Below are 254,610 nucleotides of genomic sequence, written 5' to 3'. Positions count from 1 at the left end.
GAGAACACTGGACTTGGAGCCAGGAAGTTCAAAGCCTGCCACTTCCAGTGTCCCAAGGCCAGTGCTCTCACTTCTTTGATTGTCACTTTCTTTGCCTATATGAATGGGGTGCTCCTGCCTTGCCTACCTCCCAGGGCTTAGGGTTTAGGATGAAATAGGTCTTGGATGAGCACATGTTTAGGGAAGGACGCCCTGAAGAGTTCACATGGGTCATGCCAAGTGTTTCGCTAAGAAAAGGTGCTTGGGGCTTCCCTGGTGATGCAGTGGTTAAGAATCCACCTGCCAATGCAGGGGACACGGGTCTGAGCCCTGGCCCTGGAAGATCCCACATGCCGCGGAGCAGCTAAGCCCGTGCACCACAACTACTGAAGCCCGTGTGCCTAGAGCCCATGCTCTGCAACAAGAGAAGCCACCGCAATGAGAAGCCCGTGCACGGCAACGGAGACCCAACACAGCCAAAAATAATTTAATTAATTAATTAATTTAAAAAACCAAACAGGTGCTTGGCCTTTGCGGCGGCCCTGAGTGTCCCCCTCCCCGCCCAAGGTCTCCTCCATCCCCTTCCCTCCCATTCCCTTGCAGGTGGCTCTACAGGCAGCTTCCAAAAGCAGCTCTTGGCTTATGCTCCCCCTGCACTCAAGAACCCCCTCTGGCTCCCTGGAGTCCCCCAAACTTTCTGACTGAGCCCCAGTCCCCACTGGGGTCACTGGCCAGTGACTGTGTTCTTCACCAGCCTAGCCCATCACAGGAGAGGCAGATCCCTCACAGCCTGCCTGGGGAGGAAAAAGGTTGGGAGGCTACAGCAGTGTGTAAGGTCAAGAGGGTGACAAATGAGAACCCCCACTTTCCACTTTCCCAGTGTGAGCCCACTGCTGTGCAAGGCTCAGCCACCCACCACTCTCCCTCACCACAGCCTCGCCAGATAAAGATTTGTATCCCCAATTTAATGGTAGAGAAACAGGATGTGATGGGCACAGGGTCACAAGGGTTAGGGTCTAAGGAAGGAGATGAGTTGATCTCCCCACCCCAGGTTCCCGGCAGGTCCTGTATACATGGGAGATTCACCAGAGTGACAGGAGCAGCTGCCGCCTGGTAGATCCTGGGGTCCAAGAGGGGCTCAGCTGCCCACCCTGTGCCCCCTCCCTGCTAGCATCCCTGGCAGGCACGTGCTTACTGGGGCCTTTCCACATTCCTCACAGCCCATGTCAGAATGAGACAGATGCTACTAATTCCCCCGTGCAAGCTTTGCCGCTCCATCTCCCCTCCCCCAGGCCTGCTCTGGGCATCATGGCAGCATGTGGAGCCTGACCCCCTTGGTCTGCCTGGGTTCTAAGCAGCTTCCTAGCTAGTGACACCCGCCTCAGGAGCCTTTCCGAAAAGCACTGGGTCACCTCCGGACTCTACCACTTGCTGGCTGCTTGTGTCACTCAAGGCTCTGGTGGGAGCAACAGATAGACAGCCACTCAGATGTCAGAAGCCAGAGCCAAGGGGCAAGAGGCTGCTGGGAGGGAATCAGCGCCTGGGAGGGAGGGGCAAGCTGGCCACAGTGTGTGTGTGTTGCTGTGACTGAAGTTACCTTCTCTGAGCCTGCAACACAGGAATGACAACATGCCTTGAGGAGTGGTTGTAAATGTTCAGTCAAAAATGGCTGTTGCACGGGGATTAGGAGGGAATGGCCCCCAGGCCTGGGTTGCCATGATCTCATGCCCTTTCCGTGGTAGCGCTTCCCAGGAAGGCATTCTTGTCCCCATTGCCCAGATGAGGACACTGAGGCTCAGGAGGAAGTGACTGGCCCAAGGTTACATGGGGGCAAATGGGAGAGTTGGTGCTTGGGACCAGGTGCCTATCCCACTGCGAGGATCATTCCCAGAGCCCTGGTGGCCCAGCCGTTCTGAGGACCAGGAGAAGCTCTGGATTTCCATGGAGAAGAGGATACCTGTTAATGGAATATCCATGCACACTGGTGGATGGTCATTCATGACACCCAAGCACAGAGTTGCTTGGTCCAGCACTTTGCGCCCCAGCCCTATGGCCTCCATCCCTGCCACCTCAGGGGCCTCACATGGGCTGTTCCTTCTGGGGGACACTCCTCTTCACCCCCTCACCTGGCTAAGCCCCACGTGCCCTTTAGATCTCACTTAAACCTCATTTCTGGGGTCAGCCTCCCAAGGGCCCCTTCCAAGTTGGGCGCCCCCTTCATGCTGAGCCCTCCTATTCAGAGGCTCTCATTGCTATAGAGAAGGATGCCCACAAGAGTCTCCTCCCCACAAAGTGTGATCCCCAGGAAGCAACCACTGTTTTGGTAGGTTTTTTTGTTTTTGTGTTTCTAGAATAAATTTATTCACTTTATTTATTTTTGCCCGCGTTGGGTCTTCGTTGCTGTGCACGGGCTTTCTCTAGTTGCGGCGAGCGGGGGCTACTCTTTGTTGCAGTGCTTAGGATTCCCATTGCAGTGGCTTCTCTTGTTGGGAGCACGGGCTCTAGGCGCGCGGGCTTCAGTAGTTGTGGCACGCAGGCTCAGTAGTTGTGGCTCGCGGGCTCTAGAGCGCAGGCTCAGTAGTTGTGGTGCACAGACTTAGTTGCTCCGCGGCATGTCGGATCTGCCCGGACCAGGCCTCGAACCTGTGTCCCCTGCATTGACAGGCGATTCTTAACCACTGAACCACCAGGGAAGCCCGCTTTGGTAGTTTTTTAATCAGTAGTTCTAAAATTTTAGCATGTATCAGAATTACCTGGAGAGGTTGGATTGCTGGGTCCCACCCCAGAATTTTGTATTTGGTAGGTTTGAGGTAAAGCCTGGAAATCTGCATTTCTAACAAGTTCCCAGGGGATGCAGATGCTGGGCTGGGGCCACACTTTGAGAACCACTTTTTTTTTTTTTTTTCCGTACACGGGCCTCTCACTGTTGTGGCCTCTCCCGTTGCGGAGCACAGGCTCCGGAGGACGCGCAGGCTCAGCGGCCATGGCTCACGGGCCCAGCCGCTCCGCGGCATGTGGGATCCTCCCAGACCAGGGCACAAACCCGTGTCCCCTGCATCGGCAGGTGGACTCTCAACCACTGCGCCACCAGGGAAGCCCTGAGAACCACTTTTTAAAGAGGCATTCCGTGTTCATGGTTTAAATAATTGAAACAAAAACTTCAATGGCACAAAAAGTTTTCAATGAAAAACTACCCCCTTGTACCTACTCTATCTCTCTCTCTCTCTCTCTCTCTCTCTCTCTCTCTCTCTCTCTCTGCTCCCCAGGGAAAACTGCCCCCATTTTCCAAGTCGTCTTGCATTGCCCCCCTTCCCCTGCCCATGTTCATGTAGCCCTTGATCCAGGTTAGCGGTTACTGTCCTTGCCCTCCCAACTCCCACTCAGGGCAGCACCAGGCAGAAGTGAGGCAAAGTAAAGAGTTGAAGAAAGGGAGGGATGGAGGAGACCCACTCTCAGGTACAGACACAGGTGTGCGCTGCCACTGCCCGCCCCTTCCCACACTCCGGAACCCTAACTGGGAGCCCCCCTCCCACCCTGCCACCTGCTATTGGATTTAGCCTAATCCCAGAGTATGTGTGTGAGGCAGCTGCAGCTCTCTCTGGGGGGAGAGGGCCCCCCTCCAGAGGAAATCGCCTTTTATTCTCTTGCTACCGAAATCTGACCTTCATCGGCACCTGGGCCCCGAGGCTGGGGCCTGTCCGCAAGAAGTGGCTAAGGAGATGGCGTGAAATTGCCAACAGCTGAACTCACCCTGCCTCTCCCTGCTTCCTCTCCTACCCAGTCGCAGCTCACATGCCACAGCACCAGCCCCTTCCAGGCCCCCTAGTGCCAACCTCATGTTCTTGTGCTGGTACTTGGGGCCCAGCCTGACCTGGCCCTACTGATCGCACCCGCTGACCCTGCAGCATATGGCTGTAGGCTTCTCGCAGCTTTTGAACCTCCAGACCATCCTTGTTCCCTTCAGGGCTTGGCTCAGCTATCACCTCCTCCAGGAAGCCCACGCTAATCTCACAGCACTGCCTAGGCATTCTGCCTCTATGCACAACTGGAATGACCCATTTATGGCTCTCTCTGTCTCACTCAGGGCAGGGGCCTCATGGGCTCCCCCTTTAAGTCAGGTCCAGTGCAGGGCAGGCCCACAAAGTTTTGTCAAACGACTGAATGACCTGGTAAGGGCGATGATAAGGCTCCTGGTCAGGGAGGCCCTTTCCCTTACCAGCTGAGACCCCTAGGAAATCAGGTTCCGGGAGAGGAGGGTTGGCTCAAAAGGCTGAGATGGCCAGACCCATATTGGACAGCACAGCTCTACAACCTTGTAAAAGGGGTAGCCCTTGGATCCTGGGGGACTGAGATTATTATAATTGCTGGGGGACCCACTGCATGTGCTGAGGAAAGCTTCACCTCACATAGCTGAGCTTCTGCCTCTATGGTGTGGCCCCTTCCAAGCCACCCCCTGAAGGCAGACAGGCTAGAAATAAATGATGGACAGCATGGAATTCTCTAGAGCAGCACTGTTCAGGAGAACCGTCTGCAGTGATGGAAATATTCTCTATCTGTGCTGTCCACTATGGTAGCCACTGGCCACGCATGGCTATTGAGCACTTGAAATGTGGCTTGTGTGACTGAGGGATTATTTTATTGTAATTAATTTAAATATAAGTTTAAGGAGCTATGTATTGACAGGACAGCTCTAGAGCCTTCACAAAGGGGCTCTAAGTGTTCTGATGGGGAATTTGCTCTGCGTTACACTACTGAGGGGAAAATTCAAGATGAAGCAGGGCACGCAAGTCCCTGTGAAACACGTACCTGCAGTTGTAGGGATGCAATCGCTTGGGAAGGGTGGGCAGGTGGTCACCATGGCTGCTTCTGGGGAGGGGAACTAGGTGGCTGGGGTCAAGGAGGGAGGAGACCTTTGTTTCTTTTGATTTTTGTACCTGATACGTGTATTATTTATCTACAAAAATTGAAATTTGAAATTTTTTTGAAAAAAAAAAAAGCGGTAATTCCCTGGCAGTCCTGTGGTTAGGATTCTGTGCTTTCACTGCTGTGGGCCCAGTTTCGATCCCTGGTTGGGGAACTAAGATCCTGCAAGTTGCACGGTGTAGCCAGAAAAATAAATTAATTAAAAGAAAAGAAAAGTAAAAATACCAGAGGAGAAAAGTATCCCCTCTGAGTACACACCAGTTTCCAAGGCTGCCTGGCCCAAACCTCAGGCTGCCCCAGAGCCAGTTTCAGAGTTTCCAGGGCCCAACACCCTCCTACACAGCCACACTGTCCTCCTGCCACTTCACACACCAGCCCAGGCTGAACCCAGGCCCACGGGACGAAGCCTGAACTGACCCCTGCCCACTCCCCAAACTCCTCGCATACCCCTCCCCCATCGATTCTCCACCTCCAGTGACCTTCTTTCTGTTTTTCCACCACCCCAAGTTCATGAGAACCTCCGGGCCTTTTACTTGCGGGTCTCTGCTTGGAATGCTAGTCCACTGGTGTTTCTGGCTAGCTGTCAGAACAAAGGTCATCAGGACTTCCCTGGTGGTCCAGTGGTAAAGAATCAGCCGTCCAATGCAGGGGACGCAGGTTCGATCCCTGGTCAGGAAACTAAGATCTCACATGCCGTGGGGCAACTAAGCCTGCGCACCACAACTACTGAGCTCTTGAGCCTCAACTGGAGAGCCTGTGTGCCACAGCTACAGAGCCCACATGCCCTGGAGCCTGTGTGCTACAGCTAGAGAAGAGAAAACCTGCATGCCACAACTAGAGAGTAGCCTGCATGCCTCAACGAAGAGCTTGCACACCGCAACGAAATATTCCACATGCCTCATCGAAGATCCTGCGTGCCGCAACTAAGACCCGACACAGCCAAAAATAAATAAATAATAAACAAATTTTTTTTTAAAAGTCAAACACAAAAAAGTGATATAGGGCTTCCCTGGTGGCGCAGTGGTTGAGAATCCGCCTGCCGATGCAGGGGACACGGGTTCGAGCCCTGGTCCAGGAAGATCCCACATGCTGCAGAGCAACTAAGCCCGTGTACCACAACTACGGAGCCTGCGCTCTAGAGCCTGAGAGCCACAACTACTGAGCCCGCGTGCCGCAGCTACTGAAGCTTGCGTGCCTAGAGCTCGTGCTTCGCAACAAGAGAAGCCACCGCAGTGAGAAGCCCGTACACTGCAACGAAGAGTAGCCCGGCTCGCCTCAACCAGAGAAAGCCCACGTGCAGCAACAAAGACCCAATGCAGCCAAAAATAAATAAAATAAAAATAAATATTTTTAAAAGTGATATAAATTATGAAAGAAAAAAAGAATGAAAGTCATCTCCTAAGAGTGGACTCTCCTGACCGCTCTGGCCAAAGTACCCACCCCGTTATTCCATATTTTAGCCCCTTGTTTGTTTTCTTCTGTAATTATCTTTTTTTTTTTTTTTTTTTTTTTTTTTTTTTGCGGTACGTGGGCCTCTCACTGTTGTGGCCTCGCCCGTTGTGGAGCACAGGCTCTGGACGCGCAGGCTCAGCGGCCATGGCTCATGGGCCCAGCCGTTCCGTGGCATGTGGGATCTTCCCGGAGCGGGGCACGAACCTGTGTCCCCTGCATCGGCAGGCGGACTCTCAACCACTGCGCCACCAGGGAAGCCCTGTAATTATCTTATTTGCTCACTCTTTACTGGCTGCCACCTCACTAGAAGACGGGCTCTGAGAAGCCGAGGGACTGTCCCATTCACAGTTGTACCTGAATGTCGACAACGGGGCCTGGCGCATGGTAAGTGCTCCCTAAATGTTCACAGAATGAATACCTGTTGAATGAATTTCTCAGATTCAAAATTTAAATTCCAGGCTGGTGAGCTGATCTCAAAGAGGCTTCCCAGCCCCTTTAGGAGCTAAGACAGTGCCCCCCAAAGTACACACATAGTCTTGGACCACAGTGATGAGCCCTACAGTGTCCACCGAGGGATGGTCGACCCTCCTCTCACCCTCTGATGTGGGGCTGGGAACCCCAAGAGGGCTCAGAACCATCACTGCCCTTACAGCACCTAGGCTCAGGGTGTCTGCCTATAAGCCAGCATTCTCCCACACTGTGTCAGGACAGCATGGGGCACCTAAGGAGGGCCTGCAAATCCACAAGGAAAAGACACCTCAAAATACTACAGGGACTTCCCAGGTGGTCCAGAGGTTAAGACTCTGTGCTTCCACTGACCGGGTTCGATCCCTGGTCAGAGAACTAAGATCCCAGCAGCCACACGGTGTGGCCAAAAATTAAAAAAAAAAAAAAAATTTTTATGGTGAGGGTATGATGAGGTGATTGAATGACAAGGAAATCAGAGGTTAGCAAGCTTATGAAGAGACCCTGAAACTCAAGAATTATGCAAGAGATGCTCTCATTTTGCACTTATCAGACTGGTAAAAGTTAGCAAGCTAAAGAATGCCAGGTGTTGACAGGGATATGGGGGGCCCACCTGGACTGTGGGTGCAGCTATCCCAGAGCCACCTGGGAGCTTTCAGCTAATTATATAAACGAATGTTCTATGATCTAGCAATTTTTCCCTGAATATATACCACCCCCTTCCCCAAATCCTCACACAGGACCACATGGGGAAGTTTGGAGGAGGGGTTGGAGGCAATCTGGAGTCCATCACTGGGAGATGGATGCATTACATGTGCAGAAGACCCAGTGGATGCGCAGCCATGTGAAGGGACCTCAGAAGCCAGTGCTGAGTGGAATTCCAGGGTAAGAAATGTAGTGAGCTCGAAAGCATAAAGCCATTTGCACAAAAGAAATGATGACACAGAGAACACACATGTTACAAGAACACACACAAAACCATTAGCAAGGCTGCCTGGGGCGCAGGGAGATAAGAGTGGGGAATGAGGCCCAAAGGGAATTGAAAAGCAAACAAAGGAATGAAGCCCGGAAATGAAGCCCAGGAGCAATGTACGCCCAGGGCAGGGGTCAGTGATGCTTTCCAGAGGAGGTGACGTGGGTGACCAAGCTGAAGAAGAAACCACAGAAGAGGGCTGGAAGGCACAGTAAATCAACAAACGTTTATTGAGCATCTACTATATACCAGGTGCCATTCTAGTCAGTGGTTATACCCTGTGATGAAGACAAGCCCCTGCCCTGAGGAGCTGGAAATCTAGAGGTGGGGACAGACATTAAATAAACACCCATGGGCTTCCCTGGTGGCACAGTGGTTGAGAGTCCGCCTGCCAACGCAGGGGACACGGGTTCGTGCCTCGGTCCGGGAAGATCCCACATGCCGCGGAGTGGCTAGGCCCTTGAGCCATGGCCGCTGAGCCTGTGTGTCTGGAGCCTGTGCTCCGCAACGGAAGAGGCCACAACAGTGAGAGGCCCGCGTACCGAAGAAAACAAAAAAAAACACCCAGGAAAGCGTTGACTATAATTAACACAGACTCTAAAGATCGATTGGCTGCAGCTGTGAATGTCTACCATGGGGACTGATCCTGGTCCGACCCAGGGAAGGGCTCCATGAGGAAGTGTTATGTGAGTTGAGGGAGGGGAGCATTTGGCCTTGTGATGACTGTACAGAAAAGCACTCCAGGCAGAGGGAACTGTCGGCACAGAGGTTTGGAGGCAGGCAGGAGTGGGGAGAATCTGAGCCACTCCAGTTCAGCCAGGGGACAGAGCACAGACAGAGTGAGGGAGGACATGCTGCCGGATGAGGCCACACCACAGAGTGCCTTGCAGGCTTCGGATTTCACTCCCAGAGGAGTGTAGAGACCAGAGAGTGAGGGGCTGCTAGCGCAGATGTGGGGAGATGGGCGAGTGGACTTTTTTAGTTCCTGGTTAGAGCTGGAAACTGGGACAGCACCCCCAAAGGACACACGTGGTCTCCCAAGGTGACGGAAGTAATGAGTCCCAGAGCATCCACAGAGGGACTGTCCATTTCCCCTCCCATCCTCTGGCCTGGGACCAGCACCATCCTGCACAGCCACATTGCAGGCCCCCATGGTGGCCAGGCTATGGGAAGAAGTGGAAATTGAAGGATGTCTTTAGAATAAGAGGGCTTGCTAACGGTGGCGGGGAGGGGGAGAGGAAGGTGGTCAAGAACTTGGAGGTTCTTGGGCAATGGCCAGGAGCTGGGTGAACAGGCTGGGTCCCTGTGAGTGTTTCAGGGGCCTGACAATGGGCTGCATGGAGGAGGGTGAGGCACACAATGGTGAAAATCTAAGTCAGACTAATGTAACCTGCTTGACCCTGAAAAAAATCAAACGGGAGCCAGTACCACCCCAACTCTCCTGTCCTGTGACTTGCATCCCAACCACCCCTTGGGCCCTTGGCCTCCTCCTCTCCTTTCCTCACTCACCTCTTCTTTCCTCTTTGGTCTCTGCACCCTGGGAGGGGTCTCCAGAGCAGGGAACAGGGTGGAGGGGACATGCTGTGGTGATGGTGCCACCTCCTGGAGGCCACAAGAAGTGTAGCATCCCACTTCAGCCTCGTGTTGGGTGTGGCTGGGGCCTTGGGCTGTACCCATAGAGGTTTCAGGTGGGGATCCTGTGAAGAGATGACTTTCCTTGCTGGTGATCACGTCATTCCTGGAGGACTGTTCAGTTCTGGGTGCTCCATTTTTCAGAGCAGTGCTGATATGCCCTCTCTACCCTACCCAGGGGAACCGCTGTAACCGTCCCTGCTCAAAACCCTCCCACTGCCCTCGGAACGGGGGTAAGGATTTGACCCTGGCCTTAGGCATGCCTTGTTCCTATTAGCTTCAATCCCTACCTGTTCCCCTCCCCCAACACATGCAGCTCCATCCCTTTACACAGGTTGTTCTCTCTTCCCTACCGGTTTTCCAAACTCTACTCCTCTTTCAGGTCTCAAACTCTCCATTCCTCTCCCCACCCACTAGAACTTCCAGCACCTCCACATTAACTACGCAAAGAGAGGAGGGAAGAGTGTTTCAGTCTATGGGAACAGCATTTGCAAAGGTCTAAGGTGGCTTCAAGGAGATGGGAAGGGCCAGAGACCAGAGAACGTGACAGAGCTGGTAGGGCTATAGCAACTGACCACACATGGCTCACGGGCAGTGGTGAGGGGCTGAGTCCCCAGCGAGCAGTGGGAGGACAAGATCTTCAGCAGCAAAGGACATGATCAGATGTGTGTTTGGAAAGGTCAACATGAGGTTACCCAGTGAGAAAGGCACTGGAAAGCCTAGAGTGGGTGTTAGGAGAACAGGTAGGGGTACATAGGTGATAGCTGATGGGAGCTTGGTCCCCTGAGCCCCTACTTTTTGCTGGCCGGGTCCTGAGTTGGGGCTCCCAGTCATTGATTCCAGCCTCCCTAATGGGACCCCGACTTACCCCAGTTGTGTTCCATACCAGCTCTGACTGCCAGCTGTGATACCCTCCCCACTTCTCATCCCTGGTGTTATGTCCCCAAACACTGCCTGTCCCCTGGAGCCAGCACCTGTGCCTTGTGGGGGCTGCCATCTCATTTAGAGGAAGACAGGATGCTTGAGCTCAAAGTTGGGAAGTCAGTAGTGAGCAACAGAGGTGGGATTTGAAGTGAGGTCTGTCTGCCTTCTCCACCATACTAGGTGTCCTAGCAGTTATAGGCAGGGCTTTGTCACCTGATGGCTGTGCGACTTTGGGTGGATCACTTTACCTTTCTCTGCTTTGGTGTCCTCTTCTATAAAATAGGGGCAATCATAGCAAACTGCCCAGCAGGATTTGTGAAGAGTATATGGAAAAAATGCCCATAAGGGGTCCAGCACCAGACACACAGTAGGTGATCAATACATGGCTGCTGTTCGCGTGAATACAGTCCCAGGAACTTAACATGCTTACTGGGGAAATGTACTTCAGGGTCCCGAATCAGGGGGAGGACAAAGGGAGCTCAGGAGAGATGGGAAGGGAGGAGAAAACAGAGGGATCATCTCGAGTCAGGTCTGGAGCTAGATGGCCCTGATTTCCAAGCACAGGGCAGGTGTCAAGGGTACCAGCTCTGAAAAGGCTTGAATGACACAGTGCAGAACCACCAAAAGTTCTACAGTTAGAAAAGGCACAGCCAGTGTCCTAAACCTGGGTGGGATGATTTCTCCTCCACAGGTGATAGCACTGACACTGGAGGCCTGACGGAGCCTAGACAGCAGAGCACTGGCAGCAGGGAGCAAATTCTCAGGTTTCAGAAAGCCCAAGTCTAGGTAGCCCTTTTCAGGCCGAAGAATCTCCCTCATGTAATTTCCCATCTCGTCACACGGTGGCGATAGTGCACCACTGGGAAAATCATCTTTACCTGCTGTCTCTGGGCCAAAACAATAGCTAAGTACCAATGCCTGCTAGGTGCCTCTAAGAGCTCTGGGAAAATCCCTACAAATCTCTATGAGGTAGAGTCTATTCATATCTCCAACTTACAGGTAGAAATGTAGGCTCACAGAAGTCCAGTAGGACCCATATGATCACCCGACCAGGATTTGAACTCTGGTCTGTATGTCTCCCAGTCTGCCTGCAGCAGTTGCCTGTCCTAGGATGGCAGCTCCTGGTTCTCTCTCTTGCCCCGTCACTGAGCAGTGCTGCCTTTGTGGAGTAGACTGCCCTGGGAGTAGAATATTAGACAGGACAAGGAGGACTTTCACTTCAGCTCTTTCTTGTTTACCTTGTTTACCTCACTTATGTAGCTTTTGCATTGAAGGTGAGGTGATGGGACAGTTCCCATTCCTGGCATAGAGAGGAGCTAGGCTGAGGGATGAGGCAACTAACACTGAGCACCTCCTCTGTGCCAGGCACCATGCCAACATTCATTCCTACATGAATTCAGCACACAGTAATGAAGAACCCACTGTGTGCTGGTCACAGGTGACACAGTACTCCCAAGCTTTTGGCACACAGCAGTAAATACTTACATATTTATTTTATATGTAAAGATATGTTTTTAAATATTTATACTGTAAATGAGCCCTCAGCTTAACAAATATTTATTGAATGAAACACCTGCCTTCAGCCTTAGGTACCAGTGAGACATTCAGGTAGCAAGTTTGGAGCTGAAGGACAAATCCAAGCTAGAGGCTGAGGCTCAGAAATTACTGGCATTTAGGAGATGCCAGTGACCAGATGGGATCCCTCAGGGAGTCTGGGTAAACAATCAGCAAAGACAGGGAAAAGGGGAGGCATGCCCATGATGGGGCGGCACAGAGGGCTTGGGAAAGAGGTAGGAAGGGACCAGACAAGAGTGGGAGCTCCAGGAAATCTTGTCGGTTCCAAAAGGGTCAACAGAGTCAAATGCTGCAAAGTGGAGCAACAAAGATTATGAAATACCACCGGTTGTGGCCAGAGTGGGACTGCTGGTGATCTGAAGCCAGACTTAAGTGGGACGAGGAGGGAGATGAGAAAGGGAGGCCAGGGTCAGTGGAGGCAAAAAAAAAAAAGGCAGAGTCTGGCTGTAGAGGCGTTGAAATCTTTCTCTTAACAGGGGAAGAGACTACACGGTTTGTGGGCGGCCAGGAAGGAGCAAAAAGACAGGAAGGCTTGGAGCTCCAGGGGAGCAAAAGGAGAAAGATGCACAAAAGCGGGAGGAAGCATTAGGGCGGGACCCAAAGCCCAAGAGGAAGGCTGGTCCAGTCCTCTTTTCTATCTCTGAGCGATGGGGCAGGGCTAGGGGCAAATTCTGATAAATAGGCGTAAAAGGCAACCGCCGGCTGGAACTAGGTTACGCCAGACATTGAAAGCCTTTTCCCAGCGCGGCCCCACGCATGATACAACCTTTTCTGAGGCTCCACGCAGGCAGAGCAGATCGCCCAGCCCACCTCCTGGCCTCTGGTGATTGGCCCGCGGGAGACACCTGACCGAGCCGGCCAATCAGAGGCGCTCTCCCAGGAACGAGGCCCCCACGTGTGGGGCAGAGCGGAAGATGAGCTGTTGTGGGACCCCGGGGCTGTGCGGGTGGCGTGGGTACAGCCATTCTCAGCCCCTGCGGAACTCATAAGTTGAGGCCCGGCCTCCCCCAACTCCGCCCGGTTCCTGCCTATCCGGCTGCTACGACCCCAAGTCCTTTTTGCTAAATCTCCTTCTCTCCTGCCAGCTACTGCGGCTAAGCCGCGGTATGGTCATCCCTGTACCACTGCCTTGACTGGTCCAAAGTGGTGATTTGGCGGAAGACAGACCCAAGTTCCAGTCATCGTGTGACCTACGACAGGTGTTTAACATTGCTGACGCTCATCTGTAAAATGGGATTCTTAATGCCTACTGAGGTGTTTTTGTGAGGATTGTAAAGCCCAGTGCCTGTACACCGTGAGCTCCCAAAAACATTGGTTATATTTTTTATGATTGTTGATATTCCTACCTTTCAGGAATTCACAATCCTCATTACACATGACCTTGTGTTAAGGTTATTTTTTATTCCTCTTCTCTTATTAGAATGTAAACTGCTTGTCCATGGGAATGTGCCTGTATGCCTTTTTAGTCTTCCAACTCCATTATCCCTTTACTTGGTCTGACAAGGGTAAATTTAACCTACAGAAACAGTAGCGGGACAAAGTATACAAAATCATGGAATATATAGCACGGAAAATCTCAGCAGTTAGCTGGGGATATTCATAATGCAACAGTGATGTACTGGAAAAAAAACATCTTAGATAACTGCCAAGTACCAGCTCTGTGAGCTCAGGCAGATCTTGACCTCTGCACCTCGTGAGAAAAATAATCATGACTGTAACAACTGCAGGACTCGCCATGTGCTAGACACTATTTGAAGCTCATATTAACATTTCAACAACATCACTTGACAGAGGACACACAGGCACAGAGAGGTTCTATTACTTAAGTTCACACAGCTATTAAAGCGGTAGAGCAGCGGTTCAAGCGAGGCTTCTGGGCCAGAGGCTGTACCCATAACTTCACTGTGTGCTACCTCTCAGGCACCAGCACAGGCAGCTGGCACACTGAAGACCCACTACACAGAACTATGGAGAGGGCTAGGGCTAACAGGGCAAAGTTTTCTGCATCCAGGAACCAAAGGAGGCCAGTATGGCTGAAGGGTGTAGAGGCAGGGGAACAGAGTAGACAATGAGGCTGGACTTGCAGGCAGGTTCACATCTTGCACAGTATTCTAGGCCACAGTGAGGAGCTGGTGTCAGCACAGTGGAAGCATGTGACTAGGTGTTCCGAGGGCATTTCAGACCCCTTGTTGCCACAGACCCGAGATGCAGAAGGCAGCAAGGGCCTCTCTCTTACTGTTAGCTTCAGTCCCTGCCCAGCCTGGAGATCCAGGGCCTATCATATCCCTAAGTCACCTGGCTGTCCTCCAGGGTCCCCTCCCTGGGCAGGGCTAGAGATGCCACCACCTTGAGGCCCCCTCAACTCCTCCCCTCTGGTCTCTTAATTGCCTTAGGCTCATTAATATGACTAATTAGATAGACCTTCTGAAATCACCTGCATCCTCCCATTGGCTACTATACAAACCCTGAGATGCCCTATTATTTAAGGCCTCTGCAAGTATCCCTGGGGCTTATTATGAACTCTAGACACATCAACTGACTCTCCAGGCAAGGGGCCCAGGTTTTGTGGGAGCAGGGAAGCGCTTTTGTTGACTGTCATACCTTAGTTGTTCATCTCATTGGTTCTGTCTTATCACTGACTCCTCTGGAAACTCCCTGGCATTCTCCTCAGGAAATGTTGCCTGTGGTCAGGGGCCCTGTGCTATGGCTTCCCTCCTGCCTCTGCCAGCCTGGGGCCCAGGGCCAACTTCACATGCACCCTCTCTAGCACTTCCCCCCTTGACCTTTCATCTGATAACCTTTTCACCCTAGAACCCTGGAGGGGATCCAATCATGAGTGGAGGGTGCCCACTGGTTAGGCCCAAGATGGGCTCCAGCCCCAAGGTCACTCAGCTGTCCTCAGCTTCCTTGAGCCTGCAGCCCCTCCCTTCCCCTTCACTTCCTATCTCTGGAGAAAACAGAGATACTGGGTGGGACCTCTCTCAATTTCCTTCCCTTCCCACTTAAAACATAGCTGAGGCCCCTTGCCTTTCCCTACATGTCCTCTGCTCTGTGGTCCATCCATCCACCCATGACCCCATTCATACACCCTGCACCCCCTTGACCTCAGTGACTTCTCATTATTGTACCCTCAACTTTCCCCTCTCAACTGGCTTCTTCCCAAAAGCATTGTACTTATTAGAGGATGTATTCATTCAATCCACAAATATTTATCAAGCATCTACTCTGCACCAGGCCTTGTTCTGGGCATTGGGAACAGAGCAGTGAACAAGTCCTAACTTCTTGGTACTTCCATTCTAGACAGTGAGAAAGATGGAGGTGTGGACCAAAAAAAAAATCAGGCAATTAAGACTTTGTAAGTTGGGGGGAGGGATATATTGGGGGTTTGGGATTAACATGTACACACTGCTATATTTAAAATAAAATGCCTCTCCATAAAAAAAAAGAAAAGACTTTGTAGTACTGGCATAAAGATAGATCTATTGATCAATGGAATAGATTGAGAAATAAAAAAGAAACCCATGCTTCTATGGTCAATTGATTTTTCGACAAGGGTGCCAAGACCATTATTCAAGAGGAAAAGATGGTCTCTTAAAAAAATGGTGCTGGAACAAGTGGATATCCACATGCAAAAGAATGAAGTTTGATCCCTACCTCACACTATAGTAAAGTAACTCAAAATAGACCAAAGTCCTAAATATAAGGGCTAAAACTACAAAAGTTTAAGGAGAAAGCATAGGGATAAATTTTCATGACCTGGGTTAAGCAATGCTTTCTAAGATATTACCAAAAAGCACAGCAACAAAAGAAAAAAATAGATAAATTGGACTTCATCAAAATTAAAAGCCTTTGTATTTCAAAGGATACTATCAAGAAAGTGAAAACGGGGCTTCCCTGGTGGCGCAGTGGTTGGGGGTCCGCCTGCCGATGCAGGGGACACGGGTTCGTGCCCCGGTCCGGGGAGATTCCCACGTGCCGCGGAGCGGCTGGTCCCGTGAGCCATGGCCGCTGAGCCTGCGCGTCCGGAGCCTGTGCTCCGCAACAGGAGAGGCCACAGCGGTGAGAGGCCCGCGTACCGCAAAAAAAAAGAAAAGAAAAGAAAGTGAAAACACAACCTACAGAATGGGAAAAAATATTTGTAAATCTTATATCCAAAAAGGACTTGTATCCAGAATACGTAAAGCATCCTTATAACTCAACAACCAAAAAAGACATTACCCAATTTAAAAAATGTAAAAAAAAAAAAAAAAAAAAGTGCAAAGAGGGGACTTCCCTGGTGATCCAGTGGTTAAGAATCCGCCTTCCAGTGCGAGGGATGCGGGTTTGATCCCTAATCAGGGAACTAAGATCCCACATGCCGCAACTACTGAGCACACAGGCCACTAGAGAGAAGCCTGCGCACCGCAATGAGGAGCCTGCGCTCTGCAGTGGAGGATCCCACAAGCCGCAAAAAAGATCCCACATGCTGCAACCAAGACCCAACACAACCAAAATTTTTTTTAAAATGTGTTCTCTTTTTTTTTTTTTTTTTTTTTTTTGCGGTACGCGGGCCTCTCACTGCTGTGGCCTCTCCCGCCGCGGAGCACAGGCTCCGGACGCGCAGGCCCAGCGGGCCCATGGGCCCAGCCGCTCCGCGGCATGTGGGATCCCCCCGGACCAGGGCACGAACCCGTGTCCCCTGCATCGGCAGGCGGACTCTCAACCACTGCGCCACCAAGGAAGCCCTAAATGGGTTCTCTTTAAAAAATAATAATAAAAGATCAAAAAATGTGCAAAGAATCTGGATAGACATGTCTTTTTAAAAAATAATTTATATTTTTTGGCTGCGGTTGGGTCTTTGCTGCTGCACGCGGGCTTTCTCTAGTTGCAGCAAGCAGGGCCTACTCTTCCTTGCGGTGCACATGCTTCTCATTGTGGCAGCTTCTCTCGTTGTGGAGCTCTGGCTCTAGGTGCGCGGGCTTCAGTAGCTGTGATGCGTGGGCTCAGTAGTTGTGGCCCACCGGCTTGGTTGCTCAGCGGCATGTGGGATATTCCTGGACCGGGGCTCGATCCTGTGTCCCCTGCATTGGCAGGCAAGTTCTTAACCACTGCGCCACCAAGGAAGTCCCTGGATAGACATGTCTTAAAAGGAGATATACAAATGGCCAATAAACACAAGAAAATGTGCTCAACATCACTAGTTGTTAGGGAAATGCACACTGACTGCTAATGGGTACAAGGGTTCTCTTTAAATGATGAAAATGCTCTGGAATTAGATAGTGGTGATGGCTGCACAACTTTGTGAGTATATTAGAAACCACTGGGGAATTCTCTGGCAGTCCAGTGGTTAGGACTCTGTCCATGAAAAAATTTGTACACAAATGTTCATAGCAACATTGTTCATAGTAGCCCCAAAGTGAAATCATCACTGATAAACAAAACATCAACTGATAAATGAAATGTATATCCATAGAATACAGTATTATTCAGCGATAAAAAGGAATGCAGTACTGCTACATGCCACAACATGGATGAGTCTGGAAAACATCATGCTCAGTGAAGGAAACCAGACATAAAAGACCACATACTGTATGATTCCATGTATATGACATATCCAAAACAGGCAGACCTGTAGAGACAGAGAGTAGATGAGTGGTTGTTAGGGCCTGGGGGGAGGGAGGGAATGGGGAATGACTGACTGCTAATGGGTACAAGGTTTTTCTTTAAGTGATGCAAATGCTCTGGAATTAGATAGTGGTGATGGCTGCACAACTTTGTGAGTATATTAGAAACCACTGGGGAATTCCCTGGCGGTCCAATGGTTAGGACTCTGCCCTCTCACTGCTAAGGGGCTGGGATTTACTCCCTGGTCTGGGAACTAAGATCCCACAAATGCAAGGTGTGGCCAAAAAAAATTTTTTTTTTAGTTAATTTAAAAAAAAAAAAAGAAAGAAACCACTGGATTGTACATTTAATTTTATTTTTAAAATTTTATTTTTTGGCTGCACCACATGGCTTGTGGGATCTTAGTTCCCCGACCAGGGATTGAACCCCAGCCCCCTGCAGTGGAAGCTCAGAGTCCTAACCACTGAATCGCCAGGGAATTCCCAGATTGTACACTTTAGAAGGGTGAAGTTCATGGTATATGAATTATATCTCAATAAAAAGAAAATAAAGAAATAAGTAGGGAAAAATCAGATCATTTCAGAGAATGGTAATTGCTATAAGTTACCTCGACAGGAAGATGTAATAGAGTGACCTTGGGTCAATTAGCGGTCCTCAAGGTGAGGGAGAAGCCAGGTGAGCCTGTCTGAAGAGGGACTCTTGAACTGATAGATGGAAAGAGCCCTGGCAGAGCTGGGAGCGGAATCTTCCAGACATAGGAACACAGGCCCTGAGGTGGAATGGTTTACACAAGACCAAGTCCCTTCTGCCTTTAAAAAAAGCCCTCCCTCCTAGCCCCTCTCCAACAGTTGCTGCCTCCTGTTCTACACAGAAACATATTTTCCAGTCATGGTTTTTGCCTAAGGTCTTCACCTGGGGGATGTGAAGACTTTCCAGATTGTTCCAAGCATAGTTGGAGTTAAGGGTACAAATTCCCAGACCTTTAACTTCCATCTGAACTCCTTGATCTGCCTGAGAAAACACCTCTCTCTAGTTCTTTCAGATGGCTTCCCACTCATGAGAGAAAAGCCACATCTCACCCAGATGAATTTCCCTGAATGGGCACCTCTGGAGAGGAAGGTGCTGGAGAGCCCTCAGAGCTTCCCAAGGACTTACTTCACCCAGTAAACTCAGGGCAAGGCTTTGGCCTTGTCTGTCAGTCCTAGAATTAGAACCCAGCAGGGCTGTCATGGGGAGACATATTAACATGCTGGTTTTAATTGAGAAGTGGAGTCAAATCTTTTCCGATTGAAAGTCAGTCTGAGTGCTGCTTCAGCAACACATATACTAAAACTGGAACACCACAGAGAAGATTAGCCCGGCCTTTGTGCAAGGATGATATGCAAATTCATAAAGCATTCCATATTCTTATATTAAAAAAAAAGTCAGTCAGTTGGCTGAGGGATTTGATGATGGGGCCTGGTTTTGGCATTTCAGACACATGAGAGACGTTTTCTATAAATTGATAGAGTTGAATCTACAGCCCCAAGGTTTTGATTAAGATATACTTAAAGCACACATATAGTACACCAAAAATTATATTATTTAAATATATGACTTAAAATTAGATATCGACTTTCAAAGATGAGTGGGTATATACATATTCTCTTAAAATTATTTTCTTATAAATTTATTTACTTATTTATTTTTGGCTGCATTGGGTCTCTGTTGCTGTGTGCAGGCTTTCTCTAGTTGCAGCGAATGGGGGCTACTCTTCGTTGCGGTCTGTGGGCTTCTCGTTGCGGTGTCTTCTCTTGTTGTGGAGCATGGGCTCTAAGCATGCGGGCTTCAGTGGTTGTAGCACATGGGCTCAGTTGTTGTGGCGCACGGGCTTTGCTGCTCCGCGGCATGTGGGATCTTCCCCGACCAGGGCTCGAACCCGTGTCCCCTGCATTGGCAGGCAGATTCTCAACCACTGTGCCACCAGGGAAGCCCCTCTTGAAATTCTTTAAAGGGGTACTTGATCAAAAAATTTGGAAGACTGGGCAGTCCAGTGGTTAAGACTCCGCACTTCCGCTGCAGGGGACCCAGGTTTGATCCCTGGTTGGGGAACTAAGATCCTTCATGCTGCTCCACATGGCCAAAAAAGGAAAAAAATTGGAAGACCATCCACTTTACTAAACCCTTACCCCAGAGTCTCATCCCTGCCTTTATATTACCTGACCTCCTTTTAGTATTTATTGAATGACTACTGGGTATAAATTCTGAGCCACCCCATCACTTGCCAGAGCAGGACCTTTTATAAGCCACTGCTTCTTTCTCAGCCTCTGTTTTCATCTGTAAAATAGGATAATATCCTCTTTTTGCAGGGAGAAGATGGGTGGTTGGGTGTAAAATGGTAACCCTTAGGCAGGCAGAAGGTAGAGCCACTCTCCTGGCCACAGGCTACAGACCTCCCCCTTCCTCTGACTGCATCCCCCCAGAACCCAGCATTCTTCAACTTCCCCTTCTTCCCCTGGGAATCAGTATGTTCAGAAGTGCTCCTCTGGAGGCTAAGGGTACATCTGAAAAATCAAGTGCCCAGAGAAGGAGAGGTTTGGGGTTGGGGAGGGAAGACTGACCTGTTGGGCTGGGAAGCCTGGTGGCATCTGAAGGAGGTGTCTTGTGAGCAGCTGCTCTGTGTAGGCCCTGCCTACATTCACATATTTAATCTGCACAACCACCCCATTTGTGAGGCTCAGGGAGAGGATGGGACTTGCTGGTAAGTGGCCCCGGCTGCAATTTGAACCGACATCTATCTAACTCCAGATCCTATAGGCTCTCTTACACTTTCTGAAAGTGTTGTCTGGCACAGAGACTTGTGTGTTCCCCAAACATCCCTGAATCCTTTTAGGGATGGTTTTACACAATCATTTAGTCCACAATTTGAGCTATAATTCTTCTGTCTTTTGGAGACACAGACTTAGAGAAGAGGGGAGGGGATAGATGAAGCATTAGGAAATGTTTTCCCAGCACTTACCCTGATCCTCACAGTCCTGGGCTTGGTCACTGGAGGTCAGAGAAGCATATGCGCTCTGTCTTGTATAAGGGGCTCACCAACTGGCTGGGACCAGAAATGTAAAGCCAATAGTTACTGCAGGGGCTCATTCAGGGAAAAATGACTGCCTGTAAGGGTGGAATCAGGGGAGACTGCCAGGAGGAGGAATCTTCTAAACTGGGCCCTGAAGGATGAGTAGGAGTTTGCATGACAGGGGAAAAGGCAGAGTGACCAGCATGAGTGCAGGCTGGATGGGATGTGGCCTGTCCTGGCACAGTGAGTATACTGGGCAGCTGGGGAAGTGATGAGGGCAGGAGGGCAGGGATTAGTGGCCACTACACACAGGGCTTTCAAAAAACAATGTCTGAGAGACAGAACAGTTGAAGGTGAAAATTTGAGTCCCTGGGGTGGGGGCTAGGGCTGGGGCTAGAGGGTCAGATTAGCTGACATTTTGGGTAGGAAGGAAACTACTAGAGGGTTGCATGGCTTCAAATGTGGCCAAACCTTCCTCGATCTTAAGTTCCTGATCCAGTTCTGGGGAAACCACTCGGTGAGAGAGAAAGAAAACAATTCTTGGACCCATCACAGGGATGGTTGTGGTGTTCACCAGATTAGTTTGGGACTAATCACCAAAGGCCTCCAAACCTGGCTGTTTCATCAGAAAGCAGATGAAGAGCTTGCACTGGGAGTTGGGGTTGGGAGTTTGACTTTGAATAGGTCACGCTTCCTATCTGGAATATGGGGCTAACAAGAGTGCCCATCTCAGGATTAAATGAGAGAGTGTCTTACAGAGTAGCTGGCACAGAAGAGAAGTCACACTGTTACTATAACCTAACAGTCCTAGCATATCCTAAGGTAAGGCCCTTGTGTTTCTAGAGGAGGTATCAATCTCTTCTGGACACTGCTGGCAGAGTGAGCTCTCAACTGCACAAGTGAGATTCTTAACCTGCTTCTTAACCTTCCATGGCTCCCTGCTGCCTTCCAGATAAAGCCTGAATTCTTTAACTCGACCAAGAAAGCCCTCCACTGTCAGGCCCCTGTGGCTTTCCCCATCTTCATCTGAGGCCTCTTATTGCACTTATCACCTCTACTGCTCCCGCCATGCACTACCCTCTGGTCACACTGAACTGTGGTCAATTCCTCCAAAGCAAGGTATTTCTCTGGGCTCTTCTGCTGGAATCTCTAGCTCATCCCCTTCTTTCCAAACTATTCCTGTGAGTCCTTCTGGACTCCCTCTGGATGTCACTTCTGTGGAAGCCCTTCCCTGACTGTCCCTGAGGCCACCCCAGCTCCCCCAGCAGCTCTCTGGCTTCTCTCTCAGTACTCAGCTCTCTACCTTGTTACTTATTCTCTGCCTTTCCCACAAGGCTCTGAGGGGGAGCTCAATAATTATCTGCTGAATTAATGAATGAAAGGGGGGGCAGTTGTAAGAAAAAAGAAGTACACTGGTGGAATGTCTCGACGGGTATCTCTTTCAGCAGGTTAGGAGTAACAGTAATTTACAGATGAAGAAACTGAGGCTAAGGTAATCTCACTTTGCCTGCCACTCAAATTCCTGAGCACCTGTGGGCAAGACACTGTGCTGGGCCTTCTCACAGACAGTATCTGTAAGGTGTGCTGGCTAAGAGCAAGGGATTTGAGGCTGATCACACCAGATGACAGGACGCTGAGACCTTGCAGAAGGGCTTAATCTTTTGGACCTCATTTCTTCACAGGGCTGCTAAAGGGTTAAAGGAACTCATGCGTGTCAAGTGCCCAGCATGGTGTCCAGTACACAGCATAGACTCAGAGAGTATTATTGATGCTAATCTCTGTCTTAAGGATGGGAGGCGCAGGCCCAGAAAATTTCCCTGTGCTGAGACAGGGAGGGCCAGCCACAGCCAGCCCTATCCCTTCTTCCCCCACTTCAGAAGCCAGTGTCCTTGTGAGAATATTGGGTCCTGTGGGTTCCCTCAGCCCAGATCTGGCACACGTGAGGTGCTTGGCCAGTGCCTGCTGGATGGGGAGGCTCCAGTAGGGGCTGCTGTGAATGAGACCTCTGCAGCCATATTCCACTCTAAGAGGCAGGAAGGGACACCTGAGTCATTCCAGGAAAGTCCAAGAGATTTTCTCTGGGATTCCAGTCTTTTCCCCGAGACCATCAGTAAGCTGTTCATCCCCAGCTGCCTGTCCCCCTTTAGCCCCTACTCCTATTCCGTGGGGCCTGGGAGGTTGGAGAGCGGGGTTCCTATATGGCAGGGTTGTGTAGAGGTCAGCCCTGGGGGGAACCACTGTCCCGGCCCCTCTTCACACCTTAGCACCTTTATTTAACTGTTTCTTCCTAAGGCCTGGGGCTTCCTAAGGCAGGCATCTCATCCTTTGTTTACCCAGCACCCAGCAATACTGCCTGGAATGCAGGAAATGGTTACTGAATGAAGCGGTGAAACACATTTCAGCATTCATCAAGTGCTTAGTCTGTATAGGCCCCTAACACTTACTTTCACCTTGCAGGATCCTCACAGCCACCCTGTGCATTGGAAACCACACGTGAGGAAACTGAGGCCTGGGGCTGTTAATCGACTGGCTCAAGGCCCTACAGTGGCAGCTCACAGGCCCTCAGGATGGTCGTGGGAAAGTAAAGTGTTGAGAGTAACCTTAATGAATTGGGGCAACTGGCAGGGGGTAACTGTCAGTCAGAAATGATGGGCTCAAATTATTAGGTGTGAAGAAGGAACCAGTCAGAGCTCCCCCACTGAACTGCCTAGAAGGGATTAGCAGGAGTCACTCCTTAGTAGAACAAAGGGCAGGTCCCTGTAGGGCAGTACCCTGGGGTGTAGACCCAGCTCTTCTCTGGCTGGTCCTAGCACACAGAACACTGCCAACCTGATTTCGCACCTGGGAACAGTCAGGGTACCTCATCTCTTCAACAGAAGGAGGCCCTCTGCGGTCACAGTGCTCCCCTCATCACTCTGGTTCCAGGGGGCGCCTTCCTTCAAGACAGCCTGCTGCTCTCTTGGCAGGGACTGCATCCCAGCACTTAGGTGTGGTAAGGACCTGTTGTGTATCTCCTTGGCTGGCCTGTGGGCCTTGGAGGACAGGAGGCTAAGGGTATCCTGAGCTCCAAGCCAACTGGGGCCAGTTTTGGGGTGAAAGTTGGGGAAGGCCGAAGGATGAAATTTAGAGAGCTCCGCGCCAAAGCCAAAACCGCGCAGAGCAACGCCAAAAGTGGCCTTTCTCCCAGGTGGTCTCACGGTTAACAGATAGAAGGATGGCGGGTAAACACTCCACTGGGGCAATAATTATGCACATTTACTAAGCCCTGGGAGGAATGGTAGTCACGTGGCTCTCGAGGGCGGCGCCCTCAGCTTTGAGATGGAGTTAACTCTAATCACAGAAGGCTTTCTGGAGGAGGCGGAATTTTTATGGCGGTCGATTGTGGTTTTCTCTGAACGGCGAGGATGAGTTTAGCACTCTAGGGACCAGATAGGTCCCGAGGTGAGCTTTTTGTCGGGGAGCAAGCCTGGGGCGGGGGTCGGAGTTGGATCGGGTTAGGGGAAGGACCTGGGGGGGTCGGCGTCGCGGGGTCAGGTTGTTTGCGTTCCCCCGCTTGCCTTCACGTTGTCTTTTGTGATTGGACGCGCTGCAGCCGCGCTAGGCCGGTGCTACGGGGCCCCGGGCACTGGGTGCAGGCCTCGAGGTGCCTGGCGCCCGAGAGCAGAGCGCCCCAGGCCAGGGATTAGGCCAGCAGGCTTGGCGGGGCCCGCCCGGCGGTCCGCCCTCCCAGCGCTGTTCTGCCGGGGTCCCGATGCTCAGCCCGCGGGGGTGAGGCGCGCGCTCCCCGGGGAGCAGGGTTGCTGAGCAGGCGGCCTGCGCCGGGCGGAGGTGGCACGAGAGGGCCATCTGCCTGGGTGCAGAGAACTGCAGCGTCCGCGGTGCGAAGCGCGACCCCTCCGGGCCCCCAGCTCGCGTCCACTGCCCCGCGCGCACTCACCTACTGACGCCCGCCCGCGCCCCCGGCCCAAGTCCCAGTGCCAGGCCCAGACCCGGACTAGGCGCGGGAGGCGGTGCAGGGATTGATTAGTGGACCCCTCCCCCAGCACTCCCCTCGCCCCGCCCGAGGCTGCGAGGACCCCTGGGCCCGGGGGTGGTGAGGGAGCTTCGTCCCAGCTGTGCCCGGGCTGGGGACTCGATCTCACTGGGCGGGGGCCGCACCGCGGCAGGCCGAGGTGCGGGCGCGCTGTCAGACTGCTGCCCGGCTCGGGTGCGGGCGGGGGGGGGGCGGTGGGCTCAGCGCGGGGGTCGCCCGGCCTCATCCCCCCCTGCCGAGGCCACGGCTGGGCGGGCAGTGCCCGGGCCGGTAACCCGACCCGACCCAGCTCCCGGGAGCCGCTCACCCCGCACGGCCGGGCAGGGGGAGGGAGAGGAATGGGGGGGAGGGGGAAGGGAAGGGGTGGTGGGTGAGGGGCTGTGGGGACCGCAGGGCCGAGTCCACGGCCTGTCTGCGCTGCTCTAGGGTGGCTGCCTTTGGTGCCTGGACGAGCCAGCCCCCTGCCTCGCGGGCGTCGGGCCTGCGGCAGAAGGGAGCCCTGGGGCTGTACAGGCTTGGCTCGGGGAGGCAGACCCGAGCTGCTGCCTCCATTTTGTTTCCTGCTCAGCTTGGTCTGTAGTGGTGGTGGTGTGGGCTTGGGGTGCGGCCGGGCAGGGGGTTCACCTGCGGCCGCGCCTGCTCGGGGTTTGAGGCCTCGAAGACCCCAGCCCCAGCCCCCAGGTGAGCCCCGCGGTAGGAGGGGGGTTGCCTTGGCCTCGGGCCGAGCGGAGCGGGCTGAGGGCAGGTGCCCAGTGGATGGGGAACCAGGGCTGTAACCTAAGATGGAGGCCGGGACTGACGCGGGCCCGAGCGGGGCTGGCGGGGCGGTCGGACAGGCCTCAGCCCGGCCAGGTGCCGCCGGGGCTGGGGCTCGAGACCGATAGGGTGCTGGAACCGTGTGCAGCCCGGGGCCGGCGCAGCTCCCTGAGGTAGGTGAGGGGATCGGAGTGCCACCCACGACGCCCGCAGGCCCCGACACTCCGGTGAGGCGCGCGAGGCCCCTGGGGAGCTCGCCTCAGGCCCCGCCCGGGCAGCCGGGCCGGCCCGTAGGCCCGGGCCGCGAGCTGGCGCGCAGGGGGAGGAGAGGGGGCGGCAGCGGCGGCTCCGCTGATTGGGCGGCGCGCTCGCGAGCCCGACTTCACCCGCCCTGAACCCCGAAGAGTGAGGCAAAGGAGCGCGCGCCGTGGGGGAAGGGGTGCGCGCGCACTCGGGGCCCCAGCCGCACGCGGGCCGGCGCGAGGCGCTCGGTCGCTCGCGCCGCCGCGGGGGCGCGCGCGGTGGGGGTGTGAGGAGGAGGCGGCGGCGGCGGAATAGGCCGGGGCAGGTCGCCTTCGCTGCCTTCTACCCTGAAGAGAGACGCGGGGGGAGGGGGGTGCGGTGAGCGGCTCCGCGCTCTCCCCACCGCTCCGCTCGCGCCCCAGTGTAATGAGGGTCACCCCCTCCCCCCAGCCGGCCCGGGAGGGGGCACGGGGCACGGTAACTAGTGCGCTGGGGTGGGCGGCGGGCAGGAGCGAGCGGAGGGGGGAGGCGGGCGGGCGGGGAAGATGGTGGTGGCCGTGAGGTGAGGGGCGCGGGGGAGGGCCGGGCGCGGCACAGGGTTGGTGGCCGGCGGCGTTGCAGCCGCAGGCCCCCTCCCCCTCCATCACTACCAGCCGGGCTCAGGCCTAGCCGGCCGGGACGCCGCGAACTTCCTCCCCGCGCGGCCAGTGCCCCGCCGGCCTCCCGCGCGCACCTCGGCCTCCGCCTCCCTTCAGGTAGCCGGCTGGGGGGCACGGGGCCGGCTGCCCTCCTGCAGCAAACTTTGCTTGTTGCTGAATATTGATGAGTGAGATCGGCTCTTCCAGGAGGTGCTGCCGGCGCTGCGGGAAGGAGCGCGGCCCGGGCAGGCGGCGGCGGCGTCGGCAGCAGCCATGTTTGTCAAGCTGTAGCAGCTGCTGCTGCCCTGACTCGGCTTCACTGGCTGCCTCCGTTTCTCCCCTTGCCGCGTTCCAGCCTCTGGGCCCTGCAGCCGTGGACCGAGCAGGCCTGCAGTCAGAAAGGCGAGCTTCGGGGTGCACCCGCTTCGGCCGACTCGTCTGCGGCCAGAGCACGGCCGCTGCAAAGGCTCCGGCGCCGGCTGGGGCGCAGGGTGCAGCGCTATTGTGACCGCTGCGCCCGAGCGAGCCAGAAAGGATGGGGGGGATAACCTTTTTGTGCAGCGTCCCGGAGCCCCCCTCGAACCCTACAGCCCCCTCCCTTCGGGAGATCCGGCCACAGGACCCCCAGCGGGGGAATGGAAGGACTATTGCTGTTTGAGATTTGGAAATTTCTACTGCCAAAGGGATTTTAATTTTAGATCAGCCCAACTGTCCACCAGTCTGCAGTGCAGAAAAAAGGGACGGCTGTTTCCATGTGGCAAGATCTGCCTATCTCCGGGAAGATGGAGTTTGCGGAGTCTCTCCGAGGCCATTTTTCCATCGTCAGCTGGGGAACTTTTTCCGCCCATGGAAGTGCAGTAGAACTAGGCTTCGAGGCCACTAGGCCTCTTGAAGTGGCTGCCATTTTGAAGATAAGAGTCAAATGGCTTATTAACTCAGATTAATTGCTGTGTTTTTGGATTCCAGGTTGATGCTGGCCCAGGATGGATCAGACCTGTGAACTACCTAGAAGAAATTGTCTGCTGCCCTTTTCCAATCCAGTGAATTTAGATGCCCCTGAAGACAAGGACAGCCCTTTCGGTAATGGTCAATCCAATTTTTCTGAGCCACTTAATGGGTGTACTATGCAGTTATCGACTGCCAGTGGAACATCCCAAAATGCTTATGGACAAGATTCTCCATCTTGTTACATTCCACTGCGGAGACTACAGGATTTGGCCTCCATGATCAATGTAGAGTATTTAAATGGGTCTGCTGATGGATCAGAATCCTTTCAAGACCCTGAAAAAAGTGATTCAAGAGCTCAGTCGCCAATTGTTTGCACTTCCTTGAGTCCTGGTGGTCCAACAGCACTTGCTATGAAACAGGAACCCTCTTGTAATAACTCCCCTGAACTCCAGGTAAAAGTAACAAAGACTATCAAGAATGGCTTTCTGCACTTTGAGAATTTTACTTGTGTGGACGATGCAGATGTAGATTCTGAAATGGACCCAGAACAGCCAGTCACAGAGGATGAGAGTATAGAGGAGATCTTTGAGGAAACTCAGACCAATGCCACCTGCAATTATGAGCCTAAATCAGAGAATGGTGTAGACGTGGCCATGGGAAATGAACAAGACAGCACACCAGACAGTAGACACGGTGCAGTCAAATCGCCATTCTTGCCATTAGCTCCTCAAACTGAAACACAGAAAAATAAGCAAAGAAATGAAGTGGACGGCAGCAATGAAAAAGCAGCCCTTCTCCCAGCCCCCCTTTCACTAGGAGATACAACCATTACCGTAGAAGAGCAATTAAACTCGATAAATTTATCTTTTCAGGATGATCCAGACTCCAGTACCAGTACATTAGGAAACATGCTAGAATTACCTGGAACTTCATCATCATCTACTTCACAGGAATTGCCATTTGTAAGCAGTTTTTGGTACAACTTAAATATATACATAAATGTATATATACAGGCAACTTAAAGGGAAACTATAAAAACCAGTTATAACTAATTGATTTTTTGTTGTTTATCAGTTCACAGATGAAAGCTTATTGCTAACGATAAGCTCTTTGGGGAAATTTTACTTTGATTTAAAAAATCATCTTCTATTCTATGAGTTTGGTTCTTTTTTGATTTTTCCCAATTAACTCTCCATTGAGGACTGGCTAAGAGTTAAACTTTAAGGGCATTTGATTGAGTTCAGATTTAAATGTTCAAGGTGGAGGTATACATTTGTTTAGCTTTTTCTTTTTTAAGTGAGCCTGGCTTTGGCTTGCTGGTATCATGAGTACAGGTGAACCAGTTAATTACCTGGAGTCCTGTTTCTGCGTAAGGCATGGTTTATATTTTTAGTTGATGGGGTGACTTTTGCTGCAGGTTGAAGTGCATTTGGGGTAAACATTCACAGTAGCTAAGATGAGAAGGCCTTCTTGGACATCAGTCAGAATTTAAATTGGGCTGATTTTCCTGAACTACCTGTTGTACAGCATCCTATGCTTCAGGTACCTGCCACCATTAAAACCTTTCCAAGTTTTAAATTTTGAAGTGTATATAAATGTGTGGTATGGGTGTATGTGTATAGAAATGGAAAAAAATGTAATTTGAGTTACTCATTAGTGCTACATACTATTGTTAGATTGTGGTAAATGATAAAGTTTTTTTAAAAGTTTGATCTTACGCAGAATATTTGGACTATTCCTAGTTAGCTAAATGGTCAGTTTGACTTCTCTTAGCTTCAGTTTAATCACCTTTAAAATCTGATTGTTTTAACTTGATTGTTAAAAGATTCCTTTCACTTTAAATATTTGATTCTGATTTTGTTTCTGTCCAGACACATTGTCATGGTCACCTGTAATGTCACCAAACAGGATCCCATTTCCTCCCAACATACTGCTGAAATACTATGTAAAGATTTAATCAGAGAAAATTTTATGGTGTGTGATGATAGTTATGAGTGCATTAAACATTCATTTTACTGTATAGCCCTGCTGTTCTTTAAAGTTAGAATGTGGGTGTGTCACTTTTGTTTCTGTTGATTCATATCTTAAATATGCTTTAGTACTCCTTGATTTCTTAGCTTGCAGTTGCAGATTTAAAAAATTTGTTTTGGTAGTAATCTAGAGTCTTTATTGTCCGAGGTATTTTTCAGGGTAGATAGGCTGTATTGGCAGCCTATTGGCAGCTCAGACAAATCCTTCTTCGTGGGTTCATGTTGAAATTTATTTTACATGTATATAGTTTTGTCTTTTGAACTACATAAAAAAACTTAGATCTGAAGGTGGAGATACATATTTCTCTAGAAGCATACAAATATAAATCTATCAAAGAAGTGTCAGTGGAGTATAGGTTCTATTAAAAACAGTTGAAAATACTGGAGCCTATAGAAAGTATGTTATGCATCTAAAATGAGAGTTAACAAACTTGTATAAATGTAGAAAAACTTTTTTCAGGTAGAAAATCTAAATTGCTTAAAGATTATGGACTTGAAGAAGCAAGTATCTTTATTGTTTTTTTGCCGCCCCCCCCCCCCCCCCCCCCCCAGCTCTGCTGCTCGTGGCTTGCGAGAGCTTAGTTCCCGGACCGGGGACTGAACCCGGGCCACGGCAGTGAAAGCGCCAAGTCCTAACCACTGGACCGCCAGTTGTAGATGAAATCTGTTGCTTTGATTTTCGCTTTTGATGTGTGTGTATATATATATTTTTTGCCTTTGATATTTTTTAACTGAGGATTTAAAGCGAAATCAATCTCAAAATGCAAATGTAGTTGAACAATAAACCACACACTTGATGTTTTGAGACTATCCACAGTTGATTGGTTGATGCAGCAGGTATAGAGTGCTTACTCTGTGTTAGATCCTGTGTTCAGGGCTAGAAATTAGAAAATCTTTTGCAAATGCTATTTGGTTTTTTTTTCTGTCTGTAATATTGTGATAGAATGAGATTCTCCTGGCGAGATTAAGAGTAGTTATTAGGGTTTTAAGCCCTCTGTCTCGAATTAGGGAAAGACACATAGTTCAGCATCATATTGCCAGTTGTTTTGTACAACTAGCTATCAGCAGACTTTTTGCCTCCTGCCATAAACGAGCAGCCTCTTCAGTTTACCTTCATGTTCCTCAGTTTTTTCTGTGTACAGTGATGTGAAATGGTTGTCATTACAGTTAATAATCCTGACCTGGTGCTTTTATATTTAATTGGGTTGATACTGTTTAATTTCTGCCTATGTACATATACAATGTACAGTGCTTTGTACATTGTAGATACTTGAAAAAAATCTTCAAGGAAGGTTGGTCCCCAGAGCTCCAAGTTAAAGCAGTCAGTAACTTACAGTTTATTAAGTGCTTTGGTCTGTATTATCTTATTGGGTCTTCATAGCCTTGTAGTAAAAACAGATGTCATAGAAGACATAGATCAACCTTCAAGGCACTTGATGTTATTGGAGACAAGACTGAAACCCTTGAAACCATAGAATTATCTGAGTACTCTTGGTTTTCTTTAGTGACTTTTGAAGGTCTCTGACACTCTTGCCTGGGCCTGAAGTGACTCATGGTTTTCTCACTAGGCTCATTGCAGCAGTTGTTTGTTTGCTACTCTTCCTCACTTAGATATTTTATGGAGATAAATATGAATAGAGTTAATTTATGCTATGGTGGTATTCATGAATTTGGGGATCCTCAAAGTTCTTAGGATGTAGCCAGCCTCCAGGATGGTCTGACATACATTTTATATTAGTGATCCTCTTTATCTAAAGAAGACTGCTAAAAATGAATACACTCAAAATGAGGACTAAAATTTCATAAGTAAATAAGGAGAAAAAGGTTTATTTAGGATTTTATATTGAAAAGTAAAATTAAGAATTATAAAAGTAAGTTTTATTTATTTATATTTGAAAAGACACATAGATATTTTTTAAATATTATTTTTTATTTATTTATTTTTGGCTGCCTTGGGGCTTCGTTGCTGCGCGGGCTTTCTCTAGTTGCTGTGAGCAGGGACTACTCTTCTGGTGGTGTGCGGGCTTCTTATTGCGGTGGCTTCTCTTGTTGCGGAGCACGGGCTCTAGGCACATGAGCTTCAGTAGTTGTGGCACGTGGGCTCAGTAGTTGTGGCTCGCGGGCTCTAGAGCGCAGGCTCAGTTGTGGCGCATGGGCTTAGTTTCTCTGCAGCATGTGGTATCTTCGTGGACCAGGGCTGGAACCCGTGTCCCCTGCATTGGCAGGCAGATTCCCAACCACTGCGCCAGCGGGGAAGTCCTTAAAAGTAAGTTTTAAACCTTTATCAAAATTTTGATTATGGGACTTCCCAGGTGGTCCAGTGGCTAAGACTCCGTGCTCCCAATGCAGGGAGCCTGGGTTTGATCCCTGACTAGATCTCACATGCTGCAACTAAGAGCCCGCACACGGCAACGAAGATCCCACATGCCGCAACTAAGACCTGGTGCAGCCAAATAAATAAATACTAAAAAAAAATTTTTTTTATTATCATGGCAACTATTTGTTATAATAAGGCAGGAATCAAATAGATTTTTAAAAATTTTGTCCAGCAAAATTGTACCATAGGAGATGGCATACTTTATTTTGCTTCATTTTCTCATTATGATCATAAGGAGGATAAATTTTAAAAAATATTTAAGGACTTAATCATTTTTACTGAGGTTTTTGTTTTAAGAATATCCATTATGGAAAATTTCAGGTGTATACCGAAAAAGAGAAAATAGTTGAATTTCCATGTACTCCTCACTTAGCTTCCAGAGTTACTGATATTGGGACTTCTCTGGTGGATCAGTGGTTAAGACTCCGTGCTTCCGCTGCAGGGGGTACAGGTTCGATCCCTGGTTGAGGACGTTACACATCCCGAGAGGTGCAGCTACTCCCCTCCCCCTGCAATAAAAGAGAATCACTGATATTTTGCCAGTCTTGTTCTATCCTCTCTCCACTGTGTCATTCACTAGCATTTCTTAACCCTTTGATGTTCATATCACTCTTTGAAGTTCCTGTCCTGTATCCTTATCAGTTGTCACTTGTTTACTGGTTGACCTAGATCAACTTTTCCTTGCCTGTAATTGGGGTGATTCTTCTTTATTATTTACATTGACTTTAAGGAACACTGCATCTTTTTGCCAGATTTGTTTGCAATTTTACCTAGTAATTGACTTGCAATGTAATACTAGTTAGTGCTTCTTTAGGTAGTGATAGACACTGTATCGTACATGGGATGGATGTTTGTATAGAGACTTTTTCTTGGCCACTTAAAAATAGATATCTTGGGACTTCCCTGGCGGTCCAGTGGTTAAGAATCCGAGCTTCCACTGTAGGGGGCATGGGTTCGATCCCTGGTTGGGGAACTGAGATCCCGTATGCTGCGTGGTGCGGCCCAAAAAAAAAAAGGTATCTTGGTGTTGTAACAATATCCACCCGGTACAATCTTGGAGATCCAGAAAATACTCACAAACCACTCCCTGTACTAAGTTCTGTGCTATGGATGTTTACATGGTTAAGGAGATCAGTGGAGAGATGAATGAAACTTAGGGCTTCAAGGAAGAAGTGGGACTTGAATTGATCTTGACTGGGTTAGGTTTGGTTAGGTTTAGAAGGGTACTTCGGATAAAGAGAACTAAATTGAACATACTATTTTCAGAAGGTTGGGTAGGATGGGTGTCCTCAGGTAATAAGGCCTAGAAATCCAGACTGTGGCATTTGGTATTGATGTGATAGGAACTGGGGTCCAGTGAGCAATTTCAGCTGAGAAGTGATTCAATGAAATCTGTGTTTGGAAAACTTTGGCTAGTAGAGAGTAGAGGCAATGTTAGGATGTAGGAGTCTGTTGCAGTAGTAATTAAAAATTAGAATTGATCAGAGTCAGTAGTAAGAAAGGGGGTAAGTCCAAAAGATTATTTCAGAGAAGGGAAAATTGGCAGCCCTTTTAGGGTTGCCTGGATTGGAGGCAAAATTGGAGCCTGGATTTAAGGAATGAAGGAAAGAGATAAGTGCAGACGATGTCCACGGCTTGTCGTGTTGGTGCCTGAGACAAAAATGATTCCTCAGGGGTTTTCTCCTCTTCCCTTCTCATCATCCCAGTAGTTCTCTACTCCCTCCTTTTCTGTCTCCACACGTCTCAGTTTCTGCTCCTTATCTGACTCTGTCCTTGCTGGAGGCCCTGGTTTTATTCATGACTCTTTCCTCTTTCCCTCTGGGATCTTTATTCTCAACCTTCACTGCATCACTTTTTCTGCCTAAAAACAGAATGACATCTTCCTATTCTAAAGGAATCTTCCTTTATCCTGTAACCTCTCCGATTATCTTTCCTCTTTACTGGTGAATTTCTTGAAAAAGTTGTCTATTTTGTTTACGTCTCCTTAAGCTCTGTGAATTGGCTTCTGTACTCTGTTGAAACTGTTCTTTTCAGAGTCACAAATGACACCTCCATACTTATCCTACTAGATGTGCAGCATTTTGACCACGACTCCTTTTACGACTGCTTGTTCTCTTTTCTTCCTCTTTCCTTCATTCTCTGCAGCCTCATCTGCTTTCATTGATTCACTTTACTGCTTCTCTACTGTGTGAAAACTCTCTTAATCTGACTTCTGAGCTTCAGACCAAGAAACTCAAACTGCCACCCGAGTTTCTCTTCCATCTGTATCATACTTACTTTTTTTTTTAAAGCTTTTAAAAAATTATTGACATTGCTTTTTTATTTTTATTTGTTTATTCATCTATTTATTTGGCTGCGTTGGGGCTTCTTTGCTGAGCGTGGGCTTTCTCCAGTTGTGGCAATCGGGGGCTCCTCTTTGTTGCGGTGCGTGGGCTTCTCGTTGCGGTGGCTTCTCTTGTTGTGGAGCACGGGCTCTGGGTGTGCGGGCTTCAGTAGTTGTGGTATGCGGGCTCTAGAGTGCAGGCTGAGTAGTTGTGGCGCAGGGGCTTAGTTGCTTCGCAGCACGTGGGATCTTCCTGGACCAGGGCTCGAACCCATGTGCCGTGCATTGGCAGACGGATTCTTAACCACTGCGCCACCAGGGAAGTCCCCATACTTACTTACTTTTGACCCTATCTCTTTTATTGCCAAACATGCTTTTCCTTCTGTCTTAATGATGGCATCATCCTCCATTTCTTCTCGAGGCTGGAAACCTTGGAGTCACTTATTTGTTTATATGATTCAAAATGCATTTGAGTGCCTCCTCTGTGCTAGGCACTGCTAGTATTAAAAAAGGGAAAGACGTAGACTTGCTTTTAAGGAACTTTACTGTGGAAAACAAATGTAAACAATGACAATAACACGTGGTCTGATAGGTGTTATAGGTACTATGGGAGTGTGGAGGAAGGCATGCCTGGAGTAATCTGGAAGAACTTCATAGAGGGTTATATATAATTTGAGCAGAGACATGCCAGTAAGTAAGAAGGAATAGCATATGCAAGTGGCAAGAAATTCTTTGATAGGAATCTGAGAGGAGTGGGGTTGTCAGGAGATAAAGTGTAAATATAGGCCTTGTATTCCATGCTGTAGGGTTGAATTTTTATGCTATTTCCATTCTACTATGATGTCTTTATTACTGGTCTTCATATAGTTCTTCTCTCCAGTCTGTCTGGAGAGACAGACAAAATTACCTCTGACCTCCAAAATGAGAAAACTAGGTCTCTGGTTAAAGCTTTATCTTCAGTGCCTCACTCCTCTCCCCATTTGCCTAACAAATAAGCCCAAATTCAGTGTCCTCTTTGATAGGACCTCATCCCGACTTTCCCAAATCTCATATGCTACACCCAGGGAATCCTGGCTGGGTTCAGCCAGGCTGAACTGTTAGCCTTTGTCTCCCTGATGTGATTCATCTTTTTGCATCTTAACAATGTGTAGCATGGTGCCTTCTTTGTAGTAGACACTCATATATTTATGGAGTAAAAGAATGAATGGTGGGGCTTGCCTGGTGGCGCAGTGGTTGGGGGTCCGCCTGCTGATGCAGGGGACATGGGTTTGTGCCCTGGTCCGGGAGGATCCCACGTGCCGCGAAGCGGCCGGGCCCGTGAGCCATGGCCGCTGAGCCTGCGCGTCCGGAGCCTGTGCTCCGCAACGGGAGAGGCCACAGCAGTGAGAGGCCCGCGTACCGCAAAAAAAAAAAAAAAAAAAAAAAAAAAAAGAATGAATGGTGCTATTCCAGAGATACAAGTTGGGAATGGGAGTAAATTTTAGGTAGGAAGGTGATGAGTAGACTGTGAATGCTCATCCTCAATGTACCAAATTTCAAAACTTCAGTGATTTTTTTGACTTTATCTCCTCATGCATTTAATTTCTAAGGGCTTTGAATTTGTGCTCCCTGTATCTCAAGCATTCATTTTTCTCTCCATTCTCACATTTAATCTCTTAATTAAGGATATTAAATCATAATAGTTTTAACTTGGATAGATCCCTTGAGAATGTACTGTGCTACCTGTTTAGTAGAAGCCCCTTTAATCTCTCTGAGGCCCAGTTCCTCATCTCTAAATTGGGCGAATACTGTGTAGCCTACACGTTTGAAAGGATGCAACAAGATAATTTATCTGAAGTAGGTGCTCGGTAAGTGATGCCTATTATTATTATATGCCAAGAGCCAAATGGACATTTGGAAGAGTTAGTTGTGAATTTTGAGAAACGTATCTTTGCACTTTTGCTTTTTTCTCTATTCTTCTAAACTGTTCTTCCTTAATTGGTAAGATAAAGGCATTAAGTATTTTTTCTGTTTTTGTTTAATAATCAGGAGAATTTGATCCATTTTTTTGTTTGGTAATCAGGAGAATTTGATTTGGGCCATAGGATCAGTATCTCTCTGCACTCCAGCTATTAAGCAGTTTAACTTTATTACTTGTTGCTTTTTGCCGGTTGTCTTTTGTCATGGATATAAATGTTTCATTTCCACCCCCTGGTTTTCAGGAGAGCCCACCTCTTTTCTGGTGGTGGGTTTGATTTTCACTGAATGATCATTTCTGAAACTTTTTTAATGATCTCAAAATGTAGCCTTCTGAAGAAATTGCTATGAATATTTTTAGTTAGAAAAGTAATATAAATTCATGGTAAAAGTGAAAAATGGAACATTAAAACAAAAAGGAACTTTATTTCTGTCACCCTTCATATGCTCCCTCTTTTTTTTTTTGGGCGGGGGGGCCCACACTGTGCAGTTTGTGGGATCCCAGTTCCCTGACCAGGGATTGAACCCCAGCCCTCTGCAGTGAAAGCACAGAGTCCTAACCACTGGACCACCGGGGAATTCCCAGTTGTCACTCATTTTCATTCTTTATATTTTATTAGAATTTTCTTTGTGTTTATGTACCTTTTTTATCTTTTGGTAACATGAATGGCCTGATAAACATATTTTTGAATACCTAATGCGTTGAGGATATCCATTCATATGAGCATGTAGGTAGATCTCCATTTTTTTTTATTATTGAAATTTTTATTGAAATCACTGTAAGTTCACATGCTGTTGTTAGTTGTTAGAAATAATACAGAGAGATCTCATGTATGTTTTGCTTGATTTTGCAATGATAATGTTTTGCAAAAACATCTAATATCACAACCAGGATATTGACATTGGTATAATCCACCAATCTTATTCAGGTGTCCCAGTTTATGTTTTTCATATTTTTTTTTTAAAGAAAATTCTATAGTTCTATAAGGACATATTCCAGATGTCCCTGGTTTTACTTGTACTTGTTTGTGTGTATGTACTATGTTAAGTTCTCTGCATTTTTATCGCCTGCGTGGGTTTGTACGTGCACTACCACACTCAAGATGTTGAACACTTTTAATGCCACAAGGATATCTTCTGTGGCCCTTTTATATCACACCCATCTTCTTCCTGGCAGTTCCTCCTCCAACTTTTGCCAACTACTAACCTGTCCTTTGTTTCTAAAATTTTGTCATTTCAAAAATGTCCGTAAGTGGAATCATGCAGTATATATATAGCCTTTTGGGATTGGGGTTTTTTCATTTAAAATTCCCTGGAGAGTCATCCAAGTTATTGAGTATATCAATATTTTTTTTTTTTTTTTTTGCGGTACGCGGGCCTCTCACTGTTGTGGCCTCTCCCGTTGCGGAGCACAGGCCCCGGACGCGCAGGCCCAGCGGCCATGGCCCACGGGTCCAGCCGCTCCGCGGCATGTGGGATCTTCCCGGACCGGGGCACGAACCCGCGTCCCCTGCATCGGCAGGCGGACTCTCAACCACTGCGCCACCAGGGAAGCCCTATATCAATATTTTATACCTTTTTATTACTAAGTAGTATTCCGTGATACGTATCTACGACAGTTTGTTTAACCATTCACCTGTTGAAGGACATCTGGGTTTATCCTAGATTTTGGCTATTAGAAGTAAAAGTACTGTGAACATTCATATACAGGTTTTGTGTGAACATAAATTTTCATTTCTCTGGGATAAATGCCCAAGAGTACCATTGCTGAATCATATGGTACTGCATGTTTACTTTTATAAGAAACTGCCAAGCTGATTTCCAGAGTAACTGTACTATTTACATTCTCACCAGTAGTGTATGAGTGATCCAGTTTCTCTTCCTCCTCACCATCATTTAGTGTTTTCACTATTTCTGTTTTAACCTTTGGTTTTTTTTTTTTTTTTTTTTTTTTCTTTGCGGTACGCGGGCGGGCCTCTCACTGCTATGGCCTCTCCCATTGCGGAGCACAGGCTCCAGACGCGCAGGCTCAGCAGCCATGGCTCACGGGCCCAGCCGCTCCGCGGCATGTGGGTTCTTCCCGGACCGGGGCACGAGCCTGTGTCCCCTGCATCGGCAGGCGGACTCTCAACCACTGCGCCACTAGAGAAACCCTGTTTTAACCATTTTGGTAGTTATGTAATGATATCTCATTATGGTTTTTGTTTTTAATTTATTTATTTTACTTTCTTTTTTGGCTGTGTTGGGTCTTCGTTGCTGCACACAGGCTTTCTTTAGTTGCAGTGAGCGGGGGCTTCTCTTACTGCGGAACACAGGCTCTAGGCATGCGGGCTTCAGTAGTTGTGGCTTGCGGGCTCTAGAGCGCAGGCTCAGTAGTTGTGGTGCACAGGCTTAACTGCTCTGCGGCATGTGGGATCTTCCCGGACCAGGGCTCGAACCCGTGTCCCCTGCATTGGCAGGCAGATTCTTAACCACTGTGCCACCAGGGAAGCCCTCATTATGGTTTTTATTTGCATTTCCCTGATAGCTAATGATGTTGAACATCTTTTGTTTTTGTTTTTGCTGTACGCGGGCCTCTCACTGTTGTGGCCTCTCCCATTGCGGAGCACAGGCTCTGGACGCGCAGGCTCAGCGGACATGGCTCACAGGCCCAGCCACTCCGTGGCATGTGGGATCTTCCCGGACCGGGGCACGAACCCCCGTGTCCCCTGCATTGGCAGGCGGACTCTCAACCACTGCGCCACCCGGGAAACCCTGAACATCTTTTTGTGTGTTTATTTCCCATCTGTATATCCTCTTTGGTGAAATATATTCATGTCTTTTGCCCATTTTCTAATTGGATTGTTTGATTTTAATTGTTGAGTTTTGAGAGTTCTTTATGTATTCTAGATGATCTACATTCTTTATAATACCTGTACACAAGTCATAATTTTTAAGTATTGTTTCTACTTTTAGATAACTTATTAAAGAAACAGTAAAATCATACAGACTTGTGGGTTCCCCTTAATAAATTGGAACAGATTTTGGTGTTCGTTACTGTTCTTAGGTGAAATTACTTTATTAAGGCCTCTAAAGTTCTTTTTACATGTCCAGTGACCTTACATAAAATATCAATACCATAGTACTGTGTTAAAGATTGCTGGAAGGATAAAATCCATTTTGGAGGATGAACAATTATATTTACACATTAGATTAAATTGAAAATAATTACTGGTTATATGATGTCTCCCCATATACCAGGCAGAATCTGAAGATAGTCTTTCTTTGTAAATTACTGAGGGTATATTCCTCTTGGCACCTCTAATTTCTCTTGATGCGGTAATTGGAGCTGTTGGGGATCCCTGGTGAAAGTCGGCAATGTTCAAGTTTTATCTATACCCAGTAAAAATAATAGACATCAATGCCATGCTACTTGTTATTGGAATTTTATATCCAAAGGCATTTTTTAAACATTTCAGTTGGTTCAATGGACAATGTATTGAATCTAATCAGCATATGAAGAAAAAACACTTCCATCATGCCAAGATCTGTAAAGAATTGCAGAGCAGTTGTTGAGAGGTAATACAGTTCTACATTTGAAGTGCTTCCTTTTTTTTTTAAACATAGTAGAGCTTTGAGGCAGAAGTGTTATAGTGCAGGTAATTAAACCACTGAAATTAGTTCTTTGGTGGAGCAGATATTAGAGTTTTAAGTAAAGTCTTGGTAGGTACCTTATTAATTTCATAGTAATGTCTGTGGAATTATTTCCTAAGGATAAACTGCTGGTAGGGGAATTATCAGGGCAATGGGTTAAATGTTTTGTCTCAGATGTACCTACTTCTTCATGGCTTTCCAAAAGGAGTGTACCATTTCACACAGTTCTAAATAGTGTATATACGAGTACAGCATTTTCCTCCCTTTGATAGCATGCCAGCTTTGATAGCATTGATGTTTTAAGTTTTTTACTTCATTAAATAGGTGTATACTTCTACCGCAAGTTTGATTTAATTAATACAATTTTATTGTTGAAAATTATTTCTTTGCTTCTTGTTTGTATTTCTCCTGTGGCCTTTGCTGTCCATATCCTTTGCTGACTTATCTGTCTGGATTGTAGTGTTTTATAGCAATTATCCTTTTATCTTACAGACATAAATATTTCTTCTCAGTATGTTTTTCATTTTAGTTAATTTTCTATAGTTGTAGAGTCGAAGTTTCATTTTTCATGTATCCACATCTGTTTGGAGTAGTTTCTTTTATCGATTCGAAGCGTCTATATTTTGAATAAACCAACTTTACACACTTGTAAAAATTTGAAGAAATTCTGTCTGCTACAGCCTTAAATTGATCTAATAGGGATTTTATTTTAATATCCAGCACTGTGCTGATGATAATTTTTATAGAGTCTTTAATTTTCTTTTTGAAAACAAATTCGTTTAGCTGTGCAAGGAATGTTTCCCTTTGTATTAGTTATCTTTTTAAAAAAAATATTTATTTATTTGGCGGAGCTGGGTCTTAGTTGCGGCACGCAGGATTTTTCTAGTTGTGGCATGCAGGCTCTTAGTTGCGGCATGTGAGATCTAGTTCCCTGACTAGGGATCGAACCCAGGCCCCCTGCATTGGGAGTGCGGAGTCTTAACCACTGGACCACCAGGGAAATCCTGTATTAGTTATCTGTTCTGCCTAACAAATTACCCTCAAACTGAGCAGTCTAAAATAATAAACATTTCTCTCACACAGGGTTAGGAATCAGGGAGTGGTTTAGCTGGATGGTTCTGGCTCAGTCTCTCACGAGATTACAAGCAAGATGTCCATCACTGCTGCAGTCATCTGAAGGCTGTAGGGTCCTTGTCCAGTATGGCTCACTCATATGGCTGTTGGCTGAAGGAGGCCTCAGTTCCTTGCTATGCGTGCCTCGCCATAGGGCTGCTCACAGTATGTAGCTGGCTTCCCCCAGAGTGAGTTGTCCAAGAGAGGAGAGACCTAGCAAGGAGATCCAAGGAGATACAATGTGGGAGGGGAATACCCTGAAGTGTGGATCACTGGGGGCCATCTAGGGCAACTGGTTACCACGCCCACCCAATAAGAAGTAAGTAGTTTTAATTAAAGGAGAAAGCTTAAGTATACAAAGTAGTGACACTTTAAAAAACGTATTTATTTATTTATTTTTGGCTGCTCTGGGTCTTAGTTGCGGCATGCGTGATCTTCGTTGTGGCATGCAGGAACTTTAGTTGTGGCATGAGGACTCTTACTTGCGGCATTTGAACTCTTAGTCGTGGAATGCATGTGGGATCTAGTTCCCTGACCAGGGATTGAACCTGGGCCCCTTGCATTGGGAGCATGGAATCTTACCCACTGGACCACCAGGGAAGCCCCATTAACTTTTTTTTTTTTTTTTTTTTTTTTTGCGGTTCGCGGGCCTCTCACTGTTGTGGCCTCTCCCATTGTGGAGCACAGGCTCCGGACGCGCAGGCTCAGTGGCCATGGCTCACGGGCCTAGCTGCTTCGCGGCATGTGGGATCTTCCCTGACCGGGGCATGAACCCGTGTCCCCTGCATTGGCAGGCGGACTCTCAACCACTGTGCCACCAGGGAAGCCCGCCCCATTAACTTTTTATTTTTATTTTATTTTTAAAATAAATTTATTTATTTTTTGGCTGCATTGGGTCTTCGTTGCTGTGTGCAGGCTTTCTCTAGTTGCAGGGAGTGGGGGCTACTCTTTGTTGCGGTGCGCAGGCTTCTCATTGCAGTGGCTTCTCCTGTTGTGGAGCACAGGCTCTAGGCGTGTGGGCTTCAGTAGTTGTGGCTCACGGGCTCTAGAGCTCAGTCTCAGTAGTTGTGGCTCATGGGCCTAGTTGCTCCGCGGCATGTGGGATCTTCCCGGACCAGGGCTCGAACCTGTGTCCCCTGCATTGGCAGGTGGATTCTTAATCACTGTGCCACCAGGGAAGTCCCCCCATTAACTTTTTAAAAAATTAATTAATTAATTATTATTTTTTGGCTGCGTTGGGTCTTTGTAATTGTGCGTGGGCTTTCTCTAGTTGTGGTGATCAGTGGCAGCTCTTCATGCAGTGTGTGGGCTTCTCGTTACGGTGGCTTCTTTTGTTGCGGAGCATGTGCTCTAGGTGCGTGGGCTTCGGTAGTTGTGGCATGCGGGCTCAGTAGTTGTGGTGCACAGGCTTAGTTGCTCTGCGGCATGTAGAATCTTCCATCCCCTGCATTGGCAGGCAGATTCTTAACCACTGCGCCACCAGGGAAGTCCTATTTTTAATTCTTTTTTTTTTTTTTTTTTTTTTTTTTTTTGGCGGTACGCGGGCCTCTCACTGTTGGGGCCTCTCCCGTTGTGGAGCACAGGCTCCGGATGCGCAGGCTTAGCGGCCATGGCTCATGGGCCCAGCCGCTCCGCGGCATGTGGGATCCTCCCGGACCGGGGCACGAACCCATGTCCCCTGCATTGGCAGGCGGACTCTCAACCACTGCGCCACCAGGGAAGCCCCTATATTTAATTTTGATAAAGTATACATAGCATAAAATTTACCATTCTAACTGTTTTTATTTTTTGGCCATGCGATGTGGCTTGCGGAATCTCAGATCCCCGACCAGGGATTGAACACAGGGCCATGGCAGTGAAAGTCTGGCATCCTGACCACTAGGCCACCAGGGAGCTCTCCATCCTAACTATTTTGATGTGTACAGTTAAATAACATTAAGTGTGTTCACATTTCGTGCAACTATTCTCCAGAACTCTTTCCATCTTAGAAAACTTACCAATTGAACAACTTGCCACTTTCCCCTTCCTCCCAGCCCCTGGTAACCACCATTCTGCTTTCTGTCTCTGAATTTGACTGCTCTGAATACCTCACGTAGAATTATACAGTATTTATCTTTTTTGTGATTGCCTTATTTTACTTAATGTAATGTCCTCAAGAGTTCACCCATGTTGTAGCCTGTGTCAGAATTTTCTTTCTTTTTAAAGATTTTCTGCTGTATACCGCATTTTCTTTATCCATTTATCAGTCGATGGCCACCTTTTGGCTATTGTGAATAATGCTGATATGAACATAGGTGTACAAATACTTCTTCTGGATTCAGTGGGGATTCTTCTTTTTTTGGGGGGCGCATCATGCAGCTTGTGGGATCTTAGTTTCCCACCCAGGGATTGAGTCTGTGCCCTCAGCAGTGAATGTGGAGTCCCAACCCCACGGGACTGTTTAACATTTTGAGGAACGGCCAGACTGTTTTTGCACAGTGGCTGTACCCTTTTACAGTTGTGATTTCTTCATATTCTTGCCAACATTTGCTTTTCTTTTTTTTTTTTTAAGCTATCCTGTTGAGTGTTACATGTTATCTCATTGTGGTTTTGATTTATATTTCCCTGATGATGTTGTGCATCCATTTATGTGCTTTTTGGACATTTGCATAGCTACTTTGGAGTCTGTTGTAAATCCTTTGCATATTTTTTAAAAATTGGGCTCTTTTTATTGTTGAATTATAGTTCCTTATATATTCTGGATTAAGTCCCTTATCAGATATGATTTACAAATATTTTCTTCCATTCTGTGGGTTTTTTCATTTTCTTGATGGTATCCTTGAAGCACAAAATTTTTTTTGTTTTCTTGTTTTTTAAATGTTTTTGTATTTGGCCATGCCATGCAGCTTGTGGGATCCTAGTACCCTGTTCAGGGATCGAACCCTGGCCCTCAGCAGTGAAAGCACAGAGTCCACTGGACCGCCAGGGACATTCCAAAGGTTTTTAATCTTGATGAAGTCCAATATATCTATTTTTTTTATTTGCCTTGTGGTGTCATATCTAAGAAACCATTGCCTAATTCAAGATGAAGAAGATTTACTCCTATGTTTTCTGCTAAAAGTTATGTTCTTACCTCTTACACTTAGGTCTTTGATGCATTTTGAATTTTTGTACATGATGTGAGGTAGGGGCCAAACATCTTTTGGATGTGGGTACCCAGTTGTTCCCAGCACCATTTGTTGAAAAGACTGTTCTTTCCCTATTGAATGGTCTTGGCACCCTTGTTGAGAACAGATACAGATTTATTTCTGGGCTCTTAGTTCTGTTATGTTGATTTATATGTCCTTTTTTTTTTTTTTAAGATTTATTTATTTATTTTGCTACATCGAGTCTTAGTTGTGGCACGTGAGGTCTTTTTTTTTTTTTTTTTTGCGGTACGCGGGCCTCTCAGTGTTGTGGCCTCTCCCATTGCGGAGCACAGGCTCCGGACGCGCAGGCTCAGCGGCCACATCTCATGGGCCCAGCCGCTCCGCGGCATGTGGGATCTTCCCGGACCGGGGCACGAACCCGTGTCCCCTGCATCGGCAGGCGGACTCCCAACCACTGCGCCACCAGGGAAGCCCCATGTGAGGTCTTTATTGTTGCGTGCAGAATCTTTTTTTTAAAATAAATATTTATTTGTTTGTTTATTGTTGGCTGTGTTGGGTCTTCGTTGCTGCGTGCAGTCTTTCTCTAGTTGTGGCGAGTGGGGGCTACTCTTTGTTGCCGCGTATGGACTTCTTATTGCGGTGGCTTCTCTTGTTGTTGAGCACGGGCTCTAGGCATGCGGGTTTCAGTAGTTGTGGCACGTGGACTCAGTAGTTGTGGCTCGCGGGCTCTAGAGAGCAGGCTCAGTAGTTGGGGTGCACGGCCTTAGTTGCTCCACGGCATGTGGGATCTTCCCGGACCAGGGCTTGAACCCATGTCCCCTGCATTGGCAGGTGGATTCTTAACCACTGCGCCACCAGGGAAACCCTGGCAGGCGGATTCATAACCACTGTGCCACCAGGGAAGTCCCTGTCATTTTAATTATAATGTGTCTTGGTATAGATTTGTTCGGGTTCATCTTGTTTGGGACCCTCTGTTTCTTGTACCTGGATGTTTCCTTCTTGAGGTTTGGGAAGTGTTCAGCCATAATTTCTTCAGATATACTTTTGTTCCCCTTTTCTCTTCTCTTTCTGGAATCTCTGTTATGTTTAGATTAGCACGCTTTATATTATCATAGGTTTCTTATATTGCTTTCAGTTTTTTTATCTGGCTTTCTGTCTGCTGTTCTGATTGGGTGATTTCCATTATTCTGTCTTCTGCATTATTCAATCTGCTGTTTATTGTCTTTAGCTCAGGTTTATCCAGCAAGTGAGTTTTCTAATTTTTCTTGGCTCCTCTTTATAGTTTCTAGTTCCTTTTTACAGTAATCTACATTTCTATTGATAGCCTTTCTTTTTTTACAGTAATCTACATTTCTATTGATAGCCTTTCTTTTTTTTTATTTTCCTGCGGTACGCAGGCCTCTCACTGTTGTGGCCTCTCCCGTTGCGGAGCACAGGCTCCGGACGCGCAGGCTCAGTGGCCATGGCTCACGGGCCCAGCCGCTCTGCGGCATGTGGGATCTTCCCGGACCGGGGCACGAACCCGTGTCCCCTGCATTGGCAAGCGGACTCTCAAACCACTGCGCCACCAGGGAAGCCCTCATTACCTCTTTTTTGAACTCGGTGTCTATTAGACTGAAGAGATCTGTTTCATTGTTCCTTCTTTCAGGAGAATGCTCTTATCTTTTAATTGGTAGTGGTTCTCTTGCTTCTACATTTTACTTATATTTCTCTTACTCTTTGAGTTTAGGAAAACAGTTGTCTGCTGTGGTCTTAGAGGGGTATTTTTATGTGGGAGTGTCCCTGTGTAGCCTGCATAGGTTTAGTATTTTTTGGTGTGAGGGCTGTTTTTAGTATGGATGCCTGCCACCTCTTTCCTCAGTGTGTGCTGGCCGATATACCCTTGATAGGGGGTGTAACTGGTGTTGTGGTGACCAGAGCCCACACTGGAAGTTGAGCGGGGCCTCCTCTTTGCTCTGTGTTTGTCACAGCCCTGTTAGGGGCAGAATCTGCTCCTTAGTTTTTGGAGTAGAAGGTCCCAGATCCGTTTCTAAGCTGCTGTGTGAGATCGGCAGGATTGGAGCGCTTCCACTGGGAGAGGAGCCACTGAGTATTCCTCCACTGGAGCTGTCCACCAGGGAGCGCGCTCTGTGGTGTCACCTGAAACCCATTGTGTGGGCTCACAAAGTACACTGTTGTTGGCACTGTCCTTGTTCCCGGCTCAACTTTAGGAATGCTGGCCATAGGCCCTGGTGACCCTCAGGTGCTGTGTTTACAAAGCCACCAGCACAGATCCACCAGCTCAGATCCAGTGAAGTCAGGTACCAGGACTGGAGTAGTCGCGCCATGTGAACTATGGAAGCAGCCCGGACCCCGGCCCAGCCTCCGCGTGCATACTCCCGCACAGCCCACAGCTGCTAAGGCCAGACCTGTCCCAGCCTCCGGGGCACCCGTTGTCTACTCATGTCCCACAGGCTCCAAGTTTACAAAGCCAGCAGCCTTGCCCTTTTCTTTTTTTTTTTTAACATCTTTATTGGGGTATAATTGCATTACAGTGGTGTGTTAGTTTCTGCTTTTTAACAAAGTGAATCAACTATACATATACATATATCCCCATATCTCCTCCCTCTTGCGTCTCTCTCCCATCCTCCCTATCCCACCCCTCTAGGTGGTCACAAAGCACCCATATGATCTCCCTGTGCTATGTGGCTGCTTCCCACTAGCTATCTATCCTTGCCCTTTTCTTTCTTTCTTTTTTAAAAATAAATTTATTTATTTATTTTTGGCTGCGTTGGGTCTTTGTTGCTGCACGCGGGCTTTCTCTATTTGTGGTGAGCAGGGGCTACTACTCTTTGTTGTAGTGCACGGGCTTCTCATTGTGGTGGCTTCTCGCAGAGCACGGGCTCTAGGCGTGTGGGCTTAAGTAGTTGCGGCATGCGGGCTCAGTAGTTGTGGCACATAGGCTCAGTAGTTGTGGCTCACGGGCTCTAGAGCACCTCAGTAGTTGTGGCGCACAGGCTTAGTAGCTCTGTGGCATGTGGGATCTTCCCGGACCAGGGCTCGAACCCGTGTCCCCTGCGTTGGCAGGCGGATTCTTAACAACTGCGCCACCAGGGAAGCCCCTCTTTGCCCTTTTCTTGATTAAGCATTTGCTTGGTTGTTCCAGACCTTTTTAGTAGTTTCCCCAGTTCTCATAGTTTTTTGTGTAGTTCTTTGTGATAGTTTTTCCCTTGTTCATCTGCTATTTTTGTGGAGGTACTGGCCCTTGAAGTTCCCTATTCCCTCATTTCTTCTGATGTCACTCGAGACACGTTTGACTGTTAGAACCTTTCCTCAAAATATTTTTGGAGTTTATTTTTTGTAATAGTCTTCAGACCTTGTTTTTATTAGGGAAAATCAAGTAAGGATTGAATCTGGTGAAGAAGTTAAACTAATAGATCGCAGTTTAGGTTCTACATGTGGTTTGGAATTAACATGAAAGGTTTTTATCATGTAATATGTAGAATTGACTTGTTAATGGTAGTTTTTGACAAACTGCAGATAAATCTGGCCACCACCTGTGTTCGTAACAGCCCTTGAGCCAAGAATAGTTTTTATGTTTTTGAATGGATGAGACAAAATCAAAAGGAAGATATTTTATAACGTGTTAAACTAATATGAAATTCAAATCTCAGTGACCATGTATGAAGGTCTTTTGGAATAGTTGGGAAAAAGACTATGAAATATTTACTGTTTGGCCCTTAACAGAAAAAGTTTATCGCTCTACTGTGTATATTATCCTAAGAGTTATTAAATGGTCTTGTAAGGACAATACTTGTTTACAAGTTCTGGTGTGTATGTCAAAGTATTATTTTGTTCATAAGCACATCTCATATTTTAAGTTTTAATGAATGAAAACAGTAATTCATTATTTAAATTAACTACAAATACAACTTTTCTGGTTAATTGGAAGGATGTTTATAGGTAGTCTGATATTCATATTGTCATTTGGTTAGCATTTCTTCTTACTCTCTTAATACTTTTCCTTGGTTTTCAGAAACGTGGATAAAAAGTTCTGTGTTCCCACAATACTGTTACAGCATTTTTCATAATATGTTTTGATTATTGTTCTGTCCTGTATCCCCGAGTAAACTTACAACTTCAAGCTTGGGATTGTGTTGTCTTTATTTTGTATCCTTGAGTCCTACTACAGTTTCTCATAAGTAGGTAAGCAACAAATATTTTTAGGAGGAAAGAATGAGTATTGTTAGAGAAATATCTAGGTCATTTCTCATCTTGATCCTCCTGCAGAGAGGAAAGCTAGATTTATACTTTAGAGATATAAATTAAAATAAGTAAGGACTTGCCAGAGACTGAGTCAGTTGTAGGAAATTATTATACATTCAAGGCACCAATAGCCAAAATGGTTATTTGGTTTTTAACTCATCAGTGTATAGCTTGTACATATTTATTATTTTATTGATTTTGTTTTTGGGCTGTGTCATCAACTACATGGTCACAAAAGATGAAGATTAGTTTTCTGTGGTGAGTAGAAAGATAATTTGAATGCATGTATGTTACAGAAAGTAATAGCATTTAAAAAATCTCATTCAGGGGTAATTCTTGGAAGGGCAAATAATCTTAAAGCTTTGACAATAATATGTAGTATATCATTTAAAACCACGTGGAAAAGGATATTTTGTATGTCATTTAAAATAATAGGCAGGGTAAAGTTTTAAAAAATTAATCTCCAGAATGGCAAGTGATATATCCTGTCTGCATTTTACAGTAAAGCTTATTTGCGATGTGAACATTCAAATTAGAAAATTCTACTTTTTCTTCATTTCAGTGTCTTCAAACTCAGTGTTTTGAAATTGAAGTGTTAAAAACTAAAGTATTCTTTTAGTTTTTATCATTGCAAATCCAGAACACTGTCTGCATTTGCCTGAAATGTTTAAAATAGGTTTTGTCATTACTTTTCCTGATTAGTACAGTATAAATCTAAAAGGATTGTCTTGGAAGAGCATATAACAACTTAAAAATTTTTTTTAATGTTTATTTTGCAAAAAGTCCTCTGGTGATGAGCTCAGGATTCTTTAACTCCAGAACTTAGTCCAGAGCCCAGGCCCAACTTTTTGCAACTTTTTGCAAGATGGTGGGTACCCAAACTTTGGGGATCAGTCAGAATTGAGCTTGACAATTAATGGTGTCACATTGGAAATTTTGTTTTGGGTTTCTCTGTAGTAAATGGAGGTAATACCCACCTATTAGCATTTTTTGTAATTCCATTTATATTATATGTAAAAAGACTTGGCACATGGTTGAAGGTTCTCAGAAATGTTTTTTCCTGTAAACCTGAGATTCAACTTGGTCCCAATTTTTAAAATGTCAAGATTTTTCTTTAAAAATTCAAATACTAGCCCACAAACATTGGGTTTTCAAGTTATGAATGTTACCTATTAGCTCAACATACTTACTTGACTCAGTAGACCTAAGACCTTTGGGCTCTTCCTTCATCATTCAAATTGGTGTTTGAGCCTATTTGTTCACCAGAAACTTTGGATACACAATTTCCATAAATCCAGCAGGTTTAACTTTGAGAATCTAAGAAATGTGCATAAAGTGTGAAACTTGTTTTCTGTTCCCTTCATATTTGTATCAGGAGCCTCTTAGCAGATGCTATGGCTTTCTTTTCTCAACTGCTCTTTGTATTTTGTTATTCCTATTTCTTTGTGGGAGTCAAACCATACACCACTGAAGGAGATTAGTTAAATTTCTGGAATATTCCTAGTAGACTACTGGCAACTGGAGGAGAAAGTGCACACTGGCTATGATTTTTAAATATGTGTGACACTTCAGCAGATGCTTTGCACCTTTGTGCATTCAGACTTTCCCTTTGCATTGCATGCTCTGTTTTCCCACCTACATATAATTACGACTTAAAGTTGCTTTATGTTGCAAGGACTGAAGTGGAAGATAAAAACTTTTACAGTATCTCATTATTTTTTAAATCTTTCACTTATTCGTTCTTTGTTCAACAAATATTGAGCATTAACAGTGTGCCAGACAGTATTTTAAGCACTGGGAATAAAGTGACCCTCATGGATCTTCGAGTCCTGTGGGGAAGACAAACAATTAACAAGATATTCCACAATACTTATGTAACAGCAGTTAAACTGAGGATTAGGAAGAAGAGAAGTAGGGAATTCCCTGGTGCTCCAGTGGTTAGGACTCCGAGTTTTCACTCCCAGGGGCCCTGGTTCGATCCCTGGTTGGGGAGCTAAGATCCCTCAAGCCGCACCACGGGGGCGGGGGAGAGGAAGAGGAGAAGTGTAGGGAACTCGTAGCATGCATCCTGTGGAGACTTGATCTAGTTTGGTGCTCAGGGAGTCTTCCTTAAGAAAGTGATGTGAAGACTGGGAATCCAAAGTTAACTGGGACATAAAAGGGGCTGGGAGTGTGGTGATGAGAGTAGGAGAGAGGAATTCTTTTTCTTGGCATGTGCTAATATCTTTTTATTTTTTAAATTTTTATCGAAATATAGTTGATTTATAATGTGCTTCAGATGCACAGCAAAGTGATTCAGTTATACATGTATTCTTTTTTTAGATTCTTTTCCATTATAGATTATTACAAGATAGTTCCCTGTGCTTGTTGGTTATCTATTTTATATGTAGTAGTGTATGTATTTTAATTCCATACTCCTAATTTATCCCCACCTCCCTTTCCCCTTTAGTAACCATAAGTTTGTTTTCTATGTCTGAGTCTGTTTCTGTTTTGTAAATAAGTTCATTTGTATCCTTTTTTTTTAGATTCCACATATACAGGACATCATATGATTGTCTTTCTCTGCCTGACTTCACTAGTATAATAATCTCTAGGTCCATCCATGTTGCTGCAAATGGCATTATTTCATTCTTTTTTATAGGGGAGAAAGGAATCGAAAGAGCATGTTAGGCAGAGGAACCAGCTTGAGTAAAGCCTACAGTAGTTTCAGTAATTGTGCGAAGTCTGTGAGCTTGTGATTGAATCCTGGACATCCTGAGGGTCTGCCATTCAGGTTTCCTTTCTTTTTTTCTTCTTCTTCTTCTTTATTTAAATTCAGTATTAGATTGTGCATTCACACTGACTAGGGTGAGAGGAAACTCTTTATACGAATGCCCAGATTTTCCTCTCTGCTCTAATTATACTCTCTCTCAAGATGTCTTCCAAAGAAATATTTATTTCAGTTAAGATTTTAGAGCCATTCTTTTTTGTTTCCTGCTTGAAAATGGCATTACTTATTACATTTGTAACACTTACATGTTTTATTTTTTTAAAGATATTAAAATTTTTATTTATTTATTTTGTCTGATCTGGGTCTTCATGGCGGCACGTGGGATCTTTAGTTGCAACATGTGAACTCTTAGTTGCGGCATGTCGGATCTAGTTCCCTGACCAGGGGTCGAACTCAGGCCCCCTGCATTGGGAGTGTGGAATCTTAGCCACTGGACCACCAGGGAAGTCCCTAAAGATTTTATTTTTTGATGTGGACCATTTTTATAAATTTATTTATTTATTATTTTGCGGTACGCGGGCCTCTCACTGTTGTGGCCTCTCCCGTTGCGGAGCACAGGCTCTGGATGCGCAGGCTCAGCGGCCATGGCTCACGGGCCCAGCCGCTCCGCGGCATGTGGGATATTCCCAGACCGGGGCACTAACCCGTGTCCCCTGCATTGTCAGGTGGACTCTCAACCACTGCGCTACCAGGGAAGCCCTATAAATTTATTTTTATATATTTATTTTTGGCTGCATTGAGTCTTTGTTGCTGCATGCAGGCTTTCTCTAGCTGCGGCAAGTGGGGGCTACTCTTCGTTGTGGTGTGCAGGCTTCTTTATCCATTTGTCTGTTGTTGGGCATTTAGGTTGCTTCCATGTAGTGGCTGTTGTAAATAGTGCGCAATGAACATTTGGGTGCATGTGTCTTTTTTTTTTTTTCCGTGTGTCTTTTTTTTTTTTTTTTGCGGTACGCGGGCCTCTCACCGCCGTGGCCTCTCCCGCTGTGGAGCACAGGCTCCGGACGCGCAGGCTCAGCGGCCATGGCTCACGGGCCCAGCCGCTCAGCAGCATGTGGGATCCTCCCGGACTGGGGCACGAACCTGTGTCCCCTGCATCGGCAGGCAGACTCTCAACCACTGCGCCACCAGGGAAGCCCCCGTGTGTCTTTTTGAATTATGGTTTTCCCTGGGTATATGCCCAGTAGTGGGATTGCTGGGTCATATGGTAATTCTATTTTTAGTTTTTTAAGGGACCTCCATACTGTTCTCCTTAGTTGGCTGTATCAATTTACATTCCTACCAGAACTGCAAGAGGGTTCCCTTTTCTCCACACCCTCTCCAGCATTCGTTGTTTGCAGATTTTCTGATGATGCCCATTCTAACTGGTGTGAGGTGATACCTCATTGTAGTTTTGATTTGCATTTCTCTAATAATTAGTGATGTCGAGCAGCTTTTCATGTGCTTCTTGGCCATCTGTATGTCTTTGGATAAATGTCTATTTAGGTCTTCTGCCCATTTTTGGATTGGGTTGTTTGTTTTTTTAATATTGAGCTGCATGAGCTGATTTTATATTTTGGAGATTAATCCTTTGTCTGTTGATTCATTTGCAAATATTTTCTCCCATTCTGAGGGTTGTCATTTCTTCTTGTTTGTAGTTTCCTTTGCTTTGCAAAAGTTTTCAAGTTTCATTAGGTCCCATTTGTTTATTTTTGTTTTTATTTCCATTACTCTAGGAGGTGGATCAAAAAAGATCTTGCTGTGATTTCCGTCAGAGGGTTTTTCTATGTTTTCCTCTAACAGTTTTATAGTGTCTGGTCTTACATTTAGGTCTCTAATCCATTTTGAGTTTATTTTTGTGTATGGTGTTAGGGAGTGTTCTAATTTCATTCTTTTACATGTAGCTGTCCAGTTTTCCCAGCACCACTTACTGAAGAGACTGTCTTTTCTCCATTGTATATCCTTGCCTCCTTTGTCATAGATTAGTTGACCATAGGTGCATGGGTTTATCTCTAGGCTTTCTATCCTGTTCCATTGATTTATATTTCTGTTTTTTGCCAGTACTATATTGTTTTGATTACTGTAGCTTTGTAGTTATACTCTGAAGTCAGGGAGTCTGATTCCTCCAGCTCTGTTTTTTTCCCTCAAGACTGCTTTGGCTATTCGGGGTCTTTTGTGTCTCCTACAAATTTTAAGCTTTTTTGTTCTAGTTGTGTATAAAATGCCATTGGTAATTTGATAGGGATTGCATTGAATCTGTAGATTGCTTTGGGTAGTACAGTCATTTTCACAATATTGATTCTTCCAATCCAAGAACATGGTATATCTCTCCATCTGTTGGTATCATCTTTCATTTCTTTCATCAGTGTCTTTTTTTTTTTTAATTTTATTTATTTTTATTTTTGGCTGACTTGGGTCTTTTGTTGCTGCACATGGGCTTTCTCTAGTTGCGGTGAGCGGGGGCTACTCTTCGTTGCAGTGCGCGGGCTTCTCATTGCGGTGACTTTCTTGTTGTGGAGCATGGGCTCTAGGCGCATGGGCTTCAGTAGTTGAGGTATGTGGGCTTCAGTAGTTGTGGCACTTGGGCTCAGTAGTTGTGACTCGCAGGCTCAGTAGTTGTGGCGCACGGGCTTAGTTGCTCCACGGCATGTGGGATCTTCCCAGAGCAGGGCTCGAACCCATGTCCCCTGCATTAGCAAGCGGATTCTTAACCACCGCGCCACCAGGGAAGCCCTCATCAGTGTCTTATAGTTTTCTGCATACAGGTCTTTTGTCGCTCTAGGTAGGGTTTATTCCTAGGTATTTTATTCTTTTTGTTGCAGTGGTAAATGGGAGTGTTTCCTTAATTTCTCTTTCAGATTTTTCATCATTAGTGTATAGGAATGCAAGAGGTTTCTGTGCATTAATTTTGTATCCTGCAACTTTACCAGATTCATAGATTAGCTCTAGAAGTTTTCTGGTGGCATCTTTAGGATTCTCTATGTATGGTATCATGTCATCTGGAAACAGTGACAGTTTTACTTCTTTTCCAATTTGTATTCCTTTTATTTCCTTTTCTTCTGAGTGCCGTGGCTAGGACTTCCAAAACTATGTTGAATAATAGTGATGAGAGTGGACATCCTTGTCTTGTTCCTGATCTTACAGGAAATGCTTTCAGTTTTTCACCATTGAGAATCATGTTTGCCGTGGGTTTGTCATATATGGCCTTTATTATGTTGAGGTAGGTTCCCTCTTTGCCTAGTTTCTGGAGAGTTTTTATCATAAATGGGTGTCGAATTCTGTCAAAAGCTTTTTCTGCATCTATTTAGATGATCATATGGGTTTTATCCTTCAATTTGTTAATATGGTGTATCACATTGATTTATTTGCATATATTGAAGAATCCTTGCATCCCTGGGATAAATCCCACTTTATCATGGTGTTATGATCCTTTTAATGTGCTGTTGGATTCTGTTTGCTAGTATTTTGTTGAGGATTTTTGCATCTATATTCATCAGTGATATTGGTCTGTAATTTTCTTTTTTTGTAGTATCTTTGGTTTTGGTATCAAGGTGATGGTGGTCTCATAGAATGAGTTTGGGAGTGTTCCTTCCTCTGCAATTTTTTGGAAGAGTTTGAGAAGGATGGGTGTTAGCTCTTCTCTAAATGTTTGATAGAATTCACCTGTGAAGCCATCTGGTCCTGGACTTTTGTTTGTTGGAAGATCTTTAATCACAGTTTCAATTTCAGTACTTGTGATTGGTCTGTTCATATTTTCTATTTCTTCGTGGTTCGGTCTGGAAGGTTATACCTTTCTAAGAACTTGTCCATTTCTTCCAGGTTGTCCATTTTATTGGCATAGAGTTGCTTGTAGTAGTCTCTTAGGATGCTTCGTATTTCTGCAGTGCCTGTTGTAACTTCTTTTTTTTTAAATTTATTTATTTTATTTATTTATTCTTTCTGGCTGTATCAGGTCTTTATTGCCATGTGCAGGCTTTTCTCTGGTTGTGGCGAGTGGGGGCTTCTCGTTGTGGTAGCTTCTCTTGTTGCGGAGCATGGGCTCTAAGTGCGCGGGCTTCAGTAGTTGTGGCTCGTGGGTTCTAGAGCATAGGCTCAGTAGTTTTGGCGCACAGGCTTAGTTGCTCCATGGCATGTGGGATCTTCCCGGACCAGAGCTTGAACCTGTGTCCCTTTCATTGGCAGGCAGATTCTTAACCACTGCGCCACCAGGGAATCCTGTAACTTCTCCTTTTTCATTTCTAATTTTACTGATTTGAGTCCTCTCCCTCTTTTTCTTGATGATTCTGGCTAATGGTTTATCGATTTTGTTTATCTTCTCAAAGAGCCAGCATTTCTTTTTATTGATTTTTGCTCTTGTTTTCTTTGTTTCTATTTCATTTATTTCTGCTCTGATCTTTATGATTTCTTTCCTTCTGCTAACTTTGGGTTTTGTTTGTTCTTCTTTCTCTAGTTCCTTTAGGTGTAACGTTAGATTGTTTATTTCAGATTTTTCTTGTTTCTTGAGGTAAGCGTGTATTGCTATAAACTTCTTCCCTCTTAGAACTGCTTTTGCTGTATCCCATAGGTTTTGGATCATCGTGTCTTCGTTGTCATTTGTCTGTAGGTATTTTTTGATTTCGTCTTTGATTTCTTCAGTGATCTCTTGGTTATTTAGTAACGTATTGTTTAGTCTCCATGTGTTTGTGTTTTTTTTTGTTTTTTTCCTTTTAATTGACATCTAATCTCATAGTGTTGTGGTCCGAAAAGATGCTTGATATGATTTCAATTTTCTTAAATTTACTGAGGCTTGATTTGTGACCCAAGATATGATGTATCCTGGAGAATGTTCTATGTGCACTTGAGAAGATAGTCTGCTGTTTTTGGGTGGAATGTCCTATAAATATCAATTAAATCTATCTGGTCTATTGTGTCATTTAAAGCTTGTGTTTCCTTATTAATTTTCTGTTTGGATGATCTGTCCATTGGTGTAAGTGAGGAGTTAAAGTCCCCCACTATTATTATGTTACTGTCGATTTCCTGTTTTATAGCTGTTAGCAGTTGCCTTATGTATTGTGGTGCTCCTATGTTGGGTGCATGTATATTTGTAATTGTTATATCTTCTTCTTGGATTGATCCCTTGATCATTACGTAGTGTCCTTCCTTGTCTCTTGTAGCATTCTTTATTTTAAACTCTATTTTATCTGGTATGAATATTGCTACTCCAGCTTTCTTTTGATTTCCATTTGCATGGAATATCTTTTTCCATCCTCTCACTTTCAGTCTGTGTGTCCCTACATCTGAAGTGGGTCTCTTGTAGACAGCATATATATGGGTCTTGTTTTTGTATCCATTATAGCAAGCCTGTGTCTTTTTTTTTTAAGCCTGTGTATTTTGGTTGGAGCATTTAATCCTTTCACATTTAAGATAATCAATATGTATGTTCCTATTACCATTTTCTTTATTGTTATGGGTTTGTTTTTGTAGGTCCTTTTCTTCTCTTGTGTTTCCCACTTAGAGAAGTTCCTTTAGCATTTGTTGTAGAGCTGATTCGGTGGCGCTGAATTCTCTTAGCTTTTGCTTGTCTGTAAAGCTTTTGATTTCTCCATCAAATCTGAATGGGATCCTTGCCGGGTAGAGTAATCTTGGTTGTAGGTTCTTCCCTTTCATCACTTTAAATAAATCATGCCACTACCTTCTGGCTTGTAGAGTTTCTGCTGAGAAATCAGCTCTTAACCTTATGGGAGTTCCCTTGTATGTTATTTGTCGTTTTTCCGTTGTTTCTTTCAATAATTTTTCTTTGTCTTTGATTTTTGTCAATTTGATTACTATGTGTCTTGGCGTGTTTCTCCTTGTATTTATCCTGCCTCGGACTCTCTGTGCTTTCCTTTCCCATGTTAGGGAAGTTTTCGACTATAATCTCTTCAAATATTTTCTCTGGTCCTTTCTCTCTCTCTTCTCCTTCTGGGACCCCTATAATGTGAATGTTGTTGCGTTTAATGTTGTCCCAGAGGTCTCTTAGGCTGTCTTCATTTCTTCTCATTCTTTTTTCTTTATTCTGTTCCATGGCAGAGAATTCCACCATTATGTCTTCCAGATCACTTATCCTTTCTTCTGCCTCAGATATTCTGCTATTGATTCCTTCTAGTGTATTTTTCATTTCAGTTATTGTATTGTTCATCTCTGTTTGTTTGTTCTTTAATTCTTCTAGGTCTTTGTTAAACATTTCTTGCATCTTCTTGGTCTTTCCCTCCATTCTTTTTCCCAGGTCCTGGATCATCTTCACTATCATTATTCTGAATTCTTTTAGTGGAAGGTTTCCTATCTCCCCTTCATTTAGTTGTTTTCTGGGGTTTTATCTTGTTCCTTCATCTGGTACATAGCCCTCTGCCTTTTCATCTTGTCTGTCTTTCTGTGAATGTGGTTTTTGTTCCACAGGCTGCAGGACTGTAGTTCTTCTTTCTTCTGCTGTCTGCCCTCTGGTGGATGAGGCTATCTTAGGAGGCTTGTCCCCCTGCTGTTTTTAAATATAAAAAGATTTTAATAACTGGATTTAAAAAAAAAATTATTTTATATTGGAGTGGAGTTGATAAACGATGTTGTGAGTCAGTTATACATATATATGTATCTATTCTTTTTCAAATTCTTTTCCCATTTAGGTTATTACAGAGCACTGAGCAGAGTTCCCTGTGCTATATAGTGGGTCCTTGTTGGTAATCTATTTCTTTTTTTTTTTTTCTGCACTGCATGGCTTATGGTATCTTAGTTCCCAGACCAGGGATTGAACCTGGGCCCTCAGCAGTGAGATCAGAGTTCTAACCACTGGACTGCCAGGGAATTCCCTATCCATTTTATTTTATTTTTTTTATTTTATTTTATTTTATTTTTATTTTTTTTTTTTTTGCGGTATGCAGGCCTCTCATTGTCGTGGCCTCTCCCGTTGCGGAGCACAGGCTCCGGACGCACAGGCCCAGCGGCCATGGCTCACGGGCCCAGCAGCATGTGGGATCTTCCCAGACAGGGGCACGAACCCGTGTCCCCTGCATCGGCAGGCGGACTCTCAACCACTGCGCCACCAGGGAAGCCCTATTTTATTTTATTTTTAAAAAAATATTTATTTGGCTGCACCGGGTCTTAGTTGCAGCACGCGGGCTCTCTCGTTGAGGTGCGTGGGCTCAGTAGTTGCAGCACTCAGGCTTAGTTGCCCCGTGGCATGTGGGATCTTAGTTCCCCGACCAGGGCTCGAACCCACGTCCCCTGCGTTGGAAGGAAGATTCTTTTTTTTTTTTTTTTTTTTTTTGGTACGCGGGCCTCTCACTGTTGTGGCCTCTCCCGTCACGGAGCACTGGCTCAGCGGCCGTGGCTCACGGGCCCAGCCGTTCCGCGGCATGTGGAATCTTCCCGGACTGGGGCACGAACCTGTGTCCCCTGCATCGGCAGGTGGACTCACAACCACTGCGCCACCAGGGAAGCCTGGAAGGCAGATTCTTTACCACTGGACCACCAGGGAAGTCCCTTGGACTTGGTTTTGTGTTTTTTACTTTTAAGCTTCAAATGAAATCTCATACAGAACACCAGTATAGAACAGAAAAAAGATGGAGCTGCTTTAATTCGGGATAGAGAGCAGGCAGGTTTTCTTCTCACTCTCTTGGGCAGCACCTGAGGGGACTCTCCAGGACACTCTTTCTGAGGAACACAATGGAAACTACCTTTGGCATGGAGTTTCTTTCTTCTTCTTTTTAAAATATTTATTTATTTATTTATTTGGCGGTGTCCAGACTTAGTTGCAGCACATGGGGTCTTCGTTGCAGCGTGCAGGCTTCTCTCTAGTTGTGGCAGAGTGCATGGGCTCAGTAGTTGCAGCACGAGGGCTCTCTAGATGTGGTGTAAGGGCTTAGTTGCCTCTGCGGCATGTGCGATCTTAGTTCCCATACCATGGATTGAACCTGCGTCCCCTGCATTGGAAGGCAGATTCTTAACCCCTCGACCACCAGGGAAGTCCCTGGGATGGAGTTTGAAGAGAAGGATTTTGAGCAGTCCAGAGGGAGAGATCACCTAAACCAATAAATGTAAAATACGTTGTTAGAGGGGGCGAAAAGTTGGTGTCACATGTGGAGGAGGCAAGGGGGAAGGAAGGCACTTACCTGTGTTTGGGCTGTCATGAAATTATTTCTGTTCTTTAGTCTAGTAGTAGATAATTAATGTTAATTAAAAGTTTCTTTGGAGATACATACTGAAATATTATGAATGGTGTCTGGGGATTTGCTTCAAAATAATCCAGGTATGAAGTCTGTAGGTCACCACAGCCTGTACCAAAATTCTTGCATCCTGGGCCTCTCCATTGTATGAGAGGGATGGGGTTGTATGATACTAAGACTGGAAAGACAGCATGGCTTTAGGGAAAAGAGACTAGAATAGAAGGCCAGATGTTCTAGTCTTTTTGTTCTCTTGAGAAAAATCACTTAGGTGTGGCAAAGAGTTGTGTTTTTTTTTTTTTTTTGTAAGGTACATGTAAAGTTTAGAGTAAAAATTGCTTTTTTTTAATTGCAAAAGACTATATACAAATTGTTTTACTGTGTTTTCTGAAAGTATCTGTGTTTTCTACATGAGCTAACTCTAGACTTAAGTTTAGTATTATCCGTTGGTGACTTGCCTTTTAACAGCATTGATTAGTTTTGACCCAGGTAAAGAAGTACAATAAGGAGCATAGAGGTATGTGATGTGTCTGTTTTTTTTGAAGAGACAGGTATCTTCTGTTAATTGAATTATGCGGTAAAGGTGTTGTGAGGAACATTTGCCTCATGAGAGTTTATGAGCAGAATTCCCTTATTGAATGAAGAGAGTAAGGTCACTAATTGTGTTGAGGTTAAGTACAGTTACCAATACTAAAGGCTGATGTTTTTATTTATTTTTCTGTGTTGTGACCTAGTGTAAAGAGCACAGGCGATTGAACAGAGCACAGACATGGCTCTGTTTGGCATTTGGCCAGCTCACTTCCCATTTCTGAGCCTCAGATTCTACACCTATAACAAGGAGATAGTAATTAATACCTGCCTCATTGTCAGTATGAGGTTTAAAAGAAAAACAAAATATATAAATATTCTTAGCAGTTTCTGGTACTTGGGGTATCAGATAAATGCTTCCTTTTTCCTGTGTGACTGTTGAAATTAGTCAGTTACCTCTTGCTTGTGTCAGGATACCTCTTTTTTTATTATCCTGTCTTACCTCTTCTCTCCCCAGAAACAAACTCACTCAGGCCTGTAATTACAATAAAATACTAACTAGCTATATGATGCATTTGTTTTCAACCCTGGCTGTTCATCAGAATCACCTGTGGAGCTTTTTTAAAAACTTAGATGCCGAGAGCCTCCCCCCATACGTACTGAATCAGAATCTCCAGGCCTGTGGGTGGGTAGGAGGTTCTGTATTTTATAACTCCTCAGGTGATTCTGATGTACAGCCGGGGTTGAGAACCATTGATCTGCTTCCTCTAGCACTCAGAAACAAATCCCTGAAAGGCTCAGACTAAAGCCGAAGTCAGAGGAAAAATAAGCCCCAGGTCATACCCAACAGTTATATGATGTAATGATAAATGAGAATTGCTGGGTGCATAGTAGATTCTCAAACATTGAAAGAAAAATTTATGGCCAGAAAGACTATGCAGAGTAAAATTGATTTTTGTTGGAGTGATTTGGCACTAGATTTTCTATTGTAGGGAAAATGCCTATGGTCATTGTTTTGAAATTCTCCAGATTAAGAGCCCAAGGATAGCCCCAAACTAATGTTTAAATCATTCAGTTCCAGTATAACATACAGGCATAGCTGCATACAACAGTTTCTTTTGTTGTGTCAGGCTGGAGAGTATAGCTCTCCTCCCTGCTTTAATTTAAGCCTTCTAGGGTTGTAGAGGGCTGCACCCTTTCAGGCCTGTGTTCTGTACTGTCACCAACCCTGTTTTATTGTGGGTCTGAAAATTCTTATGGCATAAAGCCAAAGGCCTGGGCTAGCAGGAAAGCCTTGGCCTGCATGTTTCTGTTCTACCTCTTGCGCAGGCTGCCCTCTGTGAGCAGCTTCATGCTACATACAGGCTGGGCTTTCACTAATAGTCTCCTTAGCCTCAACCTTACCGTGTGGTCCTCAGTACACCAGTTTCCATGACTAACCTAGCAGCTGCTCTGCTTTCCAGCTTTCATTGGACCAATTCCCTGCTTTTACGCTGTCCTTTTCCAAGACTTCAGTGATTCCCTTTGATCTATTGTCCATGCTTTCTCTTTGATATATTGTTCCTGGATCTAGCCAATAAGCAAGGGTCATTTCTTACTCAGTAACAATTAAGTTTTACACAATAGTCTTTAGTCTTTTGCCTTAGCCTGCTGCAGGCTAAAATTGTAATGCTGCCAGAAACCATTTATCTAACTACTTGTTGCTAGATTTTCTTTCGTCAGTCTCAGATCCCCCTTTCTTCTCAGTGCAAGTTAATAGACCTAGCTCTGACTCCCATCTACCAGGTAGAGAGGATTGGTGGGAGGAGACTTCAGATACTCTAGTTCACTCTTTTGTTCTGTGGTTGGTGTGGTGGAGTAGGGATCAGAAGATGCTGGCCTCTAATCCCTGCCTTTTCTTGAAGGCTTCTAGACTTCTGACAGGGTCACTCTGAACCTCTGTTGCCTTGTCTGCTGTAAATATGGGATAATAAAATCTGTGCTGCCTGCCTTACTTGGTTGTTTTTGAGATTCATATGATATAATGGATGTTAAAAGATCTTTGACAACTAGAATACACACATGTATTTATTAGGCTGTGTGGCTGTGAGTGAGGTGGGAGTAATGCAAATGCTTAACATAGTATTTTACTTTTTATACTATTCTGGAGTTGAATATTTCCTTTGCAGTTTTGGTTTGAGACTGGGAAAGGAAATCACAATTCTTGTAAGGTAGAAGAATTGTAATCACTGACTAAAAATAGCTATCATTTATTTACTTAAAATATTTATTTATTTATTTATGGCTGTGTCAGGTCTTAGTTGCGGCACTCGGAATCTTTCGTTGTGGCACGCAGGCTTCTCTCTAGTTGAGGTACACGGGCTACGTAGCTGTGGCACGTGAGCTTGGTTGCCCTGTGGCATGTGGGGTCTTAGTTCCCCAACCAGGGGTTGAACCCGTGTCCCCTGCATTGAAAGGCAGATTCTTAGCCACTGGACCACCATAGCTATCATTTATTTTTGATAACTTGTACTCAATTAAAAATAGAGTTGTTCAGTTGAAACAGCCTGCTACAAAATTGGAGGCATTATTATACTACTTTCACAGGCAGAGAAACAAGCTCATAGAGGTAAAGTAACTGTCCAGAGTCTCACAGGTGGTTTAAGAGCGTAGCAGAAATTAAGCCCATGCATTTCTCTATTCTGGCAGTGTGTATAATTCCTCATTTAATTGTAAGCAAATGTAATGTATATAAGGGATTAAGACTTTAAAGACTTAGTGAATTACAAATGCACAGAATAGTATAGATATTTATCTTCTTTTTTTTTTGCGGTACACGGGCCTCTCACTGCTATGGCCTCTCCTGTTGCGGAGCACAGACCCCGGACGCGCAGGCTCAGCGGCCATGGCTCACGGGCCCAGCCGATCTGCGGCATGTGGGATCTTCCCGGACCGGGGCACAAACCCACGTCCCCTGCATCGGCAGGTGGACTCAACCACTGCACCACCAGGGAAGCCCAGATATTTATCTTCTTACCCTGCTTTATCTCATAGTCTTAGACAAGTCATTTGGTCCCTCTGTCTTTCACATTCTGTTTGGGAATAGTTTATCCCTCAGAGAGGACGTTCATTTTTAATGTTATAATACCATATAGATGATGTAACAGCATTGGAATTGTGTTACTATTTAAATATTTTTAGGTCAGTTATTTGGAAATTGAAATACTTTTGTAAACATAGTGTTAAATGGAGGTTAAGTGCCTGTGCTGCCATATTAATCCTTAAAGTAGTTTAAATGTACCTTTTCAAAGAAATACAGTGAATAATGTTACAGCAGCTGCTTTTTGAGTTGTAACTATGTGTTAGGCGCTTTATAACTTTATGAAGTATGATTTCAGAGAGCCTAGGTTTTTAACCATTACACTGTGCTCTTAAAATGATACCTTTATACTAATTAACATAAAAAATAAATAGAGCCCTTAAATGTTGCAACTTAGGGTAGAATCAGGTTTGAATAGAGGAGGAAGAACAAGTTTCTGATATCAGGGTTTTGAAATAATGTAAGTTAACACTTATAGTGCTAACACATTACCAGCTACTGGTACTTAACATATTAATAATGTTTACATAGGAGGCTTCCCTGGTGGCACAGCGGTTGAGAGTCTGCCTGCCAATGCAGGGGACACGGGTTCGAGCCGTGGTCGGGGAGGATCCCACATGCCACGGAGCAACTAAGCCCGTGTGCAACAACTGCTGAAGCCCGTGCGCCTAGAGCCTGTGCTCTGCAGCAACAGAAGCCACTGCAATGAGAGGCTCGCGTGGCACAGTGAGGAATGGCCCCCGCTCGCCGCAACTAGAGAAAGCCCGTGCGCAACAACGAAGACCCAACGCAGCCAAAAATAAATAAATAAATAAATAAAATAATGTTTACATATTAGCTTATTCAATACTTCCAGTAGCCCTGTGAAGTAGGCATTATTAATTGTCCCCATTTTACAGATGATACAAATGAGGCACAGAGACAAAGCACTTTCAGATATTTTTCAAGGCAGGCAGTTCAGAGGATTATAATGCTTATTTCTTGGGCTTCCCTGGTGGTGCAGTGGTTGAGAGTCCGCCTGCCGACGCAGGGGACACGGATTCGTGCCCCGGTACGGGAAGATCCCACATGCCGCGGAGCGGCTGGGCCTGTGAGCCATGGCCACTGAGCCTGCGCGTCCAGAGCCTGTGCTCCGCAACGGGAGAGGCCACAACAGTGAGAGGCCCGTGTGCAGCAAAAAAAAAAAAAAGCTTATTTCTTTGGTTCACTTTTCTCACTGTGGTAGGAAATTCTGTCTTGCTGCATTTCTATACATTTTTATTTTTCCCTTCAAAGGAAATGTGTGTTAAAATTTACTTTAAAATATTATGCAAGATATACTAAAAACCATGAAATTGGATACTTTAGAGGGGTTAAAAAGGTGGTTTTGTGATATGTGAGTTTTATCTCATTTTTAAAAAACTATGCACATAATACATGTTCAGTGTACAAAAATTAGAAAATGTAGATAAGCCAAAAATCACTTGACAGTATCCACAGATCCATTTATCATTCCGACCTCTATCCTTCCAGACATTTTTTGTGTATGTTTGTGTATGAAAATGTATCTGTAAGATTTGAGATCATTGTATTACATGCCTTTTCCCTTAGTATATATGTATAAAGTTTTGGTATAGCATTCAAATGTATAGGTGTTCTGTAATTAGCGAAGTCTGTGTCCAACATCTAGATTATTTTCGTTTCTTCCATCATTTAAAAAGTGAAGAGATTAAGTTACATTTAAAGTACAGTTTTTCTAAAGTATGCCATGTTCTCTCAAATCATTTCTGAGGTATTTTTTCTTTTCTTTTTTTTAAATTGAAGTATAGTTGCTTGTTTCTGAGATTTTAGTCACTGCCCTCCGTGGCTGAAGAAAAGGCTCTTGGCAAACCAGAAAATGTGTTGACAGCTGCAGAACAGCTACAGTGACTTTGCTCGTGTGAATAGATTTTTTAAAGTTAGTTAATGTGTGTGTGTGAGTTTTTTTTCTTGGCCCCGCTGTGCAGCTTGTGGAATCTTATTAGTTTCCCGACTAGGGATTGAACCCGGGCCCTGGCAGTGACAGCCCCGAGTCCTAACCACTGGACCGCCGGGGAATTCTCTTAAGTTAGTTGTTCTTGATAGGGGAATATTGGATTTCCAAGATATTTGGGGGGATGTGAGTTATATTTAAATATTTTAGAAATTCATATGTAAAGTATAGAATCCTGGGTAAAGAAAATTCTGGTTTATCTTCTGGGAATAGACTGGTGCAATGTTAAAAGCATTTTTTTTTTAAACTTTAATTTTTATTTATTTATTTTATTTTTGGCTGTGTTGGGTCTCCATTTCTGTGCGAGGGCTTTCTCTAGTTGCAGCAAGTGGGGTCCACTCTTCATCGTGGTGCGTGGGCCTGTCACTGTCGCGGCCTCTCTTGTTGTGGAGCACAGGCTCCAGACGCGCAGGCTCAGTAGTTGTGGCTCACGGGCCTAGTTGCTCCGTGGCATGTGGGATCTTCCCAGACCAGGGCTTGAACCCGTGTCCCCTGCATTGGCAGGCAGATTCCCAACCACTGTGCCACCAGGAAAGCCCTAAAAGCATTTTTATTGGAGTCAGGTTTGAATCCCTGCATTGATATTTTAGTACTAGTTGTGTGAACCTGGGCAAATGACTTAATTTCTACCTCAGTTTTTGCATGCATGATATGGAGAAAAACACACTCCTACTCTATTCTTAGAAGCTACTGTGACATCAGAGATAATTCAGTATTAAGTGTTGAGCAGAGTGCCTGAGTTTTATTGTGACCAAATGTAGCTGGCTAGATCACTATACTTAGTACAGTTATTTTACTTAGCAGTTACTCAGTGTGTGATGTGGTTGAGATGCACTTTTAACCCTCTTCAATTCTGACTTGAATGAAATACTGTTGTGAGACTGGGTTGGAGAGTTATTTTGTTTTGTTTTTTTTAAACTATCTTTGAAGAGGGCTGGGGACCCTAGAATGATTTTGAGCACTCACACATGACTATGAATGCTTCAATCGAAAATAATTGAAAATAGCTGGGGGGGGGCTTCCTTGGAGGTGCAGTGGTTAAGAATCTGCCTGCCAATGCAAGGGACACGGGTTCAAGCCCTGGCCCGGGAAGGTCCCACATGCCGCGGAGCAACTAAGCCTGTGTACCACAACTACTGAGCCTGTGCTCAAGAGCCCGCAAGTCACAACTACTGAGCCCACGTGCCACAACTACTGAAGCCTGCGTGCCTAGAGCCCGTGCTCCGCAACAGGAGAAGCCACAACAATGAGAAGCCCGCGCACTGCAATGAAGAGTAGCCCGGGCTCACCACAACTAGAGAAAGCCCGCACACAGCAACGAAGACCCAACACAGCCAAAAATAAAAACAAACAAACAAACAAAAATTTAAAAAAATAAAAAGAAAATAGCTGGGGATGTTTCTAACACACAGTAATAAAACATTAAAAGTGGGTTCCATTTTCACTTGTGCTTAGAAAGGTTGAAGGCAGAGCCAAGGGAGGCAGAGAGGAAGGTTGGTCTGTGACCCTTCCCTAGAAGCTAGGGTTAACTCCATAGCTTTCATGAAACCAGATTTGTTAGCGTACCCAGTTTCTGAATAGACTAACAGCAGTTCATGACACCATGACGGATAAATGTTGGGGAAAGAGACACTTCCATTGTACCAGAATATTTGTTTTGAATAGTCAAAGTGTGCCCCCTTTCCAAAACCTGGATATGTGGGAGATTAACTGGTAATCTGAAAGTTGCTTAGAGAACTATAGCTTTTTTTTTTTTTTTGCGGTACGCGGGCCTCTCACTGTTGTGGCCTCTCCCGTTGCAGAGCACAGGCTCCGGACGTGTAGGCTCAGCGGCCGAAGCTCACGGGCCCAGCCGCTCCCCGGCATGTGGGATCTTCCTGGACTGGGGCACGAACTCGTGTTCCCTGCATTGGCAGGCGGACTCTCAACCACTAAGCCACCAGGGAAGCCCTTTTTTTTTTTTTTTTTAAGAACTATAGCTTTGAAATATAATACTCTGTGACTAAATTCTGATGTTATCCTTGTCCCAAATTTAGTGCCCATTCCCAAGCCAGGGAGTTTTGGGGAATATGTTGGCCAAGCAATTCTAGCAGAGCTTAGGAAGAATCCTTACCTGTTTCTACCCCTCAGGACTTAGTCCTCAGGCACCTCACTTTAGAAGAAATTAATTAATTAATTAATTTATATTTTTGGCTGCGTTAGGTCTTTATTGCTGTGCACAGGCTTTCTCTAGTTGTGGCGAGCCGGGGCTCCTCTTTGTTGCAGCGCACAGGCTTCTCGTTGCAGTGGCTTTCCTTGTTCTGGAGCACGGGCTCTAGGCACACAGGCTTCAGTAGTTGTGGAGTGCAGGCTCAGTAGTTGTGGCGCACGGGCTTAGTTGCTCCGCGGCATGTGGGGTCTTCACAGACCAGGGATTGAACCCGTGTCCCCTGCACTGGCAGGTGGATTCTTAACCACTGTGCCACCAGGGAAGTCCCTGTACTCACTTTCTTGATCTTTTGTCATCAAGACTCCGCAAAGTTCTCTCTGTAGTCTGGATCTTCAGAACTCCAGAATCATATATACGTTGGCTTTCTTGACTTTTTCATTAGGTTGTGAAATTGGAGTGTTATACTTGTTCAAAACCAGATTCTGGATGTACTTCCCCAAACCTGCTTTTCCTGTAGTCTTCTCCATTTTAATAAATGGGAACTCCATCATTGTAGTATTTGAGTCATAAAGGAATGATCCTTGATTTCTCTGTTTCTGTAGCATACACATCCAATCCATCAGCAAATTTCACTGGCTCTTCCTGCTTCGTGCCCCCCCTCCCCCAATCCCAGCTAGGTTCACATAACTATTACATCTCATCTGGAGTGGTCTCTCTGCTTTTCACCCTAGCACCCTAAGGCTGTTTTTACCATGGCAGTCAGAGTGATCCTTTTAAAATATCAGCCCTTCAAAGACTTCTATCTCACTCACAGTAGAAGGGCATACTAGGACATGACTTGGGCTTCCCTGGCGCAGCGGTTGAGAATCTGCCTGCTAATGCAGGGGACATGGGTTCGAGCCCTGGTCTGGGAAGATCCCACATGCCACGGAGCAACTAGGCCCATGAGCCACAACTACTGAGCCTGCGTGTCTGGAGCCTGTGCTCCACAACAAGACAGGCTGCGATGGTGAAGAGGCCCGCGCACCGTGATGAAGAGTGGCCCCCGCTTGCCGCAACTTGAGAAAGCCCTCACACAGAAATGAAGACCCAACACAGCCAGAAATAAATAAATAAATAAACAAACAAACAAACAAACAAAAGATTACTATTTAAAAAAAAAAGACATGTCTTCCTCTCCCTGAATCATTTCTTTGACTTTATTTCTTCCTATTTTGTAGGTCACATTGACTTTCTTTTCTTTTTTTTTTTAAATTAGTTAATTATTGGCTGAGTTGGGTCTTTGTTGCTGGGTGTGGGCTTTCTCTTGTTGCGGCGAGTGGGGGCTACTCTTCGTTGCGGTGCACGGGCTTCTCATTGCAGTGGCCTCTCGTTGCAGAACACGGGCTCTAGGCGTGTGGGCTTTAGTAGTTGTGGCTCGCGGGCTCTAGAGTGCAGGCTTAGTTGTTGTGATGCACAGGCATAGTCGCTCCACGGCATGTGGGGTCTTCTGGACCAGGGCTCAAACCCGTGTACCCTGCATTGACAGGCGGATTCTTAACCACTGCGCCACCAGGGAAGACCGATTCTTCATTATTGATGTATAGAAATTCAACTGATTTTTGTGTGTTGGCTTTGTATCTTCATACTTTGCTGAATTCATACATTAGTTCTATAAGGTTTGTGTGTGTGTGTGTGTGTGTGTGTGTAATTTTTAGGATTTTCTACATATAAGACCTGTGAATAGAGATATTTTTACTTTTTCCTTTCCAATTTTGTTGCCTCTTATTTCTTGTGTAGTTGCTCTGGCTAGAACATCCAGTAGTATGTTGAATAGAAGTGGAGAAAGCTGGCATCCTTGCTGTGTTCCTGATCTTAGAGGGAAAACTTTCAGTCTTTCACCATTCAGCAGTATGCTCTCTGGATTTTTCATATATGGCTTTTATTATGTTTAGGTTGTTTTCTTCTTCTTTTTTCCTTTTTTAAAATATTTATTTATTTATTTATGGCTGCATTGGGTCTTCGTTGCTGTGCATGGGTTTTCTCTAGCTGCGGCGAGCGGCTGCTACTCTTTGTTGTGCTGCACAGGCTTCTCATTGCGGTGGCTTCTGTTGTTGAGGAGCATGGGCTCCAGGCACGCAGGTATCAGTAGTTGGGGCAGGCGGGCTCAGTAGTTGTGGCTCGAGGGCTCTAGAGCACAGGCTCAGTAGTTGTGGCACACGGGCTTAATTGCTCCGAGGCACATGGGATCTTCCTGGACCGGGATTCAAACCCGTGTCCCCTGCATTGGCAGGCAGATTCTTAACCACTGCGCCACCAGAGAAGTCCCAGGTAGTTTTCTTCTAATCCTAGTTTGTTGAGTATTTTTTTTTATCATGAATGAGCATTGAATTTTATTAAATGCCTTTTCTGCATCAGTGGTGATGATCATGTGATTTTTATCCTTCATCCTGTGAATGTGGTGTATTAAATTTATCTATTTTCATATGTTGAACAGTCCTGTGTTACAGTAATAAATCCCACTTGGTCATGGTGTTTTGTTTTGGTTGTTTTTTATTAATTGAGATATAATGACATAATAGCATTATATTAGTTTCAGCTGTTCAAAACAATGATTGATATTTATATTATGGTTTTTTAATATGATGTTCAACTTGTTTTGCTGAATTTTGTTGAGGATTTTTGCATCAGTGTTTATAAAGGATATTGGTCTAGGACTTCCTTGGTGGCTCAGTGGTTAAGAATCCGCCTGCCAGTGCAGGGGACATGGGCTCAAGCCCTGGTCTGGGAAGATCCCACATGCCGCGGAGCAGCTAAGCCAGTGTGCCTCAACTACTGAGCCTGCACTCCGGAGCCCGCAAGCTGCAACTACTGAAGCCTGAATGCCTGGAGCCTGTGCTCTGCAGCAAAGGCCACCGCAATGAGAAGCCTGCGCACTGCAACGAGCAGTAGCCCCCACTCACTGCAGCTAGAGAAAGCCTGCGCGCAGCAATGAAGACCCAACATAGCCAAAAACAAATAAATAAATAAAAATAACTTATAAAAAAGGATATTGGTCTGTAGCTTTTTCTTTGTCTGACTTTGGTATCAGTAATGCTGTCCTCAAACAATAAGTTAGAGAGTTTATTCCTCTTTAGTTTTTTTCGAAGAGTTTGAGAAGGAGTGGTGTTAGTTCTTCTTTAAATGTTTGGTACAATTTACCAGGGAAGCCACTGGGTCCAGGGCATTTTTTTTTTTTTTTTGCCACGCCTCACGGCATGCGGGACCATAGTTTCCAGACCAAGGATTTAACCCGCGCCCCCTGCATTAGAAGCACAGAACCTTAACCACTGGACCGCCAGGGAAGTCCCTACAGGGCTTTTCTTTGTGGGGAGATTTTTTGATTGCTCACAACTGATTCAGTCTCCTTACTAGTTATAGGTCTATTCACATATTCTGTTTCTATGTCATTTAGTCTTGGTAGGTTTTGTGTTTTTAGGACTTCGTCTGTTTCATCTGAGTTATCCTATTTGTTGGTGTACAACTGTTGCTACTGCTCTCATAATCCTTTTTATTTCCATAGGATCAGTACTTATGTCCCCACTTTTGTTACTTCCTTCCGTGTGTTACTGTTGACATGTTATTTCTTTTTCATCCTCTTTCAGTCCCTTTTTTGAATTTGATCTGAAGTGTGTCTTCTAGACAGTGTAGTTGTATAATATTTTTTAATCTCTTCTGTCAATTTCTGCCTTTGAATTTTAAATCCATATACATTTTATGTAAATAGTGATAAGGTAGGATTGATATCTGTCATTTTGCTCTTTGTTTTTTATGTCTTGTATTTTTGTTCCTCTAATCCTTTGTTACTGCCTTCTTTTGTGTTAAACATTTTCTAGTGTAACATTTTTTTTTAAATTTTGTATTTTTTTAAAATTTGGTTTTTGGCTACACCCCGCAGACATACGGGATCTTAGTTCCCTGACCAGGGATTTAGCACCAATATGTTTCATCCAACTGGACATACAGAGATACTAGGGAAACCTGTTCTGAAATGTGCCCATCCGGCCAGTCTAAGCTCAGATGACATTTGTTCACTCTAGTCTTCCCTGATATTCTCCAAGTGCCTTAAGATCAGGAATTCATCTTTGTGTTTCTTGTTGAGCTTTGTATGCAGGTGTTTAGTTGAATTATGGGCTTTACAAGGAGTTATTTTGGGGTCTTTCTTTCCCATGTGAGATTTTTAAGCTCTTCTGAAGAGAAGAGTCATATTCCTTTTTTTTCCACCTTTAATTTTCCCTTGTTGTTATTTTCTCTATTTTCATGTTTGGAAGCCTCACTTTGGTCTGGACTTCTTGCCTGTTTCTAATTTTTTATATACTAAGGTCACTTGGATTTGGATGTTGCTGTTCATTAATAATATGTATTTGTGTAGACATTTTTCCCCAATAAGTTTGTATATATTGTTTTATTTGATCATCCTGGTAAATGAATTAAATAGTAAGGAGGAAATTAATGTCTCAGGTTTATGAAAATCTTTACCCATGATACCTTTAATTTAATGAAACTATTTTTTATTTGTGTTTCTCAGTGACTTTTTTTTATCATAGTTTTGGCATCGTTTCTAAATAGTTGGTATATCATATGTGTGGCTGTGTATTACATTTTCAGTATTCCTTAACTTCATCTGCACTTTGCATATTTCATGGAGTTTTCAGCATAATTTGTTTAACAGGTCCCTTGTTGGATGTTAACTTTTTTTAAAAAACTGAAGTATAGGTAATTTACAATGTTATGTTTCTGGTGTACAGCGAAGTGATACAATTATACACAAACACATTCTTTTTCTGATTCTTTTCTAATTTAGTTTATTACAAGGTATTGAATATAGTTCCCTGTGCTATACAGTATGACCTTGTTTATCTATGTTATATACAGTAGTTTGTATCTGCTAATCACAAACTTCTAATTTATCCACCCCCTCTTTCCCCTCTGGTAACTGTAAGTTTGTTTTCTGTGTCTGTGAGTCTGTTTCTGTTTTGTAAATAAGTTCATTTGTATCACTTTTTAGATTCCACATATAAGTGATATCATATGATATTTGTCTTTCTCTAGGTCCATCCAGGTTGCTGCAAATGGCATTACTTCATTCTTTTTTGTGGCTGCATGGAATTCCATTTTATATGTATACCACATCTTTATCCATTCATCTGTCGACGGACATTTAGGTTGCTTCCATGTCTTGGCTATTGTAAATAGTGCTGCATTGAACACTGAGGTGCATATATCTTTTGAAATTGGAGTTTTTTCTGGATATTTGCCCAGGAGTGGGATTGCTGGATCATATGGCAACTCTATTTGTAGTTTTTTGAGAAACCTTCATAGTGTTTTCCATAGTGGCTGTACCAATTTACATTCCCACCAACAGTGTAGGAGGGTTGTTCCCTTTTCTCCACACCTCTCCAGCATTCATTATTTGTAGACTATTTATTTATTTATTTATGGCTACATTGGGTCTTTGTTGCTGCATGCAGGCTTTCTCTAGTTGCAGTGAGTGGTGGCTTCTCTTTGTTGCAGTGCATGGGCTTCTCATTGTGGTGGCTTCTCTTTGTTGTGGAGCACAGGCTCTAGGTGTGTGAGCTTTAGTAGTTGTGGCTCCCGGGTTCTATAGCGCAGGCTCAGTAGTTGTGGCACATGGGCTTAGTTGCTCTGTGGCATGTGGGATCTTCCTAGACCAGGGCTCGAACCTGTGTCCCCTGCATTGGCAGGCGGATTATTATTATTATTATTTATGTAGAATCTGATCCATTCTTTTTTTTTCTTCCAATTTTTATTTTTATTTATTTATTTTTGGTTGCATTGGGTCTTCATTGCTGTGTGTGGGCTTTCTCTACTTGTGGCAAGTGGGGGCTGCTCTTCCTTGTGGTACGCAGGCTTCTCGTTGCGGTGGTTATTCTTGTTGTGGAGGTGCAGAGCATGGGCCCTAGGCATGTGAGCTTCAGTAGTTGTGGCACGCGAGCTCAGTGGTTGTGGCTCGCGGGTTCTAGAGTGCAGCCTCTGTAGTTGTGGCGCACGGGCTTAGTTGCTCTGCGGCATGTGGGATCTTCCCGGACCAGGGATCAAACCCTTGTCTCCTGCATTGGCAGGCGGATTGTTAACCACTGCACCACCAGGGAAGTCCCTGTAGACTTTTTAATGATGGCCATTCTGACTGGTGTGAGATGGTACGTCGTTGTAGTTTTGATTTGCATTTCTCTAATAATTAGTGATGTTCAGCATTTTTTCATGTGCCTGTTGGCCATCTGTATGTCTTTGGAGAAATGTCTTTTTAGATCTTCTGCCCATTTTTTGATTGGGTTGTTTGTTTTTTGTCATTGAGTTGTAGGAGCTGTTTGTATATTTTGTAATATAGAGTCACATTGTTTGCAAATATTTTCTCTCATTCCATATGTTGTCTAGGATGTTAAATTTTTGTTGTCATAAATAACTGCTTTAGATATCTTTTTACAGTTCTTTTACTTTTCTGGATTATTTCCTTTGGGTTAAAATATTAGGAGTAGAATTAATAGTTATTTTCATTTTCATGGTTCGTGGTAGAGCAAGTGTTTCTTTCCTGGTTTTATTATGTCTTAGGGTGCTGATGCTGAGTTAACTGACTTGTTTAAGGTGACACAATTTGTGATAGAGTCAGAAGACAGCTCATTACTGCTTTGTGTGCTTCTGTGGCTTCTGGCTTTAAGCAGTGCCACTCATGGTCTTTCTTATCCATCTGTTATTGAAGCCTTGTGTTTTTTGGCTTTACTTCCTGATCACTGATATATTCCTGATATATTACTACTTTGTAGTAGTAATATATGGCAAAGACAGAACCAGTATCATGTTATAGATTGATGATGGCTGAATTTGTCATAAAGCATGTAATAATCATGGGGTTTTATTGTTATTGGGTTAGTAGTTGAGAGTTTGGGATCCTGAGTTGGACTGCCCAGGTTTGAATCCTGTCTCTGCTACCTACTACATAACTATATGACTATAGGCATATAGTAACATAGGAGTAATAATATAGTATCTACCTTAAGAGGATTAAAGGAGGAACAGTGCCTGGTATATAGCAGACATCAAGTAAATGGTAGTATATTTAAAGTCGTTTAGGACTCAGATAAATAAGCAAGTCGATATTTATCAATGATTGCCAAATAAATGATTACAAATCAGATTATATCAGAAATTTATGGGAACCTACTCAAATTGTAGTTTTCAGTACAGGGGCATGTAAAAGAGTTTTCTATCCCATCTTGGTATCATGGTTTTAAAGTTTCAAAGCCAACTAGCTCTGAAGTAATTTTTTTTCTGATAACTTACAGAATGATAACAGGCAAAAATGGCCCCTTGGGGCTTGCTTTTCAAAAAAAATGTTTTAAAAGTTGTAGTTTCTGTCTCATTTCCGAGTAACTCTATATACGTGAAGAACTAATGACACTATTTTCAATAAGGGTATTCTGTGAGATTTACTTCTCTCTGAATGCACAGTCTTAAAGTTGAATGATAACTTATAAATCATTGAATTGAGCCCAATACTTTGATATCCTTGAACCCCAGGTATTACTCATCATTTTTTTTTTTTTATTTTTTTTTATTTTTTATTTTTATTTTTTTTGCGGTATGTGGGCCTCTCACTGTTGTGGCCTCTCCCGTTGCGGAGCACAGGCTCCGGACGCGCAGGCTCAGCGGCCATGACTCACGGGCCCAGCCGCTCCGCGGCATGTGGGATCTTCCCGGACCGGGGCACGATCCCGTGTCCCCTGCATCGGCAGGCGGACTCTCAACCACTGCGCCACCAGGGAAGCCCTACTCATCATTTTTATTTGAATGATTTCAGTCAATTCATTCAGCATATTCTTTATTGGACACTTAATATGTACTAGGTGGGTACTGTTTTAGGCATTAAGGAGGGACGACTGAGTCTGTGGGAGGAACTCACCAAGCCTTTTTTAGGACATAGCATTTATAGAAAATCATAATATTTGTATGCCCCCTTGGAGTAAATGGAGTAGGTTGTCCTTTGTCCAAGTACCTTAGGTGCTGCTCTTAGCTACCCAGAAACAGCTCAGCACATGTGAACTCCTTTGTGTGGTTTATGGCTGCTGGGGGAGCTCAGTCCTACTAAACACAAAGCCATCTTCCTCTCAGGGCAGGAGACCTCTGTACTGTTGATGCGGTGTTAAAGGCATGGGTATAGGTTTAGAGCTGAGATGGAAGCATTTGGATTGCAGATTAATTAGGTATTATTTTTGGAGAAAAGATGCAGCCAGGGTCTCTGCATTGGATATGTCCAGGGAGCTTGATTCATATTGTGTTGTGCTTGAATGGTATCCCTTGGAGTTGGGCAGTGTACTGTTCTGGATGCAGCCTCTCTTGCATGTCCTGGGAGAAATATGTCAGTTGTGCTGACATTGCCAGAATCTAGCCTGTAGCTTTCAGGATTATTTCAGTAGGCCATTATTGTAAATTAATTAATAAGAATGTCTGTGTTTGAGAAGAATGTAGAGTATCACCTGCAGAAGGGACCACAGTCTCCCCTTCCCCCAGTTTATTGAGATAAAGTTGGCATATGTAGTGGTATCAGAGTCTCTTGACATTGTTAAATTTCTTCCACCCCCCACCCCCCACCCCTGTTGTGTTGTGATCCAAGGACTTGGGCAAAGATATCTTTTCCTTGGGATGATTCTGTTTATCTATTATTTCAGTTTTTAGCTCTTTAAAAATTTGAAATAGCTTATTTATTTTCCTAGAATGTAGGTAGTTTACTTATGTAAAGCAAATGTAAATTGAGAGCTACTACTGACTTTATAAAGCGCTGTGTTATAAATAGTTAAGACAGTAATTTTTAATTGTACTTATTTTGTAATTGTGGTTAAGCTGGAGTGTTTTCATCTAGTATTCATTGGTAATGCTTTCTCAGAAGGCTAGTGGAAAGATGATATGTTGTTTCAAAAGGTTCTGATTTTTATTGATGCCCCATGTTTTGTCTGTCTCAAGTGTCAGCCCAAGAAAAAGGCTACGCCACTGAAGTATGAAGTTGGAGATCTCATCTGGGCAAAATTCAAGAGACGCCCTTGGTGGCCCTGCAGGATTTGTTCTGATCCGTTGATTAACACACACTCAAAAATGAAAGGTAATACTTGCAGTTGATTATACATGATAAAATACAGTATGGAATTATCAACTTGCAGTTTCCGTTAGTAATAATTCATTCTTACCTTTGAGCATTTTGTTAATGAATTGTTATTATGTATTTTATCTTTTCTGGATTTTTTTTAAGGTTTGTTTTATTTTACTCTATGATTTAAAAATTCTCAATTATTCTATCTGTAGATGCCAGAAAATGTTAGGCTTATTAGCTAAAGTCTACATTGTCCAGAATCACTTTTCAGTATATTTATGTTTTTCTACTTCAGTCTTCAGGTTTGTATCATTTTTGTTAGTTTTAAAGCTGAAACAGTTATAAAGATTGCTTATAAGTCATTTTGAATTTTAAAGTCTTGATTTAGACTATTCTCTATAGTTAATAAAGTTTGTTACTTATTTGGTTGTTCTGTATAAATCTTACGTGTCTTAACTTTAAAATGGTATAAGATAAGGGCTCAAACTTCATTTTGAGCTCCCTTTTTTCTGTTAAGATAGTTTGTGATTTTATTGTAGTTTTAATATATGTGTTTTAGGTTTTAAATTGGTTATATACGTGCAAGATTAAAAAAATCTCTGGTCTGCCCCACTCTTTACCTCTCCTTTCAAAAAGTAACCAGCTGTTATTAATGTTTCTTTCTAGACTTCCTTTATGTAAATCCAACTATATAGTTTCATCTCCCTACCCCCTTTGATTTAATTTAACGTAAACATAGCATATTGTATGTATGTTCTACAGGTTTTTTGGGGGGGGGGGTGGTTAAAAATTTTATTTATTTAATTAATTTTTATTTTTGGCTGTGTTGGCTCTTCATTGCTGTGCACGGGCTTTCTCTAGTTGTGGTGGGTGGGGGCTATTCTTTGTTGCGGAGCACGGGCTCTAGGTGCGTGGGCTTAAGTAGTGGTGGCTGACGGGCTCTAGAGCGCAGGCTCAGTAGTTGTGGCACACGGGCTTAGTTGCTCCACGGCATATGGGATCTTCCCGGACCAGGGCTCGAACCCGTGTCCCCTGCATTGGCAGGCGGATTCTTAACCACTGTGCCACCAGGGAAGCCCCTGTTCTACAGTTTTTTCACTTCTTTCACTTTTTGGAGACTTTTCCATTGAAAACTTTTTTTTTTTTTAAACAGCTCTATAATTTTCCTCTTTTTGAATATGGTGTACTTTATATAACCATTCCCCTGTTGATGGATATTTAGGTTGTTTCTAATCTTGTGTTAGAAAGATTACACATAAAATACATACGTATACACATACCCATGTGTGTTTGTGTTCGTACAAAACAGTGCTCTAAATAATAACTGTGTTTCATGTATTCATGTCTATCTGTAGGATAACTTGCCTAAAGTAGTATGTTGGATTTTACTTTATATTTTGAATATTAATAGTGAAGTGCCCGAAGACCTTTATAGTTCACTGTTTAAAGAAAATGATATCAAACTTTGTGACCTGTTTGGACATTTAAATTCTACTAGTAGAAAATTCTTTTAGTCCTCCCCCTCTACCCTTCCTATGCCTGTGAGACTGATGGTTTCTTACTCATTGTGATATTCTTTATATGCACTAGTTGGGTCTATGCCATTTGTTCAATAAGTAATAAGTACATTCTATAGGTACTGTGCTAGGTATTGGGATCCAGTAATTGGCAAAACATTTTGCTTCCCTTTGTGTATAATTAGAGTCCAGGTAAAGGGTGAAGGTACCAGCAAGTAATCAGACAAATAGTTAACTGAGAGGTGTGTTCAAGGCAAAATATTGATGTACAGTCACTGATATTAGTGGGGGTACCTAACCTGGACTTTTGGTTCAGGGGTAGTCAGGGCCAGTTTTGCTAGTAAAATTATCTTTGATCTGAGACCTGATAGGACAAGTAGGAATTAACCAGGGAAAAAAGATGGTTCCAAGCACAGAAAGTAGTATATGTTCAATCCCTGAAAGGGCTGCCGCCCATAGACTGATGGAAGGTGGTACAGTATGAGGCTGGAGAAATAGATATGGGTCAAATCATGCAGCATTTTGTAGACTTCATTAACAATTTTGTATTTTTTCCTAAGAACAATAGGATACCATTAAAGAGCTATGAGCAGAGGGAGATGTGATCTGATTTGTGTTTTTTAAAGTTCACTCTGAGTGCAGTGTGGAAAATGATTTGGAGAGGGACACAAATCAGAGGAGATAATCAAAAGGGTCATTGCAGGGATTATGGTGAGATTATAGTTGTATAATCTGTACAGGGAATGAAGAACTATTTAGGAGATAAAATCTATATGATTTGCTAATGGACAGATAATGAGGAGTGAGGGAGAATGAAGCCTAAGGTTTCTATACCTCAGGCTGGTTCCCAAGTTTTTAGCTTTACCAGTACATACATAGTGTTCTCATTTACTGAGAGCACTGGAACATATATAACTTGGAGGTGACATCTGCTTGTTGATATTAGTCAAAGCCATGGGTAGGGCATGGATGAGATGGCCTTGGGATAAAACATACGGTGAGATAAAAGGTGGCTCCGAGCAAGCCAACATTTGAGGTCTGTAAGGAGGAGACTTGAGTGTGCAAAAGAGATGGGGGAAAATCAGAGATGGAAGAGAAATACCAGGAGAACATGGTATTGATAGTGACTAGAGTGTTGCTGTTGTTGTTGTTGTTTGCTGCTGCGTGAGGCATGTGGGATCTTAGTTCCCTGACCAGGGATGGAGCCCACGCCCCCTGCAGTGGCAGTGTGGAGTTTTAACCACTGGACCACCAGGGAATTCCCTAATAATTGTTTTTAAAAAGATTCTTCTTAACTTGGTTTATTAGAGCATAGAATTAGTGTGGCTCTTTATAGTACTGAAGGGAACTAATATTTGAATAAACCTATTGTCCTAAAATTCCTACCCATGACTCTGTCTTCCTGACACCTTCCCTTCATAACCACTCTTGGAGGAATCATCAACTTTCTCCACTTCCAGATGGCCACTCGTTTCTGAACGCACTGAAATTTCTCATTCTCTCCTTTTATTCCACTAACCTTGTTCTAAGCAGAGTCATTAGTGACCTGGTAATACAGTGGATACTAGTTTTTAATTTTTTGGTTGTCTGGTGCAGGAAAATTCTTCCTCGTAGTAACTATCTATCTTGTTCTTGACTTTCATGTTCTCTTCTCCTCCTTCTCCTTCTCCTTCTTTTCATCCTTATTAACTCTTGAGTTTTAACTGTCATCAGTAAACTGAATTCATATCCACAGTGCTAGTGTTTCCCCAGGCTTCAAATCTGCATCCCAACTCTATACCTGAAGCTTTCACCAGGAGGTCCTTCAGGCAGTTAAAGTCCGCTTGTTTAAAACTGACCTAATTATTTTCCTCCTCAAACCAGTACTTTCTCTTTCATTTCCTGCCTTAGTGAATAAATTACTGCCACTTAGTCACTTAAACCAAATACCAAGTAGTTACCCTTTCTTCCTTCTTGTGTCCTATACCATTAAGTCTTTTTCCTTTTTTTAAAACAGCTTTATTGAGATGTAATTCATATAGCATACAATTCACCCCTTTAAAGTATACAATTAAGTGGTTTTGGTAAGTCACAGAGTTGTGTAACCAGTAAATTTTAGAACATTTTCACCACCCCAAAAAGAACCCCATGGGGACTTCCCTGGTGGTCCAGTGGGTAAGACTCCATGCTCCCAATGCAGGGGGCTGGGATCGATCCCTGGTGAGGGAACTAGATCCTGCATGCATGCCACAACTAAGAAGTCCGCATGCCACAACTAAAATAGCCCACGTGCCACAATTATGAGCTGCATACCACAACAAAGATCCTGAGTGCTGCAACTAAGACCTGGCGCAGCCAGATAAATAAATAAATATTTAAAAAAAAAAAAAGAGGAGGAAGAAAAGAAAACCCATGTCCTTTACCTACCTTCCCCCTAATCTTTTTTACCTCCCGTACCCCTTTGCCCTAAGCGACCAGTAGTCGACTTTCTGTCTCTATAGATTTGCCTATTCTGGATATTTAATATAAATGGAATCATATAATATGTCCTTTGTGACTACTTTTTTTACTCAACATAATGTTTTTAAGATCTATCCATGTATCAGTGCTGCATTCCTTTTTTTTTTTTTTTTTTTTTTTGGCTGCGTTGGGTCTTAGTTTTGGCACATAGGATCTTCCTTGAGGCACACGGGATCTGTTGTTGCAGCAGCGTGAGGGCTTCTCTCTAGTTGTGGCCTGCGGGTTTTTCTCTCTCTAGTTGTGGTGTGCGGGCTCCAGGGTGCATTGTATGAAATATTATACATGTTTTATTTATAAATTTATCATTTGATGGGCATTTGGACTGTTTCCACTTTTTAGCTATTATGAACAGTGCTGCTGAGAGTATTCATGTATAAGTGTTTATGTGGACATACACTCCCTATCTTTTGGGTTTATACCCAGGAGTGGACTTGCTGGCTCTAATGGTAACTCTGTTTGACTTTTTGAGACACACACACACACACACACACACACACACACACACTCACTCACTCACTCACTCACTCACTCACTCACTCACTCATACTCTCCGCCCTGGCCGCACCAGCTTGTGGGATCTTACTTAGTTCCCCAACCGGGGGTGGAATCTGGACCCTGGCAGTGAGAGTGCCGAGTCCTAACCACTGGGCCACTAGGGAATTCCCTGACTTCTTTTTTTTTTTAATTTTTATTTATTTATTTTTGGCTGTGTTGGGTCTTCGTTGCTGCACATAGGCTTTCTCTAGTTGTGGTGAGTGGGGGCTACTCTTCCTTGCGGTGCACAGGTTTCTCATTGCCATGGTTTCTCTTGTTGCAGAGCACGAGCTCTAGGTGCACAGGCTCTAGAGCGCAGGCTCAGTAGTTGTGGTGCATGGGCTTAGTTGTTCCACGGCATGTGGGATCTTCCTGGACCAGGGCTTGAACCTGTGTCCCCTGCATTGGCAGGTGGATTCTTAACCACTGCACCACCAGGGAAGCTGACATATCTTTTTGAATTAGGGTTTTTGTGTTCTTCAGATAAATACCTGGGAGTGGAAGAGCTAGGTCTGCCAGACTGTTTTGAAAAGCTACTGTACCATTTTACATTCTCATCAGCACTGGATGAGGGTTTTAATCTCTCTATATCCTTACTACCAATTGTTATCTGACATTTTTTTGTGGTAAAAAATATATGTAACATAATTTTATCATATTATCCATTTTTAAGTTTATAGTTTAGTGGCATTAAGTAAATTAACATTTTTGTGCAATTATTACCACTATCCATCTCCAGAACTTTTTCATATTCCGAAACTGAAACTCTGTTAACAATTTAACAATAACCTTCAGTCCCTGGTAAATGTTGTATTACGTGTATCATTCATTTGCAAGACTCAATAATTCCATTGATGTATAATGTTCAATAATGTTCCATTTTGTTCATGCTTTCATCCTCCAGTGGACATTTGGGTTGCTTTCACCTTTTGGCTATTGTGAATAATGCTGCTGTAAACATTGGTGTTCAAGTATCTTTTCTATCTGACTTTTTTTTTACATTTAATTTAATTTAATTTAATTATTATTATTTTTTAACATCTTTATTGGAATATAATTGCTCTACAATGGTGTGCTGGTTTCTGTTTTATCACAAAGTGAATCAGCTACACATATACATATGTTCCCATATCTCTTCCCTCTTGCGTCTCCCACCCTCCCTATCCCACCCCTCTAGGTGGTCATATTCTATCTGACTTTTAATTAATATCTAGTCCTTTTGATTTGTCTTCTTAAAAAAATCTTTCATATTTTGTTCTTTTAATTCCCATTGCTACCACCTTAGTTTAGGTTTTAGTCATCTTGAGTATATACTATTTTGGTAATCTCTGGTCTCCTGAGTTTCCTCTCTGTTTCCTGTTAAATGTGTTATTCAGAGGTCAAGGAGATTTATCTTTCTAAGATGGAAAACTGAGCCTGTGGTTCCACAGTTTAAATGAGGTTCAGGGCCAACAGGATAATGGTCAAACTGTTAACATGGAGGGTCTTAGTGTGGCACATGGGATCTCAGTTCCCTGACCAGGGATTGAACCTGTGCCCCCTGTGTTGGAAGCGCAGTTTTTTTTTTTTTTACATCTTTATTAGAGTATAATTGCTTTACAATGGTGTGCTAGTTTCTGCTTTATAACAAAGTGAATCAGTTATACATATACATATGTTCCCATATCTCTTCCCTCTTGTGTCTAGAAGCGCAGTCTTAACCACCGACCACCAGGGAAGTCCCAGTGGTCAAACTCTTAACATGGTATCCAAGCTGTTCAGGTCTGGCCACTGCTTACCTGCTTAGTTTCCCTTTCCTTCCACTTTATGATTTAGTGTTCTGAACTACTTGCAGTTCCTAGCTATTTCATTCGTTTTATTCATTCATGTCTTTGAGGGTTCTGGACACTTATATAGGAATTCTCCCCTCAACAAACTGTTTACCTTTAAATTTTCTGCTCAGGTGTCCCATTTGTCCTCCAGTTAATGATTTTTCACTTTGAAAAAAGTGAATGTTAACAACTGAGTGTCCATCGATAGATGAATAGGTAATGAAAATGTGGTATATATACATAATTGAATATTATTCAGCCATACCAAAGAACGAAACCTTGCTATTTGTGACAACGTGGATGTACCTGGTGGGCATTTTACTAAGTGAAATAAATCAGAGAAAATATAAATACTGTATGATCTTACTTATATGTGCAATCTAAAAAAACCAAAATTGAAAAAACAAAACCAAGTTCATGGATACTGAGAACAGACTGGAGGAGCAAAATGGGTGAAGGGGGTCAAAAGTTATAAACTTCCATTTATAAAAGAAATAAGTCACATGGATGTAATGTACAGCATGGCAACTATAGTTAATACTGTATTGTATATTTGAAAGTTGCTAAGAGAGTAGATCTTAAAAGATCTCATCACAAGAAAATATCTTTTTATAACTACGTGTGGTGACGGATGTTGACTAGACATTGTGGGGGTCATTTTGCAATATATATAAATACCGAATCATTATGTTGTATACCTGAAACTAATGTTATCCGTCAGTTATATCTCAATTTTAAAAAATGCCATCACCAATAGATACTATCAAATGGTAAAATGTAGTGTACTCAAGACATACTTGAAAAATTTTTAAAAAAATGAATGGTCATGTTATCGCAATTAGCATGCTGTTTTACTGTAATCTCTTTATACTGTACATCTCTTACCCACCAGGCAATGAGTTCTTTTCAGTCCTCTGTATAGTGCTGGGACGTCATAAATGTTCAGTCTGTGTTAGTTGAATTTACTTATTTATGGGAGAATGATTTACTTTTCAGACTGACTTTAAGAACCTCTGTGTGTGTGTGTGTGTGTGTGTGTGTGTGTGTGTGTATACACATACACACATTTAATCCCCCTTTATAGGTGGTTTCTATTGAAGTGTTTAATTTAGTAGGTAGAGACTAAGGAGTTCAGGTTTTTTTGTTTGTTTTTTTTTACAGAACTTGTTTTTAAAATATACAATACAAAATTTTACCAGGTTGTAATTCAGTGTGAGTTAAAGTGAATTTTTATATAAAATGATTTCCTTTTCTAAATAGAGACAAATCATTACACCTGTGTAGCCCTGACTATATTTCTTTTGTGACATTTTTTACTGGTATGAAAAATGCAAAGATGGTAAGTGTGTAGAAGATAACATATACTAGGTAAATTTGATTATAATCTTTTCTGGATGAGATTTGTATTTTTATTTTTGGTAATTGTATGCATAGAACTTTGGACAGCCAAGAAACTATAGAATAAGTGGATTTTTGGTGGGGAGGGAGCTGTTGAGATTTCCTTTTTTAAAAAAAATTTCTGTAGTTTGAAATATCAAGTTTCACTTTCTCTGCAAAACCAGTGTTTCACTCTGAATTTTCTCTGTCTGAAGTCGTTGGATTTATTATTCTGTCTATAAAATGGAGATTATACTACTTATTTTTTAGAGTTCATTGTTGTGAAGAATACATGCAAAGCACCTAGTATAGTACCTTGCCCAGAGTAGCTATGTCATAAATGTTAGCACATCATACGTGGCATGGTGTTGAAACATTTCTTCCTCCTTGTATTTTAGCATGTTTTAAGAGTTTATTTGGTGGTTAGTTCTTGTTGATTATTATATTTGTGATGCTGTGGCTTATCATATGCCTTTTGTGATTTCTGGTAATGAGGGTATACAATTTTATAGATTAATGGTAGAAAAAACTTAGTTATATTAATTTGTTATATGATTAGCTAATCAACCTCCAACTGGTTTGGAATATATAGCATATCATCAGACCAAACCATTAAATTCTTTCATTACACTCTTAACCATTTTCTTGTCACATAAATTGAAAATTGAAAATTTACCTTCTATCTGACCTACTTCAGAGTTTCCTGTTCTGTAGGTTTTTTAGCTTGTTGAGTTTTTATTTTAGTTTAGTTTTAAGTGAAAAGAGGCTTCTTTGGCCACTGCTATGTGGCTGTTCTCTTGATGATGAATATCAATTTTTTAAAGCAATGACACTGTGGTTTTTATTTTTATCTAGTTTCCAACCGGAGGCCCTATCGACAGTACTACGTGGAGGCTTTTGGAGATCCTTCTGAGAGAGCCTGGGTGGCTGGAAAAGCAATCGTCATGTTTGAAGGCAGACATCAATTTGAAGAGCTACCTGTCCTTAGGAGAAGAGGGAAGCAGAAAGAAAAAGGATATAGGCATAAGGTATTAAAAAAAAAAAAAGCCTCTCAAATTATCTTCTTGGGGGTAGGTAGGGAGGGTTTACAGGATCAATCAAAGGAAGAAGTATTATATTTTTGGAATATAAGTTATTTCCTTTGGTAGTAGGATGTTGGTGAGAAAATTGGCAGAAAGCAAGTTTTTTTGCAGGGATGAGATGGGGCTAGCCTTCCAAATATTTATACTCAATTTTTTGAGAAATGATTTCAGTTAACTTCTGCCATGTCACTTAGATGTGATAGTAAAAAAAAGGCATGATCAGTCATCTTTGGTTATATCTGATGTAAGAAGAAAATGATCATCAAAATGAAATATTCTACTTTTCACTCTCTGGATTAATTATTTCTCTTAAAAATGAGAAAGATAAGACTTTAAACATTTTTGTTTTGTTTGTTGTTTTGGTTTTTGTGTGTGGTGTTAAGGCTTAAGCAGTTTCAAACCTGGTTATATTTTAATAAAGAACGTGATGTTCTTGTTTCATTTACGTGATGTGTTAAAGTTTTGGCTGTTTCTTTTGATACTCCTTTATAGTCTATTCTAGAAGAGGAAATAGTTCCTCTTAGATTTGTGTTTCAGACTTTTAGACTATTTTATAAGAATCACAGTTAGGATAATTTTTAGTCAGTATGCAGTCCCTGCTATTTCCAACTGGAGTTCCTTCCTCTGTAAAACTAATGTAATAATATGTACCTTGTCAAACTGTTGTGAGGATTAGAAATAAATGCTTTGTATGTCATACGTCTGATGCTCTGAAACAACTAGTGTGTGCTATTGTTAGGATAGAATAGAAGAGGATAACTTTATCCTTTCTAATACTTTGGGTGGTTGGTGGTGGGGAGGTGTCAGAATTTTTGTGTCAAGCCTTTAACTATGTAGATTAACCAACCCCCTTTTCAGAGGAGTTCTCTAGGGCTTTCAGGTTCTGGAAAATTGATTTACTATGGTCATAGTTAGAAAGTCAATGGGTGTGTGTTTGTGTGTAAAGTAAACCAGATGATCAGTTTATTGCTTTATAAGAGGAGGCTTCCTGTCTAGTGGCCTTAATTTTTACATGGTCAGCAGAACATGACCTTTCACAAGTATTAAAGTGTTTGTGAACACTAACTGATAGAACCTTGACTGATATTTATTGTATGAAGCCAGGGAGGGAAATAAGAGTCTTGAAAATTAGGTATATTTCACAGAGCCTCAATGTCCTTATGCTGTGAGGAATCAAGAAAAGAGCATATGTAACTTGTCATACATCCAGGGTGTATTGATGTCTCTGGACTACATGTTTAAGCCCAGGACACTGCTTGGTTATAATCCAGATTTAAAAGAAAATTAATTAATTAATTATTTTGCTGCGTTGGGTCTTTGTTGCTGTGCGCGGGCTTTCTCTAGTTGTGGTGAGTGGGGGCTCCTCTTCGTTGCGCTATGCGGGCTTCTCATTGTGGTGGTTTCTTTTGTTGCAGAGCACAGGCTCTAGGTCCACGGGCTTCAGTAGTTGTGGCGTGCGGGCTTAGTAGTTGTGGCACATGGGCTTAGTTGCTCCGCGGCATGGGGGATCTTCCAGGACCAGGGATCGAACCCCTATCCCCTGCATTGGCAGGCGGATTCTTAACCACTGCACCACCAGGGAAGTCCTTATAATCCAGATTGTATGTAACATGTATAGAAGAATCTTGATTAGCCAAGGACCTGGTGATAACCAGAGTTCCAAATTTCATTTCTTCTAGGGCAGGTCTGCCTTACTCATTTCTCCAGTCCTAGTTTTTCCACATGCATCTCCTTTCTTTAGCCTTTTGCTTTCTCTTTTATGTAACTGAGCAAGTGCTTGGCCTTCATAAGTCAGGAAGGAAATCTTTATTCTAAGGTTGGAGGGGTAAGTAGGAGTGGTCTGGTTATTCCTTGATTTAGTAATATAATGTTGATTAGTAATGTAATGTTGTAGTCTAATTTATGGTGCCCTCTTTTGTGCTTTTAATGGTAAGGGGAGTGGAGGGTTTATGGGATCAATCTTTCTCCAGTGATAGATCTTAGTGGTAGAAGTTAGTGTTGAGGAATCCCCATTAGCTAAGTTCTGGGTGAACTGTGGGTGTTAACCACCTGGCAGTCCCATAAAAGAGCCTTGAAGAAGCACAAGGCTTGGAAAAGCTTCTGATTTGAGAGGTGTTCACTGATCATCTGCCTGTTTCCCCTTCTATTTCTTAGACTAGTGATAATCTTTTTCTCTTTAAATTTAAGGTTCCTCAGAAAATTTTGAGTAAATGGGAAGCCAGTGTTGGTCTTGCTGAGCAGTACGATGTTCCCAAAGGGTCGAAGAACCGAAAGTGTGTCACCAGTTCACTCAAGTTGGACAGTGAGGAGGATATGCCGTTTGAGGACTGTACAAATGACCCTGAATCAGAACATGACCTGTTGCTTAATGGCTGCTTGAAATCTCTGGCTTTTGACTCTGAACATTCTGCAGATGAGAAGGAAAAACCTTGTGCTAAGTCTCTAGCCAGAAAGAGCTCTGATAATCCAAAAAGGACTAGTGTGAAAAAGGGCCACATGCAATTTGAAGCACATAAGGAAGAACGGAGGGGAAAGATTCCAGAGAACCTTGGCCTAAACTTTATTTCTGGGGATGTATCTGATAAGCAGGCCTCTAATGAACTCTCCCGGATAGCAAACAGCCTCACAGGGCCCAGCTCTGCCCCAGGAAGTTTCCTATTTTCTTCTTGTGCAAAAAACACTGCAAAGAAAGAATTTGAGACTTCAAATTGTGACTCTTTACTGGGCTTGTCTGAGGGTGCCTTGCTCTCTAAACGTTCTGGGGAGAAGAAGAAACTCCAGCGAGGTCTGGTGTGTAGTTCAAAAGTGCAGCTCTGCTATATTGGAGCAGGTGATGAAGAAAAGCGAAGTGATTCCATTAGTATCTGTACCACTTCTGATGATGATGGAAGCAGTGATCTGGATCCCGTAGATCATAGTTCAGAGTCTGATAACAGTGTCCTTGAAATTGCAGATGCTTTCGATAGAACAGAGAACATGTTACCTGTGCAGAAAAATGAAAAGGTAAAGTATTCTAGGTATCCTGCCACGAACACTAAGGTAAAAGCAAAGCAGAAGACCCTCATTACTAACTCACACACAGACCACTTGATGGATTGTACCAAGACAGTAGAGCCTGGAACTGAGACGTCTCAGGTTAACCTCTCTGATCTTAAAGTATCAACTCTTGTCCGAAAACCCCAATCAGATTTTAGAAATGATGGTCTTTCTCCAAAATTTAACACACCATCAAGCATTTCCAGTGAGAACTCAATAATAAAAGGTGGGGCTACAAATCAAGCTCTGTTACATTCGAAAAGCAAACAGCCCAAGATCCGAAGTATCAAGTGCAAACATAAAGAAAACCCAGTTGTAGTAGAACCACCTGTTGCAGATGAGGACTGCAGTTTGAAATGCTGCTCTTCTGATACCAAAGGCTCTCCTTTGGCCAGCATTTCCAAAAGTGGGAAAGTGGATGGGCTAAAACTACTGAGCAACATGCATGAGAAAACCAGGGATTCGAGTGACATAGAAACAGCAGTGGTGAAACACGTTCTGTCAGAGTTGAAAGAACTCTCTTATAGATCCTTAAGTGAAGATGTCAGTGACTCCGGAATGTCAAAGCCATCAAAACCATTACTTTTTTCTTCTGCCTCTGGTCAGAATCATATACCTATTGAACCAGACTACAAATTCAGTACATTACTAATGATGTTGAAAGATATGCATGATAGTAAGACCAAGGAGCAACGGTTAATGACTGCTCAGAACTTGGTCTCTTATCGGAGTCCTGGTCTTGGGGACTGTTCTACCAGTAGTCCTGTGGGGGCTTCTAAGGTCTTGGTTTCAGGAGGTTCCACTCACAATTCAGAAAAAAATGGAGATGGCACTCAGGATCCAGTCCGTCCTAGCCCTAGTGGGGGTGACTCTGCACTGTCTGGGGAGCTATCTACCTCCCTATCTGGCTTGGTGTCCGATAAAAGAGACCTCCCTGCTTCTGGCAAAAATCGTTCAAACTGTATTACTAGGCGCAACTGTGGTCGATCAAAGCCATCCAAATTACGAGATGGTTTTTCAACCCAGGTGGGAAAGAACACAGTGAACCGTAAAGCCTTAAAGACAGAGCGCAAAAGAAAACTGAACCAGCTTCCAGCTGTGACTCTTGAGGCTGCACTGCAGGGAGACAGAGAGAGTAGGGGTTCAGAGAATAGCTCCTCCAGAGGTGAGGCAGAAGACCCTGGTAAAGAAGAACCCCTTCAATTAATGGGCCATTTAACAAGTGAAGATGGTACCCATTTTTCCAGTGTTAATTTTGATAATAAAGTCAACCAGTCTGACCCTGATAAAGTTCCTGAAAAAGACCCCTCTTTTGAAAACAGAAAAGGGACAGAGCTGGAGTCTGAAATGATTAGTGAGAATGATGAACCCACTAGTGTAAATCAAGTGGTGCCTAAAAAGCGGTGGCAGCGTTTAAACCAAAGGCGCACTAAACCTCGTAAGCGCACTAACAGATTTAGGGAGAAAGAAAACTCTGAGGGTGCCTTTGGGGTCTTGCTTCCTGCTGACCCTGTAAAGAAGGGAGATGAGTTCCCAGAACAGAGACCTCCTCCTTCGACGAACATACTAGAGGATGCACTGACAGATCCAAATCATGCCGACTGCTTAGATTCAGCTGGGCCACGGTTGAAAGTTTGTGATAAATCCAGTGCCAGCAATGAAGAGGTGGAAAAGGAGCCAGGAATTCCCAGTTTGACCCCTCAGCCTGAGCTCCCTGAACCAGGTAAGGACTCCTGACTGTGAAAGAAAGGGACTAGAGGAAGTGATAATGATACCCCTCTGAAGTTGGTCTGTTTTCATGGAAGGCCTAAGTGTAAGTTGGGAGGGAAGGATTATCACTTGAAGAGAAGAAAGGACTTTATGTAGAAGGATCTGAATTTTGAGGACCAGGTTTCCATATACTTTCAGAAATTGTTTTACCAAGAAGCTCTTTTTTCTTTTGCTTTTAGTAAGTCTCAAGAACATTTTGTTCCTGCTCCCCATTTCCTACCTTTTTCAATCTGTGAACTTTTGGGGACTCAATTTGGTATTGTAAGTATTTGAGAGGCTCTGAGCCTAAGACTAAAATCTAGTTAGTTTACAGAAAGCAAATCGATTTTAATGAACGTCAGGCTGTCTTGGACTACAACTTAAGGAAGGTCCTCCTGTTATGTAGACAAAGGGGATGTGCTTTTGAAAAAATGTAAGTGTTCTGTAGTACTTATTTGAAGGCCTTAGATGTCTTGCATCCCTTCTGGAATGGGGTTTGAGAATAAATTTTTAAAAATCTGAAGTACCAGGGTATCCTTCCTTAGCAGCAGAGGGAAAACAGCAGGAGTCTTTCAAAATATAATATTATACAATATTGTTATTGAGGATAAAACTGCCTTTCCTTAAACATAAGTTTTCAATGTTGTTTACCATAGTAGATTCTAACAGCTTTATTGAAACATAATTCACTGACCATAAAATTCACCTGTTGAAAGTTTATATACTTCAGTGGTTTTTTAGTATACTCAGAGACTTGTGCATCCATAAACATGATTAATTTTGGAACATTTGCATCACCCCAAAAAGAAACCTTGTACCCTTTATCAATCTCCCTTCATTTCTCCCCAATCTATAGATTTGCCTGTTCTGTACATTTCATGTAAATGGAATCATACAATATGTGGTACTTTGTTTTTTTTTTACTTAGCATGTGTATCAACGCTTTATTTTTATTGTGGTAAAAAACACATGAATTCACCCTCTGAACGAGTTTAAAGTGTATATTACAGTATTAACTGTATGCACATTGTTGTATGACACCATTTATTGAAGAGGCTATCTTTTCCGCATTGTAAAGTCTTAGCACCCTTGTCAAAGATAATTTGACCATACATGTAAGGGTTTGTTTCTGGGCCCTCTATTTTGTTCCATTATCTATGTTTGTCTTCATGGTAATATCATATTGGTTTTTTTTGTTTTTAATTACACTTATTTATTTATTTTTTTGGCTGTGTTGGGTCTTTGTTGCTGCACGCAGGCTTTTCTCTAGTTGCGGCGAGCAGGGGCTACTCTTCGTTGCGGTGCATGGGCTTCTCATTGGGTGGCTTCTCTTGTTGCAGAGCACGGGCTCTAGGCACATAGGCTTCAGTAGTTGTGGCACTTGGGCTCAGTAGTTGTGGCTCGCAGGCTCTAGAGTGCAGGCTCAGTAGTTGTGGCACACGGGCTTAGTTGCTCCACGGCATGTGGGATCTTCCCAGACCAGGGCTCGAACCTGTGTCCCCTGCATTGGCAGGTGGATTCTTAACCACTGTGCCACCAGGGAAGTCCTATCACATTGTTTTGATTACTGTAGCTTTGTAACATGTTTTGAAAACACAGTGTGTGAGTCCTCCATCTTTGTTCTTTGTCAAGATTATTTTGACTATTTGGGGTCCTTTGAGATTTCGTGTGAATTTTAGGATGTCTTTTTTCTATTTCTGCAAAACATGCCATTGGGATTTTGATAGAGCAGTGAATCTGAAGATCGCTTGAGTAGTATGGACATTTTGTTAATGTTAAGTCTTTGAATCCATGAACACAGGATGTCTTTCCATTTATTTGTGTTTTTAATTTCTTTCAGCAATATTTTATAGTTTAAGTATCCAACTCTTTCACTTCCTTGGTTAAGTTTATTCCTAAGTGTTTTTGTTCTTTTTTATGCTATTAAAAGTGGGATTGTTTTCTTAATTTCCTTTTTGAATTGTTCATTATTAGTGTGTAGAAACAACTGATTTTTTAAATTTATTTATTTATTTATTTATTTATTTATTTATGGCTGTGTTGGGTCTCCGTTGCTGTGCGTGGGCTGTCTCTAGTTGCGGTGAGCAGGGGCCACTCTTCGTTGAGGTACGCGGGCTTCTCATTGCACTGGTTTCTCTTGTTGCAGAGCATGGGCTCTAGGTGCGTGGGCTTCAGTAGTTGTGACGTGGGCTCAGTAGTTGTGGCTCATGGGCTCTAGAGTACATGCTCAGTAGTTGGGGAGGATGGGCTTAGTTGCTCCGCAGCATGTGGAATCTTTCCAGACCAGGGCTCAAACCTGTGTCCCCTGCATTGGCAGGCAGATTTTTAACCACTGTGGAAGTCCCACAAGTGAGTTTTGAATGTTGATTTTTTTACTGAATCCATTTATTATTCTTACAGCTTTTTTGTGGAATCTTCAGGGTTTTCTTTACATTAGGTCATGCCATCTCTGAACAGAGATCATTTTACTTTTCCCTTTCCAATTTGGATGCCTTTTATTTCTAATTCTTGCCTAATTGGACTTCTAGTATTGTGTTAAATAGAAGTGTCAAGAATGGGCATTCTAGCCTGTTCCTTATCTTAGAGAAAAAGCTTTCAGTCTTTCACCATGGACTGTCGTGTTAGCTGTGGGATTTTCATAAATGACCTTTATTTTAGATTATTTCCTTCTGTTCCTCGTTGAGTGTTTTTTATCAGGAAAATGTGTTGAATTTAGTCAAGCCTTTTCTTCATCAATTGAGATGGTCATGTGATTTTCTTCCTTCTTTTAATGTGTTGTATTACATTTATTGATTTTTGTATGTTGAACCATCCTTCCATCCCAGGAATGAGTCCCACTTGGTCATGGTGTATAATCCTTTTAAAGTGCTGCTGTTGAATTCAGTTTGCTAATTTGGTGAGAATTTTTGTGTAAGTGTTCATAAGGGATATTGGTATGTCTTTTTTTTTTAAATTTTTTTATTAACATGTATTTGTCTGGCTCCCCCCTCTTCCATTTTTTGGAAGAGTTTGAGAAGGCTCGGCATTAATTCTTATTTAAATGCTTGGTAGAATTCTCTAGTGGAGGCATCTGATCCTGGGGCTCTTCTTTCTTGGGAAGTTTTTGATGACTGATTTAATCTCCTTACTACAGGTTTTCTATTTCTTCATGATTGAGTCTGGGTGGATTGCATGTTTCTAGAAATTTATCCAACTCTTGTAGGTTATCCAATTTGTTTGCGTATAATTGTTCATAGTAGACTCTTAAAATTCTGTTTCTGTGGCTTCCATTGAAATGTCTTCTCTAATTTCTGGTTTTCATTATTTGTGTCTCCCTCGCTCTCTCCATCTAGCTAAAGGCTTGTCAATTTTGTTGATTTTTAAAAAACAAACTCTTAGTTTTGTTTGTATTTTTAAAAAATTCTCTATTTTGTTTATTTCTGCTCTAATATTTATTACTTCTTTCCCTTTGCAAATAAACTTTGTGCTTATTCTTTTTCTTATTCCTTGAGTGTAAAGTTAGGTTGTTGATTTGAGGTCTTTTTTCTTTATGTATGCACTTCGTGCTGTAAACTTCCCTTTTAGTACTTCTTTTTGCTACATCCCGTAAGTTTTAGTATATTGTGTTATTGTTTCCATTTATCTCAGAGTATGTTCTGATTTGAGGGAGGAGATTTCTTCTCTGACCAATTTGTTGTTCAAGAGTGTTAATTTCCGCATATTTGTGAATTTTTTATTTCCCAACTGCTCTTCATTTTTAATTTCAGTCCATTGTGATTGGAAAAGATAACTTGGTATGATTTCAGTATTTTTAAATTTGTTAAGACTTGTTTTGTGATCTATTATGTGATCTGTCTTGGAAAATGTTCCCTGTGTGTTTGAGAACAATGTGTATTCTGCTGCTATAAGGTTGAGTGTTCTGTATTTGCCTGTTAGGTCAGATTGGTCTACAGTGATGTTCAAGTTCTGTGTTTTTCATATTGATCTTCTGTCTGGTCGTTCTCTTCATTATTGAAAGCAGAATATTAAACTCTTTTTAAAGTTTAATATTTTTAATATTAAATATTTTAAAATATTTTAAATATTTTAAAATATTTTATATTTAAATATTTTAAAGTTTAATTTTAAAGTTTAAATATTTTTAAAGTTTAATATTTTTAAGCTCTTTTTATTTATTTATTTTGGTTATGCCAGGTCTTAGTTGTGGCTCACGGGCTCCTTAGTTGTGGCATGGGAACTCTTAGGTGTGGCATGGGAACTCTTATTTGCAGCATGCATATGGGATCTAGTTCCCTGACCAGGGATCGAACCTGGGCCCCCTGTGTTGGGAGCGTGGAGTCTTAGCCACTGTTTCACCAGAGAAGTCCCTAAACTCTACTGTTATTGTTTTACTGTCTGTTTCTTCTTTCATTTCTGTTACTGTTTGCTTCATATATTTGTGTGTTCTGATGTTACATACATATTTATTTTTGATTGTTTATGATTGTTATCTTTTAAAATATGTTTATAATTGTTTATTTTCCTGGTAAATTGATTCTTTTATCATTATATAATGTCCTTATTTGCTTCTAGAGATAGTATTGGCTCAAGTCTATTTTTTCCATTTATGGCTACCTCTGCTCTCGTTTGCATGTAATATCCTTCATCCTTTTGGTTTCAGTCTACTAGATGTCTTTACATCTAAGGTGATGTTATCTTGTAGAAAGAATATAGTTGCATCTTGTTTTTTTCAGTCCATTTAGCCACGCTATGTCTTTTGATTGAGCATTTTAACCCATTTACATTCAAATAAATTATTGACAGGGATGGACTTATTGCCATTTTAATTGTTTTCTGTTTTGCAGCTAATTTGTCCCTCTGTCTCTCTTGCAGCCCTCCTTTGTATTTCTTTGATTTTTTTATATTGATATACTTTGATTTCTTTCTGATGTTATCTTCTGTAGGCATTTTCTTTGTGCTTACCATGGGGCTTACATAAAACATTTTATAGTTACAGCAAACTGTTTGGAGCTGGTAACAATGTAACTTCAATTGTGTACAAAAACTCTACTCTTGGGGCTTCCCTGGTGGCGCAGTGGTTGAGGGTCCGCCTGCTGATGCAGGGGAGATGGGTTCATGTCCCTGTCCGGGAAGATCCCACATGCCGCGGAGCGGCTGGGCCCGTGATCCATGGCCGCTGAGGCTGCGTGTCCAGAGCTTGTGCTCCGCAACGGGAGAGGCCAGAACAGTGAGAGGCCCGTGTACCGCAAAAAACCAAAAAACTCTTTTACATCTTCCCATTCCCACTTTGTTATTGATGTCACAAATTACGTGTATTCATTAACATAGTTTTATAATTATAGTTATTTCTTATGTTTTTGTCTTTTAAATTCAATATCAGACATAAAAGTGCTTTATATGCCACCATTATAGTATTAAAGTATTGTATTGGTCTATATATTTACCTTTATCAGCTATTTTTATTTTATATGCCTTGGTGTTGCTGCCTAATGGCCTTTTTTTTTTTTTTTTTTTTGTGGTTCGCGGGCCTCTCACTGCTGTGGCCTCTGCCATTGCGGAGCACAGGCTCTGGACATGCAGGCCCAGCGGCTATGGCCAATGGGCCTAGCCATTCCGTGCCATGTGGGATCCTCCCGGACCGGGGCACGAACCTGTGTCCCCTGCATCGGCAGGCGGACTCTCAACCACTGTGCCACCAGGGAAGCCCTAAATTATAGCACTTTGAATATATCATGCCACTGTCTTCTGGCCTGTAAGGTTTCCACTGATAATCTAATGTGAGTTCCCTTGTCCTTGACTAGTTGCTTTTCTCACTTCTTTCAAGATTCTCTCATTGTCTTGGTCTTTTGATAGTTTGATTATAATGTGTCCCACTGTGGACCTCTTTGAGTTCATTCTGGCTGGAGATATTCAGCTTCTGATATGGGATGGCCCATTTCCTTTTTCAGATTTGGGAAAATTTTGACCATAATTTATTCAAATTCTCTCCTCCTTTTGGAACTCTCTTAATGTGTGTATTGGTTTGCTTCATTTCTTTTTCTTTTTTCTTCTCTGACTTGATAATTTCAAATGACTTGTGTTTGAGTTTGCTGATTCTGTCCTATGCTTAAGTCTGTTGTTTAATCTATTGAATTTTTCAATTCAGTTATTATGTCCTTAACTCCAGAATTTCTGTTTGGTTCCTTTTTATAGCTTCTGTCTTGTTGATACTCTCAGTTCATGTTACTGTTTTCATGGTTTCTTTTAGTTTTCCGTGTTTTCTTGTAGATCATTGAGCTTCCTTAATACAATTATTTTGAATTCTTTCCCATAATTCATAGATCTCTGTTAGTTTCTGGAGATTTATTTTGATCCTTTGGGCCATGTTTCATAGTTTCTTCATGTACTTCATGAGTTTTTTTCCCCTGAGTTTTTTGGGTTTTGTCTTTGTTTTTGGCTGTGCCACGCAGCATGTAGGGATCTTAGTTCAACCAGGGATTGAACTCGTGCCCCCTGAAGTAGAAGCTCGCAGTCTCAACCACTGGACCCCCAGGGAAGTCCCCTTCCCCTGAGTTTTGTGAGTTTGACACTGGCTTCCTACAGGGGAAGACTCATCAATCAGCTTGGCTAGAGATTCTGGGGACCTCTGGAACCTTTTTTGGAGGATGGGCTTCTCTGGGCCTGTGTGTGTAATTTCCTAATTAGAGAGGTTTGTCCATTTCTTTTTCAGGAGCTCGTAATCTCTTGCTTCTTCTAGTGTTTTTCTGCAGTACGGAAGGTTAGCCGTTGCTACTGCAACAAGCTTTCTCACTCTCTTTAATTCTCAGTGGTGCCTAGGTATCTGGAGCATGTTGGCTCTCTGTCAGCTCCCAGAAGCAGGCAAAACAGATACTAGTCCCTTGGGCAGTTTTCTAAAAATCTGGATTGCCAAATGCTCCTTTCTTTCCCTCCCTTTGTAGAGAGAAGCCAAGAGTTGAGTGCCTTCTCCCAATCTTACCAAGCCCTGCTGGCCTCCATCTGTGTCACTACAGGCCCTCTGGTTCCACAACATGCTGCCCAGTCTTTCATTTGTTTTCAGTGCCCCCAGGAGTCCAAACTGTGTGGCTTCTGTTTGTGCTCCCAGTCAGGTTAGACAGAAACTGGCCCCTTGGGAAGCCCTATGAAAAGCTGGAATTTTGAACATCGGCACCTCCATTCCCCAGCTTTGACGGGGAGCTCAGCTGTGCTTGCTTTCTGAGTGGCAATCTCAGATAAAGTGAATTGGCTCTTGTAATCCATTTCAGTGCTATTGTTCTTGGCTTTGCACTTGCCCTGGGGTATTGTAACTTCTTAACTGATTTGTAGAGTACTCCTAAAGGTATTTTGATGCATATATTGTTAGTTTGGTATCTCTGTGAGGGAAATAATGTGGGGACTTTCTATTCTGCCAGCTTGCTGTTGTCTGCTCTTGCTTCATGCCTTTTTAATGCCAGATAATATTCCAGTGTACAAATAAACCATGTTTTATTTATTCTTTCATCAACTGATCAACATTTGGATTGTTTTTACTTTTTGGCCTTTATGAATAATGCTGTTATGAACATTCATGTGCAGTGTTTTGTGTGGAAGTGTTTTTATTTTTACTGTATACCTAGGAGTGGAATTCCTGGGTCATTTGGTAATTATATGTATAAGTTTTGAGGAACTGCCAGAATGTTCAGTAGTTGTGGCACGTGGGCTCTGTAGTTGTGGTGCTCGTGCTTAGTTGCCCCACGGCATGTGGTCTTCCCAGACCAGGGATCAAACCCATGCCCCCTGCATTGGCAGGCGGATTCTTAATCACCGCGCCACCAGGGTAGTCCCCTTTGCTTGTTTTTGTTTTGTGTTTTTGCTTGTTTGTTTTTGTTTTGTTTATTTGCGTAGTGGGCCTCTCACTGTTGTGGTCTGTGCCGTTGTGGAGCACAGGCTCCGGACGTGCAGGCTCAGCGGCCATGGCTCACGGGCCCAGCCGCTCCGCGGCATGTGGGATCTTCCCAGACCAGGGCACGAACCCGCATCCCTTGCATCGGCAGGCGGACGCTCAACCACTGCGCCACCAGGGAAGCCCTGCTTGTTTTTTAATTGGGCTATTTGTCTTTTTATTACTGAATTGTAAGAATTCTTTACATGGTCTAGATATAAGTCCATTATTAGATATGATTTGCATATACTTTCTCCTGTGGGTTTACCTTTTATATTCTTGATTATATATTTTGAAGCACAAAAGTTCTTAATTTTGATGAAGTCTGGTTTGTCTGTTTTTTCTTTGATTCCTTGTGCTTTTGGTGTCATACCTAGGTACCCATTGCCTAATCCAGTTGTCTAAGCACCATTTGTAGGAAAGGGAATTCTTTCACCATTGAATGGTCATGGCACCCTGTTTGAAAATCTTTTGACCATAAATGTGATGGTTTATTTCTGGGCTCTCAGTTATTTTTTATTGATATGTATGTGTGTCTTTATGCCAGTACCACAAAGTCTTAATCTTTGTAGTAATTAATTATTGTAGCTTTGAAATCAGAAAGTGCAAGTCCTCCAACTTTATCTTTTTTCAAGATTGTTTCGGTCAAGATTGTTTCGGCTTTGCATTTCTGTATTTATTTTAGGAGTTTCTTATCTTTTCTGCCAAAAAGCCAGCTGGAATTTAGATAGGGGTTGTGCTGAATCTGTAGGTCAGTTTGGGCAGTGTTGGCACTGTAACAATGTTAAATTTTCCAAACTATGAACAAGGGATGGCTCTTCATTAATTTAGGCTGTCTTTGATCTCTTTCAACAATGTGTTGTACTTTTCAGTGTAGAAGTCTTGCACTTCTTTTGTTCATTTTATTCCTAAGTATTTAAACCTTTTTCAATGCTATTATAAATAAAATTGGTCTCTTAATTTCATTTTTGGATTTCCCATTGCTAGTATATGGAAATACAGTTGATTTTTATATATTGATCTTATGTGTTGCAACCTTGCTGAACTCATATTTTAGCTCTAATCATTTTATTGTGGATTCCTTAGGATTTTCTATGTGCATGATCACGCCATCAGCCAAAAGAGATAGTTTTACTTCATCCTTTCTAATCTGGATGCCTTTTATTTCTTTTTCTTGCCTGATTGCCCTAGCTAGATCCTTCAGTGCATTGTTGAGGGTAAGTAGAGTGAACAGACATCCTTGTGTTGCTCCTGATCTTAGGGGGAAAGCAGCTGGTTTTTAACCATTTAACTATGGTATTAACTGTGATTTTGATAGGTGGCCTTTCAGGTTGAGAAAGTTCCCTTCTGTACCTAGTTTGTTTAGTTTTTCAGATGTTTTTTCTATGCCTATTGAGATGATTATTCCTGTTTGTTCTGTTAACATGAATATATTAATTTACAGTTTTCTTTCGGGGGCTTGAATTTTCCTGGCCCATCAGACTACAAATCCACAGGAGGACCAGTCACAATTTCTCAAGGACTTGTTCTCACTCCTGCTCCCCTTTTACTTTGTGCTGAGGCACCTTTCCTTGTGGTCTCCTGGGGGTTGCGACATGGTTTACTTCTGTTTCACCGTAACTCTTCTGCCTCCTAACAGGATGGCCAAAAAACTTCTGCCTCCTAACAGGATGGCCAAAAAGCCCTCAGGACAAAGTCAATTTTAGGGCTCTACTTGTTTCCCTGGGTTATTACTTTCCATTAGTTTTTTTTTTTTTTTTTTTTTTTTTTTTTGCTGTACGCGGGCCTCTCACTGTTGTGGCCTCTCCCGTTGCTGAGCACAGGCTGGCTCCGGACGCGCAGGCCCAGCGGCCATGGCTCGTGGGCCCAGCCGCTCCGCGGCATGTGGGATCTTCCCGGACCGGGGCACGAACCTGCGCCCCGCGGACTCTCAACCACTGCGCCACCAGGGGATCCCTCCATTAGTTTTTGGTTTGTAGTTCTTTACAATTTTGTCAGTTTTTTGCTTCTTTTAAGGTGGTTTTTAATTTTTTTTAAATAAATAAATTTATTTATTTATTTATGGCTGCATTGGGTCTTCGTTGCTGCGCGCGGGCTTTCTCTAGTTGTGGTGAGCAGGGGCTAATATTCGTTGTGGTGTGCTGGCTTCTCATTGCAGTGGCTTCTCTTGTTGTGGAGCACGGGGTCTAGGTGCATGGGCTTCAGTAGTTGTGGCACACAGACTCTTTAGTTGTGGCTCACGGGCTCTAGAGCACAGGCTCAGTAGTTGTGGTGCACGGGCTTAGTTGATCCACGGCATGTGAGATCTTCCTGGACCAGGGCTCGAACCCGTGTCCCCTGCATTGGCAGGCAGATTCTTAACCACTGCACCACGAGGAAGTCCTTAAGGTGGTTTTTTAAAGACTTTATACAGCATTTTTATTTGCTTTCAACAGGAAATTTGGGCTGAGTAACTTGCCATTATTATGAAGAATTGTTTGGGTTTTTGCCTTTTTTCCCCCCTTAAGTTCTTTTGCCTCTGAGGTCCCAGAACTAGGGGAGTAGAGGTATGACAGGGGCTAATAAGATGTATGGGCAGAGTGATGTTGCTGTTAGTACTCTCGTTTTGTGGGAAACATCACTGTTTTGAAGAAAAGAAGAAAACTTACTCAAGGTATAATTTACATACCACAAAATTCACACACTTTAAGTTTTCAACAAATGGTTTTCAGTATATTTACTGAGTTCTGCATCCACCCCCATAAATCAGTTTTAGAATATTACACCACTCCCATAAGATTACACTATCTCACTTATAGTTAGTCCCAGGCAACCACTAGTCTACTCTCTATCTCTGTAGATTTGCTTTTTCTGGGTGTTTCATATTAATGTAACCATACAATGTGTGATCTTTTGTGTCTTGGTCTTTTCAGTTAGCATAATGTGTCTGTGGTTGATTTATATCATGGCACGTGGCTGTATCTTGTTCTTTATGACCATGTGGCCAGCACCGTATGGTTTGGTACCCATGTCCCAGATGTCATACTTCTTATTCCCAGGGTGCTCCTCACTTTGCACATCCTACCTTGTACTTTGGGACTCCCATGCCAAGCATGCCTTGTGCCTTCGATACCCCATGTCCTGTGCATCCTGTGCCTGGGCACCCCACCTTTCTCTGTACCCTGTGCCAGAAAATCCCACATCCAGGGTGCCCCATGCCTAGAACACCCCACTTTCTGGCTCCCTGTGTCTTCGGGACCCTATATTCTCTGCACCTAGCACCTTGGGCACCCTGGCCTCAGACATGGATGGCTCTGCTTACCTGTCCCCTGCTCCCCAACCCTTGCCTGCCTTTAGTTGCGCCCAATGTCTTGGGCTCCCATGCTTTGACTACCCTGGGTGTGCACTCCTCCACCCTTAACTGTCCCCAGTGCTCTGAATCCTTTACCTCAGGCCTAGTGCCCTTGGTCCTGGGTATCCTATGTTAGGCTGTTTAGTTCCTGTGTGCTGGGCCAGACCCTGTAACATATATGAGGTAAGGCAAGAACTAGAGGTGGGGAATTTTATTTTTATATATATATACACACACACGTGTGTGTGTGTGTGTGTGTGTGTGTGTGTGTGTGTAGAGGGCGGGGAGAGGGAGAGAGAGAGGGAGTTTTTATTGTTGAATAGTATTCCAGTGTGTGGTTGTACCACATGTTACTTATCCACTTATCAGTTGGTGAACATTTGGGGTTGATTCAGCTTTTTGGATATTTTATTATTTTAACTGGTATGTGTCCACTCTAGTCTAAAGCTATTGCTAGACTTGTCCTATATGAACAATTCATCTCCATTCTGCACAGTAGGTCCTGGTTCTGTGCTTGGAATTGATGTGTATTTGCCAAGAAAGTTAGTGGTGGTGTATTTTAGCTCCTGTTCGGTTTCATGTTTGCTGCGTACCATGTATTGAGGTTTGAATGATCTGCTCCTCGTTCCATTGGCTTTTGCAATTTTCTAGCTTTTAATAGTCCCTTCCAGTATCAAAAAGGCCATGTTCTTCTTTTGTTTCTGATATTCCTTACCTTAGCTTGGCAACCACTTTATGTAGTCTCCATAGTCTCTCCATAGTCTCTTTTATGTGGTTCATAGTCTCCTTTTCCAGAATGTCATATAGTTGGAATCCTACAGTATGTAAACTTTTAGATTGGCTTTTTTTTTTTTTTTTTTTTTTTTTTTCCGGTACACGGGCCTCTCACTGTTGTGGCCTCTCCCGTTGCGGAGCACAGGCTCAGGACGCGCAGGCTCAGTGGCCATGGCTCACGGGCCCAGCCACTCCGCAGCATGTGGGATCTTCCCGGACCGGGGCACGAACCTGTGTCTGCTGCATCGGCAGGCGGACCCCCAACCACTGCGCCACCAGGGAAGCCCTAGATTGACTTTTTACACTTGGTTATATGCATTTAAGGTTCCTTCATGTCTTTTCATGACTTGATAGCTCATTTCTTTTCAGTGCTGAATAATAATCTATTGTCTGAATGTACCGGAGTGTATTTATCCATTCACCTACATCTTGGTTACTTCCAAGTTTTGACAGTTTTGAGTAAAGCTGCTATAAAAATCCATGTTCAGGTTTTTATGTGGTTCTAAGTTTTCACCTCCTTTTACATTAACTTGAAATAAACTAAATGATGTGTTACTACTGTTTACTAATGTGAAATTACAGCAGTTGGAATTAGTAAAAAATTCTTTTCCACATCTTGTCCTAATGAAGGTTTTATGGCTTGTTTCCATATGTGCTAGGGAGTAAGAGCCTTTGCCAAGCTTGCTGAGCCTGTGACCTTTCCTTTTTGGTCTCTACTTTTGTGTTTCTTTTATTGAGAGAACACCAGTATTGCCACATTCAAATGAGGCAGGAATAGCTTTCTCTGAGGTCATCGTATGATGAAATAAATGTTCCTGCCCTCTTGAGTAGATTGTATCCTGCGTTCTGTAGGCATTAGGCTCTGTTCCCAAAGAGTTTACAGTATAGTAAAACGATTATAGCATGTTAAGTATATTAAAACTGGGATGAAGTTTTATAGGGAAATTAATAATAGATATTTGTTTCACTATTAATTCAAGGAAAAATGGCATGATACTTTGATATTTTGATCATAAAACATGACAAGAGTTGTTTTTTTGTTTGTTTTTTGTTGTTTTAAGAAAGTATCCAAAATTCTATATTCTCTTTTATCTTTTCTGTCTTTGGCATACATGGCATACATTTTTTTTAATGTTATTGAGATAATGGTATACATATTATTAATTATATATTTTTGATGTTTCTAATGTGAAACTCACTATAACCATGATATAAAGTATATGCAAAATGCTTTTGAAATTCATGTGGTAGTGCTGATTAGGTAAATATTCTATCATCTATTCATCCAATATTCTGCATAGTCCAGAGAGATGTTATTTAAAATGTTAATTCATTGTGTTTTTTATGAATTTACCTGATTTAGAATCCATATTTTAATGTTAGCTTTGTAACTGTAGGACACTAGTTGCAGTTTAATTTTGTTAACATTGGATAGGCTGTGTGTGTGTGGATAGAGCAACAAGTCTCCTTTCTCCCAAATTTTGCATAGGATAAACCATAGCAAATAGCCATAGTGTTTTTGTGAGTTTCCTATTTCTGTACCTTTGGAAGCACAGAGATAGTTGCATGAAAACGTTGGGTTTCCCTCAAACTTTTTGGTTAATACTGAACTTGTCTCTCCTCTTTTAGCTGTGCGGTCAGAGAAGAAACGCCTTAGGAAGCCAAGCAAGTGGCTTCTGGAATATACAGAAGAATATGATCAGATATTTGCTCCTAAGAAAAAACAAAAGAAGGTACAGGAACAGGTGCACAAGGTACATTCCACCATTTCAACAACCTTTCATCAGTTCTTTTAGGATACTGCAATTTTCCCTTCAATATCATATTTTATCTTCATGGGACAATAATTTCCTTAACTGGGATCTTGTTTTTCAGGGGTTTTTTTTTCCAGCTTCTGGCACAGTACTTAGCCTGTACTAGTTATACAGGAAATGTATAAATGAGTTTATGTACTATGTGTGTATAGTGTGTGTATATATAGTATATTTTCCCCCTTTGCTTTCAAAATGTATTTGACTTAGGAATATTGTTATGATAAAATGTTTAGTAAAAAATATAGGGTATTAAAAAGAATAGTATGATCCTAATTCTATAAACAAATGTTATAATACCTTATATGCTTTATTTTTAAATTGTTTCTTTAAACTCAAAGTATTTTAAAGTAAGAGATATTTTGACTCCACGTCCCTAAATAACATGCACCTCTAAGAAACAACATTTTTCTTCACAACCAATTTATCATGGTCATATCTATTAAGGTCAGTTTATCTATTAACAAATCCATGTTCAGATTTCCCCAGTTATTTCATAACCTTTACATTTAATTTATCCAAACCAAGATCCAGTCTAGGACTACACATTATATCTGGCTGTTACATTTCTTAAATTACCTTAAATCCAGGACAGTCCCCCCTTTTCATGACCGTATGTAAGCAATGAGAGCAACACATTTAGAGTATCTGCCTTCTTGATTTGTGTGATTGCGTCTGTGTTCCCTTTTAGGTAGTAGTTAATAAGTAACAATTTGATACATTCAAGTTAAACATTTTTGGCTAGATTACATGGTAGGTGTCATGTTGTATGATATTGGAAGGTATTTAACCTTCAATAGTTCACCGCGGTGACTAACTGATTTCTCTTTTCAGTTATGTTTTACCTCTTTTGATCAAGCAGCAGTATATGTATAATTACTTTGGCTCCAAGAGAATGTCTTGTTCCCCATCAGCCATTTCCCTGATGTTTTTAAAAAAATATCAATTGTAGATCCTTTTCTATATGAATAATTTCATTTGGGGTTACAAAATGAAGATTTTCAGATTTTATTATTTCTTCTACTTAAATTATCTGTCAATCTGTCATTTTATAGTACTGAAATACATGAAAGGCATGTATTGCTTTCCCATTAATTTACCAACTCAACTTTGGAAGTTTATTATTAGCTGCTTTTATCGATGATATATTAGGGAATCTTTTTTTTTCTTTAATTTATTTATTTTTTTTGCGGTACGTGGGCCTCTCACTGTTGTGGCTTCTCCTGCTGCGGAGCACAGGCTCAGCAGCCGTGGCTCACGGGCCCAGCTGCTCCGTGGCATGTGGGATCTTCCTGGACTGAGGCACGAACCTGCGTCCCCTGCGTCGGCAGGCGGACCCCCAACCACTGCGCCACCAGGGAAGCCCTTTTTCTTTTTTTTAGATTATCACTATGGCTTTAATGAATTTTTATAGCTTCAGTGTATCTCAATCCAATGACATTTTTACCCTTTAAAAAAATTATAGTAAAATATATGTAACATAAAATTTACAACTTTAGCCTTTTTTTAGTGTACAGTTCTGTGGCATTCAGTACACCCACATCGTTATGCAACCACTACCATTATCACCACTACCCATTATCTTCAGAAATTTTTCATGGCCCCAAACTGAAACTCTGTGTCTATTAAAAAATAACTTCCCACTTCCCCATACCTTTAGCCCCTGACAACCACCATTCTGTTTTCTGTCTCTATGAATTTTACTATTCTAGGTACCTCATATAAGTGGAATCATACAATGTTTGTCCTTTTTTGTCTGGCTTATTTCAGTCAGTGTAATGTTGTCTTCAAGTTTCATCCATTTGTAGCACGTGTCAGAATTTCATTCCTTTATAAGTACATTATTCTTTCTGACACTTAAATTATAATGACTTTGGTCTATGGATTCCACGTTTATCTTTTGCCCATAGGTAAGTTCTCGCCGTGAAGAGGAAAACCTTTTAGCCCGGTGTCGATCTAGTGCTCAGAACAAACAGGTGGATGAGAATTCTTTGATATCAACCAAAGAAGAGCCTCCAGTTCTTGAAAGGGAGGCTCCGTTTTTGGAAGGGCCCTTGGCTCAGTCAGAACTTGGAGGTGGACATGCTGAGTTGCCACAGCTGACCTTGTCTGTGCCTGTGGCTCCGGAAGTCTCTCCACGGCCTGCCCTTGAGTCTGAGGAATTGCTAGTTAAAACACCAGGTAAGATGGGGATGGGTCTCAGTATATAAGTGGGTATAATTAGAGGAAGCAGGAGATTTTAGTATGTTTTGATGGAAAGCCAGTAGTGTATTTCTGTACAGCAAACTACCCACTTTGATTCTGGGAAATCCCTAATACTGGCTAATTGGATATAGTTAATGACCATTAATTGGTGTACTGTCAGGAAGACATATTTTTAAAAAACTACTTTCTTTCAGTGTTATTGCTCTTCATGATTATTGATCAACCACAGTGTGAATCAACACCCAGGATAACAGGGTTTGGGGGAGGGGCACTGCATACTAGTGAAGTAAACACATAAAAATTATACTTCAGATACTGACTTTACCAATCTTTGTGTTACTTGGGAAGCTGTTTAACCTCTGAACTTGTTTCCTCGATGTATAAAATGGAGACTGTGATGCAATGTATAAAGAAATTTACCTGACACATAGCAAGCAGCTGAGTGTGAATACTCCCTTGAAGTTAATTACCAATTTCTTTTCACTTCATCATTCTGTATAAACATGTCACCTGGTGAGAATTGGATCTAAACAGCATACTGTCTCTAATTCACCTTCTGACTTTTTTTTTTTTTTTTTAATATTGGAGTAACCTTCTGACTTGAGTATTGTAGTCAGCCAAGGAAAATTTTGGATGTAACTTTTTTTTTTTTTTTTTGTGGTATGTGGGCCTCTCACTGTTGTGGCCTCTCCCATTGTGGAGCACAGGCTCCAGATGCGCAGGCTCAGCGGCCATGGCTCACGGGCCCAGCAGCTCCACGGCATGTGGGATCTTCCCAGACCGGGGCACGAACCCGTGTCCCTGCATCGGCAGGCAGACTCTCAACCACTGCGCCACCAGGGAAGCCCTGGATGTAACTTTTTTACATTCCCAACAGTAGCTTGTGATGTTATTCTTTAAAAAGGGATCCCAATTGTGCATAATCAAATAAGGTGGAATCAAAAAGAATAATAAAGATAGTTACCACCTCATTGCCCATTATGTGCCAAACTGTGTTATTAGGCTCTTTTATATAATTCCTAAGAGCAGTCCTACAAAGTAAACAAGTGTCTTTTACTTATTTAGGAACAGAACAAGAATTCTAAGCCTGGTCTATTTATGCCCAGAATTCAGGCTCTACTTTACCTCACTTCTCCTTTTGTTCTTACCACCAGTTGATTACTCTAAAGGGAGTTTTGCCCTTTTGATTTCTCCTTAGTTCATTTGTGATTTTTAAAAAATGTATCAACATATATGGTTTTTAGTAAGTGTGTATACACACACACACACACACACACACACACACTCTGACATAAGAACATCCTCACATTAGTTTGTGTCTGTATTGAGAAATATTTTCTTGTTTTATGTTAACTAGTATTTTAGAATAAATAAATGTTTACCTTGTCCCTCCCCACAAGATGATGAGAAAAATATTAAAAATGACTAATTTTTTATATTTTGAGAAAAATATTTAAAAATGACTAATATATATATATATATAGGTTTTTAAAAAATTAGCTTGTGCCCAGTTTCTAAATCATCTAATGAAAAGATACATGCATTTCAGGAAATTATGAAAGTAAGCGTCAGAGAAAACCAACTAAGAAACTTCTTGAATCCAATGATTTAGACCCTGGATTTATGCCCAAGAAAGGGGAACTTGGCCTTACTAAAAAGGTATGTTATTTTAGTCAATTCTAAAATAGGGTGTAATCCAGGAAATAGGGGATTTTAAAAACAAATCTTTTAGTAATACTTATGACATCAGTGCACATATACATAGAAATTATAGAATGTCAGAGTACACTTGGTGATCTGAGAGATCCTACATTAAGAGGCTGTTTTGCATTTGTACGGAAAATGTGTATCACTTGATTTTAGATTTTCTTTTCAAGTGAAAATGAAAAAAGCTTTAAAGTTGAGTAAAGTTTGTGTTTGTTGTAATTTCTTTTCTGGGCTCGAAACCTCTTACCTGATTTCTACTTCACTCCTGTCTCTACAAGCCACTAACCTACTCTTATGCCATTGCCCTGTCTGCATAATACCTCAGAAAAGACCTAGCTCAGCTATAATCCAGGCAGAAACACTTGATCTTCAGTTTTGCAAACTTGGTTTCCATTAGCCAAGAAGGCATCATTAAATTGTAGTTGGAAATAGAAAATGATTTTCTAATTCTATAATGGATGATAACTGGATATTGATTCCTTAGGAAACATCCTGCTCTCTTTGTATTTGAGGAGTAACTCAGTGTATATGTTACAAATTCAGTTGTAAGTTGCACAGATTTCCTATTTTAAAAAATGCTTTTTCTTTAAAGAAAAAATGCAGATTGTAATCAAATCATAAATAGAGTTTTTGGAATTCTTTCCTTAGCTGTAGCAAACTTCTATCCTTTAATCCTATATTAAGGCTCCTAGTTTTTGTTAGTCACACATCTGTAAATGTAAAATTTAATTTATTTGTGTTTTTATACCTTATTTAAAGAGTCACATTATGTACTTTAGTTCCTTTGTTCTTCTCAAAGCAGTTTTATGACATGGACTTTTTGGTGGTTCTTAGACTCATCTCCTGCCCTCTGAACTCTCTCTGCAGTTTGTGCAACCTTCAGTGACAATGTGTCTCAAACTCACTATCCTCTCATTGTACCCCACACTCTAGTAAGGCTGTGGTCATCTTCTGCAGTGCTTTCTCTCCTGGATTTATATTATTCAAATCTTAGCCACTGCGCAAGATTGTTGGCAGAGGTAGATGGAAAGGGCCAGGGAAACTGGGATTCAGTTGCACGTTTTGAGCGTGGAAGTGACGTTTGCAATCAGGTGATAAATTTAATGGTATTGTACAGGGTGAGTCATGGGAGGCTGTTGTCTTACTGCTAGAGGTGAGGTGCTGCAATTGTCATTGTGAAAGTAAGAATTCAGGCGAGTTAAGTGAATGACACCCCCTCCCCCCGCCTTTATGGAGCTATAATTGGCATATATAAGTTAATGATTTGAAGGAATAAGATGAATTTTGAATCCTCAATGTTTTTGAGACTGGGTTACTTTAAAAATAGTGTTAATTTGTTTTTTAATAACTGTAAATGGAGTAAAACCTTTAAAATTGTATAATTTGTATGACCTTGCTCTGCCAAGTGCAGTTTTCTAATCTGAAATTTAACTTGTCGTGTTTGTGGGTTAATTTTTTCCCTAAGGGGATAAAAAGCATGATTTAGTTGATAATTTTAATTTGTATAGGCGAAAGTGTCCCAGAACTCTTTGAGATTTAATTTACACCAATAAAATGCACAGATCTTAATTGTTCTGTTTGATGGCTCTAGACAGTTGTATATACCATGTTAAGTACCACCCAAACTAAGTATGCTCTATATCTGTCACCCCTGGAAGTTTTCTTGTTCCCCTTTTCACTCAACTCCCCATTCTCATCTCTTTAAGAGGCAAAATTTTCTAACTTCCGTTACCGTAGATTAGTTTTGCTTGCTCGTGAATGTCGTATATGTTGTTTTGTTTTTGTTAACTGGCTTCTTTTATTCAACACATGTATTTGAGATACATCCACAAGGATGGTATTTCAGTAGTAGTTCAAGTACAATTTGCTTGTCCTTTCTCCTGTTGATGCACATTTGCATTTTTTCATTTGAGGGCTATTAATCATAAGGCTGGTATGAATATTCTGAGTCTGTTTGTGTACATATATTTTCATTTTTCTTGGTGGTGTAAATACTTAGGGGTGGGATTGCTGGCTCATGAATATATCCCTTTTAAAGACATTGCCAAACACTTCTCCAAAGTGGTTGTACAACTTCACGTTCCCGCCAGTGGTATATCAGAGTTCAGTTGCTCCACATCTTTAATAGCATTTGGATTGTCAGTCATTTTAAGTTTAGCCATTCTAGTGGATATGAAATGATATCTAATCATGTTTTTAATTTGTATTCCCTAATGATTATTGATTTTGAGCCCCTTAGTATGTGCTTACTGGCCATTCCTATATCTTATCTAACGACTGTTCCAGCACAGTTATATTTTTGATTGGGCTGTTCATTGTTTTTATGGTTGCTTTTTTAGGAGTGCCTTTGTATTTGGAATACAAGTCTTTTGTCAGAGATATGCGCTTTAAATATTTTTTCCCAGTCTGATGCTTGCCTATTCATTTCCTTAGTCTTTCATGAGAAAGAATTTTTAAAAGTTTGTTTTTTCTTTTATTTCTATTTTGTGTCTATTTCAAGAAATGTTTGCCTACCATATCAACACAGAGATGTACTTTCTGTGTTTTCTTTTAGGAGTTTTATGGTTTTGACTTATATACAGTTCTTCATTTTTTGAGATGGAGTTTTGAAGTGGATGTCCAATTGTTTTAGCACCATTAGTTAAAAATCTCTGTTAGCTATCCAGTTCTCTGTCTCTCATATTTTTGGTCTCTTTAAGCATTAGATATAATTAATAACTGTCACTGTTGAATTTCAGCTTTTTTTGGTAGGGAGATAGGCATCATATTTGGTGCTAGAACAAGAGAAAACCAGAGTTATTGGTGATTGGCTAGACCTGGACCCTGGAGAAAAGTGACCTCTTTTCTGTTTTAGAAGTGAGTTCTGCTATCTGACCTAGTCACCTTCACAGTTAAGGTCCTGCTTACTGTGAGGTATATTTTGCCATCAGGTTGAAACCATGATTCAGCTCCATCTTGGGACTACACCATGGGTTACCAGGCAAGCCACACCTTGTCTTTGGATGGATCAATCAGTGGGTTAGAGAAAGAGGGATTGTCTGTTGAGGTAGTGGTAACTTAAGAGTGCACAGACTTAATGCATATCCTACCAGATTATGCATAAAGTAAGTTACTGGCATCTTTGACATGTCCTCCAAGGCACTTACAGAGTTCTGTGGGTTTTTAAAAAAATATATTTTATTATTATCATTATTTTTCAGCCACGCCTCGCGGCACATGGGATCTTAATAAAGCACAGAGTCTTAATCACTGGACCACCAGGGAGGTCCCTTTTTTTATTCTAAGCAGAGCAGATGGAATTTTATTCATGTAGTGTAGTGTGGGGGGGGGTGTGTGTGCGTGCATGTGCATGCTGTTATTTCTATTTTAACTTATAAAATTGTTGACATCAGAAATGAAAATTTTTTTCTGTATCACTCTGTAGTTTTGGGAACATTCTGATTGTTTTTGCATCACAGCTTTTGGGTGAATGTTAAACAGTGAAGTATAAATTGGTTATGTAAGTAATATAGATGGTAGTTTTCTTTAAATTATGCAGTCTATTTTGTGGGTTTGTCTACTAGTGTTTTGTTCCATTTAACTAGGTACCTAACATTTGCTCCTTCATTTTATTTGACTTCATAAGACTCTGATCTACACTGAACATGAGGAACATTCTTATGATTTATTAATGTATATAATAAGTGTTCAGAAATTCACAGCTGCATTTTATCTTGTTTTAACCTCAGACTTGGGAACTTCATAGCAAGAATAGCATCCATTATATTGACTTTTGTGGCCACTAAATTTTGTTTTACAGTCATGATGAAGAATATTATTCTTGTAGGAGAAGACATTTTCTTGGAATAGAACTAATTCATACAAGCATTAGTAGTAGGGGAATAAAATGTGTAGTGAGTTACTCTTGACGTTTAAGGTTTTTCTTGTTGTTTTTTTGTTTTTGGCCATGCCACGTGGCTTGTGGAATCCTAGTTAGTTCCTTGACCAGGGGCCCTTGGCAGTGAAAGCGCGGAGTCCCAACCGCTGGACCACCAGGGAATTCCCAATGTTAAGTGTTTTGTTTGTAGTTTCAGTGTTGCTTTAATTTATATTAATCTGCAGCAACTTAAATTAGAAAGACTTTCCATGATTCAGAGCTTTTTAATATTTAGAATTCATCAAGTAAGTAAGTCTGTGTAAAATCCAGTGGCTGTAAGTATAACATTAAGAAGGAAGATTTTAAATACATGGTGGTGTGGAACAGAATTGAGCTGGTGGGTCTATAAGCACATACTTTTTCTCTTTCTCTCCCACTTTAATCAGAGCAGTGTTCTATATCTGCTTTATATATTGGGAGTCTCTGAGTAAGCCATTGGGAGTCTCTGAGTAAGCCAGTCGTTGTCCGTAGTCCCCCCACCGGAGTATGTGGTTGGTGGTTTTGAGTTGTAGAGCATGAAAAAAACCCAAATCTGATGCTTTTCCCCACAAAGTTTCTGTTCAACCCTTTACTTTTATACTGTTCCTTTAATTGTTAAAAACAGCCAAGATTCTGTATCTGTGGCAATAGACAGTTCAGCTTTTGGCACATAGTATAAAGGGTTTGTTTTCTATTCCTTTGTAAAACATGATGCATTTTACTTATTTGTAGTGTTATGAAGCTGGTCACTTGGAGAATGACATTACTGAATCATGTGCTGCATCTCGTTCTAAAGAGTTTGGTGGAGGTGAGTGTTTTTGAGATTTAAGAACTGTATTGCAAAAATAAGTGTGAAGTACCCTGTCAGTTAACGAGAAAAGTTACTAAGCCGGACTAGTAAGGTTGCAAGTTCTAAGACTTGTTTGCCCAATATATGCTTCCTAAAACTGCATATGACACTAGAAAATTGTATCGATTCATTTCCAACTTGATACTGAAGTTAGTTAAATGGAATTAGAATTAGTGTTAAGGAAATGTTGGGAACAATAAAGAAAAATCAGCTCCTTAATTTTCTTATTAGATAATTCTCCATACTGCATCATTACTTTCTTGGCTTTGATTCCTATAGGACAGAAAATAACAGAATTTGAGTTGAGGGGGAAATTGCAAATCATCTTAGACAAGTCTTTCATAGTCTTACTTTCTTATATCACACCTGTGACCTTTGGTCAATGAACATATGCTTGAAAAAGAGAGCTTACATTTGAGCCTAGTCTATTATGGCTGCTTTCAAAGGCCTTAGGAATCTTCTAGATTAAATTGGAATCTGTTTCCTGGAACCTCTGCTTGGTCATCTTATTTCTGCCCACAGCAGGAATGGGCAGCCCTTCATTCAATAACAGATAAAATAATCATAGTTTAAGTATCTACTCTACCAGTTTCTTTGCGTAAGGACTGTTACCTCTGATGAATCTAAAGCATTACAACGAATTAGGATATTATTCATATTATCCCTGTCTTGTAGAATAAGCACGAAGATGAAAGAGATTGGAAGGGTTGGGGAACTATATCCAGACATGACCAAATTTATTGCCACACTACTGTCTCATTATCCACCCTGTGTTTCTCCATACCAATTCTTTCTATCCCTTTGATCATTTTGTCTGCCTATGCCATTTATTGATTGGTGTCATTCCTGAAATATTAGCTTAGATTTGAGCACGCTGCATCAGATATGATCTATCAGCAAAGGATATTAGGGGAGATTATATTTTATGTGGTCTTAAATGTACACTTCTTTGAATGTGATCTGTGATTATTAAGTTTTTTAGCAAGTGAATTAAACGGTATGTTAACTTATTTTAACCCTGTATGCAATTATAATATAGGTTGGTCAACTTGTTTGCTTGATTTAAAAAAAAAAAAAAACTGCTTTCAAAATAATATCAGCTCTTTCCCTATACATTTGTACTTTAGTTTTCTGTAAAACCTACAACCTGCACTTTATCCTCTGTAAATTTCATCTAAATGTTTCAACTTGTGAGAATTTTGAAGCTTTATTCTGCCATCATATTAACTCTTCCCTTTTAGTCTTAGGCTGTCAGCAGCTTTGATAGCAGAGCTTCTCCATCTCGATCAGGCAGATCAAGAAGAGAGCCCTAAAGCAGTCTTCCAAAGTATTTGATATCTAGCTTAAATATCCTGGAACATTTTACAAAATATCTCTTTAAAGATTCCTCTTAATGTTTATATAACAAAGAGTTGAATTATGTATAATAAAAAATGAGTGAGAGAATAAATTCCATTTTCTAAATATGTCAAGATTAGGCATTCATATTCAGGGTTATAGTACCGCTGCATGAATATCCTTGTTTTTAATTAAAAAAAAAAACCCGTTTGTTTATTTATTTTTGGCTGTGTTGGGTCTTCGTTGCTGCCCGTGGGCTTTCTCTAGTTGTGGTAAGCAGGGGCTGTTCTTCCTTGTGGTGCGCAGGCTTCTCATCGCGGTGCTTCTCTTGTTGCGGAGCATGAGCTCTAGGCGCATGGGTTCAGTAGTTGTGGCTCACAGGCTCAGTAGTTGTGGCTCATGGGCTCTACAGCACAGGCTCAGTAGTTGTGGCGCACGGGCTTAGTTGCTCCGCGGCATGTGGGATCTTCCTGGACCAGGGCTCAAACCCGTGTCCGCTGCATTTGCAGACAGATTCTTAAAACACTGCGCCACCAGGGAAGTCCCTGCATGAATATCCTTTTGGCCAAAAATGTATTGGTTGGGGGAGCGAGGTATTTTTCTCTCCTTGTATAAGTCAGATCTTATGTATTTCATGTTTTTGTCTTAATCCTTAAATCATAGAGTGATATAATTTATTGTCTTTAATCTTGGAGGCCAGGTTTTAGTATCTTTTCCTGACTACTAAATGCATTTCCTCCCCGTCTGTAGGATATTAAAGTCCTTTGTGGAACTAGAAAGTCTTTCATTTCAATCATATAAAATGAAATTGCTTTAATAACCTGTATGTTTACTATTTAATCCATATGAGGCAGAATTTATATATATGTAGCCATTTCCCCAACTAGTTATATACTAATGGGTAAGTCTTTTTTTTTTTTCCCTCTGCCCTTGTTTTCCTCATCTACAAAGTTGGAGAATTAAAATTAAGGTTGGTGTTTACTCTAACATTCCATAATTCTGTGAGGTCCCTTTAGTTGAGGATAGGAGTTCTTGGACATGCATGTGATCAGCCAGCAGGTAACACCTGTTTTCCTGTCCTAGGCACCACCAAGCTGTTTGATAAACCAAGGAAGCGAAAACGACAGAGACATGCTACAGCCAAGGTGCATTGTAAAAAAGTGAAAAATGACAACTCATCAAAAGAAACTCCAAGCTCCGAGGTATTATGCAGTTCTTCATCTTTTGACCTTCCAAAGCGAAGCTGCTTTTCACAGTAGAGGCCACATCCCTTTTCCCTTTGAGTTTACCTAAAAATAGTATTCTGTTGAAACAGCTAGTAGTGATAAGGAATCCTGGAGAAAAAGATGAATCTGATTCTAGTAGAAATAAGTCAAAGCACTATGGCAGCTGTAGGTGTGACCTTTTTAAAAGATCACACCCCATGCTCTAGGTGTCAGGTGAAATACATAACTGTTTCATCATGAAGTAAACTTGTTCTAAAACCAGAGAGCACAATATCAAGTAACTATATAATCCAGATGAACTTGGTATTGCCCTTTAAAAGTTGAGACTGCAGTTAGGGGAAAAACTCATTTGCTTATTTATTGAGACCACCAACTGCTTAATTTTAGAGTAATGTTTGTAAACAGCGACTTTTAGGAAACAGATTTAAAGCCATTTTCTTGAAGAGCATCAGTGCAGCCATTGATGCTATCCCTAGCTTTCCAACTCAGGTTAAAAGAGAATTAGAAAAAGTCAGGTCAGCATCACATATTATGATGCAGAGTGTTTCTTTCCAGGACAATTTGAATAGAATGCCCAAGGGGGGCATTATTTAGGAAACACTGATCTTGGAAGGACAAATAAGTAATCAAATAAACTTAAGAATGTTTTCTCTCCCTTAGTGAAACCTTAAAATGGAACAGCTCAAAAAGTTCCAGTGGAACAGCCTCAGAGCAGTTAGTGGCAGGGCATGAGGCGCCCACTACCCGCCCAATCACAGCAGGGTTAGAACTAACATTGCATGCAGTCCGCCCACGTGATTGGCTGAACATCTGTAAGTGCTTAATGGCTAGACAAATAGCAGCCCAGAGGGAGGGGGTCAGATGGAGGAGACATCAATAATATAGATGTGGGGCGTTATTTTTTCTCTGCAAGGGAGAACTGATGACACACAGGACAGCTGCAAGCCCCAAGGAGACCATTGAGGAGGGTGTAGAAAATGACCACGGAATGCCTGTATCTAAAAAACTGCAAGGTGAACGAGGAGGAGGAGCTGCACTCAAGGAGAATGTTTGTCAGGTAGAGAATGTTTGCCCACTTGCATTTGAATTGCATGCTTATCTTTTAAGAGAAGTCCTCTCCCATCTCTTGATGACCTAGTCGTGGTTAGAGTAAAAATTCTCTTGGATGATTCCAGTGGAATCACTTACTTTAAGGATTTAACTCTTCTCTCTTCCCACAAAAAAAGAAGAGAAATATTTAGTGTTGCCCGTGGGTAGATGCCCTGAAGTAGGTCTGAGATGGAAGGGGTGAATCTGTGGTTGCTCAGCCAAAGATAATTTTCCTGCACCTCTCATGGTGTGAGAATGTTTGGGTTTCTAAGGAATTTTTCAAGGAGAATTTTCACATAGATTGTTGGGTTTCTGTGTGTGTGTGTGTGTGTGTGTGTGTGTGTGTGTGTGTGTGTTTTGTTTTCGTTGTTCTTTTTTTCTGCTTTAAAGTACTGACTTTAGAGAACCTACCACCTGTATTTTTCTATTTATTTAATAAACATTTATACAGTGTTTTTTTTTACTGTGTCAAGTGTTTTTCCATTCACTTTGTAAATATTACATCATTTAGTTATCATAACAATCTCATAAGATAGAGGATCATTATTATCCTTGTTTTATAGATAAGAAAATTGAGGTACAGGGAGGTTAAATAGCTTGCTTGTAGTCACTCAGTGAAGCCAGTATTCAAACCCAGGCAATCTGGGTTTTGAGTCTTAACCACTATGTTGTCTTGCTTCTCTGTGAAATGTGCCTCCACTTTAATGTCAAATGCCTTTATCTTACTTGGGAGTAGAGTCAGTTAAATGGATGCATTGGTTATATTCTCTTTTCATGGTCTTGATTTAACCTTGTAAATACTTAAAAACTGGCATATAAAAAGTTGAAAATATTAGTTTTTTTTTCTAATTGAAACTGCTAAAAAATAAAATTTCCCCAGGCCTAGAATATTATTATGGCCAGTATAATTTCAACTCAGTTTCTTTGTCTGTTCATTTCACTGCTATATAAAGAAGGTTGATTATATTCAGACCTGCTCCCAAACAGTGTTACTCCTCAGAGACTGTTAAGCCCACAAAGATTGTCATATAAGTAAGGTATTGTAACCCATGGTCCTGGTTTGTTTGGATCAGTCTTTGTTTAAATCTGTTGTGCTTGTATAATTTATTAATAGCACCTCCTTTCATGCTCAAGTGTCCTAGTTTGAAGGATGAATTACATGGTCATCCCAATTAAAGGGTTAGTCTGTAACATTTGGTTAATTTGAAAAATTTATTCCTCAGTACATACTGTAATTGAAGTTTTCCTGTTTTAAGTGATGAAGGCGAATTTGTTTATCGTGCAGGAAAGCTGATGTTGCTGGCACTCTGAATATACAAAACAAAACATGTAACATTTATGGCATTTGTCAATTTTTGGTCATGAATAGTAGATCATGGGAGAGCCAAACATGAAAGACTAGCTCAGAATCCCTTGGGGTCCACTCTTAATCCCTGGCTGCCTCTGGCCTTTTATTCCCAAAGCTCTCCTACTCGTCTGCTTATTTAAGCTTTGATGTTAAGTGGCCAAGACCTGTTCTGTTTCTTTGGGTTCTTGAGGATATTAGACTTGCCTGGCCATCTTTCCCCCTTTCTTGTCTTACAGAATAAGTATAAGAGTTTGTTCATTTTTCTCATTTTTCTGCTAATCACTATGGGGAAACAAGTCAGGATATTAGAGGGGTGAAAAGTAACAAATGTTGGGAATGTGCAGAGTTTTCATAAATCATACAACGTTTTCAAAAGCAACAGATCCCGATCTTTATTTCCTAAGGCTGTATCATCATTGACACCCTGTTTTAGTGAGATTGTCTCAGAAAGGTGATCTCTCTGATTTTAATATGGTTCTAGGTGTATCTCAGGGATTGTTCAAATCTTAATCAGGGCCCTTCTGGACTGTTACGACCCAAGTCCCAGCTGGCCAGTATCTCTTGCTTGAACCATTGCAGTAACCTGTTTGATTATCTCTGCTTTTCCTCTCACCTTTTTACTCTTGAAATTTTTCTTGTAGCAGTCATAGGGATCTATTTTTAGATGAATACCTGATTTCAGCCTTCCCTTGGTACAGCGCTCATTATAATGGCACACCTTTGCAATTAGAATAAAATCTGAAACTCTGTACCGTAATCTGTAAGGCCACACAGTCAGGCCCTTGCTTGCCTTTTTCTTACTTCATTTCTACCACTTCTAACTTTTGTTCACTTTTGTCCAGTGACACTGGCTTTCATTGTGATTCATAGGAATGCCATGATTTTTCCTGTCTGTGGGCTTTCTGTACTTTCTGCCTTCTTGGTCCCTTCTTCAGATCATGTGGCTGACTTGTCATTCAGAGCCTAGTCTAAGAAGTCATTCCTAATCACCCAATCCAAAGTTGTTGTTTGAGGGCTCTACCCAAATACTTACATTTTCTGATATCTTTTGTTTGTTTAATTATTTACTTATATCTTTGTATCCTTAGAATATAAGAATGATGGGAGCCAGGGACCTGTGGTACCTGGCATAGAGGAGGTAATCATCAAATACTAGCTGAATGAATGGTGGGATTTTTTGTTTCTGGCAAAGCTGCTTCTTAACTTTTGCTTTAACGAAGACCTTCTGCTTGGGATTTTTAAAAATCTTTTTCTATAGACAGATCTGTTTTCTTTCTCTTAACAGAACTGTGAGAAACTGGGTGAGCTGCTATTATGTGAGGCTCAGTGCTGTGGGGCTTTCCACCTGGAGTGCCTTGGATTAACTGAAATGCCCAGAGGAAAATTTATCTGCAATGAATGTCGCACAGGTAAAGTAGTTAGAGAAAGGTCTTCTTCCAAGGAAGGTTTGAGTTTTAAGTTTTTTAGGAAAAAATCATTTATTGGAGACACTTTTTTTTGTGGCAATACTGGGCTAATTCCTACAGACATAGAGATAGGTGCTCTGTGGTCTTTGCCTTCAAAAAAACTCAAGTGAATAATGAATGTATAGTATAATACAGTGCAAAACATGTTGTTGTGAATGTTAAAGTGCTGTGTGAATGAAGATGCACCAGTGCTACAGAGGAAGATATCTGAGTTTGGTTTTAAGAGAGAAATAGAAATTGGTGTGTGGAGGGGAAGGATAGAAGGTGTAATAAAGTAAGTATGAAATATTTGGGGAACAGGAAGCATATAGGTCAGTGTGTTTGGAGTTTAAGATATTTTAGGGAAGAGGTGAGGCATAGGTAGTGATGAGGAGGACTTCTGGGTTACTGATGATATTTTATGTTTCTTGATCTGAGTGTTGATCAAGAAATGTGTTCACTTCATGATTATTTGTGAACTTATAATGTGTGCACTTTTCTGTGTATATTATACATCAGTAAAACTGCTTAGCAAAAAGAAGAGAGCTATTTTGTGAGAGTTACAATATACGGATTGGGTCAGAAACTAGGAGTGGTCAGATGAGACCAGCCTGTAAAGCACCTCACAGCTGTGCTCTCTCAAGGAGATTGCTCTTTTTTCAGCATTATGAATGGATGTTACAGTATGAAAGTAGTAAAGAAATTAGGGTTGACAGTAAAGATTTTATGCTCGTAAGTCATTAAAAACCGTAGGTGTGCATGATGCTGCCCAAAGAGAAAGCGTCTGTAGAGTGAGAAGAGGGCTAATGACGCTATTGGGGGATATCCACTTAAAATGGGCTACTGGAGGGTGAGGAGGAGCTACTCAAGAAGGAATGTCTGTGAAGCCGTGGGGATGGGGTGTCATCAGCAGAGGCAGATGGGGCAAACAGACCAAAGAGGTTCTAGAGTGAAAAGGGGATCTATTGTATTTGGCAGTGAGAGAGTGCCTTGCTAATCCAAACTGAAAGATGAATGGGTAGCAGTATACACTATTTCTTACAGAAGCTTGACTTCAGTGGAAAAGGGAGCAGTAGCTGAAGGGAGGATGTTAGAGGGTCAGGAGGAAGAACATCTTGAGTAGGATGAAGGTTAAGAATTGTGTAGGGAAATAAATTTCCGTAACAGGAGGGGGAATAATTGGAGTACAGTCACAGAGACAGGAGAGGATAATCTTGAAGAGATAAAAAGATTAAAAGGGAATGTACCATGTAATTGTGAGGGAGATGAACACTGAGGTTTTTCCTTGGCTTGGTGAGAATGGTGGAAAAAAACTGTTTATAACCTGAAGGGAAGAGTGTAGGCTTAGACTAGCCCCTGTGGGAAATAAGAGGTGAAATTAACTTGTGTCTGTAAATAGATGGCCATGTCAGATTGAGTTATTTCATCTTTCTGCTACCACTTTCAGCAGTGTAGGTACAAAAGCTGGAAGACAAGATAGTTGTGGGGGTTATTTTGCCTTCTACACACGTTGGGCTTTTGATCATTATGTGCCATACGGTGTCCCGGCCTTGTAATTAAAATTTAGAAACAAATTTTAGATATGTGCATATCTCTATTGCCTTAATTTTCTTAGAAAGATCTTCTTTTTTTAAAAATTTTTTTTAACTTCTTATTTCATATTTGAGTATAGCTGATTAACAATGTTGTGTTATATCAGTTGTACAGCAAAGTGATTCAGTTATACATATATCTATTCTTTTTCAAATTTTAAATATAGCAGTGAGTACAGTGTCAATCCCAAGCTCCCTAACTATCCCTCCCCGCAACTCTTCCCTCCTGGTAACCATAAGTTCCTTCTCTAAGTCTGTTTCTGTTTTGTAAATAAGTTCATTTGTATCTTTTTTTTTAGATTCCGCATATAAGCGATATCATATGATATTTGTCTTTCTCTGTCTGACTTACTTCACTCAGTATGACAATTTCTAGGTCCATCCATGTTGCTGCAAATGGCATTATTTCATTCTTTTCCATTGTATATATGTACCACATCTTCTTTATCCATGCTTCTGTTGATGGACATTTAGGATGCTTCCATGTCTTGGCTATCACTGCTAGTGCTGCAGTGAAGATTGGGGTGCATGTATACTTTCAGACCATGTTTTCTCCAGACAAATGCCCAGGAGTGGGATTGCAGGATGATATGGTGGTTCTAGTTTTAGTTTTTAAGGAACCTTCGTACTGTTCTCCATACTGGCTGTACCAATTTACATTCCCACCAACAGTGTAGGAGGGCTCCCTTCTCTCCACACCCTCTCCAGTATTTATTGTTTGTGGATTTTTTTGATGATAACCATTTAGAGAGATCTTCCTGCCTTTTGTACTAGCGATCCAGTTTTGCTAGTCTCATCTTTATTATGATGTGGTATTCTCTGAACCAGGCTAATCTAAGGCAGAACTACTTTTTAAAAAAAATCAACTTAATTGAAGAGTAATTTGCCTACTATAAATGTACCCCTTTTAATGTATATTTTGATAGGTTTTGATAAAATGTATACACCCACACGAGAAAGTTCCTTTGTGATCAGACCCAGTCAGTCTTTTTTGCACCTCACCCCTTCACCCCCATCACCAATTTCAGGTTAAACAGTGATCTGCTTTCTGTTCAGAGCACATTAGATTTGCCTTTTGTTTAGAGTTTGTGTCTGGCTCAGCATGTTTTTGAGACTCATCTGTGTTGATGTGTGTATCAGTAATTCATTTTCTTTCTTAAAACAGCTTTATTGAGGTGTAATTGATGTACAGTAAACTACACAAAGTGTACACTTTGACGTTTTGGTGTGTGTTTGTGTACATACACCTTTGAAACCATCACTCAGCACAGTTACTTTGAGATTAAACAACATTGTTGCAGGTATTGAGAATTCATTCTTTTTATTGCCAAGTGGTGTTCCATTGTATGGATATAAGAGTTTGTTTATCCACTCATCTATTGATGTACATTTGGATAGTTCTCAGGTTTGGCTGTTATAAATAAAGCACTGTGTATCCTTTGTATGGATACACTTTCTTTTCTGTTGTGTAAATATCTAACAGCAGAATGGCTGCATATGGTAGGCTTAACTTTTCAAGGAACATGCAAAGTGTTTGTACCATTTTATATTCCCATCAGTAGTGTGTGAGAGCTTTAATTCTGCCACATCTTCGTCAGCATTTGGTATTGTCAGTCTTGTTAATTTTAGCCATTCTGACAGATGTGTAGTGGTATTTTATTGTGGTTTTAATGTGCATTTCACTAATGATGAATGATGTTGCACATCTTTTTATGTGCTTATTTTTCTGTCTTCTTTGAGGAAGAGTGTTCAAATTTTTTTTTAATTTGGGGTTTTTTTCTCCCTATAAATTTATTTATTTATGGCTGTGTTGGGTCTTCGTTGCTGTGCGTGGGCTTTCTCTAGTTGGCGAGCGGGGGCTACTCACTCTTCATTGCAGTGTGCGGGCTTCTCATTGTGGTGTTTTCTCTTGTTGCGGAGCGCAAGCTCTAGGCGCGCGGGCTTCAGTAGTTGTGGCGCGCAGGCTCTAGAGTGTAGGCTCAGTAGTTTTGGTGCATGGGCTTAGTTGCTCCGCGGCATGTGGGATCTTCCCGGACCAGCGCTCGAACCCGTGTCCCCTGCAGTGGCAGGCGCCTTCTTAACCACTGCACCACCAGGGAAGTCCTGGGTTGTTCTCTTACTGTTGAGTTTTAAGAGTTCTTTATATGTATTCTGGCTACAGGTCCTTTATCAGATATATACTTTCCAAATTATTCTCCCAATCTGTGGCTTGTTTTCTAATTTTCTCAATGGTATCCTTTGAAGAGCAGAAGTTTTTAATTTTGAAGAAGTCTAGTTTATCAGAATTTTTTAATGGACTTTGGTTAACAAATCTTGCTTAACCCAATGTCATGAAGATTTTGTTTTCTGCTGAAAACTTTTTAATTTTTGTTTCACATTTAGGTCTGTGATCTATATTGAATTAAGTTTTATATGTTATGTGAGGTAAAGAGAGGTTATTATTTTTGAGGGTAGAAAATTTTACCCTAGTTTTAGTAAAGATGTATAGAGTAAGAATAAAGGAGTCATTTACTATTTCTTCTGGGTCACCCTGTTTTCCTATAGTAGGATGACCATAGCATAATTTAGGCTACTCCAGTTAAGTATTGGCTGCCAGTTATTCAGTATCAGGCAGTAGATTGCTTCTTTTCAAATACTTATTTAAAATTTTTTTCTAAAATTATTATTAGTTGGTGATCTCACTGTTTATAAAGATGAGGTGAATTATTTTACTGTGTTCCTATTTCCAGCAGCTGCCAAAGGCAGGATTCGTGTTCAGGTCTGTCTGTCCCTCAAGCCTGGGCTCTTTCCCTTACATTGTTTTGCTTCCCAGCGAGAGGTAGAATTTTTTTTTTCTCTTAAACTTTTTATTACAGAAACCCTCAGACATATACAGAAGTAGAGAGAACAGTATAAAGAATCTCAACATATTCATCACTTAGCTTCAGTAGTTATCAACTTCTTGCTTCATTTTACTCATATAGTTCAAAATATATGTAACTAGCATATTTTTTTAACTTTAAAAATATATATCCATTGTATACAGTGACTCCTATGTGTCATCAACTACCCAGTCCCACTTTCAAATTTTCCCACTTTGTCTCAAAATATATTGTTTTATAGTGTTTTGAATCAAGATCCAAATAATGTCCCTGTATTGTATTTTTTAATTAAAAAATTAATCTCTTAATCTTCTCTTAATCTACAACAGTACTATTCCCCTCACCCAATTATTTTTGTTTTTTTTTTACAACAAAAATATGTTTTATTTAACCCAATATATTCAAAATATGTCAGCATATATAATTAATGTGAAAATGACTGAAATTTGTTACATTCTTTTTTATGTGCTAGGTCTTCAAACTCCAACGTGTATTGACACTGACTACACATCTCAATTTAGACTAATGCCATTTTAAGTGCTCAGTATCCAAATGTGGTTTCCCTACTGGGCCTGTGCTAAATCAAACCTTACTTGTCACCCCTACATGACAAACCTCATTGCTGGATCCCAATAACTGCACATATTTGAGGGACCCCTCACCCAATTTTTTAATGTTCTTTGTTTCTTGAGACAATGGTCATTTGTCTGCCAAGTTGTCTACATCCTAATTTGGCTGATTGCATCCTTGAGGTGTCCCTTTAACTTGTTCCTCTGTCCTCTGTATTTCATGGAAACTTGTAGTTAGATCTAGAGGCTGGATCAGGTCAAATCAATTTTCCTTTCGCAAGAATACTTTGTGGGGATATGTACTTCCTATAGCATCACATCAGCAAGCATGTATTAAATTTTCCCCCTTAATAGTGGTATTAAGATTGTTCAGTAAGTTTGTGTTGTCATCCTGATCAGTCTGTTATAATGTTCTTCACTATGATATTGTGATTTTTAATAAATATATATTTGGTCTTTGTCCAGTTTCTGGCACAGAGCTCCTGAAACCCTTGAAGTTTCCTAAGTGATGAGGGCTATAAAGATGTGTCTTTTTTTATGTTAATGAGAGATGACTTTTGGAACTAGCTAAGGATGGGAGCTGGTTGTCAGGAGAACCAACCATGTGATTAGAGGGTTCCATCTCCCCCTGACCTTTTTGGAGGGGAGAGTGCTGGAGGTTGGGTTAGTCCTCAATTGCCAGTGATTTAATCAGTCGTGCCTTTGTAATGTGGCCTCCATTAAAACCCAAAAGGATGGGGTTTGGAGAGCTTCTGGGTTGGTGAACACATGGAGATTAGGGGAGAGTGGCGTGCTTGGAGAGGCCCTGGAAGCTCTGAGCCCTTTCCCCATACCTTACTCTATGCATTTCTTTTAACTAGCTGTTCCTGAACTACATCATTTTTTAGTAAACTGATGATCTAGTAAGTAAAGTGTTTCTCTGAGTTCTGTGACCCACTCTTGCAAGTTAATTGAACCCAACCTCTGATTTATAGCCAGTTGGTCAGAAGTACAGATGACAGCCTTGACTTAGAACTGGTAAGGGTTGGGGTGGGAGGCAGTCTTGTAGGACTGAACCCTTACTTAATCTGTGGGATCTGATATTATCTCCAAGTAGATGGTGTCAGAATTGAGTTGAATTGTAGGATACCAGCTGGTATCAGAGAATTGCTCTGTGGTGTGGGCACCCTCCACCCCCACCCCATGTTGGAATTTGGTGCAGAATTGTGTACTCACTAACTTTTCATCTAATGGTTTAGCATTGAGTGAATTCTTGAGTTAGTATTAATGTGTTTCTTCCTGTTTCCTAGGAATACATACCTGTTTTGTATGCAAGCAGAGTGGGGAAGATGTTAAAAGGTGCCTTCTGCCCTTATGTGGAAAGTTTTACCATGAAGAGTGTGTCCAGAAATATCCACCCACTGTCTTGCAGAACAAGGGTTTCCGGTGTTCCCTCCACATATGTATAACCTGCCATGCTGCTAATCCAGCCAGTGTTTCTGCATCTAAAGGTATGGGTTTCTTGTGTAGACCAGTCTAATTATAGAACCTCAGTCTCATTGGCAATGGATGTTTCAGATGCTATCTGGCATATCTCTTCATAGCCTCTAGCTTTTGTCAGAGTACCAGCATATTATGTGAGAGATAAGAGAGTAATGGACAAATTTAGTAGTCACCACATTTTTACATGTGCTTTATGGAACCCCCGGCATTATGTGGTAGTTTTAAATATTTGGAATTCATGTGACATTTAGTTTGAAAAGGTGTTCTGCTGGACATCTTGTTTTGTTTTGTTCTGTTCTGCGCTGCGCCATGTGGCTTGTGCGATCTTAGTTCTCCAAACAGGGATTGAACCCGCGCCCTCTGCAGTGAAAGCACAGCATCCTAACCACTGGACCGCCAGGGACTTTCCTCTGCTGGATGTCTTCCTTCATCAGAATAAAGTGTATTCTTCTTCTGTGGGCCCTTATATGTATGGTTATCAGATGTGATATCATTCAGACATGCTTATAGGGCAGAATTGAGGTTTTTGTTTTGTGCTGACTTATTTTTTAAAATGGAAATTCCTATCCAGAAAATTTTTTCCTGCTTCATGGTTAGCTTGAGAGCTGAGGTTTCCAAAACTATTATGTGGGTGCAGATAAACTCAAGTTTCTAAATCCATTCCCAGTGGGAAAACAATCATTTCTTTCTTTTTTTTTTTTTTTAATAAATTTATTGATTTTTTTTTTTTTTTTGGATGCATTGGGTCTTTGTTGCTGCGCGCAGGCTTTCTCTAGTTGCTGCGAGCGGGGGCTACTCTTCCTTGCGGTGCGCAGGCTTCTCATTGCAGTGGCTTCTCATGCAGTGGAGCATGGGGTATAGGCGCGTGGGCTAAGTAGTTGTGGCTCACGGGCTCTCGAGTGCAGGCTCAGTAGTTGTGTGCGGGGGCTTAGTTGCTCCGCAGCATGTGGGATCTTCCTGGACCAGGGTTCGAACCCGTGTCCCCTGTATTGGCAGGCGGATTCTATCTATCTATCTATTTCTGCGTTGGGTCTTTGTTGCTGTGTGTGGGCTTTCTCTAGTTATGGCGAGTGGGCGCTGCTCTTCATTGTGGTGCAAGGGCGCTTCTCATTGTGGGGACTTCTCTTACTGTGGAGGCTCTAGGCGCATGCAGGCTTCAGTAGTTGTGGCACGCAGGCTCAGTAGTTGTGGCATGTGGGCTCTAGAGAGCAGGCTCAGTAGTTGTGGCTCACAGGCTTAGTTGCTCTGTGGCAAGAGGGGTCTTCCGGGACCAAGGCTTGACCTTGTGTCCCCTGCATTGGCAGGCAGATTCTTAACCACTGCGCCACTAGGGAAGCCCCAATCATTTCTTTCTGCTCAGTACTAGTGGGTCTCTTCCTGATTTCTTTGAAAGCCAAATATTGTATCTCTACTCTTAAATGCTTGTATGCCCAAAGAGCCCACTTCTCCCAAAGGGGATTTGGCAGGAAAAATGTGGCAGTGTTGACTTTTCTTTTAATCAGACTGGCGATATCTTCTGTAAGGTGATTTCCTGGCACTATAGATCTTGTCAGTCTTAAGTACAGTAACATGCTTGATCAAAATTGCAGCTTAACTGTCAACTACCTTCTCCTTTTCAGCTGCTATTGTAGGTAGCATTGGGGTGGTTTGGTAGTGGTTTTTAGTTTGTGAAGTATGTTAGAGGATATATCTCATGGGGGGGTGGAGGTAGAGAGGTTCATTCATTCACCTAAAAGGCTTTAAGAATCACAGAGTACCAGCCAAGGAAAGCAAGCATTAGTGTTTCTCCCATCTGGTCTTTTAATCTGATTGTACACACACACCAACCCCCACCGTTTCGTCTGCAGCTGATTGTTTTCCAGTCAGGACAGTGGTTTGAGTAGGGCTTATTTTTTTTTTTTTGAGTAGGGCTTATTCTTGTTGAGGTAGACTCACTTACTGTTGTGGGATCGGACTCCTTAAGGGCATTTATCATATAGTTCCCATCTGAGCTTTTCTTGGGGAATTGGGTGTTTAAGGTCTCTTGATCTAGTAGTGCTTCCATTTGTTTGTGGCATTTTCCCAGTGCTAGCAAATAAACTTGAATAACTCACATCGTTTTTATATTTAACCCCTTTTTCTTTTGTCTCTCCCTGGTTTTTCTCTTATTTTTAGGTCGACTGATGCGCTGTGTCCGCTGCCCAGTGGCATACCATGCCAATGACTTTTGCCTGGCTGCTGGGTCAAAGATCCTTGCATCCAATAGCATCATCTGCCCTAATCACTTTACCCCCAGACGTGGCTGCCGAAATCATGAGCATGTTAATGTTAGCTGGTGTTTTGTATGCTCAGAAGGTAAGACATGACTTCCTGATGTATGAATAGTCTAAAAAGAGATGAATGCAGTATTTTAATTGAAACAAAAGTATAGTTTTGTTCACATTGCCATTAGAAGAAATACTGGGAAGTGATGTCCTTAATTATTGATAACATAACAGTACAGTGGTTTTGTTTCCCAATAGTGTTTTATTTTTGTTATTTTGAATAATGACTTAATTTTAACAAAATGATAAACAATTGAAGCAACTTAAAGAAAAGAGAAAGGAAACAAAATTGTTTTTAGAAAATGGGGGAATGTGGTCAGATGGTACAAACTTCCAGTTATAAGATGAATAAATTTGGGGGATGTAATACACAGCATGGTGACTATAGTTAACAATACTGTATTGTATATTTGAAAGTTGCTGTGAGAGTAGATCTTCTAAGTTCTCTCTCTCTCTCTCTCTCTCTCTCTCTCTCTCTCTCTGTCTCACTCTGTCTCTCTCACACACACACACACACACACACCTTAAAATTTTAACTGTGTGAGTTGTTGAATATGTTACCTAATCTTATTGTGGTGATCACTTCACAGTATATACACATATCAAGTACATATATATTGTACACTTTAAGTTTACACAATATTATATGTTAATGATATCTCAATAAAACTGGGGAAAAAAGTAAAAAATAAACTGGAGGCGCAGTGGTTGAGAGTCCGCCTGCCGATGGAGGGGACACGGGTTCGTGCCCCGGTCCAGGAAGATCCCACATTCCGCGGAGCGGCTGGGCCCGTGAGCCATGGCCGCTGAGCCTGTGCGTCCGGAGCCTGTGCTCCGCAATGGGAGAGGCCACAACAGTGAGAGGCCCATGTACCGCAAAAAACAAAAAATAAACTGGAGGTAAAAAAATAAAAGAAGAAAGAAATTTTAAAAACCTTAAATAACCCCAAGTCCTACAATCAGAAAAAACCATTGCTTAATATTAAGTGATAATACTCCAGACATATGTGCATATAAGCAGATAGAAAGGGTAGATATCTGGATAGGGACAAGTCTAGAAGATGCTGTTATCAGGTAATTGTGTGTGGTTTTTCTAAAATCAATTTTATATTAGTTTAAAGGGAATAAACAAGGTGAAAGTAAAAGAATTTATGAACTTCTGTTAAATATTTTCTCACTGTAAGGGATAATAGTTCCTACAAGGTCTTCAGTGGAGGACAAATAAATTTTATGTCTTTATCTGTATCTCCCCCCTCTCCAACCCCTACTTAAAACATACTTCTCCTAATTTAGAGCAACGTCAATATTATCCTTCTTAAACATTTTCTTTCCTTTCCATTCCTCACAGCCTGATTTTTGCTATTTTGTTAAGTGGAGGATTTAGTACTCCACCAGTCTATTTACTGGGGTGCTTGTAGTTCTAAATTCTGTATTTAAATTTTTCTTTTGGTTGGCCGAACTTCTGAGAAACACCCACAGGTCCTACATTTCTCCGCTTGAGACTGTTCTTCATTTGCCTCTGTTCTAGAAGCACACATTGGGTTACTATAAGATCTTAGACTGCTTGTTCTTTTTCCAAAACTTTTGTGGACATTGCTCCCCTGTTTTATAGTGTTGAGGGTGGCACCAGTTCTCTTATACAGTTTTTACATTTCCTCTTCAAATTGACTAAATTTTGTTGATTAGTAATTTAGGGGAAACAATTTCCTTGACTTCTCTGTTTTTTAAGATCTACTTATTGGTGATGCAATTTCACAAAAATTTGGCTGGTTATGAACATTCTGAAGGACTAATTTTAAAAAGAGTCAACATGTGTAATTGAATTAGCATCCCTTTTGAGAAATTGGGATATACTAAATAGTGCTAAAGCCATAAAAGAAGTTTTATGACTCCTTTATATGATTGAAAATGGTCAATAGGGACTTTTTTGTTGTTGCTGTTGTTGCTCTTAAGATTTATGTAACATGACTAGAGTTTGCATCAGGACATAGTTGTAATCCTCAAACTAGTTCTAATATAGAATAAATAAAATAGAGTATTAAGTGCAATCGTGTGGGTGGAATTTTGATATAGTTAGGGATGTTTAGGTATGTTTTAGTGCACAAAGTACTATGCTGTTTTTGGTTTTAGATATGTTAGCTTTGTGATTCTCCTGTATCATACATTCTTTTTTGCTTTTATAATATCTGTTCCTTATAAAACTGGTGAACACTGCTGCCTGTTTATCATTATACCACCTGTCTTTTGTTTAGAAGAAAGTTAAAGACAATTTTGATATTTAATAGCATTTAAATACAACATTCTATAATTCTGCTCTTAGAATGAAAATAGATGTCTGGGAGGCTGAAATGTAGGCTCTAAAAATTTTACATGTTTTGTGAAGATGGGGAGATGAAACAGTTTCAGCATTAGACTGTTTTTCATTCCATAGTGGAATGAGATGTTTTCAGAGTAGAGGTTCCTTTGTATTGGCAGTCCTAACTTGTGGCATAATAGTGGATACTCATAATGAAAACTTAGTCCCCAAGAAAACTTAGTAGCTACAGCAGTGGCTCTCAGATCTTGATCTTTGGGAAGTGGAGAAGATCCAGAGACCCTTTCAGGAGCCTCCATGAGATAATTCTTTTCATAATAATACCAAGATGTTACTTGCCTTTTTTCTTTGTTGACATTTGCACAGATGGTGCAAAGCCAATAGTGAGTAAAACTGCTAGCACCTTAGTGCAAATCAGGGTGATGGCCCTAAACTGTACAAGTAATAGCAGTCATTGAATTCTGTGTCACCACACACTTGCAATAAAAACTTGGACATTTCACATAACTATGTCCTCGATTTTAAAAAGTAAGTAAAATGTATTAAATCTCAACTGTCATGTGAACATTGTTTTAATATTCAGTGTGATAAAATGGGAAGTATACATAAAGCAGTTCTGTTGCATACTGTTGGTTATCTTAAGTTAAAGCACTCATGCAATTGAGTTGCAGTCTGAACTGGCTGCCTTGTTCATGGAACACCATTTTTAGTCTTAAACATTACTAAAAATGTAAATCAACTATACTCCAATAAAAATAAATTAATTTTAAAAATTACTAAAAAACTATGGCTCTTCATACTTGGATATTTGTCAGACATTTCTTGAAAATGGATAAAAAGGAGCCTGTCAATTCAAGGAAAAACAACTGGCAAATTGTTGCCAATGATAAAATTTGAGTTCTTAAGTGAAAATTAGAATTTTGGAAAACTGTCATCTACCCACCCTGAGCTTAACTGCTTCCTAGTATTTACTGATGAACTCATGGGGATATTAATAAATGTGACATTTTAGTATTACATAACGAAATAGATCAACATTTGGAAGATTACCACTCAGCAAACCAATATTTTCCATGTGAACAATGCATGATGTTAAAAACCATGCATATGTAAAAGATCCATTCAAAGTGCAAGACAGATTAAAGAATTTTAATGTAATCGTTACATTAGTAGCTATTAGTAACATATCAATAGTATATTGATGCAGTTTCAGATTAGACACTGCAACTAAGGTTTACCCTGTGAAGTTTTAGTGTATAGTATCAAAGAATATGTAGTTATTGAACAGGTTATTAAAATACGCCATTTTCCACCTGTTTATCTGTGAGAGACCAGATTTTCTTCATATACATCAACCAGACAACATTTTACAACAGATTTAAGTAAAAATATTTGCAAAAATGTTAGCAAAAAAATATGATCGTCACCAACACTGGTCAGAATGGCCATCATCAAAAAGTCTGCAAATAACAAGTACTGAAGAGGGTGTGGAGAAAAGGGAACCCTCCTACACTGTTGGTAGGAATGTAAATTGGTGCAGCCACTATGGAGAACAGTATAGAGGTTCCTTAAAAAAACTAAAAATAGGGCTTCCCTGGTGGCACAGTGGTTGAGAGTCCGCCTGCCGATGCCAGGGAAGTGGGTTCGTGCCCTGGTCCGGGAGGATCCCACATGCCACGGAGTGGCTGGGCCCGTGAGCCATGGCCACTGAGCCTGTGCATCCAGGGCCTGTGCTCCGCAATGGCACAGGCCACAGCAGTGAGAGGCCTGAGTACCGCAAAAAAAAAAACAAACTAAAAAAACTAAAAATAAAGTTACCATATGATCCAGCAATCCCACTCTTGGGCACATGTCTAAAAAAGATGAAAATTCTAATTCAAAAAGATACATGCACCCCAGTGTTCATAGCACCATTTACAATAGCCAAGATATGGAAACAACTTAAGTGTCCATTGACAGATGAATGGAGAAGGAAGATGTGGTGTGTGTGTGTGTATATATATATATATATATTTACACGTGCACGCACACACACACAGTGGAATATTACTCAGCCATATAAAAGAATGAATAATGCCATTTGCAGCAACATGGATAGACCTAGAGATAGATTATCATACTAAGTGAAGTCAGTCAGTTAGAGAAAGACAAATATCATATGATATCACTAATATGGGGAGTCTAAAAAAAATGATACAAATGAGCCTATTTACAAAACAGAAATAGACTCACAGACATAGAAAACAATCTTATGGTTACCAAAGAGAAAAGGGAGGGAAGGGATAAATTGGGAATTTTGGATTAACAGGTACACATATATGAAATAGATAAACAGGCTCCTAGTGTTGTTCATTTTGGAACATTATAGTTATTTCCAAAATGTTCATTTTGGAAAATATAGTTATTCATAAAAATGTGATTTATGTTAACATAATAGATTTATTGTTACTTTTAAATGAATTAATCAGTATTTTTAGCCCATAAACACAAAAGCTCGGGGCTTACCTGGTGGCACAGTGATTGAGAGTCCGCCTGCCGATGCAGGGGACAAGGGTTCGTGCCCCGGTCCGGGAGGATCCCACGTGCCGCGGAGCGGCTGAACCCGTGAGCCATGGCCGCTGAGCCTGCGCGTCCGGAGCCTGTGCTCAGCAGCAGGAGAGGCCACGGCAGTGAGAGGCCCGCGTACCGCAAAACAACAAAAAAAACAAAAGCTCTCTTGGAATCTCCTTATTTTTCAAAACTATAAAGTGTTCGTGAGGCCAAAAAGCCTAAGAACTGTTGATCCCACTATCTAGGATTATCTTGCTGTTACAAGACAAGGAAAGAGTAGAGTCTTGGGACATTTGTTTGTTCACATATAGGAGAAAACCGAAGGTGGTCATCCGAGTGTTATGGTAATAGTTTGGTAAATCGCTAATTGGAAATAATCGTTTCCTAGAATTCAAGAACATGTTTAAACTCTTATTTTCTCTTACTGTCTTCTACCAAATGTCACCTTTTCATCTTTTGGTTTCTTATGATGGTTCATGTGGTTTTCCCTCTTTTCGTCTTCCTGTCTTTCTCCTATATGTTTCCTTTACTCCCACCAGACAGACCCTTCTGCCTGCCTCCCACTCATCACCCAGACTAATCCTGTCAATTTCTTTCTTCATATTCTCCCTTAGCTCATCCCATTATGTCCTTCCCTGCAAAATTGTTGTGCTTGCCACCATTGACCGTTCTTCACTGGTTATTCTTCTGTCCAGATTTCTTTTCATGCCTTCTTTGAAGGCCTAATTCAAATGCCTTCTTGTACATGACATATTTCTAGTTGTCATGAATGTCAGCTTAGTAAAAGGAAGATTTTTCTACCAAGGCCATGTAGTTGGCAAATTGTTATTAATCAAATTTTGACTCAGCAGATAACTAAGCATAGAGAGGAATGTTGTAGAAGGTATCCCATTATTGGGGCAGTCACTTATGTGACTCTGTGTCACTCTATGTCCCATGCAAAGATTGTTTACCTCATCCACAAAATGCACAAAAATAGCAAAATATGACTTTGAAAGCATAGAGTACAGGCTATATGTATTGAGTAAACAAGTTCTTGGAACTTGTAGCAACAGACCTTCTTCCCAAATGAAACCTCACTCTGAATCTGAGGTGTACAATCTCCAACACAGGTAAAAGGAGAGCTTCTCTAGTTGAAGCAGGAGTTGGGTCTCAAAAGCACATCCCTGTCCCCAACAAAACAAAACAAACAGAGGCTGTTTAAACACCGCAAAGCTTGTTTTAAGAGCCTACTCTTGATTATTGAGAAAAAGAAAAGGCACTGTAGAAATCGTTTAAGGATGGGGTGTCAGAAAATTAAGTTTTTCGTAGGTTTTTATGAGGAAAGAGAAGCACAGTGAAACCAAGAAGATAGACATGAGTATATACCTTGCTTATGACTTTATCCCTCACTGTCTCTTCAGGATGAAACTTGAAATTACGTGCTTGAGTCTAGCATGTTTGAAGCATGCTCATTTCTGGCATAAATAAGGCATTTATTGTATTCCTTAAATGTGAAACCTCTTTACCTGAAATTCTTTATTATCTGCAACCATGAGGATTTCAGATTCAGATATGTAAATTGAGGCACTTTGGGTAAAAATCTTTTAAGAAGTGGAAATTCATCATCACTGCAATATATGTAATTAATCTGGTATCCGAAAACTTGGATGGAGAGGGTAGATCTTATACCTAACTGAAGTTTAGGCTACAAAGAACATTAGTACCTGTGATTTTTGTCACCAGTAAATTTTGTTGTACATATCTTGAAGTCTTGTTTCCAATTATTACTACTGCTACATATTCTTATTTGTGCATTACAAGGAAACATATATAACTCTTAATCTCTTGTTGTAACATTCTGATCATTTTAATATAATCTATGTTCTTTTGTGTATTATGTTTATGCATTTATAAATGTTATTCTGCAGAGGGCCTTTAGGTGTTGTGAGAGTGCCAAACAAAAAAGATTAAAATGTAATTTCAAAAGAGGGAAGGAACTGGCCTTGTGGAGACTACTTATGTGTCAGACACTACTAGGCAATTTATTTAGCTTAGTTAGTTCTCAAACAGGTGTGATTATTTATTGTTCATTGTAGAAAATACCTTACCGCTGAAGAAATTAAAACTCAGCAAAGAAAGAGAATTCCCCAAAGTCATATGATCTTAGAGCTCAAGTCTGACATCAGTTAAAGCTTGTGCTCTTTATACTCTGGCATTGTGTATCATTGATATTCTCTTTATAGTGTGTTGTCTCTTAATGAAGAGGAAGAAGTGTGGGGTGTGTGTGTGTGTACATATATGACTTTTAGAGGTTTACTTCTGCCCTCATTGCCCTAACCTAATTTTGCCAATAAGGGTAAAATCTGACAAACCCCCAGGGGTGTGGTTCAAGTACATTGGAGAGGGAATACTCTTGCAGAAAAGTCTTTCTGAATAATTAAATTACTAAGCCCTTGGCTGGGAGATAAATAATTGGTTAGGAGCTGAGCAAGAGCTGTTTCAGCTGGGTCCTTATATGCAGCCTTGTGATGCTAGTGCCAGATTTTTTGATTCCCACAGGAGGCAGCCTTCTGTGCTGTGATTCTTGCCCTGCTGCTTTTCATCGTGAATGCCTGAACATTGATATCCCTGAAGGAAACTGGTATTGCAATGACTGTAAGGCAGGCAAAAAGCCACATTACAGGGAAATTGTCTGGGTAAAAGTTGGACGATACAGGTAAGTAAGCATGAAGGAGACTGGCACTTATTTCTTTTACCAGCCTCTGTTTCTTGTGCTTAACTGTTTTTTAAAAATGGTCTGATTAAACAAGGTTCACCCCCTCCCCCATTAATTTTCCATTATAGAAGAAAAAGACTTTGCTTTATGTTTTGCAATTATAGGAATAATATATGTCCTCTGTAGGAACTTTATGAATTAAAACAAACCCATAATCTCACAAACAAGGAAGAGACATCGTTAACATTTTGGCATATTTACTTGCAGACACACCAGTACATGCACCTTCAACATAATTAATTAGCCTTATCGTTCCTTGTACCCAGTTTTGTTTCTTGCTTTTTCTTTTTAAAATTATTTTTATTGGATATGGAATGTACAAAAAATATTATAACATGCTTGATTTTAAAGAAACACTTGTGTATGTACCTCCCAGTTAAAAAAAATAGTACTTTACTGGCACCTTGTACTGCATTTTATGTTTTTTATTTCTTTGCCTGGTTATATAGGTTTACCACATGTGTGTTTTGTTCTGTATGTTTTAGATCTTTATATAAAGGAATTGTTGCTGTATTTTCCTGCAGCTTGCTTTTTTCATTCACTGTTATGCTCCTGAGATGTATTATGGTTAGTGCAGTGCTCTAGCTCATTCGTACTTCACTGTTCTACAGTGTTCCTTTATATAGTCATACAGTGTGGTGTAGTTATTTATCCATTCTCACATTCACGTTTGGACTATCAATATTTTATCAGTGTTTCATGATGTACATGCATGGGAGCTTCTCTAGGCCATTCTCAGGATAGAATAGCAGGGTCAGGGTTTCCAGCTTTAATAGCTAATGCCAAATTGTCTTCCTAAAAGTCGTTGTAGTAGTTTCCTTCTCAAAGGCCAATTTGTATTTCATTGTATAGTGTTTGTCGTTCCTTTACTGTTGAACATTTAAAATTTTTCCAGGTTTTCATTCTTACAGATAATACTTCAATGGACATTATAGTCATAAAGTTTTGTTCATATCTCTAATTATTTCCTTTTATAGATTCCTTGAAGTAGAACAACAGTCTAAGGGAGTGTGTGTGTGTATATTTGAGCATGTGCGTGAGAGTGGGCATCTTCAGCCTTCTGGCACATACTGCTTGTTTCTTCTCTAGTTAGATTGTAAGAATGCTCTGGGTTGGACATTAATGTGGGTTAGAGAGACATTGCTTTTCCTCATTCCTGTCCCAAAAGTAGGATTCTTTTTCATTCCTTGCAGCCTTCTAGAGGTTTCCTTCCTTCTTTTCACCTTTCCCAGGTGGTGGCCAGCTGAGATCTGCCATCCTCGAGCTGTACCTTCCAATATTGACAAGATGAGACATGATGTGGGCGAGTTCCCTGTGCTCTTCTTTGGGTCTAATGACTATCTGTGGACTCACCAGGCCCGAGTCTTTCCCTACATGGAGGGGGATGTGAGCAGCAAGGATAAGATGGGCAAAGGAGTGGACGGTACATATAAAAAAGGTAACTTTATCTATCCTTTTTGTTTCTCAGGCCAACACAGACCTCTGTTGCCCACGTATCTGCTATCTGTTAGAATTGTATGTTTTAGAATTCATATATGCTCCGTTAGCAGCTATGTTCTGCCTTCCGGGGCAGTATGTGGCTGTGGCTACAGGATTTTACAGAGAAGTTGACCCATGTAGTTCATTAGTTTTGAACCTAACCTTTACTTAACTAGAATTTCCTTAAGGGAAGTTCCTTATCTTACCAATTCTGTTTTGTCAGTGTCTCATCAGGTGGGTACCAGAACTTTGGAACTGTTTTGTAGAATAAACACTACAGTTTGCAAGGCAAGGGCTAGAGTATCTAGCAGAGCCACATTTGTTCCAAAGAGGTGTTTGTTTGTTTGTTTAGTTTGTTGAGAAGAAATAAAATTCACCCAAAATTATAGAGCAACATAAGATGGTAAAGGCGCAAAGAGGTTTTTGTAAGCTGGCCTAACAGTGAAGGAGAGAGGGGGTATTTGAGGCCAGGAGGGGTTGACAGCATTCTCTCTGCCAATATAACGAGTAAGGGTTGCTTTGAGAATTCAATGAGATAATACAAAAATCATCCTGAAGGGCATATAGTTGGTATCCCATCAATGATAATTAGCTTCTTCCTTTAGCTGTCCTTTGAAAGGCAATACAGGTATCGCTTGTTATTTGAATATATTTGGACATTGAAGTATAAGATTTTGTTTGCATGGTGAGGTGAAGAGGGGATTTTTAAGCAAGTGAAACTTCCTGGTGAGGTGCCATAAAATTCTAAGCAGGTGAAACTTCCTGGATGGGGAATGAGAATGATGTCCATAAGGAAAAAGTTCAACAGAGGTTTTGTTGCCCTCATGTTATTTCAGGAGTCCTCACTTACCTGTTGACAGTGTGCTTTCTGTGCAGATATGCACTATCAGTACTAATACTACAGGAGTTTGGGTCTTGAGTCTTATAGTCTCAGGTGGTCAGGGACCAAATGACCACCATCTTTGCACAGAGCTGGCCACCGTCAAGGCTGGGGACGAAAGTGGAGTGTAGGCAATATCGTAAGTCTGAGCCTGCTGAAGCTCTGCAATTCTGCTCTTTCTGTACCTTGACCTTAGGCTGGCCTCTGCCTTCAAGGAACACACAGTTTTGTGGGGGAATTGGACACATACAGGTAGTCAAAATGCCATTCTTTTAGAGTGCTGTGGCAGAAGTGTGCATGGTATGCTGTGGGAGCAGACCAAGAGGAAGCAAAACAGTGCTGGGGAGCAAAGTTTGGAAGTCATGGATGGCTTCTTTCTTAAGTGATACTCTGAAGAAGAACTATAATAATGGTTACCAGTTGTTGATTGCCAAGACCCGTTCAAAGTTTGTTTTCTGCTTTAAGTCTTTGCAGCAACCCTATAAGTTAGATGCCATTATCTTTATCTTATAGATGAGGAAATTAAGGCACATAAAAATTAAATTTGGGGAATTCCCTGGTGGTCCAGTGGTTAGGGCTCCGTGCTTGCACTGCCAGGGGCCCGGGTTCAGTCCCTAGTCAGGAAACTAAGATCCTGAAAGCTGCGTGGCGTGGCCAAAAGAAAAAAAAGGTTAAATTTGTTGCACAAGGTTCCAGTGCCAGTAAGTGATAGAGAAAGGTTTCAAACTCTAGTATAGTTGGGCTCCAGAATCCAAACTCTTAACCCCTACACTGACTGTGAGGAAGTTAACAACTTAAATGTTGTAACAAAAAGACAGCCTATGTGAAAGCACACATTGAGTCGAACGTGATGAGTTAGTGACCTCCAAGTATTTGCTGTGGTTTAAGCACGGGGTTGGGGGAACACTGGACTGTTTTACTGAAAAGGTGGCTAAGTTACATGGTCAGAGCAGATTTTAGAAATCTCAATCTGACTAGAATGTCAGGACCCTAGAAAGTGAGAGGTTGTAGCCAGGAATGTCAGCGAGATGGCTGTTTTAGTAATTTCAGGCAGAGATAATGAGACTGTCACAGAGAATAGCGCATGGAGTCGAGAGGATGATGGGTACTAGATAGACATTAAGTAGATAAACTAGGTAGGACGTGCTGAATAATAGGATGAATGAAGGAGGGAACAACTCCAGGCAACATCAAGTCTGCTAGATGGTGACAAGGAAATGGAGAAAGGGGTGTGGATTAGAGGGGAGATTTTCTTTAAAGAACTGGCAGAGCTTGGGGAAAACTACAGAGAGGAAAGTGGGAAAATTTGGAATTCTTTAAAGAGTTTTTAACCTGAGTCAAGAATAATGAATTAAAATTTTAAGTGGAGAAGAATGAGATTAAGATTTTTTTCAGACTTTTCAGACACTACAATCTTTTAAACATATGAAAGTTCAGGACTTGAATGCAGGTTAGCTGCAAAGATCTATCTTTGTTTTAGGCTAATAACTGATATTTACAGAATGAGCTTTAGGAGAAGAGTAGGATAGGTGCTCTAGACAACAGGGAAGAAGGAAAGGAAAACTTCAAATTTTAATTTCTTCCAAAGGAACACAGCATGTTACCTGGACACCTAGGAGGCACATTATTTGTGGAAGCAGAAAACTCAGAACTGAGGAAAAAGACATAAAGGCAGTGACTTTGCTGAGCAGATGCAGTCTAGTTGTTGTTAGGAGATGTTATATGTGGGCTTTTTCAAATTATTTAGCTTTGTTTTTTGTTTTAAGTTTTCCTCTGACACTGGTAGTCTGTATAGTGCCATTTAATGATGGATTATGTTTTATTTTAATGCCATATATGAACACTCTGGGGACTATAACTTACTAGAAAATAGAAATCATATATATGTCTTAGATTTTTGTCTAAAACGTGAATTTTCTCCAACTTAAAAGGGGGAAAAAGCGAAATAAGTAACACTACCCAGAGATTAAGTGACTGTGCTGTATGTTTTCTTAGCTCTTCAGGAAGCTGCAGCAAGGTTTGAGGAGTTAAAGGCCCAAAAAGAGCTAAGACAGCTGCAGGAAGATCGAAAGAATGACAAGAAGCCACCGCCTTATAAACATATAAAGGTGAGAAAAGATCTCAGGAGAGACCCTGTAATAACAGCTTGCCTGCTTCCCGCTCTGTTCATGAGGAGAACTGGAAGCGCAAGCACAGTTGCTTTTAGGTAGAGGTATGAGCTTGAAAGAAGATAAGAAAAAACTGCCAGAGCACCATTTCTAGCACATTGTGTACACTTTATAAAATTAGTTGTGTGTTGATACAGTGTTGTTCCTGTTGCTTTCGAAAGTCTTTTCATAAAGTGGATTGGAATAGATTCTGTTCACGGTCAACACCTTGTGGTTTGAAAGGGAAAAAGGAGCCTTGATAAAAAATGATAAATGGCCCTGAGATAGTGTGAATAATACACATGGTAAGTCTTCTCGTAATGGCTAATAGTAAAGATATTTTAGGTGGCCAGTATGACTAGGATTCCCAAGGTCACAAGAATACATGTTAAGTGTACCTGATGCTAGTGTACCTGGTAAAACAGTCATCATCATTTCTCATCTGGGTCCAGTAGACCCTTTATATTTTTATATTGTTAAGTCATTTTTATAAATACTTTACAGAAGTAAAAATAAAGGAATAGTGAGGAAAAAACTTATTCGGAATTTTAGTAAGTATTTACTGAAACCTCTTTTCTAAAAATGTTTTAATCAAGTTAGTTTTGGTGCTCAAATATCAGACCACAAATATATATATATTTTGTCATTAGAAAAGCATTATTTGTGCACTCATTGATTTTTTTTTTTTTTTTGAGTTTCTGAAGTCTGAGATTTTCACTTAGAGATCAATTTTTAGAGTCTAGTGTGTTAAGTATGTCCCAAATATTCCATGGGACATACTTAAACTAAAAAACAATTTGTTTTTTATCTGACATTCAAATTCAGTTTGGTATCCTGGATTTTTACTTGCTAAATCTAGCAACCCTACTAAAAGTAGACTGAAAGATGTTATCTCCAGTCTTTTATACTTTCTGGAAAGATGATGTAGTACTTTGGGTAATGCAGTGCAGAAACTAAACTGTGACTGTTTCACTGTTGCATCATGTTTTTATGATTCTTTTTTATGATTTGTCTTTTTTAGCATAGTTGGCAATCATTGATGAGTAACAAAGAGTGATGATGAGTTAGTAAAGAATTATGAGATACAGGAAAAGTAAGAACACTAAAACTCCATAATAAAGATTAGATTTATAAAAGTCTAATGGACCTGCCTAGTAGTTGCAATATAGAATGAGTTTTTTTAATAAGTAAAGTTTCTTCTTGATTTTTGAAAGACCTCGGAGAAAGTGTCATAAAATATAAAATATCAATCCTTACGAATAGTTAAAACTGTTGGGAAAAAAACAAAACAAAACCTAAAATTGGGTCTAAATGGACCCTGATGGTAGAACTGAGAGTTAAATGGAGTTACTATGCATGGAGACATAACACTGAGGTGTAGTTCATCCTCAGAAAAAGGGAAAGTAATTTGTTTCCACAGTTGTAGATGTCACATATAGCAGAAGTTAGGCCCTTCAGGGTAGCCCGTCAACCGTATTGAACCTGTATATTGAGAAACCAACTAACGTCCCATACATGATCTAATCACAGAATTTAGACACCAACTTCTTTCCTCCACCTTTAAAACAAAAACGTATTTCCAGGAAAAAGATTTAGAATAGGAGTTGACAAACTATGGTCCATGGGCCAAATCTGGCCTACTATGTATGGTTGGGAAAATTTGTTTTTTACAGACTATTTCCTGACACATGAAGATTTTATAAAATTCAAATATTAGTGTCCATAATTAAAGCTTTATTGACACACAGCTATGCTTATTCATTTACATATTGTCTATTGCTGCTTTCGAGCTATAGTGGCAGAGTTGAGCAACATGCACCAGAGATCTATGGCTTGCATAAGATAAAATATTTACTGTCTGGCCCTTTACAGAAAAAGTTTGTCAATCCCTGATCTAGAGCAAGTGTAAATACTACAATTACATATCTGTGTTGTTCTTAACTTAACCATGTGTGGGGTTTTGTTTTTGCTTTATGTTGTGTTAGGCAAGAAACTTATTTGGGATTAATAACAGGTTAGATCATATGTCAAGGAGGAATGATTGAAACATACCTTTATAGAGAGAAAAGGAGTAGGATGAAACTTTTTTTGGATGGCAGTGTGTCAGTCAGGTAAAGGTATTCACCTTGAATCAGAGGTGAATATTCAGATGCCTTATGTAGGACCTGTAGTCTCAGGTGATTGAGCTCAGCCCTTGTTTATGCCTTAGAATTTGCCTTACTCAGTAGGTTTGTGACTTCCAGTTGCATATGGTGAGGGTGTTCCTCCATTAACAAGTTAATACTGTTTATCAGTATTTTAAAGAAGCTGGGAAGAGATCTGGCAGTGAGACTTACGTCATTTTAAGTTGTTCTGGAGAACGTTTGAGGGCAGTATACTTCTACAAACAGATTATTCCCCACAACAGTCTTACAAGTAAAAGTGACTTGTCAAAATCATGCAGTTCCTGAGGAGTCAAATTTTATGTATAGGATGGGTTTTTGAAGACTCATGGTTTGACTGTTCCCACTGAAATAATATCAAGTAGGGGAGACTCATTTTTATTTTATTTTATTGAAGTATAGTTGATTTACAATGTTGTGTTAATTTCTGCCATACAGCAAAATGAGTCAGTTATACACATATATATATTCTTTTTAATTATGGTTTTATCACAGGATATTGAATACAGTTCCCTGTGCCATACAGTAGGACCTTGTTATTATCCACTCTATATATAATAGTTTGCATCTGCTAACCCCAAACTCCCACTCCCCAGCGCCCCCCACATACTCCCTCCCTCCCTCCCTCCCTCCCTCTCTCCCTCTCTCTCTCTCCCTCTCCCTCTCCCTCTCCCTCCCTCCTTCCCTCTCCCTCCCCATCTCTCTCCCTCTCTCTCTCCCCCTCTCCCTCCCTCCCCAATTAGGGGAGACCATTCTTATAGTGCACAAATCCATCTCTGTTGTGGAACATCTATTTTTTTTTTCTCCACATTGTTGTTAGTATTTGTGAAAATTCTAATGGCTTCAGAATCACAGAAATTGTTTGACCTCTATGTTTTACCACACTGGATTTTCACGGTGGTTTTCAGTACTAGCACCACTAAAAATGAATGCCTGGGTGACATTGCTATAGTCTGTTAAAAAGATTTCAAGTTATGATAGTCAATAGTAAAATACATCTTCACAAACAGGACTCTGATTGCTCAGAGACCTTTTCATGTTAAATATCAGTTGAGAATGGTGATTTTTTTTTTTTAATGTAGCAGCTAAAGTGGCGCCACCATGTGGCAATAGCAGAAACTCATTTTACAATTTACTTGGCTTACCAGCCTTGAAATTATGACTTTTTTTAAGAGATGAATTTTTAAAATTTGTGGTATTTACATTTTGCGTATCAAGTGAGGCTTTATTTTTATGTCAAATTGCCTAAATCTTTATTTCCTCCAGGGTTTTTTTTTTTTTTTTTGCGGTACGCGGGCCTCTCACTGTTGTGGCCTCTCCCGTTGCGGAGCACAGGCTCCAGACGCGCAGGCTCAGCGGCCATGGCTCACGGGCCCAGCCGCTCCGCGGCATGTGGGATCTTCCCGGACTGGGGCACGAGCCTGTGTCCCCTGCATCGGCAGGCGGACTCTCAACCACTGCGCCACCAGGGGAGCCCCAGGTTTTTTTTTTTTTGGTTTTTGTTTTTTTGCTGTACGCGGGCCTCTCACTGTTGTGGCCTCTCCTGTTGTGGAGCACAGGCCCCGGACACACAGGCTCAGCGGCCCTGGCTCACGGGCCTAGCCGCTCCACAGCATGTGGGATCTTCCCGGACCGGGGCACAAACCCGTGTCCCCTGCATCAGCAGGCGAACTCTCAACCACTGCGCCACCAGGGAAGCCCTCCTCCAGTTTTTTAATTGTGGTAAAATACAGATAACATAAAAATTTTGATCTTAACCATATTTAAGTATACAGTTCAGTGGTATTAAATGCATTCATAACGTTTTGCAACCGTTGCCACCATCCATCTTTAGAACTCTTTACATTTTGTAAAACTGAAATCTATGCCCCAATAAACAGTAGCTTCCCATTTTCCCCTCCTCTCAGCCCCTGGCAACTATTATTCTGCTTTCTGTCTCTTTGTATCTAAGTAGAATCAGTATTTGTCTGTTTTGACTGGCTTATTTCATTTAACATAATATCCTCCGGGTTCATCCATGTTGTATATCGTGTGTCAAAATTTCCTTCCTTTTTAGGCTGAATGAGATTCCATTATTTTTACCACATTTTGCTTAAATTCGTCGGTGGACACTTGTGTTGTTGCCACATTTAAGTTATTGTGAATAATTCTGCTAAATCTTGATAATTCAGAATCATGTAAAATGTGGCATGTGACTTTAAAGGAAAGAAATCTGCCTTTCACAGGTCCTAAATTGTCTTGTGTTGACTTGCCTGCTATACTATAGTATGTGTTTCTACTCCAGGTGAACCGTCCTATTGGCAGGGTACAGATCTTCACTGCAGACTTGTCTGAAATTCCCCGTTGCAACTGTAAAGCTACTGATGAGAACCCCTGTGGGATAGACTCCGAGTGCATCAACCGCATGCTGCTCTATGAGTGTCACCCCACAGTATGTCCTGCTGGAGGGCGCTGCCAAAACCAGTGCTTTACTAAGCGCCAGTATCCAGAGGTTGAAATTTTTCGCACATTACAGAGGGGCTGGGGTCTCCGGACAAAAACAGATATCAAAAAGGTGAAGAAACCTATTCTTAATTTTCAGATTTTTTTTCTTTGCAGTTGCTTAATATGAGTAATTGTTCTTGATGAATATGATAAAATTGATCATGGAGGAAAATAATATTGTGTGAGGATTAACCTTATTTTTATGTCTTGCCAATCCTTCCAGAAATTAGAGGCTTGAAAATAGATGGTCTCCTTTATTTCTAAAGTTCAAGTATTGATCATGTTCACTATGTATGAGGATGATAAAAATGAGGGAAATTCATAGAGATACTGTGGCCTTGTTTGCTCGTTTGCGGAAATCCTGGAACCTGTAGTTAGGATAGTGAGAGCATGATACAGAGGTGTTAATCACCAACTAATAAAATAAAATCTATTTTTACTGAGAGAAAAATAGGTTTGGGTTCATGGAACATGCAGGAGAAAAGGATTAGGTCTTCTCTAATGAAAATGCAGTAACATCTTCAACTTGAAACTTGGAAGGACCTGCAGGTTTCTAATAAATAGATGGTATTGTACAGTCTTTGAGTGGAATAAATTATATTTGACATTTTAATAGAATAAACCTTACTCTGGTTATACCTTCTGAAGAATTTTATTGAAGTTTGTTTCTAGGAAAGGAAGTGAATATGGGGTGGTCTATTTTAGTCATTTGCTAAGGAACTATTATATATTGCCTGTGTGTCAGGCATGTTGCTGTGTGATGCAGTGCTCAGTAAGAGAGACATGGTCCATGCTTTCATACAGTTTACATTCTAGATGCGGAGAGACATTGAACAAGTAATCACCCAATGTGGAAACACAAAGGGTTCTGGAGGCATGTGGCAAAGGGCCTGAAACTAGCTTGTCTCTGAGAATTTTAATTTTGTTGTTGTTGTTGTTGCGCTGTCTTAGTTGCAGCAGGCAGGCTCCTTAGTTGCAGCTCAAGGGCTCCTTAGTTGTGTCACATGGGCTCCTTAGTTGTGGCATGTGAACTCTTAGTTGCGGCATGCATGTGGGATCTAGTTCCCTGACCAGGGATCGAACCCGGGCCCCCTGCATTGGGAGTGTGGAGTCTTAACCACTGCACCACCAGGGAAGTCCCTGAGAATGTTTTAAATTGAGGCTTGAAACATAAGTAATTGTTGGCTTAGGCTGGTTGAGTGTTCAAGCATTTCAGGTAGAGGGGACAGCATGAGAGAAAGCCAGTATGACTATTGTATAGTGAGTCAGGAGGACAGTGATGTGAAATGTGGAAGGGCAGTAGGCAGGGCATGCTCCAAGGAAAAAGAGGATAGTTTAGTGAAATTGACTTTTAGGTTCTTGGACAGGTAAAGGGATCAACTATCCATATCACCATTATGGTGGAGATTTAGTTTACTTACTTTCATTTTGGTTGATCTTAAGGTGTATCCCAAGTTTTCTGCTGTTGGCTGTGGTAGGAGTGGGGAGATGGTTCATATTTTCAAATAGTTGAAGAATCATATTTATATTATGTGGTTTCTTGAATAAACCTTTGTTAAAGTGACTAGTTAAATGTGCATGAATTGCTTTGGAGAATCTGTTGTTTTCATTAATTTTTAAAAATAAGGTATACCTGTGAACACAGTTATGCTTTTTGTCACTTAAGTCAAGAGCTATTTCTTGTTCCAGGGTGAATTTGTCAATGAATATGTGGGTGAGCTAATAGATGAAGAAGAGTGCAGAGCTCGAATCCGTTATGCCCAAGAACACGATATCACTAATTTCTATATGCTCACTTTAGACAAAGTAAGTAATGAAAAGTGTTATTTCCACTGTTACAAGATTGTGAATTAGTGTTGTCCCAGCTATAGTGTTCATAGGCATGTCATACACTGTCCAAAACAGTGTCTTTCCCCCATATTCATAGGGATTGCTTGATCAGGGTCCTGGAGTTAGGTAAGGTTGCTCATTTCTAGCTGTACATCCATGGCAAAAGGCAATACAGCTGCTTTTAGCATTATTTTTCAGTGTCCAACGTAAGTGATTATGTCTTTTAGTGTTTTTCCTGTAAGATTAAAACTTGAAGCCAGAAAAATAAATAATAATTCTTTTATTTTACAGATTGAGACACTGATTTGTTCGTATTTAATTAGTGCATTGAGAAGGTCATATAAATTGACTATAGAACTCAGCTTACAAACCCAAGTCAGCTCTCCAATTATTGGAATTTCTGATGAGTTACATGTCACTGGTGTCTAGAATTATATTTGGGATTTCTTTTTTTGTATGTGTGTGTTTCCAACATGTTTTATTTATTTATTTTAATTTTTTTTTTAAATATTTTATAGAAGTATATTTCGTTTACAATGTTGTATTAATTTCTGCTGTATAGCAAAGTGATTCAGTTATACATATTCTTTTGCATTATGGTTTATCACTGGATATTGAATATAGTTCCCTGTGCTATACAGTAGGACCTTGTTGTTTATGGGATTTGTTTCTAATTCCAGCATCCTAATGTGTTTCGTTTCTGTGTATACTGAGATTCCTCTTTGTACCTGAGTATTACGTTCTGCTAGGTTCCTCTCCCCCAGCCTCCTTTAACTTTTATAATAGACCTTTCTTGGTGTGAAACTTTGTATTTACCGAGTTGTACTTTTATGGATTGTGAGATTCTCACCTCAAGATACTCTTGATCTTCATTCGGGATGGGGTCTTGATGTCATCATTAAAATCTTAGGTGATTTCTGATGTGTAGCCAGGGTTCAGGACTACCTAATTTAGAGAATGGAACAAGCTACTATTTCTAGGATGGTGGTCCTCAAACTTTAGCATATATCATAATCACCTAGTGGGCTTAACACAGATTGCTGGGCCTCAGAGTTTCTGCTTTAGTATATCTGGAGTGCAACCCAAGAATTTGCATTTCTAATGGATTCCGAGGTGGTGATACTAGTGCTGGTCAAGGGACTACACTCTGAGACCACCCCTCTGGAAGAATCAAACTTTACAAATAGAAACTCTAGCTTATTTATTATCACTCTAATTTTAATCAATAATAGTAGAGGTCTGCTGAACAACATCTCTTGGAATTCTAGGATCGTATTATTGATGCTGGTCCCAAAGGAAACTATGCTCGATTCATGAATCATTGCTGCCAGCCCAACTGTGAAACACAGAAGTGGTCTGTGAATGGAGATACCCGTGTTGGCCTTTTTGCCTTGAGTGACATTAAAGCAGGTAAGAATCATTTAAGGATTCTGGAGCTAGGAATGGGATTTCAGTTTTTATTATCTAAAAATCCCATATGTTCTATAATCCAAAATGAGGTTGCAAATTCCCAAGGATACATAAAAGACTTTCCAGGTGGTACTTAGCATGTACCAGGTATTTTTTTTGTTGGTGGTGGTATGGTAAAATACATGTTACATAAAATTTACCATTTCAGCCATTTTTAAGTGTACGGTTCAGTGGCATTAAGTCCATTCACATTGTTGTTCAACCATCACCACCATCTATCTCCAGAACTTTTTATCTTCTCCAACTGAAGATACCCATTAAACCAATAACTCCCTCATTTCCCCCCTCCCCGAGCCCCGGGCAACCACCATTTTATCTTCTGTCTCTGTGATTTTTTTAGCTACTCTGGGAATCTCATGCAAGTGCAGTCATACAATATTTATTTTGTTGTGGCTAGCTCATTTTTACTTAGCATGATGTCTTCAAGGTTTGGGCATGGATGTTTGGGTTTTTTTTGTTTTTTTCTGGCCGTGCCACACGGCTTGTGGGATCTTAGTTCCCCGACCAGGGATTGAACCAGGGGCCACCACAGTGAAAGCACCAAGTCCTAACCACTGGACCACCAGGAAATTTCCTGGATGGTTTTAAAGGAATAAATTTCCAGACCTTTTCCATAGCTTTTATATGAACTCCTTAAAAATTGGTCTGCCTTAAGACTTTCCCTGGTGGCACAGTGGTTAAGGATTCGCCTGCCAATGCAGGGAACACGGGTTCGATCCCTGGTCCGGGAAGATCCCACATGCCGCGGAGCAACTAGGCCCGTGTGTCACAACTACTGAACCCGCGTGCCACAACTACTGAAGCCCGCGTGCCTACAGCCTGTTCTCCGCAACAAGAGAAGCCACCGCAATGAGAAGCCCGTGCACTGCAACGAAGAGTAGCCCCCGCTTGCCGCACCTAGAGGAGGCCTGTGCACAGCAATGAAGACCCCATGCAGCCAGAAATAAATAAATTTATTTTAAAAAAAAATTGGTCTGCCTTAGAAAGTGTTAGCAGTCCAGGTCTCCTTTTACAGTTGCCCTTCATCCACTTTATAAACCAAATATCCACCTCTTGCCCATCTGAATTTTATGGTTTATGAGCCCAAGGCTAAGAAAAACAAAAACCCTCACCTCTTGGGTCTCAAAGAACTGGACATTTGGAGAATGCACAGCTATGTTGTGGCCTGCCTAGATGCCTATTACGTCTCTGAGAATTCAGAGTGTAGAAGTGAGGTAGTTGTAATCAGCACAATATTAAGATGTTTATTTGAATTGAAAGTAAACCTGATAGGGCTAAGAGGTTTGAAAGTAAAGTTATATGATGGATATTTTCCATCAATTAAAGGAGCTTAAAATTTAGTGTCAAGGTTTTGATGAAAAAGTTGTAAGCATATCGTATATACATATACATATGACACCCTCTAAATTGCATGATTTTTAAAAATATTTAGACTTGTATAAGTTTGAATGTATGAGGATGTATATAATTTTTCAAAATAAGTTTTGCAGGAGTACTAGCAAAGCATTTTTAGGATCACTCTCCTAACTCAAAATGAGATCAGACTGGCCTGGGTAGTTTGTAATTGACAGTACCGTAGTCCAATGACTTTCAAAGCAGAAATCCCATATGAGCATTCTGCTTTGCCCAGTCAGTGTCGTTTACCTCAGCAAACACTAATCAAGATAAAGTAATTAAAGAGCAATTTTGTCAGCTTTTTGTCTGTTGCCTTTTCTTTTTTTCAATCTGTGAATAACACCCAACATCCCCTGTCCCCCCCCCCCCCAATATATCTGTTTCTCTATAATTTAATTATACTGCTGCCCAGGAGTCTTTTAGGCTCTTTAGAATTTTAAAGGCTCTGACAGTTTTCATATTTTAAAAGTTGAGCCACTGTTTTGCATTGCTTCACATAAAGTGTTTAATGATGAAAGTAACAATGCTTGAGCATCACTGTGCACTGTGCTCTATTGGAGTAAATGATAGTGATTTTTAAAATCAGTAAGTTGTATCAAATTTTTGGAATGGATGGCTTCAGAGTAAATTGGGTAGATTTCTGCTTTGTAACAGGAATTATCAAGTGAGTGTGTAAGAGCTACCATTTTTCCAATTCCAGACACTGTTCCAAGCATATTGTCTCATTTAATCCTTACAAAAGTACTGTAAAGTATTTGGTAGCATTATCTATGTTACTTGGATTCTTGGATCTGATATATCTCTCATTCTTTTCTCCATTTTTCTCTCTAACCACACTGGGGGAGGGAGGGACAGTGTTCCTCTGTATTAATTACTCAAATGCTAGCCATGTGACTTCAGTTCTTATCTCTGTCCTGACTGCTTTTAGTACCACACTTCTACTTTGAACTTTAGTCTGTGTCCGTGGGGATGGCCTCTTCTACCATGTCTAGCCACAAATTTCTCTTCTCCCATATTCATTCAGCTCAGGTAGAATGGTGTGGGAATTGACAGACCTTATTTTTGTCCTCCCAGTCTGCAAGGGTGGGATGGGGGAATTGAGACAGAATGTGCTCATTGCCATGCAGAGTGCCCATAGGAGCTTCAGCCTTACGAATGGAATCAGAACTTTAAGCTTGCTCTCCTCCTTACACATCCAACCTCATGGGCTCTTCACATACCTGTTACTTTCTGTCTTCAATGTGTCATACTCACTCCTTGTTTATCTCTTCTCCAGTGCCATTTGCCATCCCCCAGATTGCAGATTATTGTATTTTGGACTGTTTTCTAGAATGGCTTTCCTGTATGCACACTGATGATACCTTCTGATTTATCTCCTTGTGTGGTTTTGTTTACATAGTGGATGCTGAGTGAGCAGCAAGTTATGCCAAGTATGTGGTTGAGTTGCACTGTAAGCACATTAAATATATGAAAATTCAGCTATATTTTTAAATAAGACTAGTGTGAATAGAATTACCCATCATTCAGTACAATAAGTTCACAGTGGGGAGGGGAGATGTGACCCTGCTGTTACCTTGGTCAGTCTTGGTTCCTACAGGCTCCTCACAATGTGAGCCTCTTACCAGGCCACAAGTGATTCTAGCATTTGTACCATATGAACTCCTAAATATAAGCCAGCTGCTTTATAATTTGCTCAACCAAATTAAAAAATAATTGTTTCCAATATTAGATGAAAAACTGTATATATTAATTAGTCTCACTGATAGAAGATTTGTCATTCTGCAAAGGGAAATCTTCCTAAATGTTGACAATTTTGACTGAACAATTATCACTTTGTACATTAACGGTAAGCCATGACCCCCACCCAGAGATAACCTCTTTGTATGTCTGTATAAAATTCTTCTATTTGTTAGGCTTTCCCTAACATGCTTTGAGTTTGAATGTGTGATTTATTTGCTCTCAGTTTTGATGAAATGCACTTGTGACAGAAAGGGGACTTTTTATACCTTAAATTTGTACATCTCCTATTAAAGTTTACAAATTTCTGCTATGTACATTATGTCATTCTCAGTAAGCTTGTGAGATTGTTATCTGCATTTAATAAATGGACTCTTCGGCTCAAATAAGCCAGCCAGATTGTGGTGTAACTGGGATGTATAGCCAGGGCTTAGGTCTTGTGGTCTAGAGTTCTCTGGTATTATTCTGTATTGACATGTCTCTCTCCCTTGAGTGCTGCCTGGTAAGATGTACTCACCTTGGCACAGATGACAGGTTTCCTTCATACTTGCTTTCCCAGTGCCTGGCACATCAGTGCACAATAAATTGCTGTTTGTCTGTTTTTGGTAATGAATTAATATATTTTGAATCTGAATGGTTAGAAAAAAATAAAAAACAATTTGGGATTAACACATCTATAGTAAAAGTTATTTTAAATATTACTTGTTGGGACTTCCCTGGAGGTCCAGTGGTTAAGACTTCGCCTTCCAGTGCAAGGGGTGCATGTTCGATCCCTGGTCGGGGAGCTAAGATCCCACATGCCTCGCAGCCAGGAAACCAAAATGTAAAATGGAAGCAATATTATAACAAATTCAATAAAGACTTTAAAAATGGTCCACATCAAAAAAATCTTAAAAAAAAATTATTTGTTAAGTCATATAAGTTTTTCTGTTATTAAGTTATATTAGCTCATTAATAATGTTATATGATTAGGATTTATTAGTATGTTAATAATACAGTGTGATTAGAGTTAATCCTTTTAATCCTCTTTTAAAAATTAATCTGTTCTCTTGGAAGTCTGCCTTTTGTGATTAATAGAGAAATAATGTAATTAAAGCCATAGATATTAATATTTTCATGGTCTTTTATGCAGGCACTGAACTTACCTTCAACTACAACCTAGAATGTCTTGGGAATGGAAAGACTGTTTGCAAATGTGGAGCTCCGAACTGCAGTGGCTTTTTGGGTGTAAGGCCAAAGGTACCTTTTAAACGTAAAGCTGTAAAATAGGAACCTGTAGATTACTTCCCATGTCTTTTATTGGTCTTAGTTGATCTTACATTTCCTAAGAAAGATTCTCAGTCTCTGTCTCTCTTTTTGCCTTTTTAAAGATATCAAAGAATCTGATATTGAATTTAAGATTCTAAATGTACTATAAGACTGTAGATAAACATAGGACTTTTTTTTTTTTTTTTAAGGACCCTTAATCTTAACCATGTACCAGTATAAACTTTGTTGTATCTTACTTCCTGGTTTTTTATGTGTACTTTAACTGAATTATAATTCTATAACTGTTAAGAATTGTTTATAATTCTTAAATATTATACATTTTTTCCTTGCTGTTACATAATTTTCATAACCCTCATTTTTAGTGACTGTTTAAATTTTTATATAATGGATGAACCATAATAGATGAACATCTGGATGCTTCCAGATTTCTCTGTCGTAAGTAACAGCATGCTGAAAATTGAAATTTAATTTTGATGCAAAGTAGACTACACCGTGACTCCAATTGGGTATTTCCCATTATGCTTGTTTGATTGTGAAGTCAACATTAAGAACTGAAAAATGCAAATTAGCATGGAAACCACTAGCTAAAGAGGGTAATCATTTTGAGCTATAATAAATGAAGAACACCCAGTGATTATTCTTTTATTTATTAAATAAGAAAATTTATATTGGATTTTGTATTTTGTTTAGTTAGTTGGTTAAATGGTCTTGTTCCTTAAGATGTGCGGTTGACTTAGTCCCTATAAATTAAAATAGTAACAGAGTTTAATGGTGTTAGGTGCACTAGGGATGTCAGTTTCTATATCTTTAGGGTCTGTGTAGCATTTCACACATGAATCAGTGAAAGGGAAATTCGGGAGCAGAAGTTTAGAAATGGGAGGAGATCACTGTGGGCTGGCAATAAATTGGATTGGTCCTGGATGTTCCTAGGCCGAGATAAATAATGCGATGAAAACCATGCATTTTGATGACCAAGTGTGGTCTGCAGGGAGCACAGAGTAGACCTGCGGGCTGCACCAGGATCTATCTTGCGGAGTGGTGGACATGAACCTAAACTGACTTAGGTAAAGATGCATAGCTTGTCAAGAGCAAGGGCCACAAATTAGTTTTCTGTGTCTTCCTAGCACATGGCTCATACTAAGTGCTCAGTGAAGGTTTGTTGAATAAGTTAAGAAATGTGTGTGACACACACACCCAGAGAAGTCTTCCTTAGTTTTTGAAATTAGACAAACATAAGAATAAAAATAAAACTTACTGTTAAAGGATGACCTTTAATACCAGTCTTGTGTGTCAACAGAAAGCACATTTCTCTCTTAATTCGCTCAAGTGGTAGGAGTAGTTGATACCAGATAAAATTCGTGCTACCATTTATTGGGTACCTATGATATGCCCAGTGCTTTTCCTGCATTTTCTCTTAACTTCATAGTAGTCTATGAGGACTGTGTCTTCCTAGCGGAGAGTCTGAAGCTCAGAGAGGATAGTTAACCTGGTCAAGATCATACAACTAATGTGTCAACAATATTTGACCTCTAGAATCAACCCATTGCCACAGAGGAAAAGTCAAAGAAATTCAAGAAGAAGCAACAGGGGAAGCGCAGGACCCAGGGTGAAATCACAAAGGAGCGAGAGGATGAGTGTTTCAGCTGTGGGGATGCTGGCCAGCTCGTCTCCTGTAAGAAGCCAGGCTGCCCCAAAGTTTACCATGCAGACTGTCTCAATCTAACCAAGCGACCAGCAGGTTGGTGCCAAAATCCATTTAGAGTTCTCCTTGTTCTCTGTCAGAATTCTCAGAGCCCTTTGGTCTTCCCATGCATAGTGTTGAGAGGTGTCAAAATAAATGACAACAAAGGCTTAGAATTCTAGGTTATAGAGAAGGGAACAGAAACTCACTCGCTCTGTCAAGCATTTTATGTTATTTTATCCTCCCAGCAACCCATAGAGAGGGGTGGGAGTGAGAGGAGTTTGTCCCCAAATTAGGTTTCTTTCAATATGTGGTTGCCAGGGTAATGAAATAATAGAAACTAAGGTAGTGTAGGGGCAAGGCCATAACACTGACCCCAGTGCCAGGAAATGGAAATGGGGAATTGTTTCAGAAGCAATTACTCAGGGCCGTAGCTGGCACAGGTTGTGATAGAACTGATCTTGCCTATGAGCCAGGAGTGAGCTCTAGCATAGTTTACTTGGAAGGAGCTGGGATGGAACACTGTCCATGGCAGAGATTCGGGTATCATGAAATGAGGGTAAAAGAGAGCAGCTTGGGTTGGCTTTGGGTCTTTCCTGCTGATTCTGTGTGGACAACACAGGTAAAGTTTGTGCTAGTTTCCAGACTTAACATTGAGCAAAGGTAAATCTGCTTCCATTTTTCACCTTTGTGTATCTGCTCCCTGTTCCTAGTAATGACCAAATAAGCAGTTTAATTGGCTGAGATTTTCCCCATAGAGTTGAATATTTAAAGGCTGTACAGGACAAATGGAGTTTGTAAAAATATGAAAGTAATATCTTCACATTCCATCTACGGGGAGCTTTGGGTTTTGTTTTATTGTTGTTGCTTTTCTCCTTGTTGGAAATAGTTGTAGAAATCAGGGTTTACTCCTGCTTGGGTTTTTTTTGTTGTTTTTTTACTCCTGCTTGGGTTTTAATTGATGCTCAGTTGCTACTTGATAGTTGGCTGTTATTTTTATGCATTTTGCAGAAAGTAAAGCTGAGATCCTGGGGGAGGGGAGGTGGGCAAGTGGCATGAGCTCTCTGCAGAAGGCAGCAGTTTGAAATCACTCCTTTGACTTAGTTCCAGAGCCATGACCCATCTCATATGCATATCTTGTTTTCCTAAGCCTTTGTTTCACACCTGTGTTTTCAGGGAAATGGGAGTGTCCTTGGCATCAGTGTGACATCTGCGGAAAGGAAGCAGCCTCCTTCTGTGAGATGTGTCCCAGCTCCTTTTGTAAGCAGCATCGGGAAGGGATGCTCTTCATCTCCAAACTGGATGGGCGTCTGTCTTGTACTGAGCACGATCCTTGTGGGCCCAACCCTCTGGAACCTGGGGAGATCCGTGAGTATGTACCTCCTACAGTACCGCTGCCTCCAGGCCCAGGCACTCACCTGGCAGAGCAATCATCAGGAGTAGCTGCTCAGGGGCCCAAGATGTCGGACAAGCCATCTGCTGACACCAACCAGATGCTGTCGCTGTCCAGAAAAGCTCTGGCAGGGACTTGTCAGAGGCCACCGCTGCCTGAAAGGCCTCCTGATAGAACTGACTCCAGGCCCCAGCCTGTAGATAGGGTCAGGGACCTTGCTGGGTCAGGGACCAAACCCCAATCCTTGGTATCCAGCCAGAAGCCATTGGACAGGCCACCTGCAATGGCAGGACCAAGACCCCAACTATCTGACAAACCCTCTCCAGTGACCGGCCCAAGCTCCTCACCCTCAGTCAGGTCACAACCACTGGAAAGACCTCTGGGGACAGCTGACCCAAGGCTGGATAAATCCATAGGTGCTGCCAGCCCAAGGCCCCAGTCACTGGAGAAAACCCCTGTCCCTACTGGCCTGAGACTTCCGCAGCCAGACAAACTGCTAGTCACCAGCAGTCCCAAACCCCAGACTTCAGACAGGCCCCCCGAAAAATCCCATGCCTCTTTGTCCCAGAGACTCCCACCTCCTGACAAAGTACTATCAGCTGTGGTCCAGACCCTGGTAGCTAAAGAAAAAGCACTGAGGCCTGTGGACCAGAATACTCAGTCAAAAAATAGAGCTGCTTTGGTGATGGATCTCATAGACCTAACTCCTCGCCAGAAGGAACGGGGAGCTTCTCCCCATGAGATCACACCACAGGTTGATGAGAAGATGCCAGTGCTGGAGTCGAGCTCGTGGCCTGCCAGCAAAGGTCTGGGACAGATGTCACGAGCCATTGAGAGAGGCATTGTGTCAGATCCTGTCCTTCAGCCACCGGGCAAAGCAGCGGCCCCTTCAGAGCACTCCTGGCAAGCTGTTAAATCACTCACCCAGGCCAGACTTCTTTCTCAGCCCCCTGCCAAGGCTTTTTTGTATGAGCCAGCAACTCAGGCCTCAGGAAGAGCACCTGCAGGGGCTGAGCAGACCCCAGGGCCTCCCAGCCAAGCACCAGGCCTGGTGAAGCAGGTGAAGCAGATGGCCGGAGGCCAGCAACTACCTGGACTTGCTGCCAAGAGTGGGCAGTCCTTCAGGCCTCTTGGGAAGGCCCCATCCTCCCTCTCCACTGAAGAGAAGAAGTTGGCAACCACAGAGCAGAGTCCCTGGGCCTTGGGCAAGGCCTCACCAGGGCCAGGGCTCTGGCCCATGGTGGCTGGACAGACACTGGCACAGTCTTGCTGGTCCTCTGGGAGCACACAGACATTGGCACAGACTTGCTGGTCTCTTGGAAGAGGGCAAGACCCTAAATCAGAGCAAAATACCCTTCCAGCTCTTAACCAGGCTCCTTCCAGTCACAAGTGTGCAGAGTCAGAACAGAAATAATACCAGTAAATGCCACATGACCAGACCAGCTGCCCCCAGGGTTCTTGGGGAAGGGAAAAATCTTATTTTTCCCTCTTAAAAAACAGACCCCAACACTTTTCCACTGATATTCTCTCCTTATATCCCAACATTCAGAACTCTTGCGACATTAGCCAGTCGGGGCTTGTGGTTGTGTGAACCATGTATGGAAATCCAAGTGGGCCCCAGCCAAGGAGACAGACAGACTCTGGTCTCTTTCCCCCAACCTTTGCTCATGGTGAACTTGAAATAAAAAGTCCACTCTGGAGTCAAGCATGGGATTCAATTCCACTGGTCAGGTTGAAGGTAGAGGGGCTCTCAAAGCTATTTCTCTAGCCCTACCAAGCCCCACTGAGGGTACCTGATGAACCCTTGGGAGGAACTGATACCCATTCAAATCGGTGGTGATTTCTTGAACATTCATGTGTGCTAGGCCTGGTGCTAGTCACTGGCAGGAGATACAGAGATAAATAAGACCTGATCCCTGTGAGCCTAACATGCTTGCCTGGGTTCCCAGGTTATTTTTAAAGAACCTTTGACCAGGAAATAACAGGAAGTTTGAGGGGCCCTGGGGCTCCAGGCTTATTTTGTCATGTCCTTTGTGGCCCCAGAAGTGGTTGTTTTGAGTGTCTCCTGGTCAGGTGTGCCTGTGTGTATGTGCATGCGTGTACACTCATGCAGAGGTCTCCTCTATAGGCAGGTAGGGCCTGTTGGCTGGGCAGCCTCTGCTGCTTCTGTCTGGGCTCTGGAGAGTCTAAAGATCTGTCCTTGGTGGAGCAGTTGGTTGGGGGGCTGGGCTCTGTGAGGACACAGCTTTCCCTCAGTGTAAGAAGGCAATTGGCAAGCTTACCTTTCTTTTCTACAGATTTTCCTCCTTTTACATCAACCCACCCCATGCCTGTCCCCCAAACACTCAGGTGCTTTCAGATTTCAGAGTCTTGGGCAGTAGACCTAGGGAATCTCTGGCAAGCTCTGGGCTAGATCCACCACCAGCTCAGGGAGAGTGCCAGATCCTGGCAAGAAATTACTTCTCTCCTGATCCTTTGCCCTCCTACCTGAATGGAGGGAGTCTTCTTCACTAGTGGATTCTACCACCCTCTTCCTGAGAAATGCTGTGCTCTGTATTGAGAGCACCTGCCTGCTGACTTAGCTCAAAGGCAAGCCAGAAACCTTCCCCATGACTGGCAAGATGTGGCATTTAGAGCAATGTCCAGTCCAAGAGATGACTCCTCATAACTGCTGATTATCTGTTACTGCTGCCCTGAGCTGGGGCCCAAGGGCTGGGAAATCTGTTGGTGCTACCCTGCCCTACCATTCACCCAGCTCACTGACTGCCAACAGGAAGTGCTGTTTGGCCAGTTCCTTCCCATTCACCCACCCCCTCTTTGTCCCTAGACCAAACATGTTTACCTCTCTGCTTTGCCAACTTAGCCAGCAGCTTTAGCCAACAGGCCATCTCCTGGCCCCAAGGTCTCCTGGCCATTTCTGTCTCAGTTATGGCTTTTACACCCTCAACAGGATTCTGTATTCTGTCCCAATTTCCTCCTCCTGAGTTTCTATTGAGGTTACTCCTATACTTCTAAGGAGGGAACAACTGTTGTTATAGAAGCATTTGCGCTTTATATAAAGATTTAAAAAAGAATTTGCTTTTATTTCCCAAAGTCTGTCTCTAGGGTTGAGACATTTGAACTCAGGCAGAGGCATGAGGCTGGGCAGGGCTGCCCTGAGTTTAGGGGCCTATTCTTGCATCTCACTTAGACCTCGGACTCTCCTCTGTAAATTCCACCTGCCTAGTTCTCCCCTTTCATCCTGTCTCTCTTCCCACATCATCAGAGAGGAAAAGCTCTTTGTTTTAGAGGAAGAGAAAACAAAGCATCTTATTTTCTTTTAAAAAAATTTTAAATCATGGAAAAGATATTTTTAAAGAAATCCACCCAGAACATTAAAGTTCATTATATTAAGTATTTATCATGTGTGAGAATAATAAGTATATAACTGCAGCTAGTAGGTCCCTTTCCCTATTCTCTTAGGTTGTATGAGTAGGATTTGCTTGGTGCCAGTCCTGTGCCCTTTTTTTCTCCTGTCATCTGTAGTTGTGATCAGAAAAAGATACCCGCACTGCGCTGTCAGAATCTCTTTCCACTGTGTTGTGTGTTAAATTACCGTAGCTCTTTGTTTCATGAAATAAACTGTGAATTTTGTTGGGGGGTGGGGTGTGCAGGCTATGTAAAATTTTTAAGTGGAGAAGTTTGATCCTGAAGGAGCTTCTCTTAGGTAGGCTTTGGTAGGTAATTGACTTGACAGCCACTCTAGATATGTCTCACAGGACAGGAAGGAGTGAGGGAAAGGTGGGCCACTTTGTGGTTTTGTTTCAGTTTTTTCCATTCTCCCATTCACTGGAAAGCTTCCTTCCAGACCTGCGTAGGAAACAACTTCTGAAGCTGTTTATTTAAATGGATGGACAGCCAGCCTGGCTTTCATGAGGGCCATTGTAAGACTCTCTTAGGTTGATTGGAAATTAGATGTTCAACTCTCAGGCCCACTGATAGCATTTGATACTAGATTGTTAACATCATGAAAGCAGTCACTATACAATTAGAAGCAGAGTCGGAAGGACTTTTGGGAAGTGAGACTCTTGCATGACTCTTTGGGGGGGGTGACCTTGCCATCCTTAGGGGATTCTCCTGGAACCTATACTGAGACCTTTTCTCCAGGGGGTGTGACTTGGCAGTTAAAAGGAAATCTTTACTCTTAGAAACTCCTGATCTTTGTGTAGGATGCTATTTTGGCATTTGGCCAAGTGCTTGTAAATCAGGATCTCAATAGAGCGTCTGCCTCTAAGCCAGTTCCCCAGGAAGCCTTTCTGAGGGGGAAGCCATAGCTTCCATAGGTAGTTAGAGAACTAATACCTATCCTAGCCCTGTTAAGTCAGAAAAAATTATGGAAACTGTTGAAATTTGAATTCAAAGCCTCATTTGCTTCTCTACTGGAGCAAACCCATTCTAATAGCAAAATAGTTGTCACTGCTACAAAAGCATCCAAGTTTTTAAATGTCTGCTTCCCCCTGAAGTTACTGAGTTTGAAGTGATTTAAATCACTGCGTCGATCCTCTTCTGAACAACTATCAAATCTACATCTTTAGCATTGATGAAAATAATTATTCTATTCTTTACATCCTCCACCCCACACTACAGTCAGGGCATGAAGTGCATCAGCGATCCTTTTCCAGGCTTGGCAGCGTCTACTCACAGGAGCTGGACTCCCAGGTTGCCTCGTGAGAACAGAGTGGCAGGAAGGAAGTCTGGTCCTGGCAGCTTCCCCTGTGGAGAAGAATCAGGAGAGCACTAAATGTGGATGGATTTTTTTTTTTTTTCCCCCCCCATCAGCTCCTATAAAGCAGGTTTTCTCCTAAGGCTTTTTTGGGAGACACTGTCATCCTCTTGGGGTCTGTCAGGAGGTCAGAGTAGCCCAGTGTCCTCACGTCTCTGAGATCATGGCAGGAAAGGAGCTGCCACAAGCCCCTTTTCCTGCTGAATAATGTTTGGGCTGTTCCATGTGTTAGACATTCCAGATCATTTAGAGCTGGGTAGCTGCTGCACGAGACTTTCCTTGGCTGTGGACAGTTAGCTCTCAGCTGAGCTTCTTAGAGTTAGTGCAGCAGGGCCAGAGGTTGCTGTAGTATAAATTGAAAAAAGGAATAGGTAATTGCTTTGTACACACACAAAAAATGCAATGATGGTGCTAATTTCCTGATATAAATAAGCACTGCCAAGGGTTGAGGGACTGGTGACTTGAGAAACCCAGATTCCTGTTTGGGAAGAAGAGATCTTATGTAGTTTCCTTGAGGCTTTATTAGAGGAGGGGAAGGTAGAGCCATGGTGAATCTTGCATCTGACCCTGAAATAGTCCAGTGCAGTCCAGAGGTGGAAGAGATGCTGTTTCCAGATGAGGGTGGCCATTGAGTTTCTCAGGGCTGGTGTCACCTTGTCCATAGCCTCTGTCCACACTGCCTGAACAGGTTGGTAGAGAGCTCCAAGTGTGGGGTCTCCCTCAGCTACCTTCTGCCCCTCTCTACCTCTTCCACTCTCATGGGAGCACCTCTATTGCTTATGAAGATTTAAGGGTAATATTTCTTAAGGAAGTGGAAAGAGTTTATTTTAATTAGAAATCCACAGCCTGGGGAGAAATGTTTCCTATCAACATAAGCAAAAATAGCACATGTTAAACTCATATGGTCCCTTTTCTAGAGCTACTTTCCCATGACTCTCAAAACATCAGGCTGTTGAGGGCTTCAGGTGTAACACCCTGGAAATCGAGCAAAGCTTTTTGGACAGGAGGTGAGCCTAGGGAGTTAGGAGCAGAAATGAGTGGTTCTGGTGCTTTAGACTTCCAGGGTAGGGGCAGAGAACAGGTGGTCTCTAGGTCTGAGGTGGGTGCTGCCTGTGTGTGCATGTAGGTGAGAGTGTTGAAGACGGGCGAGTGCAGCACACAGGAGCTCATGGAAGAGCAGCTAAGTCTTGGCAAAAAAAGCTGACAATAGAGATCTATCTTTATATTTTTAAGAAAGGGGCAGAGGGGGTGTCAGCTGAGGTCCATCACTTTTTTTGCCCCCCTTCACCCCAATAGATTGTCAGTGATAAGTGGAACTCTTAGTGAAAAAGAGGGGAGCCCTGTGCTAGGAGTCCCCATAAACATGTACTGTAATTCTTTGTATATAGAAAAAAATTACTGTAAAGTAAAGTTTAACTTTACTCTTATGGCCCTTGCCCTGTGTTTTGTTTTGTTGTCCGTGGGGAGATGTAGCCTAACAGGAGGGAGGATGGGTTTGGGGTGAGAGCAGAAGCCAGCCCCTGAGGTAGTTCCCAGGGACACGGAACTGAGCCCTTCCTCCAAGCACCTCATGGGAGTGGTGTGGGTTTCCTCCCAGTAGCCACAGCTGTCAGAATGTCTTTCTGATGCTTTTGGGAGTGGCTGGCATCAGTTTCAGTCCCTACACAGGAAGCCTCCATCACCCACGAAGGAAGGGTATTTTGAGGTTTTTAAAAAGGAAGTGGAACCAAAGCACTTTCTGAGTGTGAGTCTAGACATTTTGGCCAAGTTTTTAGTTTTTTAGAGCAGGTGCCGGGCACTGCAGAGTACTCGGCCTAGGCCTAAAATGGTAAAGTGAGGCAAAGGGGCTGAGCATCCCATAACAGAAAAGGCTTCCATATGCTTCCTTTTGGTTGAAGGGTTGGTCCTGTCTACAGTAACATCTGATTCTTCAGAAATATCTGGACGTCCAAGGCCCAAAAATACACTTTCAGGAACCCCTGGGAATCTGCTTCCCTTCTGACTTAGTCCTGAACTTTCTACCCCAGGGAAGAGTGTGGGAAGACAAGCATTTAGTCCTACAGTTACTTTTCACTCATGATCTTCAAGTCCTGAACTGGGTAGTGGTCACTTCATTTTACAGATGAGAAACACAGGCCAAGTTTAAGTCCCTTTTCTGAGTAGCTGAGTTGGATCCCAATCTGGATCCATAAAACCTTTCTAAGTCTTGCAGAACCTATGATTTTTCTGTTAAGCCACATAGGGTGTTGCTAGGAAGCTTAGGATCTGAGCCACAGGCATGACTCATGGACTTAGACATGACAGAGGTGCAGTAGAGCCAACCAGTCTGAGGTAGAAGTGCTTGATCCTTCGATCTCTGGATACTACTTAAGTGCCTTCCTTGCTCTTAGCACCAAGAAGGAAGGGTGAGCTTTGCACTGCCCCAACCCCAGCTTCTCGCCCTACCTTTGCCCCCACTAAAGAATAGGAAAGGGCCCTTCTGCTTCTCCATTATCTCAGCTGCAACCCTGGGGTGAAGCCAGTTGGTTTCCAAAGGAAAGTAAGAGCTAAGAGGAGCCTTGATATAGGAAGCGAGGGCCGCCAGGTGGCCCCAGAAAGTACTAGGTATCTTGACACCCAATCCACACAGCAGGGAAAGGGGTTGAGTGTGATTCACAGTGCATTGATTTTATTTACAAATCAGAAGCCACTTAAATAATTTGTAGACACAAGTGCTGTCCAGGGCAGAAGCCTGGGGTCCAAATCAGCCCTTACCCTCCTTGTGCCCATCAGTCTGCCCAAATGCTGCCTCCGTTCCATGGGCCAGCACAGGCAGGTGCCACCTCTGCCGCCATGGGGACCCAGGGTAGCTCAGACGTGTGATCACTCAAGCCCAGACAAAAGCTAGGTCCAGCCTCTCTGGGGGAATTCCTTTAATTCCCCCAGGCCAGGTGAGTGGTGACTCAGTGATGACAACAGCTGTAGAAGTAGGGGTTTGCCTTCTGGCCCAGGTCCACGCCCTTGTCCTCTGTCAGAGAGAGAGGTGGCAGCTCAGCATCATTCTATTGGGGGATCAGGTAACTCATGAAGGGGGCCAGATGCTGTGGGCCTAGAGGAAGTCTCCACAGGAGCTAGGGAAGGACACACCTGTCATCACCTGGAAGGTGGCCACACTGATGTAATCCTCTGCTACTTTCTGGAAGAGCTCATCTGGCAGGAAAAAGGGTGATAGGTGAGGATCAAATGCCAGTGGCCCTGGGATCACCCAGTAACCAGCCCTCTAGGCTTTTCTCTGTCTCCCTTGTTGCCCTTGCGTGTTCTGCTGTGAGGCCCAGGACAGCACTCACCCACACTCTGGCCTGTCTTGCTGGATGTTTCAAAGAGCTGAGCTTTGATATCTGTAAAGAGAAGTGTCTAAAGCCTCATACCTGAGAATTAGGTGGACACAGACAAAGGGGAAGGCTAGCAGTACAGGGAATCTTCTGAACCCCACAGATTCAGGGAGGCCAGAGAAAGTCTTCCCATGGAGGATCTTGCCATGGTAGCCAAGGCAGTCCCTATTTTCTGTGACCCACCCAAGTAGCCACTTCCCTCCCCCAGCCCCAGGGAGCTAAGGAGCAGCTACTGTCTGCATAGTCCTGGACGTCGTGGAAGTCCACACGTCGGCGCCGCCTGTCCTCCTCCAGCAGGTCACTCTTGGTGCCACACAAGTAGATCTTACAGCCCTGGAGCAGAAGACAAGGTGAGGGTCACCCCCCTCGGACCACCAGATCCCCAGCCCGTCTCGTCTTTTGGTGAGGTCAGGCCACCTACCTCCTCTAGGTTGCGCAGTTCCTTCACCCAGAACTTTGCCCGTTCAAAGCTGCTGCTGTCCGTCAGGTCTTGGTGTGGGACACGCAGGAAACAACCAAGGGTCAGAAGCTGTTCTGTAAGGCCAGCCTGGCACCCTCCCCTTCTTGTTTGAGAAACAGGCCAAAACCATCCTTACCATAGCAGACGATGGCAGCCTTGGCGCCCCGATAGTAGATTCGGCTCATGGCCTCATAGCGCTCAGAGCCTGCTGTGTCCTGAAGGGCAGGGGGAGGCTCAGCCCTGGCCTGAGTTGCTGAGCTACTCCCCAAAACTGCAAACTAATGCCACGTTCTCCAGACCCCGTTTTTAAACTGTGGTCTAGAGAACAGAAATGGCCTCTGTGAGGCCACAAGTCAGCCAGTAATAGGCAGGATCTACGCCTCCTCAGGAATGGGTTTTCCCAGGACTTGCCCAGAGAACTTACCCAAATACCCAAAGTCACCGTCCGGTCTCCGACGGACATCACCTTGGCCACGAAGGCGGCCCCAATGGTCTGCAACCAAGGGGAAGCAATCAGGGCCTCGGATGCGGGTTAGCCCCCTCCCACCCGTGCTGGGCCGCGTCGGGCGCACTCACGTTCTGATAGGGCCCCACCAGGAAGCGATCGTGCACGTATCGCTCCACCAGGCTTGTCTTGCCCACGTACTCCTTGCCCAGCATCACCACCTTGACGTCCACACGCTGCCCGCTCATGCTCCCGGGGCTGCCTCACCCGCTTCAGGGTCCTGAGCGGGGGCGGGAGGCAAACCGGATCTCCACTCCGAAAGGCAGCGCCCGAGCCTCAGTCCCCGACCCCAGGCGCCAATCTAAGGCTCCAGACGCCGCGACGATATTGAGCTACAGCAACGCCTCCGTCCGCCCCCGCTCTTCGGCCCCGGGTGCTGATCCTCCTTCTGAGAGCCCAGGACCCGGGGCGGCCTGGGAGTGTGCGGGGAAGCGCACTCAACGCCGGCGTCCGGGTCGCTAGCTCGCTCCGCTACTCGCTTGCCCGCCCGGCTTAGGGGCCGCTCCGGCACGGTTTCCCCACAGAGCCTGGGAAGGGTCCCCCCAACCTGGCTCCGGCCCACCGCGACTCCCGCGTAGTGGGAGGAGGTAGAGGCTGGGGAGGCGGGGCCGCCCGGTCACGTGGGCAGGCGCCGGAAGAGGTGGGCAGTGCGCGGCTGCGCCGGAAGTGGCGCGCGGCCAGACAAATCCTCATGGCGGTGGTGGCGCCTGTTTGGGTGCGGCGCTGGAGTGACTGAGCTGCTAGCTTGGCGGCCGAGCGTCGAGCTCCAGCCCGGTCTCCGCGTGCCCCCCGGGCTCCGCACCCCTGATGTTGCGCGGGCACTGAGCCCGCCCGGCCTGGACAATGGTGAAGTATTTCCTGGGCCAGAGCGTGCTCCGGAGTTCCTGGGACCAAGTGTTCGCTGCCTTCTGGCAGCGGTACCCGAATCCCTATAGGTACGTGGCCCTGGAAAGAGCAACCCTCCCACCTCGCTGTTTGGAGATCGGAGTGTGGGGGCCGGGAAAGACTCGACTTCGAGTGGGGGGATCGCCGGAGCCGTGGCCACGTTTAGGACGAGAGGACCTATCGGGGAAGCGGCCAGGCTAGTACTGGAAGGAGGCTGGGTCTGGGCAGTAGTTTACTTGAGGCCCTAGTAAAAGGTTCTCTCATCTCAGGGTGGTGAGACAGGAAGAGGCGGCGGCACCGGAGCTGGGGAGGGATCTTGGGGTTGGAAATCCGGGCGCTTGTCTACTTCTCTGCCATGACGCTCTCCAGTGGTGCAATAAATCATGAGGTCCAGCCCTGCTGGAAGGCCTAGGAATCCAGGTCAGCGAGGAGGCGGGAGTTGGAATTTGCCCTGGGTTAGGCTCAAGGGACTCTAGTTCAGGTCTGAGCCACAACACAGATCACTCTGCAAGTTTGGGGAAAGGCATGGCCATTCTGGGCCTGGAGGCTCCAGATGGGAACCCCAACAGGCAGTTTCTTAGGGCCAGGCTCCTGAGGGTCACCTTCACCCTGACACCTGCAGCAAACATGTCTTGACGGAAGACATAGTGCACCGGGAGGTGACCCCTGACCAGAAGCTCCTGTCCCGGCGACTCCTGACCAAGACGAACAGGATGCCCCGCTGGGCTGAGCGACTATTTCCTGCCAATGTTGCTCACTCAGTGTACATCCTGGAGGATTCTATTGTGGACCCACAGAACCAGACCATGACCACGTTCACCTGGAACATCAACCATGCCCGGCTGATGGTGAGACCCCTCCCTCTTGGTTCCCCCAGAACTAGAGAGCTCCAGGTACATGTGGCTAGGGAGCCATGAGGGAGCTTCTATGATCCAAGCAGTTCTGAGGAGTGTTGGCTCTAGAGTACAAACTCAGATGATCTCTTCAGCTGGTCATCTTCTCTGGACCTGTGTTTTGACTCATTCATACAGTGGTGGAGGGGTTACCTGTTTTACAGAGTCATTGTAAGTACTAAATGCAGAGCACTCACACTGTGCCTGGCATGTGTGTAGGTTGGGCCACAGGCATGATGCTGAGGGACGGAGGGAGGCAGTGGTTTACAAACAGGAATCTGTCAAGCCATAAAGGGTACCTTGCATGTACCTTAGAGGGGGAGGATCTGGGCCCCTTGCCCCAGTTTGACTAGAGTCTTTTATCTGTCTTATGTAGTGGATTTCTGCCTGAGATTTCAGGGGAAAAGGGTTGCACATACCTTTGCTTTAAAAAAAATTAAAAAGGCTAGAAAAGCCGTGGTTTGGTTTAAGGAACATCCTACAGTATCTTCTCACCTGTGAGTACCCTAAAAGCTTCCAGAGAACTGTTATTTTCTTTCTCAGTTAATCTTCACAATAACACAGGGAGGTGGGTATTACTCTCTATTGTGCAAAGAGGAAAGTGAAGTCCAGAGAGGGGAAGTCACTGAGTGAGTAGGCAGCTTAATGCTCTGCCCCTGAGTTGTCTGAGGGCCTCACAGCTGACTGCCCTGAGGGCACTACAACTGTGTTTTGTAAATTACAAAGAAAAGATCCAGCTCTAAGAAATGTCTTTCAGTCCAGCTGCGACAGGTGTCTTAAGTGTTTCTCTTGGAAGTACAAGTCCACTTGCTCCTCTCTGATAATGAGCTGTGGTGGTTGCCGGATTTTTCTTTTTTCTTTTTTTTTTTTTTTGGATTGTCAGGAGCTCAAGGGCCAAAGTGGGTGGAAGCCAGGTTGAAAACACCACACATGTCTAGATGTAAAGGTACAAAACATCCAGGATGGAGCTGGAAGGCCCTCTGCTGATCTCAAGAGTCCATGTAGCTTTTCGTTTGAAGGGTCAGAAGAGAGGTTTTTAGAGAGCAAAATGACTTTTTTTCATCTTCTTACTCTCTTCCCAAAGTGCAGCTTGGGAATACAGTAAGGGAAAGGAATCGGTTTTCATTTTATTGCTTTCCCTAGTGAAAAGAGGCAGGGAATCAAATTTATGTGCAAGCTGGCGAAGTGAAGGACTCCCACACAATTGTGGTTGGCTTGACTGCCTGCACAGGTGGTAGAGGAACGATGTGTTTACCGTGTGAACTCTGATAACAGCGGCTGGACCGAAATCTGCCGGGAAGCCTGGGTCTCCTCTAGCTTGTTCGGCGTCTCCAGAGCTGTCCAGGTGAGCAGCGTTGTTGTGGTGCTGGGGCTCTGGGGCCCAGGGCATGTAACATAGAGTCCGGGCTGGGGATCAGTGGGCAGCTCAGAATCCTTCCCCTTCTCATCTTTTGCCAGGAATTTGGTCTCGCCCGGTTCAAAAGCAATGTGACCAAGACTATGAAGGGTTTTGAATACATCTTGGCCAAGCTGCAAGGTGAGGGTTCTGTACACAGGCAGAGGCTGAGTCAAGTCCTAACTGCCCTGCCTGGGCTGGAGCCTGGAGCTGTCACCACCCTACTCTGAGCAACTCATCTGTACCCTGGGTATTTCCTTCAGGGCCTGGTGCACAGGAGATGAATGTCCTGGGAGGTGATTTAGGTGGGTCTTGGCATTCTTTGAAACCAGTCCCCACCCTTTGCTCCAGGTGAGGCCCCTCCCAAAACCCTTGTTGAAACAGCCAAGGAAGCCAAGGAGAAGGCCAAGGAAACGGCACTGGCAGCTACAGAGAAGGCCAAGGACCTTGCCAGCAAGGCAGCCACCAAGAAGCAGCAGCAGCAGCAGCAGCAGTTTGTGTAGCCAGCCCAGGCCCTGGGGCCGCAGCACAGCAGACCACTTGCTCCAGTCCCTGTGCTCTTTCCTCCTTGTACTTTATTATTAAAAGTCAGCTTCCAGCCCTGTCTGCTGTCTGGGTGGTGGGCTGGGGGTGGGTGTGTTGTTTGGCCTCTCCAGCACACCAGGCCGTTACCCACGTCTGAGCTGGACCTGCTTATTCCTGCATCAGGTGGCTGAAGATAGAGGTACAGTGACTTGCGCAGGGTCACGTCCAGGTGAAGTGGTCATAAACGCTAGACTGTAAGCTCCATGAGGGCAGGGACCTTTGTTTTATTTTCTGATGTGTCCCAAGTACCTGAAACAAAATCTTGCACATAACAGGCACTCAATAAATACTTGTTGAATTCAGTCGGCCCCAGCTCTGGAGTCAGAAAGCTTTGGTTCAAATCTTGACTCAACTGTTTCCTGGCTTTGGACCTCAGGAAGGTCATGTCACTCAGCCTCAGTCCCACTGTGACAGACAGGGACTGAGGCCCCCGAGTTGTGAGGAGTAAAGGGGCACTGCCTGGTGTGGACAGCAGTGTTTGTGGTGGCTATGGATCTCATTTCCTCTTTTCCAGTTTGTCTGTGGCTGGGAGTTCCCCCATTCTCACCAGGCAAGACCATGGACAGGAAGTTAAGAAAGAGGCTTTTAATGAAAATATAGTATGTGGAGGGCAAAGGCCAGGGGCCCTTGTTTAGGAAGGAACATGAGGACCCAAGAGGCTTCCTGCCCCTGTGGACAGCAGAGCCAAGTGCTACAAAAAACGCCTGGAAGAGTGGCCTGGGCCCAAGCTGCCTGCCCTGCAGGGCTCAGCGGGGCTCGGCACCCCGTCCTAGGTGGGACTGCCAGCAGCAAGGTACGGGGAGCACCTGTTCCCACACAGTCCTTTTAGTCCATTCCAACAGTACTCTGAGCAGCCCTGGAAGCTTGGTGAGGGCTCCAGCCTGGCAGAGCAGAGGGTGGGCTGAGGGCAGAGGTCGCTCCAGGAGGTGAGGGTCATAGCCAGGTGCTGCTGCTGTGTGAGTAGCTGTGCTCCTGGCCCGCGCTGAAGCCCCGCAGCAGCTCAGCCTCGCCCCCGAACACCAGGCTCTCCACGTCCACCTCCAGCTCCTCTGCACGGGGAGCAGGCCAGTCAGGGGACCTGGGCCACTCAGCCCACTCGACCCCTCCGCATGAGGGCACTTACCTTGGTCTGAGTCGGAGCGCTCAGAGGAGAGGCCTGAGGAGTCCAGGCTGTCTGCTCGCAGCCGCTCGCGCTCGCCCGCCCCGGCCAGCCCCCGGAGCTGCTCCAGCTGCTGCCGCAGGCTCTGCTGCTTGCTGCGCAGCTTCTCCTTGAGCCGCCGGGCCCGCTGCTCCTGCTCCTCCAGCTTCTGCAGATCCGAGGGAGCAAGGGGCTGGGGTCAGCTACCTGGGGTCTTGGGCCTCAGCCCAACACCACTTAACGGCGGACCTTGGCCACGTGGTGACTGCTTGCTCCACACGGGCTCACTAGATCTGGGCCCCAGAGGGTCGCTCCCACATCCTACAGGAAGCTAGGCCCTCCTGCCCTTCTGTCCCATGTAAATGGCCCAGGAATTCTGTCCAGATGGGTGGGGAAGGGAGGGCACCACAATCTCAAAGGCCCTCGGGGCCCAGTCAAGTGATGTGAAGGAGTGTCTGGTGTCAGGCAACAGGGACTGTGGGGGACTGGGGCACACCAGCGAGTGCATACTAAGGCTCGAGGCAGTGGCCCAGGCCAATTACTGCCACATGGAAACAGGCCCAGTGTTGCCAGATCGCCCAGTTTTTTAAAGAGAAGCAGGGAGATCACATTTTTTCATGTCAAATGTCCTTTTAAGTGCTGCCAACTAATTTAAATGTTTAGAAAACTACAGACCAAACAAAGGCTACCAGTTTGTAACTCCTCAAGACCCTCCCAGGAGTCCTAAGTCTTCAGCATTAGTCCCCTTCTGCTGCCCCCACGCAAGCTCTGCCAGCCCTGAGTTCCAGGGACTGGAGGACCAAGGGTTCTCCCATCAGGGTCCTCAATGGACGGAATCCTGCATTCAGTCAGCAAGGGGAGAATTGGGTGAGGGGGCATTTGGACTGGGAGTAGATGAATGAATAAGAGCTGCCCAGGCAAAGACAGGGGAGGAAGAAGCATCCAGGCAGAGGGAAAATGGGAAAAGCATGGAGAGTTCAGCTTTTTTGGTGCGGAATGGGGAAAGATGAGACCAGTGGCAAGGCCTGTGTTGTGAAGGGCCTTGAGTATCACAGGAAGAAAGAAACTGAAACTGTCCTGTCAGGAGCCATGGAAGGTTTTCAGCAGGAGGCAGACCTGAACAGATCTATGTGGTGCAAAGAACATTCTAGGGGGCGTCCCTGGTGGCGCAGTGGTTGAGAGTCCGCCTGCCGATGCAGGGGACACGGGTTCGTGCCCCGGTCCGGGAAGATCCCACATGCCGCGGAGCGGCTGGGTCCTTGAGCCATGGCCGCTGGGCCTGCACGTCCGGAGCCTGTGCTCCTCAACGGGAGAGGCCACAGCAGTGAGAGGCTTGCATACCGCAAAAAAAAAAAAAAAAAAGAACATTCTAGGGCAAGGTGGGGAGGACAGCCAGGTGGAGGCAAAACAGGAAGCAGGGAGTCCAGGAGAGGGGTGATGGGGCTTCAAGGAAGGAGCAATCCCTAGGTCCTGCCCACGGGCCAGCCAGCACCCAAGGTCACACATCATCCCTCCGAGAACCAAGTCAGCAACTCCATGTGAGAAACTGGAGCCGGCTATCTGGCCAGGGTGTTATTCAGCCACAATGAGGAGAACACAGGCACCTTTGGGACAGTGCTGACAGTTTCCACACCACGATTTATTTGCTGCATGGCACCTCCATCTGTCTCTGTCACTGCCCCCTGTGCCCACAACATGGCCTGGCAGAGCAGGTGCTCACTTGTTGAAGAAAAGAATGCAAGTCAGGAGACCTAGGCCTCGGTTCTGAATCTGCCTCTCATCAGCCGGCTCTGCCTCCATTTCTTCCTCTGTCAAAAGGGCCAGGAGAGCAGGAAGAGGCCTCTATTGTTTCCAAGTCCCTTCTAATCCCCACTCTGTGGAGCTGCCTTGTGCTTGAGTCAGCACACCCCACTCCCATCCATCAGGGGGCGCTGAGCTCAGCCCGGGCAGCAGCAAGAGCCCTGGGAGGGTGGCTCACTGGCGTCCTCTTGGTACTTTCCCCCTCCTGGCTTCTGGAGCTGCCTCCCAAAGCAGCGTCGGGACACCCCCCCGCGCCCCACCCCGCCAACCGCCGAGAACAGGAGGCCTTCAAGGATGGGGGAGAGGAAGAGCAAGAAACAGCCCTCTCCAGTCTGAGGGACCCTTACACATGACCCCTCACAGAATGCCCCCCATACAGAGGAGGAAATGAAGTCCAGAGAGACTACATAACTCGCTCAGGGTCTCACAGTTGGGATCCAAGTAATAATTGCTGTAATAACAAGTGAACTTTTATTGGAGGAACTTGCTTAAAGCCTCAGAACAATCCTGAGTTATTTTCTGCTTTTCTTCCTACTTAACAAATTTGGAAACTAAAAGCACAGAGAACTGTCCAATGTCAGGCAGTTGGGCTATCACCTCAGACCTCTCTCCCTAGTTCCACCCAGCCCCTCCCTACTACCCCTTTCCAAGCATCCTGGCAAGCTGGCCCTGGGGCGCCAGAGTAGCTTCTTACCTGGATGTGCATCCTGGCCCTGCGCAGAAGGCTCAGTGTGGTGTATCGGGCACAGTCAGCCCCCAGGGGCATCTGCTGCTTCAGCTGCTCCAGGCACCGCTTCAGCTGGGCCCTCCTGTGGGGGAAGGGGTCTAGAGGGCAGTGCCAGCCCAGGCTTGCTGGCCAGATGAGGGACGGCAGGGGAGGGAAGGCCAGAGGGAGGCAGTTCCTGGGGCCTGGTGCTATCAGGGCAGGGTTGGGACTCACCTGCGCTTCTCCAGCTCGTTGTGCACAGACCTGCCAATGCCAGGGAGGATGGGGTGAGGGGGTGTCAGCTACTGCCCACACCTTCAGTCCCAGGGCTCCCAGGGCCTCAAAATTCACTACAGATGTGTATCCCAAACTAGCCCACTGTGGGGACCTTGTGCTGGCCTCAGGCACCTGAGTCCCAGGCAGAGGCAGAGACAGTAAGGAGGCCTGCCCAGGTGACTGTGGGGTCCAAAGGAGGCCCCTTAGCAGCAATCAGGAAGGGCTTCCTGAACAGGTGACATGTGAGCTGAGCCCAGCAACACAAGTTGCCCAAAATGGGTAGTGGGGGGAGAGGCATTCAAATTGTGGGGAACAGTGTGCAAAGGGTTGAGAGTAGGAGAGAAAAGGAGAAAGCCTGTGGGGGAAAGCGAGTGGTTTGATATGTGCTGTATTAGGAGTGTGAGTGGAAGCAGGACCCAGAACTATTCACCGTTCCAACCACACCAGGGGTGCTCAAGAAATAGTCCTTGAATGAAGAGTGTGTGTTTGGGGGATGGGGAAACGGCAGGAGGTGTCTGAATGCTTTCAGAGCAGGGTACCTGGCCCAGAAGATGCGAGCAATAAGGAGGAAGTTGGCAGTGGAGGGGCCCGATGAAGGACGGCGTCCATCCCCCCCTATTCCCCGCTGCCCCAGGCCCTCCTCACCGCCCACTGTCCAGCGCTCCAGGAGCTTGGGGAGACCGCTTCCTCCTCCTGTGGACTGGGCCCGGACTTCGGTGTGGGCACAGGGACGCATATCCATGCTCTGCCTCTGCGAGAGACAGCCCCCGCCCACGTCAGGCTGGGGCTAGTTCCAGCGGGATCCCCTGGCAAGGCACGGTCAGGGAGGGGCTTTTGGCTACAGGGCCATTTCCCCACCCCCTCCAGCCCCACTGCCCGCGGACCCCTAAATTGAGGGCGGGGGTGCCCCAGGACTACTGCCCTAAGGCCATGCATCCTCCAAGTTGGGAGCCAAGTCCAGCCCAGGCCAGTGTCAGCGAGGTCGCCGCCTGGAGTCCGACCAAGGGTTCTTCCTCACCTCTCTCGCGGCGCTCCAGGAACTCCGCCGCCTGCAGCAAGACCTGGATGTTGCTGGCCACGGGTTCCATGTCGGCGACAGCTGGCTGCGGGTGGGCCTAGGATGCTGGCCGGAGCAGCGGCTGCACCACTTTTGTTACAATGTAACTGACACGGTGCAACAAACACAGACGCCCGGCCCGCCCCCGGAACGCCCCGCCCCGGGACAGCCCAGCTCTTGGCCCCGCCCCTGGAACGCGCCCGGGAACCGCAGCCCACCCTCCGCGAGCCCGCCCGCCCCCTAGGACTCCCGTAGGGCTTCTATGGGCGCCGGATCCAGGCCCGGCCCTTGGGCGAACTCCCGGGCTGGGGGTGGGGGTGGGGTTGTGCTGCGTCTTGCCGCTTCGCTCAGCGACCCAGCGCCGGTTACTTGGCGTTTCTGGGCCTCAGTCTCTAGCCCCGTGCTAGTGGCAAGAGGCGCGCACACTGAGTGGTGCTCTGGGGGCCGGTGGTCCCGGGGAGGCCCCCGGCTCCGCCGCTGCACGTGGGCGCCACGGAGGTGGGGCCGGCGGGCACCCTCGCCCATTTGCTCTTTGCTTCTTGAGGCTCGCGGACGTCACCTTGGGGGCGGGGCAGGGGGCCTCTCAGGCACTATTGGCTGTGTGCGGCTCCGCCCTCTCCCGCTGCTGGTCAACACGTTCGGGCGGGAAAAGGAGCAGGTTTCAAATTTGAAAACCCTGGCTATGGGGGCGGGGTTGAGCGGGGAACAGGCCCCAGTGCGCAAGCGCCGGGGGAGGGGGCGCGGACCTGGCTCCTGCGCTCCAGGGTCTGTGCCCTTGCCTGCTTGCCATCTGCCCCCGTAGCCCCCGCTGGGCTCCTCCTCCTCATCTGCAGGGAAGCTATTGTTGCTACGAAAACGTCAGAAGGGTAGCAACTTGAGAACTGGCTTGCTTCAGAGTCCTGGGTTCTGGAGTCAACAGAGTTGAGTTCCTGTCCTGTCACCGCTACTTCTCAGCTGTGTGACTCGGGAAGTGCCCTCCCTCCCGTAAGCTCGGGAAGCCCTGAGACAGCGTCGTTGAAAGATCAGAGCCCACGCCTATGCCGTGCATTTCCAAGGCCTGTTGCAACCTCACGCAGGCTTCTTCCTCCCACAGAGCCCCTGGTTGCCTTACTCAGTCCATGAGCCCTTCTTTTTTTTTTTTTTTTCAATATTTATTTGTTTATTTAGCTGCGCCGGGTCTTAGTTGCAGCGTGCAGGATCTCGCTCCCTGACCAGGGATGGAACCCGGGCCCCTTGCATTGGGAGCGTGGAGTCTTAACCAGTGGACCACCAGGGAAGTCCCCATGAGCCCCTCTCTAACGTGACTTTCTAGCCTCACGAAGAAGATGATGCGGTGATTTCTAGGGGCAGCACCAGTAGGTGTAGCCACACCTTCGGCGACAGTGACAGTCTAAGGGTGGAGACCAGAAGATAAAAGCAGCTGTTACGGGGTGGAGGATTACTGCCAGGCTGGGGCTGAATCTGTGACCTGGAAATGGAGAGGAGGGAGAAGGAGGAACTAGATTCTCTATAAAGAGACAGTCCTGGGTAAACACATGGCACATGGCAGTCAGTCCTCAGTTCCTTGGAAAAAAACCTTTGAGTTTCTCTAAGAGTCAATTCCAGAGGAGTCACTGACATGCCCAGCCAGAACTGCTGCCTGGGACTATCCACCCCTTCACCCATCCATTCACTCATGAAATATTTGCTGAGCACTTGCTGGACCTTAGGCGCTGTGCTGGGAGCTGGAGAATACAAGCGTGGGCAAAACCAGACAGGGTTCTCGCCTCTGCAGAGCTCTCAGGTGAGGGGCAGAGAGACCGACATAGTAATCACACAGTAGAGATATGCTCTGACAGGTCCTCACAGGAAAAGACCCAATGTAAGGGCATGTCCTAAGGAGCATTTGACCTAATCAGGGAGGTCAAAGAAGGTTTTTCTGGGGAGGTGGATGAGTAGGTTTTATCTATGTATAGGAGGAATGTAGAATCCCAGTCACACTAACAGCAGGTGCAAAGTCCCTGACGCTGAAAGGAATGTATGCAGATGGAAAGAGGCCAATGTGGCCAGCATAGAGAGATCAAAGAGCATGGAGCAGGCTGACACTGGAGAGGCTGGCAGGGCCCAGAACAGACTGAAGTGTTCCCCAAACCCCCACCTGCAATTAGTTATGTCTGAAGAAAGGAGTCACAAGACTTGTGAATGAATTTCCAATTTTATTTCACTAAAGTCAGCACCCACACAGTGTAGGCACAAACCCACTAGTCAGATATCTGGGACCCAGGTGGCCCAGCCTTGGAGCAGGGGTAGGATTGGGGCAGGGTTGTGGGGGAGTGTCTGAAGGAGGAGAGCTCCCAGCAGAGGAAGGGAGCTCTTAAAAAAAGAGTTAGGGCTGCTCCAGCTGGAGGCTGTGGAAGTGAGGCAGGGGCTGCAAGGGGAGCTGAAGTAACCACATTGAGGAGTTTGGACTTCGTCCTAGGAGGGTAGGATTCGAGCTAGGGAACAACATGGCCTTAGGGCTCCCATGAATTGGGCCAGGGCCACTAGTCAGAGGAGCAGGAAGCAATCCTTCCCAGGAAGCAGGCAGGTGGAGAGGATGGGGCTCCTGCCCCAAGCCCTTGGATGCCCTTCTGGGCCCCTCTGAGAAAATGCTAGTGCTAGTGCCATCTGCACAGGGCTGGGCAGAGGCCTCCAGGGCTCTTGCCCCCTCAGCAGTGACTGGTCTTAGAAGCTCTTCCCCAGACCCCCAGGTCCTGCATGGTCCAGCCTGCACACTGCAGCCTGTGGCCTCCCTGCTGTCTCCCCACCCCTTGGCCCTTCCTGCCTACAGTAACTGTGGCTATGCTGCCTGCACTTCAGTGCAGGTTCTGTCAGAAACCAGTATCCTCTGGGCTCCAAGGGACAGTGCCTGCCTCTGTGCCCTGAGTGGGAGAGGAGAAGGAGACCCCTACCCTGCTGTCCTGCCCCAGTAGGACTCCTTGAAGAGGGCAGCTTGCAGGGCCTTGGCACCAGGGTCACCATCCTCTCCCACCCTAAGGACAGGATGCCTGAGGAGATGGCTCCTGCTGTTCCCCTAGAACCCTTTCACTTCCTTCCCCACAGCTGAGAGTAACAGCGGGAGGGGAGGTGGGAGTTGGGGCAGTATTGGAGCTAGGGCCTGGCTCAGACCCCGGACCCTGCCCAGCCCCCTCCCTATGCTCCCTGTCCCAGCCTCTCCCACTTCACTCATCCTCCCCTCTTCCCAGAGAGTAGCATTCCTTAGTCACTGAGCTAACCAGGTTGTACCCCTGCTGAAAGGCCCACCAGGAATCCCTCGTCCCTCAGGACAAAGTTCAAGCTGGGCTGTGCCCCTCCTCCTGCCATGTCAGGCCACACACCCTGCCCTTGCCCATTTCCCTGCCTCTGCCAGCTTGGCTTAACTGTCACTTCCTCCAGGAAGTTCTCAGGCCTCCAGTTTTCAGAGCACCCTTCTGAAAGCAGCAGTGGCCCTGTGTCCCTCAGGGTCAGCCACCTCTGTCTGACTATAACCATGGTGATAGAGGAAGCCAGTGTTAAGAAAGGGGCTTGGCCAAGCTATAGTGGAGGAGCAGGGGGCGGTGGGCCTTGGTGGGCCTGGGTCTCTATGTGCACAAGAGGCTGGTGTTGTAGCAGTCAACAGGCTCCCAACTTGGAGGCCACAGTTGGAATGCCACGCCCCCCAGGCATGTTGTCAGGAGCTGTACAACACAGTGATTGACAGAGTCAGGGAGGCTAGCTGCTCCCTCTTTAAGTGCAGCGGAATAGGCCATGAGGCCAGGCCTTGCTAGACTACAGTCCCAATTACCCTGGATGAGGTCACCGGGAAAAGGCCTCTGTAGGACCTGTAGTATGTCCACTTTTTTATTCCTGATATAGGTAGTTTCTCTCTCTCTCCCCCGCCCGTCTTTCTGAGAGTTTATCAATTTTGTTAATTTGTTTAAAGAATCAACTTTGGATTTCCTTTGCTCCTTTGTTTCTTAAGATGGAAATGTACATAATTCACTTTATTCTTTTCTTCTTTTCTGCACATCGCTTTCACTGCATCCCAAAAACTTTGATGTGTTATAGTTTTGTTTTATTTTGTTTTTCATTCACACAGAGATATTTTCAGAATTTTTCTTTGACCTGAGACCTGTGGGTAATCTGAAGTGTTTTCCATAATGTCCAAATATTTGGGAATTTTCTAGATGTCTTTTTGTTATTGGTTTGTAATTTAATTCTATGGTGGTTAGAGAATATACTCTTATGATTTTGATCATTTGAAATTTATCAAGGCTTGTATGGTCCAGTACATGATCTATCTTGATGAAGGTTCATAGGCATGTAAAAATAACGTGCATCCTCCAGTTGTTATGTGTAGTGTTCTCAAAGTGTCAAATTAAGTTGGTTGGACTTCCCTGGTGGCACAGTGGTTAAGAATCCACCTGCCAGTGCAGGGGACACGGGTCCGATTCCTGGTCTGGGAAGATCCCACCTGCCGCGGAGCAACTAAGCCCATGCACCACAACTACTGAAGCCTGCGCGCCCTAAAGCCTGCGCCCCACAACTACTGAGCCCGTGTGCTGCAACTACTGAAGGCCGTGCGCCCTAGAGCCCATGCTCCGCAGCAAAAGAAGCCACCGCAATGAGAAGCCCGCGCACCGCAATGAAGAGTAGCCCCCGCTCGCCACAACTAGAGAAAGCCCACGCGCAGCAACAAAGACCCAACAAAACCAAAAAATTTAATTTAATTTTAAAAAATTAAGTTGGTTCATTGTGTTGCAAAAAAGAAAAAAGTTTATATCCTTACTGATTTTGTTTTGTCTACTAGTTCTATCAAGTACTGAGAGATAAGGTTTTTTGTTTGTTGTTTGTTTGTTTTGCGGTACGCGGGGCTCTCACTCTTGTGGCCTCTCCCGTTGCGGAGCACAGGCTCCGGACGCTCAGGCTCAGCGGCCACGGCTCACGGGCCCAGCCGCTCCGCGGCATGTGGAATCTTCCCGGACCGGGGCACGAACCCGTGTTCCTTGCATCGGCAGGCGGACTCTCAACAACTGCGCCACCAGGGAAGCCCCCATGTACCTTCTTGAGGGCTGTGGTAAACTATTTCTCTGTAGTAAAAAATATCTGTGATACTCTTCTCTACTGCCTCTCTCACGTATAAGATGGCAGTATTTAAATTGCTTATATTGGACTTCCCTGGTGGCGCAGTGGTTGAGAGTCCGCCTGCCGATGCAGGGGACATGGGTTCGTGCCCCAGTCCGGGAGGATCCCACATGCCACGGGGCGGCTGGGCCCGTGAGCCATGGCCACTGAGCCTGCGCCTCCGGAGCCTGTGCTCCGCAACGGGAGAGGCCACAGCAGTGAGAGGACCGCGTACCGCAAAAAAAAAAAAAAAAAAAAAAAAAGAAGGTACATGGGGAGTCACCATGAGGAAAGAAGTTGGAAAAAAATATCATTCCTGTAGCTCTGAGAATCCTTGGGTGGGACCTGTGGAGGCAGGAGGTTCCTGTGGAGATGGACAGCAGACTGCAGAGGTGCACCATGGCCTGTTCCTGCCATCTTTCTTTGATCTTACATCCACATTGCCACCATGATTCTCTCATACTATGATATTTAAGAACATCCCAAGATAAGAAGTGATAACCATTTAATATGTTCTTAAATGCTTTAGCTTCTTTCAGCTTCTCTAAGAGTTTCTGCTTGGTGCTTCTATTACCTCCAGAGTTGAATGCCACTCCAAACTCACTGTCACATCCTCATCTGCATACTAGGGCCTCTTGGGGGTCATGTGCTGTCAGGGACCAGCGAGTCTGTAAAGATCTATTTTGTTTTAATATTTTCTCTTTATCTTTGATTTTCAGCTGTTGGATATGATACACCTGCGTGTGGTTTTCTTTGTGTTTGTCTTGCTTGGTGTGTTTTGAGCTTCTGGAATGTTTTTCAATCTTTATTTCTTCAAATATTTTTTCCTCCCCTATTCTGTCTCTCATCTCTTTGACCCCAATTTCATGTATGTTTCCCAGTTTCATAGTATATCTCAAGGGTAATTGATGCTGTTAATGTATTTATGTGTTTTTTTACTCTCTGCTTCAATGTGGATAAGTTTTATTTACTTGTCTTCAAGTTTGCTTATTCTTTCTTCTGTAACATCCAATTTGGTGTTTAGCCCATCCATTGTAGTTTTTATTTCAGCTATCATATTTTTCAGATCTAGAATTTCCACTTAGTCAGTTTTTGAAAGTTTTCTATCCATATCCCAGAATATCTCATTATCCCACGTGTTAATTTCCTAGGGCTTCCATAACAAAGTATTATAACTGAGTGGCTTACAAAAATAGCAATTTGTTCTCTCACAGTTCTGGAGAAGTCCAAACTCCAGGTGCCAGCAGGGTTGGTTCCCTCCTGAGGGAGCATCTATCTCAGGCCTCTCTCCTCACCTCTGGGGCTACCAGCAATTCTTGGTTTTCCTTGGCTTGCAGATGCATCACTTCAGTCTCTGCCTCCATCTTCACAAGGCATCCTCCCCTGTGTCTCTCTGTGTCCAAACTTCCCTCTTCTTTTTTTTTAAAAAAAATATTTATTTATTTAGGCTGCACTGGGTCTTAGTTGCGGCATGTGGGCTTCTTAGTGCGGCAATGCTGACTTCTTAGTTGCAGCATGCAAACTCAGTTGTGGCATGCATGCAGGATCTAGTTCCCCGAGCAGGGATCCAACCCAGGCCCCCTGCATTGGGAGCGTGAACTCTCACCCACTGGACCACCAAGGAAGTCCCAAACTTCCCTCTTCTTATAAGGACACCAGTCACTGGATTAGGGCCCAAGCTGACCTCATTTTATAACCATATCTGTAAGGACCCTATTTCCAAATTAGGTCACATTCAAAGGTTCTGGGTGAACATGAATTTTTGAGGGACACTATTCAACTCATTATTCCCCCTTCTCTATCCCAATTATTGTTCTTTTCCCATTATTTTATATATTTATAATAGTTGTTGTATGTCCTTGTCTGCTAATTCCAATAACTTGGCGTTTTTTGTTTTTTTTTTTATGTGGAGGGGACTTCTTCTATTGACTCTGTTTTCTCTTTAAAATTAAAGCAAAAAAAAAAATTAAAGCATGTTTTCTTGCTTCTTCTCATGTCTTATAATTTTTTTACTGATTCTAGAATATAAAAGTGAGGGAAAATATAATGGAGTATAACCATATTGAGGTATATATTGTTTTGCTTTGTTTTGGTTATTTTCTTAAGAGTGCAAGTCCTTACCTATCTGGCAGTCAGAAGGAGAGGCCCATCATTCAGATTCCTCTTGAGCTGAGCTTTGTGAGAAGTTTAGCAAACTGTACAGTTAGAAGGAACACACTCCACACGAGACCACCATCACTTTCTGACCCTAACTGCAAGTTCAGGGGTTTCTCAAAACCACTGTTGGGGATGACACTTTTCTGGGACTCACAGAACCCACTCAAAGCTATTATACTCACTATAAACACTGTATTATACAGTTTCTTACAGGGAAGGGATACAGATTAAGATTAGCCAAGGGAAGAAGCTCATGAGTCTGGGGAAGTATGAAATGTGGGACTTGGGACTTCCCTGGTGGCGCAGTGGTTAAGAATCTGCCTGCCAATGCAGGGGACACGGGTTCGAGCCCTGGTCCAGGAAGATCTCACATGCCGTGGAGCAACTAAGCCAGTGCACCACAACTACTGACCCTGCGCTTTAGAGCCCATAAGCCACAACTACTGAGCCCATGTGCCACAACTACTGAAGCCTGTGTGCCTAGAGCCCATGCTCTGCAACAAGAGAAGCCACCGCAGTGAGAAACCTGTGCACCACAATGAAGAGTAGCCCCCACTATCCATAACTAGAGAGAGCCTGCACGCAGCAATGAAGACCCAATGCAACCAAAAAATAAATAAATAAAAATTAACTTAAGTTAAAAATAAAAAAAAAAGAAATGTGGGACTTCTGCTCCTGCTTTCTGTGTAGTCAGGACATATTACTTTCCCAGTATCAACATGTGACAATATACACAGACTACTGTGAACTAGGGAGGCTATTCTGAGCCTCAGTATTCAGTTTTAGGGGCTCCATTACTTAGGCACGATTGATTGATTGGTTAATCTCAGTCTCCAGATCAACTGATACCATGTAACCCTAAATCACCTGTGCAGTCTTTCTGGTGTGACCTGTCCCCACCCTAAGGTGTAGTCAGCACCCACCCTAAATTATGCCTTGTTCTCTGGCTAGCCCAAGGCCCCCAGAGAATAAGGCATAATTTAGGGGAAACAAAGATATCACCCAGAACCTGAGGGCAAAATCCAGACCTCTTCTGGGGCAAAGTTAAATTCTTTAGGACACAGGCCACCCCTTGCTTTTGGCCAAGACTCTTACAGCAAAATGATCATATTGCCTAAGAGTTGGGGGGCCAGTGTTGGTATAGGGATAGACTTAAAGAAACAACTATCTGTCCTATAAAGCCAGTACATACATTTTCATATTTTTGTACTAATTCAATTATTAATTTTCCCCCTTGTATCTTATGATAAACTTGTGCAGAACTATTTAGCATAGAAATTAGCTGATGATTAGGTAAATCCAGTCCTTCCTCAGGCCAGTCATTTTCCACCTGTTTTACTTCCTTAGGGGGCTTTAACTCAATTTCCCAATACATTTGACTATGAATATCAGTATCATAGCAAGGCCAGTGTTATACCCTATCCTCAGTGTGGCAGCAGACGTGACCTGAAAAGCTCTGGCACATGACCAGAGTCCCACTCGGCCATTAACAATTAGTCCAGTTATAGAAATGTCTCCCAGAGTGATGGATGTCATTCAGGTTTGCAGACTTCCATTCAATTATTTTAGGCTCCAAAAGCAGGAGTGGTCTCAGCAACATGTCATCATCCTTTCAGGCATTCTGGTGTAATTGAGCTAAGAGACAATAACGTCTCACTCTGAGCCTCTCCCGAGGCACCAGTGTAATATTGGATTTCTCTCATTGCAAAAACCATTAAACTTTACGCTCAGCTACCATTCCTCCTCCTCCTCTCCATTCATACCCTAACTTTCCCACTTTGGGAGGGGGCATTAGGGGTGGCCACTGTGCTGGTCCAGATTGTCAGCAGCAATACAAGTCTATGGGACTTCCCTGGTGGCACAGTGGTTGGGAGTCTGCCTGCCAATGCAGGGGACCAGGGTTCGAACCCTGGTCTGTGAGGACCCCACGTGCCGTGGAGCAACTAAGCCTGTGTGCCACAACTACTGAGCCTGCGTTCTGGAGCCCGTGAGCCACAACTGCTGAGCCCGCATGCCACAACTACTGAGCCTGCGCGCTGCAACTACTGGGGCCCACGCACCTGGAGCCCGTGCTCTGCAGCAAGGGAAGCCATTGCAACGAGAAGCCCGCACACCGCAACGAAGAGTGGCCCCCACTCGCTGCAACTGGAGAAAGCACGCACACAGCAGCGAAGACTCAATGCAGCCAAAAATAAATTAATTAATTAATTAAAAAAAAATACAAGTCTAGTCTAGCACTTGCCCTCCCACAGGCCACTCTCACTCCTGTGGGGTAGGGTTAAAAGGGTACAGAACTGGTGGGCCATCCCAATTACTAAGCAATGTAGCTGCATTCACTCTCAGTGCCAATTTTGCCACATGGGGTGAAGGCACAACCCACACCATCAGATCCTTAGGAATCTGACATAAAGGTTTAAAGGTATAGTGACAGTTTCTTAGGGATCATATCTGCTTCCAGCACCTGCAGTTGCAGCCCTTGCCCCGGGACCACTGCCTTAGGTAGGACAAAAGAGGTTGAGGTGATGTGAGGAAAAAAGAAAAAAAGTATAGTTATACCAGTTATACCACCCTTCCCACCTCCTCTTCCCCAAGTTCCACTCCCCCAAAAGCAGAGGATCTATCTAGTGGGGACTATCCCTTGCCCCCCCACCATGCTGACTGTGAGTGCACACTCATAATGGTGTATAAACCAGCCCTTCATGCCTTTATTTCTCCGCGTTTTAGACAAAAAAAAAAAAGAGTTTCACATTGCTAATTAGAGAAATGGAAATCAAAACTACAGTGAGGTATCACCTCACACCAGTCAGAATGTCCATCTCAAAAAGTCCACAAATAATAAATGTTGGAGAGGGTGTGGAAAAAAGAGAGCCCTCCTACACTGTTGGTGGGAATGTAAATTGATACGGCCACTACGGAGAACAGTATAGAGGCCTTAAAAACTAAAAATAGAGTTATCATATGATCTAGCAATCCCACTCCTGGGCATACACCCAGAGAAAACTCTAATTCGAAAAGATACACACACCCCAATGTTCATAGTAGCATTATGTACAATAGCCAAGACATGGAAGCAACCTAACTGCCCATTGACAGATGAATGGATAAAGAAGATATGGTACATATATACAGTGGAATATTACTCAGCCATAAAAAGAATGAAGTATCGCCATCTGCAGCAACATGGTTAGACCTAGAGATTATCATACTAAGTGAAGTAAGCCAGAGGAAGACAAATACCATATGATATCCCTTACATGTGGAATCTAAAACAGTGATACAAATAAACGTATTTATGAAACACAAACAGACTCACAGACATAGAAAACAAGTTTATGGTTACCAAAGAAGAAAGGGGGTGGGGAGGGATAAATTAAGAGTTTGGGATTAACAGATACATACTACTTTATATAAAATAGGTAAACAACAAGGTCCTACTGTATAGCACAGGGAATTGTATGCAATATCTTGTAATAACCTCTAATGGAAAATAACCTGAAAAGGAATATATATATATATATTCCTTTTCAGATTAGTTTTATATATGTATATATAAATGAATCACTTTTCTGTGCACCTGAAACTAACACAACATTGTAAATCAACTATACTTCAATTTAAAAACGTTTGAATTGTCTGTTCACTTCTCCATAAAACTTACTCTGAGGATGACATCTCTGTCCACCCACTTCATGAACCCAGGCGGCCACCTGCACCCCAGGAAACCTACTTGTTAATTCAAATCATCTTCCAAACCTGGAAGGGGTTCTTCTGATGGGCATCACATGTACTACTTTAATGCACCCCTCAAATTCCCACAGTGGTTTCCACAGGGCTGTGCCCCATATGGTCATCCTGTTAATAGGTCAGTTTTGCATTGCCCTCTGCCTGACCATATGGTCAGGCCATTGGCCCCTGTCTGTGAGTCGGTAAAAACCCAAATATAAGGGCTTTTTACTATTGTCCAATTCTTCCATCACTGCTAGGGAAAAAGCAATCTGGCTCCCTGAGTTGATTTGCTTTGATTTTCTTCTATCAAAGAAAGTCAAATTTTCTATCAAAGATTTTCTTCTATCTTCCTTCCACACAGGAAGCTGTCCACTCACCATGGAACTACCATCCACAAATCAAGCAGCTCTTTGGTGGTCAGTGGAGGGCTGTTCATAGGGCACTGGCCAAGTAGCCCTGTGACCATAGGATCCAGCAGTTCCTCAGGTGGTTCCAGAGTCAGCACTGGAGGAAAAGAGTGAGTACACCCTTCCCCTTCTCTGGTAGCACGTTCCTGTACCATTTCTATTGTATGATGCGACCCTCCTGGGCATTGCCCTCCCCATTAGAGCATTTCTCCAACATCACCCAAGGAATTGTGGGTATTTCCGGTTTCAAGGTTATTTTATGTCCCTCAGTCACAGGGGAAATCTCAGAGTCCAAAAGCAAGCTAGTTAGTACTGATTTTCTCTCAAATGCAAATATTCTGGTCCCAAATCCCAGAAGTTGCCACTAGGTGGCACTCACAGGCTTTTGCTGTAAACTCCAGTCTGCACTCCACACCGGGCTTTGGTACAGCAAATTAACAACCTGTTGGGCTCTGGCAATCTCACTGGTTCCCACTTGGCGTGTTCAATCAATACTGGAGGAAGGGTAGATTTCCATGCCTTCTGATTTACAACGCTGGTAGGGGAAGCTTTCCCCAGTCAGACACAATATCCATCCCCATAATACATTCAGGTAAAGAAGATGCAACCACTTCACATAGTCTGTTCACACCTTCAGTTTTCATCCAAACTTTCACCTTTATCCCATCAACCACTGCATTCCTATATCCTCACAATCTAGTTATAGCACTGTTAGGACTTCACATACAGATTTTGGAATCACAGTGCATGGAGGGGGGGGATCCCATAACAAGGAGTCCCAGAAAAGTCTCTTCAGCATCCTCTGACCATTTTACTCACTCAAGTTCATATGGCCTTGGGCCTCCAGCAGGGGTCAGTCCTTATCTTGATTAAACTGCAGGACCATTGCCCCAGGTAATTGGAGGTCTCTAGCCATCTTTGCCTTCCAGCTTTTAAAATTCCTCCATACAAGGGTAAATAAAGCAGACTTATTTACGGCCCTTCATTATTGGAGCTCCTGCTCGCTTCAGCAGCACATATACTAAAATTGGAACGATACAGAGAAGATTGGCATGGCCCCTGCACAAGGATGACATGCAAATTTGTGAAGCATTCCATATTTAAATAAATAAATATATATATATCAGGGCTCTCATCAGTCCACAAAACTTCCAAGAGTGCTGGATTATGACCTTTGTTTTGACCCCATAAAGGTCTGCCTTATTCATCCCATTACTAAATAATCATTGACAGATTTCCATGCTGCTAGGATGCGTCCCATGACCCTCCCTTTGTTTTTCCCCAGTCTCTTGTGACTCATTCCAACCATCTTCACTGTTTGTTGTTTCAGTATCATTTTTCCCTTCGATAGTGGCCCTAAGACTACTGTCTACAGCTCAGATCAACTGTAATCCAAGCTTGGTCCAGTCTCAGGATCTGCCTCAACACTCTCTTTTGCTTTCATTGTAGCTATTACAGATAACACAAGGCAGAGTGCATTTCACTTATTTCTTGTTACTCTGCATTTCCCTATGCATCAAGTGAACCAACTCCTTGGGAGTGGATTCTATCATTTCTAACTCCCATTATTGACTTTTGCCTCCAGTAACTGATCAAGGCATAGCTGCAGTTCTGTACCATGGTGAACACATGGCCCTCCAGGAATGAAAGCTTCATCATACCCCACCGTCTCTCCCAATTCCTAGAGACAGTGAGCGACTCATCTGCGAGTATACCTTTCATACTCAAACCAACCAATTTGGAGCCCACACCACCCCCCTTACACTCTGGGTCACCCTACCCCTTCCCTGATCACCCCAGAGCCAGTTAACAGACAGCGCTGGACAGTCCACTGAAATTATTCAAATTAGCCAACTCTAAGCCTACTTACCCCACCTCACCCATTCCCTCCTGCAGAAACCGCAATACAGGCTTTTGCCCATATTTCCCCCTCTGCCTCCTGACCAAGGAGGGAATGCTTCCCAATCCATTTTAGGAGACTGAAACCACCTGAAGTTTAACCCCGTGTGGCCCTTCATGGCCTGGCATGCCTCCAGTTTCTAGGGACTCTGAGTATTAACTTCTTCCTTCATGACGGTCATTTCCTGTCTGTGTGTCTTACAATACTTGATTAAAACAAATCCCAGGAACTCTAACAATTGGAGCAGGATAGTTACAAACTGCTCTTGGCTTACTAACTGGATCCAACAGGCCGCAGCAATTGCCAGGAAGGCACTGCTGGTTGTTGCTGTGCCTGCCTCTTGTTGGCTGTTGCACAGTATTGGTTTTTGTGGGGTGCTGCTAAGGAATCCCAACCTAAATTGTGGATCATGAAAAGCTGAGTCCTCCCTGAGCTGCTGCATAGGCTACAGTGTCAAGTGTCTGAGACTGAGTGCCGAGGGGCATCTTTCTCCATGTAGGCAAAGCACCCAGGGTCCAGGACAGAGTGCCTGGGGGTGTACAGGTAACTAGCTACATTAGTTTCTCAAAAAGTCCCTACAGAGGACAAGGAGTGACTTCCCTCCTGGTGCCATGAGATAAGTCTGATCCACTGACCAGGCAGCACTGACCATTGGTGGGGCTGACTGAGTCATTTATAGAAAGTGCCTAGTGTCTGGGATGTTATATGCTCCTGGGGCACTTGATAAACCACTACCCCTTTTCCCTTTGAGCTTTGCTGAGTCAAAATTCTGGCCTGTTCTGTGGAGTAGTGGGAGAGTACTCCACTACCTGCTCTCTTGTGTGTCACGGGCCATTTGTGGAGTCAGTGTGAGAGTATACTCCTCAAGGGACCATGGCACCCTATAAACGTCATTTTTCGGGTGGCAAACCTCTTTGCCGTTGTCTGCTTGTTACTGTCACCATTCGTCCCCTGACCCAGTGGGATGTCAGGGGCCATCCCTGGAGACCAGTGGCTCAACGTTTAATGAAACAGGAACATCTGGGTCTGGCTCTCCCCAAGCCCTTGAGAATGGAGTCCAATTAATGTTCACAGGCAGCAAGACTGGCCTGAGAAAGGTGTGATTATCAGGAATCCAGATCTCTCAGAAATGAGGGTTTGGGTTACATTACCAGATAAGCCACCAAGACCTGTTAAGGTGATAGCTGAGGATGAGGAAAACTTACAGTGGATACTGGAAGAAGGTGAGGATGGAAACTAGCTGCAGCCCTGACACCAACTGCAGGCAACGGTGAGTGTAGTTTGTCTTACTAACCTTCCTTTTCTAAGTTATCCTCCTGCAAGACAAGAGGCCAACAGGACCCATGGAGGAGGTCCTTCCTGAGCCTGGAGATCTGTGTGGTGCAACAAGTGGACTGTCGTGGCTGTGAGTGTATGCTGGTTGGAGAGTGTGAAAATGGTCCCTGCCTCTCGCTCTCTGGACCCACTGCCAAGCTTTCACTAGAGCCCCACGTCTCCGAGCCAAAGCCTGACCACAAGGCTTTGGGTAGAAAGGCAGACCCATTCAGGCAAGATGAGTCTCCCTTTTGGCTTGAGAACTCCTCTAATGCTTGACTGAATCTTTCTTGGAACCGTGCTGCAGTCTGAGACTTTCCCACCCGGCTCTTCATTCTTCCCTCTCTCTGTGCACAGGTGTCTGGCCTGCAACTTGGTCTGAAGGCTCTCCCCACCTTCTCCTGCTCCCTGCACTAAAAAATCTCCAGCTCAGGCTTCCCTGGTGGCGCAGTGGTTGAGAGTCCGCCTGCCGATGCAGGGGACACGGGTTCATGCCCCGATCCGGGAAGATCCCACATGCCGCGGAGCGGCTGGGCCCGTGAGCCATGGCCGCTGAGCCTGCGCGTCTGGAGCCTATGCTCCGCAACGGGAGAGGCCACGACAGTGAGAGGCCCGCATACCGCAAAAAAACAAAACAAAACAAAACAAAACGTTGCTCCTGTTTGTCTTGCTTTGTATGATATTCCCAAGAAGTCTTTGTCTAACCCCAAAATCACAAAGATTTTCTTCTAGACATTTTCTACTTTTAGGTTTTACATTTAGGTTGATAATCCATATACAAAGGTATGTTTATATATGGATCATCAACCTAAATGTAAAACTGTGTGGATGTCCAGTTGTTCCAGCACCATTTTTAAAAAGACTATCCATTCTCCATTAAATTACTCTTGTACCTTTGTCAAAAATCAGTTGATCACATATGTGTGGATCTATTTATAGATTCTATTGTCTTCCACTATATGTCCATCCTTTAGCCAATACCACAGTGTCTACTATGGCTACTACTATAGCTTTAGAATAAGTCTTGAAATCAGGGGCAATGAGTGCTCCAACTTTGTTCTTATTTTTCAAAATTGTTTGGGCTGTTCTAGGTCTTTACTGTTCCATTTCCATTTTAGAAGCAGCTTTTCAGTTTCTACAAATAAAATTGCTGAATTTTTTGGTGAGATTGTATGCATCTATAGATCAATTTACAAAGGATTGAAATCTTAACAATATTGAGTTTTCTCATTCATGAATACTATATATCTCTTCATATATTGAGCATTTCTTTGATTAGTCCCACAGATATTTTGTAGTTTTCAGCATACAATTCTTACATATATTTTGATAGATTTTTTCCTAAATATTTTACAATTTTCAGCACTATTATAAACAGTACTGGTTTTTATTTTAAAATTCAATTTCCAAGTGTTTGTTGCTAGTGTGTACAAATACAACTGATTTTTTTTTTGTACTTTGACTGTGTAACCTGTAACTTTGCTAAACTCACATTGACTTTAGTAATTTTTTGTAGAGTCTTTAGGGTTTTCTAGATAGGACTACAATCATGCAGTCTGTGTTTTGTATCTTTATAATCTATGTCAGCGGTCCCCAACCTTTCAGGCGCCAGAGGCCAGTTTCGCGGAAGACAGTTTTTCCATGTATGTGGTGGGCGGGCAGGGGGGAAAGGTGGGGATGGTTTGGTTCAGGTGGTAATGCGAGTGATAGGGAGCGGCAGATGAAGCTTCACTCGTTGGCCAGCTGCTCACCTCCTGCTGTGCGGCCTGGTTCCTAACCTGCAGACTGGTAGCAGTCCGCGGCCTGGGGGTTGGGGACCCCTGATCTATATGACTTTATTTTTTCTTGCCTTATTACATTAGCTAGTACTCCCAGTACAGTGCTGAATAAAAGTCATGAGACTGGACATCCTTGCTTTGTCCCTGAACTTAGTAGAGAAGCATCCAGTCTTTCACCGTTAAGAACGATGTAGCTGTAGAAATTTCATAGATTCCTTTATCAGGTTGAAGAAGATCTCTTGTTTCTAGTTTGCTTAGTTTTTTAATCACAAATCATAATGAATTTTGTCAAACGCATTTTCTGCAGCTTTTGACATGATCCTATGATTTTTATTCTTTGGTCTGTTGATATAGCAAATTACAGTAACTGATTTTATAATGTTGAACCAACCTTGCATTTTTGGGATAACTGCCTCCTTCCTTTGGTCATAATGTATTATCCTTTTTATACATTGCTGCATTTGTTATTTAGAAGCTTGCATGTTTATTCAGAAGTTTTTTTAAAATTTCCAAATATTGGGGAATTTTCCAGATATTTTTCTGTGAATTATTTCTAATTCAGTTCCTTTGTGGCCATAGACCATATTTTCATGATTTAAATTCTTTGTTTCACGGTCCAGCAGTCTATCTTGGTAAATGTTCCACATGTACCTGTTTTCAGAATATGCATTCTGCTGTTTTCAGGAAAGTGTCCTATAAATGTTAGGCCAAGTTGATAGTGTTGTTCAGGTCTTCTTTGTTATTACTCTGGTTTTTTTCTGTTTAATTTTTAAAGAGTGTCTTCAAGTATAATTGTGAATTTCTCTATTTCTCCTTTGAATTCTATCAATCAGTTTTGCATCATGTGTTTTGAAGACTCATGTACACATAGGATTGTTATGACTTCTTGATAAATTGATCGTCTTATCACTGACCCTAATTATCCCCAGTAATAATCCTTATAATGACATCTACTTGGTCTAATATTTATATACCCAATCCAATTTTTTTTAACTGGAATATGGTTGATTTACAATGTTGTGTTAGTTTCAGGTGTACAGCCAAATGAATCAGTTATACATATACATATATCCACTCTTTTTTAGATTCTTTCCCCATATACGTCATTACAGAGTATTGAGTACAGTTCCCTGGGCTATACGGTAGGTCATTATTAGTTATCTATTTTATATATAGTAGTGTGTATATGTCAATTCCAATCTCCCAATTTATCCCCCCCAACCCTTTCCCCTCTGGTAACCAAAAGTTTGTTTTCTACATCTGTGACTCTATTGTTGTTTTGTAAATAAGTTCATTTGTACCATATTTTTAGATTCCACATATAAGCCCAATATTCCCTTGATTAATGTTTCCATCCTCTTACTTTTAACCTACCTGTGTCTATATATTTAAAGTGTATTTCTTGGGAACTTCCTGGCGGTCCACTGGTTACGACTCAGTGCTTTCACTGCCAGGGTGAGGGTTTGATCCCTGGTAGGGGAACTAAGATCCTGCAAGCCACGTGGTGCGGCCAAGAAAAAGAAAAAAAAAGTGTATTTCTTGTAGAAAGCAAATAGTTGGGTTTGCTTTTTTATCTAATCTAATAGTTGGATACGTTTTGGGGTTAATAATTGTGTTGTTTAGACCATTCACATTTAATGTAATTAACAATATTGCTGGATTTAAAGCTACATCGTGAAAGTTGTTTTCTATTTGTTCCATCTGTACTTTTTGAATTAACTTCTGAGTTTTTAAAATGACTGTATTTAGTTTCATTATTGGCTTGCTAGTATACTTTAAAAAAATACTGGTTGCCCTAGGGTTTACAATATATATATTTTGACCTATCACAGTCTACCTTCAGATAATATTGTGTCACTTCACATACAGTGTAAGAAACTTACAAGAGTATACTTCCAGTTCCTTCCTTCCATCCTTTGTGCTATGGTTTTCATACATTTTACTTTTACATATGGTATCAACTCCAGAATATAGTGTTACTCTTTTTGCTTTGGATAGTTATTTACTTTCTAACATGATTAAAATGAGAAATATATATTTTTTACCTTTATTTATTTTTACCATTCTGGTACTCTTCATTTCTTTGGGTTGACCAAAGTTTCTTTCAGTTATCATAATCATATTCTTTCTGCCTGAAGAACTTCCTTTAATATTTCTTGTAATGCAGATGTGCTAGCAATGAATTCTCTCAGCTGTTGCTTGTCAGAAAAATACTTTCACTTTTGAAAGATATTTATACTGGGTATGGCATTTGGGGTTGACAGCTTTTTATCTTTCAGTACTTCAAACGTGTTGTCCATTTATTCTGGCGTACATAGTTTCTGATGAGAAATATGCTATAATTCTTATCTTTGTTCCTCTGTATGTAATGTGTCTCTCCCCAACCCACTGCTTTCCAGATTTTCTCCATCTTTGGTTTTCAGCAGATTTACTATGTTGTTTCTCTGTATTTGTTTTTTATTCTGAAGGGGAGAAGCCTTAGCCTGCTTGGGGTTCTCTGAATTTTGTGGATATGTGGCTTGATGTCCCTCATCAGTTTTGGAAAATTCTCAGTCATTACCTCTTCAAATATTTCTTCTGCCACTTTTCTCTCTTCTCCTTCTGGAACTCCAGTTACACAATGTTAGACCACTTGATATTGTCTCATACTCATGGTTACTCTGTTCTGTTGTGATTTTTTTTCCTACCTTTTTTCTCTTTGAATTTCTGTTTGGATGCTTTCTATTGACCGATTTTCAAGTTCACTGAGTCAATCTGACTAGTGAATCCACTGAAGAAATTCTTCATCTCTGATTTCATGGTTTTTACTTCTAGTATTTCCATTTGACTTCTTATCCTTTTGGTTCTGTCTCTTCTGAAGTTCCCCGTCTGTCCTTGCACGTTGCATAACCTTTCCACTATATCTTTAACATACTAACCATAGTTAGAGTCCCTGTCATCTCTACGTCTGGTCTGTTCACAGCTTTATCTCTTAACGATGGATTGTTTTCTTCTCACTTTTTATGTTTACTAATAATTTTCCTATTGAATAATAAGACTTCAAGGGTAAAACAGAAGAGACTGCAGTAAATAGTTTTTATACCTGGAAATGGCCACACCTCTTCTTCAGTCAGGCTGTTAATATGGTGACTTAAGTCCAGCTAGGCAGGAGTTGGGCTGAGATTGCATTTTACAGTTGCTCTTTTTACCTTAAGTGTACCACAGGTTTCAAATTCTTCTAGCAGAGGGCTGCTGGTGCCTAATGCTTAGGATAATGTTTGAAATGCCAGAGAGGTTTTTCTTAGTATTCCTTATTCCCCCTGAGCTTTCATCTTTTCCTACCCACCTGTGCCACAGAGATGGTCTCTCTTTATCCTCTTGCCCCTTCCTCAGTGATAGGCTGCTATTTCTCTGACTGGATGCTATGCTTGTGGTGGGGCAGGGAGATCTACTGTTGTCCTGGTCCACATGCAGACTTAGGCAGGTCCTGTCTGCTTGGGCCTTGGGGGTGTAGCTTCTTTATTTTTTAAGTTTTTTTTTTTTTGTTGTTGTTGTCTGCATTGGGTCTTCATTGCTGTGTGTGGGCTTTCTCTAGTTGTGGTGAGTGGGGGCTACTCTTCATTGCGGTGCACGGGCTTCTCATTGCGGTGGCTTCTCTTGTTGCGGAGCATGGGCTCTAGGTGTGCGGGCTTCAGTCGTTGTGGCACTCAGGCTCAGTAGTTGTGGCTCGCGGGCCCTAGAGCACAGGCTCAGTAGTTGTGGTACACGGGCTTAGTTGCTCCGCAGCGTGTGGGATCTTCCTGGACCAGGGATCGAACCCGTGCATTGGCAGGAGGCTTCTTAACCACTGCACCACCAGGGAAGCCCAAGGATGCACCTTCTAAGCATCCCTGGCCCTTCTCCCTGTGGCACTCAGAATCTGCTTGATATTGTGGTTGTTCTTTGGAGGATTTTCCCGCCCCTCCCCCAGTGATAGTAGACCTCTGCTATCTCTTGGGATTATAAGCCCAAGAGAGTTGCTTGCCTGTATCAGTCAGGGTCTGGCCAGAAGACCAAAACCAAACAGGGAAATGTGAACAGAGAAAGTTTAATGTAAAGAATTATTAGCTATTTACAGGGAATTAACTACTAATAGAAGATAAAAGAGAATTCTAAAGAATACCCTAGGCTGAGAGAGAATACCTATGGATGGAACAAACTTAGTTGGGGGGATCCTTTATCAAAGGCTGGGATTTAGACATCCTTGGAGAGGGTGTGACTGCAGCTTACTCGATGGTGAAGAATTTTTATTGGCCTGTCTCAGGCCACAGCTGGTCCACATCTGCTGGACCGAGGGTGGTAGGCAGGTAACCACTGGCCAGAACTAGCAAGCTGGAAGCCCATGCTCAGGTCCTGTTGGGCCACAGACGGTAGGCAGGGAACTGTGAGCTGTAACTTGCTACAAAATTTTCTGGAAGACGAGCACCCCTGAATGTCTTGCACACAAACTGCTGCACTGTTGGAGCAGAAGAAAAAAGACACATCTTGACCATGAAGAGAAGCCCCTTCCTCCCATAGTATCTGTCCAGCTCCTTCTACTGACAAAGCTTATTATCATGGCAGAGGGCAAAGAAAAATGTCTGCAGGGTCCAGCTCCAATATTCCAAGCAAGGCAGTGAAGGCTGGATTCGGAGCTAAGATGCAATAAATTGATAACTGACACAGTCTACCTCCTGGCTACTCAGCTTCCACAGGCAGCCTTCTATATAGATTAAACTTCTGTATGACAACAAATCAACTCTGCATTCCACCAGCATACAGCTGTCCTTTCTACAAGGGAAGAAGTTATTATCACTCTTTCCTCAGCACAAGAAGAAGCACTGCCCCAACAATCACCGTAGCCATTACTGGCTATAGTAATTACTCCTCAGACTCAGGTCACAGCCCCACTGAATATTGTTACCTAAAGAGTAAATTGTAAACTTAATCTCCAACCATTTGGACATAATAATTGGAATAAAGAAAAACAAGAGGGACTTCCCTGGTGGCGCCGTGGTTAAGAATCCGCCTGCCAATGCAGGGGGCACGGGCTCGAGCCCTGGTCCGGGAAGATCCCACATGCCACAGAGCAGCTAAGCCCGTGAGTCACAACTACTAAGCCTGCGCTCTGGAGCCTGAGAGCCACAACTACTGAAGATCACGTGCCTAGAGCCCGTGCTCCACAACAAGAGAAGCCACTGCGGTAAGAAGCCTGGGCACCGCAACGAAGAGTAGCCCCTGCTTGCCACAACTAGAGAAAGCCCACGCACAGCAATGAAGACCCAACGCAGCCTAAATAAATAAATAAATACAACTTTCTAAAAAACTTTAAAAAAAAAAGAAAATAGCATATACAAATAAACACTCACATATAGACATCAAAAAGAAGACTTGCAAAGCCACTATAGTCCTCATTATTGGGCATAATTACTGGTACAATGAGTCATGCCCCTTCCACACCTTGATTTTCAGACTCATAGCTCTGAGGGTAACAGCACCATATAATGGCCTCAGAATTCTGTATGACAGAACCCCATTCTTTCGCAGTGTTGTCTCCCAGAAGGTACCATAGCTAAGTCTTCAGAGAGCTATTCCACATTTCCACTGGGTCAGCCACTCCTGGGTGACAGAGTATGTGGTAAGGCTGTGACAGAGAAGAACAAACCTGACTGCATATTGGATCTATTCCTTTAGCTCTAACCTTTGTGCCCTGTTGCCTGTTGAAAGAGTGTTGCCTAGAGCCTGAAATATATATAATAGGCCTTTCTCGATGCTCTGCCTTCCAGGCTGGACCTTTAAAGGTATAACACTTTTCCATTCATATAGAGATAAAAAGTTGAAGAACAGAAAATAACAATTGTCTTGTTGGAGGTTTACAGGAACATTGTGACCAGACTTATGCTGAGAGCTGCAAGAACAAAGGATTAAGGGAATATGGCACCAAGAAGTGTACAACAACCAGTCACACACCCCCTCCCCTTTTAGAATAAAAGAAGCCTGAATTCTGACTCAGGTAAAATGGTCCTTTGGGACACTAGTCATCTTCTCAACCTGCTGGCTTTCCGAATAAAGTTGCTATTCCTTGCCCCAACACCTCGTCTCTCGACTTATTGGAGCTGTAGGAGCTTGGACTTGGTAACAAGACCAGTAGTGGGCCCAATGCTGCTTCTTAGCTGTGGAATTAATTCCTTGGTCAGAAGCAACGCTGTGCCGAGTACCATGACAGTGGGTAGATCACTGTGTGAGTCCAGAATAGTGGAGCTGAAAGAAGTATCAGGGGCAAGGAAGACACATCTAGGAGAGCTGACATAGCCCTGAGGCAAGACTGAAGGTGAGCTGTTGGTCGCAGCAGATGAAAAAAACTGCCTCTGGAGGTCCTTACAAATTGGTATAGAGAAAAAGGCATGAGCTAGATCAATAGCTACCAAGTGCCAGGAGCTGTGCTGACTTGCTCCAGTGAAGATACTACACCTGGGACAGCAGATACAATCCGAGTCACCAATGGATTAAGTTTATGACAGGCCAGTCATTCTCCAAGTTCCATCTGACTTCTGCACCGTCCAAACAGCTGAGTTAAATGGGGATGTGGCATTAACCTCTGCAATTACCCCTGGGATCCAGTATTGTTTCTGTGTTCTTATTTTGGTACAGAGGGGAAGTTTCTGGTGCTTACACTTAGTTCCCTACCATGGCAGCTTTCACTCCATGGGTCAGGGAGCCAACATCAACATTCTTCCAGTTGCCAGCTGTGTCTTTTCCAATTATACATTCAAGAGTTGAAGAAGGGGCTTCCCTGGTGGCGCAGTGGTTAAGAATCTGCCTGCCAACGCAGGGGAAAGGGGTTCGAGCCCTGGCCCGGGAAGATCCCACATGCCACAGAGCAACTACGCCCGTGCGTCACAACTACTGAGCCTGTGCTCTAGAGCCCACAAGCCACAACTACTGAGCCTGCGCTCTAGAGCCCATGACCCACAACTACTGAGCCCATGTGCCACAACTACTGAGCCCACATGCTTAGAGTCCGTGCTCCAAGCCAAAAATAAATACATAAATAAATTTATGAAGAAAGAAAAGAATTGAAGAAATATCAATTGATTTTTTAAAATTAATTTATTTATTTTATTTTTTGGCTGCGTTGGGTGTTCATTGCTGCGCACGGGCTTTCTCTAGTTGTGGCGAGCGAGGGCTACTCTTTGTTGCGGTACGTGGGCTTCTCATTCTCTTGTTGTGGAGCATGGGCTCTAGGCTCTTCCTTACACCAGGCATAAAAATGAACTCAGAATGGATCATGGGCCTAGATGAAAAAGGTAACACTATAAAATTCTTAGAATGAAGTTAGGTTAGGCGAAGCCTCTTTAGATATGACACCAAAAGCACAAAAGAAAAAACAAATAAATTGAACTTCATAAAAATTTAAAATTTTGAGTACATCTAGTACTGAGATCTTGGTTTCAAATACCATTCTCCAGTAAAAGGAACCAGGGCTCCTTGGAGAAATGGCTGATTCTAGTACTACCAGGTAGGAATTATACAAGATGAGACTGAAACATCTTATAGTGCCAGAAAGTAAAGAAGTGATACACACACACACACACACACACACACACACAGAGTGATGGGAATAATGTCAAAGGAACCCAGGACCAACTCAAAGCAGAGCTGGAACAATCTGAGCAACAAAATAAATAAAGTTGTATTGGTGTATAAAAATAAATATTGATGTGTCTATACTGATATAAATAAATGATTGAATAAATAAATAAATGAGAAGAAGAGACAAGTCACCCATGCAGAAGCATTCTAAATAATTTATGTAGCTATTCTGCCCTCAAGGAGTTGGCATCACTCCACAGTCCTTAAATGTTGGCTGCACATAGTGATTTTTTTCCAAAGAGGACAGTTTGGAAAGGGGGTGGGGGAGAGAGCAACTTTACCTGACAAACACTACCTCAGCCCAGTGGTCAAGTTCAACATCAACAGTGATAAACCATGTTGAGCGTATGTACCCTTAATGCGATGTAACGAAAAAGGCGCTTTGCCTCTGGGGTATTGCTCCAGAAAAACACTTAACTCCAGTCTAATTAAGAGAAAATACATCAGATAAACCCAAACTAAGGGACATTTTAAAAAATACCTGACTGGTATTCCTCAGAATTGTCAAGGTCATCAAGAACAAGGGAAGTCTGAGAAATCGTCAGAGCCCAGAGGAGCCTAAGGAGACACAATCACTAAATGTAACGTGGTGCCCTGGATGGGATCCTGGCACGGAAGCAGGACACTAGGTAAAAACTAAAGAAATCTGAATAAAGCATCAATATTGGTTAATTAATTGTAACAAATGTACCATACCAATGTAAGATGTTAATAACACAGGAAACTGGGTGTAGCGTGTATGGGAATTCTTTGTACTATCTTTGCAAATTTTCTGTAAAACTGTTCTGAAATTAAAATTTTATTTTTAAAAAATGTAACACTTTTGTTCTTCAAAGGACATCATAAATAAAGTGAAAGGAAACTGAGAAGATTCAGTATTTTTTCTTGGAGAGAAAGGCCCAGAGAAGCAGGCAGGGCCAACGATGTTGAGTATTTTTCATGTACTTATTGGCCATCTGTATGTCTTCTTTTGTTAAGCATATGTTCAAATCTTTTGCACTTGTATTATTGGATCAACTGTCTTATTACTGCCTTTTGTGTGGAATTTTATTGGCTTAAAACAACACAAATTTATTATCTTATAGTTCTGTAGATCAGAAATCTCACTGGGCTAAAATCAAGGAGACAGCAGGGCTGGGTTCCCTCTAGACCCTCTAGAGGGTCATTCATTTCCTTGCCTTTTCCATCTTCTAAAGCCACCTGCGTTCCTTGGCTTGTAACCCATTCCTCCATCTTCAAAGCCAAAAATGTAACGTCTTCAAATCTGTTTTCCTCTGACTCTCACCCTCCTGCCTCCCTTTTCTAAGGTCACTGTGATTACATTGGGCCCAACCAGGTAACCTGGGACAGTTTTTCCATCCCAAGATCCTTAATCACAACTGCAAAGTTCCTTTGCCATCTAAAGCAACATAGTCACAGCTTTTGGGGGATTAGGATGTGGACATCTTTGGGGAAGCCATTATTTAGCCTACAACACCCACAATCTATTTATTAAGTATAAAAACTAGCAATAGAACAATGCATGTAGATTCACCCCACTTATATAAAAAAACCACTATTGAGTGTTAAGAGCTTTTTTTTTTTTTTTTGCAGTATGCGGGCCTCTCACTGTTGTGGCCTCTCCCGCTGCGGAGCACAGGCTCAGCGGCCATGGCTCACGGGCCCAGCCGCTCCACGGCATGTGGGATCTTCCCGGACCGGGGCACGAACCCGTGCCCCCTGCATTGGCAGGAGGACTCTCAACCACTGCACCACCAGGGAAGCCCCTTAAGAGCTTTTTATATGCTCTAGATCAAGTTCTTTGACACGTATCTGTGAAAACCATCTCCCAATCTGTGGCTGGTCTTTACATGTTGTTGCTAAGACACACAACAGCAGAGACGGATCTCAAAAACATTATTCTGAGTGAAAATGGCCTTACACAAAAAATTATACTGTATGATTCCATTGAGAAGAAGTTCTAAAGGAGGCAAGACTAGACTATGGTGGAAAAAAAATCCAAACAGTAGGAAAGGCCCTGATATCTGTGCAGTTCAGACCCAGGGGAGCCTCTGCTCAGGGCAGCTACTCTGTGATCTTGGCTTCTGCCCTCCCAGCAGTTGTTGAATATAAATACTCAGCAGTCCAGGCAAGACCTTTACTCAGGTCTGAGCTTATGGACCATGGTAATAAGAATGATGGTCCCCAGAGATATCCACATCCTAATCCCTGGCATCACACACGTGAATATGTTAATGTTACATCGCAAAAGGGGAATTAGGATGGCTAATCACCTGACCTTAAAATAGGGTGATTATCCTGGATTATCCATGTTGGCCCCATGTAATGACATGGGCTCTCAAAAGCAGCAGCAGAAGTCGGAGTGATGTGATGATGGAAGAGATCCAAAGTGTAAGAGGGACTTGTCCACTATTGCGGGCTTTGAAGATGGGGAAAGCAGGTCACGACCCAAGGAATGCGGGTGGCCTCTGGAAGCGGGAGATGGCCCTAAGCTGACAGCCAGCAAGGAAGAAGGGACTCAGCCCTATGTCCGCAAGGAAGTGAATCCTGGCACAACCCGGATAAGCAAGCACACCATTCTCCCCTAGAGCCTCCAGAAAGGATTGTGGCCCTGGTGACACCTTGATTTCAGTTGGTTGGGCTACTGACCAACACAACTGCAAGAACTAAACTTGTGTTGTTTAAGCCATCACGTTTGCAGACGTTTGCTACAGCGGCAACAGAAAACAAGTACATGAAGAAAAGAAAAGAAAACTAGTACATGGACCAAGCTATGTCCTCACAAATCTATTAATGCTGTTTCTCCAGATATATCATAGACTATTTCTAAGCTCATCTTATGATGTACACGCACCTTAATAAACCCTAAAGCCAAATATATTCTGTGTGCACTTTTCTTAACCTAACACATTTCTCTTCTCAAATGTTCTGTCCCCAGGATATGATGCTGCCCCTAAGATCTACCCCCACCCCAAGCCCCAAACCTGAGTCCTGTGTCATTTTGCTCTCATCTGGGCCAGGTGCTCCTTAGGCCTCTGCCTCTCTGTGGGCCTGTGTCCTCCCACCACTATTATCCTGGGTTGGGAGAAACAACTAGAGGAGTTTAAAAAGTGGTTCCCTGAGGCTAGAGCATGGGGACCATAGGACTGATGTTTTTCATGCCAGAGAGAACAGCCTCTCTTAAGACTTTCTCCTGAACAAAGCACAAAGGCAAGGCTTACAAAAGCCAAAAGATCAAAAACCAAAATCCCCACACAAAATTGAATGGTCCATTAGTGAAGCCCGTGGGTGGTCCATTCAGAACTGGTTGGGTGCAGCAGTGCACAGCTTGGGCTGGTTACTGATCTGTGAACTTGTGGTTTTCCAAAGGACTGTGTTGGTTGATCCAGTCTATTACACTTTGTTTTTTCTGAAAGCTGGGCTGTCTGTTCTCTGCTGATGTTGACAAAACCAACCCAGAGCAGGAAACCAAGCAAAGATGGGAGTCCAACACTTACTGTGGTCAGGGCCTTCCTCAGTTTCCCCTTTTGGTCATATTCTGCATTTGGCAGGGATGGGAACAAGTATTAGGTATCAGGGTTTAGGCTGGACTAGATGGGCTTCTAGGCCAGGTCCTCCCCACCCTTGAAAGTGGTGGCTGCAGCCAGGGCTTGTGTGCAAGTGGGTTATTTTGAGAAACAATCCAACGAAACAGAAATGGAGGCCAAGGAAATGAGAGTGAGAGGCAGGGAAGTCAATAAATACAAGGGGGTGTCATGGACTTGGTCACCTCTGTAGGCCACTGATGTTCAAAATAGCCAAGAGGATGGAGGAGGTGCCCTAGGGCATCTGGTACGAAGAGCTGCTTGGTTTCCGTCTGTCCTAGGACCGTGTGCCTGTCAAGGTAGAGGCTCGGAGGGAACAGAATTTGCTCAATGAGATACTATGATCCAAAAGCACATGCAAGTACCTCGGACAATTACAGCTCCATCACCAACAACACTGCTCCTTGGAAAAGCCAACCCGTTCATCCTGAGACCATGTCAGGGAACCAATAATTCCATCAGTGAGGTAAGAACCTTCACCATGTTTTTCAATGTGTATAATTACCTTGCTGTGCAGTACTATTTGGCATGTTTTCCCTACAGAGGTGGAACGAAAGTTGTTCTTTAATACTTAGAGCCTCTTTAGGCAGTTGACAAAACTTGACCTTGGCACTGAGGCTGGGGCTTGGTAAAGCCCCCATGGTCATAGTTTTTACAACTTCCGTCAAGCAAGAAGTATTATCTAAGATCCTAATCAGTTCCTCGTCTTTCTTCAGATCCCAAGTTCACCAACGTGCCTGACTTGCCAGGAAGTGACCTCCTTACTGCCCATAGGCTGGGAATTCATGGACCATCAAACCAACAGCAGGTCTGCTTCCTGAAACACTTTACAGGTATCTTTTCCACGTGTGCTCCCAGGGAGGGCAGCCAGCCCTGAGTTGAGTGGGACACGGCTTGGGCGCGGCATGGTCACAAGTCCGGTCTATCCAGCAATACCCTTCAGGAAGGAGGGCCGACTGACTGGGCCTATGCCAGTGGTTACAGCACCATGCGAAGTCAGGTCACCTGCTTGAAGGTTCCTCAAAAAGTTAAACACAGAATTACTATATGACCCAGCAATTCTACCCTTAGGTTTATCCCCAAAAGATGTGAAAGTAGGGACTCAGACACTTGTCCACCCACATTCACAGCAGCCTTATTCACCATAGCCAAAAGGTGGAAGCAACCCAAGGGTCGAACAGCAGATGAATAAATAAACAAAATGTGGTCTATCCATATAATGGAATATTATTTGGTCATCATATTCTGATACTTGTTAACCTTGATGACACTGAAGCCCTAATCCTAACCTTGAAAACATGTGAAATGAAATAAGCCAGACCCGAAAGGATAAATATTACATGATTCCACTAAATGTGGAATCTAGAATAGGCAAATTAAGAGAAAGTAAGTAGAATAGGGGTTCACAGGGGCTGGGGCAGCGGGGAAAGAGGAGTTACTGTTTAATGGGTACAGAGTTTCAGTTTGGGATGAAGAAAAAATTCTAGAGACAGATGGTGGTGATGGTTGCACAAAACTGTGAATGCAAAACATAATGCCACTGAGCTGTATGCTGAAAAATGGTTAAAATGGTCAATTTAATGTTTATATACATTTTATTAAACATTTTTTTTAAAGTAAATTGACTTAGCGCAGGCAGTTTGTTTAACATTTGACCACAAACCTGGGTGGTTTTGTAGATAAAGGCAAGTCAATGTCCTATTTTCAAAGAATCAATATCTTATTAAGATCTCCCCTAATTATTAGCCTGTAATCTACATGATCTCCCAATGGATATTTTTCCGTAGTACTGATTGTTTTCATTCAGTTGGAACAATATAATCACTCAAAGACTGCTTCATTCTAGTTTGTATAAGGACAGCCTGGTAAACTAAAGACTAGAGACAGACAAGAAGAAAGTCAAGCTCTTCTTCATACGCCTCTTAGAAAAAAGAACATTAAAAAAATACCACCTATGGTTATGCATGAATAAAAAGTTATCAGAGGGCTTCCCTGGTGGCGCAGTGGTTGAGAGTCCGCCTACCGATGCAGGGGACGCGGGTTCGTGCCCCGGTCCGGGAAGATCCCACATGCCGCGGAGCGGCTGGGCCCGTGAGCCGTGGCCGCTGGGCCTGTGCGTCCGGAGCCAGCCTGTGCTCCGCAACGGGAGAGGCCACAGCAGTGAGAGGCCCGCGTACCGCAAAAAAAAAAAAAAAGTTATCAGAAATACCAACAGTACTCTAAAACAAACAACCTCATTTGTTTTTTCTCATTGTCCATCACACAAACCACAAAAAGGAAAAATATAGAGTATCTGAGCAATAGAATAAGGTTGATCTAACGCAAACAGACCAAGCTCCACCTCTGAAGACCAACTGTACAATCACAATGCAAGAGCTTATCTACATTTTACATCACAAAGAAAAGCTCAGCTGATTGCCACAAGAGTAATACAGACCAGATCCCAACAGAAGGCACATGTGTCTAATTCTCCCCTCTCCAAAAACCCCATTAATTAGAAAACACACGCACACACACACACCCCATAATGTTGAGAGAAATTTCGGGAAGTTGAGTACAGACTAACAGAAAAACTAAAGCAGAAAAAAACAAAACCCCAAAACCCACAGGATAAGACTGTTCAGAAGTAGATAGCACTCAAGGAAAGAGAACTAAAATAAGACACTGGTTTCCATCTGTGTGGTCTGGGGAGGTGGGCGTGTAATTTGCTCTACAAATAGTGAGCAGATCCAGGGGCAGACCAGAGTAAGTTGGGCCGCAATCGTTTGGGGGAGTAGAGGGGAGAGCACTGAAAAACTTCAGGGAAATGGGAAAGGCATGGGAAACAGAAGCAGAAATGCCAGCAGGGTTCTGCCCCTGCATACCTGGAAGGGCTTGCGGGAGAGCCAGGTGAGCCGTCTCCCCACACCGCCCTGCACACAGGATGAGGGGTATCACAGCTGGGTAAAATGCGCGAGCCCTTAGGTGAGACTCAGAGCATACAAGAGATAACTGCAGAATCATAAACATTTTTCATGAAAATGTGGCGATTTCTTTTCTACTTTCAAATACGGCTTGATCCCACTGTATAGCACGAGAGAACTATGATATCCTATGATAAACCATAATGGAAAAGAATATTTTAAAAAAGAATGCATATAGGGATTGACATGTATACACTGATGTGTATAAAATGGATGACTAATAAGAAAATAAATAAACATTAAAAGAAGAACACATATATATGTATAACTGAATCACAGCTGTACAGCAGAAATTAACACAACATTGTAAATCAACTATACTTCAATAAAAATAAATAAATAAAAAAACAAATAGGGCTTGAACCTTTCTGAGTTAAGAATTAGCTCCCAGACACATTTTTGGGTAAATGTACATCACTTCATAGTTAACTGGGACTCTTCAGAATCATCCTTTAGGGAAAGCAGTCTTTTCATTAAATAATTGAAGTCTCTCACGCATCCGTTAAAAACTGAGTCAGGGGCTTCCCTGGTGGCGCAGTGGTTGGGAATCCTGCCAATGCAGGGGACACGGGTTCAAGCCCTGGTCCAGGAAGATCCCACATGCCGCAGAGCAGCTAAGCCCGTGCACCACAACTGCTGAGCCTGCGCTCTAGAGTCCGTGAGCTACGGCTACCGAAGCCCGCGTGCCACAGCTACTGAGGTCCGCGCACCTAGAGCCTGTGCTCTGCAATGGGAGAGGCCACTGCAATGAGAAGCCTGGGCACCGCAACAAAGAGTGGCCCTCGCTCACCATGACTAGAGAAAGTCCGCACGCAGCGGCAGAGACCCAACGCAGCCAAAAAAAGAAAAAAAAAGTCATGAGAAACAGAAAATTTTAAACAGAAAACTACCAACTTTTCTGAGGGACACAAAACTAATCTGCACAACCGGAGAGTCTATGTTACAAAATAGAAAGAATTAGCATGAGAATAATTTTTAATGATGGCAACAGTTACTGGGGGCTCCGTCTGTAGCAGACAGACATTACTCCGTGTAATGGGTTCATGCATGCGTTATTCTCAGCAGTCCTGAGGCAGACGGTAACATGACCCCCTATTTAAGATTACGCTGAGACACACAGGATTTGGACTTGCTCCTTTCCTACATCTGGAAAAGGATGAAGGAAGGATTCAAGCACAGCCAGATGTCTAGAACCACTGCATTTGTCACTATTTCAATCTAAAATTTCATGTAATTTCCCCCAGCTTTGCAGAGGTACAGTTGACATAACGTTGTATAGGTCAAAGTACTTTCTTTATGGTGTGTTTGGGAAGGAGGGGCCTGGAGCTGTTGGGTGCATGTAACAGCCTGAGGTAGATGCTTGATTAGAGTTCTGTCTATGGTTATTCTAGAGTTGGGAGTAGAAAGAGAACCCAAGGTCACACCAGGAGTCAGAGTTTAGATTCTAGCAAAACTAGGAAGCTGTGCCTGGGAAGAGAGAGAATGAGGCCCTGGAGAAGTGGCTCCAACTCAGGAGGGCAAAGAACCAAGACCTGGGCATCGGGCAGCCACCCTGGGCCGGAGAGGGAACGACTGGGAAAGGAGGCGGAGATGACGTGAAGGAGCTTTAGGAAGAACTGAGGATTTGTACATGGGAAATATTCCAAGTTAAAAATGAGGCAAGTGTCAACTCAAGAAAAAATTCAAAGCTGCACAATCGGGGTGCTGTATCTGGGGCGCTCTACCTGGCTTGAGAGTAGAATACATTTGCATCTTGATAATTATCATGTATTTAGCTAAAAATAGGGACATAATCACACTTGGAGGTTGGAGAGAAGGCGGATGTAAAAGAGCTAAACCTCAAGCATCATACAAGGAAGTGAATATATAATGCTGAACACTTACAAATTAAGACAAAACAGGCATATCATTTAGAAATACAAAAGTAACTGCCAGGAGAAAGAGCTAAAAGAATTGAAAATCACTGTCCCTGGAGAGAACTGGGGATCACGGGAGAGTGGTCATTTTTGTTGCTGCTGCTATGGCCTTTGGTATATTTGATTTTTATTTTATTGTTTATTTATTTATTTATTTTTGGCTGCGCACGGGCTTTCTCTAGTTGTGGCCAGCAGGGGCTACTCTTCATTGCGGTGCGCGGTATATTTGATTTTGTGTTTTTTTTTGCGGTACGCGGGCCTCTCACTGTTGTGGCCTCTCCCGTTGCGGAGCACAGGCTCTGGAGGCGCAGGCTCAGCAGCCATGGCTCACGGGCGCAGCCGCTCCACGTCATGTGGGATCTTCCCGGACCGGGGCATGAACCCGTGTCCCCTGCATCGGCAGGCGGACTCTCAACCACTGTGCCACCAGGGAAGCCCGGTATATTTGATTTTTAAATAACTGCATGTATTATTTCTGTTTTTAAACACAGAACAGAATTGATACTACGTATAAATTATTTCAATTAACCCACACGATTGTTTTTAGCACAGTCTTTTCTTTCCTTGGTGAAAACTTCAGTTCCTGGTAAGTTTCTACTTTGAGAGGGTCTCATCCTTTTTCAGGGTCATAAACATTTCTGGGGCATGACTCTCTCGCATCAGGGGGATGATACCCTCTTACTTAAATGGCGAGCTGGCTTATTTAAGGGAACTTGTACTGCTGTGCACACTCTGGGTGATATTAAATTTGTTTCCGAATCATGTGCAGGGATGAACAGAAACATAAGCAATTCAAGTAATGATGTTAAGAATTAGACTGCATCCTAAAAACGTTTATTTTTGCATTCCAGGTTGAAATTTCTATAAGTAGATTTTAGAGAGAGTCTCCTTATCAAAATCCTGAATCAGATCGCTCAAGGCTGCAGAGCTGGCTTAAAGTGTAGCTCCAACCCACAACTCTGGGGCTTCAAAAACCAGCCCAGGAAAAATTGGGGGCTCTCCCTCGAATGAAGTTCCCTTCAAGGGAGGCTGTGCTCTCGGAAACTGAGAGAACTCTGACATTGGGTCTCTGAGATAGAAAATATGAGATTAAAATTCCAACTGGATTCCGTCCTCAGTTTGCAAATTTTCTTACTAAGTGATTCCATATTTGACTCTGGAGTGTTAGCAGGAATAAGCCACCAGGGGGCACTTTCTGGGGCTTATCCCAACCCTGTTCCTCACACCAACCCTTAAGTGGAGATTGGCTAAGGAGATGGATGGGCTCTAGAGTTTCAATATTGTGCTTGTCTGCTTTCTGGGGGAGAGTAGGGAATACCATTACCAAATGGATTTTGTGTCCAAGATGATGAATATTGAAATTTCCCCAGTTTCATTCTAGACCAGATAAAGCATTACTTTTATTGGATTGTTTTACTATTATCATAGGTTTTCAGAATGTTTTGTAGTGGGTTTGTGTAAGCCACCAGAGAATGCTAACTCGGACAGCATGACTCAACCTGTGGTGTGCACAGGCCTCCCCTCACATGCTTATTAAAATGCAGATTCCCAGGCACCGCCCCCCAACAGCTTGGGTCAGTAGGCCTGGTGCCTCTGGGACCCCACTCTGAGAGCCATAGTCTACCTTATGCTGATCGCTTGGATTTTTGTACCCAACCTTCCCAAGACTAGAAAGGGGAACACTCACGGTCCTCAAAGACCTGGGCTTCGGCACCCAATGCTCTGAAGAACTTCTCTGGTTACTAGTTGCACAGCATGCTTGTGGTATGTTAAAGTAGGTGGGATAGGTCAGCAGCCACTTATCCTGATAATGCATCCCTGTGGCCCTGAATGTGCAGGGACTGCCCTTTCCTGCCAGAAGTGGGAGGAGGCCAGAGTGGTGGTGCCATGTCTCCAAGGGTCAGTACAACATTAGTCCAAACATCACCAATCTGAACAGCAGAGTCAACATAAGGCACTGGCAAAAGGCTCACATTGCTGTGGGAAATGTCTGTTTTCCAACGATCAGATGACCGAGAGCACAAGACCACAGGATGATTAAGGCCAAGGCCACTTCAACACTTTTTCCCCTCGAATGGAGCTTAGAAGGAGAGAATCAGGAGATGGTGAAGAGGGGTGGGGGTGGGGGTGTATGCTCCAATTATCTACTACTGCATAAAAGCCCACCCAAAGCTTGGTGGTGTAAAACAGCAACCTCCCCCCCCCTTTTTTTTTTTCACAATTTGTTTATTCATTCACCTATTGATGGGCATTTGGAATGTTTCTTTTTTTTTTTCCCAGCAATCCTTTTTTATGCTCATGGATTCTGTGGGTCAGGATATGAAAAGAGCACAGATTGCTCCTCATCTGCTCCACACATCTGGGGCTTCTGCTGGGATGACCTGAACAGCTGATGTGGGAGCCCAGATGGCTTCTTCCCTCACACATCTGGGCTCCGATGGCTAAGGAAGGGGACCAGCTGGGACTGTCACCTGGAGGCCTGCCCAGGGCTCCCCGGTCTGGGGCTTCAGAAGGTAGGTCTGCTTCCAAGGTGCCTCCAAGGGCCAGTGTCCCAGATAACCAGGTGAAGCTGCCTGGCCTTTATGGCCCGGCATTGGAAGTCATAGTGTGTCACCTCTGCCATACTCCACTAATGGAAGCAATCACAAACCCGCCAGACTCAAGGAGGGGGAAAGAGAACATGGACCCTACCTCTTGAGGGGAGAAACATCAAAGAACTTGGGGCAATGTTGTAGAACCAACATAGTAGGTCATCAGAAGAGTAAATAATAAACGATAACAGGAGAAAATTTCCCAGAGCTGAAAAAGGACACAAGTTTCAAATCGAAAGAGGATTCCCCAGTGCCAAGTAGGAGAAAAAAAAAAAGACTCAAATCTGGACATATCCTGGCAATGTTTCAAATCACCAAAGATAACTACTCCTAAAAACTTCCAGAAAGAAGAACCTACTCAAGAGGAACAAGAATCAGAAGATGACATCAGACTTCTAGTTGGCAACACTAAACACAAGTATAAGATCAAAATAAACCTATTTTCAGGCAGAGGAGAGTTCAGAATGATAACCTCCCCTGAACCATCTCTAAGAGAGTATCTAAAGGGCATGTGCCACAAAACAAAACCCAAAAACACAAAAGGAGGACCTGGGACACAAGAATTGGAGAGCAAAGAGACAAGGAAGGCAAGTCAGTGCATATTTTTAAAGTAGCAGTTTAAAACCAAAATCCCAAATAATTTCTGTTGGTTTTCTGTTCCACCCCTCCCAGGATGGCGGTGAGGGCAAGATTATTACCACGGGATCCCTAGAGGACCCCGGTTCAGGTAAAGCTGAGACTGGGAGGGTCTGCCCCAAGCCACCCAGTTTATTATGAATCATCATCTCCCCTGCAAGGCTTCCGGCAAGGCAGTGTAGGGTTTGCCCCTTTCCCTCCTAACCTTCCCTCTCCATGAGATCCACTCCCTCCCACATTCTCAATGACTGGTGAAATTTCTCCTAAATTTACCAACTTAGCCATTTAATGTATTTCCTCCTTCTACATATTAGATTCTCCCTCTGATCACACTTGCACGAGTTAGAATTAGGTTCAACCATGAATAAAAGGAAACAAAACATGCATGGAAGTTGCTTTCTCTCCTTGTGAATGCCCGCTTCAGCAGTGGCAGGTCCAGGGACCCTGGTGTGCCACCCTCCAGGCAGCCTCGCGCCCAGCAGCCTGCTGCCTGTGGGTTATTCATCATCGCCTCTAAGCCACAAGCCCACTTTTCTATACTGTTTTGTGATTCTGGGTCTGGAACTATGTAAGTTATGTTTCACAGCCTCCTTAGCCAGCCAGCCTCCTGCTGGGTTCTGCTGTTGGAAAGTACTAGATGCAGATTGGAAGCAGAAGGCAGAAGGGCTGATTTCCTTTTCTCCAAGGCCGGCAGCAGTAGCCAGCTGGCTCCAGCCTCTTCAGCGGCACAGACCTTGCCCTGTCCATCAGTGTCTGTACTGCACTTCCTCCCCGCCCAGGTTGTGCCTCCTTTGGAGTCCAAGTATCTCCTAGTTCCCACCTTCTCAGAGGCCTGAGCACCAACCATAGGGCATTCCAAGCTCTTGATGCCTCTTTGAGGATACAAAGATCCTCCACTGACTAGTAGAGAAACCCAAATTAAAACTTTTGCACCCTGTAAAGCAATTATACTCCAATAAAGATGTTAAAAAAACTTTTGCACCCAGCAGACTATCAAAAATTAAGCACTCTGATGACATCAAGTGCTAAGAAGTGGCAGGTAGCTGGCAGCCAAGATGGGTGCAGAATGGATGCAACCCCCTTTGGAGAGCACCCTGACCTGTAGTAAAACTGAAATGCACATGGGTTACAACAGTAGCTCCTGCACACTTGTGCGTAAAGACTGCTCACAAATGTTTAGAGCAGCGTTCTAAGGGAAAAACCTGGAAACTGCCTAAATGTCCAACAGTGCAGAATGGAGAACTAGAGTCCGCTCAGGCCACATCTTGAGCTATACGAGGTCCAAAGGCTCACAAACAATGCTGAATTTTAAACGCTGAGGAAGGGAATTCCCTGGCGGTCCAGTGGTTAGGAGTCTGCGCTTTCCCTGTTGAGGGCGAGGGTTCAGTCTCCGGTTGGGGAACTAAGATCCCACAAACCGTGCTGTGCGGCCAAAAATAAATAAATAAACTTTGAGGAATACATCTGTGTGCCATTTATAACTTTTAAAAATGCAAAATAATACTATGTACTTAGGTATACATACTTCCATGGTAAAATTTTTCAGAAGCACATAAAAAGTCAGAACCAGGGGCAGTCACCTCGGGGGGGAAGGACACAGGTTTAAGGCAGGGGACAAAGAGGTATGCAAGCATGTCGGCAATGTTTTTTCCCATACTGCACAGCAGCTCCAGGGATATAAATTTATATGTAACTTTCAAACCATCAAATAACTCAATTTTTAAACACACTTGGGAAAAATGTAGGTTACAGCATCATGATCCCATATGTGTGAAAAGACAGATTAAGAACACACATCTAACCAACTAATCTTCTGAGGAAGCACCTCTGGGTGTGAACTTTGAAAGGGATGCAAACGAGCCCCTGAGCCAAGCACAGACCAGCACCATCACTTTAACCTCTGCCTTCAAATCAGTACCTTAACACCTGCTGGTTCTCAAGCCTGGATAGTCATGAGAACCCTCGGGTGGGAGTGGGGGTGCTTTTAAAACTGTAAAACTGCCTTTGCCCGGGCCACCAACTTCTTAAACCAGAGCTGGAGAATGAGGCAGGCTCGCTTTCATTCTGCAGGTGACTTTAACACACAGTCAAGGGTGAGAACCATATAGTACCAGATGCCAACTTGCCTATTTCAGAAATTCAGGGGAGATCAAGTATGGCGAGTATGGTCCTGATGACATGGCTGCTGAGGCCACGGAGGGTTCCAAGCTCCAGGTCTCGGCCACGTGCATCAGTGTGGACACAGCGCTCCCCTCCAGGAGGGAGATGCTCGGTGAGGCGGAGCCACCCTCCCTAGAGGATTCTCTGCCTCCACGTGAGTAAATGGCATGGAGTGAAGTGAGTTAATCCACAACAACCGCTTTGAACCTCACTTGGCACATAGTAAGCACTCCACGTTAGCTACTTTTCAAGTAAGTAAACTGTTTTGAGGAAAGTGCTCAATAAAATATTTTAATGAGGATCATGTTTACTCTTATGGCTTCATGAGCAAGCTCCCAGACCCATGTGAGGGAAAGGAAAGGCAGCTCAGACCTCCTGGTCAAACTTGTGAACAATCTCTCAACACCTAACCTGTGTATGTGCAGGAAACATCGAGAGGGACAGGAGACAGTTAAGAGTAGATCAGAGAAGAGCTCTGGGAGTGAGCCTGAAAGATCGAGGAGAAAATAAGTTCTTACCCTTCACCTCATCTACTTCCACACGATCTATTTCACAACGAAAATCTAACTGATAACGTCAATTACAGAAAGCCTGGCTGCAATGGGGAGCAAGGGTTTGCACTTGCTTTAAGATGGAGGCTCAGTTGCTTCTGTGTCCTGGCACTGTGTCGATGCAGAGCCCGTGTGGTTCTTCAGCCAAGACGCTTAAGAAAACCCAGATCCAAGATGGAGGAGGAGGTTGAGACGTTTGCCTTTCAGGCAGAAATTGCCCAGTTGATGTTGCTAAGCATCAATACTTTCTACTCGAATAGAGAGCTCTTTCTGAGGGAGCTTATTTCAAATTCATCAGATGCTCTGGACAAAATCATGATATGAAAGCTTGACAGATCCCAGTAAACTAGACTCTGGGAAACAGCTGCACATTAATCTCACTCCAGACAAGTAAGATCAAACCCTCACTATTGTGGGTACCAAAACAGGGATGACCAAGGATGATTTGATCAATACCCTTGGTGCTATCACCAAGTCTGGGACCAAAGCATTCATGGAGGCTTTGCAGGCTGGTGCAAAGCCTCCCTGTGACTGACCAGTTTGGTGTCGAGTTTTATTCTGCCTATTTGGTTGCTGAAAGTGGTCTTTATCACCAAACACATTGAGCAGTATGCCTAGAGCCTTCTGTAGAAGGACCATCTGGTTAGGACTGACACAGGCAAACCTATGGGCTGTAGAAGAAAGATTATTCTGTATCTGAAAGAAGACCAAACCAAGTCCTTGGAGGAAAGAAGAATAAAGGAGATCGTGAAGAAACACTCTCAGGGACTTCCCTGGTGGTCCAGTGGTTAAGACTTCACATGTCCACTGTAGGGGGCACAGGTTCGATCCCTGGTCAGGGAACTAAGATCCTACATGCCTACATGCCTCGGGGCACAGCCAAAAAAAATAGAAACTCTCAATTTATTGGCCATCCCATGACTCTTTTTGTGGAGAAGGAACATGATCAAGAAGTTAGTGATGGCTGAAATGTTGTTTAACTGTGAGTGGGAAGACGCTGGACTGGATGGAGGCCCTGTCCCATGGCGGGCAGGGGGTCAGGGGAGGACTGGACGCAGCAGTCAGCTGCACCGCGGTGAGAGCCTCAGAGGCTGCCACACATGGCACTTTCCACTGTGGGCTTTCTTCACTCCCTGAACCGCCTTTGACCCTTCATGGCACCAGTGGGAACACCACTGCTGACCCCAACCTGCCCTCCTGCACCCACAATCCCTTCCAGATCATCCAGAGCCCCCTAGAGTTCCCCTGGGTGGAGGTCGCACCCACCACATGGGAACCACATCTTCACCTCACCGGATCCTTTCACACAGAGGCCCAGGGAACATGGAGATGGCGCAGGCCCCGCGCCCATGACGCCACCAGCTGTGTGACACTGGGCACGTTTTGCTTGACCTGCAAGAGCTGTGATTCCCTACCTGGGAAATGGGGACCACAGCACCTGCCTCCTGGGGCTGTGCCGCAGGCCCGAGGGGATGAGGCTAGGAGCTGTAAAGCGTGGCCAGCTGGATGTCATTTGAAGAAAAGAAAAGCAAGTCTCTTAGGACAGCCACACAGCTGAGGTTGGTTATTTCACTTTATTTAGCAAACCGTCACACTATGGGCCCCACCAAACTGCTCCTCCAGCCTCCCCCAAGGGTCTGCCTTGGAAAGAAGCTCAGAGGGTGAACAGGAAGGCCCAGGCTCCCCGGGTGGCCTCCTCTTCTGTCACACACACCACACAGCACAGAACAAGATCACTGCTCATGTCCTCAGGTGCCCACCCCAGTGTGGTCTGGGGGCCTCCAGTGTTCAACAGCCACCTGCGGGGGTCTCGACCCAGCACCAGGCACAGACCCCCTGCTCCTGAGAGGCTGGCATAGGGCAAGGGCCTCTGCACCCAGCTGTGGGGATGTCAAACCCTTTTCCCCAGCCCTGAAGCCTGTCCCCACTGGGCAAGAAGCAAAATGTACGAAAATACTTCTTTAATTATTTCTTTGAAATGGTTAAGAAATAAGGTCATCTTATTTTTCTTTTATAATCCTAGTTAAAAAAAAAAGTTCACATTAGCGCCAGGGCCCTTCCCCAAGCCGAGCGCCCGCTGCTCAGTAGAAACGCTTGTTCCGCTCCTGCCTCTTCTGAAACACCACGGCCCCCACCACGGCACACACGATGATGCCCAGGAGGGCGCAGAGCAGCAGCAGGAATACCCGCCACCCCGTCAGGGGCCCGCTGCGGAAGTTCCCCGTCGGGTCGTCCACGTTGTCTGAGGGAGGAGAGAGGGGGGAATGAGAGGCCGGACGGGCTCCCAGGAGATGGGGGAGCAGGGCAACAGCCCATTTAGGCCCCCACACCCACCCTAGAGGCGTCAGCTGTGGCCTGCTCACACCGCACCAGTGAGGGGCAGGGGCATGCACAAGAGACTGTCCAACCTCACTGGGACCAAGGTTCCCGGGATCAAGGCTCCCAGGGATCCAGGCTGAGGTGCTTTCTGCTACAAGGAACTGGTGAACACTGGACTCCTGGGGTCTCCTTGACAGCCTGAGTCTGCCTGAGGCAGGCCCAGGACCTGCTTTCACAAGCCCACTCCCAGCCCAATGCAGTGGTCTGAGGTCCCCATCTGAAGAAACACAGCCCTGGCCACAGGCTGCCCTCAGTCACATCTGGATGCGTTCGGTTTCTCCCAGGGCCCCAACCCCCAACCCCCATCCTTCTGCTTTGACCCTCTACCCCAATGGGTCCACCCAACTGAAAACGAGTTAACCCCTGCTTGGCCAGCTGCATGGGGTTGCTGGGTGGGCTAGAGCAGATGATGTGTCCGAAAACCCTCGGCAGCAGAAAGCCTTCAACCAAAGGTCGCAAAACTGGTCTATGGCAGGATTTGCTTGGCCCCCAAAACATTTAAAAGCAACTTGAATCTTAGAAAAGTGAGATGTCACATAAAATGTTGGGTTCCACTGGTGCTCTATCACCCGCTGGGCCCACATGCACAACTTTGGGGCTCCTGGGATAGATTTCGCCACACACACACACAGGGGCCTCACTTCCCGCATGAGAACCCTTGCTCCATGAGGACGAAGTGGTGGCTGACTAGTACTCTGGGAAGAACTCAGGCTTGGGGTTTTGCCAAAACTCAAGTTCACATCTTGCCTTTTTACCTCTTTCTAGCTGAGGAAACCTGAGGATCAGCTCTCCCAGCAGTCACAGGACCTACTTCCACGCCGTTCACTGAGGCCGCGCACTGAGGTATCAGAGTGCCCGACGCACCACCCACACCAACAAACAGCCCCTCTGGCTTCACTGGCCGTTATCCCAGCACTGAGTGCAGGAGGATGCAGACACCAGGTGCCCACACACCTGCTCATGAGCACTATTTGCTGATCCAAGGGCCTGGTTGGACCAGGGAAGGGCAGATGGACCCCGGGCACTTGCCCGAGCCGGCCCAGGCCCCACCGGGATGGGCTGCAAGTGCATACCTTTGGGCGACTTGAGCAAGTTGACGCTGGGCTCGATCTTGGTCCAGTCAATGTTCTCCTCGTCAGGCGTGTGCTCCACCATCAGCTGGAACAGCTTCATGGAGATGATGTCATGATTGTCTGCAGGATGAGAGTTAGCTTCTAAGGGGCCTGAAGACGCTTCGGCGCACGTGGCCCAACGACCACCCCCACCACCACATAAAGTGGCCAGGTTCCCTGGGGAGAACCCAGCAGCCCCCAGCAGGCAGCATTCCAGGGGCTGGAACACCTCCAGAACTCAGCAACAAGAAACCTGGAAGGAGGCAGAGCGGACAGGAAAAAGTAGGAGTTTTACAATCAAAATCATTGGGTCTAATCCTGGCTCTGCTGTCCTCTGTGAGGCTCAGTTTCCTCATTTGTAAATGCAGGTGGTAATCTCCATCTTGCATGGTTATCAAGGCATATAAATGAGGAAGTACAGACAAGGCACAGGCGTATTGCTTGCAGATAGTATGTCTTTGAAAACAGAACCAGATAAGGACCCACACATTGTTCTATGACTGGTTGAGAAGCCTGATCCTCCCAAGGGCAGGCAGCCCCCAGACATTCCTGTCACAGAGACCCAAATACAGAATGCGGACAAACGACTTGGCAGCCAGCTGAAAGCTCGGCCAGACACACAGTCAAGCGACTGTACCTGAGGAGACTTGAGAAAGGCCTGGGTGCAACTAGTATGGGCAGGAGAGAACCTCTAAATGACACTGACAATAACTGATCAACCCATTTTTGAGATGGGGAGGTTGAGGCTCCGAACCAAGACAAGGGTCCCGGTCAAGGACCTGACTCCAGCTATCAGCTCAGCTAACTGACTAGAATCTGAGGAAAGGTCCAGAAAAGGGAGAGCCTAAAGAGCAAGGACCCCCGTGGCCGGATTGGGCAGAGCCCAGCCATACCTGACACCAGTATGCACAGCCCCTGGAAGCCCAGGGACAAGCATGGACTCTGGAGTCAGGCATCAGGTAGGTCCCATCTGAGCTCTGCCGTACCCTGGGTGCATGAACTTGACAAGATCCCTTCAACTCCCAAATGCCCAATGGTCCCAGGTGTATAAAATGGGAAAGAGACCACTACCTACCTAAGAACACACCACGTGCCTTTATGCATGCGATGCCTGACAGGAGGCTGGCGTGCACAACCCTCCAACTAATGGTCGGACACTACTGTGTGCATGGCTCCCTCCATTGCCCTTCCCGGGGCCTCTCTAAACAGCCTTAGAGAATATCCACCTGCCACAGATCTAGCTGTGTTCCCAGAACCTTCTCACGACACCTGCTGAAACACTGTCAGATGGAATTCCAAGTAACCCAGAGGAGGGCTGTAGTGAATCCACAGATGGAACAAGGCGGGCCATGAGCTGGTAATTACTGAAGCTGGTTAACAGCAACAAGGGGCTTATTAGACCACCTCCCCTCTTATGGGTATTTAGTGGAATTTCCACATTAAAAACTTTAAAACAAACCCCGCCCCCCGCCGCCCGGCAAAATAGACACTGGGACAGGGTGGACCCAGATATTTGCATGGTGAAGGGCAGGCTCCTGAACGGTGCTGGCTCACAGGCCCTGGAAACATCTATCCTGACAATAAACAAGCCTCTGACTGGTTCTCCACACTGCTTCCTAGCTCTGGTAGGCAGGAGCCAGCCCCAGGCTTGGTGCCTCCCAAGGGCCTTGAGAAGGGACTAAGGACCAAGGCCAAAGGCCACCATCAAGTGCCACCCAGGCCTGGTGGCCCCAAGAGGCCTGTGTAGGCAGGCAGCATCCCAATGCTTACAGCACGCACCGTGGGCCAAACAAGACAGAGCCCTGACTCTATGGAGCTTACAATTCAGTGAGGGGGACACAGATAATGAAATAAATTACATGGCAGATTCCAGGATGGTTAAGTGCTATGAAGAAAAATAATGCTAGGAAAGGTGATGGGAAGTGTGCAGGGGACTGAGATGTGTGTATGCGACTTTAAATGAGGGAATCAGGGACAGTCCCACTGAGGAAGTGACATCTGGGCGAGACCTGGAGAAGCCAAGGGAGAGATGCAAGCACAAAGGCCCAAGGCAGGAGGGCAGGGGTGGGTCTGAAGAGCGGCCGGGGCAGTGTCACCAGGGAGCAGGGAGGATAAGCCAGAGGGAAGGGGGTGGGAAGGCGGCACACAGGCTTGGCAGTGTGCCGCTGGGAGGGAGGTGGGAGGAGCAGCTCTGCTGCTGTGCTGGGAGAAACCGTTGGGGCTGGCGTGGGAGGAGGGACCCTCGGGAAGCTCCTGTGGTTGTCCAAGTGAGGGAGGATGGTGGCCCGGAACCTGCCAGCAGTAAAGGAAGAGAGAAAAGTGGTCTGAGGCAGGGAGAAGACAAAGCCAGCAGGACCAGCCAACGGATGAGAGGTGGCGTGTGAGAGAAAATGCAGGGACCAGAATGATACCAAGGTGTTTTGACCTGAGCAACTACAAGGACAGAGGTTCGTTTCTATCTCTGGCTGTGGGTGTGTGAAGGCTAAGAGGCCTGCTTGGCACCAGGCGGAGATGCTGAGCGGGATGCTGGTGACACAGGTCTGGAGATGGAAATCTGGGGGTCCACTGCATCCAGATTCAAAGCACCCCAGCCCCTAGAGGACAGAGAGAGATGGCGGCTGAGGGACTGCTCATGGATATGGGAAGAGGAGGAAGAAAACCAGGCAAGCGTGGAATCAAATGAAGGAAGGTCAGAAGGAAAGGGACTGGCTGTGTCACAAGCTCCCAAAATACCAGGGAAGGTCAGACTGAGACTTCACACCTCGCTCAGCCCACACACTCACCAGACAGGTCGCCGGTGCCGGCTGAGGCTCCAAAGTAGTAGCCAGTGGGCAGGCGCACGCCCGTGATGTCAATGCAGTTCTTCCACTCGTTCTTGTCCTCCAGGTCAGTCATCACCTGCGGCCGACCAGCAGGTCAAGGGCAGCCTGGGGCCGGCCTACCCACCTTCCCAAGCCCCCCCAGAGCCGCCCCTCCCGCCCGCTCACCGTCAGGCGACCCCGAGAGTAGCGCACAGCCAGGAAGGTGTCGTGATCACGGTTGCGGAAGTCAGCCGTGCAGCCTGCCAGCTCGGTCCAGCGGCCATCCTTGCTGTGGTCGTAGGACAGGGAGCCATTGTTCACCATCACGGAGATGTACGGAAACACACGCTGAAACAAGACACGGGTTACTCTGAGGCCAGGCCAGCCCAGCCCGTGGGAGGCCATAGGGCACCCACCACCCTGATCCCTGGAGGCTCCTCTCATGCAGGGACCAGGGAGAAGTCCCGTTCTGCTCTGCAGGAGAGCAGGGGCCTACCTCTGTGGTCTCATCATTGGGATACGTGTCCAGGAAGATGGCTAAGCCATGGAAGTTGTCTTTGCTTCCAAACACAGGCCCTGGAATTAGAAGGAGATGCTCCTGTAACGGGAGAAACTGGAGTTGTCCCATGGATACCTGAAGGACAAAGTAATGCCAGCATGGGTGGGTTAATCTGTGGTCATTCTCCCAGGAAAGAGAAGGGATCTTTAAGTGGGGGTGGGGTGGGGGACTGGAGGGTGGTCTCAGGGGTGTGGCAGAGAGGACTCAAGTTTGAAGCCTGAACCGTGAAGGAACAGCACCTGCCTATGTGCTCTGAGGTGTCAGGTGACAAGGGGATACCCAACCTGTGAAAAACAGGTGGCCATTGCAGTAAGAACCATCCCTTAACCCTTCTGTCCAAGGCCAGACAGCAAACATTTTAGGCTTTGTGGGCCACAGATGGTCTCTGTCACACAGTCTTCCTTGTTTTACCCTTTTTAAAATGGTACAGGGACTTCCCTGGTGGTCCAGTGGGTAAGACTCCGTGCTCTCAATGCAGGGGGCCCAGGTTCGATCCCTGGTTGGGGAACTAGAACCTGCATGCATGCCACAACTAAGAAGTCCACATACTGCAACTAAAGATCCCCCGTGCTGCAACTAAGACCCGGCACAACCTAAATAAATAAAATAAAACAAAATAAAATAAAATGGTAGAATGGTAAAACCATTCTTAGCTGGTGTAGAACACCAGGCCACAATGGGGCACAGAGTTGAGCCACAGGGTCATCTTCTAAAAGAACGCTCCCTTCAGTTGCCCCCAGGTCCCAGGTTTCCTCAAAGAGGAGCAGCAGCGCCCTAACAAGGGGGGCAGAGTGGAGGATCCTTGGCCACAGATGCACAGGTCCCACCTGTGCAAGCACCACCCTACCTGGCACCAGGCGGTCCCGGGTATACCACAAGGCAATGCCATCACCATGGAAATTCTTCTTCCCTGCGCCATGGACTTTGAAGTGAACGTGCATCTCCCAGTCCTTGAGGAAGCAAGGCTAGAGGGAGAGCAGAGAGGGCTGTTCAGAGCTCCCCAGCTTGTCTGCCAGATGGAGGTGACCCGGCACAGACCCTGCACTGAGATGACACTCAGAACAGGGCCAGGCAGCAGGGTCATGAGTGTCACTGACCAACAGACCCCCCAGCATTCTCAGCAGGGAGAAAGGGGCTGCTGGGCCTCCCAGGTCGGGAGTTGGAGGTCACAGAGTATCCCAAGGCTGCTGAGGCAGCTTTTTAACAGAATGAGGGAGTTCCATAAGCACTTACAGTTCAAGATCAAGATATTAAAGATACTAAGAGAGGAAAGATAAGTTGCAAAACAGTATCAGCACTATGTGCTCATTTTTGAAAAAGGAAGAAATTAGCATATGTGTAGAGAAAGAAGGAACTGAAAGAAATATGAACCAACATTAATGAAAGATAACTCTGGGAGGGGAATGTCTACTTTCTATGTCTGAATCTTCTGTATTGAACATATTACTTCTGTAATTAGAAAAAACTCAAATGAAAAATAAAAACCCTATGTCCCATTGTGGGTGATCTGGCTTGTGCATCACTGATTTACCAGATTCACTGTTCTGGGCCTGGGCACCAGGAGCCCAGGTGAGGAGACCTGGCCCCTGAGAACAAAGGGTTTGCAGGCACCTGCACTACAGCCTGACACAGTGTGAAGTCAGCCCTCCCAGTTCTTGACAGTTCATTGGCCCTGGGAGACCCTGAAGATTCTGGAGGGGGCAACAGTGAGGTGATAAGAACCAGGTCTCAAGGACATATGGGCACGGAATCTAAGTCCAAGACCTGCTGAGGGGATGGAAGGCCTGGTGAACCAGTCTTGCTTTGGACTGAGACGACAAAAACTGCAACTGAAAAGTAATGAATGAGAAAGGCCTCCCAGGGATTGTAGCTCAGCTATGAGTCCTCACAATCCCTGAAATTAGACTAAACAGACTCACCCAAGCCTCACATTTCAGCAAAAAAAAAATCTTGCAAACACAGGGGCTTCCCTGGTGGCGCAGTGGTTAAGAATCCGCCTGCCAATGCAGGGGACATGGGTTCAAGCCCTGGTCCGGGAAGATCCCACGTGTCACGGAGCAACTAAGCCTGTGCGCCACAACTACTGAGCCTGTGCTCTAGAGCCCACAAGCCACAACCACTGAGCCTGTGAGCCACAACTACTGAAGCCCACGCACCTAGCCCGTGCTCCGCAACAAGAGAAGCCACCGCAATGAGAAGCCTGCGCACTGCAACAAAGAGTAGCCCCCGCTTGCCGTAACTAAAGAAAGCCCGCACACAGCAACAAAGACCCAATGCAGCCAGAAATAAATTCATTAAAAAAAAGAAAAAAGTTATCTTTCATTCTTCAGGGAGAAGAAAAGTGATCCGGATCCAGACGTAAAGACAGAGATTCACGAAGGAATGAAGAACAATGACTAAAGTCGATGTGAGACTAAAAATCTAAATAAATATTTGACTGCATAAAACAATAATGCTTTGTGTGATTTAAAACAGAAAGATTAATAACAACGGGGTAAAAAGAGTTAAAGTGCTCTAAAAGCCTTGCATTGTCCTGGAAGGAGTTAGAAGTACGCGTTATCATTAGACTTTGGTAAAACATTATGTGTGCTTTAAACTCCAGAGAAACCATTAAAATATTGGGAAATAAGCACAGAACTTTCAACCTAATAGAAGAGTAAAAGTGTAATAAAAATTAGCCAACCCAAAAGAAGCCAAGACCCGAGAGAAGAATGAACAGAGAACAGTCAGTACAAACAGAAAGTGAATAGTAAGATGGCAGATTAAACCCAAATAAACGTATCAGTAATTTTACTAAATGTAGATAGACTAAATGCTGGTAAGGGTACACATGACCTCCCTGTATTATTTTTTCTTCTTTTTTTTTTTTTAATGAAGTACAGTTCATATACAATATTAGTTTCAGGTGCACCACCCAGGGATTGATATTTATATACATTACGAATTGATCACCACAATAAGCCTAGTAACTATCTGTCACCATAGAAAGTTACTGTAATATTATTGACCACATTCCCTATGCGGTACATTACATCCCCATGACTTATTTATTTTATAACTGGAAGTCTGCACCTCTTAATCTCTGTATTTTTTCTTAAAACTGCATGTGAATCTATAATTATCTCAAAATAAAAAGTTTAATTTTAAAAATAAATAACAGATCAAAGACTTAAGAGCTAAAACTACAAAACTCTTTAGAAAAAACAACGGGGGAAAATCTTCACAACACCAGATTTAGCAATAATTTTCTAGATATTACACCAAAGCACAGACAACAAAAAAATCAGATTGGACTTCATCAAAATTAAAACCTTTTATACGTCAAAGAACATGAAGAGAATGAAAAGACAATCCACAGACTGAGAGAATATATTTCCAAATCATAATAGATAATGTCCAGAATATATAGAAAACTCCTGAAACTCAACAAAAAACCCAATTCAAAAATGGGCAAAGGACTTGGATACACATTTTTTCATAGAAGAATATATACAAATGGCTAATAAGCACATGAAAAGACGCTCAACATCATTAGTCATTAGAGAAATGCAAATCAAAACCACAAGATACCACTCTACACCCATTCGGATGGCTATCATCAAAAAACTGGAAAGGGCTTCCCTGGTGGCGCAGTGGTTGAGAGTCTGTCTGCCAATGGAGGGGACACAGGTTCGAGACCTGGTCTGGGAGGATCCCACATGCCACGGGGCAACTGGGCCCGTGAGCCACAACTGCTGGGCCTGCACGTCTGGAGCCTGTGCTCCACAACAAGAAAGGCCGCGACAGTGAGAGGCCCGCGCACTGCGATGAATAGTGGCCCCTGCTCACCGCAACTAGAGAAAGCCCTCGCACAAAAACGAAGACCCAACACAACCAACAATAAATAAATTTAAAAAAAAAAAGGAAAATAAGTATTGTAAAGATGTGGAGAAATTGGAACCCTGACGCACTGCTGGTGAGAATGTAAAATGGTGTGGTTGCTATGGAAAACAGTTTGGTGGTCCTCAAAAAGTTAAACAAAGAGTTACCATATGACCCAGCAATTCCACTTCCTAGGTATTTACCAAAAAAAAGTGAAAACAGCCACCTACGTCCACCCATGTATGTAGCAACACTGTTCACAATAGCCAAAAGGTGGAAACCACCCAGTGTCCACCAACAGATGAATGGATAAACAAAATGTGGTGTGTGCGCGCGCACGCGTGCACACACACACACACACACACACACACAGGAATGTTATTTAGCCATAAAAAGGAATGAAGTACTAACACATGCTACAACACGAATGAACCTTGCAGATATTATGCTAAGTGAAATTAAGCCAGATATAGACAAATATTCTATGATTCCATGTATGTGAGGTACCTAGAAGAGTCAAATTCAGAAACAGAAAGTAGAATAGTGGTTACCAGGGGCTGTGGGGAGGCAGGGAATGGGGAGTTAGTGTTTAATGAGTACAGTTTCAGCTTGGGATGATGAAAAAGTTCTGGAGATAGATGGTGGTGATGGTTGCACAACAAGGTCAATGTACTTAATGCCACTAAACTGTACACTTGAAAGTGGTTAAGGGACTTCCCTGGTGGTGCAGTGGTTAAGAATCTGCCTGCCAATGCAGGGGACACAGGTTCAAGCCCTGGTCCAGGAAGATCCCACATACTGCGGAGCAACTAAGCCCGTGCACCACAACTACTGAGCCTGAGCTCTAGAGCCCGCGAGCCACAACTACTGAGACTGCGTGCCACAAATACTGAAGCCCACGAGCTGTAACTACTGAAGTCTGCACGCTACAACTACTGAAGCCCGCATGCCTAGAGCCTGTGCACCGCAACAAGAGAAGCCACGGCAATGAGAAACCCGCGCACCACAATGAAGAGTAGCCCCTGCTCGCCGAGAAAGCCGTGCGCAGCAACGACGACCCAATGCCGCCAAAAATAGATAAATAGATTTTTCTAAATTATAAAAAGAAAAGTGGTTAAGATGGTAACTTTTATGTCATGCTATGTTACAATAAAAATTTTTTGAGAAATTTTATTTTCTTTTTCATGCAGATACATATTTACAGTAATCAAAGTATTTACATTTTTTACAGTATTTACATTTTTTTAAATACTGAAGATTGATTTACAATGTTAATTTCTGCTGTACAGCAAAGTGACTCAGTTATACAGATATATATATTCTTTTTCATATTATTTTCCATTATGGATTATCATAGGATATTGAATATAGTTCCCTGTGCTGTACAGTAGGACCTTGTCGTTTATCCATCCTATATATAATAGTTTGCATCTGCTAATCCCAAACTCCCAATCCTTCCCTCCCTCCCCCACCCTCTTCCCCCTTGGCAACCACAAGTCTGTTCTCTATATCGGTGAGTCTCTTTCTGTTTCATAAGTATGTTCATTTGTGTCATATTTTAGATTCTACATATAATTGATGTATTTGTTTTTCTCTGTCTGACTTGCTTCACTTAGTATGATCATCTCTAGGTCCATCCATGTTGCTGCAAATGGCATTACTTCCTTCTTTTTTTTTTTTTTTTTTTTTTTTTTTTTTTTTTTTTTTTTTTTTTTTATGCGTTACGCGGGCCTCTCACTGTCGTGGCCCCTCCCGTTGCGGAGGACAGGCTCCGGACGCGCAGGCCCAGCGGCCATGGCTCGCGGGCCCAGCCGCTCCGCGGCACGTGGGATCTTCCCAGACCGGGGCACGAACCCGCGTCCCCTGCATCGGCAGGCGGACTCTCAACCACTGCGCCACCAGGGAAGCCCCTTCCTTCTTTTTTGTAGCTGAGTAATATTCCATTCTATATCCACATCCTTATCCATTCATCTGTCGATGGACATTTAGGTTGTTTCCGTGTCTTGGCTATTGTAAATAGTACTGCAATGAACACTGGAGTGCATGTATCTTTTCAAATTAGAGTTTTGTCTGGATATATGCCCAGGAATGGGATTGCCAGATCATATGGAAAATCTATTTTTAGTTTTTTGAGGAATCTCTATACTGGCCGCACCAATTTACATTCCCACCAACAGTGTAAGAGGGTTCCCTTTTCTCCACACCCTCTCCAGCATTTATTATTTGTAGACTTTTTAATGATGGCCGTTCTGACCGGTGTGAGGTGGTACCTCATTGCAGTTTTGATTTGCATTTCTCTAATAATCAGAGATGATGAGCATCTTTTCATGTGCCTATTGGCCATCTGTATGTCTTCTTTGGAGAAATGTCTACTTAGGTTTTCTGCTCTTTTTTTTTTTTTGCGGTACGCAGGCCTCTCACTGTTGTGGCCTCTCCCGTTGCGGAGCATAGGCTCTGGACGCGCAGGCTCAGCGGCCACGGCTCACGGGCCTAGCCACTCTGCGGCATGTAGGATCTTCCCAGACCAGGGCACAAACCCACGTCCCCTACATTGGCAGGCGGACTCTCAACCACTGCGCCACCAGGGAAGCCCTCTGCTCATTTTTTGATTGGGTTGGGGTTTTTTTTTGTTATTGAATTGTATGAGCTGTTTGTATATTTTGGAAATTAAGCCCTTGTCGGTCGCATCATTTGCAAATACTTTCTCCCAGTCCATAGGTTTCTTTTCATTTTGTTTATGGTTTCCTTTGCTGTGCAAAAGCTTATAAGTTTGACCAGGTCCCATTTGTTTATTTTTGCTTTTATTTCTATTGCCTTGGGAGACTGACCTAAGGAAATATTGGTAGGATTTATGTCAGAGAATGTTTTGCCTATGTTCTCTTCTAGGAATTTTATGGTGTCATGTCTTATATTTAAGTCTTTAAGCCATTTTGAGTTTATTTTTGTACATGGTGTGAGGGTGTGTTCTAACTTCATTGATTGCAGCTGTATTGCAGCTGTCTAACTTTCCCAACACCACTTACTGAAGAGATTGTCTTTTCCCCATTGTATATTCTTGCATCCTTTGTGGTGACCATTACGTTTAAAAAAACTGTCCCGGGCTTCCCTGGTGGCGCAGTGGTTGAGAGTCCGCCTGCCGATGCAGGGGACACGGGTTCGTGCCCCGGTCTGGGAGGATCCCACATGCCGTGGAGCGGCTGGGCCCGTGAGCCACGGCCGCTGAGCCTGCGCGTCTGGAGCATGTGCTCCGCAATGGGAGAGGCCACAGCAGTGAGAGGCCCGCGTACAGCAAAAAAAAAAAAAAAAAAAACTGTCCCAATGCCATTGAGTATCATACTGAAGACAATGGTTTAAAAAATTAAAGTATTTAAAAGTAAAAAACAATAAAAGGTTAAATGGTAACTTTTATGTTATTGTATTTTACCACAATAAAAATAAATGAATAACCGCCCAAAAGCCTAATTTTATGCTGTTTACAGGAGACAACTCTAAAACATAAAGAAGTGGGAAAAAGAAAAGGATAGAAAAAGATATTGCATGCAAAAACTAAGCAAAAGCAAGCTTGTGCAGCTCTGCCAATAACAAAGTTTAGAAGGGGACTCTTCTTAAGAACAAAAGACTCCATTTTTCAGGAAAATTTTGGTCTCAAAATATATAAAGCAGAAACTGACAGACTACAAAGATAAAGACAAATCCATACACAGGCATTTTAATACACCTCTCCTAATAACTGATAAAAACAAGCAAAAATGTCAGAAAGATATAGAGATTTGAACCCAATCAGCAAACATGACCTAAGGATCTAAATGGCACATTTCACTCAAGCAGTAAAGAATCCACATCCTTCAGAAACACACATGGAATGTTTCCCCCAAATCCTGATCATTCGAAGGACCATTTGCAAGTCTCAACAGACCTCCAAGGATTGAAATCACAGAAACTGTTCCTTGACCACGATGAAATTAAACTAGATATCAATAACTTAAAAAATAAAGATAACTAGAAAAGCCCTCATGTATTTGAAAAAACTTAAAAACATATCTCGCATACACAAAAGTCAGCTCAGAAACTAAGATTTCAAATGGGCTCTTTGGTGCCCAGGAGTTTTCTATGCCTGGGAACAATGCACTGAGAATAAGACCCCAAGCTGGTGGGAGGTGTGCCTCTGAGAAGGGCAACGATGTACTGGAAGGTGGGAAACGAAAACCTCCCCTCCTGTCCCTGGCATGTTTGCAGGGAGATCAGTTTCAGGAAAGAGTACACATGGAAGTTGAGGACCTAGAAGGCCTAGACCTAGACCTAGACCTCCAAGACTATCCCGGCCTTAGAAAGTCTCTGTGTGCTGCAGGTAAGACTGCAGATCATCAGACAGAATACTGTGATACAGACAATATAAAGAAGGATTTTAAGCAGATGAGGTACGGGCTAGAACTGATGTAGAAGTTGCTTTTGAGGGCAGAACATGACATGGCCATGGTTTTCCATCCTGGCCGCACAGCTGAGCCACATGGGGAGCTCAGAAATCTTAATGCCCTGGCCCTCCCCCAGGCCAACTAAATCAGAATCAATCATTGGCAGTCACAGACCATTTTACAGTTAGGTAGTTTCTGTGTCTTGACTTGCAATAAAGTGAAAGGCAGACCAATTCCTTTTTTTTTTAAATTGGAGTATAGTTGCTTTACAATGTTGTGTTAGTTTCTGCTGTATAGCAAAGTGAATCAGTTATACGTATACATATATCCACTCTTTTTTGGATTTCCTTCCCATTTAGGTCACCATAGACCACTGAGTAGAGTTCCCTGTGCTATACAGTAGGTTCTCATTAGTTATCTATTTTATATTGTCTATAGTAGTGCATATATGTCAATCCCAATCTCCCATAAGTTTGTTCTCTACATCTGTGACTCTATTTCTGCTTTGCAAATAAGTTCATCTGTACCATTTTTCTAGATTCCACATATAAGCATTATACGATATTTGTTTTTCTCTTTCTGACTTACTTCACTCTGTATGACAGTCTCTAGGTCTATCCACATCAAGGCAGAGCTAATCTAACAGTCAGCTGATACATTGTTAAAATTTTTGATGAAAGATCACTACATGATTTAGGGTTTATAAACCAAAAAAGTTCAAAACATTGAGTGACCCTGCTATAACAAAACTCCCTGCATCTCCATCTACTATTTAAGCAAACACAAGTTCTCAGCATTCACACAGATAAGAACAAAAAGCAGAAGTCACGCTAAAGCTTCTCATTCTGACAATGACATCCATCCAAACAGGCGTGGGGAGATGACAGCTGGATGAGATGCATTTCAATAAATGTTTACTTTGTGTAATAATTATTCAAAAATTGTGTAATTGTGTAAGGCATCTCTTTTGATCAATTGTATACCAATGATAATTATAATAATCCCAAAGAAAATATTAAAACTTAATTTCAAGGTCCCAACAAGGTTAAAAGCTTAAATTATTACACTTATTTTATTTGCAGAGGTACAAGATAGGCTAATCAGTAAAATTTTCAAGCATTAAATATACTGCATTAAGTTAAAATTCTGTGTGGGAAATGAAATGAAAATACAAGTTCAATTTTTAAAAATGATGTACAATTTGGGCTTATTCAAGTGGATCTCAAAAGGGAACCCTCCTGCACTGTTGGTGGGAATGTAAATTATACAGCCACTATGGAGAACAGTATGGAGGTTCTTTAACAAACTAAAAATAGAATTACCATATGACCCAGCAATCCCACTACTAGGCATATACCCAGAGAAAACCATAATTCAAAAAGACATATGCACCCCAATGTTCACTGCAGCACTATTTACAATAGCCAGGACATGGAAGCAATCTAAGTGTCCATTGACAGATGAATGGATAAAGATGTGACACATATATACAATGGAATATTACTCAGCCATAAAAAGGAACGAAACTGGGTCATTTGTAATGAGGTGGATGGACCTAGAGTCTGTCATACAGAGTGAAATAAGTCAGAAAGAGAAAAACAAATACCGTATGCTAACACATATATACGGAATCTAAAAAAACAGTACTGATGAACCTAGTGGCAGGGCAGGAATAAACACACAGATGTAGAGAATGGACTTGAGGACACAGGGCAGGAAGGGGAAGCTGGGAGGAAGTGAGAGAGTAGCATTGACATATATACACTACCAAATGTAAAATGAATGGCTAGTGGAAAGCTGCTGCCCAGCACAGGGAGACCAGCTTGGTGCTTTGTGACAACCTAGGGGGTGGGATAGGGAGGGTGGGAGGGAGGCTCAAGAGGGAGGGGATATGGGGATATATGTATACATATAGCTGATTCACTTTCTTATACAGCAGCAACTAACAACATTGTAAAGCAATTATACTCCAATAAAGATACCAAAAATAAATAAATAAATAAAAGAGTGGATCTCAAATTGCAATATTTAGATTCCACTGAACAGGAGGCGGGGGAAGAAAGACAGCACAATTATATTCCAGACTGAAAAACTTGATGAAGGCAAGTGCAGAATTCTCTCAGCCTGTGACACTGCCAACCACCAACTACCTCCAACCATAATTAAGTTACTTGGGACTGAACCAATTTCTAGCAGTTCCAGCACTATTTGTACCTCATTTAAAAAAAAAATTTTTTTTTAATGTTATGCTGAACTCACTTCCTTGAAAAATATAAGGCTACATTATAATTTTTAAAAGTTATCAGAAAACATGGGGACTTCCCTGGCGGTCCAGTGGCTGGGACACCACGCTTCCACTGCAGGAGGCCCGGGTTTGATCCCTGGTTGGGGAACTAACATCCTGCATGCCACACAGTGAGGCCAAAAGAAAAAGTTATCTGAAAATACATGGGACCTAATTAAACTTAAAAGCTTTTGCACAGCAAAGGAAACCATAAACAAAACAAAAAGACAATCCACAGAATGGGAGAAAACATTTGCAAACAAAGCAATGGACAAGGGATTAATCTCCAAAGTATACAAACAGATCACGCAGCTCAATATCAAAAACAAACAATACAATCAAAAAATGGGCAGAAGATCTAAATAGACGATTCTCCAAAGAAGACATACAGATGGCCAAGAAGCACATGAAAAGCTGCTCAACATCACTGATTATTAGAGAAGTGCACATCAACACTAGAATGAGGGGGTGGCTGAGCAGGCAGGCAGGCGGCTAGGTGGGTGGCAGCGGCCTCTGGGCAGTAGAGGGGGCTCTGGGGTGGCACCACGGGAAAGGGTAGAGGGGCAAGTGGGCCACCACCGCTGCCGGGGCGGGGGGGGGCGGGGGTTGGTGAGGAGAGCCACTTCCGGGTAGGGAGCGGGTGGGAGAAGGAAAGGCAGGCAGCCGCTCGGCTGCGGCACTCTTTAAAATTTTTTGGGGTGCCGCAGAGGCGACCCCTGGAGCTGATCCCCAGGGTGACAATGGCCGCTGCCTAACCTGGAAAGAGGAATGCCAGCTCCTGAGCAGGCCTCATTGGTGGAGGAGAGGCAACCACAGACCCATCAGGAAGCTGCCTCCACTGGCCCAGGCATGGAACCCGAGACCACAGCCACCACTATTCTAGCTTCCATGAAGGAGCAGATAACCCTGCATGTTGAAGAAAGTTGGAAACCTATCATGATTTTTGTTATGTAATTCCTTGATGGCCTCAGATGATCTTTTGGCAAAGAATAGTATTCTGAATGGATGTTTTGTGGGAGAAAGCAAAAGGGGTTCTGGTTTCTCGAGAAAGAAGAAACCTACTTCTGCTCATGGGCTACCTCTTTTGTGAAGCCATGTTCACCCCAGCCTGAAGTCAACAAGTCAACTCTCTCCTGATGTTCTTTAGCACTTTATACCACTGCTCTCTTATCATATGCTCCTTTGAATGATGATATAATGAAAAGCTACCTAAGGATAAAAAGAAAAACAAAAAAAACTACAATGAGGTATCACCTCACACCAGTCAGAATGGCCATCATCAGAAAGTCTACAGGGACTTCCCTGGTGGCGCAGTGGTTAAGACTCCATGATCCCAATGCAGGGGGCCTGGATTCAATCACTGGTCAGGGGAACTAGATCCCACATGCATGCCGCAACTAAGGGTTCTCATGCCACAACTAAAAGACCCAGCACAACCAAATAAATAACTATTAAAAAAAAAAGTCTATAAACAGTAAATGCTGGAGAGGGTGTGGAGAAAAGGAAACTCTCCTACACTGTTGGTGGGAATGTAAACTGGTACAACCACTATGGAGAACAGTATGCAGGTTCCTTAAAAAACTAAAAATAGAACTACCATATGATCCAGCAATCCCACTACTGGGCATATACCCAGACAAAATTCTAATTTGAAAAGATACATGCACCCCAATGTTCACTGAAGCACTATTTAAAATAGTGAAGACATGGCAGCAACCTAGATGTCCACTGACATGGATAAAGAAAATGTGGTACATATATACAATGGAATATTACTCAGCCATAAAAAAGAATGAAATAATGCCATTTGCAGCAGCATGGATAGACCTAGAGATTACCACACTAAGTGAAGTCAGACAGAGAAAGACAAACATCATATGATATCACTTCTATGTGAAATGTAAAAAAAAAAAAAAAGATACAAATGAACTTATTTACAAAACAGAAACAGACTCACAGACTTTGAAAACAAACTTATGGTTACCAAAGGGGAAATGTGGGGGAGGGATAAATTAGGAGTTTGGGATTAACAAATACACACTACTGTATATAAAATAAACAACAAGGACCTACTGTATAGCCCAGGGGATTCTACTTAATATTCTGTAATAACCTCTATGGGAAAAGAATCTGAAAAAAGAATGGATATATGTATAAATGAATCACTTTGCTGTACACCTAAAACTAACACAACATTGTAAATCAACTATATTCTAATATAAAATAAAATTTTTTTAAAAATTTATATGACAGAAAAATGTGACAGAATGTGACTCCGGGGGAAATAGTTAATGAAGTACTCTCTGAGTGGGTGGCACTCGAGCTGAGACTTAACAGATAAGAAGAAACCAAGCAAGCATGAAGAGACTGGAGACAGTGTCCCAGACAGAGGGAACAAGTGCAAAGGTCCTGAGGCAAGAAGGTAGCCAGAGAGGCTGGAACAAAATTAACAGAGCAAATGACTGGAAATGTCAGGCACTAGGGGCCGGACTGTGCAGACATAATGCATGTTTATCCCTTCACAGGAGTCCCCAGGCTCTGAGGATCAGAGTGAAAGCTAAACAAAGTATTCCCAAATGCCCCTAGCTGGAAGGAGAGGTGGAGCTGAGGTAACAGGCAGATGAGGCAACACAAGGACAGTGTGGGATCTCAGAACTAAATGGGGACGTCATCCAGAAGGGACCAAAGAGCAGGGTAACAAAGAAAACTAGGACACTCGCCAACAGCTTAGGCCATGGGAACGGTTGGGATCAGGCAGGCTGAGGAAGGAATACATTCTGCCCCCAATTATTCCCCTCTCACCCCTTTCCTGACCTTCCTTGGTGTGGAGTCTGTGCAGCAGCTGATCTTGGCCACTGCTTATATATGACACACCAGTGACACCTGAGGCTCCCTAACCTCTGCAGCAAAGGTCACAGAAACTAAACTGCCCATGAGTCCACTGATGACTAGACCCTCAACCAAGCACTAAGGAAGGGGACTGAGTCTGCAAGTATTTCTAAGGGGTTCCTCCACTGTCCAGGCTGGGTCAAGTGTAGCAAATGAATCGCTGGGCTTGGAAATGAGACAGATCAGAGTTTAAACGTTGTTTATGCCATTCGCTGTCTGTTAGCTCTGCAAAGACTCAGGATAGCCATCTACATCAGTCTGTTTGAGAATTAAGTGCGATAAGGCACGTTAAAGTCAGTGCCTAACACACAAAAAATACCCAGTGAAGACCCCACTCGTTCCATTTATCCCACTAATGAGAGGGTTCAGTTCAGGCAGATGACAGCCCCACTACTTACTGGCTATGTGATTTTGGGGAAGGCACTCTCAACTCTGAGTCTTAGCTTCTTAGTCAGTGAAACAGAGATAACATCAGTTACTTCACATGGCTTTTGAAGGAATGAAGTAAGAAGAGTGTACGAAATGTCAAGCACAGCTCCTTACACATGGTTACTTCAATTGTCATTACCTGTTATTACTGACGGGTGTGACCAAGATGGGGAAGGGGGCGGAGGAGGGAAGGGCGGCCTTCAAACTAAGCTCAGGTCTAGGCTGCTGACTGCAGTGGCTTACTTAATGCTCTGCCTAGCCTCTTGGGAACCACTCACCAGGTGGTTCCAGATAGAGCCCTCTTTGCTGCGCTCGTCAGGGGTCAGACGCACGTACTGGCTCGTGAGCATTGTGCTGCCTTGGAAGTCCCAGAGGAGCGTGGAGCTGGAACCGACCCCTGTGGGCAGAGACACGGGCACAGACAGGTGCGTAAAAGGCCAGGCCAGGACTCGCTTTGCCAGAGGCAGAGAACCCACAGAACTGCTCTGACCAGAATAAAGGGCACCCCTTCCCCAACCCCATCCAGCCTCGCCCTCACCCTGAACTCATTCCCGCCCCAGGCCTCACCGTGGTAGGGCTTGATGAGCGAATGCTCCCGTTTGAGGTGTTCACTGTTGCCGTCAGTTATATCGGCAGCCACCGGCCCCAGAAACAGGAGAAAAAGTAGAAGTGTAGTGGGGCCAGGGCCGGGGCCGGGAAGCCCAGGCCTCCCCGGGCATCGCCGGCCCCAGCCCCAGCGCCAAACCCAGCCTGCCGCCGCCTCCGCCGCCGCCGCCGCCGCCATTCTCCCTTCCTCTCGACCACTTCCGTCTTAGGACTTCCGCCTTCCGGGTGTTCCATCTAATAGCCTCCGGCCGGAAGCCCTCCAACCCTAGTGTCACCGGGGAACTGCCAGCGAAAGTAAAGCCTCTCTGCCGTGGAGACGACGGCTGTAATTTGCTGAGCAGCCTCCCATCCTGGTCGAGTGCCTTGGCGGCTGCGAGGCACCTGTCAGCCAGCCTCAGCAATGGGTTCTTATGAGCGACAAGAGCAGCAACCAATCATGGAACAGCACTTTCGGCTTGTGGGCCAACGGGGAGCAGAGGGATGATTTGTGTCGGCGGGCAGCGCGAGGGTCGTCTGTGAAGTGGGGCATGCTGGAACTTGTAGTTTGCATGGGCCGCTCGCGCGGGCTGGGAAGACGAAACCTAGAACTCTCTTGGCCTCTGGCCACTGGTGGCGTCCCTGGAGAAACCTTTCCCAGTCCAAGCAGACGTGAGTTCTAAATTGAAGGCGGAGACTAGAATTCCAACTCCCGCGCCGCCTAGAACTCACTAGGGCGAGACTTTTTAGCCATTTCTGGCTCCACGCCTTTGGAAACAGAATTCCTTTACTTGATGGCGTCCAGCATTCCCAGTTCCTCAGGCCCAGTTGGGTTTCAGCAGGAGGAGCAGACCCGAATCCCGTCCCAGTGATAGCTGGGGCCCATTCGTATCCAAACGATTGTAGTGTCTGCCTGGCGCAGCAGGAAGCGTCCAGGAAAGGTCGGGGAAAGCTGGCCGTGGAGCAAAGGTGGTAAACTGGTGGCCCACAGCCAAATAGAGCTCTTGCTGATGCTATTTCAGTAAATGACTTAACTACCGATATTTTAAATCAGGAGACAAATTCAAATTAAAAATCCAAATTTCCAGCTTCTCAGGAAAAATTGGAAGACCCAACCACACTAGGCTCATGGGGCTGCCCTGCTAAAAATGCCTTACTTTTCTAAGCTAGTCTCCACTCTGGCCACTAATTTACAGCACCTGCCTGGCCCTTCTAGACACTTGAATTAATGACCCCTGTTATAGATCACAGGGTGGGACAGTTGGTTTCCTGCTCCTTTAAGAAGTTGTCCTGTTGAATGAATGAATTTCTTCAGGATTAAGTGCTGAGACATCTTTTTAAAATTAGCGATATATATATATGTATGTATATTTCAGAGATTTATCTGTATCTGTGCAAACAAGGACATGTGCATTCCACTAGACCTCCATGAGGGCTTAGATTTTTATCAGCTATAGTCACTACTTAATCCCCAGCATCTAGAAAAGTGCTTGGCACATAGAAGTTGATTAATAAGTAATTGGTGAAAGAATGAATGTTTGGTCTAGAGGTCATGTTAGGGGGGAGAGCTTGTAAACTTTAAAACCCCCTATGAGGCTAGGCCCTGATCCATGGCACAGCCACCCCCCCATCACAGGTATATTGACACCGTCATGCACCTTATTAAGACCACCATTGGCAATGCTCCAGGCCCAAATGCAACTCCCAATACACACACCAAGTCTGACTTTATTGAATCCCTCTGTCTGTCTGGCCTGGAACAAGGTGTCTGGAAAGAAGTGAGTTAGGACTGGGTGAAGAGGTATATTAACTAGGATAATGCTAACTGCTATAACAAATAGACTCTAATGTGTAAAACAGCTAGAAGAAGTTGATTTCTCTCTCCCTTAACAGTCCAAGGCTGGTGTTCCTGGTTGATGGATGGCTTGCCTTCTTACACTAATGTGGAGACCTAGGCTCCTTCCTTTTTGTGGCTCCACAAGCCCTTAGGGCTTCATCATCTTCTGTATCCAGTCCGCTAAAGGGGAAGGGAGAATGTGGAGGACACAAAGGGCTGAAAAGCCTCGGCACACATCACTCCACTCACATTCAGTTGGCGGGAACTAGTTAGCACATGGCCACACCTGACTGTGAGAGAGCCTGGGAAATTAAAGTTTAGCTGTGTGCCCAGGAGGACTAGGACATGAATTTGTGGTGAAGAATCACTCAGTTTCCACCTCTGAAGGTTTCGGGTCATGGCCCTAGAAGGGGGCAGTGGAGTAGAGGGTAGAATATGAAAGAGGGGTGTCACCTTATCCTTGTAGAAAGAGGGGTCCAAACTGGAGTGGTGGGTGACTTGAGGGCTCTAAGTAAGCGCATACTTAGGTAAAATACAAGTCCCATAGTGGGTACATGCACATGTAAGAAAGAGGCCAACTGAGGACTGGGCCAGGCTGAGGAAGCAGGGTGTCCCTCTTCAGTCGACAGTACTACACCAAGGTGGGACTTTTATGTGAATGACTATAAACGCACACGTGTCTTTGGGCACAGATGCGCCTGATTTGTTCCCTGCCCAGGTGGGTGAGCGTGTGCATACTTGGTTGCACATGTCACTGGGGTGTCTGAGTTCATATGTGCCTGTGTTCATATGTGACAGGCAGATGTGCCTGTCACATGCACATGTCCGAAGGGCTGTGCATACATATGACCGAACGCTCAGGTGTTCCTGATGAGGGAGAACCTGTGTGTTTCTAACCTGTACACCTGAAGGGTCTGTGTGTGCATGACCATGCATGCAATGTATCTGTTTGTCCACACCCAGGAACAGGCCTGCAAAGGACAGCCTGGAGATGTCTCAGGACAGAGGTAGTAACTGCATGTGCACAACTGCCGGGGGAGGGGTGCTGAGTGTGCACACGCCAAGCACACAGCCGGTGTGGGATAGGTATGTGCTAAGTAAAGTACACAAGTGGACACTCACCTCACAGTACACGTGTCCCCGTGTCTATGGTAGCCCCTGCAGGGTGTATGAAGTTGCCTAGGTGTGTGAATGTGTACTTCTGTGTGCCCAGATGTGCCCTTGGAACTCCCCAGGTTTGGCCAGACCAGGCTGGGCTCCTTGTTGGGCACACAGAGGCCTCTGCTGTGTGTTGGTGCCTGCATGGGGCACTGCCAAGGGTGCATTGGCAGCATGTGTATGTGCGTGTGAATGTGTGTGTGCGCGTGCGCACGCGCACGTGTGTGTGTGTGTGTGTGTGTGTGTATGTGTGTAGGAAGAAGCATTCGCTCTCTTAGACCTTGCTTCTTTCTGTGGTTCGGTTTCTATAGAGACACTTCCTGTGGAAGAGAAAAGAGGTAGTGAGCTGGTGTTTCAGGATGTGAGGGCCCGCAGGAGCGGAGCTGGGCTCTCTCTCTGCTGCCTGCCCTTCGCTGTGCAGGCTCTGGCCAGAGCTGCCCACAGTCCCCATGGTGGGCGCCCCCCGCAGTGGGGACCCGTGAACAGCAGCGGCATGCCAGGGAAGCCCAAGCACCTGGGCGTCCCCAACGGACGCATGGTGAGTGCGGGCTCCAGGCCAGGCCCACAGGGAGGGGGTGGGTACACCCAGGGTGGAGCCCAACAGGCACACCCGGCAGGGCTGGGCTAGAGCCTGCATGCTGCCAGCGGGCGGGAGAAGTTGGGGAGAGGCAGCAGCAGGTGGTAGAACCTGGCACCCTCATCCCAGGACCTTCCGGATGGTTCTGATGGGGACCTGGGGCCACTCCGGTGATGAGGCCAGAGGAGAGCAGGCATAGGCTTCTGGCCCAGTCCCCACTGCTCTCTTACCTACTACCTTGGCACCATCTGGGGCTGACTGCATCCTAGGGTAGCAGGGAGTCCCGGCATGCCCTTTGCCCCCTGTACACCCCTACGGGGACCCAAGCCCCCATACCTCACTTAACCTCAGCCCCCTCCCTTACCCAGTGTCCTGATGCCCAAGGTCAGGTAAGGGGCAGCCCTTAATGGGTCACTGACCTCCACCTAGACCTACTCCAAAGGCTTCCTGCCAGAACTAGCAGTCCTTGGGCAGCCTGGGATGGGTCAGCAGGGTCAGGCCCGGTTGGCACAGCTTCTGTCTGTTCTATTCCTGGGCTACTAGGACGGGTGGGGGGAGCTGAGCACTAGGGTGCCCCTGGCTGCTGCTAAATCCTCTCCCTGGCTGCTTGGCATCCAGGTGAGAGCTGCCCATGAAGAGACCCGCTTCAGCAGATGGAACTGGCTGTGTCGGTCTTCTCTTCTCTCCCTAGGACACCAGGCCACTTGGCAGAGTCCCAGCCCCTCCTAAAAACTCCAGAAAGTCCAGTGTCCTAGTCGCCTACCCAGCCCCAGCCTAGTACTGTGGGACAAAGCCAATGGGTCCAGAGAGACCTGGGTTCTAATCTCAGCTCTGCTGTCCCTTACTAGAGGGTCCTCTCTGACCCTCAGTTTCTTAATCTATAAAAGGAGGAGTTTGAAATGGATTTCAAAGGCTTGCTGAGACGATTAAGTGGAATAATGAATATGAGCCCCCTGACCCACCATGGGGGTTCCATAAATGTCAGCCCAATGCCCCCCTTCATTCTCAGCCCCTTTTCAAGGATCCCCTGCCTCACCAAGAAGCTGAGCCACTCCCCACCCTTACTCCTCCTCCTAATTCCCAAGACCTGTCTCCATACCTCTTCCTCCAGCATCTCTTTATTGGGCAGGAGAGAGGCAAATCCCTCCAAGCTGACCATGTCCCCCACCTCACTATCTCTACCATCAAAATGACTTTGGAAGTTCGAGCATCCATGGGCCTCGCACTCCCTGGAGGCATGATGCTTGGCTCACCCCTCCCAAAGCATCCAGGCCAAGGAGGAACACACCCACTCCCACGCCCACCCCAGAGGGCAACTGGGTTGCTGCTTCTGGGCAGTGCCCAGAACTGCAGGGCAGCTGAGGGGGCCCAGAGAGAGACCCAGCCTCTGCCCATCCCACATCAACTTATAGCTTCTCTACTCAAGAGTCATTCAGAGCAGGGAAGGCCCCCAAGCTCTACCCCCAGCCCTGCAAGCCCATGGACTTGCTTTTCTCAGCGACGTTCACACACAGGTTTATCCTTGCCCTTTCCGGGCCCATTCTGAACTCTGTGCCACCTCTTGGAATCCTGAGGGTCACAGATTGGCCACTTGCTGGCCATCGGGCAGCCTTCTGAGGCCACACTCAGCTGAGACAGGGAGGGACAGACCAGCATCGGATATGCATAGATGTAGGCCAGCTGTCAGCCTCCTTCCATGAGTCACCTCCTAAGGGAGGTTCAAAGGAGTACATGACGTGCTAAGGGCAGCTGGAAAGAGAGGGACCCGCATTTGAACCAGGCCAATCTGACTCGATGCCAGGTCTCCTCCACCTCCCAGAACTGCCTGGCTCCGTCCTCCCCCACCTCCTCCTGCCACCAACCCCACCCACCACCACCATCATTACCTGCTGAGGCAACTTCATTTGTCAGCCTCGTCTTTCTGCCACTCAGCTTGTCAGGGGGTTGCAATGAAACCTGTCACTTACAGATGGCTCCCAGCCTCCCTCCCAGAGATGCCTTCACAGAGTCCCAACTCCCACTTCATTTGTTCACTCATGCATTCATTCAGTAATCCCTCCTTAGGGCCTGCTCAGTGCTGGCCCTGTCCCAGGCATCAAGACCAAGGCCCATCGCCCTAGGCCCTGCCCTCAAACAGCTCCTGGTCTGGCAAGGCACAAAAGGCACGAGCGCAAATACCAGAATAAAATTAAGGTTTGGGTAAGAGCAGTAGGTCAGGAATAGAGAAAGCTTGAGGAAGGCCGGGAGGGAGAACAAACTTCTCCACTCACTTCATGCATTGTTGGTGTGGAAGATGTCCTGAAAGGATGTGCCAGCTGGAGGAGGGAAGAGCATGGGGAAAGGCCTACACGCAGGGAAACAGGATGTGTGTACAGGGACAAGGCCCAAGGGCTGGCGAGCCTAAAGCCTGGAGAGGAGCAGTTATTGCATCCTGTCACTCTCAGGGTGCCCAGTTAGTCTCCCTGCACAGGAAGACCTGCAAAGCAGAGCCAACAGTACCTTGGCCTACATTCCTGGAGTCTAGCTCAGGGCCATAAGGCCAGCTCCACAAAGCTGACTCAGGCTGAAGAGCCAGGCAGCCAGGGTTCTCAGTGGGTCTACCCAGAGAGGATCTCTGGGCCTCAGTCACCCCAAGCCGGGATGAAATAAGATGATGATATAGAGCGCCAAGCCCAGAAGATGCTCGGTAAATCAGCCCTCCCTTTGAAGTCACCCCTCCAGGGGGCAGAATTCATCCAGGAGCCCCTGAGCCCTTTACCCCAATCGACCTTGCCCATCTATGCCACAAGGGCTGAGGCCCTGGGGCTTCCAGGTCCCCGGTACGTCTGCTGTTCACCCAGGAAGGCAGCTCAGTGGAGGGGAGACATTAGGTTTCCAGAGTCAGGCACACTTTGGCCCTAATTTCAGCTCAGGCACTTCCCAGCTGTGTGATTTCTTTGGGCCAAGGTTTCCATATCTGTAAAATGGGCGTAATAATACCTGCCACATAGGATAAGGATGTGAGGTTGGATGTGTGACATGGATGTGTGCCGTCCATGTTCTCTGTCTGTCGGAGAGCTCAGGAAATGTCGGGTCACTCTCATCTTTGTATTCTCAGATACCAGTGGCTCCCCCAGGGCCCATTTCCAAGGAAAAATGTTTGGCAAACTGAGTCCAGACCATGGGTTGGGGTTGCCGCTTGGCCACCACACCCTTCCTCCTCCTTTCTTCCCCTTTTCTCCCATTCACTCACCACTTCTCCTCAGGCAAGCCAGGGTGGGGCAAGGCCAGCCCTGCTCAGCACAACTTCCCCAGACCCAGGAGCCTGGGCAGACCAGGCAGCGGCAGCAGCAGCGTGCCACTCTCCCTGCTGCACACCTGCCACATTCACAAATGGGGCCTCGCTGACTCACCCTTCCTGGCAGCTCCAGGAGGTTGGGAATGCTGAGCCCTATGCTACCCGGGGGGAAATTGAGCCCCAGAGAAGGGAAGTTACATGCCTCAGAATGGTCAATCTGGAATTGGACCCCATCCCCGCTCCCTGCCACCTCTGGATCTCCGTCCTGTCTCAGACCAGGTTATTAATATCTAGTGGGGCAAGAGGGGCCCAGGAAGAACTTCATGGGGCATTCGGAGTCAAAGCATCCCTGGCAAAGGGGGTGCCAGCGCCTCCTGTGAGGGCAGGGGAGGGCAACTTGGGCCCTTGTGGCTGCTTGGGAGCACCTGGGCAAAGAGGGTGCTCTTTGAGGAGGGAGTTCAGGCTGATTCTCTCCTATGGTATAGGCCTGCCCTCCAGGAGCTACAGGCTGGTAGGGGAGAGGCCTACAAATAGGTGGGCAGCAGTGTGGTGGGCAGGGGGATTCGAGGCAACTGGTGTTTAGGGAAGACTGATGTCAACAGTCAGAGACTGGAGAGCTGTAAGGTGGGGGAAGCAGGAGCAGATACCAGGCAGAGGAAACAGTAAAGCAGGAAGCAGGAGTGTGAAGGGGTGTGGGGAAAATAGAAGTTTGATGAAGTGTAGGGTGGAGGTGAGGGGGAGGGCAATGGGGGAGGCTGAAGGGGTTTATTAGTCAGGCTCAGGCAGAGCTTCAGCGGTAACCCAGCAACTGCTCTGCCTCCCAGAGTGAGGAGTGGGGCCGGAAGAGGGCCTGGGAGCCAGCCCCACATAAAGACACGATCCATTCAACAGGATGTAAAGAACAAAATGAAATAGGAGTGAAGCCAAGCCCAGGGCCCTCTGCCTTCCCTGGGGTCCTGGGCTGCCCAAGAGCATCCCGTGCCCCACCCCCTGACACATGAAAAGTGCCGTGGAGAGCCCTGAGCAAGGGAGAGGCTGAGTCCTGGGTTGGAGGGCGGGCCAGAGAGAGGCCCGGTGTATGCTGGGTGCGGGGAAGAGGGAGGGCCAGGTGGCCACCACGGAGTGGGAGGGGAAAGTCAGGATGGTTCCCGGAGACCTGGACGGAGGGCAGTAACCAAGGCTGGGAACAGCCACAGAGCAGCCTGGGGAGGAAGAACGTGGGACAGGCAGGTGCAGGCATGAGGGCAGCTGCCAGGAAAGGGAAAGAACAGCTGGAAGGGACCTTGGGCTTCAACTTGTCCCCTTCACACACCCTAGGAGTTGAGACTTTGTCCTGCAGCCCCGGGAGAGAATTCCCATGAACCTGTGAGATGGGCAAGTGCAAAGGCAGGAGGGCGAAGGCTGGGGCAGCCAGGGGAGGGCGTGCAGGGTAGTTCCACGTCCAGCCTCCCTCTGCACAGGCTTTCCCTCCTCCTCCATAATGTCTTAGCCCCGTGCTCCAGCTTGGAGGCAGGCTCAGGGAGGGGCCCAAGGTTGTAAAACTAGAGAAGGACAGGGCTAGGATTTGAATCCGTGTCTGACAGACCCGATCCCTGTGTTCGTCCCTCGACCACAGGGCTTGGCAAAATTGAAAGCTGAAGCAGGGCCAGACACCAATACTAATGCGACAACAATAATAGTAATGTTCCTTGAATATTTACCACATGCCAGACAGTGTTATGAGCTCTCTTTCTATGTATATTTAACTTATTTAATCACAGCAAGCCTTTGAAGTCCTGACCATTATTTGCCCCATCTGTATAGAGGGAGAAACTAAGGCACAGAGAGGTAAAGTACTCTGCCCAAGGTCACACAGCACAAATGTGAACTCAGGTAGTCTGGGGCCTGCCTCCATAAATAACATAAATGCATCAAACTGGCCCCAGAGACCTCTGAGGAGAGTGTGAACCCCTTCTAGGGAAAGTGGTTGCTGCTCAGGACCAGCCAAGGTTGCCATGCTGGGAAGAAGCTCAAGGTAGCTGGGGCAGAAAGCTGGGGTTTCATGTAAAACTCCTGACTTTCATATGTGGGAAACCCCTTTAAAGTTAAAAAAACCCAAAAACATTCTGATATTAATAATGTCCTACTTATTTGCAGGCCAGCTCTGGCCCACAGATGTGTGACCCGGGTGCTCCCAGGTTGGGGAACAGAGAGGGAGATTCCAGCCGGGAGGGCAGGGAGAAGCTTCCTGGGGAGGAGATGTTTGCAGACTTGTTTCCAGTAGGGATGGAACGAAGGGACAGGTGGCAGAAGCTCCTGTGACAGGACCTAGTGAAAATGTAGGAGGTGAGAGGGAGGAAGGAACTGGGGATCAGTCAAGCCCTGGTGTTAGGAGCCCAGGTGATGGGAGGAAAACCAGATTCAGGGAAGTTGGTTCCGTGCCCTGCTTTGGTGGTGGCAGAGGTAGTTTCCAATTGGGACTGGCTGAGTTGGAAGGGCTTGTGGGGCATTTGGGTGGAGATGTCAGCAGGAAGTTGGCTATGTGTGTTTGAAGCTGGGAAGATGTGGGAGGGAGAAAGGGCCCAGAACAGAGTCAGAGAGGGGTAGAGACCACCTTGTGTGTATAGATGATGAGGAAACTGGAGGATTTGCTAGGAAGACCGAGGGAAACCACTGCAAGAGTCATTTTGAAAGGAGGGGTTTTCTGTTTCACTAATGGTTGGGATTCCCAGAGAAGTCAGAGTTGTGCATGTGGGGGAAGGGGGGATGCGCAGAGGAAGGGATTGGCCTCTACAGCTACTCACAGGGTAGTCCATAACCAGCAGCATCAGTGCTTGGGATCTTGTCAGAAATGGAGAGTCTTAGGCTCTCCTGAAACTGAATCTCTGGAGGTTCCCCCGCCCCGCCATCATTCTAATGCACACTAAAGTTTGAGAACCACTGCTCTCTACTATAAAATAGCATCCTATGCCCTGCCCATGGTGGGGTGTTTCCAAGAGGAGGCAGTTGCAATAAGGAGATCATCAGTTACAGAGACACCTCTCCTTCCTCAAAGACAACAGCAAACATTGCTATAACACCTGCCACATGCTGGCCACTATTCTAGACGCTGGAAATATATTAAACTGATTTGATCCTCACAGCAGGCCCAGGAAGTAAGTTAACTATTATTATCATCATCCCTCACTTACAGATGGAGACAAACAAGTTACTTGCCCAAAGTCATACAACTAGCAAGTGGCAGAGACAAGATTAAAAGTTTGTGTTCCTACCCACCGTGCTCTACACCCAGGCTCACCCAGTGGGTGCTGGGGGTCAACAGGGGTGACTGGGGTGTACCTGGTATAAGTCCCAGGGCACACAGTGGTTGGCACATGATGGAAGGGGAGCCAGGGACAGCCTGAGCAAAACCCTGAGCAAGCAGTGACCTGGCTGAGAATGCCCAGTGTGGCCCTCCAGGCAGAGAACACAGCTCCAGTCCTGGGGGCTGGGCCTAGAACTATCCCTTGAGAATCCACCCTGGGCTCTACTCTGACTTTCTACCTCGGGTTTCTTGTAGGTTGTGGCTGTCTCAGATGGAGGTAAGTGACAGAGTATGTGGAGGAAGCCTGGGCTGGGGTGGGGGTGGGGGCTGAGGGGGGTGTATGTGGAAACAGCGTGGGGATACCCCTGCCATTTGCTGTCTTTCCAGGAAAAGTACCTGAGATGGGATTGGGCCAGGGGCTGGGGAAGGCTGCAAGGCTCAGCTGCACTTGTCCATCCCCCTGCAGAGCTGAGCAGCACGGCGGGGCCCCAGGGCCAGGGAGAGGGCCGAGGCAGCTCCCTCAGCATCCACAGCCTTCCCAGTGGCCCCAGCAGCCCCTTCCCCACCGAGGAGCAGCCTGTGGCCAGCTGGGGCCTGTCCTTCGAGCGGCTGCTGCAGGACCCGCTGGGCCTGGCTTACTTCACTGTAAGCCCTGGGGTGGGATAGGGAGGGCAGATGGCAGTGGCCACCATGGGGGGAAGGGTGGGGGGCATGGGAGAGGGCATGGATGGAGTTTCAGGCTGGCCAGAGTGGGACTCCTCTGTCAGCTGCCTCATCTGGCCTTTCTTTGGCACTCTCTTACTCTTCTCCCAGCTGGGAAGTTTCCTTCTCTCTGCCTCTTATTTTCTCTCTGTGCCTCCGGATCTCATCCCATCTGTCTGCCTGACCCTATCTGTCTGGCTTGGCCTCTTGGCCCTCTCTCTATACCAATCTCTTGGACCACATCCCCTGACTGGGTCTCTGTGTCTCGCCTCTGTGTCTGTGCCTCCTTCTCCCCACCCCCAGGAGTTCCTGAAGAAGGAGTTCAGTGCTGAGAACGTGACATTCTGGAAGGCCTGCGAGCGCTTCCAGCAGATCCCCGCCAGCGACACCCAGCAGGTGGGGAGAAGGGGGAACTGAGGTGGCGAGATGAGACCAGGGCCTGAGCCATGCCCCTGACCTTCTCCTGTCCGTCCTGCCCCAGTTAGCTCAGGAGGCCCGGAACATCTACCAGGAGTTTCTGTCCAGCCAGGCACTGAGCCCTGTGAACATCGACAGGCAGGCCTGGCTCGGCGAGGAGGTGCTGGCAGAGCCCCGACCGGACATGTTCCGGGCACAGCAGCTTCAGGTGAGCGGTCCCGGAGGCGCGGCCTGAGATAAGGGGCGGCGCCTTGGAAGGGAGCTCGGTGGAGCAGAGGCAGGGCCAGATCCAGCGGCGGACCCTGAGCGGCAGAGATGGTGGGGATGGGGTGGGGAAGAGTGCAAATCTGGATGCTGGGACCCAGCTAAACGTTGGGCAGGGCGCGGTTCAGAGGTAAGACTAGAGGAGACAGTGAAGGAGGGACTAGGGGCGGGACCTGGAGCAAGGAAGGGCTGGGGGCTCGCTCCCTAGGTTGCGGACGCCGCCAAGCCCCAGGGCCGGGTCTGGGACTCTGGCGGCTCGCAGAGCGCCCACTCCAGCTCACCGCCCCGGCGCCGGTTCCGCAGATCTTCAACTTGATGAAGTTTGACAGCTATGCACGCTTCGTCAAATCCCCGCTGTACCGCGAGTGCCTCCTTGCGGAGGCCGAGGGTCGCCCCCTGCGGGAACCTGGCTCTTCGCGCCTTGGCAGCCCTGACGCCACGAGAAAGGTGCGGACGACGGCCTGTGGGGGCAGGCGACCGGATGCAGATCTGCGAGGGTGTGCCCACGGTCTGCCTGCGGGTGGGGCCCGGCCCAGTGCCAGTGGCTTCCCTGTATCTTGCAGAAGCCGAAGCTGAAGCCCGGAAAGTCGCTGCCGCTGGGCGTGGAGGAGTTGGGGCAGCTGCCTCCTGCTGAGGGCCCTGGGGGCCGCCCACTCCGCTTGTCCTTCCGCAGAGGTGAGGGCAGGAGCGGGCCGCAGAGATGAGCGGGGTCGGGAGTCTGGGCAAGCCTGGAGGACACCCCCTTCCTCCTACTGGTCCCGCAGTCTCTAAGACTGTGAAAATCGAAATGCAGGTCCGTGTGACCCCCATGTTCCCCTGGTGGTTCGGTTCCCACGCTAGACCCCAGAAGTTTGGGAAGCCCCCCTCAGCAGCGAAGCTTCCAGGAACCCAAACCACGTTAGACCCCTGTAAAGGGCTCCAACAGGGTCCGCCTGGCTGGGGAGAGGCCCCGGCAGAGGGGTTGGGGGAGGGGCTGTCCTGCTCATTCTCCCTCTCCCCTAGAACTAGGGGGCAGCGCGTCAAACTCAGCCTTGCGCCGAGAGTCCCAGGGGTCCCTCAACTCCTCTGCCAGTCTGGACCTCGGCTTTCTTGCCTTTGTCAGCAGCAAATCTGAGGTGAGCCCACTGCTGGGGGAGACGTGGTGTGGGCTCGGGCCACTACTCAGGCCCCTTTGTGTGGCCACCCTCATTCCAAGTCACCGGCCCCACTTCATCCTCCACTTGATCCACATGGCCAACCACTCAGCCTCCTCACTTTCTTCCTGTCCTCACCACATTGGGCCCCATGCATGTTATGGGTGCACATCCTCTTCAGCTGATGTGTGTGCACGTGTGGGTGCCCAGGTGTGTACAGCACGTGTGTAGCAGTCAGTGGGTGGACCTGTCTCTGGGTGCCCATACGTTTGGGTGAGCATACATGTATTCCTGTAGGAGGATGTATCCTGCCTGCCTACAAGTGTGCCCTTGGGCATGTGTATGCCTGTGTGTGCCCCAGTGAGCTTACATTGTCTGTGTACCTGTCTGTGTGTCCTTGCGTGTGTACACATCACCTCCCTTGACACCTGCTCTGAATCAGAGCCACCGGAAGAGCCTTGGGAGCTCAGAAGGCGAGAGTGAAAGCCGACCAGGGAAGTATTGCTGCGTGTACCTGCCTGATGGCACAGCCTCCTTGGCCCTAGCCCGACCTGGCCTCACCATCCGTGACATGCTGGAAGGCATCTGTGAGAAACGAGGCCTCTCTCTACCTGACATCAAGGTCTACCTGGTGGGCAATGAGCAGGTGCGAACCTGGCCTGTTCCCCAACTCTAACTCCCTTTCTGATCCTGAACCCACCCCCATTCCTGTCTCTGCTCAGCCATGACCCCAACACCAATTCCACTTCTAATTCCAACCCCATCCCCTATCCCCACCCCCTTCCTAACTCCAGCCCCCTGCCCCATGCCCAGCTCCAAATCAACCCAGCACCAACTCCTCACTCAAACTCAGATATCCACTCTCATCCCATGGAAATCCTGTCCCCACCCCATTCCCATCCTGGTTTCCAGCTTCAGCCATTGTCCTCACTGTGATAGTCTCTGGGAGGAAGAGTAGGGGAAAACCACTGCTGGAGCTGAGTTTTCCCCTGTCACTCCCAGAGTTCAGACTGCCCATCCCTGAAATGGCCATTTGGGGATCCCTTACTTCCTCTGCCACCAGGGGCACCCAACTGCACCCAACCTATGAAAAACTTTCCTTTAGGTACAAACTAGCATAGCTTTAAAGAGGAGGCTAGGGCAAAATTCACTTAAACTAAACCATCCAATAAGGGGAAATCTAAAGGAAGGATGCTGTATCCCAGGGAGACGCGTCAGGATTTCATTCACCCAGTAAACAGTCCTAAGCTCCTGCCAGGTGGGGGTAGAGAGAGCCAGGCTGAGTTCTGTCCTCCAGGTCCAAAGGCTGGAGGTGAGCTAGGCAGGATGTGATCAGGAGGAGGAGTTGAAGTTCCAGAGAGTTTCTGGGTCAAGGAAGGCATTTCTGGTTGGTCCCAGGAGGCTTCATGGGAGAGGTGGCCATTGATGAGAATGAGGACAAGTTTGCCTGGCAGAGCTGTGGGGGAAGGACATTCCAGGCACAGGTGGGAAGAAGTGCAGGGCAGGTTCAGGGGCCTGGAGCATGGGAGTATGAGGGCCACAGTAAGAGAAGCTCTGCCCACTTTCTTGGGCCACCCAGGCAGCCTCTGCATCCCTGATGGGTTTTCATGTCTGCTAAATATAACTTCACCACCCACACTCCACCTGTCCCTGCAGCACAGCACAGGCCTATTGCCTGGAAGAGGCTGCCTCCCAGCCCCGGGCTGGTGCAGGCAGCAGGGCCTCCAGGGGTGGTAATTACTACAGCTACTTTTATGTACCTACTGTGTGCCAGGCACTGTGCCAGATACTTCGCATCCTTCTGGCCTCACAGCTGTCTTGCAGGGAAAAGCCCTTTTTGCAGTGAGGAGACAAGAAGTGTCCTTAGTAGGTGGGAATGGAGAGAAGTGGACAAGTGTAAAAAAAAGGGACAAGGCCTGGGTGGCTGACCAAAGGTAGGTGGTGAGAGAGGAAATGCGTCCAGCTGGTCCAGTTGGTTTTCCCATGCCTGAGGGACAAGGGGCAGCTGTCCAGGAGGCAGATCCTGACCTGGCTCAGGAAGAGGTGGCCCCATGATCCAGGACTTAAGCCTGCCCCTTAACCAAGCAGCCCCATTACCATTTCGTGCCCACCCCACCTCCATGTTTCTCATAACTCTGTTCCTTTTCCAAGTCTGTCCAGCATTCTTTTTTTTTTTTTTTTTTTTTTTGCGGTACGCGGGCCTCTCACTGTTGTGGCCTCTCCCGTTGCGGAGCACAGGCTCCGGACGCGCAGGCTCAGCGGCCATGGCTCACGGGCCTAGCCACTCTGCGGCATGTGGGATCTTCCCGGGCGAGGGCACGAACCCGTGTCCCCTGCATCGGCAGGCGGACTCTCAACCACTGCGCCACCAGAGAAGCCCCATGTCCAGCATTCTTGCCACTAGGCTCTGATCCAGACCGGTCTTGTATTCTGTCGGCATCTCTATGGCTTACCCGACCACCGGCCCTTCCCTCTGGCCCTTAGGGAGCCTCAGTGGAGGCCCTGGGAGGAAGTGATGATTATTCCCTCAGACCCCGGGGATGGGGGAGGAGGGAAGGAGAAGGAATTTTGAGACCCTGCCTGGCTCCTGCAGAAGGCCCTGGTCCTGGATCAGGACTGCACCGTGCTGGCGGACCAGGAAGTGCGGCTGGAGAACAGAATCACTTTCGAGTAAGTGTCTGTCGCTCCAGTCTAGGGTCCGGGGGTCCCAGCACTCGTTTGGGTCCCAGTTCTGGCTGCTGTTCTCCCTCCAAGTCCGGCCCCTGGTGCTAACCCCGCCCCTTAGGCTAAGGCCCCACCCCCAAGAGGTCCCACCTCCCCAGTTCAGGCTCCACCCTCTCTCCGGCCAGTCCCAGGTGGGTTGGGGGAGAGGCGCGGCGGGCTCTCCGACCTTCCGCAGAGCCAGGGTCCCGCGCAGGCTCGAGTTGGCGGCGCTGGAGCGCGTGGTGCGGATCTCCGCCAAGCCCACCAAGCGGCTGCAGGAGGCGCTGCAGCCCATCCTGGCGAAGCACGGCCTGAGCCCGCAACAGGTGGCGCTGCGTCGGGTGAGCCGTGTAGCCGAGGGGCAGGGGCGGAGCGGGGCGGGCTGCCTGTCCCGCGGGCTGCTGACCTGTCCCCTCAGCCAGGCGAGAAGCAGCCACTAGATCTGAGGAAGCTAGTGAGTTCGGTGGCGGCCGAGAGATTGGTTTTGGACAGTCTCCCAGGTAAGGGACGTTGGCCCAGGGGCTCGTAAGGGACAGCTCTGGCCCAAGAGGAAGGGGGTCCAGGCGAGAGGCAGACAGGAACGGTGGCCCTCTCTGCCACAGGTGTGAAGATCACTGAAGCTGGTGACATATCCCCCTGCCTCAGCCAGGTGAGCGAGGGACTGGGCACCCTCTTTTGCCCTCCAGCCTCCCCTTCCGGTTGTGGCTCTAACCCCACATTCTCACAGGGTGGCCCGCCTACAATCCAGGACAAGGCCGCCCACCGCCCTCCACTGTCCCTGAACTCGCTGGCCCAGGCACCCAGTAGTATCACTGGGAAGCGGCAGACCTGTGACATTGAAGGTACATTGGGGATGATGGTGGCTAGGGACCAGAAGGGTTGGGGACCGTTGAGGGTGGGTGGCCTTAGAGAGCCTTGAGCTGAGGCAGGGGCCTGGATGTCACTGGGGCTGGAACAGGGTCCACTGGGGTTGAGGGACCAGAAAGGCTGGGACAGGGGGCGGGATGGGGGCATTGGTGCTGGGGTCAGGGAGGCTGTGGCCATAGTAAGGGCAGCAGGACTGTGGTAGGCTAGCATAGGTGGGTCTGCACCCATGGTCCCCTTGACTCTGCGGCCATCCCCAGGCCTGGTGGAGCTGCTGAACCGGGTGCAGAGCAGTGGAGCCCATGACCAGAGGGGCCTTCTGCGCAAAGAGGACCTGGTGCTTCCAGAATTTCTGCAGCTGCCTGCCCAAGGAGCCAACTCCCAGGAAGCCCCACCACAGACTGAATCAGCGGCCCAGCCCAAGGGGAGCCCCTCAGACTCCACTGCGCACTCGGCCCTCTGACAGCTGCCCAACCGTCCAGGCCGGCTGCATGGCACCTGGCGGGCCAAGCATGCCATGGGCCCGCTCTGCATGCCCTGTCTGTGCCATGAGTGTCCCTGGCCCCTTCCTGCCACGGGCAGGCCCGCAGGAAGAGCTGGGAGGGGATGGAGAGGCGACTCAGAGGAGTGACACTCCACAGCTGCCACCACTTGGTCCCTTACAGGCTTGCTCGTCCATCCCTTGCTGCCAGGCCACCAGGGGGAAGTGGGCCTAGCCCCCAGTGCAGGTGTGCCCAACACGGAGGGGCGGCGTTGGCAGTGCCAGCCTCCCCACCATGTGCCAGGCCTCAGCAATGAGTAGGAAGAGGGGCCGGCTCTTCCTCAGGGAGCTGGTATGAGTAAGGTCTGGGGGTGCAGGCAGGCAGGCAGCCCCTCCCTCTACTCACAGAGATGCTACTGGACTTTTGGATTTTGCAGTTGGCTTGGGGCAGCTGGGTTTGTCCTGGATGTATGATATTGTTATAATAATAATTATTATTCTGCCATAGGGTGTGTTCCTTGTGTGCCAGTCTACCCTGTGTGCCGCCCCCACCCCCAAACTGTGTTGCCTTTGTCACCAGGGTCAACGCCAGGAAGCCCTTGGGGACCTCAGGATGTACCCCCTGACTTCCTGTTGTCAGAACCTGTCTTCCTGACTGCACAGAGTATGGGGTGTGAGTGTGAGAGACAGACAGAGACAGCCAGAGGGAAGGAGGGAGGGAAGGAGGAAGCAGGGGAGGAAGAGGAGGGAGGGGTAGACCCCTCTGGGCAGCTGTGCCTCTGCTGGTGTCATTGTGCTGTTCTCTGAATCTGAGTACAGTGTCTGGTCACTGTCCTGTTTCTACTGGGGACTGAAAGTGTCTCTAGACATGGCGGTGGGCTACTTTGGATTCATCGAAGGCCTCGAGGAGGACACTGGTTTTTGTGGTGGGGGCAGGTTCTGCCCCCTGCCTGCTTTGGCTGGGTGGTCTTCTCTGCCCCCCAGTGGCCAGAGAAGCCCACAGCCCACACAGGGAGGAGAAACAAGGAGAACCCCAGAAGGAGAGCCCCAGCCTGGGGGCAGAGAAGCTAGACTCAGTCTTGGTGCTGCTGTGACAGAGGAAACAAGGGGACGCAGGAGCCTTGAGAAGGCACTGGGGGAGTGAGGGGCCCTCTTGACCACCTCCAACAGGTTGAGCTCTCTTCCCCACTCTAGCTCTTTTTACTTTCTGTGCCCTCCGCCAGGGGCTCCCCATACCTGCCCCCTATCTTGTAACTGGCTCCTCACCCTTGAAGTTCCTGGGAGAGATCAGTGCGGTTTGCTGATCTCTAGAAGTCGAGCGCGAGCCTTCCTCAGGGGGCCTTCATGGCTTGTAAACAAGAAAAATTTATTTCTCACAGTTCTAGAGGTCAGAACTCCAAGATCAGGTGCAAACATGGTGGGGTTCTGGTGAGGACCTTGTTCCAGGTTGTAGACAGCCAACTTCTGTGTCCTCACATGGTGGAAGGGGTCAGGGAGCTCTCTGGGGTCTCTTTGTAAGGGCACTAATCTCACTACATCCTCATTACCTAATCACCTCCCGAAGGCCCACCTCCACATACCATCACCTTGGGCATTGGGATTTCAACATATGAATTCAGAGGGACACAAATATTTAGACCATAGCACAAGGTGACCAGGAAAGCTCTGCTGAGGTGTGTAAGCTGAGACCTTCAATGAAGCGGGACTTCTGTGTTTGTAAGTCTTAGAAATCCCACTCAGAGTCACAAGCACACACACACTGAAAGAATGCATTGGCTTATCTAATGAAGAAGTCTAGGAGTGGCTGGGTAAATTTAGGAGTTTAGATCATTTTAGTCAGGAATCTCCGTCCATCTCAGTCCTGCTTTCTTGTGTTGGCTTCATTTGCACGCGTGTTCTCTCCCTGCATGTCCTTTCTGCAAATCCCCAAAGGACGGTAGAAAATGACCAGGATTGGGATTCTGACTGGGGTCAGAGGGTCATTCCTGAACCACACTGAGTAGCCAAGCCTGGCTCATGAGATGACCTCAACCGCCAGAGGGCTGGGCCAAGCCAGCCAAACAAAATGGGCTGAGGGGGCAGAGGGCTGAAGCCTAGGTAGAAGAGCCTCCGTAGAGGTTAGCCCCTACAGGAGGAGGAATTCACATCTCCTGAGGTCCCCAAGTTAGGCATGCTCCATCCTTTATCTCATTTTGTCCTCACAACAAAACAGCCTGGTGGGGATGAAATCAAGGCTGCAGGGGGGTAAGTGACTAGTCCAGGGTCATGCAGGGGATTGCCACTGGGGTGTCACCAGCACTCAGGCTGTCTGACTCAGGGACACACACCAAGGAGGGCCTGGATGCTGCAGAAACCCCCACTGGGGAGCCAGGGCCCTCTAAGAGGAGGGCACATTGATGTGGCTACTCTGGGTTGGGGGGAGTTTGGGAATTTCTGCTAAAAATTAAAAACACACAGCATGTGACTCCAGCAGTGCCACTAGAGAATCACTCACTTCTGGGCACGTGGAGACCCATTGCTGCAGGGTTGTCTATTGCCTGAAAACGGGCAAAAGTGGATAGGGGTGGGGGGTAGGGTAACACACACATGCTCTGCGACACCACACAGCAGATAAAGAATTGGGTACAGCATGTCCTGCCATCGAAGGTTCTCCAAGACAGTTTGGTAAGAGAATGCAGAGCAATGAACATGGCATGATACCTTTATATAAACCACAAACACACAGGCACTTATAAATGTACAGAAAAGAGAGAGAATGTTCTAGAAGGATACATACCAAACTGACAGGGAGATGGGAAGCAGACCAAGAAGGGGTAGTGGTCAAAGGAGACTTTCACCTTTGCTTTAACTTTTTTTAAAAGATGCAATTAAAAATAATTATAATATCACAAAGAACTCCCCAAAGCCACTTCTTTGTCACTGCTGGCCTGCCATCCCTTTCTCCAGAAGTGGTACCCAACTCTTCCATTAGGGGCTTCAGCCCACTGCCCCCTCAGCCCATTTTGACTGGCTGGGTGTGTCCCTCTGCCACAATCCCCTCGTGATCTCCTCCCCATCATGCCCCCTGAAGCAGCCCTGAGCCCTCACTGTCCCAGCCTGGCCAGGCCCCAGCTACAAGGAAGGGGGCCAGGAACACCAGCTGGTTAACCCCTGAGGCCATGTTTCAAAGTCACTGCACAGAGGTGGACTCCTGGGTGGTCGGGAAAGGTAGCAGAGCTGCTTCCCCTCATCCCACCAGGTGGGAAGCCCGGAGAGGAGTCGGCCTGTTCACCCAGCACCCAGTGTGAAGGAAGGGAGAGAACACGCATCAGCTGACCACTCTGCAGCCTCCAACACCCCCATCCTACAGAGTTCACAGGCTGACAGAGGAGGCGTGACTTCCTCAAGGACACCCGTGGGGCCCAACCCCATGTGGCTCCAAACCTCTAAGAAAGAATCTGTCTCTTGTCCCCCCACCCACCTTAACAGCCTTGGGGTACGGGATGGGCACAGGGCGAGAACAGGGCACACAGTGACCTTGGCTCTGGGCCAGCGTGGGGGCAGTTACAGGCATTGGCTGCTCACCTGGAGCTGGGCTGCCAGTGCTGATGCACTGTTCTCTGGGGACAGCCACCCCCCCCACCAAGGGCGAGCACAGAGTGCACCCGGTAGGGGGCCTGGTCTGGTGATCAGGTGACTCAGACTTGTGGGGGATTAGAGGCTGGAATTCAGCTTCCACAGGGAAATGAAGGCCCAGATGGGGAGGAACACCTATGGTTGGTTACAGTGAGTCAAATGTAGCCAGAGCTGGGCACAGGCCCGTACCACTGTACAACCACAGGGGCGCCATTCATGTCCACCATGGTCCCGGGGGTGTCCAAGAAGAGCTAGGGACATGAACATGGGCATGTGTCCTGTGACTCCTGCAGGGAGGGACTGAGTGAGTGGTGCTCTGTGACCATCTCAACTCCTGTCTCCAGAGAACTGGCTTGGGGGTAAAGCAGAGGCAGAAAGCCAAGGAGATGAATAGCGTCCTACCTGCAGGCCAGCCCAGAGTGCCAGCTGCTAGGACGAAGTGGCCAGCTAAGATTGGTGGACCGGGGTAACCCTACAAGCCAAGGAGGCCCCCATCTTCCTGCCCCATTGCCAAAGCACTGAAGGAACCCAGAACCCAGACCGAAAACCTGAAGCTTGGAGTGTGGAACTGGAGCTTGGAATCTGGAGCACAAAGCCTGGATCTGGGGCCTGAAGCACAGACCCAGAACCTGGAGGCAAGAGCCAGAAGCCCAACCTGGTGTCTGGAACCTGAAATTGAAGATTAGGGCTCAGAACCCAGAGCCCAGCGCCAAGAACCAGAGCCCCGAGCTTGACATCTGATGTCTAAAACTGAAGCCCGAGACTGGAACTCAGATACTGGAGCCCACTTGAGGCCAGAACCAGAGTGGGGACCCCAGAAACTGGAGACAAGCTCCAGGCCCAGAGCATGAAGGCCAGGACCTGAAGTCTGAAGCCAACCTCCGAGCTTCAGGTCTGGAACCCAGAAGCCAGAGTCTGGGACCACCAACTGGGAGTCCACAGCCTCCCGTTCAGGCCTGGTGCCTGAGGCCAGCAGGAAGGGCATAGGGCTGGGGCCATGTAAGGAAGGGAACTGCGGGGGAAGAGGTGATTTCTGAGAAAAGCCCAAAGCAGCCTCAGCTCTTTTGGCCACAGACTTTGGCCTTGTCAGTCAATGAGTGACCGGCACTTGGGCCACTAGGATTAATCATTACATGGGGCACTTATCCCCCAAACAAGGACAGGGCATCCTCAGGTCAGCCGCCCCTGCCCTGGACCCAGAGGATCTAATGTAGCCTTGGGCTACCCCTCTGGAAAGTGGGGCTCAGATGGGACAATGTCTCAGGGCCCTGCCTGACCTGTGCCGGGCAGCTCAGATCAAAATCCAGGCTCTCTAAGAGAGGACAGTCAAGAGGGCCAGGGGAGGGACTGCTCTGTTCCCAGAGGGAGGTGACAGGTGACCCCTACCGTGTCACTCAGCCTGCTAGTGAGAGTGGGTGCTTTGACCACAGACACAGAGAGGATGCACCCATGTGTGCAATGCACACTCATGCTGTGTTGGTGTGCAGTTGTGCTGGCTGCATGCCGGGCAGGAATGTTGATGCCCATATTCCCGATATACAGCACTGTGCCGCCTCCGTGGGGCTTATATGTTGGTTGAATATTAAATAAACATATTGATGAGAAGAGGCACAAGTTTCTCAAACTGTGCTGATGGGAAACCCTGTTGTCATTAACCAGATCCCCTCAAAAAATCCAGGTCATGAACAGATGGTCTGGAATGTCAATTTTTCCTCCTTTGATTGTCGTTAAACTTTAGGTCCTGCAGAAAACTTACGTGCAGCAAATTGTGTGTATTTAAGGAGCAAATGGATCTTAACAGAGAATTGTAGAAAGGGAGAATAACTGGAGCTGGTTGTGCCAGCTTCCACAGATTGCTCCCTTTCTGGACCACACACTTGCTCTTGGGACCATTCTCTACTCCGTTCAGCAATCATGCCGCTCCTGGAGAAATCCTTGTCGTCGGTGTGACGAAATTCAGTGTCTGTCAGCCTGTCCCATGCACGTTAGCCATGCTATCTCCGCTCCCACCTCCTTTTCCTTCCC

At 44.8% G+C, this 254,610-nt stretch overlaps 6 protein-coding genes and 2 non-coding genes across 18 annotated transcripts; 5 read left to right on the top strand and 3 right to left on the bottom strand.

Moving 5' to 3' along the window:
* The first annotated feature begins 18,830 nt into the window (after window positions 1–18,830).
* LOC116752382 lies at window positions 18,831–18,936 on the top strand. The gene has a single exon (XR_004349465.1). It is a non-coding gene; the product is annotated as a U6 spliceosomal RNA (small nuclear RNA).
* Window positions 18,937–25,172: 6,236 nt separating this feature from the next.
* NSD1 (nuclear receptor binding SET domain protein 1) lies at window positions 25,173–160,867 on the top strand. Of its 6 annotated transcripts, none has more exons than XM_032628023.1 (24): window positions 25,173–25,290; window positions 27,213–27,326; window positions 28,067–28,156; window positions 75,678–75,813; window positions 84,395–84,567; window positions 86,809–89,380; window positions 103,038–103,162; window positions 105,130–105,400; window positions 106,974–107,083; window positions 111,759–111,834; window positions 114,298–114,416; window positions 115,354–115,497; window positions 118,163–118,286; window positions 124,634–124,834; window positions 126,981–127,160; window positions 134,535–134,691; window positions 135,984–136,189; window positions 139,106–139,218; window positions 143,704–143,973; window positions 145,593–145,709; window positions 147,002–147,143; window positions 151,468–151,574; window positions 153,138–153,342; window positions 154,462–160,867. In XM_032628023.1, the coding sequence occupies exons 2-24, from the start codon at window positions 27,297–27,299 to the stop codon at window positions 156,090–156,092; spliced, it is 7,299 nt and encodes a 2,432-aa protein (XP_032483914.1). In that variant the 5' UTR covers window positions 25,173–25,290; window positions 27,213–27,296; the 3' UTR covers window positions 156,093–160,867. The 6 variants fall into 6 exon arrangements, with proteins under 6 accessions (XP_032483914.1, XP_032483911.1, XP_032483910.1 ...); XM_032628022.1 differs by lacking the exon at window positions 25,173–25,290 and adding an exon at window positions 25,814–26,085; XM_032628024.1 differs by lacking the exon at window positions 25,173–25,290 and adding an exon at window positions 26,245–26,363.
* RAB24 (RAB24, member RAS oncogene family) lies at window positions 159,255–164,393 on the bottom strand. 2 transcript variants are annotated; one of them, XR_004349326.1, is made up of 9 exons: window positions 163,848–164,348; window positions 163,696–163,764; window positions 163,408–163,486; window positions 163,233–163,300; window positions 163,045–163,144; window positions 162,767–162,817; window positions 162,567–162,629; window positions 162,195–162,447; window positions 159,255–159,430 (listed from the first exon to the last, which is right to left on the bottom strand). XR_004349326.1 is itself a non-coding variant. In XM_032628029.1 (8 exons), exons 1-8 carry the CDS (start codon window positions 163,962–163,964, stop codon window positions 162,383–162,385), a joined length of 612 nt encoding a protein of 203 aa, XP_032483920.1. In that variant the 5' UTR covers window positions 163,965–164,393; the 3' UTR covers window positions 162,082–162,382. The 2 variants fall into 2 exon arrangements, 1 of the variants encoding a protein (XP_032483920.1); XM_032628029.1 differs by lacking the exon at window positions 159,255–159,430 and having other exon boundaries at window positions 162,082–162,447; window positions 163,848–164,393.
* MXD3 (MAX dimerization protein 3) lies at window positions 159,890–172,644 on the bottom strand. 3 transcript variants are annotated; one of them, XM_032628027.1, is made up of 11 exons: window positions 172,474–172,644; window positions 172,101–172,206; window positions 171,414–171,443; window positions 171,168–171,282; window positions 168,659–168,842; window positions 166,810–168,584; window positions 163,848–166,693; window positions 163,233–163,764; window positions 162,767–163,144; window positions 162,567–162,629; window positions 162,082–162,447 (listed from the first exon to the last, which is right to left on the bottom strand). In XM_032628027.1, exons 1-6 carry the CDS (start codon window positions 172,541–172,543, stop codon window positions 168,469–168,471), a joined length of 621 nt encoding a protein of 206 aa, XP_032483918.1. In that variant the 5' UTR covers window positions 172,544–172,644; the 3' UTR covers window positions 162,082–162,447; window positions 162,567–162,629; window positions 162,767–163,144; window positions 163,233–163,764; window positions 163,848–166,693; window positions 166,810–168,468. The 3 variants fall into 3 exon arrangements, with proteins under 3 accessions (XP_032483916.1, XP_032483917.1, XP_032483918.1); XM_032628025.1 differs by having other exon boundaries at window positions 159,890–162,447; window positions 163,848–168,842; window positions 172,474–172,636; XM_032628026.1 differs by having other exon boundaries at window positions 159,890–163,144; window positions 163,233–163,300; window positions 163,408–163,764; window positions 163,848–168,842; window positions 172,474–172,636.
* Window positions 164,430–167,847, top strand: PRELID1 (PRELI domain containing 1). The gene is made up of 5 exons (XM_032628028.1): window positions 164,430–164,711; window positions 165,284–165,509; window positions 166,786–166,899; window positions 167,013–167,091; window positions 167,302–167,847. Exons 1-5 carry the CDS (start codon window positions 164,620–164,622, stop codon window positions 167,451–167,453), a joined length of 663 nt encoding a protein of 220 aa, XP_032483919.1. The 5' UTR covers window positions 164,430–164,619; the 3' UTR covers window positions 167,454–167,847.
* A 12,276-nt stretch (window positions 172,645–184,920) lies between the features above and the next one.
* Window positions 184,921–185,027, top strand: LOC116752475. The gene has a single exon (XR_004349540.1). It is a non-coding gene; the product is annotated as a U6 spliceosomal RNA (small nuclear RNA).
* A 27,494-nt stretch (window positions 185,028–212,521) lies between these two features.
* LMAN2 (lectin, mannose binding 2) lies at window positions 212,522–232,507 on the bottom strand. Its single transcript, XM_032628388.1, has 8 exons — window positions 232,260–232,507; window positions 231,971–232,089; window positions 218,665–218,782; window positions 217,755–217,834; window positions 217,445–217,606; window positions 217,241–217,355; window positions 214,419–214,538; window positions 212,522–213,208 (listed from the first exon to the last, which is right to left on the bottom strand). The coding sequence occupies exons 1-8, from the start codon at window positions 232,474–232,476 to the stop codon at window positions 213,048–213,050; spliced, it is 1,092 nt and encodes a 363-aa protein (XP_032484279.1). The 5' UTR covers window positions 232,477–232,507; the 3' UTR covers window positions 212,522–213,047.
* Window positions 232,508–235,602: 3,095 nt separating this feature from the next.
* Window positions 235,603–249,475, top strand: RGS14 (regulator of G protein signaling 14). 3 transcript variants are annotated; one of them, XM_032627721.1, is made up of 15 exons: window positions 235,603–235,807; window positions 242,662–242,683; window positions 242,794–243,051; window positions 243,412–243,504; window positions 243,590–243,733; window positions 244,093–244,236; window positions 244,353–244,464; window positions 244,792–244,904; window positions 245,365–245,568; window positions 247,516–247,592; window positions 247,822–247,966; window positions 248,044–248,125; window positions 248,228–248,274; window positions 248,353–248,467; window positions 248,750–249,475. In XM_032627721.1, the coding sequence occupies exons 2-15, from the start codon at window positions 242,678–242,680 to the stop codon at window positions 248,950–248,952; spliced, it is 1,743 nt and encodes a 580-aa protein (XP_032483612.1). In that variant the 5' UTR covers window positions 235,603–235,807; window positions 242,662–242,677; the 3' UTR covers window positions 248,953–249,475. The 3 variants fall into 3 exon arrangements, with proteins under 3 accessions (XP_032483612.1, XP_032483615.1, XP_032483614.1); XM_032627724.1 differs by having other exon boundaries at window positions 235,604–235,807; window positions 242,873–243,051; window positions 247,840–247,966; XM_032627723.1 differs by having other exon boundaries at window positions 235,604–235,807; window positions 247,840–247,966.
* Window positions 249,476–254,610: the final 5,135 nt, after the last annotated feature.

Source organism: Phocoena sinus, chromosome 3 (genome assembly GCF_008692025.1).
Source record: "Phocoena sinus isolate mPhoSin1 chromosome 3, mPhoSin1.pri, whole genome shotgun sequence".
Taxonomy (NCBI): Eukaryota; Metazoa; Chordata; class Mammalia; order Artiodactyla; family Phocoenidae; genus Phocoena; species Phocoena sinus.
Note: the sequence above shows the minus strand (reverse complement) of the source record. Positions and strands in the feature narration are given on the sequence as shown.

Coding starts and splice junctions, on each gene's coding strand:
- NSD1 (XM_032628020.1), top strand. CDS start 27,230: ATGGATCAGACCTGTGAACTACCTAGAAGAAATTGTCTGCTGCCCTTT. Junction 105,401..106,973: donor ATTGCTAGTTAAAACACCAG/GTAAGATGGGGA, acceptor CATGCATTTCAG/GAAATTATGAAAGTAAGCGT. Junction 145,710..147,001: donor ATATGCTCACTTTAGACAAA/GTAAGTAATGAA, acceptor TTGGAATTCTAG/GATCGTATTATTGATGCTGG.
- RAB24 (XM_032628029.1), bottom strand. CDS start 163,964: ATGAGCGGGCAGCGTGTGGACGTCAAGGTGGTGATGCTGGGCAAGGAG. Junction 163,765..163,847: donor TGGTGGGGCCCTATCAGAAC/GTGAGTGCGCCC, acceptor CCTTGGTTGCAG/ACCATTGGGGCCGCCTTCGT. Junction 163,145..163,232: donor AACTGCGCAACCTAGAGGAG/GTAGGTGGCCTG, acceptor CTTCTGCTCCAG/GGCTGTAAGATCTACTTGTG.
- PRELID1 (XM_032628028.1), top strand. CDS start 164,620: ATGGTGAAGTATTTCCTGGGCCAGAGCGTGCTCCGGAGTTCCTGGGAC. Junction 164,712..165,283: donor CGGTACCCGAATCCCTATAG/GTACGTGGCCCT, acceptor TGACACCTGCAG/CAAACATGTCTTGACGGAAG. Junction 167,092..167,301: donor CATCTTGGCCAAGCTGCAAG/GTGAGGGTTCTG, acceptor CCTTTGCTCCAG/GTGAGGCCCCTCCCAAAACC.
- MXD3 (XM_032628025.1), bottom strand. CDS start 172,543: ATGGAACCCGTGGCCAGCAACATCCAGGTCTTGCTGCAGGCGGCGGAG. Junction 172,207..172,473: donor CCTGGAGCGCCGCGAGAGAG/GTGAGGAAGAAC, acceptor TGTCTCTCGCAG/AGGCAGAGCATGGATATGCG. Junction 171,444..172,100: donor GGAGCGCTGGACAGTGGGCG/GTGAGGAGGGCC, acceptor TGGCATTGGCAG/GTCTGTGCACAACGAGCTGG.
- LMAN2 (XM_032628388.1), bottom strand. CDS start 232,476: ATGGCGGCGGCGGCGGCGGCGGAGGCGGCGGCAGGCTGGGTTTGGCGC. Junction 218,783..231,970: donor GCTCTATCTGGAACCACCTG/GTGAGTGGTTCC, acceptor CTCTCCCTCTAG/CCTTGCTTCCTCAAGGACTG. Junction 214,539..217,240: donor CGGCACCGGCGACCTGTCTG/GTGAGTGTGTGG, acceptor CTCATCCTGCAG/ACAATCATGACATCATCTCC.
- RGS14 (XM_032627721.1), top strand. Junction 244,237..244,352: donor GCCCTGACGCCACGAGAAAG/GTGCGGACGACG, acceptor TGTATCTTGCAG/AAGCCGAAGCTGAAGCCCGG. Junction 247,967..248,043: donor AACAGGTGGCGCTGCGTCGG/GTGAGCCGTGTA, acceptor CTGTCCCCTCAG/CCAGGCGAGAAGCAGCCACT.